Raw genomic sequence first — 288,358 nt, 5'->3', positions numbered from 1 at the left:
CTTTATTACAATGTAATAATACATTGTGTTATTATAACTTTATTACAATGTAATAATAAATGTGTAATTATACCTTTATTACAGTGTAATAAAACATTGTTATTATACCTTTATTACAATGTAATAATAAATGTGTAATTATACCTTTATTACAGTATAATAATACATTGTCTTATTATACCTTTATTACAGTGTAATAATACATTGTGTTATACCTTTTATTACAGTGTAATAATACATGGCACCAGCAGGGATCCTGGCATCAGCCAAGGATTGGAAACTATCTGTGGATTTGGAGAAGCAGCTGAAATTTCCCCAGCACATTGTCAGCACAACTATGAGGCCAGACATCATTCTAGTCTCAGAGAGCACCAAGAATATAATCATCATGGAGCTGACCGTGCCATGGGAGGACCGCTTGGGAGAAGCCCACGAAAGAAAGATGACCAAATATGAACAGTTGGTCACAGACTGCCGAGCACAGGGCTGGAAGGCGAGATGCATGCCTATCGAGGTTGGCTGCAGAGGATTTGTGGGGCGCTCCCTCCACAAAGCCTTTACTGCGCTGGGCATTGCAGGAACAACAAGGAGCAGGGCCATCAAGAACACCACCGATGCAGCCGAGAAAGCCTCGAGATGGCTCTGGATCTGTAGAGGAGCACCATGGGGGCAAGCGAGTGCTACCTGAACACAAGTCGCGGTCTGATCAGCCGTGGCTGGGTCGCCTGGGCGAGGGTGTCTGATGTTGAAAGACCCGAAACACCCGAGGACCCCAGGTTACATCACTGATGATGTGTTCAGGTGCATCTGAAGATGTGTTTCAAGAACTGTGTTATTATACCTTTATTACAATGTAATAATACATTGTGAAATTATAACTTTATTACAATGTAATAGTAAATGTGTATTTATACCTTAATTACAGTGTAATAATACATTGTGAAATTATACCTTTATTAAAATATAATAATACATTGTGAAATTATACCTTTATTACAATGTAATAATAAATGTGTCATTATACCTTTATTACAGTATAATAATACATTGTGTTATTATACCTTTATTACAGTGTAATAATACATTGTGAAATTATAACTTTATTACAATGTAATAATAAATGTGTAATTCTACCTTTATTACAGTATAATAATACATTGTGTTATTATACCTTTATTACAGTATAATAATACATTGTGTTATTTTACCTTTATTAAAATATAATAATATATTGTGAAATTATACCTTTATTACAATGTAATAATAAATGTGTCATTATACCTTTATTACAGTATAATAATACATTGTGTTATTATACCTTTATTACAGTATAATAATACATTGTGTTATTTTACCTTTATTACAGTGTAATAATACATTGTGAAATTATAACTTTATTACAATGTAATAATAAATGTGTAATTCTACCTTTATTACAGTGTAATAATACATTGTGTTATTATACCTTTATTACAATGTAATAATACATGTGTAATTATACCTTTATTACAGTATAATAATACATTGTGTTATTATACATTTATTACATTGTAATAATACATTGTGTTATTATACCTTTATTACAATGTAATAATACATTGTGAAATTGTAACTATTACAATGTAATAATAAATGTGTAATTATACCTTTATTACAGTATAATAATACATTGTGTTATTATACCTTTATTACAATGTAATAATACATTGTGAAATTATAACTTTATTACAATGTAATAATACATTGTGTTATTATACCTTTATTACAGTGTAATAATACATTGTGTTATTATACCTTTATTACAGTATAATAATACATTGTGTTATTATACCTTTATTACAGTGTAATAATACATTGTGTTTTTATAACTTTATTACAATGTAATAATAAATGTGTAATTATACCTTTATTACAGTGTAATAATACATTGTGTAATTATACCTTTATTACAGTGTAATAATACATTATGTTATTATACCTTTATTACAATGTAATAATATATTGTGTTATTATACCTTTATTACAGTATAATAATACATTGTGTTATTATACCTTTATTACAGTGTAATAATACATTGTGTTATTATACATTTATTACAGTGTAATAATACATTGTGTTATTATACCTTTATTACAATTTAATAATACATTGTGAAATTGTAACTTTATTACAATGTAATAATAAATGTGTAATTATACCTTTATTACAGTATAATAATACATTGTGAAATTATAACTTTATTACAATGTAATAGTAAATGTGTCATTATACCTTTATTACAGTGTAATAATACATTGTGAAATTATACCTTTATTAAAATATAATAATACATTGTGAAATTATACCTTTATTACAATGTAATAATAAATGTGTCATTATACCTTTATTACAGTGTAATAATACATTGTGTTATTATACCTTTATTACAGTGTAATAATACATTATGTTATTATACCTTTATTACAATGTAATAATACATTGTGTTATTATACCTTTATTACAGTATAATAATACATTGTGTTTTTATAACTTTATTACAATGTAATAATAAATGTGTATTTATACCTTTATTAAAGTATAATAATACATTGTGTTATTATACATTTATTACAATGTAATAATACATTGTGTAATTCTACATTACAGTGTAATAATACATTGTGAAATTCTACCTTTATTACAATGTAATAATACATTGTGTTATTATACCTTTATTACAATGTAATAATAAATGTGTATTTATACCTTTATTACAGTATAATAATACATTGTGTTTTTATAACTTTATTACACTGTAATAATAAATGTGTAATTATACCTTTATTACAGTATAATAATATTGTGTTATTATACATTTATTACAGTGTAATAATACATTGTGTAATTCTACATTACAGTGTAATAATACATTGTGAAATTCTACCTTTATTACAATGTAATAATACATTGTGTTATTATACCTTTATTACAATGTAATAATAAATGTGTATTTATACCTTTATTAAAGTATAATAATACATTGTGTTATTATACATTTATTACAATGTAATAATACATTGTGTTATTATACCTTTATTACAATGTAATAATAAATTTGTAATTATACCTTTATTACAGTGTAATAATACATTGTGTTATTATTCCTTTATTACAGTGTAATAATACATTGTGTTATTATACTTTTATTACAATGTAATAATACATTCTGTTATTATACATTAGTGTAATAATACATTGTGTTATTATACCTTTATTACAATTTAATAATACATTGTGAAATTGTAACTTTATTACAATGTAATAATAAATATGTAATTATACCTTTATTACAGTATAATAATACATTGTGTTATTATACCTTTATTACAGTGTAATAATACATTGTGTTATTATACCTTTATTACAATGTAATAATACATTGCGAAATTGTAACTTTATTACAATGTAATAATAAATGTGTCATTATACCTTTATTACAGTGTAATAATACATTGTGAAATTATACCTTTATTAAAATATAATACATTGTGAAATTATACCTTTATTACAATGTAATAATAAATGTGTCATTATACCTTCATTACAGTATAATAATACATTGTGTTATTATACCTTTATTACAGTGTAATAATACATTGTGTTTTTATAACTTTATTACACTGTAATAATAAATGTGTAATTATACCTTTATTACAGTATAATAATACATTGTGTTATTATACATTTATTACAGTGTAATAATACATTGTGTTATTATACCTTTATTACAGTGTAATAATACATTGTGTTATTATACCTTTATTACAATGTAATAATACATTGTGAAATTATAACTTTATTACAATGTAATAATAAATGTGTAATTCTACATTACAGTGTAATAATACATTGTGAAATTCTACCTTTATTACAATGTAATAATACATTGTGTTATTATACCTTTTTACAATGTAATAATACATTGTGTAATTATACCTTTATTACAGTGTAATAATACATTGTGAAATTATACCTTTATTAAAATATAATAATACATTGTGAAATTATACCTTTATTACAATGTAATAATAAATGTGTCATTATACCTTTATTACAGTATAATAATACATTGTGTTATTATACATTTATTACAGTGTAATAATACATTATGTTATTATACCTTTATTACAATGTAATAATACATTGTGTTATTATACCTTTTTACAATGTAATAGTACATTGTGTAATTATACCTTTATTACAGTGTAATAATACATTGTGAAATTATACCTTTATTAAAATATAATAATACATTGTGAAATTATACCTTTATTACAATGTAATAATAAATGTGTCATTATACCTTTATTACAGTATAATAATACATTGTGTTATTATACATTTATTACAGTGAAATAATACATTATGTTATTATACCTTTATTATAATGTAATAATACATTGTGTTATTATACCTTTTTACAATGTAATAATACATTGTGTAATTATACCTTTATTACAGTGTAATAATACATTGTGAAATTATACCTTTATTAAAATATAATAATACATTGTGAAATTATACCTTTATTACAATGTAATAATAAATGTGTCATTATACCTTTATTACAGTATAATAATACATTGTGTTATTATACATTTATTACAGTGTAATAATACATTATGTTATTATACCTTTATTACAATGTAATAATACATTGTGTTATTATACCTTTATTACAGTATAATAATACATTGTGTTATTATACCTTTATTACAGTGTAATAATACATTGTGTTTTTATAACTTTATTACAATGTAATAATAAATGTGTAATTATACCTTTATTACAGTATAATAATACATTGTGTTATTATACATTTATTACAGTGTAATAATACATTGTGTTATTATACCTTTATTACAGTGTAATAATACATTGTGTTATTATTAGGGCTGTCAGTTAAACGCGTTATTAACGGCGTTAACGCAAACCCATTTTAACGGCGTCAATTTTTTTATCGCGCGATTAACGCCTAGCAAACTTTGTAGTTTTTTTTTTTTTTTTTTTTTGACATGCTTTTGCAACAACTAGTAACGTTAGTACAACACCACCGGATCTAGCTAGACCGGAAACAAAACAACAGGCACGCCGCACACACTTGTTTGGGCTTGCGAGCCGGCCAAAGAGTGGACGAGAAGCCGCGTCTATGGACAACTTGTATCGCACATCGGACGCGTACTTTCTCAGTTTATGGCCAGCAATAAAAGGTGTGTGTACACTCATAGAGAATAATGTGTTCGAATTTTAAATACGAGGCGCTGCGCTTCGCTTCTCGTCCAGTGTGCGACCCCCTTTAACATTATGTTTTGAGTGGATGAATGATGAGCGCGAGACGCCGAAATGGATGCCAATAAGATTCTGAATGGAAAGTTTAATTTTAAAAAAGTGGCCAAAATGTTTCAGTTGACAAGACCAAAGTGATCTGTGTGTTTTGTCATTGTGAACTGAGCTATCATTGCAGCACGTCCAGTCTGAAATGGCCTAACGTTACTACTTGATGGCCAAGCACACTGATTCGCTGATGCGAATTCTCCACCCCCTCGTCAATATTAGGACCTCGTCAGTATTTCTTTCACCCTTTTATTTATGGACAGTGTTACACTGTGTGAGAGATTATTTGCTCCAAGTGAGAATGTTAGTGTGAAATTGAACACTACAGTATGCCAATGTTGATTTCAAAAAGAAACATTTGCTCAAAGCAAGCCGATCCACTTTTCCATGTTGATAAGAGCATTAAAATGAGAAAAAATAATGGGACAAAAAGAAATCAAGAGACATTTAGAATAGATAAAAATGTGCGATTAATTGCGATTAATCGCGAGTTAACTATGACATTAATGCGATTAATCGCGATTAAATATTTTAATCGTTTGACAGCACTAGTTATTATACCTTTATTACAATTTAATAATACATTGTGAAATTATAACTTTATTACAATGTAATAATAAATGTGTAATTATACCTTTATTACAGTGTAATAATACATTGTGTTATTATACCTTTATTACAGTGTAATAATACATTTTGAAATTATAACTTTATTACAATGTAATAATAAATGTGTAATTCTACCTTTATTACAGTATAATAATACATTGTGAAATTCTACCTTTATTACAATGTAATAATAAATGTGTATGTATACATTTATTGCAGTATAATAATACATTGTGTTATTATAAATTTATTACAATGTAATAATACATTGTGTTATTATACCTTTATTACAATGTAATAATAAATGTGTATGTATACATTTATTGCAGTATAATAATACATTGTGTTATTATAAATTTATTACAATGTAATAATACATTGTGTTATTATACATTTATTACAATGTAATAATAAATTGTTATTATACCTTTTTACAATGTAATAATACATTGTGTTATTATACCTTTTATGACAATGTAATACATTGTGACATTATACCTTTATTACAGTGTAATAATACATTTTGAAATTATAACTTTATTACAATGTAATAATAAATGTGTAATTCTACCTTTATTACAGTGTAATAATACATTGTGAAATTATATCTTTATTACAATGTAATAATAAATGTGTATGTATACATTTATTGCAGTATAATAATACATTGTGTTATTATAAATTTATTACAATGTAATAATACATTGTGTTATTATACCTTTTTACAATGTAATAATACATTGTGCTATAATACCTTTTATGACAATGTAATACATTGTGACATTATACCTTTATTACAGTGTAATAATACATTGTGAAATTATATCTTTATTACAATGTTATAATAAATTATAATATTAACTGCTAGAGCGCTGATTTATCCAGTAATGAAACAAGTAAAGTCTTTATGAATCAATGATTCAAAACGATTTTAAAAATAATCTGTTATACACACATCTTACATGGGTGTTCAAGCATATTCTACCCTTTCTGAGAGGGTATTCTCCACTGCTGGAGATTATACAATAAGCTATAGGAGAGGTCCCAAATTATTCTAGAGAATGCAGAAATTTTTATTTTCCTTCAGAAAAACTAATATTTTTTTGCAAAAATTGCTTAACAATGTTGAATTTGTTGACATTACCAGTCTGTTAAACTCATTTGACAAGTATAAGAAATAAACACAAAAAGGATTGTGGATTTTTCCCTTACTACTATTTTTTTTATTTTTTTTTATTATTTTTTATTGAATGGGAACCGGAACTGGAACCGGAATCGTTTGGCGGAACCGGAATCGGAAAATTTCTTACGATTCCCAACCCTACTCATACCTCCCCCGAAATTAACTCTGTACTTCATCTATCCTACATTTAACCCTCTGGGGACTAAGCCCTTTTTGGTCCGTTTTCTCTATTTTTACATTTGGGCTTATAAACCATATGTAATGGAGATGGAACACCATGTGTTTGGTATCTATGGATTCAGAAGACCCTAAGCTAACATAAGAATGCATGTAATGTGTTTATAAAGGAAGTATGAGTAAAAAATGTACAATAAACTAGAGAATTTCAAAAACGAAAATTTTATTTTAGTCATTTATTACTGAAAATCACACCTCACACAACAATAGTGAACAGTTTTTGTATAAAAAATATATTTTTCAAACCCTTTGCTAGACAGATATTTGTAATTGTTCAATCAAAAGTGTAAAGAACAATGAAATAATGAACTTTATATACAGCGTTTTTTCAAGCTGTTTTTTTTCAAGCTGTCAGCTTCGAATTTCTCCTCGTCACTTTCCAGTAATTGTTCCAGAGCTTGTTCTGAGGTAAATCTTTTACTGCTTGTCATCATACAAGTGCTAACAATAAAACAATAAAATAATAATGTTATAATTGCTAATATGCTATAAATATTAAATATTGCTAATATATATAAATATTATAATTGTTCTGTCTCTCTCATATAAATCTCTGTGTGTAATACGCTGCTCCGTTCGCTCTCTGTCTCCTTCTCCACTCGACGCGGCTGTTTGCATCATATCACTTACTATAGTACCACCCTTTGCAAGGCTACAGAGTCCTCTGATTAGCTAGAATAAGTCATGGTAAACTTCTGATTGGGTAAGAAAAATATTCCTCCCAGCGGCAATTTTTCCATTGGTCTTTGCGTGTGGAATATTCCTAACAACATCGATTTCATTGGCCTTATACTCAGTGGTATTACGCAACAAGGAAGTGTGTATACCATATACCATTGTTTTCAGCGGAATCTGAGGAAGACGGCAAAAAAGACCGCATCTCTCTATCATTAATAGTTTTTAAGATAATTACACATTTGTAAAAGGATGCCATTTTGGGCGGTACCGCCCAATCCGTCCCGAGAGGGTTAAAGAAGAAATTATGATTGGCAGTGAAAATTGAGGTATGAACCTCCGCTCTGGAACTCTCAGGAACCTGATGATCAGGTCGTGCTTTCCAGAGACTTACCTTCAACTGCATCGTGATGTGCGGCAACAGCGGCAACATACACTTTCAGGGTGGAGGGAGACAGTCTTTGCTCCAACCCTTCTTGCAGTGATCTGATCGGGCATTTCGTGGGTTCTTCACGTCGGGAAGAACACCAGTTGACGAAGAGGTTCCACTTCAACGCATAGGCATGTCTCGTGGACGATGCTCTAGTGGAAGTGATGGTAGCCACCACCGCTGGTGGTAGGGTACTCAAACCTGCCTCGTCCCATCCAGGAGCCACTCGGGGAGGTCCCAAAGATCAGGACGAGGGTGCCATAGGGTGCCCCGTCCTTGAGAAAGGAGGTCCTTCTTCAGAGGGATTGGCCAGGGAGGTGCTGTCGCGAGGAGTACTAGTTCTGGGAACCAGGTCCAGTTGTGCAAATACAGGGCAACCAAAATCCCTGATCTTGTGCAAGAAGGCTCACTGGGGGAAACGCATACCTGCGGAGGCCCCGCGGCCAGTTGTGCGCCAGTGCATCTGTGCTGAGCGTGCCCTCGGTCAGGGAATAAAACAGGTCGCAATGGGACGAGTCGTGGGAAAAAACAGGTCTACCTGTGCGTCCCCGAACTGATCCCAAATCAGCTGAACCGTCTGGGGATGGAGTCTCCATTCTCCAGGGAAAGGCTGAACCCGTGAGAGCTCGTCGGTTGCACAGTTCAGGTCTCCTGGAATGTAAATGGCTTGAAGCGACCTCAGATGCTTTTGACTCCATATTAGGAGGTGGTGGGCGAGTTGCGACATACGGCAGGAGTATTGTACTGTCGCAGTATTGTCTGATTGGACTAGTACGTGCTGGTTCTTGAGCAACGCACGGAAGCGGTGCAGAGCCAGACATACTGCCAGCAACTCAAGGCAATTGACATGCCAAAGGCGCTGGGGTCCTGTCCGGGAGCCCGCAGCAGCATGTCCATTGCACATGGCGCCCCAGCCCGTGGTGGAGGCATCTGTTGAGACAACAACATGCCTGGAAACTCGTTCTAAGGACACTCAAGCACGTAAAAAACTGAGGTTCGACCACAGGGGTGAAGGTCTGGCGGCAGGCTGGAGCCACTGGGACTTGGAGCGTACCGTTTTGCCATGCCCACCTCGAGACTCGATCGCGAAGCCAGTGCTGAAGCGGTCTCATATGAAGCAATCCGAGCAGCGTTGCTGCGGCTGCGGATGCCATATGCCCCAGGAGCCTCTGAAATAGTTTCAGTGGAACCGTACTCTTGGCCTCGTTAATTGACGGAGGCAAGTCATCAGTGACTGCGCGCTCGCTTGTAAGCTGCGCGCACATGGCGACTGAGTCGATTTTTATACCGAGAAAAGAGATCCTCTGCACGGGGCAAAGTTTGCTCTTCTTCCAGTTGACCCGAAGGCCCAGACGAGCTAGGTGCCGGAGCACTAGATCCCTGTGTTCGCAAACCTGGTCTCGAGAGTGAGCTAGGATCAGCCAGTCGTCGAGATAGTTCAGGATGCGAACCCCGTGTTCCCGTAGAGGAACAAGGGCTGCCTCGATGACCTTCGTGAAGACGCAAGGAGACAGGGCGTTTGGCCGTGGCATCCTGAACGGCAGTCTGTGAAGGGAGTGGTTCAGGACGCGGAGGTCCAGGATTGGCCATAACCCACCGAATTTCTTGGGGACAATGAAGTAGGGGCTGTAAAGCCCGGACCTCATTTCGGCTGGAGGGACAGTCTCGATCGCACCCTTCGCCAGTAGGGTGACAACCTCCGCTCTCATGATAGGGGCATTGCCACCGACCATAGTGAAGTGGGGAGGAGTCCGTGCGAACTGAATCGCATAGCCAAACCTGATGGTTGGGCGACCCAGCGGAACAGGTTGGGAGCTCTAGTGCTGAAGTGCTGAAAGACGACTTTAATAACAGTACCTGTGTGGTAAAACACATAAACAAACAGGCACTGATATCAGCAACCATTTTTGCTCTTTCGCCTCTCATCTCTAGTGACAATGCAGGAAAGAGCGAGTGCACACACACATACATTACAACACACATACATTCGATGCAATAATAGTAGGGCTGTAGTACTCGAGTCCGGTCTTGGACTCGAGTCCGGACTCGAGACCGCTTTTCTATTGTCTCGGACTTGTCTCGGACTCGCTGGTATTCGGACTCGGACTTGTCTCGGTCTCGGCCACTGGTCTTGCCAAATATGGCTTTTGGTCTCGACCGAGTCCAGGTGTCTTTCTTTATTATGTTCCCAGTAATCACACATACGTCGCCGCGATATTAAAACAAAATATTATTGGAGGGAAAGTGAAACACTGGCCACCTAATAACTATGGGCATTTCGGCTCTTTTTCGTGAGCCTGCTCGTTTCACTCAGCTCACTGAAAAGAGCCGGCTCTTTTGACTCACAAACGGCTCTTTAAAAAATTAATGTTTAAATAAACTCGCTGAAAGTCCACCACTAGTGCAACGTGAATATTTACATTTTTAATTGTCCATAACACCCCGAAAACTAGCCTGCTTGCCTTGCACATCTAATTAATGGGCAAAGTTTTCCGACTTTTTTTCTTACCTTTCTTTCTTTGCCTATTCCACGAGTGGTAGGCTCCAATGATTGGCTGTTTTAAAATATAGCTAATATCGAAACAAAATAACCCAGCTCATAACTTGCAGGTTTGCTTAGTGGCAAACTTTTTCATTTGATTGCTTCAGCCGCCACCCGAATTTAATTAAAATATTATTTTTCGTCACGTCATCCGCCCGATCCGCGGTTTATCCGCATCTCTTGTGTGTGTGTGTGTGAGTTGGCTCGGCCCTCCCTCATGCAGCTTAATTGGTTGACATCGCGTGTATGATTGACAGGAACAGAATGTAAGGCTGATCAGACAGTCGAAACGAATGTGTGTGCTCCTTTAGGCCTATATAATTATTGTTATTTTTTTGTTGTTGTTCTTTGAATTAGTCAATTATTTTAGATACAATTAAAATTATTCATTATTTCATTATTACATAATGATTTAATTGCTATAGGCTAGCCTATATTTTTTTAGCAGACTTTTTTTTTTTTCCTGTCCTGGACTCGGTCTTGACTCGGACTCGAACCTTTTTGGACTCGGTCTTGACTCGGACTCGAACCTCTTTGGACTCGGTCTTGACTTGGACTCGACTAGTCCTGGTCTTGGACTTGTCTTGGACTCGACAAAGGTGGTCTTGACTACAGCCCTAAATAATAGTAATAGTATAACTAATAATATTAGTAATAACAACAATAATAATAATCATCATCATTATTATTATTATAATTAATTCACCAACATGTCCTTCTTATATAAAAATAATTCAAAACAGTATTACAGTGTTTCTTAGATACCAATTAACATACCTGTGTGGTAAAACACATAAACAAACAGGCACTGATATCAGCAACTCTTTTTGCTCTTTTGCCTGTTAACCACAAAATACATGTTGTTAAATACACCAGGTAGTCAACCACAGAACACACGATACACTGTACATTATATTGGATATATATAGCAAGTGTACCCATAAAACATACATTATATATACACACACACATTCACATACCCATCTATTTATTATCTATCAATTTACTTTTATCTATATATATATGAAGAGTTCAGATGCAAAAGCCTCTAAGTGCCATCTGAAATTTTCTTCTAGAATGATCATTATCAAGCTTGTATATTTAAGTTCAGTAATTTCACTGGCGATGAAAATAACCTATTAATTGTCATTTAAGTCACGTCATATTTCTGTGATGCAAAGCATATATATATATCCAGATTTTATATCCAGATGTAAATATATATATATATGTATATATATGTGTGTGTGTGTGTGTGTGTGTGTATTTACATTTGAGCCCCTGCCCCTGCGGAACTCTATGCACGTCCCTGCTGCTGACCGACAGAAACGTGTGCTCCACTTTTCTCATGTTGGACACACTCATTTTTTTCAGCACTGACGCTACTCCCTCTGGCAGCCGCAGCTCACCGCGGGACATTGGTGCTCACCGTGGGACACGCTGCTCCGGTTCACACAGGTGCTATCCGGCGAAGCACAAGTTGTGGGAGACGAGCAGGAGTAGCAGGGTGTCGTAACGGAGCTCAAGCTGTCACTCGGGGGTTGTGCATCTTAAAAGCAGCAGGACCGGCCAGTGGAGGCAAAGTCAGGACTGGAGATTTGTTCATTTCCCAGTGTGGCCTTTCAGTTGTAGTTAAAATTCTCGCCTGCGGTGTCTGGTTAGGTCGGGTCAGACCATTTTTATTCCCTTTTCCAGTCACCATGAGCGTGGGTGTCTGGCCAGTGGGCTTCACAAACTCTCGGTGGATAGACGGCAGGTGCACACGGTGATGCTGTCTGATGGTCATTTGGTTAGGTGTAGTCAGATCATCTTTATGCCCGTTTCCAATCGCCAAGAGTGTTGTGTGCGTGGGTGTCTGGCCAGTGAACTCCACAGACTCTCGTCGAGTTGACGGTATCTCATTCTGCACACAGTGGTACTGACTGATGGTTGATGATGCCGGTAACGGGCGAACGATACGGGATGACCTTAAATAAGGTAGAAACATTTTCAAGACAAAATTTGCTGTTCTCTGTGAAATCCTTCTTTATAGCAGTCAATGTTCTCTCTCATGAGCTAGTAATGAGCACAGTAATATTCACTGGAATAGATAGTCAAGCACATTGTGACGTCATAGCATACGTTGCTCTTTGGTATTTGGGTTTAAAAAATGCTAATCCATAAACAAGTAGCCTAACATTTCTTGTATATAAATGGGTGTATATAAATCATCTTTATTTATCTAATTCACTAAAGTAATATTTTTAGTCATTATTTTTTAAGTTTGATTTATGTGTTAATCTAACTAATTATAGAAAAATACCCATTTTGGACATAACTTTTATTACTTATTTTTAAATAAATGTGTTTAATAAATTTTTATTTTTTTAAACTATAACTGTTTATATGCCCCATTTTGAAAATGGGGTTGCAAAAACGGCAAACCTCTTATAAGTGGTGGATTTACTTCCTTCTTAACTTATTGAGGAGTTGATTAAATTTGCTAACATTTGCTATTATTGTGTAATCAATAATAAATATAGCTGCGAGCAGCGATTGCGGGCCCAAGCCGGTGGCACCGCCACCCTGGTGCCTTTAGTTACACTAAAGCCACCGGGGTGGCGGTATCACCGGCTTGGGCCCTCCATCGCTGCTCGCAGCTATATTTATATAAATATATATATATATATATATGTATATATGTATATATGCCAGTTGGTGGCGCTATAACTTTGACTCCCAATAGTTACATCCATCTGATCGGCCTCTTACCACGAACACACTGCTGAAGTTTCATCAAGATCAGTTAACGTATGCAGAAGTTATATTACTTCGTGTTTCTCTTTTCTCGCCATTGTTTCCTCGCCACGGCCAAACCGTTCGAGATATCAAAAATCCGTCCGGAATTTATCATCCTCAATGTCTTGACTTCATGCTGACCGAGTTTGGAGGCGATTGGATGAATTCTCTAGGATGAGTACATCAAATTCCACAGCATGCGTTTTTCAAACAACCCATAATAGCCGACTTCCTGTTGGGCGGAGCTAATAACTTAGAGTGCGGAAGTTGTTCGGCCCGATGAGATCTATATGTGTACCGAGTTTCATATTAATTCATGCAAGCGTGTTTGATATATGGACCAAGTTTTTAGACCGTGTCCAAGGGGGCGCTGTTGAGCCCCCCTGCCACGCCCGGGTACCAGCTTCAGCCCGGCCCTGATGACCGTGGGTTCTGACCTGTGTGGAAAGTTTCAAGAGTTTTTGAGCACGTTAAGGGCCCCAAAAGCCCCTGAAACCTTGAAGAACAAAGATTAAATGGAATAGACAAATCCATCCAAAAAGTGACACACTTCCTGTTGCCAGTTGGTGGCGCTATAACTTTGACTCACAAAGGTCACATCCATGTGATCGGCCTCTTACAACGAACACACTGCTGAAGTTTCATCAAGATCAGTTAATGTATGCAGAAGCTATAACACACTTCCTGTGTCCCATTATTCGCCATAAATTCGTTTCCTCGCCACGGCCAAACCGTTCGAGATATCAAAAATCTGTTTGCAAGAATTCATCCTCAATGTCTTGACTTCATTCACACCGAGTTTGGCGGCGATCGGATGAATTCCCTAGGAGGAGTATTTCACATTCCATTGTATGCGTTTTCCAAACAACGTATAATAACCGACTTCCTGTTGGGCTTTTGTAAAACTTAGAGCACGAAAGTTGTGCGGCCCGATGAGATCTATATGTTTACTGAGTTTCATATTATTACATGCAAGCGTGTTTGATATATGGACCAAGATTTCGGACCCCATTCCAGGGGGCGCTGTCGAGCCCCCCTGCCACGCCCGGGTACCAGCTTCAGTCCGGCCCTGATGGCCGCGGGTTCTGACCTGTGTGCAAAGTTTCAAGAGTTTTTGAATTCATTTGTCATTAATCGAGAGTTACAATCAAGAAGCTGTAGAAAGTTATTTTTTAATCTTATGCCGTTGACCTTATGAAAGTCACTAACATGCATTCATTAATACAATCTGAGCATTTCTGGATTTTCCACTTGCAAGCTTGTATGTTTGTTCTCAACATACATTCCAGGAATTGTTTTAGACTATACCAGTAACATTAACAGTTAATCCACATTATCCTTGAACATTCCTCAAAGTAATTACAAACTAAAGAGACCATATCAATAACAGTAACACGCAACAATGTAAAATAAGGAAATCAAGAACACTTCTGACAGCCAACGTTCTTCTCTTCAGATCTCTTCAGGTTTGACCTCAGGCAAAATAGTGAGAGGGAAATGGCCCTCTGTAGAAGAATGGAAAGACCATCTCAGTGAAATTGTGTGTGATAGACAGTCTCACAGAGGCGATCTGAGAATGACAGATGTCCTGCACTCATGTACAGTTTCACCCTCACTATCGCAGGTTTCTCAAATCCAAGTAGTGGGACGTGCGACTCCAGAGGATCTGTGACACTAAGATTTTCCCCTTCGTGTCCGATACACCAGACTCCATTGGGCAAGCTGTTGGTTCCTTTTCTTTGAACAGACTCTGTGGCGACACCTACCATCCAGGATGTTGTCCTCCACGTCAACGTCCCATGTGTGTGTCCCTGTGGAAGAGCCCACAGAGCCCAGCACACAGGGACAATGATCAAATCTCTCCAGGTTATTGGGAATCTCCTCATAATTTATCTCGCATTGATGCCACACACTCATCAGATCAGCAGATACTATGAGGTCAAAGTTGGCTGTGTTAGGGTCCAGAACCACAGGACCTATCGACAGAGAGAGAGAGAGAAAGAAACAGAAATTACATGGATTGAAATGAAAGGTTGTATTTTGTGCATTAACTAGTGTTTGAATTGTTACATGGATTGACTCACTGTATCTGATAGATCATCTGACTTCCCTCCAAACATTGAGATTAAAGTTGCCTAGATCGTCTGACTTCCCTCCAAACATTGAGATTAAAGTTGCCTAGATTGTCTGACTTCCCTCCAAACATTGAGATTAAAGTTGCCTACATACTTGGCACAGTCAATAAGGTCTCCTGGAGTCATCTCTGGATCCTGGAATTCGCACTGGAGACTAAACATTCAGCGGCGCCGGCGAGCACTGATTCGATCGATTTGAAATTTTCATCGTATCCTTGTTTTCTTAACAAGGGAGTTTTCGGGTTTCTGACTTGAACAATGTATTATTTTTTTCAGATAAATGTTTTTGTAAAAAAAAAGTCACAGGAAGTGGAATTAAAATTTGCCTTGATAAACTAGTTTGTTTGCAACCTGAGATTCTGGGGCTGTTTTTTTTTTGTTTTGTGGCACAAAATAGACTTGTGTATTTGAACTTGCACATTTTGTACAACAACAATGATGGTTAAACTGTTGTAAGGATGTTGTATAATGTATGGGTGCTTGGCCTATGCTACATACCTTCACTAATATCTGAATACTGCACTCAAAGTAAAATAAATAATGTGGTGTCAAAAAAAGCCTTGCTGAATCAATTCATAATGAGATTGTCGATAGTTCATATTCCAGGTAATTAGAAATTAGAAATATTATTCTTTATGTGCTCGACACTGCTGCCCAGTGGAAGTACTAGGAACTGTTACAGTCTTCAAACAAACTAACTGGAAAAAAATATTCAATTTACTTTATTGTTCAAGATTTACACAAGATGACAGAACCGAGAACATCAAACATCCCAATTTAGTCCATAAGTAAAATAAATCTCCTTCAAAACAACACTAGGAAGCAGCTAATAATGTTATTTTCTCTGATAAAACTATTAACATTCAGTCCAATCTCTATAAATCTGTGAGAATATTGCAGAAGTTAACATTTTTAAAGCTAGATTAGTAGATCTTGATAAACTGGATTAAATCATCATAAACTGCCACACAAATGTATATGTATATACTGTAAATAGATGTAGAAAGTTTGAACTATACATTATCATATCTTATATAATACAAGTGACTTCCCTAAGCCCACAAATTCACAGTCTCTCTCATACACCCAAAAGTGCAAGATGAAAAGTCTAGGATTTCAAACTGAAAAATTAAATGAAATTAAAAGGTAACCAACCTCCACTGAAAGTGTCATTGATGCCCTATAAAATAAAGGTTTCATTTGCAACCTATTAAGCTTCAGAAGAAAACAAGCAAATTAGTTCATTCTCAAATGTTAATCCATTTGAACGATCCAATTATTTTTCATGATGAATGTAATATAACAGAGTCATGCCCAATAATTAACATTTGGTCCAACTTACACAGATAAAGAGTTCATGTCAAATGGATCACTCTAATTATCGTTAAACCTTAGATTATAAATGCACATCAACATTACTAAATCATGTTTGACTGAATTATAGTGTCAACAATACTATTAAACTGTTGAACATGCTGATTCTGTGATGTTTTTTCAGGTATTACAAGGCCTTTACGGAACAAACGTGATTAAGTGCAATTACTTCACAAACAAGATAAAACGGCAAGTGCAACGAGGGAATTATGTTTTACAGCTACATGTTGTCTAGAATTTACCAACATGCATCCACAGTCTGTCAATTGACTAGGTGTAAAAATATGACCAAAAGTCAAATAATCAGCAATTATTGCCTCCAGTGAATGACACTATATAGTGCAACAAATACCCAGTCACCCTATAAAATAAGTATTTAAAGAAGGTCATCTGTTATGGGGAGACAGTGAGTTTGACGGTGGCACAGTGCTTCATTTTAAGGTCTGTGTGGGTGCCCAGCTTCATCTGCAAGATTGAGAATGTACCCAGCTATATCTTCCTCCGTGGGAGCATCTGACATGACCCATGATTCATTAGCGGCAGTCACCTGAATCCGGCAGACGGGGCAGTTTCGGCTCTGACCGCTCCTATATTGAGGCATAGACACACAAAAGTCATGGCTGATTAAAATGAGTTGTGAATTCTGTCATTATTTATTGTCATAATGTTGTTCCAAACCAGTTTGTCTTTTTTCCCCTCCTTTTTCTGAAAATCCCCCATATAATAATAATAAAATGAATGAGGACTGAAGCTCTCAAACTTTATAAAAAAATAAAATAAAAAAAATTATAATATATATATATATATATATATATATATATATATATAAAAAATTGATTATTTTTGTAGTATATAGTCATCGATGAACTGGGCTGTTAAAAAGTCTTAAATTCAGTTTCATCAAATTTAAGGTTGTTAAAAGTCAAAACAGTAATCACAATAAAAAACAATTAACATGAAAATGGGAAAAACTAGATTTACGATGATAACTTAGGAAACACAGTTCGTGAAAATGGTCCATTCCTGATTTCATGACTTTAATGTGATGATAAACTTCAAAAAGTGGGGTCAAACCGTGGCACTGTTACTCGCTCTGGTGCTGTTTTAAAGCAGTTTGCAAACAATAAAAACCGCACATTTATGCCAGGTGATACTGTTGATGATTTATGATGCATTATAGTTGTGAGAGTGCATATTTTATCTGCCTCATCTTCTTAGTAAGCAGCTGGAAGTAGTAAAGCAAAGACATTTCAAAATTAGAGTCCAAATTTCAGGATTGTTTTTAATTAAAAGTCCCATATTATGCATAAAATCTTTTTCTCTGGTAATTATTGGCATTTTGGTTAAATAATAAACTGTATCTGTCATTTAATTCAAAATTTTTAGCTTCTCTCTAGGCTGCTCTGTCACAGGAAGGAAAGACTAAGAACAGTATTTGAAGTCACCATGAAAAAAAAAAGACAACTTTTTTTTTAATGGAATATTGCAGTATCTATTATAAATTATATATCCGTGCTCCAATATCAATTGACCTCTAATTCGTATGGATTGATATATTAGTATTACATGAACCAATATGTACATAAAGCAATATCAGGCATGTGATCGATCACCCCCCTACCCCCACCCCCAACCATTTTCAATACATATGTACAGTATACATTGAATAAAACATGTATTTTACACATGTTTTGCTGATCAGCAGTATTACTTCCTCATCGAATGTTCACCCCAGCCTGTTTAATTAAGTTTTGATTACTAAAACTTTCCTGATACCCAGGATCCAATTCACAAAGGCGGTCTAAATTATTCATTTGGAGCTTGAAAGCCCCAATCCCTGACCAGAATTCAGAATCAGATTTTTTCCTTTTTTGTTCCACGGACATAAAGGTTTGGAACAATATGAGGGTAAGTAATTCCTTATTTTGGTGAACTAATCGATTAATCAGTCACGATAATGAATCACAAATGATTCTTACCACTTGTCAATACACTTCTGACAGAAGCTATGTGCGCAGGGCAGAATAAGGTCTGCTTTCCCATCCATACAGATACAGCATTCTTCCTCATCAGTCAACTGTTTAACCCTGTTACAGAGCACAAATAGCATATTTTGTTGGGTGAGACAATGAGTCATCCACTATACATAATTACATCAGGTGCATGTTTGGCAAACAGTACCTGCCCATCCACATGCTGGCCTGGCAGGTGTCTTCTGATGACAGCGGTCCTGAGGATCCTTCTGCTGCCACCTCTAAACTCCAGACTTCAGCTGCTTGACTGGTGATGTCTTTGTAGAGCTGGATAAACTGGTACAGGTTCATAATACGGGAGGCCTCCACCATTCCATTCTCCTTGTTAATCTACAGGGACACAGAGAGAACAGCAACAATTGCCATCCCACCCAAGATAAACATCAACCACACAGAGCAAATGACTAATGTCTATAGCTTGACTTCATTGTAATCATATTAATACATTCCACTGATAAATGTATGGGTCTGTACATTGATCTCACTTTGGTGCACACTATTCTCACGGCAACCTTCCATAAAGCAGTTGAATCAGATCCAGGCTGCACTTCAAACAAAAGGTGTTTCTTTTGGCCAGAGGCTAGTTTAGCAGTTCTGTGGAAGAAAATTAAGTCATCTGTCAAACAGGATAATGTGTATATTTTCAAAATAAGTTTTAAAGTTATAATTAAGAACATTCTTACATCACTATATGCAAATTCAAAAAATAGAACTAGATTATATATTTTTTGTTATTTTTATCCGTTATTTTTCTTTAAAATAAACAAATAATAATTATTATTTAAATTATTTGTTTAACATAATTTGTATTGTTTTATATATTATTTAATATTATAATAATATTATGTTTTTTATGGGACGCCACATTCTTATCAAACTCCAGCAGATTATTGTGTCACTATAATAAAAAAATGTGCCTATTATTATTATAATATTAATATAATTTAGTTTTACATACTTTTAATAACACTTTCAATAGTATAACAATATTATGGCCACATTCTAATGCCACTATAATTAAAAAATATTTATTATCATTATAATATTATTATTATCATTATTTAAATTTATTATAATCTTTTTTGGTTTCCATATTATTTTCCATATTATAATAATATTATGTTTTTTATGGGATGCCATATTCTTATCAAACTGATTTATCCTAAAAGCCTCACTTACACATCATTGAGCTCCGCCACACGACCCAAGAACTCGTCATAGTTGAGGTAGCCACTGTCACGCACTAGCCCCACATGTTTGATCAGTTTCTCAGGCAGTCTGGTCATTGCCTGGCCAGAAAGATGCTGGCCCATCCTGGCTCCAGATGGAGGTCTGCTCTGTAACAACTCTAGACCTCATTCACTGCTGGTGTGGCCCTAGACAAGAGAGGATGCTGACATGACATGTTGCCCTGTAGTATGACATGCTGTACTTTAAACAATATTTTCTTACACATGCAATTTTATTACCTCATTTAAATTCACAGAAAACACTAAAATATCTGAACTTTTAAAAATTTATTTATTTTGTCACACCGAATAGATATTTAGGTGTAGTGAAACTTCACTAAAATGTGATTAAATTTGTTAAAAGAACTGGTGGCCAGTCATAGCATCTAAAATATAGACATTCCTTTATTCATGCACTGTGGAGTCCTGAAGTCTGAGACAACACTGAAAACTTGTTCAAACCTTTAAATAACATTTGAGGATTTGGGGGAAATAAATGTGTGATGATGTAGATATTTAATGTAATGTAGAAGAGAAAAAGGAAGCATTTTCATTAGTGCTCACAGGCATTTGGATCCCACCCACTAAATAGTTAAACCTAAAATATTTATGAAAATTAAGTTTATGCTTATTAGGCAGCGACTCATGAAGCAATATTAAAAGCATACGGCCAAAGAATTGTCACAAGTTGTTAATTGGGATCAGCGGTACATTTAGCAGACTTTGAAATAATCCCTGAAACATTCATTCATAACAAATGTGCAACAATGCTTTCGAATTTTCTTATCTGCCCAATTTTATGTAACGTTACCAAAAAACAAAACAAAACAAAACAAAACAAAAACGAAACAAAAACGAACTCTCTTTTAAAATAACTAAGTAGACGAGTGAACAATATAGGTTTATTTCGGAATGTGAAAAAGGCGGCTTAAATACCGAGGATGTTTGTATATCGAATATTACTACAAAAACAATCATCTGGCTAACTTACTAGTGTTAGCTTGCCTAGCCAAAACAATAACGTTGCATAAATCTATTAAAGCAAATACACCAAAAGTTAGTATTAGCTACAAATATACAAGAACTCATCGAGATGCAAATAAATGTGTACAAACCTGTTGACATTTGTTTTATCCAAGCAAATATTCGAGATATGACAAGCTGGATGATAGCAAGAAAACCTTTGACGCGGATTGATGACGTAACGACCAGACTCGATCGTAAAAAAACAAAAACATCGAACCTTGAAGCAGATAAACTAGCAAGTACAACTAAGGAATTTAAAGAGTAGGCTACACATTATTCTCATTTAGCCTATTAAGTTAATTAATGGTCAAATGTGATTAAAAAAAAATCAAGAACAAACTAGTAGGCTACATCAGTTCTTAATATTTGATTATATTTAAACAAAACGAAAAAAAAAACCCAAAACATTGTTTTTTCACCCCAAAAATGAAAATGCTGTTTCAAACCTTTCTTCTGTGGAACACGAGTAGAGAAAAATCAGAATAATGTGCAGGTTTTACATGCAGTGACAGTACTTTTTCTTTTTTTTTAAAAAACATGGGAATTTAAATTATCTAAAGAAGAAAATGAAATGTTTTGTGTTTTACCATGGAGCAATAAAAATAAAAATGAAATGAAATGAATACAAAGTACAGTGTTTTCTTAGGGAGAGTTTGGGTCTTGTTCCATTTGAAGGATGATGTTGTTAAATTTCCTATTGTTGTTGGTCTGTTCTGGCATCCAATGCCTGTCACTTATTCGTTTCCACATCTCTGTTTCAATAATCTGTTCTGGCCTCATTCTGATCCAAGATGGAATCCGTTGCCTTCTTTTGCTGAAAAAAGTATGGAGAATAGACCAGTAAGTATGCATAGCCTATGCATGTCTCTCTCATAATAGTAATTAAAAGTAAAAACGTACATTTTGATGTACCAAGCTGCACCTGCCGCTACCAACAAGAGCAGTAGCACAAGAGAAATTATGACAATTGTTTTGGGAGTTGCTAAAATATAAAAACGACAAAAGAGTGTGATCAAATGAATGTGTAAAGTGATTAAAAAGTTGTATAACTTTTAAAACCCAACCTCTGGATGCTCCGTGTGGTGTGGTGGTCTGGGACAGTGCAGGCTGACCTGTGGAAGTTAAAGTATGCTGAAAAAGAAAATGACTGGATGAATAAGAGGAAGTCGAGGGAGATGAAGTTGAGAACTTGGGTGAGGTTCTGGAAGATTCTGGAAGTTCTGAAAGAGACAGAGGGCTTGTTGATGCCTGGGAACTGTCACTGATGTCAGAAAGACTAAGTGTTATAAATGTTGTGGAGGAAGTGTTGAAAGCAAAGGAAATGGATGGGGTGGATGTGTAGGCAGGAGAAGAGGTTGACTTAATGGATGATGGATGGGTTGTTTCAGTGGAATAATGCTTGTTTGATGGTGTTCTTCCTCCTGTTGTAGGTTGAGGCCTGCTTGATGTTGTTTCAAATGATCCATCATGACCTGAGGTGCATTGAGAGAGACTTATTCTGATTATGTTGCACATTTGGGACCCTGGATCACAAAACTAGTCACAAGTAGCATGGGTATATTTGTGCCAATAGCCAAAAATACATTGTATGTGTCAAAATGATCGATTTTTCTTTTATGCCAAAAATCATTAGGATAGCCTATTAAGTAAAGAAAATGTTCCATGAAGATATTTTGTAAATTTATTATTTATATTTTTATATTTTTGTGAGTGAATGCAGCACAATCGCGAACATAAATGGACAACGTGAACATAAATGGATAACTTTAAAGGCGATTTTCTCAATGTTTTGATTTTTTTGCACCCTCAGATTCCAGATTTTCAATAGTTGTATCTCGGCCAAACATTGTCCTATTCTAACAAACCATACATCAATGGAAAGCTTATTTATTCAGCTTTCGGGTGATGTATACATCTCAATTTCAAAAAATGTACCCATGTGACTGGTTTTGTGGTCCAGGGTAACATTTTACTGACAAACTATGTTAGCAGATTTATTTACTGATTTTATTATCATTATATGTTTTTAACAAAATCCAAAGTCCAGACATATTATATAATTTTCTTTCAAATCACATTAAACATCATTGTTCCCTATTTCAAGACACTGATTATTATGATGAAAGCATTTTCAAAAACATATTACACATATAATTACCCGCTGGTTTAAAACAATAAACATCAAACTTTTTGCTGATGTCAGTTCTCCAAATAGAAACGCCTGAACTGTTTCGACCACATTTTTCATTTCTCTCAATTCGAGGAATAACTGCAATTCGCTCTTCAATCCAACCATACCTGTGTGAAAGAATGATATTGCATGCAATGATAAACATAAACTATAGAGTTCAAAAATGACTTCTAGTACTGGCAAAATACTACAAAATATGAGGACTTCAGATACTTTAGTTGTACTTTTTATTTTACTTGTAAATATTTTAAATATAAGAGAAGGAAAAAAAACATTAAACTTGGTTAAGGTTAAGATATTTATCTGACAAAATAATTTGGCAAAACAAGGCAATCTACAGCTACAGGTTTTGTTTTATTAGACAAAAAGAAAAAAATGAATAGAATATAAATGCATAGAAAACAAACAGCTCTCAGAAAAAAAGCATATACTGAACATAATCAGTTATTACTCTTTTTTTTCTCTCTTGTTTTTGCAAATGTTTATAATTTATTTGTATGACAGCCTGGCCAAAAATTATGTCTGCACAATATGTTGCATGTTTTTTTTTGTTATTTTTTTTGTTATCTCAAATAAAATAATTGACAACATGCAATATTGATGAAATATATATTTCACAAACTTTTGAATAAAGGGTGAAGGTGTAAATTTTCCTAGTCCGGGCATCACTTTTGGCCACTACTGTATAATTAATTAGACAGCATGTGACAACATACATAGTGATAAAGCAGGCTCATATTTTATTTCAATGAATATTATCTGGTATTGTACTTTAAAATATATAAAGCATCCATTTTTAAAATGTTATTTAGAAATAGGAATCATATTTCCTAAAAAACTCAATATCATATATCTACAGTAATATTTTAATTAACTATTAAATTACTATTTAAGTCCCACATTAAATAGTGCTTTACCTGCATGTCTGTAAGCCATTTCGGTTAGCTGTCTCCACTTCAGCTAGTTTTGCAATTCTCATTTTAATAGCCTCACATGCCTCACTGGCTGTGGTGGCATTAAAACTGTACGTGTTGGTCTTGCTTTGGACTAACAACACTCCAGAAATTCCATCATTTGTAGGAACTAAAAAAGAACCAACATTAAAATGCAAAAGTACAAATTCACAAACAATCAAAAGCAAAGCAGTGCATTTAAATCAACAGAAAAAGAAAGAGAGAAACTTACCAAGGATTTGACTCGCGTCTAGACAGGCTGTGCTTGTAAATAAGAAAAACAGTAGACAAAATGCTAACCAGACTCTTGCCATGACTGCAGAACATGCCACCAAAACTGCCCAAAAGCTTGAACACACTCAGTCTGTTGATGGTGCAGAAAGGGACCCATAAAAATAGAAAACAGGAGGTTGAGGATGATCTGTAAGATGACCTTCCCAAAGAGGGCATTTAAAGCTGGGTCAGAGGACAACTGAAAAACTTTTGCTTCCTGTGGTTGTGCACCAGTTATGTTAAATATCCTTAAACACATTCAATACATCATGCACATATAGACATTCTGAACAAGTTGGAAAAATATCCAACTTCCAAGCAGCACTTATAGAAAGTCTACTCTCAGGCACCTATAGGCATACCTTTATAAAAGTACTAAGCAACTAACTAACTACCTAAATGACATATTTATTTTATGTTTTTAAAGCTTTATTATAAATATTATATTGACATATTTTTTATAAAAAAAAAAAAAATCTGTTTAAATTCATTGTTGATGTCCTTGATGTTTTTTTATCCAAGTGAAAAATGTAGAAGCCTAATGTGTAGCATGAGTGACAGCCGAGGCAGGCCTGCTTCCTTCTTCAGAGCATCCTATCCAGTGTTGTCTGTGATTTTGAAGGCTAAATAAACAGAAAGGATCATTACCAAGTCACTTTCAAAGCAACCAGCCAAGTGCTATTGCAAGAAGCTGGGACTGAGAATCACAGGCTATGTTAGTCTATAGCGAAGACCTATCAGACAAAAATCTTCTCCTCCTATGAACCCACAGGAGAGATGTACAAAATGACAGGAAGTTATTCAAAGCATCCTGCCATTTTGCTGATTCACATCATTTATTATCTCATCTCTAAATTCCTGACTTAGAACATAAAAACATATTTCCCTGACTGTGCAGAGAGCACAGGAAATAAACCATGACAAAAGGTTTTGACTGGGACTTTCAATATTCTTCTTCTGACATTTGAAGAGGTTTGTGTTCTCTGCTCCTTTTATATCACTAGTTTGTAGTCACAAACAATCAGTTTTTGTTCAAATGGCAGAATCAAATTAAATTGTTGTTAGGCATTTAATGTTTATAGCAAAATCACAAACAAAGCTAACTAGGCCAGTGGAACTTGTCCTATTTGTGCTGCTTCACTCTGCTTGAATAATAGAGGGGGTTGAGTTTCCATGCCTAGTCTGTAAAGTAAAGGGAATCAATACTTGTAAACAGTGTTGGGAGTAACAAATTCCAAGTAACGTGGGTCACGTAATCAGATTACTTTTTCAAGCAACAAAGTAACGCATACTTTTCAACTTACAAGTAAATATCTGAGTTAATTTTTCAAATAAGTAACGCAAGTTACTTTTGTCCCCCATTAATTGACTGACACCTCTCCTGTCCCCATGTTCAGAGAAATCGGGAGTAAATGCTGAGGCGTTGTGTAAACATGATGGTTATTAGTTCTACACTATTGCGAGCATGCATTTACCCATCTCACTTGCACAAAAACAGATTAAGTATCCTCAAAATGAATAAAAACAGTGAAATGCAAAACCCTGCAATAATTAAATGATAAATAACACTATATTTCACTGTATAAATGTATTTAATCTCACTTTATTAACTAATGTCTTTGCTGCTGACCTCAGATGATCAGGTAAAGCGCCCTCTACTGTACAGGTGATTTTGCATTTCGTTCAGTCTGGGGCTTATTCATTCAACTTTTGATGTGAAAGGCCCTTTACATGTGCCAAAAATAGAACTTTCTTCTTATTAAAAAACAAAGAAGCAAGCCCAGCTTAGGTGAGAAAAAGTAACACAAAAGTACAGTAATACTACTTTCCATTAAAAGTAACAGAATTATTACTTTTTTAGGGAGTAATGAAATATAACGCATTACTTTTAAAAGTAACTTTCCCCAACACTCCTTGTAAAGGATCTGGTGTTATTGAGGTAGACTATTATAGTAGGGCCATAATGCAGAACCATTCTGAATAACAATTAGTTAAAGGTAGGGTATGGGATTTGCAAAACGGCCAGCAGATTTTGAAAATACACAACTCAAATGGTCCTACCTTCTTTCCTCCAACGCTGGCCCTGACTCCACCCATTCGAAGAACATGGACATGATGGGGGGAGGGGGGCATGGTACGACCGTTTGATTGACAAACTTACTGTCCAATGATTCTAGGTGGTCTTGAAAATGATTGGCTGGAGTTTTTCCAGTCCTGCCCGTTCTACAGATGATTAAATTGCTTAATTTTCATTTCAGTGCTTCTAACTCAGTGGCTGTAAGTGGGTTAGGAATAGGATTTCAAGTGATTTTGAAAAAATGGACAAAAAAGAGAATCACATACCCCACCTTTAATTCAGTCATTTGTATGCTATATATCCATTTTAGCATGCTAATCACTTTTAGAGAGTTGCTTGTAATTTAACAATGATCACCCTGAAGGTGTGATAATGAGCCTAATCGCAAAATAAATAAAAACATGGACATAAAATATTGATTTGATTTTATACTTTAATTTTTTTTATTTTTTTTATGAATCTAACTAAAAATAATCTAATTTTAAAAACAATATTAGATATATGCGATTGACCAATCAGAATCAAGTATTTCAGAAACCAGTGTAATAATGCAGTCTATTAAATAGTGGTGCTTGTAAATAACCTTGAACTTTGGCAAGCAATGTGTCCAGCACTGATTGTAGTTCAAACAAGAATGATAACTCAAATTGTGTGGTTTATTTTATGGAGTGCTATTATTTTTCCAAGTGACCACCAGGCTCAAGATTTTTGCTTTGGTGGACAATAAAATGGGAAATTGCCAAGAGACTTATGTAGGGTGAGCCATTTGTAATGATCAACACTTTTGAGGAACCACCCAGACACCATAGCATCTTGGTAGCGAAATTTGTCTGCTAAACACCATTCACATTTGCATCAGAAAATTAAAAAAAAAATCTAGTCAGTCTTCAGTCCTGGCATCATTACCAATATGCTGTGAACCCTAACCAGCTTATTTCAGGATGTTGAGAGGCACTATGGTGCAATTAGTCAAGGAAGAGGAGAGCTGTGTTACAATCCTTGTGGTAGCATAGAGTTTCTGCTCCCTCTGTGGTGGTATAACATTTCCTTATAAATAATTGAACTAGGCTGCATGTTGGTGAGTCTCCTTAGTTCCCGCTGCATGCACTTCTACAGGTACTCTGGGTCGACAAGAGCAAAACAAACCAAAAAAACAACAACACTGCTTTTTTTATTTTATTAAAAACTGCTAAAAAGTTGAAGTTTGAAACTGGTTTCAGCGTCCAGTCAGAACGATGACCCTAAGGGCCACCTCTCATGGACAGCTCCAGAATCTGACTTCAATGAAGACCTATGCTTCAGACAGCGGGATTTTTAAGTCCCTTTCTCACAGCAGCAACAACATGGGGGGACGATTCGAAAGCATTGAGGAGATTAAAGGAGTTTCAAAACCCACACACCCTCCTCGAAGACCTGTACGCGCAGTCCGACCCGTCAGTGCTCTGAGCGCCAGCGGATCCTTCCTGCAGATCAACCACCTGCAGGGAGAACTAGTGAGGAAGAGGAAGGTAAGTGCTGACATGATGGAGCAACATCCAGAGGGCACATTCTGAACATTAGGGTGTATTTATACTGAATCAATAGAATTCTGTATTTGAGGATTGACTTTTTCACTTATTCTGCCTCATGTTTCAGAACATTGTGAATGACGTACATGTGAAAATTAGCTTGTAATTAAGTCATCTTCAATGCCAGTAAAATGTACTTGTATTATATTATTGTATTATGTATTATATACACATATAATTACAATGACTTAATTATATATATATATATATATACACACACACACACATTTTCCTTTAATACAGAGTAAACAACATAAAATTCACTTAAAAAAGTAAAGACGTGTGCATGTATATATATATATATACATATATGTATATATATATATATATATATATATATATATATATATATGTGTGTGTGTGTGTTTTTGTGTCTATGTTGTTTGTATGTAGTGTCCACAGACATTTTAAGCAGCAAAAGCTGTTAAATTAGTTATAATAAGAGTTAAAAAGATACAAAGTATTTGAAACATTCTCCATCAATACTTTGTGTCTTGGATGCCGTGACCCTCATTGTCACTTTATCTGTGTTCAGGAATGTGAGGACCTGAAAAAGGAGAACAAGTATCTGTCTAACGAAATTCACATGGAAAGGATCATGATGAGAACTGAGAGTGAGCTCACCATGAGAAACCTGCGGAATCTCAACCAGGAACTCCAGGCCCAAGTTAAAGAGGTGTGCACATTAAACATCTTGAAATATAGAAGAACAAGTAATAACCTTGTAACAAAAATAATAATAAAAGTTTTATTTCCTTTGTTATAATTAGCTGAAACAGAAGCTCTATCTCAGCCAGCAGAGGGCGACACTGTTGTCCAGGGCAGCTGAGGATGCTGATAGAGCTCGAGCAGAGGCGGACAAGGGCAGGGCACTGGCAGAGACCCGAGCACTAGAGAGCAGGCAAGAAAAAGATCTTACACTAGCTGACAAAACTCGGCTGGGCGAAGAACTACAGCTGCTGAAGAAAGAGGTACACATGCAATATCATGAAAATATACACAGGATGCAAAATAACTCTACTGAAATTAAACTAATTTGCATACTGTCATCCATAGCACAAAGATGTCCAGCTACTTTTAGCACAGGCTGAAAAGAATTACTTTGAGACCAAGCTTAAACTAGACAGGGCGTCAGGAGAAAATCAGACTTTCCTGGAGGAGAACAGAATACTGGAAGATGAGAGGAACACTTTACGACACAAACTGAAAGAACTGACTGAGGAGAATGTGAAGATAAGGGAAAAGTAAGCTCAAGAGCATTCAGCAGTGCCATTTATCTTTTTGTAATTTAAGCAAAAGATCCTGGCTGGCATGCCAGAATTCAGGCCATTATAATGCAATAAAAGCTAAATAGGAATGGCTCATGATGCTGTCCGTCTCCTCTGTAGGGAGGTGAACTCCAGACGCAGAGCTCTGGTTGCTGAAGAGCAGAGTGAGAGGGCCAATAAAGCCCTGCAGGAAGCGGAGCAGGAAAGACATTTAGTTGAGCAGGAGAGGCAGGATCGCACCAGGGAGTGTCTCAGCTGGAGAGAGAAACACCAGGCCCTGGCAGAAGTCATCAGAGCCCAGGAAGAGCTGAAGTCCCTGAGGCAGACCAAAGCCGTAAGTCCTCCTGATTGTAGGGTCAATCCAGTTCCTTTCGTGTTTATCATTATATACAAGTAAACAGAATTTTACTTACATCTTATTTTATATATTTTTTTACTTGTCTTACTCATCAAATTACTCTTTAGAATGTTCTTTGACGGCACTAATAACACATTCACGTCTCACTTCAGTGTCAAGCTAATATTAAGAGCTACTTCCTGTGTATGACTGAAAGCGACCAGAGGGTTAAGATCCTAAAAAATCAAGACGGCACACCAAGGAACTTCACGGTAGTTTTTCTTTTCAGCACATTATTAATAAAATAATAATAAACATTTGTGTTTTTTTTTATTTTATTAAATGACAGCATTCACCAATATGCCCCCAACAGGAAGGAGACCCTGTGTATATCTCCACACCTGACCTCAACAGTGAGGATTCAGAGAGGAGGTCAGGGAGGTAGGTCTTTTTTTAATTTTATTTTTACCATTGCTAAAGACAAAAAAAAAAAAAAAAGTCTTGACTTAATTTGTCTTATCCCTTCAGCAGAACAATGTACAGGGTGGCAGCACCTCGAGTTGGAAGAGACACTGGCCCATCACACTTCAGTGAGCTGTCACCAATGGCAGACTCCCACGATTCTGGATTTTCGAGGAGAAACAGGAAAGTGGAATATTTCTGGATCCCCACTGATGAGGAATAATTGCACTTAAAACACTTGAGCTGATCAAGTTTTTCCTTTATTGTAAATTCAGCAATAGTGGTGAATCCAGCACTAAACAGCCTTATAATGACATGATCATAAGCCATTTCACTTGACAATTGGATCAGTTAACATGCTGGCAAATGTAAGTACAACAAGATTAACTGTCAAATACAATTAAACACCTGTCAATAAAAGGTTGTTTGAGAACCCCTTATTGACAAGGGCAAAAGCCTTTCCCCTTTAATGGGCATTAAGGGTTTTCATTTACGTTTAATGATCAATTAAAAGGCAGGTTAAAATAATCCACCAGTTTGAGGGTTACGATTGGAATAATTTGCAGCAGATCATTTGGACCTGAAGGGCAACATTACTACAGCCTTCAGACAGAGAACACATCTCGGTTACCTTGTCAGACCACACTGCAGACAACATTAAGTAAGGCTGGGGCAGCAGAGGCATTAAGTTGACACTAGTAGCTTGATATCGGAATCTTCAATGAAAAATACTTAAACTACTGCAAGCTGAAATATTAGGTAGTGTGTTGTGCAAAACTGAATGACTATGCAGTTGTTCTGGATCTTAATTCAAGACTAAAACTTTAGACATATCAGAAGCCTGTACTAAATAACGCTTATTCAGGAGGTAGAAGTGGAAACTGCTAACAAGTTACAGTGATTACAGTTTTAGATGTTTAAATCATGCAAGAGGGTTGAAGGATATTGCAACCGACCCAGAATAACACCAAAAGTGTCTACAGCGTAACCTATGAAGGCCTTTCAACTAGCATCTCATGATTAATGTTAACCAATCCCCCAGACAGACTGCAAACAAATCATTGGTTCTATATAGTGACTGCTTAACTTTCGCAGAGACATCGAAAGGTTTTCTGTCCTTTGTCTTGTGAAACAAAAACAGATTAAACCAGGAAAATTTGACTAACATTTTTTCCACTGAAAAAGCATAGTGGTTGATCTATCATCTAAAAAAACCCACAACAAGCCAGACATTGGTTAGGATACAAGCAAACCAAGACATTATGATATTGGTATTACTATGCCTTTCGTTTAATTCATGAGCCTAGCAGCAGTGTAATAAAGCTGTCTGAGTGTGAGCTACTGCAAAGAGTGTGGGAACCAAAGAGAAGACAGCAAGTCATGTAGCAGGAAATTAATGTACTATGAGAATTAGTCCCTCCTCAGTCGGCTTCCTCCTCTGACTCCTCTTCCTCAGCCGTCTCAAGCCAAGTCAGCCACTGGTTCACCTGAAAAGAAAAAGATTTGTAAATGTACATGCTTGTACGAGAGCGAGAGAGAGAGAGAGATTTGTGTTTGCAGTAGTTAAATAAACACCTGGAATAAGGCTTTTCCTTTTCCAGGAAATTCTTGGGAAACATCTTCTTTCCATGCAATGAAAGCTTCCTCCTCAATGATCTCCAGGTCATAAAAGTGGACAAAGTAGCGAAGCAACATACCTAAATTGCAATAAAAAAAAGATAAAATAAGAGCCTCATTCCTCAAATAAGAAAGTCATGTTTTATTGATCTCAACAGGGACAGAATCTTACAAATCGCAGTAGTTTTGGTACCTTTTGGGAAAGCGTTGGAATTGCAGTGCACCTGCAGGGCGTACAGGGCACTGACCTGCAGGTCAGTGTGATCGTGGAGGAACTTCTGCATGACTGGCTTGAAGGCGAGTAATAGTTGCTTCTCCTGGTCCAGCTGCTCTTTAGTAGGTGAGGAAAGTTGCTCGTCACCTTCGGTCACACCAAGCTCAGCAAAGAAGTACTGCAGGAAGCTGTTAAATGGAAAAACAGCAAGGCTTGTAAACTACAACATTAATAAAATCTGAGTTGCATATATCTGCATTTGTAGATGTGAAGATAAAGTGGGCTGTACCTGGTCATAAGTATGTTGACGAAGCCCTTGTCTGTGTGGAGTTTGAGAGAAATATTGTCTTTGATCCACTTGTAGATGGTCTGAGGGGAGGGGTCTGCCTTGATTTGTTTCAGCAGTTCCTTCTCCAGTTTTAGCAAGGGGAAGAGGAAACTCAGACCTTTGCCCTCAAGAACCTCCAGCATACGGTCCTTATTCTGGTCGATTTCTGAGAAACAAAAATCCACTAAATCAATCCTATTTAATATCAAAATATCTAACAAATAATAATAAAAAAAAAATCTTTTAGAGAGGACTTGATATAGCAAAAAACAATTTTCACTGCTTTAAAATTTGTAAAAATCAAATCAAATGCAGTGACTGACCAATCAAAGTCAAGTATTTCAGAGTTGTATAATAAAAACCTATAAGTGTAGGAGGAGACTTACCAGGAAGCATCTTCTGCATGTTGACCTTGCTCTGCTGAAAGAGATCTGTGAGCCACTCGCGGTCCTTGAGCTTGGAAGCTTGCTGCAGGCAGAGCAGGAAAAGAGGAAAGTGGTTGCCATTCTCCAGTGGATGAGCCAGTTCTGCCACACTGACCAGCTCAGCGATGACAGCTCGGGCTGCAAACTGGGCTAGGTATGACTTTACCAGAGGAATGTCCACCTCAATCTTAGGGCACTGATCCAAGACATTCAGCAGAGCCTGATGATAAAGTACAATTATTGTAATTAGCAGTGAAATGCTAAATGCAAACCTAAGAAAAGAAAAGAAAAAAAAGCAAGATAACTTACACACATGAAGTTTTCCCCAGTGATGAAGCCCTCAGTACGCAGTGTATTGATAAGAGTGCTAGCTTGTTCTCGGTCTTCATCAGTTCTCTCCAGAGAACAGAGGATGATCTTACTCAACATCTCTGGCAGAAAATGTTTGGGAGCTTTCATCTCTCTCACACCAATGACAGCATCCTCCATGTTCTTGCTGTTCAGATACTCCGTAACAATGTTCTCCTGTTGTAAACAAAATCAGTGAACCATTAGAAAATCTCCAACAATTGGTGATAAATGCTTTGAACATAATAGTACAACAAACAAAGATACCCACAGTCATTTTCAGCAGTTCTTCCTTAGTAGGTGCTGGTTTCTTAGTAGTCTTCTGAGGTTTCTCCTGGATCAGAGGCGGGTTGGATTTCAGACCAAGTTGAGGAGGCTAAAAAGAACACATGAAAGATGAGCAACACACTGGCAAGATAAGATTAAAACCCATAAATGGCAATGAATTGCTCCCATATGTAATTAGTTGTAAAAAAAGAGAGTTCAGCAAAGCTTAGAGAGATTTATACCTGTCCAAGTGGTGGAGTCTGTGTCCGTGGAGGCTGAGCACTGGGAGGAATCATGGTGGGAATCTGGGGCTGCAGTTTTGGCACTTGGTTTTTATTCAAAAGGAAGGACTGAGCAGGTCTAAGGCTGATCTGTAAGAATGGATCACGGAAAAACAAACATTGTTAGGTTAATTACAAAGATTAAAATGTTTAAGGCTATTGTACCAATTCACACCCTCATATCTCATAATCGCAGTCAGTGGACTGGGTAGGAGTTCAAGAATGAGGGATAGGAGAGAAGCAAAAGGAGGAGATAAAGAAAAGGAAGAAACAGAATAGACAAAGAAAGAAAGAAAGAAAACTGCCATCCAGTTGAGTCCCTCAGAATAACGCGTCTTTTTATAATCACAGGGTGCAAGAAGTTTGGTTTTACTCAGTATTTAGTGTCTCTGGTTTACCTCATCTGCATTGAGCTGCCCCTTCTTGAAGCGTGGAGGCATGTCTTTAGATTGAGCTTGCTGCTGGTTCGAATGGTTCTGGTTTTGATTGTGAAAATGTTGATTCTGTCCCTAAGGATATACAGTTCTCATAAACAATCTCATAAACTGCTTTGAAAAAGGCAAATTATTGCTGAAAAAATGTTTATGCTTACCTGGTTAGACTTGATGAAAGGCTTCATACCCAAGTCAAACTGTGACTGTGGTTGGGAGGTCATATGTCCACCGTGGCCATTGAAAAGAGGATTTGTACGATGACGTCCTAGGGTGGGGGAAAATCTGTCCTGGATCACACCTGGACCAGTTCCTATGCCAATACCTGCACATATAAATGCAGTTAATATGAAGACATGGCACATTTATCAAGAGACAGTTGATCAATACAATTCACAGGTTCTTAACTCACCTGGAATCTGACCAAACATATCAGCCAATCCCCCGAGAGTTTCTCTATCCAGTTTCATCCTGTTCGGCATGAAGGGGCCTTCTAGGAAGAAGTCCATTCTCATTCCCTGGTTCATGGGTGGAATAAAAACACCCAAATCCTTCACAAAAGGAAAGATAAAAACTTCTAATAACCAACACTATATAAACTTCAGAATATATAATATATAAAAACATCAGTTTATAATAGCAGTCAATGACTCCTTAGCCTAAAAATAATATTTGACAGTATTTTGTAAAATATGAAAGAAAAACCACCACTGACTCACCTTCACTGCATCTTGACGAATCTGGTTAATCGTCTTTGGTCCGTTGTCGATGAAAGCTTTGCGAGGAACCCAATTGTTCTCTCTCAGCTCTACAGTGTCCTGCAGTAGGAAACGAATCCTTGCAGGCAAATCCTTGTTGTTCATTAAGGATAGCATACGGCCAAAGTACTGATCCATTAAAGACTGTGGGAAAGGCAACAATAAATGGAGTAATCCCACAAATTACAATCTTGCTACTCAATGTCTGTGTCATCCTCTTAAAACTGCTTTAGGAAAAAATAAAATCTCAGTCCAAGTCTAAAAAGTCACAATGCCAGTATTCCAATCAGTCATGGTTTGGATCTTTCAAATATAAGGCCAATTTCAAGAAAACAGACCAATTTTAGGAACAAGGTGAAATTAATCAGTCCATTTTAGAAAGAACAGGAGCCTGTGACAATTGTTTTATGGTTGAAACTAGGGATGGGCCATATGGCAAAAATATCATATCACGATTTTTTTTCAGGAAAATCACGATTCACGATTTTATCACAATTCTTTTTCATGTTGGTTTTACTATTTTGCAAGTGACTGAGCATTACAGCTAAACTAATGTCCCTATTTTGTAAACAAACAGTTGATGTACCCCAGTGACTTCCATAGTATATTTTCTTCCTGCTATGGAAGTCAATGGGGACAAGCAACTTTTTGGTTAGTGCCTTTCTTCAAAATATCTTCTTGTGTTCAGTATACGTACAGTATAACATAGTATAATATACGTTGTGTTGTACAGTATGTTGAGACGGAGGCGCCAGAACTGCAACTGATAGAATGCACGATACTTCTTCAAAAGCAAATTGTGAAGACATTTTAATCATCCATGATCAAAAATCATGATATCGCACACCCCTAGTTGAAACTCATCCCTTACAATCACAAACATATTTCTTCAATACATTTAACTGATATAATTGTGTATTTTAAACTTGCACTTCTACTTGTCTTTCAAGTTTTTACTATTTTTAATGATCTTGTTACATGACATTGGTGTTTCCATTCATCAGTCAATCCTTTTCCAATGGTGAATAAGAATAGTGACCCTTAAATGTTCTTGGGCCAGATGGTACCTTGGCTTTTTCATGGTCGAGTCTGGGCCCCACAGTCCTCATTATCTGACAGAGACACTCCAGATCCTCTCCCATGTCCTTGAGCTGGACCCTCTTCTTTTTCTCCAAAAGCTACAGAAAGTGTAGATAATGACTCATCAAAATCACTGACTCACCATTAACCAAAGAACAAAATGGAGTGGAACTAAATGATGAGTGGGATATGTTGAGCAAAATTGAGTAGGATACATACTGTTTTGATGCACTTATGAAGGATAGATTCATGGATGAGGTCAAGTTTTCCGAGTTCTCCGATGAATTTGATATTGCCAAGCATCTTGATCTTGGCAATGGCACGCTGCTCCTCCTCCTCAGAGGTGAGAGGGTTGTCTTGTTTGTCATAGACTTAATGCAGAGACATTTAAATATTAGAAACCTGCCACAGAGCATAATGCCTTGCAATAAAACAAAACAAAACAAAAAGTGTGTGGGGGGGAGGGATGGGTTTGGCAGGGGAGAAGTGACTCACTGTCAACATTTTTGGCGCGGTTCTCAAATTCATCTTGAAGTTTGGAAATTAGAAGTCTTCTGAAAGTCTGCAGGGAAATACAGTTATGAAAATGAGTATGGTGCACAATGAGAAAATAAAACTAAAGGGGCAATTAGCTTGGTAACCAATCATTTGTTTGGAAATTAACAGCTCTTTCAGATTCAACAAACCCTTAAGAAACAGATATGGCATTCAATTTATAAATGGCATTTAGGAACTCACTGTGCTCTGCTTTTGCGATGACTGGATTTCAGGTGTTGGGCCATCAAAGTTTGGTGCATCCTCTGCCAAACGCAGACATAGCTGAGCATAGAGTGAGCTGTATTTGGGCTCTTCTAGGGCTTTGTCTACGATCTACAGGAAACAACATAATTAATATGTAGCCACCACAGGTATTTCAGTATTGTATGGTATGTTTAACTATATTTATATTTTATATTATATTTATATATATTATTTATATATTTATAGTTTTATTTCATTGTGTATAATCACTTAGTCAAGATGGTTTTTGAGTTTCAAACGCATAAGAAGCTCTGTTGCTCTTTAAAAGGTAAGATTCAGTATTAAAACATTCCTGAGAACTGTTTTTTTTTTTTTTTTTTTGAGTGGCAAAGTAATCAGGCTTAGAACTAATATCCAAGCAGGGTTGTATGATAGTCGAAATTTGTATTATAATAACTAACACCACAATGAATCAATCGATTACATGAGCAAAACCCATAACCAACACTACCATTAAAAAGTTTGAGGTCAGTAGGATTTTTTTGTGTGAAAGAAATTAAACTTTATTCTGCTGTTGTTTTGAACTTTAAGGAATCCTTAAGTCATGTTTCCACAAAGATATTAAGAAACATATCGGTTTACATTTATAAAAAAAAAAAAAAAAAAAAAAAAAGCATTGTATTTATAAAGAATCATTTGGCACTGAAGACTAGAGTAATGATGCTAAAAATTCAGCTTTGCTATCAAGAATAATTACCATCAGTTCAAATATATTAAAATAGAAAAGAGCCATTTTAAATTATAATACCAGCTTACCAGCAAGATGATTCCTTTGAGGACAAGTTTAGAGTCTACACCCACATTGAGAAGCTCAAGGCATAGCTTGTCAAACTTTTCAGGGGTCAGCTTATTAAGTATGCTAAAAAGAGAAAAGCAACAGCAAAGAATAAACATCTTGTACCAGTTAAAACAAAGATCACAGTTTACCACATGTAAAGATTCGTGCTCATCTGAGCTTGAGAGCATCAGCTGACACAACCACAAAAACATGCTCAAAAGGCCAAGAGCACAACGAACAAAAGATCTCAAAAACAGAGGCTTCTTTAAGCTCATCACTGCTGAATTGAATATTCTGAATCAACATGCACTGATGCTACATTTTCTATATACACTTATCATTTGTTAACATGTATTCATTGCTTCAATTAGCTATTTTTTTCTGCCTTAAATGAATACATTATTAGCTAACTGCACAATTTGTATAAGTACATTTCTGAAATGCATAACTTGGACACAGTCACCTCTAATAACAGATCATTGATCAACCATGCATTTTCTGTAAAGCTGCTTTGAAAACGATGAGTATTGTGAAAAGCGCTATACAAATAAATGTGAACTAAATTTAATTTAATATTCACACTCCTTAAGGACACTTACCCTCTCACTTTCCTAAATATTCCATCGTGATGTTCTTTTTCATTGGAGGAGTTGACATTGGAGGAGTTGACATCTCGTCTAGTGCTTCGTGAAGGAACCCATCTCTGAACGCTAAGCCCTGGGGTTTTCCCCAGGTACTCGCTGAAGACAAACAAAGCAATTAGAGTCTCTAAAGCATGTTACAAAGCTGGAATGTTCTTGACTTTAGCACGGCATACCTGTTGCCGACAGTCTTGGGATAGTGCTGAGGTGCACCCCTACCTCCTCCTCCGCCCGAAGAAGCACTAGAACAAAAGCAATATTAGATTAAACGACTTAAAAATGCTTTTCACACAACAACCACCACAAACCAATACTTAACTGGCTTACAGTTATCCAATTTGTTGTGGTGTGGAAACCATTTTAAATAGCAAAGCAGAAGACAAAGGAACTAGTGGACCAGTTAATACACCTTATGACTTTTTATCTTTAACGTGGTAAGAACCCCAATATCTGAGTGACTCTCCCATCTTGATCAATTATTTCAATCTTCAATTCAAACATCCTTTTAAAAATTCAGGCAAATGCTTTACCCCTCTGTCATGAGTTAAGTTAAATCGACTGAACTGTCCACTTGCTCAAGGCGATTGGTGCGGCGTCAATGCAGATGCTCGGGTCTAAAACGCAACTGAACCAGTGTGCGATAGAGAGAAATGCCAGTCATTAAACAATGTTCATGGGTGTTTAATCTGAGAGTAGACCTATACATATCATTTTGACCTGAAAAGCTTCAACATTGGGAAATCCCATTTAAATAGGGTGCTTCAAAATGAAGCATTTTGCTGAACAAAAAAATATTTAAACATATTTTTAGGCAATAGCTAAGCTATGTTTCTTCTATAGATGTTAAGAAAGACTGGTAGCCAAATCCTGGCCAGTGCTTGATGTTTGTTCTCACCTGAAACGAGAAGCACCCCCTTCTGCAATCACACTCTCCACTTTGGCGGCTTGACAACGAAGAATCTTCAAAAAAATTATAATCAAAGGGCGGGGTGGGGAAATCCGAACTGTATGAGAGAGAAAGAAAGTCAAGGAAACATGAGAAAACACAACTAACAGGTTAAGGAATTATTGCGTATTACAAACACATTTTGTAACATCACAAACATTTACTGGTTTCCTCTTCCTTAAAACGAAAAGGCCTAACTTACATCAGAAATTGAGGTTTGTTAGAAAACATTTTATAGTAACGTTACGAATATTTGGTTGGAAACAAAATGGTTTTCCACCTTTCATAGCAAAATAGGCGAGACACTTTGCTTGATAACACAGTAACAAATGCAACAAAGAAAAAACAGAAAACATGAAAAGAACGCCTTTTAGTTTTCATTATTTTTAAAGCATGAAATATGACCGAATCACTTACGTTAACAACAAAACGTAAACATATATATCAACATTTATTTGGCGTAATGGCTAGCTTGCATGCTATCTTTGGTCACGTGGCATTTTCAAGATTCAGGACACGGAGAGAAGCCAAAATGAGACATATATATTAATATGTCTAACGACTGACACGTATTTTAATATTTTATATGAACAGTAATACATACAGAAACGCTCTCAGGTGTTTGTTCTATAACGACGCCATTTTCTGCGTTCACGCTCTCACACGAGCAGCCATTTTATCTTACGTTTTATACAAAAGAACCTACCTTTACTAAGGCAACCTCAGTTTGGATTTTGGTTTCGTTCTTCTAAAAGAGAGAAAAAAGATGAAAATAAAAACAGATGTGTTGGAAGTATTCGGACGGTAACCGGTCAGGCACGATTGCAGCTCACTGTGGGTTAGAAATGCTATGCGTGAGCCTCCTCCTGACTGACTGCTTGACGTCACACAGGAACTTGATTTGTATTCGTCAGGACTTCGTTGTCAGTATTTTTCCGTTATTAACCACATAGGCTACAGATAGACTATTATAGAATGGTCTCCTAAATATTCAGTTAAATTGTAATTCATTTTCGAATGTTTGATTTGATTATAAACAAAACGATTGGTCTTGGCCATAAAACTATTTTTTGGTTATTGGTTTAGTCCTGGGGCCAGTTGCATAGCCATTATGTTAAGACTGTGTCTTAAGAACTAGTACGAACAACTAGCAGTTAGTTAGGGGTAATCAGTCTTACTTTTAGGTATCAAATTAGACCAATCTACATTTTTTTTATGTAACTGACTTAAAAAAGTTTGATGACAAAAAAACGGATGACTAACTTGTAAGACTAGTCTAGCAATGCAGTCGGCCCCAGGGGCCGGTTTCACAAAGCTATTTTAGACCGGTCTATAGTGTTAGACAAGTCTAAAATTTGCTCATAGACTAGTCTAATGCAAGTTAGACTGTTTCACAAAAATAAAGACTGACTTAATTTAGACCAAAAAAATTAGACACCTTTCCCCCAGGCTAACTTAGACTCTGTTACCTTGGCAGCCAGCAGTAACAATCAGTTACAAACTGCCAAAAGAAAAGGGAAAATGGCTCATAATTTAAACATTTCTTCCAGTTATTACATTCCGTTACATAGTCAACGCGAGCAACGATCGACGCGCTCCCTTTCATAGTCTGAGCAGTGGACGCAAGCGTCACGGGCGATGCGTGAAATGCAATACACCGCTCACGCAACTGGGGGTAGTAGAGTCATAGCTCTGAACGCCCGTCTATTTCGCTTCAAACGCTCGCTTTATACGCGCGTCCTATTCGCCTTGGACGCGCGAATGGATTCAAAATGTTCAAGCGTCGAACTAGACGCGAATTTGACGCTCTATTCGCGTTTGGTGTGAATGCTGCATAATAACAGGCTGCGATGTCAAGATTGCAATGCTGAAGTGTGTGTGTGTGTGTGTGTGTGTGTGTGTCAGAGAGAGAGAGGCACGGGCGCGATCGAACAATGGAAACATAAAAACATACGCCGTCATTTATACTCCTCCAACCAACACATATTTTCCGCTGGGGTAAACAGCACTGAGCGGTTGAATGCGCTTACTCGATCCGCCATGTTTTTTTGTTTTGAAAAGTGTCTTATTTTACCCAGAATGCATTGCAGTGTAGTCCTACTTAAGATAGTCAGAGTCTTAAGTGCTTTGTGCAACGGTCTGATTTAGATGTCTATCTGAAGTCTGACTATCTACTATATCTAAGCCATAGTCAAAGTCTATCTTTGTGAAACCGGCCCCAGGGAGTGGACATTAACATTGCATCCCATGATTGTCACATTTTGCCACATCTGGTTTAATTGGCATGTGTCAGTGGATAGTAGAATGTGTCACTTAAAACAAGTGACATGTGCTAGTGGATATAGTGGCATGTAGCAGGCCTACACTGACACGATCGCTGTGTCCCAATTCAGAGGCTGCATCCTTCGAAGGACTCGGACTTCAGAGGCTGAATCCCGAAGGCCGCGAAGGTCGGACCGAGCATTGGTCTAGCCTACCTAGCTGCCGTTGATGAGTGGCAGTAACGTTTGTAGGCTACTAGACTTTTTGAAAGTTATATTCAACTGTCTGAAAACAAAACAGGGTTCACAAACTGTCTAAATACGTTCACCACGGTCAATTTACTGTATATAATAAAGGGTATAAACTTAGTAAGATAAGTCAATGTTTGAATAACTTTAAAGGTTTCTTTTTCTTAATTTTTTACATTTGTATCATTGGATAATTGATTAAGCTGAAACCCAATAATTACGTTTAAAGTGCAATTCCTTAATTTCTCTCAAAAAAGTCCTGTCGTCACTGGCACGCATTGAATTCTGGGGTAGGCAAGGCCGCGAAGGATCCATCTGTTGTATCCTTCATTTTACGTGAAATGGAGGCCGCATTTGAAGGAGCCTTCGAATTGGGACAGCCTTCGTCACGCAGCGGTGACACAATCAACCTTCGAAGGATGCAGCCTTTGAATTGGGACTTCCGCTTCAGTGTCGCGGAACATGTTGCCGTATGTTGTAACACCTCTAGTAAGCCCCTTTCACACAGCGCTTTGAACCCAGGAAATTGCCGGCAAATTGCCAGAGCGCCTTCTGTGTGAACGCAAACACGACCCGGGATTGATGCCGGGATCGATGCCGGGTTGGGGACCTAGTAACATTGCCGTGTTCAGTCCCGGAACGCGCGCTGTGTGAACAAAAGCCATAATAATGCCGTGTCGTAATAATGACGCTGAAGCCGGGATCGTTCGCCAGCTGTGAAACGGTGCGTAGTGCGCAAGTTTATGATCGAATCAGAGAAAAAATGCACAAGCGTGGTTTTTCGAGAGAGAAATCGCAGCTCATAAGCAAACTTAAGACACTGCTGAGACATTAAAGTCACATCGATGTCACGTGTCTTTACAGGATTTTTACGGGTTGTGTGTGAACGCACTCTGTGATTCCGGAAAATCACTGGCAGTGTGAATGAACCAAAATCAAACGAACCCGGGTCAAAACCCGTGTGACTTTATCTGTGTATTTTCCGGAATCTCTGTGTGAAAGGGGCTGTAGTGACTGACAGGTGAGCTTAGCAGCTGTACTGATGTAATTGTGACACAAAATAAATTATATAATAAATAAACTAAATAAATAGCCTATTTTAGTAAATTACACAATTAAATTTATGTTAACTTAAACATATATTTTTTAAGTACAATCAACTTGGCTGTTTACGTAATTTCAACTTAGATTAGGCTACATTAAACTGACTTTAAAAAATGATCTGATATAGGCCTATAAAAAGCTGCTCACTCAGCTTATTTTAATGAGTTAAAGTAATGTAAAAATATGTGGTCATAACTTATTGATCATATCATTTTTTACAGTCGGTCATTTTTTTAAAACATGTCAGTTTGTGGCACATCAGTAGCCTATCTGAGTGGCATGTGCCACTGAATATTATAATGCCAATGTTGTTGATCACGCAAACTGCCCATTCTAGGAAACACAAGGAATAAATCTATCATAAGTCACTACGAATACCACATTAACAGTCTCATCCATACTGTAAACCTTTATTTTTGCATGATGCTGCATGCAGTATAAGTAAGTGCGGTGGATAAAGATAAACCAAAACTTAAGACAGCTGAGGAACATCTACAGATGGTGTATTTGTCATTTGTTTGTGAGTTAGAAAAACAGTGTTGGATATTGATATAAATAGTTAGTCCATCATTTACAAAAAGTAACAAGTAACAAAAAGTTTTTTTTTTTGGATGGTTTAGTTCCATAGGCTAGAAGAACATATTTTAACCCACATGATGACAACTTTCCTCAATTCCTTTACAATGAAGATTCAAGTGCTCTCCATGTTGAACTACTAAACAAATCTCTGCACATTTAATATCTTTAAAGCTTTTTATTTTCAACATTATGAATTTTAAAAGGTAATAGCAAGTATGTAATATAATAGATACAAGATTGTAGTTATTTATTTGGATGTATTTAGTAATACAATTTATAAATGACACAACTATGATTTATGTTTTTTCTGTCAGAAAAAAAAATCCATCTTCTATGCAACAGGCAAGAAGGAGGGTGCATGAATTTACTCCTCCAATGATAAAAGTGAGAACGAATTTGACATTAACAAGCATGAGAATGCCATGGATTTGAGTTTCTTTTGACTGCAGATAAGAGGAAAAAATGGATATCGGAAAACTAAGGCTTGAGCAGGTGAGTGTTTAGTGGATTCAAGACAGAAATTGCCCCTCTAAAGAGAACAAGGCCAGCAGTGTCAATCAAAAGGGAAAGCTTATATCACAAAGTGTGACTGAAACCCAGGAAGGGAAGATAAGAAACAGGTGCACTTGGACAGAAATGCCCACAGGCTTGAAATGGACAACATGAGGTGCTGTGATGGAATAGCTGGATCAAGAGCAACAGTTACGTCTTTGCATCACATTAAACATGGAGTTTTGTAAGATGCCATGGGTGGGAATAATAACTTGGTCCCTTGCTTATTGAATGGTTTGCAACATACACATATCATTTCTGTAAGAAATATGTGATAATTATTATTATTTTTTTTTAAATTAATTTTATTCACTTTAAATATAAGACAATTAGTACTTTAAGTACTTTTAAGAACCGTATTATAAATAGTCAAATATAAATTATTTTGATTCTCTCAATTTTAGTGTCTCGGAGTTTAAAGAATGTAATGTAAATATACCAATTAAAAAAGAGAAAAGAACATTTAGAAGTGTAGAAGGGAAATTTATTTATTTTTTCTTTTGTAGTCCAAAGCTTTTTTGGCAAAAATCAAACGAACATTATTCCAATTTCACACTTGTTTAAACTGCATTTCCGACTTTAGCCACTAAATGGCAGTAGAAACTTAAATATCTTTTCAAAAAAGAAAAAGCCCAAACGTGTAATACAGTGGCCCCCATAACAGATAAATCATTTGCACATAGCTTTAATAATTAAACTGTGTTGGCTATATACATCTACACTGAATTAATACTTTGCACTCTTTTTTTGCAAGTTTTTTTTTTTTTTTTTCATATTTTTTCTGTGTATACCACTAGTTTACATTGATAGTAGCCTATTTTATTTTTTTAATCCCCAGGAGTTTAATGTTCAATAATTGCAGAAAGTGTCAAACATTTGTTTTGGTATAATGGGATGTCATAATTGTAGGCATCCATGCAGTGCTGGGCATAATTACATGTAATTTGGATAGCCTAATCAGATTCCAAAAAAATAAGGACTTGTAATTAGATTATATTACATTTTAAAATATCTACTCTTTATCAGACTTCATTACTTTTTTTATTGATTACATATTATTCTCACAATGGCAGTAAATTATTCATAATTCATTGATTCTCCCCATACTCATTAAAAAAAAAAAATACAAATCTTTGAATTTTTTCTTTCTAAAAAAAAACTACTGCCTATATATGTTCAGAAGGTGGAATTGCACACACAGAGCAACCACTACATGTGACTATTGCTGGAAATTGAGACCCACAGTATTTGATCACTGGATTTAAATCATTTCACTTTTAAGAATTGTTTTCAAACACATTAATGTTTATTTGAATTATCAGTCATCTAACCATGTATTATCTTTGGAAGGTTTTTGTCTTTCAAACACAGTACAAATTCACATAATTTCATATTTACTTGGAATGGAGGGTTTCCCCAAATTTTTTATCAGCTGAACCTTTTTGACCTAATATATTTACTTGAAGTAGCCCCTGAGATTTAAGTTAATAAGTTAGGTCAATAATAATAATAATAATAAATAATAAAATTAAGTTCACGGTTCTCTGATGTCGGTTAATGGTTGCATGGCATGCAGGTAAACAAATAATATATATTTGAATCTTTTTAGAAAGTGATGAATGATTCATTTTAATTAAAAAACATTATGATTTAATTACTTAATAGCTTTTCATTAAACTCACAAAGTCCTGCAGTTCCATCACGAACCATCTGGGAGACCCTGACATAATGTAATATTTAATGCACTTCATGTTGTAACAAACAATGGCATATATTTTCTTTCTCTTTGTATTTTTACAAGATTGTCCTATTCAAATCAATGCGATAAACGAGTTAGGTCAAAAGTAGTCAGATTATATTACCTTAAATGTGTAATGTAATGGATTATTATTAATTTGGAATCAGTAAGGACTACAATTTGTAAGTAATCTACCCAGCACTGCATGCATGACACACAACACAACCACAAACCACTGAGCATGAAAGTTTACTCTTGTTAATTAAAGACCTTCAAGACCGAATTGTAGACCTACATAAACATAATCTTCTTAGTTTTTACATTGAGATTATTTGACCTTATTCTCCCCCCAAAGATAGATATATAAAAGCCATCAAAATAGTTGCATCAAATCCATTATATTCACAAGTTATATTATATTTGAATTAATCCAATTCAAAGGCTTGTATAGCATATCAGCTTAGATGATTTCAGTTACTGAAATCCTGGATACTTACAATGTCTCTATTGTAGCCACAATGCAAGTGTGAACTTATTCAGTGTGAAAATGTTAAGCTGCCCTGTACAGTACAGTCAACTCTCACGGTGCACTGCATTCCCTTGTTCCTTTATAATTTGCCCTGTTCTCTTTCCTGAGAATGCAAATTCTTTAATCAGTATTTCAAAGGCCTATAAGCCAGCAAGTAAACCACAAACACGTTTCTGAAATTGGGAATCGGCTTTCTCTGCAGAGAGCATTTCCACACAATCAAAGAACATGCCTTCATCATGGGAACACATCACATTACCTCTAAAACAAAAACAATATGTTCATAAGGTCCCCGATGTAATAATGTTCAAAGTCAAATCTAGTCTCTCGGGTGTCCCTCACAGTATGACTTTACATTGTGTTTGTACTGCAGGCCCATTGAACTACGAAGGATATACACACAGTGACAAAAATAAATTTGCTTTGGTAACAGCCACTTGATTTCTTGTTTACGTCCCACTGATGTTTTGTCCTTCAACTGCGACATGATTTAAAAGTAATGATGTAAACTAAAGACACCTTATTTGTTTTCAGATGTGCTAACTCAAGCACTTGAAAAAAAAAATCGGTTCAGTGCAATATAAATGGTCCCTGCAGCAGCCCCCCCCCCCCCTTTTTTTTTTTACCTAGGGAGAAATTAATTTGTTGAGCAAAGCAAAACAACAATAAGGATTTTTTTTTTTTTATGATTACAGAGTAGTGTGTTTTTTATGGACACAATAGTACACACACACATACACACACACACACACACACACACACACACACACACACACACACACACACACACACACACACACTTTTTCATGTTTTGTGGGGAAATCCCATACATATAATGATTTGTATACAGTACAAACAAGTTTTTTTTTACTGTTGTGTCTTGTTGAGATATGAAAATTTCATAAGGATTAAGGAAGTGAACTTTTGCAGTCAGTTTGCATGTGTGAGAGAGCATGTTTTTATGAAAGAACAAAAGTGTGTGAACCCTGAAGACGAAAGTTAGCCAGACCACGACAGCAGCAAAAAAGATCCATTGCACACGTTTTCTCATTCAAATATTCAAGGATGGCCTTGTTGAGAACTGATCTTTGCAGATAATGTTTTCCTTGGGTTATTTCCAGTATTTGAGAAAACTTCTCTTCTACAGTCATAAAGATTAAATAAATTAAACATTAGTTACTGGGGACCCTCATTTTTACCAATATCTGACTTGCGATATCACAGTCATGAGGTTGACTGAAAGGCTAAACCTCTGTGTATTTCTCCAGGTCCTGCCATAATAGTGCCAAAAAGCTCACCAAGATTTGATGCATCCAATCATTTCATTTCCCATCCTGAAGACGAGCGAAGTGGTCCTTGTGATAATTAAAAAGCCATCGCTAACAACAGGAATCTTCTGCCTCATTAAAACCCTTCAAGCTCATAGATTTTATCTGCTGTAGGGAATGCACACCAGATAGGGTGGCAGCCAGAGGGCCATGTTTCAGATGATAGCATCACCATTAGGAGAGGGATTGTGGCTTTAAGGTTTCCTAAAGGTTGAATTTTGGCCTGATTTAACATGATCACACTAGCAATGTAAAGGATGAATAGTAGGTGATTTAGAGCTGTAAAAATGGACAAAGAACAAGAAAGGATAAGGGCTACTGTAACAGTGGAAGTGAGAAACACAAAGAAAGTTGAGACAATGTGTCAGTCTTAAACAGCTTTCCTTTGTCACATGGTTTTGGTTTAGTATTTGATTGTTAAGAATTTGAGTTTTGAAATGTGATATTCACAATCGGCCACGATTCTTGTATTTTGTGAGCAGACATAATGAGTAGAATATGTGATTTTAATTTTTTTTCAAAAGTACTTTTCTTTATTGAGGGGTAATTTTTTTTTAGTAAAAGTTGCTGTTCATAACCAATTTTACTTAAACAGATTATTCAACTTGAAATAATTAGGGCAGAAATCGACTGGATCGTGAATATTTACATACCAGAATGAAGCCACACTTAAGTTTCTCTCTTTAAACATTTGTCTATTAGCTAATGTCACCCATATAGGGACATTAGCGGAAAGTTTAAAATTACTGCTAAAGAAGTACACATTTTATATATTAATAGTAATTTTTAAAGTTTACAAACGCAAACAACATCTGATAAATTGCTTAGCGTGACCATGCGGAACACGCAATAGAGAAAGCAAACAGGTCAAATTTTGATTTCATGTTGACCCTAAATTAGTCATTTATAGAAAAAAACTTTGCTCAGATTAGTGAAATAATATCTTAAAACAAATATTTTGAGAGTACATTAATAAAATGAGAAATTCATCATAATATCAACTGATTTGTATTCAAATATGGACAGACAAAATGGAATTTTCTTTCATCTGCCCTCAGCATTATTATACAATTGGCATACATTTATTGGTACATATATTCATGTCTGAGGTTCAAGGGAGAATATTTATTTTACGGTGCAGACACATCACATTGTACATGAAAGACTGGGAAGAAACACAAAATCGTTTTTATTTGTGGAAAGTATACACTTTTTCTGGGAGTTTCTGCATTAGCATGATGACCCCAGGGCCTTTTATTTCATGTATTGGAAATATCATCCTTTTAGATTTGCACATGAAAGGCCAGCTCTCTCTCCTCAACAAAAAAGGGAAATTTTTTTTAACTTCAAAAGAATTAAAATGATGAACAGAACTTTTGATAGGCTTTGTGATAACACATGAAAAACACTGTTCAGACACTCTGATTCAAACACTGAGTAATTTCTTTAAGATAATGGCCTCATTGATTTCCTCAGATGTTAACGGTTTTCACAAAGTTGAATGATTGCCATACACAAGGTTTGCTTTTGATACTGCATTCAAAATTACATGTATACACAAATATGAATATCTTTTACAGCACCCCTTAATCTTTACAATTAACCAACGCAACAACATAAAACACTAATGCATGATTTATTAATGAATTGATCAAATTCACCTGTGTAATCATACCATAGTTTTCAACACTATCATGCATTGCAATAAAAATTTCTGAGGTTCCCATGAGGTATAATTTTAATCAATAAAATTGATGATATGCAGTTTAGGGTCATTCTGTTCTGAGCTTCATTTTTGGAAGAAATGCTTTATTGGATGTAACTTCAATTGACACATGTCACACCATCCTTAAGAGACATTTCCTTAATTTACATTTCTATAAGGATTCAATCAAGAGCTCATTTTCCATAAAGCCATCATTTTTCCAGTTATGATGAATAAAAGTCAATCTGCCACTGGTCTTGATCTATAAGTGTTGATGTATTGCCAGTGGGGATTATTTTTTCACAATGTTCTGTCACAGTAAAACTCAATTTGGAGAAAAAAGGTGGAAAATAGAATAAAACGTATGCCAGGTCTATCTTCTTTTCTGCCAACTTCCTTTTTGTTGTTTATGGCTCAGGTGCACAAACTCAACAGAAAGTGAAATACAAACAGTTGCTAAATTTAACTATAAGCTTGGGTTGAAAAGTTGTTTTAACTCGACACCCACAACCTTGACAGAAGAAAGGAGGCAGAAATAATGGATTCCAGGGGGAAATGATTGGAGGTTGTCCTATAAATCTGCAGCAAGAGAGTCATTGAGGGATAGCCATGCTGTGCACCAGTTCATTCGGATATTTCACGTCTTGAGCATTTCTTATTACTGCCATGTTTGTGGGTACAATGGTGTTAATTTTGGTTCATGTGGATGATTTGACTACTTTCCTTGCAATTGCAATCACCTGGACTTTACCAACTAATGAGGTGATACTTTCCCTCTAAAAGATGTTTGTAAACAGCTTCATTTTAGCAAATCACATAATCCATTACATCCAGGCAATCAAATAAAACCTTACACCAAAAAAGGGACTAAGCAGTTCGTTTTCCATTCCTCTTTCCTAAAGCTATATACATGTGTTTTGCTTTGTGAGGTCAGCCACTTCTGCAAATTGTTGTAAGAGCTGGAGGAGCATGCCTCAAGGACAATGTGAATGATCCAAACCATAAGAGTTATTAGTTAAACGTTCCTGCTGTTCCAAGCTCACATCAGCTATGCATTCAACTTCCGATGATTAAGACGTGAAGATCAACAAAACACTCCAAGTTAATGCATTTATGTACTTCTTAGAATGATAAATATTTATCTTCTTTGCAGAAAATAGAATGGTAGTACTAGTTCTCTAAGGAATACCTGCTCCTCTCAGTTTTGTCTTTTCATTATTCAACAGAATGCAGAATTCATTCCACTGAGATCTAGTAAATAAATGTTTTCAATAAATAAAGGCATTGCCTTATATTTTCTTTTACTGTCTATATGCCTGCTGGGAACCCAGTGTGTTTTGTACTGTTATTGCTATGTTATATACTGTACTCTAACTTAGAAATTAACCTATTGGCAAAATATACAGTAGGCTATATTAAAGTCAGCATGAAATCAAAATTTACAGTATTTACTAGTTCCTATTGTACACTTTAAGTAATGTTAAAAGGGAAAAAACTCCTTAATCACTATTTATGCTCGTATTACCCTTAAGTTCTGAAAAGATTTGTGTAGATCTATCTGTTTATTGCTTGTGTGTCTCGCAGGATCAGGGACAGACAGGAAATAGCCCTTTTAACGGCACAGTATGTAAGTTTCGCCACTAGAGGTCGCTTCTTCAAATCAATAACAAAGGCGTAGCTTGATGACACCCTGAATGAGCGTGGAATCATGGGAGTTGTCGTCTTCCTCCACAGCCGATGGAAAGCAATCCGACGGGACTCGTGTTCATGGATGAGCAAATGTATTTGTAACGGTCACCAGCTGGAGTGCCCTTGAGAGCCACTAGAGGGCACTCCACATCAGACTATTGTCATTCCCTCACAAACTACATCTCCTATAATTCTCTGCCTGGACTCATCAGCACTCATCTCACACTATAAAAGCCTAGTTCATTCAGTTAGTCTCGGCAAAGCCTTGTATGTGTCTCACGGCATTTCTGAGCGTGATTGTATCCTGTTTCTCCCGTCTCCTGGTTTTCTTGATTCTCGGATTTCTCTCTTTGCCTCAGCCCTTATCTGTTATTGTTTGGATTGTTTGTTTAGTGTTTCTACTGCAATTCCGAGCATTCTCTCTGTTCCCGTGTTCTTGGTTTTTGCCTGTTCCTTGGATTCCCATTTTTGCCCGTGTCCCCTGTTTGTTTGGACTGCCTGCCTGTGTTTGACCTTGCCTGTACTTTGGATTACGATTCTGGATTATTCAAAATAAACTGCATTTTGATCCTCAACCTTCGTGTCTCAGAGCAGTATGTGACAGTATTTAAGTTTTATTAACATTACTGTGGTATGAAGCAGGGTGAGGCTGAGAGCCTGGGTCTATGTGGGTTTGCTTTGGTTTCCCCACAATCAAAAAACATGCAGTATAGGTGAATTGTCTGTAGAATGCGTGAAGGTGTGAAGACCTGGCGACCTACCCTAGAAAAATCATTGCCAAAAAAAATCATGGACAGTCTCTTGTGTACAGTATATGGCAAGAGATTGCCCATAGAATCACCGAGATTTGGAAACAATTGAAATGGTTAATAAATTATGATTATGTTATGTTAGCCACTTGACAAAATAGTGTTGTCTGATCTACTTTTACTGATCTACTTTTTTACAAACATGTTACTTGCGGTATCAAGAAAACAAGAGATTCATACAACAGGACTAACAGTGTAGAGTTACATAACAATGATTAGTTTCTGTCGATTAAGGTTTCCAAACAGTCGCTCACCAGTCTAATAAAACACATAATACTAATAATATATATATTAAAGCATATTTGGTGTTTCCATGGTTTCTACAGAAGTAAAACCAGAAATCGAGGGTAAGGTAATGTGGATATGACGTCATTGACAAAGATGCAATGACATGGGAATTCACACTGGTTAAAATTGCTGATCGCTCTGGATTAAAACATTTGGGATAATGTAAGTACACAAGTCAACAAAATATATAGCATTGCTTTAGTGGTTTTTGGATGTTTTAATCCAAAAATCTTACATGTTGTGCTTTTAAATTATGTAGGCTATGTATACAAAATGCCAGGGATTTATGGTTTTGTTGTTGCTATTGATTCTTTCAATATTGAGTTGATTTATATATGTTATATTTTGAACATTCCCCTCAAGCATTTTATGGGCAAGTTAATGCTATTCCATAAAACAAGTTTTTTTCTAAAGACTGATCAACAAGCTGAACATCATGTCACACTTTTCCATTGTTCTGTCTGATGTTGCATTTCCAATTCTAAGCAGCCCTCCGGCAATCTAATTATATTAGAGCATAGAGAATATATCATATCATCTTATCTTTGTGATGACCCTGACTGACAATCACTCTTAAAAACTCATAAAAACCTGTGACTTTTGAGTTTTAATATTTACACACTACTGTTTGCCATTATTTCCAATAGTGAAAACTGAAACAGGCAAATTGCATAATCTCATATTCTGATCAATCATCCTCAGCGACATCTCAATCATTACAGGGTTATTCTCTGAAGATTGTGCATTATTATTCATTGATCCTGTTGTATTTAAAATAAAGTCATCTGCTTGATAGAGCTCGGAGGGCATTATCAAAAGGAATGATGGGTTTGTAAATGAGTATGTATGTATGCGAAGAGAGAGCCCTGAGGGAACCCGCAAAAGCCTCCAGCTCTTCTCTCTGTATAGAGGAGAGACATTTATAGGCAATATCCAGATGTGCTGCAAAGATATATCCCTTTGTCATTACAGAAAACTTCAGTGTATTGGGCAATATTCCAAACACACCCTTGACATTTCATATCTACAGCGAGGATCTCAGAACAGACGTATGCGGGAGGAAATATCATGACATCGTACTCTGCCATATTATCCACCATGCATGGTTGATCCATGTTAACCGCAGACAATTGGGCTGATATAAAATATGCATGTGGGAAAAGGTCAGAGGCTTGATAGTAAGATATTTGCTTCAAGGGTCACTTCCGCAAAGTTCTCTCTGTGATTGGCTCCATCCCACACACTCGGTATCCGAATCAATAAGGACAGTTACAACTGATAAAGGAGCTTGACACACTCAGAGGCCATATCACATGACCCCAATCAATAGTCTGGAATGCGTAATTCACCACTGAACCACCCACCATGTTTTTCAGTGATGTGAGAGATACTAGAGACTGAGATGTATTGTATTTAACCAAGTGGAAACAGAGGAAAGGAGAGAATGAATCATGTTAATAATTAACAATTAGTAAACGGTACAAATTACTGCAATTAGTGGAAAATGAATGCACAAGACAAACAAGCTCATCAGCAGGAGCCCCAGTTTTACAGAGGTACACACTGAATCACAGAGCCCTATGAATTCAGGCTAAAATTTGCATTTCAACAAAGCCCTCGATAAACCAGAAGAATAAAACTGATTTATTTATTTGATGATTTTTCAGATTGTATTCATAAACGGTTTGTTCACAGCATAGTGAAAACACTTTTGGTATTATGCATTATGCATGTATACATTCTTACTGGCAAGTTTGTTTGTAGGCTTTCATTGACAGTGAACAATAAATAAAAAAATATTTTCATTACTACATTCTTCTCTAAACTCCTTTGTAATATGTATAATGTTCTTTTTTTCTCTTATTAAAATACATGAAGTACCTTAGTTCATGTTCATTAGTTAGTGCGTTCAAAGGCCATTTATAAAGCAAAAACTATTTCCATTGTATTGTGTCTTGATTCCCCTTTGTTGTGGCTTGAATCCTTCTAAAAAAAGTAAGGGCAAGAACTAATACAAAAAAAAGTTGTATATCTGTTAAAGGGGTAAACCTATGGATTAATTGTCATAAGGAATTAAAATTGTGTAATCTGTAAATTCAAGAAAATGTTTAAAAACAAGGTGATAAATATTTATATAACTCAATATGAATAATTTGTGTATAGTCATATGTAAACGATTGTAATAATATGATATGTGTACCTTTGTAATCATGTATGTACATTTTGGAAATTTTGTTTGCTGTTTAAATTTACTAGAGTTGTGCACTACTCGGCCACCAGCAAGGAAGTGTCCAATCAATTGTGCGTCTGCTATCTTTGCTTATACTGGTAATAACAGCCACTGATATTACATTCTTTACAAATAATTAGAAGTTAATCCGAATAAAACAGCAGTGCGACCACAAAAATATGCATATGGATTTAATCGTCACACTACTTTTTCCATCTGTCATCTTTTAAATGTTGTGTGTCCATTCACACAACACGTTCTTGCACGTCAAATAATGTCAATTTTTTCAGAATGTTGGGAAGTTCTTTATCTTCCATCATAAGTGCCTTACTACCCTGATTTTTGCTGTGGGAAGTCTATTATTTTTTTTCATTGTGTAATAAACATGCAACATGCTGTCTATGATCTTATACTGAACCAGCAGGAGCAGTCACATGTATATAGTGATATGTGTTCATGGATTACATGGTAATTTTACAGTGACTTCAAAGTTTAGTCCAATCAAAGTTGATGGTCAGAAATAGCAATTAAAATTAGGTTTTAGTTTGGATAATGCTATCTATTAACAAGTTCTCACTTAAACATGCATGCAAAAATAAAACCTGAATCATTTAATAAGCATTTCACACATGCTCATTAATTCTGCTTTAGTGTAAGTAAAAAGCTTTTACCCTAAGGGTGTTAAACAACCCATCAAAAAAAAATGTTATGAATTATAGATAAGTGTCAAGAAGTGTACTTACCCCTAAAGTCTGGAAAAGAAGCAACAGACTTGAGTACATGTCATTGAGTCTAACATCTGGAATGAAAGTAGTGATGGCCTCACCCTAGGAAAAAAAAAAAAGAAAAAAAAAATTCTGTGGTGTTTTTGTTGCTTTGAATTATTTATGAGTTTTATGGCAATCTTGTCTTTTGAACATAATCAAAGCAGGGTGTAATTATCTCCTGGAGAGGACCTTTCAACATAGATTCAGGGCTCTTACTGGGAATTTGCATTTATAATACTTTCCCCCATGCTTTAGTTGTCTTGAAGAGTAGTGAGGTCTTACCTGCCAGATATCCTGGAGTGCAAAGATACAGAAAAATCCAATCAACTCATCAACAAATCATCTAGCCAATGTCTTTACTGGATGTCTGCTGTGAACAACTTAACAGTGAGCAAAAATCAGATATTGTGCTGAAACTTTCACTCAGAAAATGATTTATATTGCTCTCTCAATTGTTTTTAGAACTTTATGTATAGGACAATAGGGATATGCCGGAAAATGTGGGATAGAGAGGGGAATGGAATCAGGACATGACCCAGGCCAGACTTGGTACCAGTGAGTCTTATTTGTCACTAAAAAGTGAACTACTTTCGGTTGAAACTTTTGTTTTATGCAGTGCATTTAGATTCGTTATATGAAGATTCAATGTGTACGAATAATTTTCATCTGTGTTAATGCATTGTTGAAACCAGGAAGGTAATTTCCACTTCCCAGCATGATTTAGATGTGTAAATATTGAAAATAAGTGCTGTTTTTGATTAAGATAAGAAAAGGATCTAAGAGTGTCTGTTATGTTGGAGGTTTTGGATTTACCCTTGTGGTGAAGAGTGGAGCTTGCTGTGCTTAGATATTCTCAAAAAGCAATTACTTTTGTCATTGACACCAACAATTGTCATTGTGGCCAGTCTCTTCATCCTTGTGCTTCCTGTTAATGCTACACATTGCATTTGTTAAAATAGTTTCAGAATAATATGTGCATTATTGCTTGCTAGTAGTGAACTGCAAGAGATTAATTTGGGTTAGATTGACGTGTCTAGAGTAGACTTTACATGCAATTTAATTTCCGGCATTTCAACGTTTGGAAATGCTGTCCATATCTGAATTAGGTTTTAAGTTTATTAAATGCACTTTAATATGCAGGCAAGTATATTAAAATAGCATATGTGAGTACTTGTTTAAGCTGTGCTGAGCATTAGGAAAAAGAAAACAGAAACATTGTACTGTATAAAAAGGAATTGTCACACTTGACAGTACTTTTCTGGAATATGAAACTTTGTTGTGCTTGGGGAGTAATTCAGAAACTTCTCAGACAGATAAATATTTTTCATAAGCTGCGGAGTCATTTCTAATGCCTTTTTCTCCCCATGAGGGCAGTCAGTGTGTCTAAGAGTGTTAAACAAGGTTTGCACCTCGCTGGTGCTAAACAACGAAACATAATGGGAAATCACACTGTCTCTCAGAGATTTCTCAAGCCTCCTCCATAACAACAAATGCCGTCCAATTGTCCTTAAGTTATTACATAGAGCCTTGGAGCTCATCATTAAAACAACAAATTGTCTGTGCCAAATGTCATTATGTAGGGCATTTGAAATAGACAATTCTCGCTTGTTTTCAGTCAAGCTCTTGTGAGTAGTGAAATCATGACTTCTGAAATCTGTCAAAATATCACGCAAAAAATTCTCTTGGTATGTCAACATCAGCAGCTTGTGTTGCAATTTAGACTGTATTTGAATTAGTTCCAGTAGATAAAAACATCTAATTGGATTATCATTACCTAAACTTCTCACTTTAACAAGGTTATCCATCAAATGCGGTTTAATTACCTCAAATGCAAACACTAAGAGGGCTGACTTGCAGCAACGTGATCAGAATGGTTTGGCTGGCTAGCCGGTGTGTAACAGCGGAGAGACGTGAACGACACAACTGACTTCAATGTTTTATGGATGAGTTCCTCGGGGCTCCTAGGGAATATCTGTCTAAGCACAGCTCCTCAAGGATTGAATTAGTCTTTTGATCTACTAATTGATTTGGAAAGCTAAGAAAAAGAAACACTGGAGTTTTCAACTAGCAAGCATGTGAGAAATAAATCACTTGTGGCTGCTGGCCGTAAGAAGCTGTGGGGAAAATGTGATTCTTTTCACCTGTTTTTCAAACTGGTGTACGGATACTTCACAGCCTTATTCATTATGATGAATATTCAGAGTTTGTCATTATGATGTATGAATGTAATTTCCAGTGTTGTATATTTCCAATGTTGTATATTTGATTTATGTACTGTTCGATTACGTTTGGAATAACAAAACCCAATCTGACCTTACTCTTAAGATACTGCTATCTCCAAATGTATTTACTCTCAATGTGCACAGGTTCGTATTATTATATTATATAAGTAATATTAATCTTTTTACAGGGCAGACTTTAGAAACATGCATGCAAGTGAAGGCATATTGAAATGTGGATGGATGGAGAAGGTGAGTGTGTGATGATGACACAAAGCCCTAAGAGAACCAGAAGTGATTAATGAGGACTGAACGCAACTCACACCAACCTTACACACCACACAGGTCTGCAAACTGGGTCAGAATCAAATGTTCATATAATACTGGATTGGAACAGACGGTGAGTAAAGAGACATTTCACCCAAAAATGATAATTATGTCATCATTTACTCACCCATGTCATTCAAACCTATTAGGCGTTCATTCTTAGCTTAGCATGCCTGTAAGTTGTGTATAGTTTTGTTCCTTTGCTCCATTTATGCTTTTTCTCTATAAAGCTGCTTTGGTTTTCTCTGTAAAGCTGCTTTGGTTTCTTAGTAAAGCTGCTTTGGAATATGTATTGTGAAAAGCACTACAAAAATGAACTAAAATGAATATGTCACCTTATCTTTTTTGAAGAATTTATATATTGAGCGAAAGACGCTTGTATCTAAAATCATTTGAACTCCCCTTCTTCGAAGGATATCCTGGTAGGAAACATGCAGAGCTAGAAGCAGAATGACCTGGTCAACGCAAAGCTGCACCACGCACTGCATATTTCATGCGTTAAGCACAAATTGCTAATTTTGGATGTCTCAGCTCAGTGAGTTCATGGTTTTGAAACTGTATTTAAATTCTGATCACATCAGGGATGCAATTAATCATTGCATGGTTTTAGGGTCAAACTGATGAATATTTAGTTATCTATATAAAATTGCCTTGACCTCTCTTGCCATAACTTTCATTTAATTATTCTAACCTGAGCAAAGGCTTACCTGATATCCCAGGCCGCCACCGAAAGAGGCATCTGCCTCTCCGCTGATTCATAAATTAGATTCATTGCGCATAAAACTTTATCAGAGTTCTGCCAAATTGCTTGAATTCATCTTAATCTTATTTGTAGTTAAAAGGGTTTTATTCTTCTCCTAGTCTAAACATTTAAAAGGATGATCTTTCTATTTTTGGGCCCCCATTGAATGGAAATTGATTTTGTTGTAATTTGAGCCTACTTCCAAGATTGTGTTAATATAGAGTGAAAAAAAATTCTTTGCCTGGACAAAATCACTGCTTTACCCAAGAGACAGTGTTGTAGTGCTGCCGCTATTTTACAAGTCTCAGTGTCACTTGTCTACACAACAATCTCCTTGCAAGTATGCTAATAATCTACATTACGTTGTGTTTAGAACTCTGCAATGGCAACCTGTGTGTTTATACCCCCCCCCCCCCCACACACACACACACACAGTGTTTTTCTAACTTATCTATGGAGTTTCTCAATGACTTAGGTCCATGATAAGGCCAGAGACATACTACAGTGGAAATTAATAGTTAAAATGATAATTAATATGGCTTATTTTGAAAAGAAACTAAGATACAAAATATGTGTCTATAAAATATACAACAGCAATGTATAATTGATGAACCAGGTCTAAAGGCCTGTTCACACCAAGAACAGTAGCTATAAAAATAACTATAACGATAACTATATTAGCGTCCACAGCAATGGACGATAAATTTTGGTTTATTATGAGTGTGTGCTGCCATTATGCTGGCTGTATGCTCGAGCTCTTTAAAGCCGAGTGGATTCTGATTGGCTCTCTTTTTTTTTTATCGTTCATCAGCTGGGAAAAAGTAGTTCTGAAAGTGATTCCAATGACATAGTTCCTCTGTCGTTACTGTTATAGAATAGATTGATTATTAAAACGTTATAGTTATCGTCCTTGGTGTGAACGGGCCTTATGGCAGCTTTGAATGAACATTTGATGTTTCATCATTTTTTGATATATAGCCTGACATTTTCTGTTTTGAAATTGAGTTTTCTTTTCTTTCACTTTCTCATTGCTGAAGTTGATCTTTTCCCTAGGCACTTTGATACACCCTTTTTTGCTGCAGCTTCATTGTTCTAAAATTATGCATTTTTAAAGAGACTTTAAAAAGTTTTTGAATAATAGTAAACCACATGATGGCCCCGACATAGTGTCACCCTTTAAAAAAAAAAAAAAAAAATGCATAGTAAGAGATTAAGCTCATATATGTTAGATGGTTATTGATCGAAGATTGGCAATATAAAGCAATTACTCACCACTGGACAAGCTGAAGCTTGATCTATAGCTCTGGTTTAACTGTGCCCGATCAATGCCTGTGCACAGCAGACACATGCATCATAATATTCTGACATTCAAAAGTCACAGGGCAAGAATGGAGTGCCAGTCTCAGAGACTGATGATAAAGCAAATATTCACCAGAAAATATGTTGTGACAGCAATTTGACAAACACTTTTCAAAAAATGATCCTGCATGTCTGCCTATTTCTCCAGGGTATATATATGCAGAGGAGGCAAAACAGGAGACCTGGGAATATCATATTTATTCAGTCGCAATGTGGTTTAATAGAGGATGAATATATAAGCATGCTGCTACTGAATGTATGACTATACATTTCTTATATTTTCTTAAATATGTTCTGCTCAAGGATGTGAATTCCCAGTAATGATACGTTCTCTGTGACAGAGAATATATAGAATATGTGGTGCAAAATGTCAAGTCATCTAAATGTCTTCCACTGCATGAAGTTTTCCAATTGACTACGTTTGTGACCATGATTAGATGGTCCTAAAAAGCCCCAAAAGCTTTGTATTTAGATGCTCAAACGCTGACAAACCAATGATATGGAACAGGCATCTCAGTAAGACATTGATCACAAGCAACAGCTATCAGAAGCATCCTGTGTTCGCTCCCCCTCTATTCTTCTTATCTTCTCTTAATTGCCAACCGTCTTCCCAAATCATTATTCAGTCCAAAGAGAACAGAGCAGACATGGAACGGATATGGTATCCTACGCACTCTGTCAGCCGCCATTCTATGTCATCACTTCCTGTGTACGCCCTGCTCTCATTAGAGCTCAGTCCTGCCATTGTCTTCTGCTGTTGATCCACCACTTGCCCATCAGCTGCACACAGCAAAATCAATACCCTTCCTGGAAAAGCTTGAAGGGTCCATTCTATATCTAACCCTTATTAGTGCAGCTACTGCCCATGACATTTACCATATAAGACCTGTGTCCATTTCAACGACCCTCAACCTTGTCAAAACCCCCTGAAAACAACCCACTTCTCACAGTATCGCTCCAAAACTATCACTGTTGCTATGGCAATGCCTGTTTCAAGATAATTGTTGTGTTGTGGAAACCAAAAGCACCCAAATAGTCTACATGGGAAAAGATACAAGCACCTTTTGCAGCAGTAAATTATTGTGGGGGGGGATTCAGGGGCTTTAGGCAAGGCAAGGCAAGGCAAGGATCTAACAAATGTTATAGTTTGAACAAGCTATTGGCTTGAAAAAAAAAAAAAAAACGTAATTACTAAAATAAATAAATAATTCAAATAATAAAAAAGAAAGAATTACTGTATTTGATGACCTTCCCATGAGTAGTTTGAACCTCAGTTGGCATTGTAGAGAGCTATAAAGTAATTGAAAGATTGCTCTTTTGAAGACCGTTTTTGTTTTTTTGTCTTGCATCTTCCAATTTCCAATGCAATACTTTTACATTATTAAATTCAAATAAAAATATCTCAAAACAGAGATCAGCCCAAATGTAGACAGATGTGAAAAGAAAAATCGATCAAGAAAGCACAAAAAAGAAAAGAAAATACAAACAAGAGAGATGTGCCTTAGTTGCTCAGCTTAGTCAAATGGAGTTCTTATATGATGTATAGTCACAATCACACTGTAGTTCCATACATTGAAAACAAAATCTTATTCTTAGAGCCCTGGCTGGTGTCTGATTATCTGAAAGGTATAGAATATAGCACCCTTGTGGTTTTGACCTTTCCAGCCTTTGATTGCTGTGATTCCTTTGACTTTGAGTCTTTATATTCTGATAGCATAGTCATATAGTGGTCATGAATTCTGCACATTGTCACTGTTCACTTCTGAGCTCTGTGAGTAGATACTAATGATTTACATCAACCAGAGTGGCAAGAGCATTGATATTTTTATACTTTATTCTTGAATTAGGAGCTGACCTGTTTGGATGTCTGAGATTCTGCCTGCATGCTTTGTCTGATAGGGATCTTAAAAGGGCAAAACACTGCTGATTGGATCACCAGTCCCTATGGTGAGTTTTAATAGATGTTCTGCTATTTTTTTAAACTCATTTTCAAACCTAATGGTGAGCTATTTGGCTGGCCAAATCCCTTTTTTAACTTGAGGGATTTCCTGCAACCAGGCATTGGTTTTCATTATAGGTTTGTTTTAAATAGGTTTGTCCCTTAATGATGTCTTTAAACATTTGTCAGAAAGCTGGAAGCAGTTTCAGATGATGTTTCAGTTAAAGAATTTCTGCAGCCATAGGTGGACATTTTCTAACACTCAGGGCAAGGAGGATTGCAGTCATATTGGATTGAATACTGTCTCAACATAATGTTGACTAAATTGGACATATAGTCTGCAGTTTTAGAAATTTGTGGTTTCTGGGTTACGTGCTATCCAGTCACACAGAAATGCATGTACAAATCCATTTCTATTAGACATTGTTAAACAATAATTAGCATGTTTTATCATGTTTCATTAATCATAATTGTACCATCAACAATTAAATGTTATGATTTGCATGAGTGATGTATTAAGCCATTTTGTGTAGTGTGTCTGCAAAAAAAGAAACTTTGTATTGCCTTGGATAATGTGTTGATGAAGACTAAATCAGTTTCATTGTGTGACAACACATGCTGGCACATTTTCCCCATGAGATTCATAATCTCACTGTGTGCTCTCTCTGGACAGAGTTATTTTGTGCTCTGTGAAAGTGAAAACTGAAGTGGTAAAGAGAGATGTAAACGGCTAGTTGTTCACTGCTGTCAGTTTCGTGGCGTTCTCATCTTGTGCACTGTTTGTGAGTAATTCCCATTGAGCAGAATTCATAAAACAACAGTTTTATGTTGACTGTTTTTTCAAGGTTCCCCTGTAGTTGATCGATCTGTTCAAGCACATTGCAGTTATTATGGCAAAATTGCATTTTATTTGAGTCGGCTCTGAACAAGTCCCCTGTTGGTAAACAAATAGTGGCTTTTCTTAAAAAAAAATATATATATTTTTTTTAGCTTAACAGGTATGGATGTAGAGATTTCTGTGGCTCAGTGAATTTACATCAAACCATATTTAAGCAACATAAAAGGCCTTTGTTCAATAAATGCAGACAGTTTTAAGATAAGCCCTTATGAGACATCTTTTCTGAACCTAAATAAATAATAGTGTAGTAGTGCACAGAAGCTATTAGAGTGAATTTAAAAATAATAACAAAATGCATTTTTTTAAGCCCACAGTCAGACCAATGGACAGTTTTGTTTGTAACCTCTGTCCTATTTGCCCTTCTTTGAAAACTTTAAAGTGTCCCTCAGAAAGCTCTCCTTTGAAGGCTGTTTAGAGGAAGAACATTGATTGACTGGGAGCTTTCAGAGTCTGTGAAGTAGAGCATGCAATGAGGCCTCAGATAATGTTTAGTTCATATTTTAAAGGCAGTTTTGCAATCTTCGGACAGCTCTTGTTGAGTGGCTATCAGCTCACTGCAGGCGGATGGATGCAAGCATTCTCACATAATATATCGAAATCAATCAGTGCAAACATAGATAGGACTATAAATGTTCCAAACAACTGGGTAACCATTATAAAAAGATAAATGTAATGTTGCACACAATTTTAGCTTTTTTTATTTTATTTGTGTCTTTCTGTATGAATGTTCGGATATTGCATCGCAGCACTTCTGTCTCAATTAGGATTAGTGTTGTAGCTTTCCTTATTTGTCGGTCTTAATAAAAGCATCTGTTAAGTTATTAAATGTAAATGTTCTGCTACTTTTTATAGCACTTCTTACATGTTATACTTCTTCTTTTTCCAAGAATCTGTGTTATTATAATTTTGAATCTTTGATTCAAGTGTTGGTATTTCAGTATGTTCCCTCAGCATAATTGCTCAATTTTCTCTATTGATCATTCCTAGATTAAGTGCTCTGTGAAGCCTGTTGCAAGAAAGAGACTGAAACTTTTTTTCTTAGAACAAGGGATTTGTTCTTCGTTTGTAATTTTACTTAATATTATAGACATTTACATTTACATCAAATTAAATATTATAAAAATGTATAAATATGTAATTTGTATGTCATATAAAGTTAAATAAAAAAATAAAACAAATATTACTATTATTATTATACAAATATTTTTAATGTGATATATGACATTTAATTATCACATTATTAACAAAGCTTTTGATCTCTTGAGCTGACTGGCTAATTCAGATCAGCTGTTTTCCTGCACGACCAATTAGCTTGTTTTGTATTTCTCAGGTGCAGTTCCAGCTCTAAAGAGCTGCACTTCAAAATGAGCATAAACAAGACTATAATTTAATACAGAGCTTTAATATCAGCCAGTTGTATGGATCCATTATCATGTGTCCTTATCATAAATTAAATGCAAACAGTGTAGTAAAGGCTATGTAGAGCGCTTTGGTGGCCATAGGTCTGTGAAAGCGCTATATAAATGCAGTCCATTTACCATTTTAGTACTTGATGGGCACCACATCACTTGTCATTCTAACCGGACAATATGTTTTTCTGTGCTCCTCTGTGACCTTTTCTGTTCCCATGATACCCATGTTCACAAGAAACCTAGCATATGCCAATCTACTTCTGTAGGCATGCCAGAAACGCTAATCGATTCTAACTTACACTAGAGATAGACATTCTATCTGAAATTGAAAATGTATAAGAGGTTCGAAAAGAGGACTAGACACACCTCTGATGTTAAGAGATGCATTTACTTAGAAGAGATCTCAAAGGGCCTAAAATATTAATATCAGTAACTATACAAAATATCCTGTAGACAATTTTCATCTGCTTTAAAGAGGCATCTGATGTAATCAGTCATATAGGAATCTTCAGTCACGTAGGGCTCTTTTTTCTGTACAATATGTCAGATGTGTGACAGGGAACCTTGGAACAAGGAATTAGACAACTATTAAAAATGCACTCAGTATTTTTTATTTTTTTACCTGCCTACAAAGTCTGCATTAGCACTATTATTTTCATTATAATTATTACAATACTGTATTATTATTATTATTATTATTCTTTTTCAGGACTTGTAATGGTAACACTTAATACAAATACAAATAATAATTTGTATTATGTTATTGTTATTATTATTTAATTATTGTTGATATTTTACATATAATTGTTTCCTTTCGGTTTTGGAGAGTGCCTTTAATATTATTTGTACGATTTTTTTAAGAAAACGCACATTATGCTGTTCATTACAAATATCTACTTATTTTCAAATAGCTGCAATTTATAAGCTGAATTGTGAAGAAAGCTGTAAACACACATGCACCCTCAAGCCTGTTTGCTTGGGAAAAATGAAATATGAGGGACCTGTGTGAGTCATGGTAGTTTGAAGCTGTGAGGTATTTACAGGGGGGTCCACTGCAGTGATACAGAAAGCTATGACCTTTCCTTTTAAGAACAACCACTAAATCATTGTCTCTGTTGCAGAGTTTCTTAGCTGGCTAAGACAGAGTGGATGGCTATATCAAGGGATCTGCCTCAGTGCCTTTTGAAATGTTTTCGATTAATTGCAGGGGTGGTGGATGAAAGGCCAGTCACCTCTGTCTAAATAATCCTGGATAATGAAAATTCCCTGACAAAAGCTGTAGCAAGGGATGATGATCCAGTGACCTATCGAGTCCAGGTAAAAATACATTCAAAGCACATGTAATTTTTTCTCACCCAATGTTAAAATTATTTCTTCTATCTCTGTTGTGACATTAACTCAAGGAATGACATGCATTTGAGCTAGGACTCTTGGTTTACCCAAATAGTGTAAGAGGTAAAGTGCTTGAGAAACCCATTTGGAAAACATTATTTTTGTGATTTTCAGTTGATGATGCTAATGCTAAATTTACAAGCCTTTAAAAGAATGGCAACAGATGAACTGACAGCTTCAGTGTACAACTATAAAAACAACAACAAAAAACCATGTTCAATTTACTGTAAAAAATTGCCCCTGTGGTTGAAAAAATATATATGGTGACCATGTTTCAGGTATTGTGGATGATATATTGGTCCTACATATTGTACAATTTATTTCCTCATATTTCATTAAATTATATAATGTTACCAAAATCAGATTTTTACCTTAAAATGTACTTAACTACCCTAATAATAGAGGTGGTACAATATAAAGCCACATGATAAATCAGAGTTTATTATAAGTTAATCATCGTAAGCGGCCTGTCAATAAAATATGGCCAATGCTTATATATGCTGCACAGGATTCAAAGACAAAACACCATCAGGGTAACACACGAAGCTAAAGTAATCCAATAAACATTAACTAAATAACATAAAATGTAACACAAAAAACCTAATGACAAATAACCCAAATAACAAAAATGAGAGTAAACGAAATTATTTCAATAAAATATAATCATATGCGATGCGTCATGCAGGGACTTCTGGGAATTTTTTTTTACTGTTTTTACTATTTTTACTTATTTCACTGTAAATTTTATGTTAATTAATAATTTTTATTTCCAAAAACATGTTTGACAGAATCTTACAGGAAAATTACATAGAATTCATATGGTATTTTATGTGAATCAATAAACAGGTATTAACCGTAGTGTTCTTCTGTAAAAATGACAAACACGTTTTACAGTGTGGGGAGATAACATGTCAATAATTTTCCTGTAAATCATTTCAAAGGCCCGTGCGCACCAATAACAATAACTATACCAGTAACTACATTAGTGTCCACACCAACACACGATAATGTTCAATTTCCTCCTTAATAACAAACTAAGAAAATGCAGTAGCATTAATTCAAGTATGACACTCTGCTTTAAGGCCTCTTCACACCAAGGACGATAACTGTAACGATAACGACAAAGAGTCCACACCACAACTGTAACGATAATGGCAGAAAGAAACAATATAGTTGGAATCACTTTCATAGTGATTTTTTTCTAACTGATAAACGGAAACAGAATCCATCCTGCTAAGCTCGAGCATTTAAAGCGGCAGGTGGTAAAACTGCAGCATGCGCTTATAATAAAATGAAATTTTCTCTGTAATCAGTGACCCTTAATAAATACATGCTGCTTTATCATTAGCTGCATTTGTTTGAAAGCAGGTGAAGTCAACTGGCGAGCACTTCTCCTCGTCTCACAGCGCTATGGGGAGGTCTCTGACACACACCTGCCCCAGTCATGCCCTGTTAGTTCTGCCGTGAGGCAAAATAGAGGGAGACACATTGCATCGTCCAGGGACCCCATATCCTCTCTGGCAGCAACTTTTTTTTTTTCTTTTTTTTTTTTGGAACTGTCAGGTCGGTTGATCTGGGCAGCAGCAGTACCTGTCTCCCCCCTCAGTTTCGTGCCTCTCCGCCCTCATTGAGAATTCTGGTGCTCACCTGACAGGGCCTCAGCAGGGGCCTCCTGCCATCTGGCCTCATCTGCATGCTGGTGCACAGACAGCCAATGAGACTCCCTGGAAGAGCTGGGCTTTAATGTTGGTGTCTCCAGCGACTGACTCCAGTTATATCTCAGACAGCGGGGCTATAAGAGCTAAAGCGCTAAATTGCTGTCTGGAGATGCTCGACAGTTTTAAAAGGGAAAACCACTAAGAAGCTCTGCAGAGACCTGCCATCTTGGTAAAAATTAATTCCTGTCTAATCAAGCCAGCCAATAAAGCATATAAGCAGCTTAGCCAAGCCCTTTTAATTTTTAGCTCTTACTGTAGCGTATAGATATTATGTAAATAAATATTTCTAGTTTTTGTTCAGGGAACGGGGCAAGTATGTCACTGCGTTGTTCTTTTCAGCTGTTTCAAAAAGTTTCCAGAAGTTTGAAAAGTGCAAGATCTGTATATGCAGCAAGTTGTGCTTTTATCTATGCTGTATTTTTAAAACATTTAGATGTTTTGTCAGAGTGTCCCGACAGCCGTCACCGTTTGGCAGAGACCCTAGTAATGAGTTGGTGTTGTAAATGAATCCGGATACAAAATCCCATGACTTCTCTTAAAAGAAAAAAGATAAGTGTGTTTTTTTTTCTTTTTTGAGTGAAGTTTAAGTAGGCAAAGATTTCAGTTTAGAAAGTTACAGTAAGTTTTCGTAATACAATGACCTCTTTTGTCTCAAAAGATCAGAGAATTTTTATTCATCAATGCTATTTAATGCAATTTAATGAAATCTTCTGAAATCTGTTTTATTTTGTAAGATAATTCCACATAATGAAATTAAGCAGTGTCTCTTGACAATGGAAACAACATTGGAAACAACACAGCTCTTTTTTTTTTTTAGCAAGGCTGCATTAAAGTAACTGTAAAGAATTTACATTTAGAATGTTACAAAAGTTTTCTAATTTTCTGTTCTTTCAAACTTTCTATTCATCAAAGACTCCTGAAAAAATATTTCTCGGTTTCCACAAAGATATTAAGCAGCACAACTGTTTTCAACATTGATAATAATAAGAAATGTTTATTGAGCACCAAATTAGCATATTAGAATAAACTTAGAAGACGGGCAGAGGATCTCTTTTCTCGGTATGGAGTTGGACTCGATCAACATGACAGCGCCTCACTGAGGCCCATGTCCAGTCAGTGTTGAACTGCATGAGCTCGCTCAGACACAGGACAGCAGCACCACTGAAATTGTTTTAGAGGCTCCTGGGGCATATGGCATCTGCAGCTGTGGTAACGCTCCTCGGATTGCTTCATATGAGGCCACTCTAACACTGGCTCCATGATCGAGTCCCGAGATGGGCGTGGCAGAGCGGCTTGTGCTGGGTCCAAGTGACCCCGCACTGTTCCTGCGAGCAGGTGTTCCCCTAGAACAAGTGTCCAGGCATTCTGTGGTCTCCACGGATGCCTCTGCCACCGGCTGGGGGGCCACGTACAACAGGCATGCAGCTTTAGGTCTGTAGACGGGGCCTCAACTGGATTGGCACATCAACTGCCTTGAGTTGTTAGCAGTACATATTGCGCTGAGCCGCTTCAAAACGCCGCTACTAGGCAAGCATGTACTGGTCCGTACGGACAGCACTGCGACCGTTGGGTACATCAACCGCCAAGGTGGTCTACGCTCCCGCCGCATGTCACAACTCGCCCGCCATCTCCTCCTCTGGAGTCAGAAGCATCTGAGGTCGCTTCGTGCCGTTTTCATTCAGGGAGCGGCCAAGTTATCCAAGAGTTCACTGTCCGGTGTTGCCTCCCCCTTCTCAGGCTGGAGCCACCCCAGTGACATTACATATGTTGCACTGCCCCTAACTAGCCAGTCCATATGTGTATTCTCCACATGGTACCTTCCTTCGGGCAGGATGTGGCTTCCGCAGCGTCCCTCTCCCATGGAAAGGCACGCTTTCCCACTGTTATCCAAGAGTTCCACTGTGTGGGGTAAAACAGAACAGTCTACTCCCTCTACACAGGCCTTCCGCCCCAGCCAGTTCGGGGTCTGAGAGTCTTGCGTAGGGCGCTGGATGTGGCAGCAACCGTGGCGTTTCCAAGGGATCCCAATTACGTCGAACGTGAACGACTGAAAGGGAACGTCTCGGTTACTAATGTAACCCTCGTTCCCTGAAGGAGGGAATGGGAGACGTAACGTCCCGTTGCCACTGTTGCTGACCATCGCTGTATGGCCGTCACTATCTCGGCTCCTCAGCGACAAACGATATGTGCGTGCACCCGCTTCCTGTTTATACCCGCGCTGAGGGGCGGGGCGCGTGGCGCGATTCACGCACGCCAACGTTCATTGGCTCGTTCTGTAGACACTCGAAGTTGATAGGGCTCCCTGAAGTGATCCCAATTACGTTGTCACGTCGACGTTACGTCTCCCGTTCCCTCCTTCAGGGAACGAGGGTTACATTAGTAACCGAGACGTTTTCAGTGTTGTTTAAAAAAAAAAAGTTTTCTCCATCTTCCATTTTTCCTCTCTGTTTTTTTCTTCTTCTTTTATGCCCCCAGTAGACATTGATTGATGCCATTATCGTCGCTCACTTGTGGAACGTGAAGACCGCAGAAGTCTCCGCTCCGCTGCTTGACTGAGTGTTAACCTGTGAGTTTGACCCAGTTTTCTGGCCTGTGCGCGTAAGGTTGGTGTGAGTTGCGTTCAGTCCTCATTAATCACTTCTGTTTCTCGCAGGGCTTTGTGTCATCATTACATACTCACCTGCTCCATCTACGAGTGCTCTGGCACATTTGAATATTCCATTACCTATATGCAAATGCTCTGACTCTGCCCTAGGTTATGATTTATATGGGCTTGCAACAGACCTTCATACACATATTTCTACTTGTGAACAAATCCTCCAGGCTGAGCGAGATCACCTGCCACATTAAGGTCTCCTGAAGTTATAGATTATTCATCTTACAGCTTGTGTTATGAGCATATTGTGTGGCAGCGCAGATCAAAAGCATGGATGTACTATAAGTGTGCACCTGATAAGCGCAGAAACAAATTAATGTTCTCACTGACACCCAATTGCCCACAACCAACCTGACTGATTTTCTTTGAGTATGATAGTAAAATACTGTTACTTATTCTTCACTTTCAAAATTGATTAAGAGATCAAAAAGACTTATTCAATCTTCAAGGAGCATTTTTTTCCACATAAGACTGGAGGAGCATACAGCTCACAAGTCTGTTGTTGAATTTACGACCTATTATACAATGGTGATGCTGACTGTTCAAATCATTTTGTAAACCTTAGTGGCCAGATTAGACCTTTAGAAAATTTTACATGCCCCTATTATGCTATTTTAAAGGCCCCCAATATTGTTTTTGAGGTCTCCTACAAAAGGTTTACATGCATCCAAGGTCAAAAACATACATTGCAGCATCACCTCTTTTTTCACAGTGTCTGAAACGGTTCGATGAAGGATTCGGTCTCTCTAAAACCCCCGCTTCCAAGAGTCTACTCTGCTCTGATTGGTCAGATGGCTCAGTTTGTTGTGAGTGGTCTAGCGCTTACAGTGCATGTTGGAAACAAAATGCTATTACCATATCAGAATTTCAGGCTTCCTCAGTACTTTTATACATAGTGATACGAACAGTAATGAGAGCGACGGTTTTACCATATCAATTCAAGTCCTAATCCTTTGTAAGTGCAGGCAAAGTGGATTTGCTTTCACAGCTCAGAAAACAGCGTCTTCTCAACATGTCAACAACACGAATCAAACTCTTCCAGGCCTCAGCTACTAATGTTTGAGAGCGGGTCATGTAGATGTTGTTCCTGGGCAATCAATGAGACCATAGGCTGGCATTATGTAAATTTGTTACAAACCTGTGTAGGTTTGTGCAGACAGAAAGGGGCTATTTACACAACACTGTTTTCAACTAAAATAGAAAACGTTTTATGCGTTTTGGCCGTTCATTTACACGACAAAAGCGTTTTGGGGACCTCAAAATACAAACTTTGAAAACGAGTTTCAGCGAGTGAGCATTATTGTCTCTGTGTAAATTATAAAAGAATGCAAATTTTTGAAAACTGTGATGCCATGCGCATGCGTATAACGTGTTTATAGGCACGTAGTGTTTCATTACAAAGTGACATCAGCAACTACTGGCATTACATGCATAATACAGCGTTTTCAATCGTTCCCATGGATTCGTATGAACAGGGATCGTTTTTACAACATTGTCGTCTGTACGCAAAAAATCCGTTTGCAAAAGATCCGTTTGCTCTCTGGATCAGCTCTCTGCTCTCAGCACAACATTCGGTCTTTCCACTATCAAATTCCGTCATGTAAATAGCGAATCCGCCATGGCACGAGCGCAACTGGCATTTAAAGGGAATAGGAGATGAGACTCTGATTGCTTTATTGCAAGTAAAGCCCAAAACACACCCATTACTCATTACAGGGACAACCCTTTTCGAACATGTGCCTGGCACGCTGACCATTTTTCCCGTCGTTAAACTAGCAAAAGTGGATTCGGACACGCCCTAACTGCATTTGCACTGTGCACTTTAGACCATGCGCTTAGATCGTTAAAATAGGGCCCAATAACTCTTTAAAATCTTTGAAATTTAATGGGGGCACTTTAAATTGTGCATAACTTGGTTGGGATGACACATTTGGTATATGACACCATTTAGGCCACAGTGTTTAATCCAATTAAGCGATTTGAAGTAAAGGAAGTTACTGAGAGCCGAACAGAACTCGCTTTTGAACACAGTGAAACACTGCTCTCATTATGTATTCTGGCCTTTTATCTCTTTAGCAGAGAAAGCGGAGAAATCAATATGGAATTAGAAGAGAGCAGAGTCCTGAATTATTGAGGATTTTAAGCTCTGGATGCTTTGAATAATATTGTTAATTATTTGCAAATTAACAGTCACTTGTCTCTTCCTTTCATTCATGTTTTGCAGCCTTTTAATCATTTTATTAACAATTTCTCATAGAATTTCTCAAAAAATGATATTTTTACAGAGGTACACAGGGGACAACAAAGCTTTACATGCCCCCCTTACATGCACCCACATAAAGATACTCTCAGACATGACCTTGCTTGCAATGTTTATTTGAAACATTGTAATTAATACAGTACTGCCAACTTCAACAGGTTTCTCTCTGTGTTCATGATGTGAAGTCATTAATTGGCATCTTAACTTGTTCTGCTTCACACTATCAGAAGCTAATATTTTGAGGCACACAACACACTGTGGTCTCTCTTCTTTACTTATCATTGTACTGAGGAATCTGTGGGCGAGATACTGTATGCCTCGAGTCGTCATATTTTCTTGTCTTATTACCGTGTCTATACTGGACCACAATAGCTTGGCTGTCGACTGGACGCGACAAAATGAATGTTGCAAATCCATTAGTCCTTTGTGTCAAAAGTTGTGTGAACACACCAACGGGGCATCAGTCTTCTGTCAGGGATTTGTTGTGCCGTGCCGCATCCAGTGTAGACAGCACCATTGATTTTATAAAGGGTTGTGTTTGCTTTTGTCATGTTGCTCGCATCTGGTGTAGACACATTGTTTGTTATGACATTTGAAGTATTCGTTGCCTGCTTTACGTTTACTTGAAGATCTTCATTAGCTTGTTCTGGTGTGCTGGATTAGGGTTGGAGCTCAACTCTGCAAGACAGTGACCCTCCAGGACCAATGTTGCCCATCCCTGCTGTACACTATCTCTTAGCCTTGCAGCACCCCCCTTTTTATAACTTCGGGCCTCCCAGTTTGGCAACCACTGAATGTAGGAATCAATGCTTCTACAACATGATTCATAGTACAGTAAATGCCTAATGTGAGAAATTAGACAGTGAGAGGTAGACAGAAGCCCATGTGTTATTTCAAGGTCCATATGCTGTAATGGTTAAATGGTTTTTACCATGCATTTACCGTGCAGGTGATGCCCTTTGTCTTGTCATTGTAAACTGAAAACAGATCCTGCAAAGTGAAGGATCCAAATTTAAGAATATGTTTAAGATCTGCTGATCTTACTTCCTTACATAACATCACATGAAAAACTAAGGTGAATTACACTGTATTGGGCATTCAAGGTGAACATGATGGCATCAATTTACTGATCAGAAGTCAGCTTTAAGTCAGCTGTCTAAACATTGTAATAGTCAGGGGTTTTGTTAGTCTTTGATCTTCCAACTAAGTGTTGAACTGTGTGTGTGAAGGTTACATAGTCTTAGCTCTCGTGACCATTTGTTTTTATACCATTTGGGGAGCTCAGTTGGGGGTAATTGCCTCTATTGTCTTTAGCAGTAGTCATCCCTAAAGGCTGTGTATAAGTTCAGCACCTTTAGGGACAGCCCACTAAAATGCCTATAAAGAAACCATGTAAAGTTACGTTAGTCAGACTGATTTGGGAAGAACTGCAGCCGCGTCAACGCGAAGTCCTCAATAAAGAATAACTTTGTTTGAACGTGATCCCCAACGTCTCCTGGTCTCTTGCTTCGACGAAGAAAAAGTTTTCAACAATTTGGTGCCGTGACCCGGATAGAGTTCCAGCTCCTTCACCTGAATCCAGATTGAAACAGCAAGCTCAACAAAAGATCTGCTTTCCAGACTGCATCTTTTGGAATGCAGAGCGAAACTTCCAGCTGAACAAAGATTTCCAGCCTCAATCTTCTTTTACAACCAAGGGTTGGTGAGTGCTACTCTATTCAAAAGAACCTTTAAAGACCAGTACAAGTTTGAAATCCTCTGCGCCGTTCAGAGAAGTAGTTAACAGACAGCTGCAGGGTTTTGTTAACTAAGTTTATCCTCTAAAAAGTTTTTTTTTGAGATGAAATTGCATTATCCTCTACATTGCTAGAGAGGGTTTATCCTCTGTAAAGTTAGTGAAGATTTATCCTCTGCTTTATCAGGGACGTTTAGCATTAGTGCTAATATTTTGGTTTATCCTTTGCTTCAGGCAGAGAAGAATTAGCTTTATGTGCTAGTTATTTCTGTTGATCCTCTGTTCTTGTAGGCAGGGAAGATTTTAGCGTAAAGTGCTAGTAATTTGTGTTATCCTTTGCTCTGGGCAAGGAAGGTTAACAATAGCTGATGTGTTAACAAGTGTACCCTCTGTGTAGACACTAGAGAGAAGTTTTAGTGTTTTTGATTGTGTGGTAACAAAGAAAACTCACAAAAATGTTTAGGAAAAATCCCAGACTGATCCCCACTACTGAAAAAGGTGGCCGTGCAGCTCCATTGTGGTCAGAAAGCGAATTTAAAACATTGTTGGGAGAACACATGGACTCAATCGTGACTGAGAAAGTCAGATTGAATTTAACAAAGAAATTTAGCATTGATCCAGGCAGAGTTTGGTCAATCGAAGATTGTAAGAAGGTACTAGGAGAAAGTATTCGCAAGAACAGTGTCAAAGGCATTATCTTCTGTCACAGAGAATTCGGTTTAACCCTAGCTACAGAACAGTCTAAGCGCAACTCTGAGCTAGAGAAACAGATCAAAGAGCTCCGTGCTAGAATATCTTCGTTGACTAAGAAAGTAAACCGCAACAAAGATGCAGAAAAAACTGATGTGGAAGAAGTTAGTCAGCCTGATAACAATTATCCTGACTTAAAAGCTTTCGTTGAAACAAATGTAGCCATCCAATCAGCAACTGATCAGCCTGTAGATTCAGTGCAGGTTTGTGGGGCTAGGAGAAGATCTCAGGGAACTGAAAGTGTTACTCCGAACTCTTCTGTTGTCCAAATACAAACGGTTGCCAAAACATCTTTAGGTCCTAAGGATATAGATAGACTCTCCCAGAGTTTACCCTCAGCACATACAAATTTTTCTGAATTTAGAAGAGCATTGTTCAGCAAAATGCATCTTTACGACATGTCGTTGCCGGAAGTCACACAGCTGATGTCACAAATTCTAACTGAATCTGAATTCAACAATTTTGAGTCTGCTGTTACTTCCGAACTGCAACATGTCAGTAAAGGCGATTTGAGAGAAGGTGTTTTGAAAATCCTAAAGAATATCTTAGGACCCAAAATCGATTGGTCGAGAGTTACTAGCTGTGTACAAGAGAAAGAAGAGACTGTGAGTGAATATACTGAGAGGTTCTGTCAGGTAGCGGTAACGTACAGTGGAATAGTGGATGATTCCGAAAGTGTGTTAGCTGACAAAGGAGCTCTAATCCGAATTTGGGCAGATGGTCTTGTAGCTGAGTACAGAACAGCCTTGCCATTCCTAGATATTACGTGGGCTAAAAGAACTCTCAGAAGTAACCTAGAAAGTTTGGCGATTTGGGAAAGAGATTCTGATGTCAAAGAGAGAGTAAGAATTGCAGCAGCATCCATTAAGGTCAACTCAGAGAAGCCAAAGAAACGCAAAAGTCCTAGAGAAGCCAGTTGTTCTTACTGTGGCAAGCACGGACATTTTGGAAAAGAATGTAGAAAAAACAAAAATAACTTAAGACAAGTTAACAATGTTATGCAGCTCTTACTACATTTGTTTGCTACTTTAAAGCAGCCTCTCCCCTCCTCATTAAACTCGTGGGGCAACTTGATAAGATGTTAACCATTTAGGCTGTGATTGCTTAATTTCCCCAGTAACTCACAACAAAGATGAAAGACTTATTTTTGTTTAATAGAACAAAAGGAAAGTGACTGTCACAGCCTTTGTTTGGGGGACATTCAGAAAACTCACAGCCTTAAATGTTATGCCATAGAATATTACAATCAGACCTCCATGCTCTATATGATGTCTATTAAGACTGATGTTTCACTGGAGAATGAAAATGTGCCAATTTTCTCACACACTGTACAGTGTGTACACAACACAGGGACAGAATAGGACACGGTTCAGTGAGGGCCCTGGAAAGAACTGACGCAACAGGCGTTCGGGGGCCAATCCAGGGTGAAGACAACCTCATAGGCCTTTCCCCATTTAGTCCATCCTTACCTCACTGGTCCATAGGTGTCAAATCAATTAAGAAATAGGGAAAGAATGAAACAACCGCAGCAGACGCTACAACCCTAGTGTTTAAACAAATACTGCTACAACCCTAGTGTTTGGACAAATACTGCTCTGTCGTCTTTTGTTTTCTTTCTTCCTCTGTGCAGATAAACACTTGATGGCTGTTCCAAAAATCCATATGCAACGACGTCTCACCTGCATATGAAGCCACAACCTCAAGAAGACAACTACACCCACTGCTGAACGAGCCAATCACAAAAGAAAAAGAAGAAAAAAAAAAATACACAACGCAGAAATACAAAACCTTCAGTCATCCATCGATATGATCAAGACTACAAGCCTGCACCATTATCTGAGTGCTGCACCTGGTTAATATGACTGAAGATAACTTTTCATGGTTCGGAAACCTGTTAGTATCAAGTGTGTCAACCAGCAAATGACTCACGTCCAGCACACCCGTAAGATTTCACGGACCCTAAGTGCATGTTTGTTTCTGTGTCAACATGCAATTACAGATGAACAACACAGAGCAAGTTATATGTGCCTGTAACTTACACAAGTTACAAGAATGAACATATGCGATGTGCCTGTAACTTACACCAGTTACAAGAATTAACTTTATGTGTTTAAATTTGTATTTTGTGAGAGTTTTTAAGAACTCTCACTCGGGGGACTGAAGGATCCAAATTTAAGAATATGTTTAAGATCTGCTGATCTTACTTCCTTACATAACATCACATGAAAAACTAAGGTGAATTACACTGTATTGGGCATTCAAGGTGAACATGATGGCATCAATTTACTGATCAGAAGTCAGCTTTAAGTCAGCTGTCTAAACATTGTAATAGTCAGGGGTTTTGTTAGTCTTTGATCTTCCAACTAAGTGTTGAACTGTGTGTGTGAAGGTTACATAGTCTTAGCTCTCGTGACCATTGTTTTTTATACCATTTGGGGAGCTCAGTTGGGGGTAATTGCCTCTATTGTCTTTAGCAGTAGTCATCCCTAAAGGCTGTGTATAAGTTCAGCACCTTTAGGGACAGCCCACTAAAATGCCTATAAAGAAACCATGTAAAGTTACGTTAGTCAGACTGATTTGGGAAGAACTGCAGCCGCGTCAACGCGAAGTCCTCAATAAAGAATAACTTTGTTTGAACGTGATCCCCAACGTCTCCTGGTCTCTTGCTTCGACGAAGAAAAAGTTTTCAACAAAAGGAAATCAGAACAATTAGAACAATAATATTTTCTTTTGAGAATAAACAGCTACTAAAAATGTAAATAGAAAGATACTAACAATGACAAATGCAAACTACTGGCCTAATATATCTGATTACTAGCCTACATCAAGATGTTAGGTCTGGCAACTCACCATAGACGCGGCTCAATCCGAGGGGTGGGATAAAAGGCTGTCTTTCAAATTCCCTCTGCACGCAATAGGACAGCGCTTCAACCAACCAGAGCGTTTTCCCAACAGCGGAGCTAACATTAGTTGATAGATTCAACTTTTGAATCTGGCCGGCAAAACTACGAACACATCTTCCTTTTTTAAGAATGACTTAAGTGCCGTTCTTTGCTCTTTTCTCAAAGAAAAACTAAACTCCAAGTCCTCCAGAGTCACGGCCAAAGCCGATTCGAAAGACTGTTCGCGAGCAGCAGCCGCCATTCTTTGTTTTCAAGTAGCAGGGAACCGTCCGTCACAACTCTGTCGTCATTATGTTAAGCCCGCCCCGCCTACTCTATACACGATGTGATTGGCCTGACCCAATTTAGGTTTTTACAGCTCCGAAAGTCAACAGAGAGTTGCTAGACTACCCTGGCTGCAAAATAAATTTTGGTGCCGCTAGGGTGCGTCTAGATTTCTAGGCTATCTGATTACAATTTTGCATACTGTTCTCTTAGAGATAATGACAGGCCATTAAATTGAGAGTTATAAAAATATCTAAATAATTAATGTAAACAAAAGCGGCAAACTGTGGTAGAGAGATCTTGCCTGCAGTTGATGTTTTAGCTTAGAAATAAATTGTACAAAAAAAAAAAAGAAGCTTTCAGTTAATCTGCAGTTTTTATTTGACCCCTTTGACTGTTAATTAGGTTTAATCTAATGCATACATATCTGCAATTTTAAAACAGATTTCTGTTAACATCTGATTCGAAGGTTACAGACAAACAGGGCCTTAATCATGAAACTTTTTTTCTGTGTAAATCATTGATAAATCCATTCATAAATAAACTGCATTAAATTTAATGGGACACAAACCATTTACAGAAAATCACTGTGCTTGTGTTTGGTGAATAACACCCTTTGACTTTGATATTTGCAATGCGACTGAATTCATCATTGACTTTTTCAAACGAAGATCTGTTTTCTGTTTGCTCAGACTGAACCAACAATTATGATGCCATTTTTTCCCTCAATGTTTTGTGTTTTTCAGATGTGATGTTCTTTAGTCCTTACAATTTATGCCTTCAGTTGGCTGTTTATGCTTTCATACTGAGTTTTCAGCAACACAAAAGGGCAAGAAACCAAGCATCAATTTCTGAGACGTCAGGCTAACCTCCCAGATAGTAAAAGACTTTTGAAGAGAACACAATGTATGGTATTAAGTGTAGCATTTGATTTGTTTTGAGTCATCGCTTTTGGCAGTAAAAGTGCTTTAGAATGCACAGCTCAAAAGGCAAAATTTCCATTGCTAAAGTAAAGGTAGCAATTTGGATGAGAAAAGTTATATTTTGTTTCATGTATTACATGAGATGTTGTTGTCTTTTTTTGTCCATAATCATTTATATTTACATTAGTTCCAACTAAACACAGATAATTCAATATGCAGGTAATGGTTAACAGTTTTTGTTTATATTTTGGCCAAGATTTTAATGACGAATAATACCATTTTGGTGTGAAAATGTTAAAGGAACACGTAGACTTTTTGGGACTTTAGCTAATTCACCGTATCCCCCATTAGATAAGTCCATACATACTCTTTTCATCTCCGTGCGTGCCGTAATCTAACTCTGGGGGATACAGTGAATACGCTAAAGTCCCAAAAAGTCGGCGTGTTCCTTTAATGGCCGAAATTTCAGTGCATTCCTTGTTACCTCATATGCTTATGGTTATTGCACTCTCTGCTACTGTTGATAATATAAAATAGTGAATTTCTTTTTTTCCCTCAAGGGAATCCATTACGGCTGCAAATAAAGAGATGCTTTCAGCTATCAGTAAGGCATATAGTCTCAAAGAGACAGAAAGAGAGAGATGCTTTTAATGCATTCACTTTTACAGGCGAGTACAAAAGAAGCTTCAATGGTTGACAACAAAGTAGAGAGATTAATGTCGACGATTTAGTGACCCACCAGAGCGGTGTGTCAGTCTGGTGGAATCCATCTGACCTTTTGCATTACCATGGGGATTCAGATAATGATTCTCAGCGGGGAGTCTGAAGTGTGCATTATGTGCGCCTCTCACTTTGTTAAAGAATATAATCAGTCCTTAGCACTAGGACACAAGATGAAAAACAGATGGATGAGGGAGCGAACTGTGAAGGGCAGAGGTAAATGTCTTTGACACACATTAACTGACAGAAGGTGCTCTCATCCATGCACTCAGACATAACCGCACGCTAGGGCTGGCCAGCGTGACCGTATATGCGGTTAACGTGTCAAGAAAAGATTCTCTGCTGTATATGGCTTCAAAAGCAGCTCATCTAATCATATTTATAATATGTTAGTGACTGTTTTAAGGCTTGTTTTTAGCCTTCACAGTCACATAATGTCAAGTAATTTTTGTAGTTTTGCTTGACTTATTCATTTGTTTTCATTTTGGGGTTGAACTTCTTGCAAAAACAGTAATATTATGAAAATCAAGCGTAGCGTCAGTTCTGGCAGGTCACTCTCAGCTGACCCACGTCTACCTATAGGAATATGACGCCTATCACAGCATCCATATATAAGCTCCTTCAGTATTATCAACAGCTATCGCGTTTTTCAAGAGCTAATAACCCCCCTCTCATCAGTCAGGATTTGGCATTCCAATTCCCCTCTGAATCAGACTAAATTCTCGAATGATGTTGTACATTAAAATATTGAATTAATGATATCTGCAATACATTCATGTTGGTTCTGTTTACCCTTAGGGGGGTTATTGCTGCTCTCCCTGCTCTTATCTATGCTAGGCTGCATGGATGCGCAGGGAGTTTTTGCCCTGAAGAGAACCATACCGCCAATCCAAACTGTATGCTAATTGTCAATTGTATTTGACTATAGCGGTCCTGACAGAATAATAATAATAAAAAAATTCTGTTCTAATATATTTAAAAATTTAATTTATTCCTATAATGGGAAGGCTTTTGAGTGTCACATGATCCTTCAGAAATCATTTGAATATGCTAATTTGGGGCTAAATTATCAATTATTATTGGTGCTGAATTATTAGGAATGGTGAGCATAATAGACGCAAAATCATTAAAAAAACATCTATTTTTCCAAACTTTTGACTGCTGGTGTATGAGATTTTAGTCATACAGCCCACCCTAACCACACATCAACTGCATCATGATATGCAGTTAAAAGTCTCTTACTGCTGTTTTAGCAAGGGGTACTCCCACTAATTGTGAAGTATTAGTTTCATGGCTGGGTGCCTGTGCCCCTTGGTGAGGCTGATCACACCCACTCATAATGATGAGATGTTGAACACCCAGCAGTTGACCTGGAGCAATGCGTAATCTGGCGTGCTGTTGTTGTTCTCTTTGCTCTGAGCTTGAGGCAGTGGCACTGTGTCAGAAAACCAGCTTTCTCAGAATTTCAACACATCAACTTTCGTTGACATTGCTTTTGGCTGCATAAAACACCCAGAACAAAAGCAATTTTTCCATTTGCTACCTTGCCATTCTTATTAGAATCTAATTTGCATTTTTCTTTTCTTTTTTGTGGAGTTGCACACATGCACTTTACTCAGTCACTTCTGAAGTAGGCTATGCATGAGTGTAACATTCTGTAACAGATTATTTTGATGGACAAGTCCCAGTTTCCACAGTTCAGTTAGAAATGTCCACACCATCCATTCAAAAGTATCAATGACTCTGATCTGTTCATTTAGCAGTAATTTCTAGAGCTAATGGTCTTAGACTATAGAACTTTATTTACACCTTTGGATTTTCAAAACTTTTTCAAATAAACTTCTATTTGTCTGTTATTAAAAGACAAAACAATGTTGTGCTTCATCTAATTAAGTGATAAAAAGCAGTTGCAAAGGTTTTACAAAATACACAAATTCATCTCTGCACAAATAAAATGAGCAACACTTTATGTTTTATATGCAATTTATCATTAATTTACTTAGTGTAATGTTTTTCTCAATCTCGCGATTTTGGGGCATGTGAGTTAATGAACATAATGTATGATGGGATACACATCCTCAAATATGCTCAGATGTGGTATTAGATAGTGTGAAAAATTTAATTTCATCTAGTGAGTTGAACTTGAGAACAAGAACAGTCTGATTCATGAATGAATCATTAGAGCTGGTTTTGTGAACTAAATCAACAGATTCATTGAAAAGATAAAGCTAAAAAATTGGAGTCAGATGAATCAGACATTACATGAACGCACCAAGGAGAGCTAGTGTGGTTTTCAAATAAAAACATCTTAAATTTCATTGTGTTTCTCACTCATCTATCATATGGCTTCAGAACATATTGCACAAGAGCTGTATGGACCACTTTGATGGTACTTTCATGGTGCTTTTATGTCCTCTTACAAGCCTGAAAGCTTCAGGCCCTGTTCATTGTGATTGTAAAACAAAGTCTTTTTACAGTCAATGTGTTTTCTTTTGCATTCTGTAGTGGAAAGAAAGACATACAGGTTTAGAAGTGCTACACACTTGAATCTTGAAAAATGTGATTCATAACATCAAAAATATCTGACTCTATTCAAGTTAGTTAGATATTATTAAATATGATCGAATCAACCTAACTTCATTAGATGGCACCAACAAAAGTCATTTGTATGTGCCACATCACGTGGAAAGAGCCCTCTGGGTAACAACAGCATGTTTTCACTTCATACAGAGCATGAAAATGGTTTGGTATTAATAGATGCCTTATACTTTGATCACATTTTTAGATATATTAAAAAAAAACTTGTTTTGAATTAAGTCATGACTGGTAAGGTAAGTACATTATCAAGTACGGTTTTATCATTTAACTACAGCCGCAATACAAGTTCTGGCTGACTTTACTTTGTGTAGCTAATGTTAGCTCATTTACCCCTATTAAAGACACCAACAGGCATAAACTGGTAATGCAGGTTGCATTAGTAGCTACCCTTTGCCTGCAAATAATATTTTATTGAGACATGTCAAATTACATTTGCTCTAATTACAGTAACTGTTCATTAATATGTGCAGGGAAACAGAAAGGCTACAACCTGACAGACTGCCAAGGTTTCTTTTAGCGAATGTTCATCTGATCTATCTATCATCTCATAATGTAATGCCAGCCAATAGTGCACCGTATTGAGTAGAGAATCATGTAGTGATTTGCATTCAACCATTTAACTACACACCAACATTCATCCTCCTTTAAATTGCTTTTCCTCATTATCACAGGAAGGAGAGAGATAATGTAAACACCTTGGCTCCTTTAATTAAATGCCAGTTTAATTAAGATGCTGATTCGCAGATAATACTTTTTGAGTCCAAATCAGAGTACAGGGCAAAGCAAATGAACCATCAGGAGGTCTAGACCTCGACACACTTCAAGTTAGGAAACATGGGCAGCATAACAATGATGAAACCTGTTCATTCTTATGTTTAACATGACTAAAAGTAAGAATGCTTAGCTGTGGTATATAATTATACAAAAAGTCTAATAGAGAACCATCACCTGTACAAATTTTTATTATAGGGCTCTCTGAAATACTTTATTCTGATATTTTTGTATAAGTAATGGATAAATTGTTTATTTAACCACTGTCCTCGGCAACCAATCTCTTTGTGTCTAATTTTGTGTTTGTGTGTGTATTTGATCAAAAAATACAATTGATGTAACCGTTTTCTATTTTAATATATTTTATGTAATGTAATTTATTCCTGAATTTTCAGCAACCATTACTCCAGTCCTCAGTGTCACATTACAATCCCTCTTTTTGTATTAGGTCTATAATGAATTGGAAATCATGTTCTGTTCCAGTGAAGTCCTGACAAAAAATTGCCTGTTTTATCTAATTGTGCTTGCATGGGTTGTTTATTATTTTTAAAGGCATGTGACCATGCCAAAGCAATAGTCTCCAGAAGAATTAAACAGTAGCCCAGATGATAAGAGGCCTTCTGGAAGTTATAACTCACCTGTGAGCCTTACCAAAGTTGATTTCGTATAGGACATAAAATGTCAAAGATAATGTCTTGGTTTAACCTCATTCCCCTATGCATGATCCTTCATAAATCATTCTAATATGCTGATTTGGTGCAAGAAACATTTCTTATTATCATAGTTGGAAATGGTTGTGCTGCTTCACATTTTTATGGAAACCTTGACACAATGTCTTTTTTCAGGATTCTTTTTTTTAAAGATTTATTTTTGGTGATATTTGACTTTTTATTGTAATAGGACAGTATAGAGTGGACAGGATGCAAGGGGGACGGGATCAGGAAAGGTCCACGAGCCGGGATTCGAGCTAATCACTGGTGTTTATAAAGCTGTTAGCAAGTTTCATTGCCTCTTTATGCGATATATAGGGCCTTGGGTACAACACTTTTTGCACAGTAGTTAAACAAAGAACATTTTCCCTCTTTCTACAATGATTGCTGGTAATCGTAGTAATTGTAACTTCAATATGGAGTCAGATTATTAGTTAAAAATTAGCGAATTGCTTTTCATTCTTAAGTAATAGTTTGAAAGTGCAAGAAGTCATTAAAAGCCTGCCATTACAATTAGACAAGGTATGGTCTGATGTTGGCGCGCTGCCCACGAGGCTATCGGCGCTGACATTTTTCAGGATTCTTTGAGGAACAAAAAGTACATTTATTTGAAACAGAATTCATTTGTAAAGTATGTCTTTAAAGGGTTAGTCATCATTTATTCACCCTCCTGGCATTCCATACCCGTAATACTTTCGTTCATCTTTGAAACACAAATGAAGATATTTTAAATTAAATCTGGGAGATTTCTGTCCCTCCATTGACAGTCCATGCAACTACCGCTGTCGCTTTAAAAACTTTTTTTATGGTCATGTTTAGGTATAAGTTTATTGCTTTATGCTCATCTTCTCATGCTATACTACTTCAACCACTTAGTATAAGTTTATCTTATTTATTTATCTTACTCTTTTTGCACTGCACGGTGTCACTAATCACTGGTGTTTATAAAGCTGTTAGCAAGAGTTTCATTGCCTCTTTATGCGATATGTAGGGCCTTGGGTACAACACTTTTTGCACAGTAGTTAAACAAAGAACATTTCCCTCTCTCTACAATGATTGCTGGTAATCGTAGTAATTGTAACTTCAGTATGGAGTCAGATTATTAGTTAAAAATTAGTGAACTGCTTTTCATTCTTAAGTAATAGTTTGAAAGTGCAAGAAGTCATTAAAAGCCTGCCATTACAATTAGACAAGGTATGGTCTGATTCAAGAGAGCCATTACATTACTGGGCTTCCATGGCAACTTATCTCCTTTTCTCTATTATTGGCACACATATGGCTTCCACCTTCTTTGATTAGGCCTGGTGGTAGGGCGCAGTGCTGCTGATTCAGAGAAAAATCCACTAAATGATAGATGATGGGTGCAATGGTGCCAGTGCCGGAAGTCAGCACGTACAGAGACATGATTGGCCATGTCAGGGTTGGAACAGCTCCCTGCTGAGAGACGTGTTAACTGATGTGTCAGGTATTTGCGTCCTGTCTACGAGCTCACATTAGTTCAGCCCCGTCACCCCCAAGAGCCATCCTAAGTCCAAAAAGACAACCCCCTCTGCAGTGCTTTTATGACATTAGCGATTGTGCCAGCATGCTGTTGGGTCTTTGTGGGCTGCTGCTAGCATTTTGTGAGGAGACAGAATGCCGCCAGGAGCAAACAAATAATGAGAGATTTTTTCTTTTCTTTTTCTGAAGTGTATGTTTACTGGAAGATTAGACTGTCCGCTGTGATCTTGCATATCTCCGTATCTCGCATCAGTGCTGGAATGCACTCTGAATTCAAGCAGTTGTAGCATGCTAAAAAACACTGAGCTTTAAATACTATTATTATTCCCAGAACTTCTCTTTATGAACATTTTGAACTGTCAGAGTTTGGGGTGAATAGACTTTCAATGGAGGGACAGAAATCTTTCAGATTTCATTAAAAATATCTTCATTTGAGTTCTAAAGACGAACGAAAGTCTTATAGGTTTGGAACGACATGAGGGCGAGTAATTGATGACACAATTACATTTTTTTTTGGGAACCAGCCCTTTAAATTTTGCATAAAATTTTATTGAGAAAATATGTTAAGACGTTTCTGGGTATTGCCCATTGAATTTATAGGAAATGCCTTTGTTCTTTCAGTCAATTTACTTCTCAAGTGCAGTTTTCCATTGATGGAGACATACTGTTAAATGAATCTGGAGGAAATTGCCCTAAACCTTATCGCAATGAGGAGAGAGAAGTAATTACTGAGTGAAGCCAGAATAAAATTGCTATCTTACACCAAGCACTACCACAAACTCACATTCTTATTCACAAACAGACACAGTTTCTTGTCAATGTTCGTACTGCAGCTGCTGTGAAAGACTCACTTCCTGTGATTTCATGAAGACAACACTAAATGCTGCCATATGAGCAATTCTGCAGCTCTAGACTCCCACTGGCTGGAATGTTCAGATTTGAGTAGGTCTGAGTATTAATATTCATTTTTCATTTAATTGCTATCTTCATTTTATCGATCCCCATAACGTTTCATAAAGTACAAGGCTGATCTTTTACTCTATGCTTTTTTTAGTGGCTTCGTGAAAACATCTGTACAGCGATTTACTGCACTGCATATGTCACTGCGTTCTGTTGAATTAACTTAAGCAAGTGCATAGTTTAGGTACATTTTTTTTCATAATGTACCATGTTGAAAGGTTCCCTATATTCCCTGACATAATTCAGAGCCATGATGAAAGAATACATATTTGTGAACGCAAGTTTGCAGTTTGCATTGAGTGTGATGTAATAAAACCCCCTCAAAACTATTTTACACCAAAAGCCAATAAACATGGCACTGAAAGTCAGCTTAAAACTTCAATTCAAAAGGTCACAGGGTTTGATTAAACACTCCACATCTATGTTTGTTGACATTTAGGCAAGCCTCCTTAAAGGAAAAGCCTATGAGCTGATGTGAGTTGATGCACTATGGTGACTGAAGATCTAACTAATTCATGCATTGCTTTTAGAAAGTTTTGTGAGGGTTTGAAGTTGAGCTGAAAACAGATATCTGCCTATAAAAGCCTATAATCTGATGTGAGTTGATGCACTATGGTGACTGAAGATCTAACTAATTCATGCATTGCTTTTTTCTGTTACCACCACATTATGACCACACTGTTCAGTAGCAAATAAGTGTTTTTTTGTTGTTGTTTATGGTGTTTTTTTCATCACATCACACAAGGTCAGTTGATATGAGAGACTTGAACAGCAATGGCATTAAAATTAACTCCAATAGCAAAGTAATATGCAAATCAGGCCTCAAAGATCAGAGGAAATTACAGTAGCCAATGACACAAATAGAGCAGAAGCATACCAATGCCATTGTTTTGAACTGCAATCTATGCAAGTAGTGAACTAAGTAAAAAAGAAAAGAATGTTTTATTCTTCAGGCAAAACCCCATGGCAAGAATTATTTAAAGCAGAGCTCATTAGAAAGCCAGCAAAGACGACAAGACAGCTGCAAGGACATCTACTAACACTGAATTTTACTAACACTATTGCTGCTAACGCAGATTTTTCAACTACAGATGTCTTTTTTCCTCTCAGACAAACTCGAATCTGTTCACAGCACCTCCCTGTTCAGCAAATGTGTCTGCAGCAAACAAGCTAACTTGAGGTTTGAAGAAGATAAGTCTACCACCCTCAAGTAAAAGGGCTCCCTTTACTTTGTAACCTCATCACAGCAGCGACAGAAAAAATTGCACACTGGGTGGGTAAGTGATCATCATGATTGCTCCTATAGAGTGTTTCACATTGCTGCCTACCATAGCTAATGCTTACTTGACCACCACAGGCGTAGCACAGTGCAATACCGCATTCATCATGTTGACATTTCATGCCAAGTTATGATATAAAATGCTAGACATACTTAACCGCCATTGTTAAATTAAACAAATGGATTAATGTTGGAGCAGTGGTAAATTGTGTAGTGCATGTTCTCATGGGAACGCAGGTTTGAATCTGGACTGAATCAGGTCCTGATCTCTCCTTATGAAGGTAAAAATTCAGTGAATTAAACTGGATTGATTGCATATTTGGTAAGATGGTTGCGCACATTAATTTTTACATCTGAACATTAACTTGTTAACATTTGTAAGATTTATTCCATCTGAATATTTTTTTGAGGTTAAAAAATTTACTTTTGTTATTGTATAGTAGTGATCTGTGAATTTTCTTGTTGGATATTAGTTTTATGTCTATTTGTTAATTTGTAGACTCCGTAATTCATTGAGATTTGTACAGGGTTATTTATTTGTTTGTTAGTTTGCTTATTTATTATGATGTTGCTGGTGTTTTTATTATTTAATTGAATAATATTATAATTCGTGGAGTTATTATTTAAAGGTGCTGTATGTAATTTTTTCCACTGTACTAAAGCATTCTAATACTATAATAAGTTTGCATACTCGTTTCTCTGAAAAAACAATGCTACAGTCAGTTATTCTACTCTGAAATCTGCATTCCGTGTCGGAATGTGTGTTTGTGTCTGGTCTGTGCGATATCCACGTTGCCAATTTACCCAATTTCAACACCCCAGGTTGCCAGTTGGCGGAAAACACAACTTATTACAGCCATGGAATCGAGCAAACAAACTGGGTTAGAGATCGCAGATTCTACACGACCTAAAAAGCCTCGGCATCCATCTAAAAATCTCTATGAACGGGAACATATTAAAACGCAATAAATAAACTCATAACCATTGTGCAACTCTCCTCGCCTTCAATTGTCAATTGCGCTCGATCCTGTTTGCGCGTCCTCAACCTGGCAACCCGCGTGAGCGTTGAGTCTGAGGAGGAGGGGGCGGGGAACAAGTCTCTCCAATATTTCGAATTTGGACTGCAGTACCTATTTCAACCACTAGCTATAAATATTAAATACTGCACCTTTAATATTTCTGTGATCTTAAAGTACATTTTAAACATTTATTTATCATTACCTATGAGCCAACTGAGTTAAATCTGAATTGCTATTATGTCAATGAATTTCATGAAAAATATATGCTTATATGCATTTCACAGAGTAGTGTAATTCATATGTGTTTCTTTGACTTGGATTCTGTCATTGGAATCAAATTAATTCAAACTAAATACTATATATTCTGTAAAGATGATATAACAGTTGGGAGAATGGAGATACATTTTCCTTATTTATTTTTATTAACTTTTAAATAATATGTTGGATAGCCCTAAATTATTTTTAAATATGCAGTTTAGCAGTAAATGCGCACTCGAGGGGGGCACTTTCATGCTACACTATGTAATGGGACCAATTTTATAGTCAATTGCAGTAATAATGTCAAATTATACCCCCTAATTTCTGTGAAAGAGAGAATATTATGTCAGTTTTCATGAAAAATAAAAACATTTGACACAAATATTCAATCAAGTTTTGAACATTATACACAGTCTTTGTGTGTGTCATGTCTCACAAAGCTCTTAAAGCTGTTCATAGCTGATAGAGGGATTTTAATTGCTTTCCGTGTGTTTAATTAGGTCTGTTTGTTTGGATTCAGCTTTGAGAAGACGAAACAAAAGATAGTGCTGGAATTCAGCAAAGAAATGCCATTTTCTCATGTTTGGGGGGGGTAGTGGATTTGGAATAACATGAGGGAAATTTCTATTAGACTTTCTGTCTATCGCTATCAACCTTTCAAGGGCAAAACTCCCATCGTCAGAGAGCATGGGGGCCGCCAGAGCTGCTGTGTTGTCTTGCTTCCTAACTCTGCATGGAAGAAAACAATAGAGTTCAAAGTCAGCTATCATCCTGGGTGAGTCCCATCCATCATGCAAGAGCACACGTGACGTTCACTTTTCTCCATTTCCTCTTGACTGAGCCCTGTCTGTCTACTGTTTATATTAGATCAAGATCATGCTGAAGATGTAGTTCTCAACTGGTTTTGCTTTAGGTCCTAGATTTTACATCAAGTGGCGATCCAGCATAGTACCAACATTTATTTCGCATACAAAAGAACACAAAGTCTTATTTAAATCAAACACTGAATTTTATTTCCATGAACACATAGGCCCAATAATATGCTAAATTACTACCGTTTTGGCTATTATTAATGCATAAACAACAGCAGTAGTGTGATTTTTATCAGCCTAGCACATAGAACAAACTCTGTATTAGCCATATTACCAAGTGACAAAATTAATTTGACGTCAACAGTAAAATATCTAGTTGATAAGCCTATAAATTTTGATATTTTCACTATGGACATTTATATGGTTACTTGCATTTTATTGTTTGCATTTAGCATTGTTTACCCAACCACTAGCAGTTGAGAATCACAGTGCTATATGGCAGTCCAACACCTACACAGGATGTATTTCCATTTAATGTCAGATTAAATACCCCCCCCCCCTATAACAAAGCACAAAATAATCTTGAAAGAGACCTGAAAAATCAGCTTAATAATTTCCCATTCTGTTGGATATGACAGAAGGACATAAATGTGAATAACAGGAAAATCTACACAGTTTCCCATGTCTGTGTGTCTCCTCACTCTCCCTTTAGCAGGCCACATACACAGCAGGCAGAGGCAACACTGTCTCTTCTTTTTAACTTCAAAACACCTTACTTCAAAAAGAGAAAGCGAGAAAAAAAAGAAGGCATTTCAGGTTATTTCTTTAAAGATGCTGATACGCATCTCTTTTCTGAGTCTCAGTGAGTCTGTCATGTGAAAAATAGAGAGAAGCAGGGGAAGTTTTGCTTTGATATCTGTAATATTCTTTGAAATTTGAGGAAGATAGCAAAAGAGCTTGAGATGGTGCATATTGTTATGTAAATAATGGCCAATCCTCAGAACAACCACATTGTTGTTGTGTACATTTAACTTCACCACAATTGGAAAAAAAAGAATGTGCTAAATATTATTATATCAAAACAGCATGATTGTATGACATGGCTTATAGAAGACATTAATGCTGATTATAAATTTTTGATACAATTGCAGTCTGTTTTTGCTTCACCAAAGCAAAAAGTTCTCAACAAAAAAGCAGCAGATCCTTCATGCTTCACTGAGCAACACAGCATATACTGTTTCATTCCTGACAGAATCAGTGTTTCTGATTCAATTATTCACACACTTGATTCATTCGTGTTTTTAAATGAATCAGTTGAATGAGTGAGGCAATGACTCATTCATTCATTTTGTGCTGTTTTTGACTGAAACAGTTGAATAACTCATTCAATCACTCGTTTTGTTCCAGAATTAAGGAATCAGTGTTTTAGGATGAATCGGTTCTTTTTAAATGAATCTGCCAAACAAATTACTCCCTCATAAAGTCATTTATGTAACTTGCAGAAAGAGTAAAAATGTAACTGTAAAACTGTAGAAGTTCTCACCAAACACTGAATTATATAATATATATTATATAGTATACTGACATCAATTTAGAATGAGAAAAAATGAACTATAAAAAATAGTACGTGTGAGGAAAATTCAGCTGAATTCAGCACACCAATCAATTAAGCAGATAAAATTGCAAAGGGTTTATCCAAGAGAGTAGAAACTTAATGACAACAGAGATTTCTGGCAATTAAGACAATTAGTTCATTTGATTTACATTACTGCAGAGTGTGGATTACTGCAGAGCACAGATGGGCATGCTGAATTGGCTTGGGCAACATGGAGTTGAGTCAAGGAACTTTGACAAACAAATATCTGGCATGAAATCGTCCCTGTTGGCGGGAGAGATAAAGTGAGACAAAATAATTTTGATAGTTAGCTTGTTGTTCTAAGTGAGAATGTTATGTGAGTTCACTTCAAAATGAAAAAAAGCAGCAGTCTATCCCATTAGAGACAAATGTGCAAGCAGCAAGATAAGCGTTTGGCTTATTTGTTAGGCACTGTTGTCATTAAACCCTATTTACAGATGTTTCACCTTCATCGTTCTCACTATATATAATCTCCTAAAGCCTGAACTTCTCATTGCATACATATCTGCAGATTTCCCCATATTGCATCCCTGTTTAATTAATGCTATAGAGAATAAAACTCTAAGCACGCATACTTGGCACTTAGCACGCGTTTGAACTCGGGGTTGGGACTGATCTATATAATGACAAGTAAATGATGGTTCCAGGTCTCTCCACCACGATTCAATGCAAATGCATTCAGAGAGCATATCAACCTCAAAGGACAAGCGTAAACACTTTAAGAGCGTATCGATCTCCCTGTATCACTGGATTTAATAGGCTTTGTGTTTCTGAGCAAATCCTGAAAATTTCTACCTTCATCTTCAAGCCCGTCGAGAACAGGGTTAGATAAACCCGAATCGATGTGACCTAGTACACTCAGATTTTTTTTTAGACCTATATAAGGATGATGATTCTACAGAGTCTGTGGTGTGCTACAGCAGAAGTGATCAGCAGTAAAAACTATAACCTCTTTAAAGCAGTTAAGTGCCTATAAATGTACTGCGGTTGTTCACAAGCTAAAACATCCAATAATGTTGTGTTACAACTCCCCCCAATAAAATCCAGATCTGTGACATTTTTAGAGAACACACACTGACAGACAATAACATCAGTGAGGTGTCTTGATTGCTGTATAACTGTGATTAGAAAACAAGATTTTCCTTGTAAAGTTAGTGAAAACACTATGTCTCACTCCCTAAAAAATGTTTTTCACTGCATGACTAATTTAAAGCCTCACAGCTCCCCTTGACTGGGTGAAAATGAAGATCTGCATCACTTATAATAAACAACCCCACTTGTCAGAAAATTATGTGTAATTTCGCTTGTCTGTGTGTCACAGTTTTCATGTTTTTAAAGTAATTATAGTGTACATTGTAACATGATACTTCCTCTATCCAGCTGTACCTCTGTGCAAAGTGATGGCTGTGAAGAATCAATACGAGCTGCATATCTCAAATAAAATTGCCCTCTAGTGGGATACGCTCACCACTGTAGGTTTTACGTTCTTAGAGATTTATAATGTATTCATTAGCTTTCTAAATATGCTGGGAAATCCTGCCCAGACAGGCGTATATACAAACACATACCCTTGGGAACATGAGCTCATTGGGTTTGTTGTCATGGAATGTTGTGGACTACAGAGCATCAATGACAATCTCCAAGATGAACTACATAGAGTGCTAAAACCTCTTGGATTTTACTATTATAGCACATATTCACACTTCTTTCAATGGTTTTCCTCTGGGATCAATTCTTTCTGGTTCCTTTACTCTGTCAAGGTTGTGGGTGATGTTTTGAAAGAGCTTTTCAACCTCTGCGTCTTGTTAATTTTAGTAACAGTTGTTATTTTCCTTTTGAGCTGCAGACATATCTGTACCTGAACTTTATAGCTGCACTGTCTCATAGAACATTCTAGAGTATAAACTGAATCTTGTTCCATTTAACAACACATAAACTGTTAGCTGATCACAAATTAAAGTAGTGTCATCTTCAGAGGGTGTACATGTTTTTAAGCTGTATTAGAGGACAAAGGGACTAAACTGAATTAATTTCACAATGACATTGTACTAGAGTGATTTGCCATAGAGAGATGCGCTTTTGAAGCCACGCATTATGTTAGACAGATAATGTAAACATTTAACATGTTAACATGAGTTGTCATAATTATGATGTACATTTATGAATTATGAAGTTTTAGTTAATCTGTGACCAAGTGAACAATTAGGAGACACAAACACACTTATGTATGTATTCATGTATATATATATATATATAAATTATTGAAACTTAAAAAAAAAAAGAAGATATTAATCTATTAAATTGATCAAAGGTGACAGTCAGGACTGTTGTTTTGTACATTGTTTTAAAAAAAAATGGCCAGTTTCCACAATAATATTAATCAGTACAACAGTGTCTTGAGCATGGATCATGTGACACTGAAGATGACTACTGAAAATTCAGCTTTGCCATTTTAAAATATATTTAAATATTAAAGTTATTTTAAATTGTAATGACATTTCACAATATTAGTATTTTTTACTGTATTTTTGATCAAATAAATGCAGCCTTGATGAAACAGACTTACCAACCCCAACCGCTTGAATGGTAGTTTTCAATAGTTCCAGTCTTCAGTGTTTCTGTCGGTATACGTGTATTTCAATCCAAAACTGAGATGTGTGATGCAGAATGAACGTTAGATACTCAAGTAACATTGATGACACTGAACCATGAACAGAAAGAAGTGAGGGCTTAAATATACAGACGGAATGATCAACAGAACAAAAAACAGGAGCGTACCTCAATTAGAAACCATGGTAAGCAACTAATTATGAACAAGAACTGGGAAAATGATTCAAACTAAACTAAACTGAACATGACAATGAAACTATTAACAAAACAAGATATGAATGACAGTTACACACACTATATAGCATATAAACAACGCTCATTATAGTATAAATTTCTCTGTTTTCTGTATAGCAAGTTGGTCTTAAGGAACATTTCTAAAGTAGTTTTGCACGAGTCTGGTTGTTTGTTTTGACAGCAGCATGGTTATCAAAAGCCAAAGGGTTTGTCCTTTGCCTTCCCTTCTCTCTGTAATTTGTAGGCATTGCACAAATAGGCCAATTATCTTCATACCCATGATTTCAGCACAACCTTTGACCCCAACCTTCCCAACACCCATTCCCCGCTGTGGGTGACACGCACAAGGGTACGAGGTGACAAGGGAGCAGTTCGACCTGCTAGCACTGCGGTTACAGTCATTAAAAATGTTGTCTTCATCAACATAGACTCATTTGGAGTGCATGGGGTTATTGAAGGATACGAAATGCACAAGCAGATGATGGATGTGCTTTTCCAAATTAAACTTCAGACTTGCAAAAGTTTGAGTCCTTGGTTTACATAATTGGAAAGCAAATGGCAAATTCAGTAGAAAGGCAATGGAAAAGACAATATCCTGACAATGGTTACAGATCATTAAATACTTTGATTAAAATCGCAAAACTGAACAAAACACACCTGTGTAAAAAAAAAAAAAAGGCTGTGATCAAAACATCCCTATAATAATAGCACATTGTTCTCAAGTAGATGAAGAAATTCCAAAAATAAAACATGCAACAAACTTCTTTTCTTTTTAAAACCCCATTGGGATTAAAATGAATTGGGTTTAAATACTCATGGGACAAAGATACTTTGAACATGGTCTCGTGGGAGAATACATGCCATTTTTACTTCCCTGATTGTTCGTAAGATAGTAGAGGTTCAAACATATTCTTTCCATAGCTTTCTGGGCGAATATAAACCAAATCAAGACAACATCAAATAAACAAACAGCAAAGTTTTGCTGAAAAACTTGTGGAAAGGGAACGGGGTATTGGAAAGTGGCTTTGAAGCTGATAAAAGATTGTCATATAAAGAATGTTTATTTTTATCAACTGATAATTTGTTGACTCAGATTATTTCCAGCAAAGCATACTTGCATTCTTAAAATTACCAAAGTTGCCCTACGTTCAGATTATGTGCTTGAATTTGAACTTTCACTGTTATAGTACATTCTTTAGGTGTATTTCCTCTGGTGTTGTTAAATAAGCAACAATTTAGCAACAAGGTACAACTTGAATGTTACCTAAAGTGCTTAGACTTTTTTTTTTTAATCTGACAGCTTCTCTACACCTGTGGCCTTATGGGGGAATGGGGTCAGGGTGGTGGTGGTGGTGGGGGGGAGGTACATCAAACCTCAACATATGCAAACAATTTTGAGTTTTTAGTCTCTTCATATTATGTCTATGATTTCAGAGCATGACGATGTTTATTATCCAGAAGATTATCAATCACTGAGAACGTACTATAATACATTATCACAATGAGGTCATTATGCAAATACATTGTCAATGTACTGCAATATTTTAAAATGAGCTATCAGTTGACAAAACCCCAATTTGAAGCTTATTCTTGCCAAAAATTGCACACTTTGACAGGGAACGCATATATGTTAGCCTACTATCATCTAAAAACAGCAAGAATTAGGTGCTTTGCATTTAAACAAGACAAAAGAAAAATTCATGCAATCATAACCAGACTACTGCAACGGACTCCTTAGCAGGGCTGGACTGGGACAAAAAATCGGCCCGGGCATTTTGGCCCAGACCGGCCCACTATGATCATAAACCCCACCCATCTTTGCACGCCCTTAATTATATGCATACCAACTCCTATTCATTAAAACCACTAATGCCATGTAATGAGTGAGTATAGGAACGAGTGAGAGTTAACAGATGAAATAAGTAAAAATTTGTATAGTTTAAAAATAATAATAGTTATAATATTAATCCAATGACAGTAATTGCCATATTTTGTAAAACAAATGCACTAAAAAATAAAGGACACTTTCATAATTAGTTTTGTACCAATTTCTATACTTGAAAGAGATAAGCACATGATCTTTTATTTTGACGCAAACTGCATCAAGTTTTTATTTTGGCGGAAAACATGGTTTACAAACGCCTCTCATTAGATTTCTAGTGAATTGCGGTTATCGTCAACTATGCAGATGTGGAAATAATCTGTAACTGGGTTATGGGTTCTTACACTCATGACATGGCCTAACGTTAAGTGTTTTGAAAGTAGTTCTGCTTACCGCGGACTCTACACTTTCTCATCTCTCTCCTGATCCTCCTCACTATCATCATCTGCCACTGGAGCTGATGAAGGTCAGAAAACATATATTTTGACACATTTTACAGCGTCTGCTTTAAGGGCCTGGTTCTATTTTTTCACGCTATTTCTCTGCACATTCCTTGCGTTTCTTCTCCATCTTGCTGACTATTTTGACAGATACACACTGACACTGCTGCACGCTCGCTCACTCGTTTAAAGTTGTGATTGGGCCAGCCCAGTGTCAATCAAGAAAAGAACCAAAAAAAAACCTAACACTGACTTTTTTGGACCAATGCATTACACCGGCACAAACTCAGCGCCGCCAATTAAGCAAAACAAAACCAAACGAATGGGCCGCCGATGTACAAATTTTATGGGCCGTTAAAAAAAATAAAAATAATTATGTATATGAGTATGAGATGTATTGGCCCGAAAAGCACGTCGGCCCACCGGGAAAATGCCCGGTATGCCCAATGGCCAGTCCAGCCATGCTCCTTAGCGGCTTTCCCAAAAAGACAATTAGACATCTGCAGTTCACAACATGCTCTGGTGACATTTTGCTCTGATCTCTGAAATCAACCACAAGTAGTACAGTTCATCACTTAAACAGACATGTGACTGAGGACATTCATGTTCCATACAGGGCACACAAAATCCAAACCTTCAAAAAAAATGTTTTCAGACAAACATTTCAACACTTTCCAAAACATTCATCCGTTTTGGTTGCGCACTTGAAAATACTGCTTCGTTTTACTATAATTAATAATAAAGGTCTACATTTTTACTATAAAATATTAAATTATTATGATACTAATTTGTTATGGTAATTCATAAATGTTTGTCAGGAAATTTTGTGCATTCACTGAGAGAAAAACACTTTCTGTACTTCTCTACACTGGAGAAAAACTTGTGGATTTGCATATGTTTACTTAAAATGTCTTTAGAGAGAAGTATTATTTTTCTTATTTTTACCCCAAATAGAGTGTTGTTAGCATTATTGTATACACACGTAGTATAATGTCTGTTTCATTTATAGGCTACTCGTAGCCAGAGGGCGCCCTCGCGCAGAAAGTCCACAAGTGAGATGCAAAGAATTCATAAAACTTATGACGTTTCAGGAAATCCATAACATTATAAGAATAAAGTATATTGAATGCAATGCTAACATAGCCTTTATCACTGTATAGAATACTATAAAAATACAATTTATACCTTATTCTGTGAAATAAAGCCACGTCACAAAATGAAGTTATTATTTTAAACACTCGACTGACGTTGGAGTGAAAACGTCATTAAATGTTCTCTTTTGTTTCTCATGTAAGTTTGGAAAGATGTTGCGTGTTACTTTTTCAAATGCACCACGATCTAAGAGACTCAAAATCAGTGCTTGTAGAGATGAAGCAGCATTTATTGCGAACTGATCTTATGATCACAGTTCTGCGCTTCACCATGAATCACCCAGCCAGGAGCCAACGCATTTCTTACTTATTTCATTAATACGTTGGAATTCCGCCATTTCTGTTAATCGTGCAGCCCTAGATTAACCTCACACGCTAATGTAGGCTAAATGTAGGCTCATCGCACAGACCAATTTTTTTCGTACCAGCGAAATTGCCTATGTGTCGCACAATACCTGCACACACACACACACACACACACACACACACACACACACACACACACACACACATATATATATATATATATATATATATATATATACACTGTTTGAAGAGTTCAGATGCAAAAGCCTCTAAAGTGCCATCTGAAATTTTCTTCTAGAATGATCATTTTTATCAAGCTTGTATATTTAAGTTCAGTAATTTCACTTAAATGGCAATGCAACTTACCTATTAATTGTCATTTAAGTGAAATTACTTATTTATTTAAATTCTACTCCTTATGTGTAGCCTAAATCACTTTGAATTAACGCTGTAAATGTGCTAGCCTTTGCCTCACCTTCGAGTATGTAAGTATGCTGTCATGTCACTGGGTGAAACGACCTAACAGCCTGTTGTTTTCAGTATTTCGCTCACTTTATAGTAGGCTCATCACATTGAGTGACTGCTCTAGGCTGCCTCGGGTCGCACCACGATCGAGCATCTCGGCGGCTGGGCTCACATCCTCAGTCGGCATGAGAGGAAGGACACGGCGGCTGCGGAGAACCGACTGCGCCGCGACAATTACAATTCGCACCAGATATCTACCGACGTAGTCAACAGCACCGGGTTTTTTTTTGACGTCAGACTATCTAGTGAGCTGCCTACCTAGACAGATTTTTTTTGGGCATCATACCGCTTTCGTGCGCGCTCCGGGCAGCATTCATTCACAGTCGCTGTCCACACACACATGTACAGTAGGCTATGTGTGAACGTGCCGAGAAGTTGAAGATGCCACTCTGAATCATTTGTGCTCTTGGATCGACGGTAAGAACACGTATTTATTATGGGGGAATTCAAATAATGTTACCAACTTGATTTTGTTAAGGATAATATAAGGACTCGCACCTATGTAACCTATTCCTATCAATACAATTTACCACATTCTCCGTCGTTTTCACGAGTCTATTGTTGTGTTTCATGCCCAAAGCCTCAAAGTTGTCAGACGTCTTTTCCTCAGCACGCTGTTGACTTCTGGGATATTTTAAGAGAAATAAAAGGTGACTCAACTGGCATAAAGTAAGGACAGATATAACCTGTGTCATATTGCCCCTAAGGCATTGGAAGATTGGTATGGCTAATATGTGAGATTTATTTAGAGAATGGGAACTTAATGGAACGTCGTGGCTCTGTATACCGTTTATTTGTATCTAATTGCACGTTTTACATGCTTGAAAGTGTATTTTCTCTTTGTGGAAACTGAAGGTAGTGTCAGAGAAGTGTTTGCTTCAGTAATGGATGTTTTAGAAGATTTCAGACAAACATCTGGCTGGGAATGATGTGAATGTGGTTTAACAGGGGCTTAACTTCCATGTGGTTTAAGATTTTACTGAATAGATCAGAAGTTGTCACACTGCAGGACCATTTAAAATAAACTATAGTGAAAGCAAAATATTGATGTTGAATTAAAAATAAATTCATGGAGATGTTTTACGTGAACTAGCTAGGCTACCCAATTACAGTCTTAAACTTATAATAAACCCGGCTTTCACGGTAGCCTATCTGTAGGTAATGCCCTAACCCTCAGATCAGTGTCTGTAATACTTTGAGCCTTTTGGACCAGTAGTTCCTCCCCTAGTGGGGTAAATCATTCATTGCAACAGATACAATCATACTGTGAAGGCTTACTATATTTGAGCAAATTCAAGAGATCTCATGTGTCAGGTATTCTTTTTTAAAAGTACAGTCAATGCTTTCAAATTCAGTTATGCTACAAGATGTAAGGTACGCATTTTGACCTTTATATCTTATCATAAAAGCTGAAATGATTATTAAGATATTATGATTTGTCAGTAAACATCAGCACTGTGATAAATGATATCATTAAAGGAAAGGATGGGATTCGCAAGGCTTCTGCAGACTCTCTATTCTGTCCTCAGTACTTTTGACCTGTGGGCAGTATTACCAATTCAGACATAAAGAAGCACTCCGTGCACTTTAGATTGGGAACCAGTGCCCATGTTTAATGCATATCTACCCTAGACTGTTGAATGTGGAGAAGTGGCTCAGAGAGAACATTTCTAATGAGAATAGTAGATGCAGTAAAGCCCTTTTGTGAGAGGAAAAGTCTCAGAGAGACTGAGATTAAATAAAAGAAGGGTTTATATAGGGAGTAAATCCCTCCCTGTATTTTATTTTAGACAGACATATAGCTCACTTTTGTCAAAAAGGTCTATCAAAGTTTCAAAGCCTTTATTAATAGTATACAGTGATGTTGTGTACCAAATTTTATCTTTGTTTTATTTATTTTTTTAGATGATTTTGGATGTGTAACTATAAGTTTTAATGTTCAATATGTGGCATGGAAGTGTGTGGATGGAACTTGTAGGTTATTAATGCCACTGTTACATCCAAAGCCTTTTGAGAAAAAATACTCCATGTATATTTTAGATGCACTTCTGTGTTAAACTCGGGGCCTGTGCTGTACTTTTTGGATTTAAACCTTTAATCATAGCGAATCAGCACATTGAGCTACACAACGATGCTCTCGCTCTTATATATGATTTTCTAAGAGGAAAAGTTGTTTTCAGGAAAGTCTAAAAAACATACGTATATGATTACCTTATAGCAAAGTTCAACGTTAATTGTACCGGTGGGACTCCTGAGGGAGTTTAATAAACTGCTTTTCACACAGTAAGTGGGACCCGCACCAGCACTTGGCATTAGTGTTTCTCGAAAGGCTTAAGCTGCAGCATCCCGCTTATCAACTCATGAGTGTCTTTTCATGAGTGAGTGAGCCAAGTCAGATATAAGGAGCGTGGGTCGGCATTATTCAACAGACAATTACACGCATTAAGAAAGCTAGAATCCCAACATCCAGCCATGATCCTGCTGAGGTAAATGGTAATTAGCTGTCCTATTTTAATCCACTATAGATGTGCTCTGACATGAGGATGCCAGGCTTTGACTGTGGCAGAGGATTAAGGTGCCCGTGAATAAGTAGCAGGTGGAAAAGGTGTGTCAACGTTATCTCACCCTGCTCTCGCGAGTATCCACATTTTTCATCGCTGTTCTAGCACTGACCTCTGATTGGCCACTTCAGTGTTAAGAACGCTCACCTGGAGCAGCTGTTGTCCTGCGACTAAAGGTGCGGTCACACTGGGCTTCGAGCATGCAAATTTGGACATGAATATCGCCAACATGAGATGATGTCACACTATAGGGCTTCTGTTTGAAATAAAAAATATATCACAAATAATTATATAATTATTAATGCTACTACTACTAATTATTATTCATAATTTGAATGAATTATAATTATCAGCAACAGACTATTATGTCATGCTCTAGGGCTTCTGTTTTAAATAAATAATAAATCAAATACTACTACTACTAATAATAATTATTATTATTGTTCTAATATTATTATCCATTTATGACTACCACTGCTAACAATAATTCATATTATAAATTAATGGTAATTAAAAATGGAAAAATATAGCATCTGCTCCACTTTCCTGCAATAATTATCAGCAGGATATGAGGTCATGCTGTAGGACTTCTGTTTTAAATAAATAATAAATCACAAAATATTATATAACTATCTCTCATAATTGCTATTATTATTATTATTAATTCTATAATATTTGAGATTAATAATAAATAAATAATAATAGTAATAAAAATAAAAATATTATTATTTATATGACTACTACTACTCCTACTACTAACAGTAATTCATTATTAACAATGGGAAAATACTGAATCTGCTCTACTTTGTCGCAACATTGCATTTTTTTTAAAGTTATTTTTAGCCTTTTATTTCTTTATTAGATAGTATAGTGTATATGAGACAGGAAGCAATAGGGAGGAGAGAAAGGAGAACACGACAGGCAAAGGAACTCAAGCCGGGACTCAAACTCGGGTCAGCGCTGCCCACAAGGCTATTGCTCATCAAGTTATGAAGAAAATATATAAACAAAAACCTTTGCATTGAGCCAGGAGGTCAGCTTGCGATGTTTGCATCCTGTCATGTTAAAATCTTTTTTTTTTTCTATAAAAATTAACATATCAGAATTCACCAAACACAGACGAGACTTCCTCGCATGAGCTTTCGATTCCGTTCTCCAGCATATGTGTGTAAATGAAAGTGAATGGAGCACAAAGTCCAGTTTGACCGCAACTTTACTTTTACAGATCACAAATGCTGGTTATTACTCAACAAGGCCTTAATTAAACCTTGAACTGTTTTTTCTGTTTAAGAGTGTGATTTAACAAGGTTAAGGTGTTGCTTGGGTGCAACATGTTCAGTTGAACTGAAAGACTACTGATGTGATGCATGTGCAGGCGCTAATTGTGTCTGTCTTCCACTCTGTGAAAGGTGAAATTACTCTCAGGACAGGTGAATTTAATTTTCCTCGCATGGGGAGGACGAAGCAGGGTTTCGGCTCGGTGGTTTTGATGAATGCAGGCTGAGAGAGGGTGAGGAAGAGGCAGAGTCACTGTAGTCATAAGAGGAGGAAAGTGGGAGGAATCTGGGCCATCTGTTAGACTTAGCAAGTGATATTTTGTGGGCAACGATGACGTCGTTGAACCACACAAACAGGCTTTGTTGTGAAACTTGAAGCCAAAGCCTGATTTGTTAGTCACAGAGGTGCTTTGGCTTCACAATCTGTCTCTGCTTTTTAAGACAAAGTCAGATTTAATCCAAGTAACCTGCTTTCTCTGTTTGATTTGCAAGCATAGTGATGATATTGAAATTCTGGCTAATAAGATTAATTATTTTAATGTTTTAGCAGCTGATAACTGGCAGTTACAGCTTAGCCTTGTTGTGGTTGCACCATTAAACTTAGTTGAATTCCAATTGGTGATTAATCGTATTTGATCGTATTATTCTGTCTAATCACAATTATTTGAGATAATCCCAATTTAAAATTTAAGTTCTTAAAGAAATGGTACCAATTAGTGAGAAAATCATAATCGGCCAGGGAGTAAAGAATAAAGAATATTAAAAAAAACACTGTTATAAACTACAAAAATAGTCATAGGTCTTTCTTCATAAGAAATTAAGAATGATGTGTTTAGTCAGACTGTGTTATATATTATATTATATTATATTATATTATATTATATTATATTATATTATATTATATTATATTATATTATATTATAAATGTTATTAATTTTCACAGCATTGAAGTTTATCATATGGGCCTATTTTATTATTATTATATATATTATAGGCCTATATAATTCCAAGTAAAAAAAATGATGTATTACACTATAAGTGACATGAACAAAACAGAATTAAACCATGAATCACAATTATTTGTATGACAATTAATCGTTAGCACAAAATTCATGATCATGACAGATACAGTATTTTATAATGTTAACATTTACACATGGTTAACATTTAATGAGATTAAACTATGAATGAAGAACTGACTTCTGTGATGATGATACCAATCTAAACACTAAACCTTTTTCATCTAAATTAAAAATGAAAAATATGTCTGTTTTTCCAGTTTGTTTAATATTTATTTATTGCCCCTGATTAATTTTAGATACAGCTCCTGAATATTTATTATTTACATATTTAACTGCATCAATATTTAAACAGACTTTGCAACAGTATTTTTGTTTGCGGATTTGAAGGCTGCTTATTGGATAACTAAATGTAAACATCATCTGTGACTATGTGACTATTCTTAGAGCTTATGACCTACAAACTAGGTCTTGCTGTAGGAACAAATGTTGCTGGCAAATTAAGTATAAGGTTAACTGCAAATTAGCTAGCAGCTACTGAGCCACTAATGTGAACTTTGTCGCAATTTAAGCAAGACTTTGAATAGCTGGTTCAACTCTTCCCTGGTTAGTTATATGCTGTCCTTGAAAACAGGTAACTCTGGTTAGAGAGTTAACACCAATGGATTTGAATGATAAGTTGGGTATTATACAAAATAACATTTGTACTGTTGAGATAAGCACATGTTAGCTGAAAGGCAACAGAGAGGATAGGTTAAATCATCCACAAATATCTGATTTCAGGCGATGAATTATGCAGTACTGTAGTTATGTTGTCTTAACCAGTGCAGTTCTTGAATTGGTTTGGTATAGCCTGAAAAAAAGCTGTGCTTTGTGATGTTTTATAATGTTATTGTTTCTTGAGCATGGGTAATAATTAAGACCTTGATTATTTTGTTAATCATGATTATCTTGTTTTCAGAGTTGAATGCCAACACGAGGGGCAATTATTAAGTGATGATAATGTTTATTTTATTAGTGTAAGGGAATTAATCGTTTTGCACATTAAGGGATCTTGATTAGATAAAATTAGATCTGAGTTAGATTAGAAGTCAGATACTATTGGCTGTCCTAAAGTTAGACAATGGAGAATTGAGGTGGGTGGTAGAATTTTAACCTGGTTTCACTGACACAAATATTTTATGGAAGGCTCAGTGCTACAGAAATATGTTTTATTAAAAGTACACTATGTGACTTTTGCAGCTAATACCTGTAAATAAAACTGCATGCGTCTTGCAAAAGAACACTGTAGCCGGAGCTACTTCTCTCTGTTTTATTTTATTATGTTATTATATTATGTACGAGTCATGCAGGTACATGGGCTACTCCGCCCCGGTCTAAAATAGTCTGAATATAAACACTTATTATAGGCGTACCGTAGTGATTGAGGATAAGACAAAAACACTGTTTGGATGTACTCGCTAATTTGATCAATTTTGAGCAAAAAGTCACATGGAACCAGTTTATTTTAGCACTTTATTTTACAGTCCTGTTCCCCATATACTTAACTGTGTAATAACTAGGTACTAACTCTGAACCGACCCCTAAACCTAACCTTACCCTTGTAGTTACCTTATACCCAGTACTTTAAGTACACTTTAAGTACACATACGTAAAATAATGTAAAATAAAGGGCAACTGAGTTTATTTTTCAGTGGCTCTTTCATATGTGGTTTATAGTAAGTGCTGCGGAAGGAAAAAGACAGCCAGATGTTTTGGTCAAACGCTGTAGTGTCCTGCTTTAGGTGACTCATTGCATCTGACTCATCATGACTTATTTTCTGCTGCTCATGTGAGTGACAAGACATGACGTCCCTCTGTTATTGGCTCGTTCGCTATAAGCATTATATCAAATCAACAATCACTGGTTGGCTGGGTTTATACCTATGTATGCAACTATTTGGTGGCATGGATATACTGTTGACAATTTTTTTATTTATAGCAGGGGATAAATAAGCAATTTTGGCAACACTTTACAATATGGTTACATTTGTTAACATTAGTTAAATTGATTAACTAACAATGAGCAATGCATCTACAGCATTTATTATTCTTAGCTAATATTCATTTCTTGATTTACCAATACATTTTTAAAATCAAAAGTTGTATTTGGCATTAGTTAATGCACTGTGTGAACTAACATGAACAAACAATAAACCATCGTTACATTACTAACATTAACTCAATTGTTTAATGACAAAAGCATTGTTTATATGGTCACATAATATGGCACAAAAGTGCCAATGAACTTGTAACTCTTAAAAATGTAAGTCTTAAAAATTTCATAGGTATTATAGACCTCTTGTTTTCATCTCAAACATGTACAAAACTTACAATAATCCTCTCATTTTGTGTTACTCATTTACACTGCACGCTAATGTACAGTATGTTTATGTAGTTCCAGTTTCTAAACGATTTTGCTTTCATTACTGCCTGCATCATGTGAAAATCTTTTTATTTGAATGATCAGGAAAAATGTATTCTGACTACAAAAGGTAGCCCATTACAGAGCACATTAATTCCATGCATTACTCTCTCCAGCCTTCAGGGGTTTTGGGTATTGGCACTTGCATGAAAGGAAAAGGTGAGCATGCCCAGAGAGCTCTCTCATTTCCAACCCTCCTGCATCCCAGCATGTGTGCCTGTAGGTAACAGTCAGCAGAAGAGACAAAACATATCCCCAAGATGTGCTTGCTTTTTCACTAAAAACTCCTCATCTTGTCAGTACTAAATCAGTAGCCAAATTATTTAAGCTAATGTAATGAAAAACGCTAGTATATCATTTGTCGCACAGAGACATTTCATTACTATTTTATTGCTACTTCATTACCTTCACAAAAACAAGTTAATGCATGTGAATCTGGAGCAGAGAGATGGGGACAGTGGAGATTGTAATGTCTGGTAATAGGCAGCCTGTCAGCTTGGAGCCGTCTTCTCAAATCAAAGGAAGCACGCGAAAGTTCTCCATGAAATATGCATCAATCGAAGTGAAAGAAAGAACAAGGGCAAAACTGTGTGTTTGTTGTGGGGGGTGGGATATTGGAAACGGTTATTTAATGAAGAGCCAACTCTCTTGCAACAGCTGCTTAGATTCCAGAACCGTAGACAAGGCTTCGGAAATAAACGCATCATCATGGACAGATGAGAGGCAGGATATAAGTTACCTGAAATGGCGGAGATCCATGTGTCTCCTTCGAGACAGATTTTTTGTTTTTTTTGTTTTTTGTTCTAAAAGAATTTACATTTACAGAAAATAGAGCGTATACACACTACCATTCAAAAGTATGGGGGTCAGTAAGATTTTTTTTTTAAAGATATTAATATACTTTTATTCAGGAGTGATGCAGTCAATTGAAATGTTACAAAAGATTTCAGTTTCAAGTAAATGCAGTTCTTTTGAACTACCTTTTGTCACGATCCACACAAGAACAGAAGAGAGGTAGATCCAATTTGCAGTATGTGGTTTTTAATGTAGGGTAATCCAATCTCATAACAGTCCAGGCAGGGGTCAAAACCAAGGTAGCAATCCAACAAACACAAGAACAAACAAACAGGTCTAACGACAGTACTCAGAAGTGGTGTGAAATACAAGGACTCCGTGACACATACTAAAACAGACAGGGTTATATACACAGGGAAATGACAATGCTAATGGGGAACAGGCTGAGTGCAATGATCAGTGATAAGGGACAGCTGAGTGCAATGAAAAGACAAGGATCATGGGGGATGTAGTTCAAGAGTGTGATGGACACTGTGGGGAAGGAGGACATCTAGTGGTGACCCAAGGAACATAAACCAGACACTGTGACATAACCCCCCCTCTACGGAGCGGCTACCAGACGCTCCAAGACGTGACAGACAAACAAGAGTCCAGGCGGGAGGTGGACTGGTGGAGGATCAGGGGGAGGGATGGGGGGCCAGGTCCATGGAGGGAAACGGGGACAGGGAGTGACAGTTCATCTGGCGGCCAGGGCGGAGACGACAGTCCATCGGGCGGCCAGGGCAGAGCAGACAGTCCCTCGGGCGGCCAGGGCAGAGCAGACAGTCCCTCGGGCGGCCAGGGCAGAGACTTTCCCTCGGGCGGCCAGGGCGGAGACCTTCCCTCGGGCGGCCAGGGCGGAGACCTTCCCTCGGGCGGCCAAGGCACAGGAACAGGCACCACAGACTCAGGAACAGACACCACCACCGGCTCAGGAACTGGAACAGACACCACCGGCTCAGGAACAGACACCACCGGCTCAGGAACAGACACCACCGGCTCAGGAGCAGACATCACCGGCTCAGGAGCAGACACCACCGGCTCAGGAACAGATACGGACACCTGTTCAGGAACAGAAACAAACACCGGCTTCAGCACAGTGTCCGGGGTTCCAACCGGACTGGAGGCTGCCATCTTGGTAGTGTGTGCAGCCCAGGCACGCCAGACAGCAACCAAATAAAAAGTGAAGACAGCCCTCTGGGCCGTGGCAGGGCTGACGGGTACAGCCTCCGGCACAGGAACAGTCTCTGCGTCGACAGATGTGACGTGAACAGTCTCTGAATCGGCAGACGTGACGTGAACAGTCTCTGGATCAGCAGACGTGACGTGAACAGTCTCTGGATCGGCAGACGTGACTTGAACAGTCTCTGGATCAGCAGACTTGCTGTGTCTCTTCCACGCATGCAATACCGCCACTGCGTAAAAGAGAAAGACAGCCCTCCTGGCCGTGGCAGGACTGATGGTGGGCAGCTCCGAGACAATCTTCTTGTCCGAAGACACAGGCTCGGCGGCGGCCATCTTGTCCGAAGACACAGGCTCGGCAGACGTGACGTGAACAGGCTCGGCGGCAACCATCTTGTCCGCAGACACTGGATCCGGCTCGGCAGCGGCCATCTTGTCCGAAGACACAGGCTCAACGGCGGCCATCCTGTCCGAAGACACAGGCTCGGCAGACGTGCGTCTCTTACCCCCTCTCCGTCTGCGACGGTGAGACGGTGGCTCCAATTCGTCCCTCACCATCCCAGAGTCAAAGGGGGGCCATGGTGGAGAGTGGTGTTGGACTCCCTCTCGACTACTCACTCCTCTGCGACCTCCCCGGGTCCCACAAAAAATGACTAGGCGGGTTCCCTCAAAACCCTCTCTCCTCTCCCGCTCGATGGCTGGGGAAAAGACATTAAAAAACATACCGCTGGATCCTTGTTGACGGAGTCCTTCTGTCACGATCCACACAAGAACAGAAGAGAGGTAGATCCAATTTGCAGTATGTGGTTTTTAATGTAGGGTAATCCAATCTCATAACAGTCCAGGCAGGGGTCAAAACCAAGGTAGCAATCCAACAAACACAAGAACAAACAAACAGGTCTAACGACAGTACTCAGAAGTGGTGTGAAATACAAGGACTCCGTGACACATACTAAAACAGACAGGGTTATATACACAGGGAAATGACAATGCTAATGGGGAACAGGCTGAGTGCAATGATCAGTGATAAGGGACAGCTGAGTGCAATGAAAAGACAAGGATCATGGGGGGTGTAGTTCAAGAGTGTGATGGACACCGTGGGGAAGGAGGACATCTAGTGGTGACCCAAGGAACATAAACCAGACACTGTGACACCTTTACATAAAAAAATCCTGAAAAAAATTATCAAAAATATTAAGCAGTACAACATTGATACACAGAAGACTGCAGTAATATTGGATCTCTCTTTTTACTGATTATTTTCACTTTATTTTAGCATTTTATTTTACAGTCCAGTTCCCCATGTACTTATTATAGTAATTGCAATAACTATGTAATAACTAGTTACTAACCGTAACCCATGTAGTTACCTTATATTTTAGTTTATACTGTTACTATTTGAACCATTTCTTTTGGATTTAGGACAGTGACAATATGAAAAGACTGTTCTTTAATTTTGGAAAAAACATGTTTTTTTTTCATCACTTAATATGTTTCTCACTCAGTATTAATGGCTCTTTTATACATTGAATTATGAAGCTGCCTTCTTAAAATCAACCGCAAAGCAACTTTTTCAGTATGTGTTCTACCAAAAGATATTTATTGATTAATTGATTGATTGTAGTTTGCATGCCTAACTATCAGTCTTCCTCTTCTTTTTATTTAGTTAGATTTGCATGGATACAAAACATTCAGTGGATAAGTTAACTTTGCACAAGTAAACCGGCTATCTACTTGATGTAGTTTAATGGTTCAAAGCGGTAATATTTCTTGTTCAAATTGGCCCTTCATCTCAAAAAGATTGCTGACCCCTATTCTAGACACTCATTTGTCAGTGCTTAAATTAATCCTGTGAATTATTGATACCAATTAGGCACATAGTGTTCAGAGTCTCATCGGGGTTAATTCTAAAATCCGTAGGGGCCAGATGAGCACTGTTTCTTTAAGACCACATGAAGTGCTATAGGAGGAAAGCCAATGAAGAGCAGGGCTTACACACATGTCAGAGAGACAGAAAGAGTGCATATTAGAGAGAAAGACGGGGGAGAGAGACCGAGAGAAGAGTGTCTACTCGCTTCAGCAGGCCATTGCCATTATGATGAATGTTTGCTGCACATTTTTGTGAGCCAATTATCTGCTCCTGTGTGAGTCATGGAGATCATTTAGGCAGGTGGGGAGCTCCACACACACACACACACACACACACACACACACACACACACACACACACACACACACACGCACACGTACACGCACACTCACTCATACAGGAGAGAATATAGATTATAAGCATTCATGTTCCTGTATTCTGACCATTTCATATATTACCCCCACTCGTTTACTCCATCACTCTGTTTGATACACAAACCACAGTTCTTGGAAACACTTCTCTCTCTCTTGTTCTCTGTGATGGAATAAATGTTATGGGTTTCCTGTGTGTTCACAGTTCAGGCTGTGATGCTGTTAAGCTCTGAATGGGAAATCTTCCCCTCTCACTTTCACCCTTTTCACAGCCTCTCTTCTGGGTTCTTTTTCTGTACTATTTTGCTTAAAGGAACAGTTCAACCAAAAATGTTTCAATTGTTATAAAATTGTTTAAATTTACTCTCCCTGATGTCATTTCAGATATTTCCCCCCCTGTTGGACACAAAAGGAGAAATTTGAAGAATCAACATGTAGTTGTTTTCCATATTACAACATTGTGACCATGACTGTCAAGCTCCAATAAAGGTACCACAAAAGTAGTCTATATGATTTTTGCACTATATTCTGAATCTTTAGAAGATTTCATGTACATTTTAACTATACATTTAGATATGCGGTGTAACAGCCAGTTGTTGCAAAGTGTGAGCTTTACTCACTGTTAGGTAGCCTACTCTTTAGCTTTAGGTTAGCTGTTTTTAGGCGTGTGGTGGTCCGATGGCTGTTATCGGAAATCTGGAGAGATTGATGACACCCGGGGCAAAGCGCTGTCTGCGGGGCAGGCCACCACCATAAATCAGTGAGAAGTGGGTTACGCCAGGTCAGCTTTTCTCCACCTGCCACAATTTTCCACACATCTCTATTTTACACATAATCCGTGAACATACTGTATGCAGTGAACGCTTAAGAGTGGGGCTGTGCGATAAAACTAAAACACACTCTCAGAAAAGAAAAGGTACAAAGCTAAAAGTTACTAATATGTGCGCTTAAGGTACATTATGTACTTTTACAGTACTAATATGTAACTTTAAGGTACTATTATGTACCATTTATGGGTAAATATTAAGGTACAAAGATACCTTTTTGCTTTTGTACCTACAGTATATGTGTATTTTATTTCAGTCTTTTGATAATTGTCAGTATACAGTATATGTCATTATTTGTATATTTCCTCTGAGGTGGCATAGAAATATGATCCCTCCCTTAACATAATTTCAACCTATATGATTTAAAATGTTTATTTCAATATGTAAAATTCTTCTAAAATAAACGGCTTTAAAAAATAACAAAGGCATGTTTTCCTATTAAGACTATTTTTCACTAAATGAACACAAAGAAGAATATTTACATAACAGTAAAGCAATTTATTTTTCTAAAATAGAATTAAAGCATTGCTTTTTCATGTATTAAACTATTCATTGAATATGCCATTTGAACTAATTCATGAAAATATATTTGGTTTAAGCCAAACCAAAAATACAATAAAATGATCTCAATATTAGAAATGTTTAATATCACTTGTAAAACTATTGTGAGTATTTAAAATATTGCCACCCTTACTTATAATTTTTTGAATTTTCACTTTTGAAATGGGTTTTATACTTCATTCTTTTGGCCATAGGTATTTAAGACTGAAATATTCTTGAACATCTCTATACATTAACTATAAGTTGCCGTTTTTCCACGTACAAAGACATACATTTTGCAGAAGGGAGTGCAAGGGAGTCTTGTTTTCTCTTAATTGGACAGCTGGCAGAATGTCTTTGTCTATGTGAGGAATAGTGTTGATCCCTGGGGTTTGTGAGGTCTAGTGCAGCCTATAGTTTGCTTTCTCTAGTGCTGCTAGTTAAGCAATACTGGACTTCACTATATATTAAGGCACAGGAAGCCTCTTTTGGTCTGTTTTGCTGACATGTTCTTAAGTAGTTGTCCTTATGGTTGTCCTGGGAATCTTAAATTTGTTACAAAATCTCATCTCTTAAAATATGCAGTAGGCCACAATGTTCTGTGCTAATGTGGATTATAATTACAGTAACTTATTTGTTATTGAACTTTATAGATTCTTTGTTCTAACTGTATCGTCAGCTTTCAGGGAAATGACAACTATAATTTCATGCACCATTGACCATCCATCACGCCTTTCTATACGCTCCTGTGCAAATGGCTTTTCTGAGTTGAGTGCTAACTAATGTGTATTTTTCAGGCTGTAGCCTATACATCTGATGTTAAATGCAGCTGTTGTGTGGGTGGGTGCGGGGTATAGAGGTCTAAGACATCTCATAGACAGGTTGATATTTGTCTTTCTGTATAACGGAAAACAGCACAGTGAGTGAAAAGAGCAATGACCTTTCAGAGTGAAATGCTAATTTATCTGCAGTATAAAAAGCTTGTACGGTTGCTGAATGCTGAACATGTAAATGTTAGTGGTTCCCACTGACTGGGGCTGTTTACATGTGGATTAGGTACAGTTCAGTGGCCACTAAGCGCATATTTGCTTCAGCCTCTGGTGTTATTTTTCATTTATTGGTGGGTACAGAATATAAATTACACATAAACTCCTTGGGTGAGGATATATACTTTCTGGAAATCGTTTTATCCACCAATTTTCCATATAACCTTTATAGGCACTTTCTATGGTGGTCTGTTTTTGCTTGCATCTTGCTTTATATCCGTTTCACGCTGTAATTCACTGTGATCCATCCATCCGTCTGTCTGTAATGACAAATGTTGCTTTTCTAGATATAAGATAGTTATACATTAATATTATAATAGTTATTAAAATTCATAGAATTTTAATTCTACTTCCTCACATTCAAATTTGAATTGCGAGTCTGTGTCATGTTTGTTACCTTAATTAAAATTTAGGAATTGAACTGAAATTTAAAAGGCTTTCACAACCCTGGAGGTTGAGTAGATGATGACAGTATTTTCATTTTTGTGAACTGTATCTTTGCAACCATATTTTGGCTTCTATTTACTTTAATGAAACAATGTGCGATAATAATTTATATTTGCTGCATGAATAAATTCTAGATCGGCATGGTGCGCTGATTAAAATCAAAACGGAACATTAATATATTGAAACTCATCATTGCATGAATTTAATCATTGTATCGTCAGCCATTCTACAGCTTTATTTTAATGCATGAATAATGCTCAGTTTCTCTGAAACTTGTATTTGTCAGGTGATTATTTTGTGATTATTTCAGTGTAACTCCCTGCTGGATAACCTCAGTGAATTGGTTCACCCTGACACAGGTTATCACAGTGGTATTGTATGTGTATGCGTGTGTAAATGCTTTGTAAGTGTATATTGAATTGCACTTGTGAGTGAAAAGTGGTAGGAAATGAAAAATGGTGTGTTTTAAGCTTTTACATTCACATAACTTGCAGATCAATAGACCTGGATTTTTTTATCAGGTTGTACAATGCATTTGCTGATGTGTAATATATCAGCTGAAACAACCAGCCAATTTCATTCTCAGCAAACACAGTCTTTATGAGAGGAATGTTACACCGGTGAGATATTGATCCCTCTTTCTTAGCCATTTGCAAAAACTTTTTATCTATAGATCTGTTTGGTGGCTGGTAAAAGTTCAAGATTCGCACCTAGTGTCCACTCTGGGAATCTAATGTTTTGAAAAATCTTTGCTTAAAAGACATGATTTTTTCCTTCAGATATTTTTATTGTGTATTCTTAAAGGGATAGTCCACCCATATTATTTACTCACCCTCATTGCGTTCCAAACCTGTATGAATTTTTTTTCCGTGGAAAACATAAGCAGATATTTTTAAGAATGTTGGGAATCAAAGAGTTTCAGTTCCCATTGACTTCCATTATATGGACAAAAAATACAATGAAAGTCGATGGTAACCGAAACGTATTCGGTTACCAATATTTTTCAAAATATCTGCTTTTGTGTTGTAAAAGTGATAACAGTTTTGGAACAACATGAGGGTGAGGAAATGATGACAGAATTTTAATTTTAGGGTGGACTATGCCTTTAATTTGTCCTTTTGGGGTGTTTTTGTGAGGCTGAAGTGTCACAAACCACACAATTCCACTAAACTTTGGCTACAAACTTATCTAGAGAAAGTGTAGCAGTTTCTCTAGCTCTGTTCCATCTACTTTCGGGTGTACAAGGCTACAGAATTAATGGGCGGGGAATGGGAGGGCCTAGGTGGACCAGAGAGATTAGCTGTAAAATTGACACTGACAAATCTCATACATTATAGCTTCATGGGAGGCAGCCATCGCCACAGGAAGTGTTGGAGGAATAGAGGAAAAAAGCGAATCACAATATAAAAGGCCTAAAGTGTCCCATCCAGTTTTGTGGTGGAATTTACCGAGCCTCACCACTCCAAATATAATGTACCACAATCTCATAAGGTCACTTTTTCTCTTTACTTTCAACTCACTTTCAACTTACTGATTCACATTCTTGCCATGTAATGTTACAGGTAACATGCATACACATATTCATGTAAACAAGGCAGAATAATTCATACGAGTCATGGCTGCTTAATAAAATGGGCAGAAGTGTTTTGTTTCTCCATGAATTTGGCTTCTGTTTTCCCCCTGTTTGTGCTTATTATTTTAAACCAGCCTGTTAGGGATTTCAAATCTTCTTATTGCGTTCTCTAAATTGGTCTTTGGTGTTTGATGTTTACAGAGGGTGATTTAAAACCCAAATTAATTAATTATTGAAATTAATGGAGAAAATAGGGTAGATTACTAAACTGCAAAGCAATAGCCTTATGTGATTGCACTCATTTCAGCATTCAGGATTTTGTTTAAACTTGATTGCTTTCAAGCCCATGAAATTTGGGATTAGTGATATTGCTAAGAAAATACATTTAAATATTTTTAGTGATATTCAGTATACAATACAATAAATGTAATATATATATATATATATATATATATATATGCACAAACTTTAATCTTAATGGTTAAAAGCTCTTTTTTCCCCCCGGTCATACCCAGATGTAATGATATTTTTAATGTACATGTACCAATATAGCTTCTTATACAGTTTGTTTAATTATATATGATTTAAATAATTTCATTTCACAGACAATTTGAAATGATTCACAAAAATGTATCACTTTTTTTTTTGCTACTGAAGTTTAGACGAGAGACCTTATAAAACACTTTCACACTTGTGATGCAAAGAAGGGTCATGAAACCTTGTCTTCTGACATGCTCTTTAGAATACTGGTTGAGGTAAACAAGGTATTGACCATGTTTTTTTTATCGCAAGAAAATCATTGCGAATATATCATGAATATTCAATATATCACCCAGCCTAGTAGTCAGCCCTATATTGACCTGCATAGTATTTTGCTGCCTTATGTTGTGTTCTAGTTAGAATCTTTCCGTAATGAATGGAGATATATTGCATTTCTTTCATTTCTGAAGTCCTAGCTACAGAGTATTACCTCGCAGGCTTAAAAAAAATGCCTATAATCATCCGCTTATTGATCCGAACCCTGTTGCTGAAGCTTTGATAGATACAGCACATAGACTATATGAAACTTAATTGATGCGGCACATAATTATTGCCATTTCATAAGCAGGATTAGATATAGAAGGATCTTGAATTTACCCAATGAAATAAACTCGGTTAATGGTTGCTGCTCTCATCTCCGTGTGTGTTTTTCATGCCTAGGGCTCCTTATGCTCAGCTGATGAGAAAAAGATGTATGATTGTCCCATCTGATGAGAATTTTACATAATTGCAGTTCAAATGTGTTCCTGCCCAGCCCCCCATATTCATCTACATTGCTAATTTGATTGAAAGCTTGTGTTTTCATGATGCACCCAATTACGGAGTGTGGGTTCACCATTACTCGTGTGCTTGTGTATCTTCCTGTTTTGTGTGCTCTAGTAAATGATGGTACATTCCTGTTCTGAAGTCTTTGTGAAAATGATCGATAATACTCTTTTCCATGGACCATTAATAGGATAAAGCTCTTGATGGTTCATCAACAACATGTGCTGTTGAATATTCTTGACAAATGTAATGCTCTTAAAATATAACTCATTATCACTCTTGGCATCTCCAGAGTTTCTCAGCGCCATTTCACACCCTTCAGAGGTTCGTGAAGTAAGATCTTTGCCATGTTAACTATTTAGTGTCACATTGCACTTTGGTAGAGATGGGAATTTATTCAGAAGTACATTTAGGAATTTATGCTGTTTTTGGTATACTGTAGATTTCTTCGAATAATTGTAAGTTCTTTAATATGTCAAATGTAAAATTAACATGGTTTATATTTTCTCAAAAAGAAAAACATCACTGCCACAAATTTCTTCAGAGTGGTTGCCAGTACTGTGCAGTTCCCTATAGGGAGTTGTTTACTGGCCCAAATCCAAATATCATATCTTATGTAAGAATGTTTTTCCATTTTTGTGTTCTGTATTTATGTCCGTAGAGTTATACACCTAAGCTCCACTATAATTCATATCTTCATTTTACCCTCACATCAGATTCAACTACATCTACAGGTATTATATTTCTGTGTATGACATCTGAAATACACTACTGTTCATAAGTTTGATGTCAGTAAGATAAAAAAAACAACAACACTTTTATTCAGCAAACATGCATTAAATTAATCAAGAGTGACAGTAAAGGCATTTATAATGTTACTAAAAATTTCTATTTCAAATAAATTGTGTTATTTTAAACTTTTTATTCATCAATAAATCCTGAAAAAAATGCAGCACAGCTGGTTTCACCAAATCTGCATTTTATTTATTAATAATTTTCTAATAAATGCAGTCTTTGCAAGCATAAGATATATTTTTTTTTTACAGTACAAAATCTTACCGATCTTAAACTTTTGAACGGTTTTAGAGATAAGATTTTAGGCATGACGTTCTACAAGACAATGACTTTCTTTATTTCGAACCTATTCATACTTTGCAGTCACGTGTCTACCATGGATACCTGGCGGGCAACAAACGGGTATTTTCAACGTAGAGTCCTGTAGTTCCAGGTCTTTCTAGTAGCTATCAAGTCTGTTAGCGAGCTAGCTGCATAACTATGGACTAGGATTAACTCCAAGGTAGCTAAATTGTGTAAAGCAGACACGTTTTTTTTTAGATAATCGAGCAGTAATAATTCCTCCGTAAATAATCTAGCTCTACTGTTGGGTCATCTCTGGTTCTCACTGAAAACCATAGATATCACACAAACCTCAAAACAACCTATCACACACTTTTGTTGTTGTTAGCAAAAGACGACAGCTGTTACTGTGCGTTCACACCGCCACCGGCGAGAGCGTCAAAGTGCCCGGAAGTCATTCATTTTCAATGAATTTTGCCGCTCTCGCCGGCGGCGGTGTGAATGTACAGTTAGCCTAACTTAGCTTAGACTCATAACACAAACAGCTTACTCGCCGAAACAGCTGGTAGTGTTGATTGACGAAACTACAGGGTAACTTAAAGACACGATTAATTACATGATCATACACCCATTGTATTCAAACAAATGTTGAAATTACCTTTGATGGAGTGATGGAATGATCACTGCACAGACGTGTATACTGTGAAGGTTGCTTATCTCATCTGCGGTTAGTGCATCCAATCGCACAACAACTATCTGGCATGTCGTTTACACCTCAAAACACCAACTTTTGTATAGTAAAACTGGCGACGTCCTGGCAAGATCCTTGATTAGTTTACTGGGTTTCGTTGGTGGAGAACGACGTTCTTGCCCGCCAGCCAGTACTTGTGACGTCACGTGCAAAGTATGAATACGCTTAAAATGTCATGGTTGGTTGCAGCAGAATCAAGGTGCAGCGGTCTTTATTCAGAATCAAGCTCAAATACAAAAAAAAACCAGGAACAACCAACTAAACACAACGTAGAACTCACAACTGAAAAACACAGATCTTAAATAGACAGAGAACTGAGGAGCTAATTAACAAGACACACCTGAACAGAACTAACAATCAATTAGAAACCACTCTAAAAAATACTGGGTTGTTTCAACCCAAATTTTGGTCAAATATAGACAAACCCAGCTGTTGGGTTAAATTTTTAAATTAAAATTTTAACCCAACAGTTGGGTTTGTACATATTTGACCCAAATTTGGGTTAAAATAATCCTGCATTTTTTTAGAGTGTAGTGACAAACAGTGAGAGAACGGAGCAGAACTGAACCAATTAACAGACTGACAAGACACTAGAACAGAAATGCAAACATGAATCAAACACTGAACACGTGACAAACAGGCTCAAATGGTGACATAAACAATGAATGACTGCAAATGCTGTAAGTATTTCCTATAAAACTGAAGAAGCGGACAGAGTGAAGCTGTCATTAAGTATTGATGACACAGATGATGTAAAATGAAAGATATATTGAAGTAATTGTTAATGGGATTAGGGTCAACAAATCACTGGAATTCCAACATGCTTTTGGCACTGCAATATCCCCACAAAGATAGTAATACCAGTCATTTTTGACATTGTGGGGACATTGTTTTGGTCCCCATGAGGAAAACAGTTTATAAATCATACAGAATGATGCTTTTTGAAAATCTAAAAATGCAGAAACCCTGTTTGATGGGTAGGTTAAAGGGTACGGTTAAGGTTACGGCATAGGTATATACACCTTAGTTTAAAAAATGAACTATTTATGGAAAGTCCCCATAAAACATGAAAAACCAATGTGTGTGTGTGTGTGTGTGTGTGTGTTGTGTGTGTGTGAGAGAGAGAGAGAGAGAGATAGAGAGAGGCAGTGGCAGTGGCTCTGTGAGAGGCCGGTGTGAATGTGAAGCCTGTCTGTATGAGGCTGACTGAGTTCTGATATGAGGAGACCGCAGCCTGGAATCTTGCTAATAGTCTGGCACTGGATGAAATAACCACTGAGAGAGCGAGTTAATTTGGAAGTTTCCTTTGCTGTAACATCAAATGTAAAAACTATACTGTTTATTACTTCCTCTTTTACAGTAAAAGTCCAGAAATCTGTGGCCATAAGTGAAATGGTTAAATTGATCAGTTTTCTAATTCAATACGATTTTTAATAATATGATAAGCATAGTAATTTGAGTGAACAGTTGAGCTGAAAATGTCATGGATTTCAGAATGACAGGAGCACTTAAGCTGAGCTCAAGTTAAACCTAATGATCCATGTTATCCATCATTATTTGAGAATGTTACAAAGAGCATCTTTTGCCTCAGTGCAATGAGGAAATTGCATTCGCTCTCCTTTTGTATATGGTCAATGTGACAAATTTACCCATTTGATTAGTTTATTTTTTTTACATTCCTTTTAAACTTTCAGCTTTTACAGGTTTGAATAGGATTTTAATCCCAGCATTTCAATATAGTCTCCACTGCATATGTGTGTGTAGGCCTAGAAGTTTTTTTTTTTTGTTTTTTTGAAAGAGAGCTATTCATACTTTTATTCAGCAAGGGCACATTAAATAGTTCAAAAGTGACATTAAAGACAGGAGAATTTCAGCTTTGTCATAACAGGAATAAATTACATTTAAAAAATATTAAAATAGACAGTTATTTTAATTTGCACAAATATTACACATTTATTGTATTTATTGTTTTTAATGTACTAGTGCAAAATGCCCGTGCAAAATAAGTTTTTAAGTGTGTTTTTAGTAATTGTTGGTTTGGTGTGTTTGAGTGCACATTGTTACAATGTAATACAATGCATGGTAGAAAGCACACAATGAACTCTGAGAAAACGCTATGCTTGAGCAAACAGCTTGTGCATAGGCAACTACAAATGATGCCTATCAATAGTGAAAGAGACTGTGAACGCATTGAAAAGGGTATGTTTAGTTGGTGAATAGCATTTACACAGTAGCGATAACGTTAAGCGCACCAGAATGAAATATAATATTCATAAGTAAACAGCATAGCTGACTTACAGATTCAGTTAACATCCACAAATGAATAAGCGTGTCGATTCAGGAAGCAGTGCAAAGTGCCCGTGCAAAATCAGTTTTTGTGAGCTGATCGCCGTCAAAAAAGTTCAGGAGATATTTCTTAGCAATGGCTGATTACAACAGTTTCAATATGATAGCATTTTGAAAAAAAAGTGTCATGAATTTATTGCATTTTTGGGGAAAAATAATCAGTTTTTATAATAGATCTTTGAAAATCCAAATCTGGATTTGAATTTTTTGTGATATTATAACCTAAAGATGCTATGTCAAAGTTTGAAACAGAAAATAGTGGTTTTCATCTTGCCACTTTCTTGGTAAAGAAAACACATTTTTACTCAAATTAATCAAAATGGATTTATCACGTTCTGGAACCAAACTATAATATTCAGAAGTAAACAGTGTAGCTGACTGAGTGTTTATGTCAGAATGTTTATTTTTAAACCACAACCTTTTAAAAATTATATATTTAACAATATCTTTAGCATTTCTCATCCAAACAACGTCAAACTTGGCAATGCACTTACTCGTGCCCGTGGCAAGACACTTGTCAAATTTGAAATCCATCGGACTAACGGTTCGAGAGATATGTGGTTAACAGACACACACACAGACACACACACAGACAGACATACAGACAGACAGACGCTTCTGTAATTTATAGATAGATTTGCGATCAAGTAAATGCAGCCTTGGTGCGCACAAGAAAAATCAGTTTGTGGTCAAAAGATTCTAAAATGTTTTTGGTGTACTGTATTTTTAAATCGATTGTGCTTTTAATCATTACAAGAACGTCCTCTACATGCCTGTCTGTTTGTCTCCAGCCTGTTATAATTTGCACTTCTCAGATTGACATACAGAGTATTAGGAGCTTTTAAATAAATGACTTTTGGAGAAAAATTAGGTGGGATTAATGTAGGGAAAAGTAGCGAGTCCCTAGAGGAATGGCTGTTAAATGATGGGCTCTTTTTAGACAAACGGCTGCTCAGTCATCCAGGACAGTGGGCCCTCAGGGGAATAAAGAAATGTGATGCATATTATAGTCGCATGGGAATGCAGCGTCCACACTGGCGCTGCCTGGTTTAACACTTCGCCCAGCACTAGAGACCTCTGCTGATGGATATACCCTCAGCCCGGAGAATACGCACACGCTCTGAAGCACCAGGAGGGCTTCCATGGCTCTCGGTCTCTGCGTGCACGAGACAGTCTGCTCAATCGCAGTGACACCAGCAGTTCCTGGCTGGTGACATGAAAACATTGTCCCCAGGCAATGCCTGAGACAGAATACATTAACAAGGTCTGTTATTTCCACGGTAATATGGCAGATATCACAAACCTTCTGTAGCTTCCGCTGCATAAATTATTGTCGCGATACTTTGTGTTGTCAGTCAGTTTTCTTGACACAACAACCTCTTTTTCTTTTGTCTTCCTGACAGTGTGGCGCTTCTCTGTGCAGTTGGTATAATTTATCAACCCGCCAGGGCTTCCTGTAAATCATTTTTGGTTTTTATCAGCTTATTATTTTAATCAGGCTTATTGCGTACTGAACTCAACAGTGTGATTGTTAATTAGACACAGGGGTGCGTTCAAATTCACAAGAAGGTCAGGAATTGTTGGGCAATGTAAATTCTTTCTTAACATCAATTCATTGGTATTGTTTTTTTTTTGTTATTTATTTTAATATTAAAATATTTCATTTACTTTCTTCCTTTGCACATTAAATCAGTGGTGTGATGGGAAGCTTTTTTTTGTGCTGGAAAATCTTTTTCACAAATCATTACTATTACAGTACTAAATAGGTTGTGCACTATTACCTTTTAAATGCCAATTCTATACCTTAAAGGTACAAAATTAACAAAAGGTAATTTTATTTTTGCTCAAAATTTAAATATTGGGTCTCTTGTCTTCACTAAGCATGCGTATGCACGAATTTGTGTGTGAAAGTTCACGAACAAATCATGATTCATCAATAACTTTTGCTCAAATTTATTCTAAATTTACGAAAAATTGTAGGAACAACTGAAACCACTTTTGGTGGCCTTATAAATGTTAAGATGAAATTTTAAACGGATATAGATCTTAAATATATTTCATCACACACACACACACACACATATATAGAAATACTATCAGTAAAAGAGTAAGAAAATATGCAGTTATAGCTCAAGCTGCTAGGTAGCTCTGCTTAAAGACGCAAATACACTTATGTACGGCTGTATTATCTGTATTAAAGGTGTTTATTGCATTTGAACTTGTTTTGAGGATGGCACTCTTCACTTCGCTCAAGGATATTGCTACGAGTGCTCTCAGGCGAGAACGCATCTTTAGAGAGCGTCATGTTTGCTGACAGTACGAAAGAAAAGGTTTGCAAAATGCCCTTATATGGACATGGTTTGGGTGTGTTTTATGAACATTACTTACCTTGGGCACGCGGTCGCTGATTTAGAATACGCTGAATTCATCAACATTAGAACGAGGTTAAGAGCAAATTTATGCGTGTGCGTACAGTACGTGTTGTGAATTAGGCGGAAAGTTTTCGTTTAAATGTGCGTATAAATATGAATAGTGTACGCAGTTATTAAGCCCCGTTCACACCGCCAGCGACAAAGCGTCACGATCCCATTCATTTCAATGGAGCACTGGCGACTTCCGGCGACACGAGCGACAGTGACCGTTGGCGACAGAATGTGGGCGTGTCAAGCGACGCGAGACACGCAACAAAAGTTCAGAAATTTCAACTTTATGCAAATGAGAAGCGATTTGCACGAGCGACAACCAATAGGAAAGAAGACTTTCAGTGGAGCTCAGCTCACGTCACCGTCTCGAGTGCAGGCAAGACAGAAGAGTTCGAGGGCGATTTCACTGTTTTATATGATTTTACTGTAACCACATACATAGATATAATACAAGATATAATAAAATTATGCATGGAAAAGAAACTGTCGACAGTCTCAATGAGTTTAATTCATACATTTATAGTTCGAGTGTAATTTTATGATGCAAGTTTAGCACTGCTGCAGTTCATTTTACAGTTTCCCCTGCATTATGTTGACTATTAGGGACAAGAAAATTGATTATTTGTCAAATTCGAATGACGTTTAGGTCATTTATTGACAATATGAGTGAGTTTAATTTGTTGATTGATCGATCGTTAATCTAGTAAATTATTTAATCCACTGAACACTGCTGTGGTAATATAAAAACACTCTCCCAACAGCATACTGTTTATTTTGAGCCTAATTCCTAGTCAAATTAAAATTATATAGTTGTATATATATCACTTGTGATGGTATTTTGTAAAGATATGGCCAGACGTGCAGTCTACCAATAACATTAGAGCGACAGCACTATGAACGCCCACAAGCGACTTCACAGTAGACTAGCGACATACAGTGACAAAGTCGCTGGCGGTGTGAACGAGGCTTTAGTGAATGAGACCCAATGAGTCAATACATCATCACTCCATCTAAAACGTATTTTTGTCTTACACTGATTTACTATGGTAAGCCTATTATAAGTGTTTATATTTTAGACCTAGTGGGATGGTTTTTGCAGGAAATTGCATACTGTACGTCACTCAACTTGAGATCCTTTCCATCTAAACTTAAGCCATTTCTCTTAAGCCTAGTGAATGTTTTATGAGCAGTAGGATAACCATATTTATCAATACAGCCACACAGAGCCAAAGCACAACCAAAACAATGTTCTTCCGCAAAATGCATGCAGTTTTGTTTATTAACCACTAGAGGGCCAACAGTTACATAAGTCATAGTGCACTTTAAATTGAATTAAATTTGAATTGAAGTAGCAAACTGGATGCATAATTGCAATTTGAACTGAAACTTAAGGAAGTATTAAAATTTAAATAATTGCAATTCCAAATAATTATTTCAACTGTAATTATTTTTAACTAAAAGAAAAGTTTGTTCAGAAAAAAGAATGTTGACTCGACAAAGTCTTGAAAGTTTTGAGAAGTTTAAAGTCTTGAAGTTTGAAAATTTTAAGGCCTTATTGACAGAGGAAAATGATAAATGACCCCTTGGTTTTTCATTTCACATGCAAAGTGGGTGTTTACACTGAAAACTTAAAGGCTCAATAGGAAAAAAAAAAAAAGTCAGAGAGGGGGTGGATTTTAATCATATAAAACTTATAATAAATTATTAAATTATGATTGTTGATGTTTTTGGCACAGAATTACTTTTCTGACATTATAAATGGTCCTCAGCTGGAAAAGTTAAATAACAAACAAAAAGGATGATAATTGTATCCTTCTGTCTCACCTCCCCCTCCACCCCCTAGAAACCAGCGGTATCCAAACAGTGGGCAGTCAGTCAATCAGTGCTGTATAACCTCATCCACAAACTGTTATTGGCACATAACTGAGTTTCCATACAGCTCTCCCACACAAAACCCGAGTCATTTTTCAGTTTAGTCATCGCATTGCTCTCTCTCAGCACTTCACACATAAGTTATTTAAGATGTTTATGTGTATATTAACACTCTATGATGTACTTTAGAAATTTCTCATTTTAAATTGCGTGCTTGCTTTTCTATCAGCCAGTTACTGTTATGGTAATGTCATTTTTCTGCGGAGTCAGGGATTACATGGCATTTGTGGCTCAGGTTAGGACTGGGCGATAAATGATATCAAATCGAAATCATGATAAAATTGGCATCGACTACGTTGATAAGCTCTGGACATTTTTAAACGATATGGATTAATCACACAGCAGAAATAAACGTGACACCAGCCAGTCAGTGCATGTTGCTGTTGTGCAGCATCCTATCTGACAAAAAAATGCAATGTTTTGTTGTAAATTATTTGTTATATTTTCACTTAATTACGTTTTAAAAGCTTGATTAAATTGTTAAAGTTTATATAAATTTGTATTAAATAATAAAACACATAATTAAAATGAAAAACAGAATTTTGGATAAAATTAAATGGATTTCATGGTGCCCTAAATTAAAAGGTAGCTACTCTGTGGAGTTTAATTGTGAACAAATAAGTTAACATGTTTACATTCATTCATTCATTCTCAAGGTCAAAAAAAAATTGGAAATGAATATCGTGATAAATATAGATATCGTGTGATATAGACAAAAATATTGTGATAACTTTTTTGGCCATATCGCCCAGCACTCAGGTGATTTATTTGTTTATTTAGTTGTTTGTTTACATTTTATTGTAAATATGATTATTCAGTCATCCATTCAATTATTTATTTTTAACAATAATGGTTATTTTAATTTATACATAATATATATATATAGGCTATATTTGTCTTAGTCATTTGTTTGCTTACATTTAATCTTTTCTATTGTAAATAATAATGATTATTCATTTTTTGTCATTCATTTAATTATTTATTATTATTAATAATATTTGTTCATGTTTTATTTATTTGTATTTGAAAATATATATCAATCAAAATATAAATAATTTGAAAATATAAATCAATACATTTGTATTTATTTAAATTGTTATTTTATTGTAAATAATAAAAATGATTAATCAATAAATCATTTATTGTAATAATAATAATAATACAAATGTAAATGATTTATTTATTTATTTTTATTTATTTGGTAAGTAAAAATATGTATTTGTTTGTTTGTTTCTAGCCTATATTAATGTAAACCATTTTGGAGCCAGTTTTATCCCACTTTTGTCTCCCAAGTTCTCATACAAAGCATCAGGGATCAGTATCTCTCCGTCCCGGTCCCAGTGGGCCTGTTGGTGTCACTGCATGGCTCATTGGCCACTCCATGCACAGACGCACACGTAACACAGCCTCCCCTGCACCTTCTTATATCTGACTGTGGTGTGATTGAAACAGAAGCGGGCCCGTGTCAAGGCCCCAGTCACCATGTAATTGAATTCTTCCATGTGTCTGGGAGCTGACCAAAGTGGTAGAAAGAAGGTAAATAGACAAAGCTTTGGTCTTCCGTACACACAACAAATCGAGACTAGCAGCTGTTTGCGGAAAGCTAAGCTAATCTTTTTGCAAAGATTTGTGGGAAAGCACTTGTCTGGACATAAATTTTTTGTCGGTGCAGGTTGTGGAGATTACAGCATTTTGTTTTTCCCTTTTCAACATGTGTGCGTGTGTGTACACAAATGTGATTCCAAACTAAAAGGTTTGCAATCACATAAGGAGAAGCGCAGGCAAACAGAAGTCAGGGCTCCCGTTGAGCAGAACTCTGACTGTCTGCTTGCATTCCGACTTCCTCCCACCCACCACGTCTCTACATGTTCAATTTGGCGACCGTTGCTTAGTGACAGTGTGCCGCTGGCCCCCTGCTATGTGGTTTTTGTGTCTTCACCGAAGTGAGTCTATAGATCTCCAGACTCAAGATAGGGTGCTGAAAAAAATAGCGTCTGTAATTTATCTAAGGTTATTTTGTGATTCAGATATACTGCTCTGGAAGCAGTCGAGCGTTAAATTGCTTTCCTCAGGGAGCAGGTCGCATTGAGGGGTCGACAAAGCAGAGAGATTTCTCTCTCTATCACTTATCTATTGCCCTTTCTCTAGTCCTCTTCCTCTTTGTCTCTCTGTCTTTCTGTCTCGCGCTCTCCTGCCATGTTTTGGAGTGAGAGAACATTTCTTTGAGAACTCATCGCAATGGCAGATATGCTGTAATTAGGAAAGATAATTGCAGGTGCAGTACAGCGGGTCGCAGGGGACACAGTGAGCTCTCAAAGGTCACAATAAGGGGGTGGGGGTGGGGGTCATTACGGGCCGGGGAGATGAGAACCACTCTCGCTTCACAAAATGAGACTCGTGGAGGAGTAATGGTGTGTGAGCCCAATGAGGGAAAATGACATGAATATAGCTATGTACAGTACATTCAAAAAACACGCTCACACGCTGCCTATCTAGTAAGAGGTAATAGGAATGTAAACGGGAAAGAGAAGAAGCTAGAGTGAATAAGTGAGAGAATTTCCACTACCTGCATGATCAGAGAACAGCCCGTCAGTAAAATATATAGTGTCCGTGCTAATTTGGTGGTATGAGCTCTGAATGAATCAAGAAAACGAACCTTTCGTTTCAGAACAGTTACTTTGAAATTGCTTGTCAAAGTATTAAAGCTTTAAATAATAATGGAATGTGACTGTCAAGCAACATTAGTAACCTACAAGCTAAAAACAAAGTTACGATTACAATCCAATTAATGTAGTCTATATATTGTATAATTCAATCTACCTTATTTTTATGGATTGTTTTTGATTGAAAGATGTATGAATTTTTGTATAAAAATCAAATATATACACTACCGTTCAAATGTTTGGGGTCAGTAAGATGTTTTAATGTTTTATACTCACTATTTGAACAAAAATACAGTAAAAATAGTAATTTGTGAAATATTATTACAATTTAAAATAACAATTTTCTATTTTAATATATTTGAAAATGCTGAATATTCAGCATCATTACTACAGTCTTCAGTGTCACATGATCCTTCAGAAATCATTCTAATATGCTGACGTGCTGCTCAAGAAACATTTGTTATTATTATCAATGTATGATGATAATTTTGTGGAAATCATGTTTTTTTGGAAACTGTAACAACTGATAATGTAATGTTAATGTATTTTCTCCTCTAAACTGCTTTAAAAAGGCCCAATACACATGTATCAGGTTAATTGAATAGGATAATCGAATACAAGATTAGAGAATACACTGATATTACAGCAATGAACGACAACAGAAATGTCTCTGCATCAAATTCAAATCTCATTGTTAAGTCTTAAACATTCAACATTTGTGCAGAGACTATTGAAACCACCAGCACTGACAAGGGAGAGGAAGGAGAGAAAAGAAAGGGCTAGAGAAGACGAAATAGTTGGCTATATCTTAGGCATGTAGTAGGCCGACTGTAGTTGATTCCTCTGGGATTTTTAGGCTAAGCTGCTCCCCCTTTCCTCTACATAGCCTGTAGTGTTTTCATAGTGCTGCAGTGTAGCATGTGTTCTTCCCCTAAGAGCTCTCGAAACTCTCCAAGAAAAACAGAGCTGAGTGCGAAGAACTGTAAATATCAAGCTTACTAGGGCGATCCTACTGATTCCCCATCAGAATCCGTGCGGCTGGAATAACAGTAAAATAGTGTCAGAAAAGAAAACGAGGTCTCTGGCGGTGCGCTGCTGTGCTCAAGCTAGGTATCTGAAAAATCATCCAGTGATATGAAAGGCAATAGAAAAAAGACTTGCTTCGTGTAATTTAAGACGTAAATTAGACTGTGAGGGTGATTGACTATATTTTCAGGCTGTGAGTGTAATGGAAAGTTTAATTGTCTTGGCATTAGGGTTAAAGCCAAGCCATTAGAGTGTATCATATGTCTCGTAAAGGAGCCAGTATTCATTCTGGAGTGACCTTCAGCTGGGCCGAACGATGGCAGGCAGATAAAAGATTGATTTACACTAGTGATGGGAACAACATCACGTATCTGTGTAAACACCAATTCAGTTCTACGACAGCGCAAAATGTGGTTAAACAGCAAATTCATCCAGGACTGAAGTGGTTAGGAGGATGAGATGCATTAGAAAGTATAGGAAAAATGCTTTTAAATACATTTTTTCGTTTAGAACTATAGAAGTGAATCAATACATGAGACAAACCACACGGCTTAATCTTTATTTCCCAGTGGGAATGTTTGTTATATCCAGAACATTTATTTTTGTATTGGGTAACATTAGGGCTAAAGGTGAAATGTCCATGTATTGAATTTGTCGTAAATTAAGATGAATCCATAAGAGAGAAAGTACATTTTCTCTGGGTAAGAGAAACATTGCATTTCTTAATGGTTTCCAAACAATATGTTTTTTTCAACTGCCCTGGCGAATAGTGAGAATTTTTCTTCTCCAAGGCTCAAATACCTAACCGTACGTATCCATTAGTACAGAGATGAGCAGGCTTTTTCTATTCATTCAGTTTATAAAGAGAGCTAAGCGGCAGAGGATTGTGGGAGTAAAGCAGACAATGAAAGCGTCAAAAAGTGCACAAAAAACTTTGTTTCAAAATTTGCCATTAGTGATTTTGTGATTTACACTCTTTTAACAGTGATGGATGAAATATATTTACTACATACTATACTTTAAAGGCTGGGTTGACAAGATTTTTTAAATGCTCACCAAGGCCACATCTATCAAAGATATTTCTTTTGTGCTTTTTATTGGGTAGCCGTAATGACACTACATTCTATTTTGCCCTCTGCTCATCACAATAGATCAGGTTTTCACGCTGTGAATGGACACCTAATGGATCGTTGACTGGAATAAAGCCAGTCTCGGATCCCTGGGCTTTTCCCTTTCCCAGCATGGCCAGTCTGAAGCTGGTTCATTTGAGAAAACACAAGACATTTTTATGTATCTCCATTTTAATGAGGAGTCCCTTAAGAAACAGATGGTGCATTAGTTGAGACAAACTCTCGCTGACATTGGTGGAATTCGAACAAACAATACAACACGGCTGGAACAGTGCAGGGTTCTCTCTGCAGATTATATATAGTCCACATTGTTTCATGAGCAACACTGGAATTTCCCCCTTTTTTATTAAATGGACACAGCGTTTTGTTGCCCCCAAGGAGGAGTGGAATATGAATCCAAAGAAGAGAATTTACAGCTGGCTCTGACTGGTTGGTTTGTTGTGCCAGCAGTAAAGATGCTGACTTGTTTGCTTTGAGCCCCACTTTACGTAAACTCTCAAAGGTGAATCCAAAATGTGCACATGCATGGTTTCTTTCACACAAACTTTCTGCATTTGCAAAAGTGCACATTTTTATGTCAACAATATTTATATGCCTACTCACCATTTTGACATTATCAGAATTAGAGGAGTCTTATACGTTTTGTTTGAACTAGTGACTTGTAATTCATAATTAAGTCATAAGCAGTTTTTTTCATGAAAATATTCACTGACCCTTAGAATTCAACATGCCATTTTTTGCTTCTGTGCCTTTAAGACTTCAGTGTAAACACACTCATTACAGGTAAAATAACTTTTTTTTTGCTGCTCAGGCTGACTACAGTTTTGTTGTTGAGTCCACCACCCAACCCAAAATGCCCTACAAATCTGTAACATATACCTGAAATGATAAGGGACCTTGTTTAAAACAAAAAGCTGCTCGTTTCTAATGTTGGGATCCTTCAGGATGACATGCAGAGCCGCTACGCACACACATCTAGGAAGGAACAGCGCTAGGTTAGTTTGGGAATAATTATATTTTTGATGTTTAGGAATAATACCTTCTATTACTTCAATGTGACTGGGTGGACCAATTTTGTAAGCACCTCACAGACATTGCCGACATGTAGTACAAGTTGCGAAAGTTTGTAATGATCCAGTTTCACAGCTTAGTTTCTAAGATCTAAAAGAGACTATATTTATATATTTTTTCATGTTATGACCCTTTAAAGTTCAATTTCTTACTGTAGTATGATATTTAAAATGTTAAAGCATCTTTTGTTATACAATGCATAATACTATTTCAGCTTAAACCTGCATTGTTTCCTTCCCTTCGCACCTGAATGGAGGTTGACAGCTGTGTGCCTTTAGTCAGGCAAGAGCGCAGCCCGAGTTGGTGCTTAATGACAGTAATTAGCAAGATGAGCAGTGACATGTTTAGCGGATGCTCTGCGGTAGGTGTGCGAACACTTGAATGTGAAGTACAGTGAGCTGCCCCCAACTGCAGCCGGAGAGCTCAATCAGCGAAATCGCTCTTGGCCCTATTGTACTATTTCATCCATTTCCAATGAGTCAGCCACAATTACTAATGCCATCCTACAGTATATATAAATCCCCCACCTGCTTGCACAATGTACCCCGATTATGACCTCATGATGTTAATCTAACCCCTTCAAGAGGACGTTTCCCACAAGACATTGAATTAGTATTTATGTTTTTAAAAGCTACTAACTGTCACGATGGTGTAGCCGTTAAGGACGAGGATCGGAAATATTGATGTAGCTGAGTCTGGTTGTACATATGTGCTCACTTGATAAATGGGTCAAAAGAATTGTGCTGAACTGTGACAAACTGAACCGTAATTGTTATTCCGCACAGCATCTGTTATGCGCTCTGCTGATCGTAGCAATATGTGATGGAGTAACTGGACGCTTTGGTCGTAAAGCACCCCTCACAGGTGCACGTCCCGCATCAGGAGCCATGTGAAATAGATCAACCGCAGACCAACACAGCTGCAGCAACCTCTAGTTTCCTTAAAGCATCCACAGCTGGTTTAGTCAAGAACAACTTTCTCTGAGCAGCGTGAGTGAAAACTTGTTCTGAAGAGCATGGATCTGAATGTTTTATAGGAAGAGATGCTTGGGGCCTGAATACAAAGTTTAAGTGCATTAGGTCACTGGAATAGCCACATAAAACAATGAACAAATAAATTTAAGGTTATGATGATGCTGCTTTTTCATGCTCGGCTGAGACCCTATTGATTTTCAAAGGGATTTTTTATGGGTCTCCAGCAGTCTTGCAGACTGAATGTTGGTCATTTTAAATGTAGCACTTCTCAACTGCTTTGTTCCGATAAGGTTGCAAATGTTAGGTAAATAAACAATGCTAAATGCTAATTATAACATGCATGGTTGCGAAGCATGGACAGGAGTGCTGAAGAGAAACAACTATTGTATTTGAGATGGCAGCACTTAGAAAACTACTTGGCGTCCGTCTCATAGACAAGATGAGAAACGATGACATCAGAAAGGCCCTCAATCAGATTGAAACCATCATGCAAAAAGTACATGAAAGACAACACCAGTGGCTTGGCCATGTACTTCGTATGGATAAAAACAGGATTGCCAACATCGCATTGGACGGAAGAGTAGAAGATATCACAAAAAGAGGATGTCCAAGAACAACGTGGATGTCATCAGTGCTGGCGAGATACGGCGTTGGACAACAAGCTCTAATGAGAATGGCACAAGATAGAGACAGATGGCCTTTAGCGTCGACTCATGTGAGAGCCTACGTTGAAGTTTAATAAACTGCATGGAGATATGGTGAAGAAGAAGATGCAGCTAGCCATAAAATCTTGCATTGTTTAAATAGCAAAATACAGATATTTATGAAATTATTTAGCTTTCATGGGTAGTGTTTTGATGTGATCAAGATGCTCGATTGTGCTTTAGGTTTCATAAAATTATACCCCGTTCCATATTTTTCACACTAAATCACCAGCCCGACTCTAAAAAGTCTAAAGAAAATGGTCGCTAGAAGATTGTTATTGTCACAGGTGGCTGCTAACAGGAAGTGCACGACAAGGGAGAGTTCAGGAATAAATCCACTTTTTATAAATCCACACAGGAGAAACGTAGGAACAGACAAAAAGCATCCACGTAAAAATGACGACACCTGACAAAGAACACAGGAAACACTGGGTTTAAATAACAAGGAGAACTAATAAGATAATTAACTAAACAGGTGAGCATAATCAATAATATGACACACTGGAAACTGGGTCACATGAAAAAACAAAACAATAAAACATAGGAACTCTGACAGTATGCCCCCCTCTGGAAAGGCGCGTCCTCGCGCCGGACAAGGTCCAACTGAGGAGGTAGGGCGGGGGCTCTAGAGGGGGACGAGGAACAAAAGAAAAAGAAGAACCGTCCAGGGCAAGCAATTCAAACCATGGGGGAGTGGAGGGTGGGATGAGCCAGTGGAAGTCAGGAGCAGGGGGAGCCGGAAGGAGGTCCAGAGGCCAGCCATGACGAGGCCCCGGGGTGGAGTCGAAGGCGGAAGGAACCATGGTGGTGACTTGAGAGGTGCCACCCTGGGGACCGCCAAAGGAGATGCCACCGGAGATGGAGACCCAAGTGGAGCTGACACACCAAAAGCCCACACCACACTGCTGGCACTGGAGACCAAGATGGAGCTGCAGCGACAGGCATCCTAGGTGGAACACGTGGACCTGAAGACTGCGGCGGAGCCGATGGGACTGAGGACGAAGGCAAAGCCAGCGGGAAGGCGGAGCCAGATGGAACCGAAGGTGCAGACAGGACGACACCCAACAAAGGCGGAGCCTGTGGGACGAGGTAGCCCGGTGGAGTTGTAAGGATAATGGCTTCCGGTGGAGCTGAGGGAGGGAGGAGCCAAGGCAGAGACGATGCGTCAATAGGCCTCGGTGGAGTGTTGGGTTCAGAGGCTGGAAGCGGAGCCAGGGAATAAGCCAGGAATAAATATACTTTAATAAATCCACACAGGAGAAACGTAGGAAAAAGCATCCACATAAAAATGACGAAACCATACAAAAAAACAAAAAAACAAAACAGGAAACACTGGGTTTAAATAACAAGGAGAACTAATGAGATAATTAACTGAACAGGTGAATGTAATCAATAATCAGACACACTGGGAAACTGGGTCACAAGGAAACAACACAATGAAACATAGGAACTCTGACAGTTATCACCTTATCTGTCCTTGTGTATGCTGACCTGGAAATGCTCCACTCTCTCAAACTTCATATGCCTTCCAGAGGGTAGAGAGACAACTGCCCCATCACCAGCCATGTGGTCCAGAAACTATACAAACTGCAATACTCATAGAAAAAGACATTGGCTCCATTTTACCCACAATCAAACTGCCCCAACTGTATATAGTTTTTTTCCTGTGTTGTATGCACATCCCTATATGTAGTAGTAACTTAGTGTCACTCTGTAAGTCAGGTTAATGAATGTTCAAATGCTGATATCCAGGTTTAAGAATGCATCACTTCTTTAATGTTTTCAGATCCCATCTGTTTGATATTGAAATAATCCACTTCTTGTGTCTTATTTTATGGTGTATATAGTATGTTACTATAAAATGCATCATATTATTTTTACCATACTTTGGTGTAAAACTGCATAAATTCTCCAGACCACCATAAACATGCAAATAAGGTGTGAAGGGAGAACAAAGAAACGTTTCTCCCACTCAAAACTCGCACCTGTGAGTGGCCACTTCACCAAAAATGGGTGTGACTGATAAAGCCTTAAGAGTTCCCTACTGAGAAACATCTTTGCTCATTACATTGTGAGATGAACACTTGCTGACTTTCTGGCAATTTTTTTCAAGTTAACTTCATTCAAATTTCCCACGGACCGAACAGATCTCCCGAATAATTCAATGAAGCTTTCGCCTTCAGCTTTCAGCACTTGGTTATAACCAGTTATAATTTATATATATATATATATATATATAATTCCCTTTTGAGCTAATTTGCTACACATCCAAAGGTCCTTTCCAATACTCAAGGACCCATTGGCATGAAGTTGCTAAATTTTAATCATGTCTATTCCTATCTGTATACACAGCCACACACTTTGTCTTTCAGATCAAGGTAAAGTTCCGTTCTGATATGAGAGGGACTCCGACGCTGGATGATTATTAAGGTACAGAGATAGGCTCATTCGGACTCTGCCTGAGTGCATGAGGGATGTGAGGACGAGTTGGCTAGTACTGGATTAAAGATCGTATCGCCATCAGAGGCAAAGCATAAGAAATGATTGGCCAGATAGCCATTGAAGCCTTTCCCGCCATAGATAGGGAGTCTGCGACAATTTATAATAGAGTACAGGAACATGTGTGAGCACAGGATCAAGGTTGATAACTGATATGTCCCTGCAATCAGAAACGTCATTCGTGCCCCCACAGATTTTTGAGTCAAATAGATTTTCAGAGCGCTACTAGTGTGATATTTTTTCAAAGCATGTCAGTTAGATTGATTGATTGATTGATTGATTGCTTGATTGATTGACTGACAGACAGGACTGTTGCTGGTACCTGGTATAAAAAAAACATGACACCCGTGGCTGCAGTTTCTTGTTTTTAATGTGTTTTCAGAGGGAGGTTTTTTCTTTAATGGTAATCTTAATCTTTGAAAATATTTTAACCTTAAATTATTCACGGTAATTCAAATGAGGCAGTTTATCACCATTTTACAGCCTTTGGAAAGTACTAATTGATTGTGCCTTTCAATGTTTGACACAGTGAGATGTCAAGGACTGGACATTATCATATGCACTCACTCTTAGAAAGATGAGATGTGAGAGGGAAATAAGGGTTTAAACGGCATGTCTTCACGGAGAAGGCCTGCCAGAATCTTTTAGCCTGGCACTCGTCCCTCTCACACTACGCTAATATAGTTGTCGCCGGAGGTTGTTAGTTGATGCGTGTGTGTGTGTGTATTCTCTCAAAGCAGTTTTGAGCGAGTGGCTGTACAAGTTGATCGGCTTCATTGAAGTGCTGTTCACAGTAGTTCCCATGCTGATCCACTGTTGTTGTCAATTAGGCATTGATCTGTCTTTTCACTCCTCAAAAATCAAAGCCATTTCAGGAAGAGGCTCATCTGCTCTAATAGTAAGCTTTATGATTAGCAATTTTATCACCCAGCAATTTTCTGTCTTGTTCTATGTGCTTGCCGAGTGGAAACTGGCCATTAAATAGAGCCCCAGTCAGGGTGGCTTAGATATATTAAGAATAACAGTGCAAATTAATCCACAAGTCATTGCAGTCATATAATCCACCCACTATGTTAATTACTTGCTGTTTTCAATGGAAAGGGGGTTTATGGGAAGGGTCATTAAATGGCTCAGAGCGACTGACCAGTTTTAGGTTGGTGTGTTTGTGGGCCTCAACTCAGTTCATACCGTTCAAAGCAATCTTAATAGATATATGTAAGTGTTTGTGTACCCATTTGATTTTCTTATTATGCGTAGTAGTTGTAGCACACAAGTGTTTAACCTTTTGATTCTTGTTCTGAACCTCAATAAATTTGTTTAGATTTAGGCTTAAGAAAAGAAAAATAAACAACAAAGATGTTTATTAGTGCATTTCTGATTTCTATTTTTCAAATTTTAGCACTGTTAGTGATAAAGTGTAAAATCCAAGATGACTGCCGTATGGGAGAGTGCAAAATAATCAAAGAATTACAGATATCAACTTAATTTTTTTTATTATTTTTGTTATTTATATCATCGCAAAATGTAAACCATATTATCACACAGCTCTATGTAAAAAATGTGGATACATATCAAGCATAGCGTTAGTTCTGGCAGGTCACGTCAGTCAAGCTCGCATTAGCTGACTCTCAGCTGATCCACGTCTACTCATAGGAATACGACGCTTATCACAGCATCCATATAAAAGGTCAATCTGTATTATCAGCAGCTTATCACGTTGCTCAGGATATAATCACCCTCCTCCATCCCTAGCTCCTCCTCTCGTCCGGTCAGGATTTGGCCTTCTGATTACCCTTCGAATCAGACAAATTTCTCGAATTATATTGTATTGTACATTAATTATTGAACATTAATGATATCGCTCCCTGCTCTTATCCATACTAGGCTGCATGGATGGGCTGGGAGTTCTTGCTCAGAACAGAACCAATCCCCGAATCCAAACTGTATGCTAATTGTCAATCATCTTTGATGATAGTGGTCCTGACAGAAATTCAGCTTTACATACAATATACTCACATGAAGCGAAATATACTATATGGTACAGTAACTATATCATCACCCAGGTCTAATCTGCTAAATGCAACTATAAGGCATGAAGATATTAAAGAGGCCATATGACCTTTTACAAAATTTCGATTTTGTTTTTGGGGTTTACTAGAATAAGGCTTTCATGTTTGAATGTTCAAAAAACATAATTGTTCACATATTTTACATTGTTGCAGCACCTATTTTTCCAGTCTGTCAGTATGCTATGTGTGTTGCAACAATGCATCTCACTGATTAACTACCACAGTATGATGCATTGTCGGAGAAACTAACCTAACTAACCATCACTGTTTTCTCGAAACCATAGTAACATGGTCGCACCTCTGTTGTTTGAACCACATTGATTCAACTATATATGATCTATTAAAGTCCACATGTTATTATAACAAGAATGACTCTTTTGCACCCCTGTTTAATTCCAGTCTCTATGAAGCCCCTCCTTATGAAAAGTGCTCTGATTAGTCAGCTGGACTTTGTGTGTGTGTGTGTGTGTGTGTGTGTGTGTGTGTGTGTGTGTGTGTGTGTGTGTGTGTGCGCCTTGGGTATTGTGACGTGTATTCCTGGAAGAAAACTCAAGACTACAATACAAAATTTTACTCTATTTTTGATTAAATAAATAAATGCAGCCTTGGTTAGCATAAGATTCAGTTTCTTTCAAAAACCTTAAAACATCTTTAATTATTCCAAACTTTTGACCGGTAGTGTGTAGTTTTATAGCAAGCAATATAAAATTATCATTTTGTAAACTTCTCAGAGAGCCTTTCTCTCCAAATATGTCTATATGTGCTGCTATTGTATTTCGAGGCCAAGCGCTGTGTAATATTACAGTCTGAGGTGGCTCCTTACTTTATAGTAACAGTTACAGTGGATTCTCTGAGCTTTCCTGGGGAGCAAAGACGTGATAGATGTGAATACCTCTGTCTGTTCTCTACACTAAAAACAAGTAGTTGGGCTACAGATACACACTCACAACACAGGCACTTAAACAGCAAGCAGCAAGTCTCTCACAATTGGGGCATTTCATACCTGTAATAGATGTTTGCTACACACAGAGGGAATCGAGAAGGCAGACGAGTCACATTTGTACATGCAGGCATGAGGCCCGGCAGTAAATGGAGCTCATAATGGCCAGAACATGTTTGGAAGGGCATCTAATGAGAAAGCCCATTAGGTATTAATAGTATTTTAAAGGCCCGGGGAGAGGGATCAGGAGGGATAGGAAAGCTTTGCCTATTGGATACCAGACAGAAACTGAGGCACATTTTTGGGGTTTATTTAAAATTATGAAATGGTATGAAGTGTAATTACAGTAAAAGTAAATATTAGATGTAGCTTTTGTCCATTCCGGATTAAATGTTTTTTGATTTGACCAGATTTATCTTAATACCACAAAAAAACACTAAATGAAATTGCTCCTCCATAATCATTCTGAGATAAAACACCTTTTAAAGTTGATTCATCTAAATCCAGATTAATCAGACAGCAGAAGCTGTGTTTCTCTCAGATAGTCTTTACCGCCAGTGGTCTTCTTTAGTCTTCCATACTGCCTACATCCTTTGAAGCTGCATTAGCTTTCACCCAAGATACTGAAGGTTTTTTTAGCAGCTGGAACGGTTGGTCGAGGTCATAGGTTCGGCTCTTTCTTTCTCTGTAGAAGTGGAAAGAGAGGTTTCTGGATACATCCCCCTCTTTTACTTCCCACCAGACTCAAAGGATGCTGGGAAATGATTAAAGACGAGATTCAGATGAAAGTGATCACTGAAGGTAATAGACTGTAAACTCTCTGCACCATGGGATGTCCTTTAGAACCATTTTTTGGTTTTGCTTGCTTTTAATGGAATGTATTAAGGTTGAATGTATAGCAGGGTTGTAGCAAACAGGATGCAGAAATGCAATTTGAATTTGAATGCAAGGAAGTAAAATGAATTGAAATCCAAAGAAAACAGTTTTTTTTATATATAAAAGCAAAGTTTTTCTAGACAAACTTTAATGCTGGCTTGATAAAGTTTGTAGGTAAAGTCCTTGTTTGAAAGTGCACAAGAAACATTTACTATTGCTATCGATTTTAAAAACAGTGTTGCTGCTTAATTTTTTTGTGTGTAAAAAAATGTCAGGATTCTTTGATGAATAGAAAGTTCAAAAGAACAGCATTAATTTGAAATACAAATCTTTCGTAACATTATGTATTTACTGTCACTTTCGACCAGTTGCATCATTGGTGAATAAAAGTGTTAATTTCTTTAAAAAAAACAAAAAAAAAAACAATCTTACTGATCCCAAACTGAGCCTATACATATGGTAGTCCCTTATTTGTCCATTTGCATACAAACATGATCCTGGATTCAGGTTTTCAGACCTGATGTAATTTATTTAAAATTTAATTTTCAAACCCTCAGTTGCTTTCATAACCCAATCACAATTAAATATTTCTTTCACATTTACATTCTCTTGTGCCCCTTTCTCTTAATCTGGGCATTCCTCATTTTTCAGATGTGTGGCAAGGGTCTGAATTTATCATGGCGACCAGCTTTGAAACTAACAAAATCACAAACAAATGAAAGGAGGGATCGATCGCAAATGTCTCCCAGAATGATGAACTGGCACTTCTGTGAAAAATCAATGGCCTCTCTCTCCACAAGTCTGACGTTGTGCCTGTGACTGAGTGCAAGCTCTTGTTGGCCTTAATTCTCCCACCATCTTTTCTCAAATTATGAATTTTAACCATAATGGGTTTTTTTTGTCTTTTTTATTCAATTTCTCTTTCAGTCTTACATGCATGCCAATTTGATTTGTGCAGAAAGCCCCCAACACTGATAGCACATAGGATAAGCCATATAAGTGAGTGCAGCTGGATGTATTTACAGTCGTATTGACTTTCGCCTGCCTTTATCTGTCTTGCTTTGTGTGGCACTTGCTCATTGGCTGCATGTCTTAGAACTCTATTGATCTGCTATATTCGTTGCATCTCTGTGGGCAAGCCTTTATTAACAGAATCCATAAAACAGACACATGGCATTCCCACAGTGTGCTCAGATCTCCAGAATCTTTTTTCATATCATTCATAATTCATGTGTAACCCTTTAACCTCAACCTCAGCGTAACATGAATACATTATTGACTTTGCTTCTTCATCATACTGTAGATTAACATGTTTGCTACTTCTGGGTACAAATATAATTGCACATGAAATGAAAGACATGTTATGTTATGTTTTTTTTTATTTTTAGCTTGTCTGGTAAACCATCTTGATAGTTAAAACATCTTGAAAGCATGTGCATTGAGTTTATCGGTGGAATATTTTTGTGAGACACAAAAGAAAGGGTCAGTGTGGGTTGAAGCTGACAAATAAATGGTTCTGAGAAGATAACATTATGCACCTTTTTCTTTTGTATGGCACTTTAGTAAAGTTCAGTGTTCAGTAATAGCATTTTTCTAAAGGAAATCAGCCTATAGTCCCAATTTGACAGCAGTCCTATCTCTGATTTTTGTATTTGTGTGTGCGCACACACGAGAGAATTGAAAGAGAGAGAGAGTGAGAGTCTGTAATGACGGTTAGCCTGTCAGTTATGTGAGATAGAGGGAAATCTTTGACAGCTTGAGAAAGTTCCTTCAGTTTCATCAGTGGTGGGAAAGCATGCTGTCACAGGGAAATCTACAGGCTGAAACAGGTATCCATCACAGAGAGAAAATGCTGAGCGACACATGTGAAAATGCTATTTCCATCTAAAACAATAGCAGAGGACACCAGAAAGGATTCTCTATTCATCTGTAATATTCCATCTTCCAAACATAATTCATGATGTTAGAGTTTGTAAAAAAGGAAACAAATATAATTATACCTAATACCTGGCTTAGTCTGAAGCAGTATTGAGGAGTACCAACGCATTAGCGCTACTAGCTTAACTACATTTTTCAGTAGGGTGACAGCATCTCAGTTATTTTCTAAAAAGCTTTTCTAGTAACAAGCTACCTTATACATTAAGTAGCAGTGAAGAGCAACCAAATGCTAAATTGTTATTTTTCTTGTTTTGTTTTTGTTTTTACTCTGACTTACTGTCACATTGTACAGTTAACTATATAGCTGTTCAGTGTGTAGACCTGAAACACAGAAGGGAATTTGGTAAGACTTTATAATACGTATACAGTAATAAAGTACTTACAAGTCATTAACAAACTATTAGTTTATAGTTTATTCATTGTTTATATATTGTAGTTTCTACATTATTAATATATTAAAAGGTTATATATAATAGTGAGTTCTTCATTCATTGTCACTGTTATTAACACAATTATTATTAATTAGCTCGTAGTTAAGGAACTGTTAATTGGTTATTAGGAGTAAATAATTCTCGTTCTAGATTAGGTCACGGAAAATGGGAAAATGTAATTAATTAGGTGTTTTAAACCAACCTTTATTGGACATTAACTGCATTCATATTCATTGTTAAATAAAATGTTTACAAATATATTAAACACACACACACACACACACACACGTAGTTTAAGGGAACTCCATAGTCATAACTCACTATTTGTATTTAGCCTATTAATATAATAACGATGTAGATACTATATAACTTATAATAGATTTTAAGTACTTAATTACTGTATACTGTTTATCTCTGGTAACATTTACAAATGATATTGCTCCATTAAAGGGATAGTTCATCTAAAATTAAAAATCAATTTATTCACCCTCATCTCGTTCCAAACCTGTATGACATTCATTCTTATGTGGAACACAAAAGAAGACATTTGGAAGACGTTTTTTTTGTTTTTATTATTTCTGTCCACCCAATGAATCACCCCATTGACTTTCATTTTATGGGGAAAAAAAACAAAACAAATGAAACAACAAAAACAAAACATATTTTCTTTTATATTCCGCAGAGGAAATAAAGTCTTGTGAGGGTGAGTACTGTATAAGATGACCGGATTTCATTTTTGGTTGACCTGTTCCTTTAGACAGCTTAAAGGGTTAGTTCACCCAAAAATGAAAATTCTGTCAGTAATTACTCACCCTCATGTTGTTCCAACCGCGTAAGACCTTCGTTCATCTTCGGAACACAAATGAAGATATTTTTGATGAAATCTGAGTGCTGGATCACTCCTCCATAGGCTGCTAGGTGGCCGAAACTTGCTGGCCCAGAAAAGTTATTAAAGAGATCGTTAATATAGTCCAAGTGACTACAGTGGTTCAATCTTAAGTATATCAAGTGACGAGAATACTTTTTGTGCGCAAAAACAAACAAAAATAACGACTTTATTCCACTATTCATTTCCTTCTCTCTGGGCCTCTAGCTGGTTCACGTAGTGTTTTTGCGCTGCGCGTCTGTGTTACACGTCACCACGCATCACACACATGACCAGCGTCGGCCAATAGTGAGCCTACGTGGTGACGTGTAACACAGACGCGCAGCGCAAAAACACTACGTGAGCCAACTAGAGGTCCAGAGAGAAGGAAATGAATAGTGGAATAAAGTCGTTATTTTTGTTTGTTTTTGCGCACAAAAAGTATTCTCGTCGCTTGATATACTTAAGATTGAACCACTGTAGTCACTTGGACTATATTAACGATCTCTTTAATAACTTTTCTGGGCCAGCAAGTTTCGGCCACCTAGCAGCCTATGGAGAAGTGATCCAGCACTCAGATTTCATCAAAAATATCTTAATTTGTGTTCCGAAGATGAACGAAGGTCTTATGCGGATGGAACAACATGAGGGTGAGTAATTACTGACAGAATTTTCATTTTTGGGTGAACTAACCCTTTAATGTTGGTTGCTACTTTTGTTAGTTGCTTGTTGTGTTGCCAACTACATTTTAGAGTAGTTGACTGTTGTTACACTTTTAGCTTGGTTGTTGTTTGCCACTGGTCTGTAGATGCAGACATTTCTCACATTGAAATACACTGGGCAAAATATCCACATGGATTTAAAAATTCCCTGAAGCAAGGTCCAAAGCTAATTAAAGTCATGCAGTGTGAAAACAAATCAGGGGAAGATGGGTGTGTAAACAGAGGTCAGTGCTTCTTTATCTAACAAAGGCAGTTAATTGGGTCAGAACTGTTCTGCTAACAAGTCACAAAAGTTTTTTCTCATCTTGAACTCAGTGTGAGACTATACAGTGTAAGGAGAAGCATTTATTTTATTACTGCAGAATGATCCAAAAATAGACTACACTGTACTTGAACCTGCTGTGGAAATATCCTGAAGCCAGTGACTATCAAGAACACCTTCTCTTTTTAGGCATTTTAAGGCATCATGCAGTAGGTGGAACATTGACTGTTCCAAAAAGTAAGCAACTTTATGTTACTTCCTAAGGAATATTGTTGTAGCCAATTTTATAACAACCATCCTTCATGGAGAAGATAATCAGAATGCATTATAACATGTTCAGAGGAACAAATAATCTCAGAAAGAGTTAACAGAAAGGACATTACAAAAACATGCACTGCCGTTCAAAGGTTTGGGTACGGTAAGATATTTTAATGTTTTTCTCTTAAGTCTCTTAAGCGTATAGGCTGCATTTATTTATTTAACTATATACTAAAAAATAAAAATATTATTTATTATTATTATTACAATTAAATAATAATGTTTCTATTTTATTATATTCTAAAATGTAATTTATTCCTGTGATGGCAAAGCTGAATTTTCAGCATCATTACTCCAGTCTTCAGTGTCACATGATCCTTTATAAATTATTCTAATATGCTGATTTGATCCTCAAGAAACATTTCTTATTATTATCAATGTTAAAAACTGCATAATATTTTTGTGGAAACCATTATGATTCTTCGATGAATAAAAGTTTAAAAGAACAGCATTTATTTGAAATAATATTTACAGAAGAGGATTAGGGCCAAGCAATAATAAAAAAATAAAACCATCTCGAGATTAAAGTCATTATAATGCGAGATTAAACTCGTTAAATTTCGAGAAAAAAAAGTCGAAATACAATCTTGAGAATAAACTAAAAAATAAATAAATTAATATGCCAGAGTGCATTTGGGCCAGCGCAAGTGTACTGGCGTCTTCTCAAGCGTCTCCTTGAGAAATTCCACACCTTGAGGATCAACAAGTTTAATAATGCGTCTTACGGTATCCTGGGAAACCACGAAACCTCGATGAATCGCGCGTAGGGGAAGCCAGCGATAACCTTGCATTTGTCCACTGGTTGTCATTTCATGTTGGACAAAAAAGCGAGTACATTGCACAAATTGGACTGATTTTATCTTCTGAAAAGACCTAGCTGCTTGCAAATTCTCTTTAAAGTTCGTATGCTAATTATTATTCTGTCATAATTAGCTAAAGTTGATAGTATTTCTTTGTTACTGAAAGAAAGTCTAAAATATAGCTTGACTAAGTGATCCAACTCTGCCATGTCCTCTATCAGTTGGCCTAGGCTATGCAATGAACACTGATCGAATGCGTTATTCTCTACATTTCATTTCGACTTTTTTTCTCGAAACACAACGACTTTATTCTCGAAATGTAATGAGTTTATTCTCAAGATTGTATTTCGACTTTTTTCTCGAAATATAACAATTTTTTTCTCGAAACACAACGACTTTATTCTCAATATTTAATGAGTTTATTCTCAAGATTGTATTTCAACTTTTTTTCTCGAAATTTAACAAGTTTAATTTCGCATTATAATGACTTTAATCTCGAGATGGTTTTATTTTTTTATTATTGCTTGGCCCTAATCCTCTTCCGTAAATATTCTTTTACAATATTAAAAATGTCTTATTTTAAATGCATCCTTGCTGAATAAAAGTATTAATTTCTTTAAAGAATAATAAATAAAATAAAAAACTCTTTACTGGCTATTGAATGTAGTGTATTTCATTCTGAAAAGTTTCAATAAAACATAGTTCAGTGCATTTTAAAATGGATTATTCCACGCAATATTTGTGTGTGCTCTATTTTCAAGTTGCTTAGAGTATTACACCATTAATGTAGCAACATGCTAACATCAAACATTATTAAAATCTCAAAGTTGAGTCTTCTGTGCAGAACCATTCCCAATTGCTCTGTTATGAGGTCTCATGATGGTTGTGTGATTAGACAGCTGCTCACTGTTTTGAAACAGAGCTCTTGTCTTCAAATCACAATATTCATTTCAGTGGTTAAAATGAATGGCACTTATATCCACTAGCATTCAAATCAGATCATATTTCATTCATTTCTATAGTATTTCTGTGTCTTTTAATAATCGCTTAAAAAGCAATAGACTGTTTCAGAACATAGTAAATGAGACATAAATTGTAGCTTACTAATCAGCACCATGGACAGCTCCCGTCATCCTCACAGACTCTCTTATATTTATTGTCTTACATTATAGGTTTTACTTATATAATAAATACTTACATAAGCTCACACACAATATTAAAAGTGCATTTAAATATAAACCTCCATAGAATCCACCAATTCTCTTATGAAAAAACATCTCAACATCTCTCTTTACATCATTACCACATTCTCAAGTTAAGCTATTTATCCTAGCTAGTGGGAGGTTGCTGTAAGTTTACCTGAGCTCTCATTGTTTAAAATCACCACTCACTCCTCGCGCTCTTATTCACAGTTCGGCTCGTCTGCAGAGCCAACAGTAGCACTTAAACGAGGAACTCTGACCGTGCAGCTCAGGGTTATCTGTGCCTTTCAGCAATCAGCTCCGCGACCTTATTTCCCAGTGCTGGCACACATTTACTCTCGCCGTCACTATTATATAGGCTTCCTCAATCTCTAGTATAGGCTGACATATGATGTTATTCTGCTAACATGTACGCATATTCCTTTTTCAGATCAAACCCTGTTGTGTTAGGAATGTTTCTGTTCTGATTGGCATGGAGGAATACGGGGTTTGATGTTTATATACTTCATATAGAAATCTGTTTTATAGAAATGCATATAGACATCAAAAGGCCATGAATGGATTGTTTTTCCCCCACAAAAACATGAGCTCAAGGAAAACATGACACTTGTGGTGGATTTTAATAGATAAGATAAACCTTACTTTCCCTTTTAGGTCTAACACAATGTACTAAGACGTTCTGTTCTTTGGCTACATGTATGTTTCCCTTTTGGCGAAAACTCTTGACTTTACTTTGCAAAAATAACAAATATGGGAAATAAAACTAGACAGATGTCTAAACTTGAAACCTTGTGATTATGAAGTAATCAAGAAAACAGAGTTTGTTTCTACCTAGTAACAAGAGGGTTTGCTTATGAAGAACCAATCAAATTGTGGGGAAATTATGTAATGTTTCATGTCATTTTTGGCATACCCCTTTTCTATAAAAACTGCTGTATTCGTGTTCGCTGGTGGGATTCTCTCTGAAATTTGTCTGAGATCCTCCGGCCGTGATTAATTCTTCTTCTGGGGAGAGATTCTCTGAGAACTGCTCGGGAAGATCTCCCGGCCGTGATTAAAGCATTTAGAGGACATTTGCTGCAGTCTGTCTGTGTATTATTGCTGCGCAGCAAGTTAGTTATGGGAACAAGTTAGAGTATAGGATTAACACCTAGCCGACGTCGATGTGTAGATGTGCTAGGGCAGGGTTCCTCAAACTCGGTCCTGGAGGGCCGCTGTCCTGCAGAGTTTAGCTCCAACACTGATCAAACACACCTGAGCAAGCTAATCAATGTCTTCAGGATCACTAGAAACTCACAGCTAGGTGTGTTTGATCAGGGTTGGAGCTAAACTGTGCAGGACAGTGGCCCTCCAGGACCGAGTTTGAGGAACCCTGTGCTAGGGTATAGGGTTAGACTCGGCCGACGTCGACTGTAGACACGCTAGAGTGTAAATATTATAGGAAACTAACGTCGACTGTAGACGTTCGGGGACGTCGATTGTAGACGAGACCCAGGTACATAGTTAGGTTTAGGGAAAAATCTACCACACACTGAACCTCATAAGTGACTGATTAGGGACTGCATTAATAGAATTTCTCATGAGAGACTTGACTAGTAGTTCATTTCATTGGAGTTTGACCATATATTTATTAGCAACATATGTGTTGTTAAAAAAAATGTCTGAGTGACACAGCTTCTCGAACAAGAAAAAAAACTTGAATTAGCTCCATAGGCAGCTCACCAGTTCTGCGTCTGGTATTTTTTGTATTCATTTGATGCACTGCCTTTTGCATAATATATAATAGTTTAGTACTAAGTATATTCAGATGAAATAGTAGGTTCTAAAACACAGCACTCGTCAAAAACTTAATTCAGGATTTAAAGAATGTCAGATAACAGATGCTCTGAGAATGCCTAACAAATAACTACTAATAAGTGGCTATAACACTGGACTCTGTCATGGATGTCCTGACTTGATCCATGACTGTCATCCTGATTACTGTGATTGTGTAACCTCATATATTTTCCCTATGAGACAGTGTTTTTCTATCTCTCCATATGATCCATAATCCATTATAAATCCATAATCCATTATAAAAATGTAATCCAACAATGTATTTGTCAATATAGATGCATAATCCACTGGAATCTTTGCATCACATTCCCGTCACTAGTGTAGTAATAAATGTGCATAATGATGGCCGGTCCACTTTCATCTTAGCACACAAAGCCCAACAGTGAAGTCACAGCTGCTCAGCTTATTAGCTCATTGAATTAGACCAATCATGAGCCAAATGGAGGAAAGACCGGACAACCATGCAACACTTATAAATCAGTCTTACACTCTAATGGAACACTGATGTTTCAGCTCTTATATGCAGCTGATCTAGCCACAGCAAAAGGTTTTCACAGAAATTTTGGCTACAACGGAAGGAAACTGGAGATGGCCTGGAGAAGGCAGGAAGCGCATTTAGTTCCAATTGAGGAATGCAGTCCCTACAAAAAGGGGCCAGCTTTCTTTAAGGTGTTTTATCAGAAACGCCAGCTTTCCTTCCGGGGCGGTCGATGACCAACAGAGCAAGCGGTCATCGGAAAGGGTCGTAGTGTTTATCCTGACTCGCTACATTCCTGGTGCTGGCTAAAGCCCCCCCCCCCCCCCCCCCTTTGTCTCACCACTGACTGAGAACACACCATTAACAGAGCCACAGCTTGACAAGAAAAATGAAGAGAGCTATTTTCTGTGGCCTCGAGTGCCAGGCTGAATAATGAGCAGACATTCTTTCTCTCTTCCCCCTCCATGGATTCACTCCTCCTTGTGAAGACCCAGTCAGAGAAGAGTGTTTCTGTCTCTTCCCTTTCCCCCCCCCCGTCTCGCTCTCTCTTCCTGTGCCCTCCCTGATCTGTGGCTTCTTTTCCTTGGAAACCAGGGCAGGAACAGACTGTGTGCGCACATTCAAGATCTCTTAGTGGTGAATGAGATAAATGTCTCGTGTTGTCTGGTTTATGGATTTGAAGATCAGATATTTTGCATCCAGAATGGTACAAACATTCATAATGAAATCAAAGTAGGTGTCTTACGAAATAAGAATCTTGTTTAGTGCGTTTTGATCAGGTTAGGGATGTGTGGGCCTGCCCATAGGAAAGAAACATCACAAATGGGATATTTTAAATATCTATGTAATTATTTCTCATAGACAGCAATGACATTAAATTTAGAACAGCTGGAATTTAAAGTCAGGTTCAGAGTAATCCTACTCTACAAATTAATCTCAAATTGTGCTCAAATTAGCCATTACACTGAATCAAATTATTCCAAAACTAAATTACCATCACGGGTAGTTTTGGTTTTGTGTCATGCTCATGTTTCATGTCCTGTAAGTCATGTGATCCTGTCATGTGCTCCCCTCATTATGTGTTCTACTGTGTTGTTATGTTCTCATTGGGTTATTGTCTTGATTGTGCACAGGTGTCCCTTGTCTTGTCATTAGTAGTCTGTGTATTTAAGCCCTCATGTTTGCCATGTGTCTTTGTCAAGTATTGTTACCTGTAACCACTGTTTGGTGAGTTTTCTGCTTATGTTGAAGTCTAGAGTGCCATGCCATAGGATTATTTGAATAAACTGTATTTGGGTTCTCCAAGCTTGCCTTCAGTGGACCTTTCATTACAATTATGTGCGCTATGCATGTTTTATAATTATAATTACAATTTAGAATTCTATATTAAGGATGCACAATATTGGATATTGACTAATTTTATTTTTTTACAATTCTCGTATTTGTCATGACAACTCTCTGAGTGTTTGGCATAGTAATGGATATGGACATAGTAATAATGTTGATATGATTAGTCTTGGTGCAATAGATCTGCTATGCTGCTGCTGTTATTTCTGCTGCTGTTGGTTATTGCTGCTGCTGCAGAGCAAGTACGGGACTAGCTACTGCCAATACACACACGACACGCTGCTGTGAGCAAATAAGACATGCTGCTGTGTACAATATAGTGTACAGTACATGAATTACTGAAGCAGATCTATACGGGTGGAGCAGGAGGAGGAAGGTTTCTAAAAGTGCGCTGCTAACTGTTAGCAAATGCTGACCAAGTATTTGAAGGTTGAGCAGCGAGCTCATTGGCTACTGATACAGCAGGAACCAATCAGCTGTGCCCTATAGAACAATGTGATTGCAAGCGCATTGAGGTAAGGGCCTATCAGAATATCTGAATATCTTTTTCATACTGTACCTTATATAATTTTGTAATCTCTAAATTAACTTTTAAAATGATTGATTGATTTTACATTTATTTTTTAGTATTTTATTTTCATTGATTTTTAAATAGTACAATTTTACCATCAGCCATTTCAGTTATTAGCCATAACATGAAAATATTTTGACTTTTTAGATCAGAATTTTCATATCAGTGAATCCTTATTCTGTGTCCGTAATACATGTCAACAATTGAATCATTCTCCTAAGGAATATGAGGAGAAACATCTGAGACAAAGTTGATCTTTTAAATTAAATGAAAGATTTTCTTCAAGTGAATGAGCAATATTTTTTCCTTCCGGTTGTATTGATGGAGTCTAGTGAGTATATAAGCACCACAAAGGTTACAACACACAAGTTCCCGCATACAAACACGAAGAAGAGGGCATTAGTCAGATCCTATATTCTCGAAGTGGCTGTGTTCTCTTCAGACACCTTCCCCAACCCTTGAGTGCTAATAAAATGACGAGAGGACCCGTCTGCTGTGCAGGCAGCGTGAATTCACAGCCAGAGAGCAACCGATGAATCGCCATGGGTGTTTTTTTCTTCACTGTGTTCATATTAGATCGCATGTACAGATGTCTGAGTGTGTTCAAATGTGAATTTGCTTTAGCGTCTGTGAATCGTGAATGCAGCTGTTCATCTCTTTCTCCTGTGTAAACATGTTGTTTGTGTTAATATTTGTCTCCGAATGAGTTGGGATACGAGCGTGCTCGCATGAGGAAAAGGCAACTGCAGCAGTAATAGTTCAGCTGACTGTTAGCTTGGGCATTGGGTTTGTGATATATGGTTATGGCCATTCATTGAGAGCCAATTAGACCTCTTCTGTTTGTGAGAACTATGGAATCCCATAATGCACTACTCTCCAGAGCACCCACGGCGGCTGCCTCCTCCAAAGAAAAAAATAACAGGAAATAGAATTCGCAAGCAGAAGATTCATGTTTACTCACTCATCACACTCACACAAGCTGCAGAAAATGAGCAATGTTCTTCTCTTCTGTCTGTTTCACATAGATAACAAGCCATTTTCTATGGATCCATTGATCGTCGTCTTCTCAAACCACACAGCTCGTTCCTACAAGCACATCTGAGTCCTGCAAGCAGGTAACATGTTTCATTTTTATTTTAGTTTTCATTCTTTTGGAGTCCAAAACTTGTTGAAACCACTTTTAGTTGCACCACAACCTTCCTGCTTTAATCTGCCATTGTGATTTACAAAAGCAGGGGTGAGAAGAGACCAGAGGATCTGCTGTAATGCAAAACCAAGCACAGGCTTTTATCCTTTCAAATGCAGGCAATAATTGTAATACCGTCTGACCTATTTTCTAATGCTGATTAGTGTGGTATTTGAGCTGACATTAAACATGGTGCTGTAATTATGCTAAAAGGTAACAGAGAGGTAAATGCAGGGAAAAGGGTCTCTTTGTTCTGATAGACTTTATAAACTCTACCTTTGGGTTATAGCTTTCCTGTAGCTCAAACAGTAGAGCGTTGGCGCTAGCAATGCCAAGGTCATGGGTTCGATTCAGAGGGAAAGCAAGAACTGATAAGAATGTAAATGTGTACCTTGAAATGCAATGTAAGTTGCTTTGGATAAAAGCGTTTGCCAAATGCATAAATGTAAATGTAAGTGGTGGACTCTACAGATAAGATTTGAGGTAAAGTGAGAGCTCTATCTATAGAAGCCATTAACTTTTCCATAAAAGCAGTTTTGTAAGATCTTGTCTAACAGCATTATTACAAAACTTTGCACCAAGTTCAACAGTGCAGCAAATACCTGAAGCAATTCATTAGCAGTAAATGTGCAGTTATAGCCTGCGTTTTTAAAAGAAGTTGCTGAAATAATCTTGTGTAATCTATGCACCCAAATAAGAAATATTAAGTTTATATTACAATTATATATTTAAAAATATTACATAATTCCACTGTACTTTTAGTGAACAAATGCAGATTTCAAAACATTAATTTATGCATAAAGAAGGCTGCAGATGAGAGAATGCTGTGGTGGGCTAATGAATGATCGGCAGTTGAAACTGTGAAGAACGATGGTACAGATGTACAGCTGGCAGAGGCAAACACCGATGTGAGTGAACATTAAAGATTCATTCAAACAGCTGTTCCTTATCCAGGACAGCACGATCCACTACCATGTGCTCTGATTCTGAAGCTGAAGAGTATGTGAAGCAAGGGTGAAATTTTTTTACTAAAGCTCAGGGTATTACACAAGCAGCGGATCTGTCTGTGCACTGTCTCCAGTGATTGAAGGGTTTACCTCATACTGAAAACATAAAATCCATGGACTAAAAGTTGAAAACTATGACAGCAGCATTTCGAGATTTTGTGCTTGAATTCGACACACAGAAAAAGTTCAGGCTCAAAAAATAAAGTTGGAGTGTACTGAGAATGAGCAGACAGGCCATATTAATATCTTTTTGTATCTCTACAGTTTTTTTTACTCTCTCCACTTTAGAGTTTGATTATTTAGCCAGATATCTGCTGTGAAGTTCAATAAAACACAGCTCCTTAATTATCATTTTGTAATGCTGACAACTTCAAAATGACTCTTATGACTAACACTCTGATGTCTCTTGTTGTAAATGCTCAAGTTTTTCAAAAGGTGCTGTTTTTCAGTCATTTAACTGAACAGTATCACTTGCTTTTGGTAAGTGGTCTTGGCCTTATTTAGGTGAGTAAAGGACGTTTGGTCCCACTTGATATTAGGTGGATTTAAAATCAATCATTTTAAACAAAGCACTTATGTACATTTTTTTTACATTGTACATATATTATTATAATTACCTGCATGTAATTACATTTGTAATTAATTTCTGTAATTACATCTATAATTACACTGTGCCTTCCCTTATCTTTTTACTCAAACTTGAACCTAACTGTACCACTAAACCTGTCCCTAACCTTTCCCGTATCCCAACTCAATAGCACCATAAGTGTTTTGCAAAACAACATAAACACAATAAGTACATTGTACTTATTTTTTGATGTAAGTACATAAAGACATCTAATGTACATTTTACTTGCTTGTAACCACAAGTTCATTGTCAGTGGGAGAAAGGCAGCAGAACAGAGGCGGCACTGAAAGCTTGCCAAACTAGCAAGCATAGAGATAGAAAGATAGAAAAATTATATTCAGATGTGATTTTATTCATAACAAATAAAACACATTTTAGCTTTTATGCGGTCAAAGAAGATATTTTGAAAAATTTCTCAGTCATTCAGTGTTGTTTTGAACCACTTAAATGGACAAAAACAGTTCCTCAGAATATTTTCTTTTGTGTTCCACTGAAGAAAGAAAGTCATACAGGTTTGTAATGACATGAAGGTGAGTAAATTATGACAGAATTTCCCTTTAATAGCATGAATGGAAATATGTAATCTGTTGTGAAAACAAATTTTTGACGTAAAACATTCTAGCTGGAAATGTTCACAAAAATATTGACAGAAATGCTTCTATATGAGCTTTTATCAACCATGTATTATCAGCTATACTATTTTCATTTTCTTTAAAGTGGTGAAAATACAAACTAACTTTAAAGCATTAGTTAACAGTCAACAGTGAAGTTTGCTCTTCTCTGTGATTTTATTCATAAAAAAATCAAATAGGATTTAGCTGTTATGTGGTTACTTCCTTTCAGTGTAGTCTGTCGCTCTCTATTCCCTTTATAGTTCAAGGCATTGCTATGATGAACTAATGAGTAATTTCAGACAAATGTATTAATTTGGTTAGTTTAATTAGCTATCACTCACATCCAACACAGAACAAATTATTTACAGTAATAGTCTCATTCAGATCAGCATGTTTTCACTTGTTAGCAGTGAGCAAAATCAATTAGTATAAGGAAAATGCTTGCACACAAGAGCGGTGAAAAGATTGCTAGCAGAGATTGCCATGTCATGAATTGTGTATCTTCTCAGAATCATGTCATTTGAAACGTGTTTTTTCTTTACACTTAGCACAGTGGACTGGTTTGAATAGAATGGAAGTTCCAAATTCTCAGACTAAATGTTATTCATAGAGTGTTGTTATTCACAGAAAATGCCCTTGACAACATGAGGGTGAGTAAATGATGACATTTACATTTTTTGGGTGATCTATTCCTTTAATGGGCTTGCAGAATTCACCCTCACAAAATTACAAAATGACAAATTGAGCATCATCTAAAAAATATGCCCCTTTTTGCCGACATAAAACTCACTGATGGCTTTTCTCAGACTTTACCGGATATAATAATTTCCGGGATGAAATATTTTGTCCTTTGTCCCTAGACCTTGGTGAAAGGAAAAGGCTGTTATCTGTCAGCAACACAAAACACGTACCTCCCTTGCAGAATCTCAGCCACGCAAAATAATCAGCCAAACAGGAGAGCTACTCCCGCTGGAAATCACGGTAATAAGCCCACCATCCCCTTTCGAAATAACAGCTGGTTATGTTTTTCTAATGGAGAAGCACCATCACAAGCCGTCGCTTCTCGTTCATCAGCAGCTGTTAGCTGTGACTGGAGGTGCGAAGAGAAATCGGCATAATAATATTTGTGTGCTGTGTGCAGAACCAGATCTTCCAGTGATGAGAGCTGTTTAGAGTTAAGGCCATGACCCTGCAGAAATGGTGCTCCTGTCTCGTCACCCTCACACCTGGATTTCGAGACGGGGGCAAGGGGTCCAGGTCGGCTTAATAGTGACAACTCTCACGCTGATGATTCTGGGGTGATACATGTGATACGCACCATCTGCCGAGGGGTCAGTCTGCCCTGACAGGGCCTGTTTGAAACATGAACGTGTGTCTGCATGTGTCAGACCGAGCTCTTGCATCCCTCAAGCTAATTTGGAAATGATGGAAGAGAATCAGACATATTTTCTTCTGCCATTTCTGCTCTATGCAGCTCGGGCAATAAAATATGTTGTTGTTTTTGCCTTCAGGAAAGACAATTTTCCTACAGTATATGAAAGAATTTTCATTTTTGTGTAAAATATCTACATTTCCCTCATGTAGTACCAAACATGTATGAGTTTCTCTCTTCTGTGGATCACAAAAGATGATATTTTGAAGAATGTCTTTGTTTTTGTCCTTTCAGTGTTTTGGACCCCATTGACTTTCATTGTATTGACAAAAACATTCTTCAAAATATCTTCTTTTGTGTTCCTCAGAAGAAAGAAAGTCATAGAGGTTTGGAATGAATAAATTTTCCTTTTAAATCATGAATGGCAGTATTTAATGCTACTTTTTGTTCTCAAAATTATTGACAGAATTGCTTCTTTACGAGCTTTTCGTACATTATAGCAGCTACATACCAATCTCATATTCTTCAGTGTTTGAAAGAATAATCCAACTTGAAAGTAGCGAACAGTCGACAATGAAGTTTGCTTTCCTCTTTGGGTAATTTGGTAAGCTGCAGGGTGTCTGTCTTCACAATTAAAACTTGGACAAAAGTTAAATAGCAGATTTGTTTTATTGTTTAATCGATGAGGTGTTCATGCTGAAGTCAAGCCTGAGCATCTCCACTCTCATAAATTATTAAATTGTTTAGCACTTCGCAAGGTTCAATGGATTGAAACACGAGGATCCAAACGATGATCTTTCAGCTCGCATGCAACCGCGCAGGTCAGCGCTAAAACAACCTCCATCCCACTATAGGCCAGTTTTAGAGCAAACACTCTACATTTTAACAAGAGCTTTGTCTGACCTCGGCCCCCCGTTGTTTTGCAGCGAGTTTGACTCAGCTCTGCTGATGTCATGGAGTTTTCCTCTAACAAACGAGGCACGGAGAAGACAGGAGGAGACAGCGGAGAAAATAAGAAACAAAGAAATCCCACGTGGCATCATTTCACTTTTCAAACCAATGAGCCTTGCTCGCTGCCCTCTGCTTGGAAAGAGTCACAGAAAGAGCAAGATTAATGCAGATCATGTGTCATCACCTGGCAGCTGATCAAAAGATCTCATTGGCAGACAGCATTCGAAAATCCACTGGAGCTTCTTTTTTCTCACTTGGAGCTGTAGAGGCAGTTTCTCAGACACTCGTGCTCTGGGTATTGGCTTTAGGCATGTAGGGAGAAAGGCGTGAAATGGCACTAGCATTCCTTGGAAAATTAAAAGCAAAAAGAGAGTGATGTTGAGACACACTTGTGTTTTGAGACATCAGGGAATACGGTTTGTGGCATGTCGGATGTAGATCCCAGAGCAGGGGATTTGGGCAGAATGTGAGTGGGGTACAAGGGGAGAAGAAGGGGATTCTTTTGAAATTGTATTCTTCAGAAGAGCGAGATAGACTCTTGTTCTTTGTTGCGAGAGTTGTACCCCAAGGCTTTTTGGTGTGCTGATGGGGAGGGAGCAGGTCCCTGTGTTGTTGTTGTGCTGCTGTGCTTTCACTCCTTTTTTTGTCTTGTTATGCATTTATTTTCAATTTTCTTCTCTTTTTCTTCACCTTGTGATAAATTTCCTAAGCATTTTCCAGGTTACAATTAAAAGTGCATTTCACAGTTCAGTGAATCTTTTCAAAGCCAGGTATTTAACATAATTGCCAATTCAGAGATCAGCGCTAGCATTCATCAATGTTTGATTTTAAGAATTAATGCTATGGCACATTCTCAAATATACTAGCATTATGTGTACAATTGTTACAGTAAACTGTTTCTGTTTGCATAAGGCAAGAAATTTGCAGTGCACGTGAATATTTTTGAATAGAATATGAGATGAAATCCTATAGGAATAGTTCCCCCAGAAATAATAATTCTGTCATCATGTTATTCCAAACCAGAATGGAACACAAAAAAAAAGAGGGAAAAAAAGAGAGAAATTAATAAAAACACCTCAAAAGTGGTCCATACAGCTCTATGACAGTTTTTTGTGAGGAAATGTGAAATTTAAGTAATTTTTCACTGAAAATCACCTTTGCTGTGATTCAGAATTCAAATTTGGCACAGGTTTCAAAAAAGTGACATTTACTAATGAAAACCCCCAAAATTGAATTGACGTCCAACCTGCTCCACAGGCAACATATTTGATTTGAGACTTTTGGTTTGAGGTGATTTTACTAGTGACTAATGACTTAAATTTTAGTTTGTTCCTCACAAAACTATCAAAACTGACTTTTTTTTTGTATTCTACATAAAGAAACAATGGCAAAAAGAAATATTTTATGTATAAATAAGGAAATAAAGAGTTGTTTTAAATGGCATGAGGGTCAGTAAATAATGACAGAATTCATGGCATTTTTTGGGTGAACTGTTTCTTTATCTCATTTTCCATTTTGTTTCTTTTGCGCATATTTGCCTAATGCGTTTCTTTCTCAAATCGAGCCATCTCAGAGGAAACACTGTTTGAAGTCATTTGGCCTAACCTTACACTGACATTCAAATCTGTATGCTGGAAAATGCAGACACCTGACCATTGAGAGTGCCTCGTAAGATGCGACTGCTGCACCCTGTCTCACCTCTATCTGCAAAAGTAATTATGGCAAACCACTGAGTGACTGCACACTGGATTGGATTGAAGGCAGCCAATAAAGGTCATGAAAATAAACAAATCTCTCTTGCAATGGAGGAGAGGGTACAGTTTCCAGTGGAGTGCTGATGCTCAAGGCCAGGTATTCTCTTTTACCTTGCCGGTCCTCCAGCAGATGCTGTTCCTCTGCGCAAAACCCTAAAATTCCCCTGAGATGAGACATGACACAAAGAGAGAGACCGAGCTTCAGCGAGGATCACGGGGTGAGGGGAAGGTTGCTGAGACACTGGGGAAAGAGCATGGAAGCAAGTGGGAGGTGAGAAAGGGAGAGGGTGAAAGTGTGAGAGAGACTCTGTGTATTTTTGTGTGTGTTAGAGCTGAGAAAAGCGACTAACTGTCAGGTTTGGTGGAAGAAAAGCTGAATGGGTATGTGCAGCGATGACAGGAGAAGCCCTGAAAATTCTAATAATGATTGTTTATTCAGAATAGTGATTTAATTTAGATGAGCTATTTTGGAGATTCCTACATTCATTGTATTACCTGATTAAAATACTGTTTCTTAACTGTCGAGGATCCATGGACACCTAGTGTGGCGTAATTGCAAGGGATCTGTAGATATATTTTTTTATATGTAAAAAATCTGATACCATAAATTCCATGAAAATATTAGGACAGTGGTTCTCAACCTGGGCCCTCAGCAAACACCCAAAGGAACCAAAAGATGACTTAAAATTATTTTAAAATAAATGATTGTAAATATTAACTTTAAATAATTTTAAAAAGTTCTACACCATTAAATTTTACCTCATATGTGACCCTGGATCACAAAACCAGTCACATGTCGCACTGGTATATTTGTGGCAATAGCAACAATACATTGTATGGGTCAAAATTATCGATTTTTCTTTTATGCCAAAAATCATGAGGATATTAAGTAAAGATCATGTTCCATTAAAGGGACTGTGTGTAGCTTTTTAGGTATTTTATTATCTAAAATCAATATTTTTATTAATAAATATGCCCTCAATGATGTACAAATACCTATGCCAATGATCAGACTAATCCTCGTAAACGAAGAATTTATTATCTTTATATACATGGGACGGGTAGGTCCACGGAGGCTTCCATGTAGTTCCGCCATCTTGAAAAACTATAATAGCAGAGAGGGACAAAAAGTGCTAGACCAACGCGTTTCCACAACGCGTTTTCGTTCAGAACCAGCGTCACGTGACTGAAGCCAGCAGAAGCGGAGGAGCAGAGCAGAGAGAGACGCTTGTCACTGCCCAGCAAGTTTAAAAGGCTGCACTGTACGGTTATTTATACACCGTTCATTCATACATATGCTGAGTTACATGATAAGGAGTCCTCGTCGTCGAAAAAGTCCAAAATAGACCGTAAAAGGAAACGTGACCGTAGATTACAAAAACAAGGGTTAATGTCTGGATAGCTAATGCAGGAGAAAGCTTTCAAAAGAGACCCTGAAGTTGCCTGCTTTCTTCTCGACAGGTAAGTCAATGTTACGGTCTTAATTACAAGCTTTTTTTTCATTGCTTGGTTGTGTACTTTATTATATAGACAGAAGAACATTTATAGTAAAAGTTAAACAGGCTCTTTGATGAATAGCAGCTATTGAGTAAAGTAACGTTAGAGAATGCGCTGATGATGATATCTAACAATGCACGTACTTCAAAAAATATAACGAGTAAAGAAGGCATTATTACTACTAATTACCATAGTTAATGTTTTTCACAGTCAGTAATTCATACTGTAACATTCTTTTTTTCGTTGTTTCAAGTTTCAGTTTGTTTTAAATAACAAACCTGTTCACCCGAAGAAAAACTCGAAGTGCTATTATAAGACATCCTGTCATAGCTTTTTGGTACATAACGGCTACCGTAGATGCAACGCGCATTTGAAAAAGTGAGGCGCTGGAGAGCATTATTCGTTTGAATGCAAAATACAATTTCACCACTAGATGGGAGAAATTCCTACACACAGTCCCTTTAAGATAATTTGTAAATTTCCTACCGTAAATATATAAAACATTTATTTTTGTGAGTGAATGCAGCACAATCGCCAACATAAATGCACAACTTTAAAGGAGATTTTCTCAATGTTTCGATTTTTTTGCACCCTCAGATTCCAGATTTTCAAATTGTTGTATCTCGGCCAAATATTTTCATATACTAATAAACCATACATCAATGGAAAGCTTATTTATTCAGCTTTCAGATGATGTATACATCTCAATTTCAAAAACTTGACCCATGTGACTGGTTTTGTGGTCCAGGGTCACATATTTGTTATTTTAATTTGTCCCCTCAATTACTGTTTTTTTAAATTGAAGAACAGTTTTTTCAGTTTTTGAAACTGCCGTGGTCTGTGGTGTAATTGCAAGGGGTCATTTTATTTTATTTTATAAAATAATAGATAAAATACATGTGGCCAAATGTGTTGAGCAATTAATGGGATGTTTAACACAGGTTGCATGTTTTCTTGTATAACTGGATTTGATTTGTTTCAAATTGGTTTAATGACATCAATACGCATATTCTTTTTTGCAGTGGCTTGATGATGGTTTGACATGATGGGAGTACTTAAAAAAAAAAAAAGATAGAGATTCATGATTAAAGAACTCTTATATAACCTGAATAAATTTGTCTGTAGAATGAAAGGGCACAAATGGCTTTGAATAATAATGAAGATGGTACAATTATTTATTAGGCTGTCAAAAACTTTTCTTCATTGTGTTGATAATTTTAGAAGCAGATTCTGGTCTTGCTAGGCACATAGTCACAGCGAGTCTGTCTCTACTCTGACCTCTGGAATCTACTTGATGTTGACCTCCAGAGTGTGGGGATTGACCGGGCGGGCTGCCCAAAACCATCCGGCTGCTGGCTGGCCCTTACCCAAGGAGTCTCGATCCAACGGATTATCCACCCAAGCTCCAGCGCCGGCCAGCCCTTCAGATGCACTGACAGGGAAAAAAAAGAGCCGTTTCTTGCTTGTGGACCAGTCTTAGGGGATTGATTGTTTAAATGAAGTGCTCCCGAGGGTGAGCCTTTTAAAAGTAGGGCTCATGGACTGATGGAAGACACAAATTTAGCCAGCTGCTTAAGAACGGTTATTAACAACTGATGGTTCTGGAATACGTCAATCAAACTAAGTTTTACACCCACTAATAGAGGGTGTGCATACACACGCCGGAACACACACCCCTCAGCCAGACTGAGTGGCAAAAGAGCCTGCTGCGTGACTGGATTTAATAGGGGAAACTGCGAAAACACGAGTAAAACAACCAATTATCAGTTTAAACTAAAGGTTGGACTTGATATAAGTGTTCTTTACAACTTACCAATGATCCAATGATCCATGGATATTGACATGCAGCCATGAATCGTGTTTCCTGACATTTAAATGTGCCTGATTTCTAAGTTGGGAAATATAAAGCAAATTTGCCTGTGAACGTTGTATATAAATACAATATAGGTCTAAAACCGGGTGATCACTTATTATTTTATATATATATATATATATATATATATATATATATATATATATATATTATATATTAGTCATATTGTCCAGCCCTAAAACTTGTATAGTTTGTGTCAGTGTTCATTTAAAAACAGAGCAGAATATAAGATGGTAAATATTTAATTGATGAATTGTCAATACAATATATAACAATACAATATAGAGGGCATGATTTTACCCCCAAATTCAACATATTGACACAAAATGATAACTGCAAATCCACCTTTCACTGCCTGGAGTCCAGTTGTTTCTGTGAATTGCAGCGATCCTTTTGCTTCTTTTTTTCTGTAACTTTGGCAGTCTGTAATAATATACCTCAGATTTTTTGTCAAATCTATTTGTACTGTCAATCTCATAGCTCTTTCCCATTTTAGATGTGTTTTTCGTTGCATTCACTCTGAACCAATGCAGCCACCCAGTCTTTTTGCCACTCAGTGGGCGTAACCGCAGTCACTCCGGCTGACGGTGACGTCATACCCTCTATAAAGGCATAGTTCACCCAAAAATGGAAATTCTGTCATAGTTTACTCGCCTTCATGTTGTTTCAAACCTGTATGACTTTATACTGTGGAACACAAAAGAAGATAGTTTTATATGTCAGTGTTGTTTTAAACCCCTAAAGTTTAAATATCTATCAAAATATGTTTTTTATGTCCCCCAGAAGACATAAAATCAAACAGGTTTGGAACAACATGAGGCTGAGTAAATGATGACAAAATATTAATTTTTAAATAAACTATCTCTTTAAAGATACTCTCAATATTTTGGGGGGAATAAATAAATCCCAGTTCTAGATAGGTTTGCTGGTCAAGATGACTTTATTCAGATGTAAAAATGTGTAAATGGATTTTAATGGATTTTGAACAAAATATTAATATTTAATTTAGATTAAATGTACTTAGGTTTGCAGTCAGGTAAAAAGGGGCCCTCCAGAAAGTATTAGCTTGAGACTCATTAGGGATTATTAATGAGCTACCAAGAACACACTAAAACACTAAAGCCTATCAATCTATAAATTATATCAATTAAAGCCTCAAAATTTGCATTTCAATATCTGTTTTCAATAGCACATTTAGAAACTTCCTTAGATGTGCAAAGCAGCTGATGCTAATAGATTCTGAAGTATATCTAATTAAGATAATGAGAGCTTTGATGTCTCATGTCAGAAAGTACAACTCCGCAGCTGAGCAACTATGCATAAAAAAATTGGACGATCCATTTCCCCATGAAAACAAGTCCTTGTGCAGCTCTTACCCCCTACCTTCAAGTGAGTTTCTTCAGGGAGAAGGAGAAAGGTTTGTTTCAGAGAAAGAGGTCATGACTACAGCTCCTCTCCATATTCATTTGACCTCTCTTTCATTATAGCCGACTGGGAGAGCCCTGTTACTGTACAATGAATATGCAACAGCCCTCTCTCACATTCAGCACTGTCCTTCATGGATGATAAACAGACTGCAGAAATTCATTTACATTTGTATTGACAAGAGATTTCTCCAATTTAATCACCTTATTTTCTCATTTGTAGCTTTCCTCAAAGTCAGCCTTCTCTCCACTGTTTTTTCTTTTTCCAGGCTGCCCCATTTCCATTTAAATTGAGTAGGACACACGTCTTGATGTAGCAGATTTTTTTTTTTAAATGGCCGTGATGGCTTGAACAAATCTCAGCATCATTGGGAGCTCAGAGGAAATGCTTGCGCCACACTTTATCTATATTTGCTTTGTAATCCGGGTGGGTTAATGTGTTTTCAATGAGCTGAATTGGAATTTCCTGTCAATGGAATGACATATTTTCCTGAAAGTGTCTAGCACTCAAGTGTGGCTGTTTTGACTGTCATGTGCATCATTACCTTTAAAGCTGAAGTTTGTAATTTCTGCATCACTAGCAGTGCCAAGTGATTGTTTTCAAACAGGTTTTCCCTGAACTTATCCCGATTACCATTGGTCACGCCAAACAGATAGCCCCGCCCCAAACTCACTGCATTGGTTGAGCCACTGGCTGCATCCGAAAGCTGAAAAATGCTGCCTTTGGAGGATGGCACAAGGCAAGGCACCCAAATCCAATGTTAGCTTTTCTTCCTGTCTCCTGAGATGGCAGCATAGATGTATCCTTCTCTGCCATTGATATCTCACAACCCTGTGGGTTCCATTCCGTGAATTTGAGCTAAGAAATAAATATGGCATCTGAAAGTTGCGGTTGGTGGTCAGACCTACTTTTTCAGACCCACGTTATTTCTGTATTGTAGTAATTAAATATTTGTGTAGTTTTCACCAAAGCTCTCTCTATTTGTAGATCATTAAACCGCGACACTGCCTCAGAAGCCTGTCTGAAATCAGTTTTGTGAGGTACCTTCATGCGCAAACATTGCCTGCGAAGTCATTGCATGATTGGGCAGCAAGGCAACAATACACACTTTAGCTTTAACTTTGTGAAATTACAGTATTTATAAACCATTTAGACAATTTCTGCAAAATTGCATACAAGTGTTTTTCACAGTACTCACAGTAGAAAACCTGAAATGCCTTAGACACCTTGATGTTTAATGTAACTTTCATGTTTGGTCATTAATATTTGAATACATAGGCTGACATACAGTATGCATGTTAGTTTCATGTGCCATGCCATTAGTCACATAACTCATTTATTTACAATTCAAATGTCTGGGGTGTCTAAGATTTTTTTTTTAAAGAAGTCTCTTATTACAATATAACTTTTTTCTATTTTTATATATTTAAAATGTTATTTATTACTGTGATGGCAAAGCTGAAACAAAGTATTTACTTTTGATCAAAATGTGTTCTTGCCCAAACTTTTGAACAGTATACTGTACCATTCAAAAGTTTGGGCAAGGACACATTTTGATCAAAAGTGTATATATATTTCATGACAACTCTCGGAGTGGATACATTTCAACAAGCACTTATTGGCATGGGGCAAGGAATATACATTGATTTTGGTATCTGCTGCACTGCTGCTGCTGCTGCTGAGCAAATACAAGTATTTGTTCAGCTTAGTCAAAAATAACAAACAATGGAAAGGCTGCTACAAGAAATGGTAGGACCCCCGTACAGATCTCTACAGGTGGCACTGGGGAGGAGGAGGGATAACAGAAGCTTTCACATCGCGCAGTGTGCCAATGGTTATGGTGCTTATGTGGATTTGGAGTTTCATGTCTGAACTTGTGTGTGTGTGTGTGTGTGTGTGTGTGTGTGTGTGTGTGTGTGTGTGTGTGTGTGTGTGTGTGTGTATGTATGTGTGTATGTATATACACACACACACACACACACACACACACACACACATACACATACACATACACACATACATACATACATACATACATACATACATATACATATACACACATACATACATACATACATACATATACATACTGTACACACACACATACATACATGTACATACTGTACACACACACACACATACATACATACATACATACATGCATATATATACACACAGTAGTCATAGTATATATACATATACTGTACATATATATATATATATATATATATATATATATATATATAAAAATACACACACACACACAGTAGTCAATATTTGAAGTGGATCAAAACCTTTCATCAAAGTTATACATGTTTGAACAATACCCGTTCTTGACAAATTTGATGAACTTTTTTGATCCACTTCAAATGTTGACTACTATATATATATATATATATATATATATATATATATATATACAGTCAAACCAAAATTTATTCAGACACCTTCAACATTTCTCACATTATCACAGTTTATTCGCTAGAAATAATGAAAATGGTAATAAAATATGACAGAAACTCAGAGTTGGCCATCCTTCTGTTTGACTGTCTCACAAATGAATTATGTTGAATAGCTGTCAGCTGTCAGCTGTTAAATTTAAGTACACAATTAGATAATACCAATTTAGGTCAACCAATTACCAAGCAATGCTTAATTTTGTTGAGTATGTGGTGTAAAAAAGTCGCATTAGCAATTAAAGAAAAAAAACTGAAGAAAAACATGGTCAGGTCAAAGTGTCTGAATAATTTTTGGTCCCAAATATTTATACATTTTACTGGTAGCACTGTGTTAAGAATTTTTGGGTATAATATGTCACAGTTTACTTTATTTTGCTATCCTCACTTACATAAGTGGACTATAGTGTCCTGCAACCTCTAGTAAAAAAAAAAAATCTGAATAATTGTTGGTTTGACTGTATATATATATATAGACAGACAGACACTCTGTTTTAGATGTTCCAGTTGTAGATACGCAAATAGACAGCATTCACTAGAGTGGACCTCCAAGAACCACATGTGTTTTTGAGGGTGACAGAGCTTTTTATCGTTCCTAAATGTGCCAAAATTAGTCGGAGGGGGAAAAAGGAAGCTGCCTAGCTTTTGAAGAATTAATAAGGCTGTCTCATTTAAATGTGCACAGCGTCTGAGACAGCCTCTGAAAGTCCCAGTTTTACATTTTCTTGACAGTGTCTTTGATGAGCGCTGATAACGTATAGCAGCTCCCAGGGAGCCCACATCTTATAATAAAGAGTGTGGCGGCAGAGACGAACTCCACTGATCCAAGCTATGCATTATTATGTGTCTTCCTAGCAGAAAAGCAGCTCCCATTTATGCCTCCCACTATTTTTACATTGTTATTATGGCTTAACACTATCCGATTGTTCATATGCCAGCCTATACGCACATACTGCTTTTGTTCTGCTGGAATGGTTTATGTGAGCGATAGTATTTAATGCCTGTTTGGTATCTGGCTTATTATACGTTTAAGATTCACCATATTAGCACCATCTCCTGTGCAAGATTTTAGAGAAACATCATCTTTGCCTTAATGTGAGTGTTTTTTTAACATGAAAAATTGCCTCTTTTTAAGAGCAGCAGGTCAATAAAGATGGAATTTTCTGCCTTTTGTGACGCGCTTATCCTGCATTCTCTCCACTCAAACTGCAAACCAGCTCATGTATCAGATGGCTGCACACGGACTAGATAGGCAGAGATACCCTGTGACCCATTTTTAAAACACAGCCTTAGGCTACCCTATGTATAGATAACATGTATGTTCTCAGGTTACTACAAGCTTGACTGTGAGGAGAGAGTGTGAAAAAGGAGTACAATCCCAAAGGCTGGTCAGTCACAACCTGGGGTCAGGAATTGTTTTGTTAGCGCCTCTGCTGGTAGATGTCATAACTACACCATAATGACTTGCCAATTGAAGGCCGTTCAAAAGTAAGCATGTATTTTGAACAGTTTTTCATGTATTTCATTGTATTGTTGTAGATGTTTTACCTGTGACTGATTGTTTTAAGGGCTCTCAAAGAAATAGTTCAACCAAGGCAAATAGGTGACCAGTCAAATAAATGTTTTTTGTTGTTGTTGGTGTTTCTACAGACTGATGTAAAAGGTGCATTTCTGTGACATACTGGAATGTGAAGCAGTGGGCTCTCTGGGCTGCCACAATTTTAGTGCAAAAATTGCTTATTTAATTTTTTTTGCCTGAACTGCATGTACTTTTTTTGCTGATACACTTGGGTGCTTTATTAACCCTCTAGTATTCCTCACTTAGGGGTCACATTTGTGATCCTTGGCGGCCCAAAAGGACCAAAAAGATTTTCTTCTTTAATGAAATGAATGTATTATATTTTTGTTTCAATATTTATTCTTTTATAGAGCTGTGTATTCCCTAGTTGATTATAAGAGTCTTTTCAGACATAATTACTTGTGTTTATTAGGTTTTGTATATGGATATATATTTAGACATTATCAAAGACTAATTCATTGTGGCTGATTTGTCGATTGTACCCCAGAATTGCTGTGTATTTTCGTATTTTTTTCGTATATATCGTATTTTCATTTTCTGTGGCAGTCATTAATCAACTCAAATATCACAAGTGGAAAAAATGTTGAGACCATGTAGCCTTTTTTAATCATGTTCACATTTTGTGTGTGTGTGTGCTCATTTACAGTAGCAAGGTGCCACAAACGTCACCAAGTTTCTGCACATATTTTTGACCTCCTTGGTCACAGCGTCTTTTAAGGAGGCTGCAGTGGAAGCAAAAGGGCAAGAAACCACCCATTGCTCAGTCAGCAGAACGCAATCAAGTGTATAACAGCAAGCACCACGTTAAATGTAAGAGCTGCCCATAGTGATCTATGTTAAATTACCCTGGACATAAAGAAAAGCCTCTCTTTTTACAGAACCTCAACTATCATGCTGAATTATTAGGCTGTTTGGGTTACTGGGATGGGATATTTGTCCTCAACACTGGCTGGGGTAAGTGGAGCTAAATGATAAACGTAACGAAACCAGTGTTATACAGGGATAAACATATTCAGAGGAATACGTTTTACCACTATTGGGGGTTGAAATGAATTTTCTTTCAATGTTCTTCTTATGCTTCCCAGGCAAAGAGCTAAAAATAAATGTGAGACTTTGTGGAGAGGGGGAGTTGGAAATTAATTTTTTCAAATTCAGCAGTAGTGGGAAAGACTGTGTGTGTGTGTGTGCGTGTGCGTGTGTGTACATTTCTCTTTCAGACTGTGCTCCATCCTTTGGATCCAGTGTTCTGCTACAGACAGCTAGCTAGCATTTCATAGAGTCTGCAGTTTCTGTCTTGCTAAGGTTGTGTCTTTTATTTTGCAACCCCTCCATTTTTTATTATCTACAGCATTCTGAATTTATTTTTTTTCCGCTTGGTGTCGAGTTATATTACACTGATGTTGTTTTCCTGAAGTCCTTGACAAACATTGGTTTATTTCCCAACAGATGCTGTAGTTCATACCCCTTCCTCTTGCCAAAGTATCATCTTTGCTTCTACCCTCTCTCCCAGGGCTTTTGAATGATAATAATTGGCATTTAAAGCAAACAATTTCTTGGACTGCAGATATTGTAACGTACAGATGGCCATTACTCCAATTAGCATTCTAAATGTTTGCGTGAACAGACAACTTCTCTCCACACTTAGAGTGCCCAGTGTGGCATTTAATCTCCCCATGCAATCATCACAACTGCTCTTTGATGTAGCTGAAGGGATCAACAGTGTGACGCAAGGCTTCTTTTTGAACCAGCACTTCCCTGGAGTGCTAATGAAACAGCAGGTCTGCTCCACCCCGCCGAACCCTCCGTGGGAGCTCTTTTTGTTCGGTTCTAGGGCTGTGGTAGAATCTAAACTGAAGTGACACTTATAGGCACGGCCAAATGGAGAGATGGAAGAACTGGCTCTCACAGGGAGAGGTAAACCTTTGAATAGGTAGATTGACAGGTAGTGAGCTCTGCAGAAATGGAAAGCGTGTGTACTTCTTTTGTGGCACCGAGGGTCAGGAGTAGATCGTTGCAGCGTCGGCAGAATGGCCGTGGTTAGATGTGACACACTGTCAAGCGTTTCGTTGCACCCAAAGACAGCAAACACAGCTGGCACCTCGCTCAGGATGCTAATTCCTGGAAGCGCGGGGCCTTTGTTCCCAATGTTTGTTTTTATTTGGATGGCATGTTTGACTTAAACAGTAAATGGCAGGGTGGAATTGCTACCACGTTTGTTACTGCATTAACAAGCAGACATTGTAGAAAACACATTCTACATTCATTTCATACAGTGGATCATTCCTGTTATACAGTACCTTTTGAGCTCTGAAACTCCACGACTTCACACTTGCAAATAATCAGATAGAGTATGCGTGTTTGGCCTGCTGTCCGAGGGGAGGGCTCCGAGCCTGGAATTTGGCCCGAACCCAGAGGCCTGGGATAGGAACCAGCTGAGAGTGAAGAGTTGTTGTGGCGGAGGGATGCAGAAAAACTGTCGAGGAACATAGGTGAGTCGGCTATTTATAACATCATAAGATGAAAATGTTTGTGTTGCTAAAGGACATTTTAATGTAAAAAAGTATATCAGACTTTTTCTGGTAAAGTTTGGGCACTATTTATAACTTGATTTTTACATTAGATAGAAAATGAACAAGATGAGTAACAGGATAGAACCTAATGGGATGAGCTAAATTTAGCCTCCATGAAGATATCAGCTGGAAGATCATATTTTACCATCTTATACGTAGGCTATATATATATATTTAGCTGTATCTGGAAAGGGAAGGACCATATATCTGTACCATATCGGTTATGGTTATTGGTTATTTAATTGTCCATTATCATTTCCCCCCCTTAATTTTCACCTCACTCCCTCAGGTAATACAAGTTACAAGTAATACAAGTAACAATTAATTAATTAATAATTAATTAAATGCAATTTTAACAAATATCAAAATTAATATAATTGTTACATAATGTGCATTATAATGTGCAGTATGAAATTTAATATATGTATGTAATAAATTCAGTTGTTTTTTTGCATTTCAGTGATTTCGCTTTTTTACTTTAATTTATTCTGACGAAACAGTATAACATTTTTTATCTGCCATTTATCGCTTTTTGGCCATAAAACAAAAATAGTCTTCAGCTTATCAGTATGGAATAAGAGAAAACTAATATGATTTTCATCTTTAAGAATTGTGTATATTAATATACTGTATATATCAAGAGATATATGCTATATGATGAGGACATAAAAAAAAAACTAAAAAAAAACTTAATATTAGGAATCCAGTTTTTGCCTGAAGGAATTTTTAACTTGCATGTAATAAACACATCATGCAGTTATTCATTTATCTAGAAAGCTTTATTTGTCCGGGACCCCAGCCAAAGCCATTAGGAATCATGAAAGCGTTTTTTTTTTGTTTTTTTTTGCATTTCCACTCATTTAACATTTGGTTATTGATGCCCACAGAGCGGTGTAATACAAACCCATCGCTTTATGCCACGTAATCAGTTCTCCTCTGAGATTAATTACTGTGGATGTCCTGATTAATTAAGCATGGAAGAGAAGAATGGTTGTTTGGAAGCAACAATTCAAGGTCAATTATTTGAAATAATTGTGCTGAGGATGACCCAGTGATCGTTAAAGAAGATGCTGGTAATAAAAAAGGAGCGAGATATTGTTGGCACAACAATGCTTTTTGCAGGTTTGTGTTCCTGTAGCTCAATGGGGTAAAGCATGGTGGTGGCAACGGCCCAGTCACAGGTTCGGTTGAGTTCCCAGCAATGTGCACACTGAAATAGGTTTGGAAATTGTAAGGCCAAACGCACAAAAATGCACATATGTTGCAAAGGACAAGTGAAAGGATAATACTTCTGAATAGTAAAGCTCTTTTTTTTTTTTTTTTTTCATCAGTCACTTTTTTTCATGCCAGAATTGTGCAACGCCTTTAAAACATTTTTTTCAATTCCTGATTTTGAACTGAGGGAGTAAATAGGATTCAGAATTGCAAATCAGATTCAAATGTAAGGATGAAGGTTAAAATTCTAATTCATTTAAATTCAAATATATTAATTTAATTTTTTTTTTAAATATATTTATGCCGAGACACAGTTTCAATGTTGACGAAGTTAACTTTTGTGGACCAGGGTGGAGAAACACTTAGTTTCCCCAAATTCCTTATGTTGAATTTCTTTAAATTGCAATTCAGTAAATTCCTCTTCCTCTTCCTGTTCCAATTCAACTTGCCGTCAAGCATGGCCACTTTAATTCAAATTCACACTCATGAACTGAAAGGGAGCCAGTTCAATTCTGAATTTTGCCCAACCGTGGCTCATGCAATTTCCTCATCCTATTTTGATGTGTTACACCCTAATGGCAGACGCAGATGCATTCATAAAACCCGCCACAAGAAGACAATTCTGCCACAGTGAAGAATGAGTAATTTATATTTACAAAGCATAGCTAAATACCATCTCTGTTTGCAGCGAGCATGTGTACTCATGCGCTTCTGTGTGTTTTCGAGAGGGCATGGACCTGTCAATGCTCAACACCGTTATCAGTCCAGCTGCCACCAAATAATATTTTCATTCAAATGACAAAATCCATTACCCGAACCTGGGGCTCTAGCGAGTGCATTTAATGGCACAATTAAACTCCAACAGCCTAGTATCTGTTGAGCAATTAACCTTTGATAAACCAATTAATGTCTAGCATTTGATGACAGAAGTTGGGCCTGGAGGAGTCATATTTGAGTTTAATGGAATGACTCCCAGTCCTAGATTAGCTTAGCGCAGCTATAAAATTGACAGAATTCCTTGTTTTCTGCCGTATTGATTCTTTTGTGCTGAGCCATCGCTCACTTTTGCAGATGAGAAAATAGAAATTACCGAAAAGCATGCGGGAGAACAGAGGAGCTGTCAGTTATTATAAAGCCAAGTTCGAAGAATTATTGATAGCAGTGTGAACATGTCTCCAGACACTGCTTGATTATTTCCTACATGATGTGCAAATGCTAGTTTCCTTTGATGTGTGATGCTTCATTGTCTCTGGCAACTTCCTCTAAAAGATGCTGCCTCTCAGGTCACTATGGAGACCGTCATCACACAGATATAGGCAGGCTTGCTGAAATACTGGCTCTCCAGCTGCCATCCTTTAATGTGGTTGTTGTGGCTATAAAATAAGTATAAACACGTCAAGAGGATTTACCACCTGTCTGGAGGGCTGGTTAATGTGTGTTTCCTGAGATCCCAGGGGATCTCGAAAGAGGAAACGGTTTGATATCTGTTCTTGCTATCATGCTACCATTGAATGTTGTCACGTTGTCAACAGAGGCGCACCGCGGGTCATCGTCGGCCTGTCATTCATCATCAGTAACGTGACTCAGACAAACCGGACAGTGCCTGATCCCATTCGCCATTAGCAAAAGCTCCACTCGTGAATTTATCTTCTCTTAGTCTCCAACAATATCATTTTCCCCAGCTTGACAGCCCTCAAGCCTCCCGAATGCAATAATAAAGAATTGATTATATTCTTTATGGAGCGCAGAGGGCCCAAATGTGTTTTGTGTTCCTTCTCCTATCAGCTGTAATGAAAAAGGGGAAAAAAGGACGGATGTGAGTTGATGAATGTGTGGAAGTGATTGCGAATAGTTTGCGAAAGGTTTACATTACCACCGAATACCATCAGTCTTCTTGCTGAAATATCCTCACTGACACACACCAAAGCACTAGGTGGATTTTGTCACTCGTTCATCGATAAAAACGGAATAGAAAAACATTCGGCCGTACATGTTTTGCACTGTGGCATATAATGAATTGAAAGTCTGGCTGAAAATGTGTTATTGTGGAAGGCCTCTCACGTATTGATGTAGGTTTTAATTTCCTGCTCTCCCCACGTTTGCCATTAGCATCTGATACAAGCGTTTAATGAAAAACACCCCCCTCCCTCCTCCAGACTAAACTGTCACGGCGAAATAATGAAGCACACAAAGCACCAGGAAACTAATAAACCTCATATTTCTTTTGACATCAACATGAAATCATATGAAAATAATACTTGCGAGAACAGACTCTCGCCGTAATGCCTCCTCCGTATTGTATTTCTGAGCGAGATGGCGAAAAAGGATGGTGAGACAGTAAAGGACCTGTATTATCCTTGAAATGAGCTTAATTTTACCTGAGTGTGGGACATTTTATCAGACCTAATGAACAATAGCTGTCATGTGTGTCAGCTACCTCAGTGGTTTAAGATGACATATCATCACTTATATCATTAGGGATGAGATTTGAGGAGGTGGTGTGAATTATGATATTTTGTCAGTTCGTCATAATCATCACACGCTAGAACATTTGTCATCAAAACCCATCCCATGAAAATCCATGAACCATTTTTATAATTTATGCCAGCTCATTTTTAATAATCCGTCAGTCCTTGAGAACAAATTGAGAAACCTGATTTGGATTTAGTGAGGTGCGATAAATTCAAACGGACTGGAGTGTGATATATGCTCTGAGATCTTGTTAATTTGACGGTAGTCCTTCATGCAGCGCAGACGTTGTGCAGAATCAATAATCGGTGTATGTCAAGTTGTTGAGTGATGTGCATTTGAAGTGAATTCGATTATGGAATGATTTCAGAGAGACAACAATAAAAGAGTTGTAGGTTGTCTTAGCAACTAAAATTAACGAGCATTCAATGGGCGTCATCACGATCATGTTCTGTCAAATGATTACCTCACATTTACGTACAGTAATACCACTTACAGTGCCAAATGCAAATTCAGTGTGAGAAAGCTGTATAAAAACATGAGGGGAAATTAAATCAATGAAATTAAAAAAACAACATAAGTATAAGATGGATGCTGCTGTCGGCGGTATCTGATATTTACACAATTAGATCATGTTTTTGTGGCAAAATTTTGTGGCAAATTCCTGGTGTGCCAACATGCAATGGCTAAAAGCTCCCACTCAACATCTTTGCAATCTGGCAGGCTGTCCTGCTTAGGGAACGCTTTTCTGAGCTGTTTAAATCTACCATGTCCTGTTTGGCCAGAAACTCATTATGGGCCACCATCTGCAAGTGATAAACAAAATCCAGATTCTCATCTCCTGGCACCTTCCATTGGTCCTCTGGGACAGGGAAAGAGTTTAGGCAGACGAAGCTGTGTCTTTTCAATGTGGATTCAGATCTTTTTTTTACCAAAGATATGGCATGTTTGCATTATGCATTCTGAAATTGGTAGCGGCACACCATAATTTACAAATTCTTCTCATGTATGGTTGTTTAAGGAGCTCTCGTGGAACAAGCTGGAAGTCGACACTTAGCTGGGCCTGTAATGCATGCATCATCATCTATTTCATACAGTAACATACAGAAGAGTCAAATCCGAAGATAATTTCCCAAACATGTATTTTCATTGGTTGCTTTTAGCAACTGTGTGATATAATTCTCTGCTTTTTTTGTCCCCTTGGTTGGTTGCGCTTAGCTGGTGGAACTCGTGGGATTGGACCGTAGAGAGGGACTGGAGGGGAGGACACCCCTCAGCAGATAAGCAGGATTTGTGTCTGGGAAACTGGAGATTGCGGGCCTGTCTCTCTGAGAATTACAACAGCCACTCAATGCAGACCTTACTCAAACCTTTGTACGGATCTGAGGGACTTGAGGCAGTGACGCATTCCAGTGCTGTTATCAAAGACATTGGCTTGGGTCAACCACGCTTTTCATGTTATTGCTTTTCTTCTAGAAAGGACACAAGAATCTGAATGAGAAATTCAGAACATAAAATATTTATGAACAGGAACAAACTAGAAAGTGTAAATACGGTTCTTGTTGTGGAAAGTTAAGCTACTGAACTGAATCTGACGGTACTGATGCATTGGCTACTTACAGTGAAGACTTCATGCTTTGAAGACTGTTAATATTTTGACATATTTTAGGCTGACATGTTATTTGTTTTCTGTGTTAGCATCATTGCTAACTTTTAATATTCAGTAATTGCATCGAATTCGGTCATAATTTATTCATCATCATGTTGTTCCAAACCTGTATGAATTTATTTCTTCTGCTGAAAAACAAAAGAAGATATTTTGAAGAATATGGGTAACCAAGCATTTGATGGGCCCCATTGATTTCCATGGGAAAACAATACTATGGAAGTCAATGGAGCCCATCAACTGTTTTGGTTACAGACATTATGACAGAATTTTTATTTTTGGGTGAACTATCCCTTTAAGCTCATATATGTATTGTTAATGTTTTCATTGTTTTAATTTGTCCATCAGCATGGAATATGGATATATATATACACATTTCACGCTGATGGAAAATTACTATGTATATATATTCATTTCTATCAGCATCAGTTTAACTATCATTATCATCTTTTTTTGCATGTTGCCCTTGTTGTTGATGAAAAAAGCAAACCAAACAAAAAATAACCTTTGCTATCAAACATTTTCATGATTTTAGTAAAGATGAGATTGCAACTGTTTGGAAGCACATGAACTGGCCACTGAGCAATAGAGGGCCAGCAGTCTCTTGATATAATATAACCAGCAGAATGGAGTTTGCTGAGGGCCTTTTTTGCATTGAGCAGGGTTGTCTTGAGGCAGAGAGGATGTGACAGGGTGCATTAACTTGATCTGTCTCTGTTCTGAAGGATTAAATGGCTATCCTTATACATTAGCCTTGAGCTAAATGGCCATCAACCCGCTCACATATTGTTCAGTCCTCACTGTCAGTGTTACACACGCACATGGACTCCACGCCCGGTAACCGTTCATGGTTTGTTTCTCGACGAATTAAAAAAGAAACAGCTTTCCACACTGTAAATCGATCGTGCCGTGCGGCGGCAAGACCCTCTCAGATGCTAAGGGGGGCGACCGGATCGATCCCTCTCCCTCCGCTCAGCGAAAACAGGGAGACACAAATCTAAATCGAAGTCCAGGGTGATTTACAAAAGGGGAAAAGAAAATGAATCACTGCAGATGTCAGGGCGAACACAGAGATATAATTAAATTACCTAAGTGTGGAATGACATTTGATTTAATCTGAACTATTAATGCCAGTGAGGTCAAGCCAAAAGAAAGGGCACTTGTCTAGTTAGTCGCAATTAGAGTGTAAATCTCAAATGTCTGTAAGGCGGGGGAAAATGTCATTTGCCGAATAACTGGCTAATAACGTGGTTCCCCTCACCTTTGAGTAACCAGGCGGCGCGGAGTGAATCTAAATCATGCAAGACTAACAGTAGAGTCATTCGAGAAATTTGTTCGCCTTTTGTCATGGTTGGATAAGAATTAGTGGGAGCACCCGTTGAGTCGGTACAGAGCGCCGAGCACCCACTAATCCTTGTGAACAAACACTGGGAATTAGGAATCTTGGCAAGGGCTTAGGGAGATGCTATATGCACATTGTCATGTTGTTCCCTTTTCGCCTAATCATCCGTGTCACTTCAGGCGTCTTAAAGTGGCAGATCGCTTATAACATCTCAGGTTATATTAAGATTTTGTTGTGGATGATGCGCTGCAGCTAAGTTATATCACCATATCAACCTATAATTCCCAGAGGATGTTTGGATAAGTATGCATTATATATGCAGTTCGATTGGTAATTGATTTTGCAGCCGTTTGCTCCGCAAAACAAAACACGCATTAGACGGCTTTTATCTGCATGCATCAGACTCCCATCAGGCACGCTTGTACTGCCACCTCAAACGGGCCCCATGCATGTTATTGTCTTCTATTTTAAGTGACTGCCCACTGGGTGGTGCAGAGAATGAAATGAGGAGAAGTTTGAAGTCGTCGGTCTCCTACAGCGCTGACAGTGCGGGTGTGACTGATATTGTGAATTTAGTTGTCTCTCCAGAAAAAAACTCTTCTCTCCCTGCACACACAGCATACCCCCAAATGTCAGATCTGTCACATGTTATGGCAGTTCTCTCCACCAGGGTGAAATACCCTGCAAATTGTGACAGCTTCTTTCACATTAGTTGGTTATAATTGGCTGTAAACTAACAGATCTGGACTGTGTTTGCTTTTTTTAGGGTTTTTTTTTTTTTTTGCGTTTATTCATCTCATAAATTATGCATGATTAGATTCATGGCATCCCGAGTTAGTCGTCTTGTCTTGTTATTGCCATCTTCTCTACTGGTTGGTGTTGTAAATGACTTCAAGTAGTCAGAAATTGGAATTCACTTCAGCCAGTGATGAGTCTTTGTCATCATGGACATATGGACATTTTTGGTCCCCATGAGGAAAACAGCTTATAAATCATACTAAGTGATGTTTTTTGAAAATGTAAAAATGCAGATCGTTTTCTGTGATGGGTAGGTTTAGCGGTAGGGGTAGTATAAAAATCATTGTCTATGTAAAGTCACCATAAAATATCTACACACAACAAGTGTCCCGTTTACACATCAACTTACAGTAGCGTCTCGAATACTGTCTGTATGAACGTGCCACAAGAGTCAAGCCTGGATTCTCAACACAGTAACCATAGTGACAGTGACCAAAGTAATACCAAAGATGGCGACGTCCATAAAACTAAAGTCTTATCACATTTGACAGGACAAGAGTCCAATTAAGCCCAGAGTTCCTCTGTTAAGACAGAAGTTTCAATGTAACAAGTTCTAGCCGGACACCTTTAACCGCTGCATTCGTGTCTCACGTCCTGTGTAGCATCTTGATCATGACACGACATTAGAGTCGCGCCAGTCTTTGGTCGCGCTTAAAACAAAAAACTGACGGGAGCCACTCCGGTGGAAAACAGTAAGTGGATCTAGAACCTTCAAATCATATCTCCGTCGCTGTGAGTTACTGGAAGCAAAACCACACTCAAAACCCATTAGCATAGCGGCTCTCTCACACTGTCTGACATGACAGTTGTCCAACTAGTTGTCCACTGCGGTTCCGATCACACAGCGCAGGTTTTTCGGTTGTGAGTTCTGAAAATTTAGGGGTCGGTTATAGAATGCGGTTGTCACTCCTGTAAATAACCATACTGTGTGTGAACATAACCGTATTAAAGGTTTAGTTCACCCAAAAAAATATTTCTGTCATTAATTACTCACCCTCATGCCATTCAAAACCTGTAAGACCTTCGTTCATCTTCGGAACACAAATTAAGATATTTCTGATGAAATCCGAGAGCTGTCTGACCTCCCTATAGACAGCAACACCATTACCACTTTCAATGCACAGAAAGGTAGTAGACATAGTCCATGTGACTAGAGTGGTTCAACCTTAATGTTATGAGGCGACGAGAATACTTTTTGTGCGCAAAAAACAAACAAAAATAACGACTTTATTCAACAATTTCAACATTGTAAACAGAGTGCAGCGCTTCCAGGTTCTATGCCAGAACGCCGGCTCATTGTTGGCTCACTCCACGGTCAGCAGCACACACATGCATCGTGGTGCTCACGTTAACAGCGTCAGCCAATAATGAGCCGGCGTTCTGTAGAACCCAGAAGCGCTGCCCTGTGTTTACTACTAACTAACCCTTTAAGGACTCAAATACAGGACTGACAACTGTATTCTGCTGCTTTGTGAATGTGGCCTACCTGTGGTTCATTCCTTTTTTAATCGAATATTGAAGTTTCGGTGTGAAATGTAATATCACTACTCTTTTATTGTATGTAATTTTCTTTGTAACGTATTTGAGACGGTTTTATTTTTCATATCTCCTCAGCCTGATATCATACTTGGATATTACTTCAAAGAAGACATGAGCACAATCCCTAATATATAGAAGATATAAATTCTCTCAAAAATGGTAGATTCCCTCAACGTGAATAACAATGGTTCCACTGCACTGCAAATCTCTAGTATCTTTTCTTTGATGTTCCCATCATTAGGCATTGATTCATGCCATGAATCATAGTGACAATACGCAGCCACATCCACCCTCTCTTAAGACTGGGAGGCGTTTTGACAGTGCATACAAAGGGAGAGATGGAGGTCATTCTCACTCATCCTGAACACAGCACAATACTCGCTGATGCGTTCACAATCTATTCCAGAAATAAAGCAACAAGACAAACTGAAAGCCACTGTTATGTGCCCCCTGTGAGGGCAAGTAGCAAAGCTGTCAGTCAGTGAGGCGGTTAGAGATTCAGCCTTATGGTTTTCACAGGGCTGAAAGGGGGCTTTATAGACAACACTGGGCAAGAAGAGCACCAGGAATTTGCTCTGTGAAAAGCGATAGTACAATGACGCCTGGCACTTATGAAATCAATGCACATGCAGTACACAATTTATGTAAATATGATTTAAATCAGTAGCACAGTCCCCATAGCTTTCACACATACTGATTTACCCATGGGCTTGCATAGTTATTTAATTGTTGCTGTTTAATGACAAAAGATATATTCAGACTCATAATTCAAAGGTACAGATAGTGTACATGGAATGTTTCACAACACATCTATGAGCTCTTTAATCGTAAACATGAATAAACATGATCTTCTTTGCGTTAATGAAGTGTGAAGCATGAGTGTACTAATGATTTGAAAAAATAAATACAACACATTGTTTAAAATGACAATTCAAGTAGTCATTTAGCTGAATACAGTAGGAGATAATAGATTACAATCCTTCACTGGATTATTAATGCCATTTTATTTTTTATTCACCATCAATTAGTTATGCAGAAACAGATGGGACTTGTTTAAAATGTTAAATTAAAGAAATAGTTTATCCTAAAATGATTATAAATAAATCATTATTTACCCTCAGAAGCAATCACATTTGATAAGATGCAATGAAAAGTGTCAAAGTTGATTTAAAAGCTAGAGAGGAGAGCAGTGAATAATGACTTAAACTTGATTAGATTTGACCACTATTTGCATTTCATGGAAAAAAAGCTGTGAAGGTTCCACATAAAAATAACTGCAAATAGGTTTTGAAATGACATGATGTTTAAAAAAAGTAATGCCGACATTTTCTTTTTTCTTGGGTGAACTATCCCTTTAACAGCACCAATCATAAGTCAATGCCTGCTATCAAAATCATTTTCATCTGTATAAATGGAGGTTAAAGACTTCACTATCAATGCATTCATATTCATCAGTTTAAGTACTAGTGTTAAGCACTACATTGCATGGGTCATAAAGGAAATGGGCAGGACTGGGCTTCAGTAATCATTGGAGTTGTTTAGTCCATCTGTTCTGAATTCCTCAGGGTGGCTGTTGATTGTAGGGTGAACAAGAGTACTGAAGAAAATGTGATAAAATAAGGCCATGAGTGACGGCTTGATTGACTATAATCAGTCCCAGGTTGAGCCTTCCACCTCCTGTTGTCTTCGCCTCATGATCTCCTGTAGCTCTGTATCCCCACGACCCCTCTGAGAGAAAGAAAGGCTTTCAAGCTCCATTTTGCACTGCATTTGAACGTTTAATCTGCACAAATTCAGATTAACATAAGTGATATTGCTCTGTGACAGACCTCTAATTGAGCTTTCTGCACACTGAGCTGACTGAAGACACGGGAACCCTCGTCCCCGCACACGGCTTTCAGCTCATCCTTACTGAGAGAAAATAGTTGAGCCCCGTTCAGAATACCCAGACATTCCACCACCCTGGAATGCGGAGAGAAGATTACATCATATTCATCATGTTTTTAAAGGAGTCATATCACAAGGAATCCAATTTTATCTGATCTTTTGAGATAAATTGCTACATATACTATGAAAATATGGGGCAAATTACTAAACAGTTGCACAACCTATTTGTTACTGTTTCCAGGCACTAAGTGAGCTGAAATAGTGGCTTGAATATTGAAATTAAGTCACTGTGTTTCTTATCAGCACAAACACGCCTCCTTCTGTAAATTAGGCTCATTTAAGACTGCACTTTATTCAAAGAACTATTTGCCAAATAACTATTTGTCATAGTTTACGTTAACACCGTGGTAGAAGTATGTTTTTATTTCAAATAGATGCTTGCCAGATTTTAGTATGACCCACCTATAACATTCTCAATACGGTTTACATATTATTATGTGTATTTACAGTATATCTTTATCATAGTCCCCATGGAGCAACCTGAGGGCAAGTACCTTGCTCAAGGTTACATGGTTCATCACTTGCAGGGTTTGAACTTGCAACCTCAGTTAACAGCCCATTATGTTTAACCACTAGGTTACAAAACCAATAAATCATCTGAAGTGTCACATGTCGCAGATCACGTGTCACTCACGGTCTGGAGAATCCCTTTGCGTTGAGCCAAGCATTGACCTCAAAGGGCTGGGATTCATACATGATGGGCACGGATGAACTTGAGCGCTCCACCCGAAAGTTTCGAGCTGGTTGCTGGGCCTTGTTGTCAGTTATCCTCTTCAGCAGTTCATCATTTACCTCCTTCTGTTGGTTGCGGTCTAGAGAGATAGGCAGAAGAAGCGAGAGATAGAGAAACAAGCACTGGGACAGAGACACAGTGAATAAGATTGCCCAAGACAGGAGCAATGAGCTCTGGTGGGAATCTGCAATCTATGTACATAAGAGCACTCTCACACCAAATTCATTTCCCACTTCTCTGCATTTGCTTTTTTTGGCAGACTCTCCCCACTCTCCATCTCACAGCAAATACAGCAAGCAGATAAGAGGTACGTACTATCTTTATCCCGGGAGGATTTATTCATCTCCAAAACCTCTGCGTGATTTACAGGGCCAGCAGAGGTACCTTTGTAAGGATTCACAGGCTGTAGATGGGGAAAACAGAGGGGCAGAAAAAGAAAGAGTCAATGCCTGCCATGTAAAGTAGGAGAATATATGTGTGCACTTTCCACGTATAAGTGAAGTATTTTTCTATTTTTCCACAAGTGATCGGTAAAAGGAAGTGCTTAACCTTCAGGAAATGGTCTGAAATATTATATTAGCCTATTTCTATTTATTTTCTATGACGTGTGCAATTTTTTCAACCCTGTTAACACATTTTATGACTTGTCTAAATACAGTTTAAAGCTTCAATGTAAAATTCTCACAGTAAACATACAGAAATGTAATAAATTTGTTATGCAATAGAGAAAAAAAAAATGGGGCAAGCCAAAATCACCTGACGTAAGTTCATCTAATTTATCTAATAGTTTTCACAGTAACACTTTACAATACAGTTTCTTTTGTTAGCATTAGTTAACTACATTAGTTAACATGAACTTTTAATCAAAATATCTGTTTAACATTAATGCACTATGAATTTGACAATGCAACATGAACAAACAATGAACAATAGTATTTTTATTAAATAACATTAAATTAAAAAATGTTGTAAAACACATATTGCTCACTGATAGTTCATGTTAGCTAATGTATTAACTAACGTTAACGAATGAGACCTTATTGTAAAGCGTGACCGTTTTCACTACAAAAAACATGGCATATGGGACTCTAATGCTTAAACAAAAAGTAATAAGACACTAAAGAATATGTAACATATTCATGAAATGTGCCTTGCAGAATTCAAATTATGAACCAGAATGGTGGGTGAACATTTTAACAGTGAAGTAGCTTAGGCTGCAAGCTAACCTGGCTGTTGAAGAGAGCAGCACGGTTGTACTGTGGCTCTCCTGGTTTGACCTCTTCTAGCACATTACACGGCACGTAGCCTGACTGACCGCTGCGGTTCCTCAGCAGCCACCACTGTTTATTGTTTTCCAAGGCCTAGAAGAACATGAGAGTCTAGTATTATTAATTGCATGACTGTGCATGGATCAATATTTTTTTCTGTGACAAATCTATTTTTGAGTCTGTTCCTCGTTCATTCAACATGTTGTCTAATTTTAGCTACAAGGTTTTGGTGAAACGGCTGTGTCATACTGTGTCCCATTGATGTATCCTACCATTGGGATCCTAGAATTAAATCCCAGTGATACCAGGCTCAGGTCGGGCATGTCTAGAAACACGATTATCCGTGTTTCCAGATGGATTAGCCAATCGGGGGTAATCCCTCTTGATCACTTCAGTAGTTCTCATGTAAATAGAGTTCCTCAGGGTTGGAGGCTGTTCTGAGGGAAACTGCAGACATCTGAAAGTGACAGGTTGAAAGGACGCCTTCCTACATGCTGGATTGTTGTGGGTATTGTGCATTTGCAAGGGTTTACTTGTGTTGCAGTAATGTGCAGTTGCATAAGATCTAATTTTATGCATTATAAAGTAGGCAAAACTAGATTCATGTGTCTTTGGGCCCTATCATACACCTGGCGCAATGCAATTGTTTTTCACTAGTTTCAGCCTGACGCAGTTATCATTTTCACGTCCTGCGCCAAGTTGTTTAAATAGCAAATGCAAATGCTGGTCTGAAAACGAGCTGTGTTCAGGCGCATTGTTGGCGTGTTGCTATTTTGAGGCAACTGAAATAGACTGCACCATTGACAGTATTTTTTTTTTTTGTTACTTAAAGAGCGCGTTAGTAATGTGCGCCTATAGGCGGGTGCACAATGCGAGTGCACTCTGCTTATTACACACAGAGGGATGCGCAGCAGCACACAAACATGTCAAATATTAAAATTAAAAGGATTACAATGTAAAATATTAATATTGTGTACATAAAGGGATGGTGGAATCCGGCTTGTCCCGTAGATGGTCTGCTTGCAACGCTTTAACCTAGTGCACGAGCAGATCCATTAGCTCTCTAGAGACGAGTTCAGTCTTTCCGCTTGCAAATTCTGCCATGTAAATAGCAAATCTGCCATGGTGCTAGCTCAACTGGAATAGGAAATTACACTCTGATTGTTTTTTTGCACGTTACGCCCAAAACAACCCTTTAGACCATGCACTGGGTGCGCTGACCATTTTTCCTGTCGTTTAACTAACAAAAGTGGATTCGGACACGCCCTAACTGCACTTGTGCCGTGCGCTTTAGACCATGTGCTTAGATCGTTAAAATAGGGCCTTATATGTTATAGGTATGTTATGTTCAATCTAGTTTTCCTCAGGTTTCCCACAAACTTTTTATGTTTTTTTTTTTTTTATCATTTATGTTCAAACATCGGCCTACATAGTCTTCTAGACGTTGATCTCTGCATGAGCTGTAGTCGTGTTTTCTCTCCTTCTATCCTCCCACACGCTGTACCTCAGACCTATTCTGCCCTGTTCCCCATATCCTCCTCCACCTCCTCACAGAGGGTCATCCGTACCTCCAGCACCTCGCCCTGCTGCACGGAGAGCTCGTTGGCATTGCGCGCCACGAAGTGATAACGGATCCTGACATGTTGGAGATCGCTGTTAGACCTGTGCGGTAGAAATAGCAACACAGCACAATACTTGGAAGTTCATTCATAGGTGAGGCTACAGTTGACTGCAGTTACGTAGTTAACACTTGACAGTATTTTTAGAAGTTAGATTTGGTGTTTTTAGCCTTAGATTTGTTAATGTAGTCTCTGCACCTCCTCATTTTGCTTTTGTAGTTAAGATACTTAAAAGTCAATATGAAGACCTGTTTTTAACCCATTCTACTTCTGTAATATAGAGTGTTAAAAGTGAAACTGGGTATTTAATGTGAAAAAAAAATATGAATTTTATCCATCTGCAATTGATTGGATAAAATGTAGGTATTTTACACCAGAATGTAGCCAGGGTTGTGCTAGTTTGATAAAGCATAGCTGTTTGGCTGTTGATTAATATTATTGGTTACACTTTAATTTGATGGTCCTTTTTTTCTATTGAGTATAAGTAATGTTGTACCTACAGTCAGGGCCGTCGCTAGTGGGGTGAAAGGTGGTGACAATTATAGGGGCCCCCACTGCCCAGGGGGCCCCACAAAATCCAGCAGTTATACTATATAGGCCCCTGTTGTATGAAAAATTCTAATATTTATATTAGTTGTATGCCTGAGATTTAAATGAAAACCACAAAAACATGCAATTTGGTTAAATATTTTTTCCAAATATCTCTTACCTCCCTATAAATGGTTTAGTCCGATCTAAAGTATTTATTAATTATTCAGTCAGTGACAAACATCAGATGGACCCAATAAAATAGTAAGTCCCACCCCAGCTCGTGAACAGAACCAATCAGAGTTGAGGCGGCAGGTCCTGAAGTTAACGATGAACTTGGTGGAAGAGCAGGAGATTGACTGACAAAATGTCGGGGAAAAGAAAACATAAATCAGGGTACCAGAAACTCTATGAAAAGAAGGAGAGGGAGGCCAGGAGAGTTGTTGTATCACAGTCGATCAAGACGTTCTTAAAGACAGGTTGTATTGTTATTTCGCTGGGAATAAGAAAACTACCGTCTACAGCCTGCCGGTACTGTCACTCTCCATTAGCCTATCGGTGCGCACCACAATCGACCGAATGATTACGTGGTCAAAATTCCTATCTTTTTACACTATTGTAAATAGTTACATTGCATTATGCACCTGACCTGCCGGCTGATGATGTATTTATTAAATCAAGAAAACACGAATACAACACACTGCACTTGAATGAATAAATTTTAGCTTTATTTAATAATATTATCTTATAAATGACTTAATTTAACAATAAATGACTTTATTTTTTAAATTTGACTGCATTCTTGTCAATTTATAAATGTTTACTTTTTGATTTATGAAGTATAACAGACTGATGGGGGAAAAAACATTATTTTGCTGCTACTTTTTAAAAATTGGTTTTATTATTATTTAACAATTTATTTTTATTAGTTGTAATTTTTATATACATTTAACTTTTAAAATAAAGGTTTTACAACAACATCACCATCACCAACATCTGTTATATGTGGGCCTCCATACTCATCTATTTACAGTATATGTTATCGGTGGAGGGTGGAGGGGGCCCACATCAATATTTTTTCAGGGGGCCCCGAATCCTCTAGCTACGGCCCTGCCTACAGTACATGTCAACTAACTCTCAATATTGGAGTATTGGTGGTAGGATTAGGGTTAGTAGAACAAATTGGCATGTACTTGCAAAGTTACTTGTAGTCAGTAGAATGTCTAAAGGGGACCATCACAATAAAGTCTTAGCAGATATTAAGCGGACGGCATACTAATACTCTTACTCTAATGAGAGTAAGTTAGCATGTAGGTGTAATGTTACTTATAGTCAACCTAATGTCTAAAGCAGACCATCAAAATAAAGTGTTACTACATTATCTAATTGCCCGCACAACCTGTCAGTGATAACGTAGTAGTTTAAAGGTAAGAGTTATTTTCTTATTTGGAAAACCTTGCAGCAATGAATTGTTCAATATAAGACAATGCAAAAAGAAAGCAAGTAAACAGGGTCGATTTGGGTTTCATGTTGACTTTCAAGGAAATCCAGCAGACCAAACAACTTTGTCTAGAGGCCAGTCCATGAACAAACAACTCATTATAACTAACAAGCCAGCATAACAAGCTACTTTGAAAATCCTTGTTTTTTCCCCCTTTAAATCTGTTAGAAATAAAGCAAACTTTTTTGTTTTAATGATATGTTGACAAATTCTGCCACTTTTATTAAAGTAGCAAAATCTTCACAAAGCATATATATGGATAGAACATACAGTATATTATCTCAACAAGGTGCATTTTACTATTAAAAGTATTGTTTCTTACCTTATAAATCTATTTTATGTCAAAAACAAGCTATAAAACACTCAAGAACTCTACACGATGAACACATACATGCAGAAACCGGACTATTATAATGGACAACTTACGACTCAAGCATCCTTTTTCAGAAGAGCCTGCGGTTGCTTTGCTGCAAGCGTGCCGTGAGCCGCTGCAACCTCCGTCAAGGTGGAAAGTAACTTGACGTGCTGCAGCCTGCACATGTGGTGTAGCTCATGCATATTTCAGTGGGCCTGCACAGAGCATGGAGAACTTTAAACTGAACGTACTGGTCCCCATGCATCATTAATGTGCTGGCCTACCTCTCTCCTCATCGTACAGTGATAGAGCGTTGAGGACAACCGCAGTGGCCCAGTGTCCGGCCTGTGCCAAGACCTTCTTTCTTGAAGCCCATAAATAAATAAACATGCTGAACGCTGGAAACTGGCACTCCACTACACAACAGGCAGATTTGTTTTCGCCTGCAATCGCAATTTGTTTTACACGCTCCAGATAACTGACCATATATTTTAACTGTCTCATAATTGTAGCCATTCAGCATGTCACTCTTAATAAATTGCCTCAGTAAAAGTGTAATTATCAACTTAATTATATATTTATATACTTCTAAAACAACAGTATAATAAATTATCTTTATACAAATTATTAAAAGTTGAAAACCATAATCCATGGCAGTTTAGATGCATACTTTACAGCCTGCATACTTAAAATTGGCATTTAAAGTTCTGTCCATTCTAGTGAACACCATCAGAAGGTAAATATGGCAAAGAAATATGTTAACCCTCATACTGTTTTTCCATAATAAGTGCCTTACTGTTTCACAGATTTTTGCTTATTTTTTTTAAAGAAAAGGTTGAAAATAATTTTTGCTGCAAGGCACGTTTATATAGCACATTTCATACATTATAGTAATTCAAAGTGCTTTACACAGAAATTAATTAAAATAATCACAAAATAAAAGTAAGGAAAATTAAAACAGTTATAATGTTATAAGATGATACAGTTATAAAAGGAATTAAAAGAGTAAAAAGATGATACATGGATAAACTTTCATCTGGCAAAACACCGGTGTATCATATTTTTCACAGCTGCTTGTTTTACTGTGAGATTTTCCCATGTTGATTGTACTGTGTCTGTGGTGTTTTTCTGTAATCAATTATCTGTAATCAACATTATGCCACCAATGCTGTTAATTGGGCTTAATTTGTACTGAATCTGTAATATTCCTTTACATTCTACTACCTACAGTACCTTTTGAGAAGGCATGTTGATTGACAGTCTACCAGAAAGGCACTATCAGTACATCAAGCATTTTCTGTAGCACAGAACAGTACACATCTTAGCCTGAAGAATCAGTAACCTTTTCTGAAATCCTTGGTTGTCGACCCAGTCTGTGACCTGTAATAGTATAATAACGTTGGAAGATGTTATCAGCCCAGAGCCGGTCGTGGGAGGACCCTGTTTTCACCTACAATTGGATATCACAAACATGATGACACCATGCTTCTACAATATGGACTGGTGTTTCAATGGGTGATGTGTTTGGTTAATTCTGCAGGCTCAGTGTAATCCTTTGCCAAAAGCGTCTACTCCCACAAATCCATGTTCATCTTGCTGTACAGCATAGCCTGAAAGCCAAACATGTGAATCCATTTTCTCGTTTGAAATGCATTTATATCTTTATTTACATTTGGGTTTTTTTCTGAATGCATATGTCATCTGTTTGATAGTGTTAGTCAAGTATTGTTGCTAGCAATGTGTCTCATTTTGTGTAGATTTTAGCATGTGCAGTACTTTTCTAGAGGGTTTATTTCAGACAAAGTGATTGGTTATATTCCAGTAAACAACATTCTATTTACTTTTGCTTTTATGTCATCAAACAAATGAACAATGGTGTTTACCACCTTTGCTAAACTGTCTTTCTTGTACAACATACGCAGTTATTAAAATGGCATCTAATTAGAGGCATTGAGCAGGCGTTTTACATAAGATTAATTGCATTTTTGAGAGCACTTTTTCTTCATTATTATTCTGCCGTGCAAATGGATTCACTGCAACTGTAATGCATATTCATTTTCAGGAAGCTTGGAAATTGTGGGAAATTAGCCAACGGTGGATCTGGGCTGCTGTGAGGGTACAAGCAGAATGTGTAATACAGGAGCTCTGCTTCTGCTCCCTGAAGTCTGGGCCTCCTTAACTTCCATCCTGAACTATGGTGGGCTTTGCCTCAAGACAGAGCCAGTGCAGGTTGTTATTCTGGGATATTTAAAGGGGACATATCTTGAAAAAGAATATTTCCTTGCTCTTATGAAGAGTTACGACCTATAATAGCATGCGTTCACGGGTTTTCTCTTTTTTCATCAAGTGAACAACCTTCCAACATTTCAAGACTCTTTAAGCATATTTAATATAATATTTAAAAAATATTCTGAAGCACAGTATAAAAAACTTTTGAAAAAGAACAATTAAAATTGGATACCCCTGCTGAACAATAGAGCATAAACCAGCATGAATTCCGTTAAATATTGTAGTCAATAGTGATAGCATGCACTTTTTTCAACAATTGCTGAAAGAGAATTAATTCAACCACATTCGAGAGCCAATTGCCTAACTAAAAGTTACATAATAAAACATTAAGTCACCATTATGGATGGAGACTGGAAGGAGAGTGGACCAAGATCACAACAGAGAAATGTGAGAATCATCTAGATTACGTATGTAACCCCGGTTCCCTTACGAGGGAACTCCACGCTGCGTTGAATGATGCTATGGGGACACGTCCCGCAGTACCCGGTGTTATATTCACCACCTCCAGTGGAGGGGCGCCTAATACTGTCCAGTTAGCAACCAACCGCAGCTCTTTTGGGCTTTATTTTCTGCGAATGCCGAAAAGTCCAGAGGGCGAGACAGGGGCATCGAGGATGGTCTTGTCACACTCTTAGACGACAAATTAAGCAGGCTGCCTGCTTGGTGGCACGGAGGGCTAGATCTGTGGCCATACGCAGCTCTGCCACCGCTCAAAAGGATAATCCCTTGCCCTGATCCAGGTCTTTCAATAAGTCTGCTGGTAGACTTGCAATACAGCCATAATATGTAAAGTACCACCAGCCTGTCCTGCCGCTGCATATGCTCTGCCAACCAGCGTTGATGTCGTTTGACATGGCTTCAATAGAATAACGGCAGCCTTTAATGATGAGGATATCCCTGAGGAGAGATAGGTCGCTGAGATCCCTTCAGCCCAAGGTATCTTCCCATTTGTTACGTCCCTCGTTAATTAGATGTTATTTGTCTAGGAATATTATTAGACGTAACAAAAGTTCCCTTTCAAGGGAACTTGCGTTGCGTCGAGATTTGACGCTATGGGAACGCTTTGCGTGATGATGTCTTGAAGCACATGTAAAATCAGTCCAATGGCGTGGCGGAACGTCAGAGGCGGGTGACGTCACGTACCAGGAAACTATAAAGCCTGCCTGAAAACAGAAAGCGAAAGCTTCTGTGTCTTCAGTAGCACTCTTTGTGAATTTGTCAGTCTTATTTGGTGTTGTCTGTCTTTATAAAGTACACAAGCACTATGGCGAGCAAGCAGCAATTTAAACAGTGTGTCCATCCCTGCCCGCGTTATTTAACGGGAGGTGATACTCACGTTTTATGTGTTGCTTGTTTGGGTAAGGGGCATGCCCAGTCAGCACTCGAGGGTGCTGGCTGCGAGCATTGTGATGCGCTGCCTTTGCGTACGCTCCGATCCCGCCTGGCGTTCTTCAGCGAGGACGCTCAGGCTCGCGTTCCCCAGGGCTCTGGTCCCGCCGCTGCCGAGGCACGGCGCCGATCACAGACCTGGGGTTCGCAAATGGATGTATCAGCGGGGTTTGAGACGGGCTCAGCCTTATCTCAGCCTTCACCTGATAGATCCAGTGCCTCTTCTCGGGGTTCGAAAGCACGCGTTGCGGTTCCTTCCGCCCCGATTGAGGCACCAACGCTGCAACTATCCAGTTCTGAGGAACTGGATGTTGTTAGTGTTGATGCTGAGTCTGAGGATTCGCCACCTCATTCTCATGCGTTTGAGGAGTTATTAGAGGTTGTGACCAGAGCAGTCGAAAGACTTAATATTGAGTGGCCATCAGATAAGCAGGACGTTCGTTCGAAAAGCAAGCTTGACGAACGTTTTCTGCCATCCAGGTCACAGCCTCAACGTCAGAGCCTTCCGTTTTTCCCCGATCTCCACACCGAGGTGTCGAGATCGTGGGATAAACCAGTCTCATATAGAGTTTACACCACGCAAACTTCCAACTATTCCTCTATATATAAAAATAAAGAGCATGGTTATGGGGAAATGCCGAAGGTGGAGGAGACGCTCGCGAGCTATCTTTCTCCAGCAACGGCATCTTCCCTAAAGGCTCCGATGTTGCCTACTAAGCCCGTCAGAGTTACGTCTTCTCTGGTGGGCAAAGCATACTCCGCTGCTGGTCAAGCTGCAGCGTGTCTACATACTATGTCCCTGCTGCAGGCTTACCAAGCCGAATTATTGAGTGATTTGGGTGAGGGCGGGGGTATTGGTCCTGAGGTTGTGTGTGAGTTACGTAGAGCCACAGATTTGTCTCTCAGGGCCACCAAGGAGACGGCTAAATCCATCGGCCGCTCTATGGCAGCCCTGGTGGCCACTGAGAGGCATCTGTGGCTCAACCTCAGTAATATTAAGGAGAAGGAGAATAATTTTCTTTTGGATGCGCCCATTTCTACTTCGGGTCTGTTTGGCAATGCCGTTAACACTGCTGTAGAAAAGTTTCAGGAAGCTTCTAAACAGGCAGCTGCCCTTCAAAAACTCCTCCCCCGCCGCTCTTATCACGAGGCTGCTGAGCGGGAGCAGCCTCACACATCCAAAATGAGCTCACATGCATCACACCGTGCCACTCAGAAACAGAGCGTTTCCTCCCGTGCTCCCCCACAAAAATCACGGGGACACGGAGGGCGCTCTCAAACCCAGCAGCCTTCGAGGGGTAGAACGGATCTGCGGACCGTTATTATTGCCAAGAAGGCTGCGGGGAAGAAACCCTGACGCTCAAGGGCTCAGGAAAATGAGGGTAGTTCCCCCCGAAGTAGAGCGGTCAACACCTCTTTTTACGGTGCCCGTCTCTCTTCGGTGCCCTCAGGGGACCGTTCTGCCAACCCTGCCACCTCCGGTGCTTCAGGGCGCAGCGGTCTCCGGCGAGCACATATCTCAAGGACCACCCGAAAACGTAGTGGCCTCGGGATGCCCGCCCCCTCTGAGGAGGGTGTTAGAGCAGTCAGTTCAGTCGTTCCCTGCCGGTGCGCCGTTACAGGGCGACGAACTGATTACTCAACAACAACAAAATCCAGAAGTCAGTCTCGAGAGACTGGTACCTCTAGTAGAATCTTTGACAGCGTGGAAGCTACTGCCAAATGTTTCTCGATGGGTCCTGCAGATCGTAGAAAAAGGGTATCAAATACAGTTCAAGAAACGCCCACCTCGGTTTATGGGGGTCCTACCCACAGTGGTGGACTCCGAGCAGGTTCTGGTCATGGAACAAGAAGTGAACACTCTGTTAGAGAAAGGGGCCATAGAATATGTACCTCCCTCCAACAGGGAAACCGGGTTTTACAGCCGGTATTTCATAGTTCCAAAGAAGGACGGGGGATTGCGTCTCATTTTAGATCTTCGAGTTCTGAACGAGTCAGTCATGCAGCTCAAGTTCAAAATGTTAACATTGAGACAAATCGTGCCACAAATCAGGTCCGAGGACTGGCTTGTCACGATAGATCTCAAGGACGCATATTTCCATATTTCCATCCGTCCGTGTCATTGGAAGTTCCTGAGGTTTGCTTTCGGGGGCAAAGCACACCAATATCGAGTTCTTCCATTCGGTCTAGCTTTATCACCCCGCACTTTCACCAAATGCGTGGATGCAGCTCTGGCGCCCTTGCGCCTTCAGGATATTCGCATAATGAACTACATCGACGATTGGTTGATTTTAGCTCATTCGCATCAGATGGCGATTCGGCATCGAGATGTCGTCCTCGCCCATATGAAAGAGCTGGGGTTACGGCTGAACGCCAAGAAGAGTGTGCTTTCTCCACTTCAGAGGACCACTTTTTTAGGCGTGGTTTGGGATTCAGTGTCGATGCAGGCGCGCCTGTCACCGCCACGTATAGAGTCCATCCTTGCAGCTGTGAAAAGTGTAAAGCTAGGCCAGCTACTCACTGTCAAACAGTTCCAGAGACTGTTGGGTCTCATGGCAGCAGCTTCCAACGTGATACCTTTTGGACTGCTGCACATGAGGCCCCTGCAGTGGTGGCTCAGGACCAGGGGGTTTTCCCCGAGGGGCAACCCATTTCGCACAATCAAGGTCACGCGGCGATGCCTACGTGCCTTGGTTATGTGGAAGAAACCTTGGTTCCTGTCCCAAGGCCCAGTGTTGGGAGCTCCTTGTCGTCGCAAACTGCTAACGACGGATGCTTCCCTCACAGGTTGGGGAGCGATTCTAGAGGGTCGCTCATCTCAAGGTCTGTGGGAAGACCATCATCGTTCATGGCATATCAATCGCCTAGAGATGTTAGCTGTTTTCCGGCCTCTGAGGAGCTTTATCACAGATCTCAGGGGACACCATGTGCTAGTACATACGGACAACACGTCGGTAGTCGCCTATATAAATCACCAAGGGGGTTTGCGCTCACGCCCATTATGCAATCTGGCACGCCATATCCTCCTGTGGTCCCAGGGGAAGCTGGTATCACTCAGGGCAGCTTACATTCCTGGGGTCCAGAATATAGGAGCAGACACTCTGTCGAGACAGGGGCTGAGGCCCGGGGAATGGAGGCTCCACCCCGAGGTGGTGGAGCTGATATGGAGGGAGTTTGGCCAAGCACAAGTGGATCTGTTTGCGTCTCGAGAGACGTCTCACTGTCCACTTTGGTTCTCCGTCACGCATCCAGCTCCTCTGGGACTGGATGCTTTGGTACAGACGTGGCCGAGGCTACGTCTGTACGCTTTTCCCCCAGTTGCTCTGCTCCCGGGAGTTCTGGAGAGAGTTCGCAGGGACCGGATTCACCTAATTCTTGTAGCCCCGCGCTGGCTGGGCAGAGTTTGGTTTCCCGATCTCGTGTCTCTCCTCGACGGGCCTCCTCTGGAGCTACCCGTCAGGAGGGACCTTCTGTCCCAAGCGGAGGGCTCGATATTACACCCCCGACCAGAACTGTGGAACCTGTGGGCTTGGCCTCTGAGGGGGCCCAGCTCATAGAGTCAGGTCTCTCAACTGAGGTTGTTGAAACCATTCTACAGTCCAGAGCTCCCTCCACGAGGAAACTTTATGCCCTGAAGTGGAGAGTATTCACTTCTTGGTGTAGTGACCGTCGGTTGGACCCAGTTAACTGCCCAGTTGGTACAGTGCTGGAGTTCCTGCAGGACCGGTTCACTGCAGGTCTGACCCCGTCCACTTTAAAGGTTTATGTGGCGGCCATAGGTGCTTACCACATTCCTTTGGGTGGAATGTCTGTGGGGAAAGACCCCTTGGTATCTCGTTTCCTTTGCGCTGCAAGGCCTTTCCCTGGCCCCCTTTGAGCCTATTGAGGAGGTTCCTGAGAAGTTCTTGACATTGAAAGCTCTGTTCCTTCTAGCTATTTCTTCTCTCAAGAGAATAGGGGATCTTCAAGCATTGTCGGTTGCTCCGTCATGCTTAGAGTTTGCACCGGGTATGGTTAAAGCTTTTCTGCATCCGAGACCGGGTTATATCCCCAAGGTCCCCACTAATGTGGCTAGACCTATTGTTCTGCAGGCCTTCTGTCCTCCTCCCTTTCAGAATGCGGACCAGGAGACGAATAATTTGCTTTGCCCAGTTCGGGCGTTAGACGCTTATGTCCACAGAGCTGCCCTGTGGCGTAAAAGTGATCAGCTGTTTGTATGCTTTGGGTCTCCTAACAAGGGATCTCCAGTGTCTAAGCAAAGAATGAGCAAGTGGGTGGTTGAGGCTATTTCGCTTGCTTATGAAGCGGCCGGGCAGCCTTCTCCTATGGCTGTCCGGTCGCACTCTACAAGGAGTATGGCGGCCTCCAAGGCCCTTATTTCAGGAGTTTCTCTCCAGGACGTGTGTGATGCGGCAGGCTGGTCCTCACCGCACACCTTTGTCAGGTTTTACTCCTTGGACCTGGGCTCTACACCAGGGTCTCAGGTCCTGTCATCCTAGTGCTGCTTTTATGATTTCACACAGGACAGACACTTGTAGCTATGGTGGCGTTGGTATAGACGTTCCCATAGCGTCAAATCTCGACGCAACGCGAGTTCCCTTGAAAGGGAACGCCTCGGTTACGACTGTAACCTCGGTTCCCTGAAGAGGGAACGAGCGTTGCGTCACCTTGCCATATCTCCTTCGTGCCTGTCAGCGACTACTTCAGACTTTACGAAGCTTTCGCTTTCTGTTTTCAGGCAGGCTTTATAGTTTCCTGGTACGTGACGTCACCCGCCTCTGACGTTCCGCCACGCCATTGGACTGATTTTACATGTGCTTCAAGACATCGTCACGCAAAGCGTTCCCATAGCGTCAAATCTCGACGCAACGCTCGTTCCCTCTTCAGGGAACCGAGGTTACAGTCGTAACCGAGGCGTTTTGCATGTGTGTGTCAATATAGTAACGGGAATTGCAATTGAAAAGGAACAGACAACCATCCATAGCTGAGTTGAAAGATTTTAATTCTTCAACTGCAATAAAGTGAAGTAGTAACAAAGGAAAAATATAATGAAAGTAATGAATATTTACAATTAGTACAACGTAACAAGAATATTCAGATCAACAGACAATCTGGGGAAGAGGAAGGAGCAAGAGAGTGGTGCTTAAATCAAAAACTGAATATAACAAAAGCCGGTAACACTTTAGAATACTGTTCCTTCATTAATGAATAACTACACAGGAACAAATGAGTAATGCATTAGTAACACTCTAGTAACTACTATTAACTAACAAGAAACTCTGATTAATGAATTAGTAAGTAATCGCGCTCAGATGAATGTAGTAGTTCATTATTAGCTAATCAATAACTACTATTTTTTTCATACCTCCCAGAGAACTACTATCTACAGGTTCATAATTAACATGAATAATGCATAATTTATAATAAAAGGTAATGGTAACCCACTAGTAATGACTCAAGTATTACTACATCATTTTAAAGGAACTACTAATTATTTGGATCAGTATCTAAAGTGAAAAGCATGATAACAACCTAATATTGACTGAAGTCATTGTACGCTTTTGAGATTTTTGTAAGATTTTGAATATCAATTCCTTCCAATGGATTTGGTAACACTTTAGTCATTACTAGTGTGTTCCCATGATCTTCACTTTAGAATACTGATCCAAATAATTAGTAGTTCCTTTAGAAAGATGTAGTAACACTTGATTCATTACTATCCAAAACCTTACAAAAGCCTTACAAAAGTGGTAGTTCACTATTAGCTAATCAATAACTACTATTTTTCATACCTCACTGAAGACTATAAGAACTACTATATACAGGTTAATAAATATTTATAATGCACAATGTTTAATATAAGGTAATGGTAGCCCATTAGTAATGAATCAAGTATTACTACATCATTCTAAAGGAACTACTAATTATTTGGATCAGTATTCTAAAGTGAAGATCATGGGAACACACTAGTAGTGACTAAAGTGTTACCAAATCCATTGGAAGGAATTGATATTCAAAATCTTACAAAAATCTCAAAAGCGTACAATGACTTCAGTCAATATTAGGTTGTTATCATGTTTTTCACTTTAGATACTGATCCAAATAATTAGTAGTTCCTTTAAAATGATGTAGTAATACTTGAGTCATTACTAGTGGGTTACCATAAATTATGCATTATTCATGTTAATTATGAACCTGTAGATAGTAGTTCTCTGGGAGGTATGAAAAAATAGTAGTTATTGATTAGCTAATAATGAACTACTACATTCATCTGAGCGCTATTACTTACTAATTTGTTAATCAGAGTTTCTTGCTAGTTAATAGTAGTTACTAGAATGTTAATAATACGTTACTCGTTTGTTCCTGTGTAATTATTCATTAATGAAGCAACAGTATTCTAAAGTGTTACCCAAAAGCCCCTTTAACTAAAGTTAAAGAACTAAACTAACTATCAACAAAAAAAAAAGGTAGAAAGAAACATCTTCAGCGTACAAGACGCTATAACTAAACTATACTAACTAAAACAAAAACATACATAATTAGCACCACTCCTAACACTAGTGCGTCTAATACATCTCAGTAAACTACGTGTGCAAATGTAGGTCGCGACCTGCTTACCTGACTCACAACCTCTCCCGTCAGTCTACACAATGTTGAACGATGAACTGAGATGAAGATTTCATGACAGCAACAAACATTTAGCAGGCACTGCAAGCACGTAAGTTACCAAGGGCAACACAAAACATATTCGCGCAAGTTACCAAGGGCAACACAAAACATATTCGCGTAAGTTACCAAGGGCAACACAAAACACATTCAAGCGCAAACAAAGAGATCTAAAACTGCAAGATCACAAAAGCAGCGAGCCCCAAACAATGATCAGTCTCTCAGACTGGTCTCTCGAACAAGAGAACCGTCTTCACAGAGTGTGCAAACTCTTTCCCAACCCAGAGTCTCGACTGCCGCCATTGAAGTTAGAGCCATTCATAAACTACCCGTCGACAGGCGATTGGTGGCGCGATCCCAGACGTCAGCATCCTACGTCAGCTGATTGACAGGTGGACTCTCCAATCGAGCTTCACACCTGAAACAAATAGAGTACACAGACATACACGACACGCATATGCAGCAACATACGCACAAACAAAAATTACGTAGCACGGCGTACGTAACACCATTCCCCTGCTCGCAGGGCCCTCTACGTTTGAATAACTCGAGGCTGCATTCGTCACCCAAGCAGAATATAGGTGTCTTCAAGAGCCTGCCACCTTAGTGTGCATATCCAAGAGAAAAGGAAGGCTCACTGGATCTGGACACTTGTGACCTCATAGGTATCGCTCATCCAAACGGCCACTTGCGATCTCGTGGTTCCGGTTGCGCAAGTCATAAGGTCCAAAAGCTCATCATACGCAGAGCTTTGCTGTGTGGAGCATTTTTGAAACATCTGTCTCAACTGACTCCACATCTAGTTCATCTGAACTGGTGGTGAGCAGCATGTCCTCGTCCATATTGGGAGAACCCGCTGGGCGGGCTCCCGAATCAGACACTAGAACCACAGAGCCAGAAGGAGAAGCAAGGTAGTCACCCTCAAAACCCATCGAACCCATGAGAACCCCAGGATCTTAGCCTGCGCACTGCCTTGGCAGACATGGAGCCAGAGCCGCAGGGTTCAGATGCTTGGCTCCCTTCACTCGTGAAGAGAGCCAGTCGGGAGCTTCTTCAATGAGAATTTATCACAGTGCGCACATCCAACTCCCTCGAGGGCTGAACGTGGGTGCTCCGCTCCTAGGCAAATCAAACAGAGCGTGTGTCCGTCATTCGGGACAGTCCCGAAATCTAAGCTGTTGTCCCGATTCCCGAATCCGGCCCTAATTGTCCCGAAAATTATACTAAAGCAAAATCTTGAGTAGTTATTGTCTGATAAAACATTAAAAACTGTCTGTGGAGGTTGAGTCGTCCTGCAGCCAGCCCCCGCCGGCTGCTCATTTGCTGCAGCATCTTTTTTTTTTTTTTTGAAGTTCTACAAAGATTCCATAGGCGCGAATTTATATGCATTGATAAGCGAGCGCAAGTTACAGCAGCCGCGAGGACAGTGAATGTGCAGGCAGCCAGTCGTAAAGGAGTGATTGATTGGTGCAAAAAAATACTTTGGCCTAATGGCTGATGTCGGGTTACACAAAGCAAATCATCTACACAATTATTTAGTTTTCTTATTTAATGACCGACAATTTAGTTGTAATAATAATTTTGGCATAAGGCTTATTAGCGCTTATTAGCGAAAGGTCTGATTTACGCACTGTTACAACAGTCATTGTTTTTTTGGGTTTTTTTCACAATGACATTTGAGTTCATGATTTTAATGTTGTTGTTTTTGTGGCAGACTAAAGACTAATGACAGACTGTTGATCTTTGAATAAAAATATGTTTGGTTCAGCTTTGAAGTTCATTATATTTTATTATAGGCTATGTAGTCTAATATCATAGTAGCCTACCCCTAAAATAAAAATGCTACAAGAGTCAAGACAATGGCAGCTTGAAGGATATGAACATGTACAATATAAAAGAACAGTGAAATGAGAGCTAGAGAGGAAGAATCATAAAGAAAGGAGTGAATGTGTATTGTGTGCATGAGAGTGTCTAAATACAACAAGCGGTTATCTCCTCCTTCCAATTCTTTTCTGTTATCATCAATAATGAAAGAACCTTTGCTTTTACAGCTATCTGATTCAATATTCTGTTGTGCTCACAATAGAACGGGCCATTGTTCTTCTATTCCACCATGTGGAAGAGCAGTTCTGAAAGGCTGGAAGACTATGCACCAAATTGATTCTTAGAGCAACCGGGGAACATGTGCTGCGTGTGCTAAACATCAGAAAGATGCCAAGTGTGAGCTCTTCCTCTGGTTTGAAACTGCTGAAAGTTTACCTTTGTTAAGTAAGAAAAAAAGTTTGCTGTTTTATTTTACCTCAGGCTTGCTGGGAAACTTCAAAGCCGACAGAGAGACTGCAAGCCAAAAGAAGAGGCAGCAGCAGGTTTATTCTGAAATGTTTGTTTATTCTTTTCTCTCTTTTTTTCAAGAAACTTGCAGTGTTACAATTCACCACAGTGTCGTTGACAACACATCCATTTCAACCTCTCTGCAATATATGCATATCAAACATTGATTGATTGTTTTTAATCATTATATGAGCAAATTTAAAGGCAACGCTTCCAAAATATAAGTTGTTTTACTTACCTTTCTGGTTAGATTAGTTCACTGCAAATGCACAAACTATCCTGGAGTTTTGTTATATTTATTTTAGCCTTCCCCTGCAGAAATAAGTAAAAAATGAGCTGCTGCATTGTTTTGGACCATTTATACTGGAGTCGAAAAGTTGTCTTAAGACCAGACTAGCGATTAATGATGGTCTTGCCTTGTAATGACCATGACTTTTTGTGTAAGGTTGTGATGTGACTGTTCATTTTAAAAGTGTGATTGGGGAATTTAACTGTAAATGGCTGAACTATTGTGTGGAGGTCAGGAAAGTTATTCCGCACAGCTACAAGCATAAATGTCAGTGAACAGAGTTGTGCTTGTTAATTAAGGACTGATTGCGTTACAAATGGCTTAGAGCCTCATTTGACTCCATATGAACATCTCCCTATGCTGAAGGAGATCAAATTTATATTTCTATAGGAGTGGAAAATTGTATGTTGCAGTAATATAACCCTATATCCTAATTAGAATCCTATATTCTAATTTCCTTTTATTTCCATCACTCACACAATTAAAATTAAATTAAATGAAAACCATCAACATTCTTTTAAATAAGTTATTGAGAAAAATGTTATGTAAATAATGAAAAGTAATGGATTAGTATGAATAATTATGTTGCATAAAGCTAGGTCATAATTCAGGTACAGTATGTGGAAAATGTATACTTAATGAATTCCCACTGTGATGTGAAGATGTTTTTCTTACCAGTTCATTTGGTTCAGCAGCTGAAAAAGCTTCCTGAGCTAATAAGAACTTTACCTATTCATTTGTGTCCAGATTTATGCTAATTTCAATTTAATTAGTCACTTTATGCTAATGACTTCAGCCATCATAGATTTTACCTGCAAGCAACATAACACATAATTGTAAAACACAGCTCTTTTATACAGTTGAACTATCGAGCGTTCACACAGCAGCAGAATGTGATTGTGTGTCCTTTATTGATTTATGCTTAGTCACTCGCAGTTCGATTATTCATGAGAGTTCTGCATTCTAAAACTCTTGCGATTCTGATTGGTCAAATGCAGGACCCAGCAGTCTGATATTTCCAAATACTCACCGTTGAATCAAACTGAAAGCACTTTCGTATTTCTGGTAGCATACATATGCAAATAACTGCATCTCAGTCATTGATTATATTGAAGTCCCCTCAGAGAACTTAAACGTACAGTATGGAATTTTTTCTCCACTAGGGGTCGCTAACCTATTTACAATAACAAAGGCGTAGTTTGATGACGCAACATTTGCTAAGAATTATGGATCTTGTCGTCAACATCAAGCCGACCGATCTAATAATGTTTATGGATGACTGAATACATTGATGTTTTTATCATGACTGTGATATGAAGCAGTTCGGGATTGCTAAGAGACAGCTATCAGCTCCACACGCGATGCGAGTCCCGCGGATATAAAAGGAATAGCAGTTATGGACATTTCATTCTACCGAACTACACGCGAGTGCAGAATTACTACTCACAGGTCAGTTTATTAGACAAATTAAACTTGTGAGGTAACGCAGCGCTGTTTCACTTGGTCTAACATTACACTAGCACACTAAACTGCATTTGAATGTGTTGAAATGTATGTGTTAGTTTGTCTGTATGAGACTAGCAGTAAGCTAGATCAACATTAGAATAACATACAGATCATATTCTGACATTTTATCATTGTTGAACTATAAAACATTGATTAGTTTTATGTAAATGTGCTCACCTGTTTAATAAAGTACATGTAGAAGCGGTCGAAGTCTCGGACGTGGAGCTTTCGTTTATATACTGTCTATGGGAGCTCTAGGCATCTCGAAAACACCGCGCTGATATTGATTCTCGTTTTAGTTCTCCTTTTTTATCCAAAGTTTGCTTGCCATGGTCCATAATGTTTGAACGAAACAACAACAGCGTGCAAATAGACATTGCGACCTACAGTGGTCCACGTCTGTCGTCTTGGTTACTATCAGGCGGCTCTGGTTCATAGCTCTGGTTACCATGGCAGCACGAGCGGAAACCAGGGACAACGCGGATATGACGCCACTGACTGCGACAAAACGGAAATAAAGAAACGTGCCGTGTCTTCGAATTAAATTAAAATTTCTGGTTTGAAAGTTGTTGTAAACAGTCGGGATAATGTAAGTACACAACTAAAAACAAGTAATAAAAACTCGGTGAGTGTTTTAGCGCAATTTTCTCACCTCATGGGATCACAACACTAAGAGATAGTAAATCTTTTCCTGGATTTTTTTTGTGCGTTCCCGAGATTAGACCTTCCTTAACATAATGCCGAAAACCCGAAGTCTCTAGGTGGTCTGGTTGAGGAGTAGATAGAAGTGCAAGATTGGTGCGCACAGACGCACAGAACAGAAATCATGAGTTAACCAGCGCAATATAGATATAGTGATTTTTGCTATTTTTAAAGCAAAAAAGTTACATATTGTGCCTTTCAATATTGATATTACTGTAATATTTACGTATTTATCTTTTGCTAGGCTGATTGTTTTGTACGTTGTATTGGACTATTTTTTTACTGGAAGATTTTTTTCACATACAGGTACTGCAGCCATTGATCCAAAAATGAAATCAATATTTTTCTTGTTCACATATATATTTATATAGTAACCCCGCTCTGTGTCTGGGGTCAATACTCACCTGCTTGTGTTTATCCTGTTGTAAACTTACCATTGTAACAGTACCCCTGTTCCTCTCGTTTCTGTGTCTGTGCTATTTCCTGACAGGGTCAGGGTTTATTTTACAATAACTGTATATTAACTGTACATCATTCATGTTACAGTTCCATTTAATGTTTACACATTTTCCAGGTTAATGGTCATATTTTTTATTCTGATGTGTATTACATCTATAAATGTCATGAGAATGTTGGCTGCTTACACATGGCACATCATTATTTGCTTTTGACTTTTTTTTTAAGCTTGTAAATTAAAATTTTCAAGAGGGTCTACTTAGACCTTCCTTTTTGCAAATGAATCGTGCCAAAGAGGAAACAGCATTGTTGAGCCCCTTTAGAGCATTTCTTTTGATTTTGATGCACAGTATCTATTGTAATAAATAAACAATGAACTGTCCATCATTTCAGAGAGAGAGACAGAGAGCAAGAAACAGTTTTGGTTTCGAATGCATTGGATTTTCTTCTTCACAAAAAATGTGCTGAGAGGAGATAGTGCTTTCTCATGTTATCTGCTACTGGACGCACACCCCACAGCCATTTTCCCATTTCTCACTTGTGACCCAGCGGTCACCTTGGCTCTTTACAGAGCTTTTAGGAAAGAGTGCTGTCCCACCATTCCTCTCTCATAAATGGAGAGGGAGGGGAGTTTTGCACAATGGTTTGGCTTTCACAGTCATTCTCCCCTTGGAGCCAACGGATCAAGCACCTTGTGATGTCAAGATGTAGCCTATCTGCCTGGAGAAAGAAAACATGAAATCCCCTTAGGTTTGAATGATAATTTACGTTAGTTTTTATTTTCATTGGTGTGCTAAAGTGTGGCATGTAATATGGGTACATTCATGTGAGAAATCAGCCGGAATGGATGAAAAAATTAGAAATGGATAAATGTCACCACTTTTGTTCATATATAGTTCCGTAACTCAGTCTGCTTGCAATCACATCATTCTCTATAGGGCACAGCTGATTGGTTCCTGCTATATCAGTAGCCAATGAGCTCGCTGCTCAACCTTGAAATACTTGGTCAGGATTTGCTGTAGCAGTTGCAGTGTGCTTTCATAAACCCTCCACCTTCCCCAGCTCCACCTGTATAGATCTGCTACTGGTAATTCATGTATACTATTGTATAGCAGCAGCAGCATAGCTGCTCACAGAAGCGCTGTGTGTGTATTGGCAGTAGCAAGTCCCGCACTTGCTCTGCAGCAGCAACGGCAGCGTGGCAGATCTATTTTGCCAAGACCAAACATATCAACATTGTCATATCCATTACCATGCCAAACACTTAGAGAGTTGGTATGACAGAACTATAATTGAGCTGGCCTTTTCCGAGCAGTCAGCAAAATGAAAGGTTCATCTTCATATCTGCAGCCTTCATGACACCTGTGGTGTTTACTGTGGATTTGTTGTCTAATGGTCCAAAAAGAAGGTGAGCTTTAATAAAAATAGCCATGCAAACATACACTGGAATTGGAACATGAATTTATGCTGGACTAAAAACTCCAATTCTCATTTCAGAGGTCCACATGGCACTAACCACACACATACTGTTTTTAGTGGCCAGGATCTTTTATGTTTAAGGGAAAGGAGAAACTGTACAGTTTTGTTTGAGTGTGCTTGAGGAAAATGGAAGCAAAGCGAGGAAGACAAGGAAGAAAGTGGAAGCGGGTAAAAGTAAATGATAATATTGAACAAAAGAATAAGAAAGATTGTACTGTGTATTTGTGCGTATTATACTGGTCACAGGAAAGTTATATCGCTGAGGTCCATCTCCAGAGCTCCCCTTTGAGGTTTGGGTTGGTGCTATAATCTGGGTCAAAGTGCTAACTGCTAAGAGGCACCTGTGAGAGGCTCGCTCGCACATGAATCATTTCTCATGCCTCTCTTCCTCATTACACTCTCTGCTGATAGAATTTCAAAGGCCTCTGTGTCTTCGACTGACCTTAAAGGTAAAATTCTGCCTTACGGCAATGACAGAGCCTTGTTCAACAGGCTAACCTTGTAAGATGCACCACATAACTAAAGGCACAGAGAGCTAGAGATTCGAGTAAGCATTAGTCACTCGTATTAAGCAAGAAGCCATACTGTGATTTTAAAAACGTGTGAATGTCAGACAACGCAGACCAGAATAGTTTGCACATATTGCGAGGTCAGTGGCTTAGTTCCAAAATTTACATTAAAAGGCATCACTGATATGCTAACAACGCAAAAGCTGCTCCACAATCATAATTACGCTGCCTCTTTAACCTTGTTGTTCAACACGGATGTAAGTTGTTTCCTGTGAATGTGGGAGACTTCTGATTCATTAGCCACCCATAGGTAAATGTGTTTATGATTATGAAAGTACAATAAATGTATCTTCCGCAGATAAGACAATCCCAGAATGCATTGTGCCGAGCTAAAATCCATTCAAGATGATGGACAAGATTAGAGAAATGTGCCCAATTATTATTTTTTTATATCATACTTTTTTACTGACACTAAGTATTAAGTACATTTATTATAAATACATTTACATATATATTCAATACTAAAAGTATCAGTTAAAACGTTTGAAATATGAATAAAAAATTATGCACAATAATATAATCGTATTTGCGCTTGATTAATTTTTATACTTGAATTGTTTTGGAGTCATTAAAGGAATAGTTCACTTAAAAATGAAAATTCTGTCATCATTTACAAACCTGTATGAATTTCTTTCTGCTGCTGAACACAGAAGTAGTCCCCATTGACTTCCATAGTAGGAAAAAAAAAATACTATGGAAGTCTACGGGGACCATCAACTGTTTGGGGACCGACATTCTTCAAAATATCTTCTTTTGTGTTCATCAGAAGAAAGAAATTCATACAGGTTTGAAACAACTTGAGGGTGAGTAAATGATGACAGAATTTAAATTTTTAAGTGAACTATTCCTTTAAAAGAACTTTAACGTGAACTAGAAAGTGATTGATTTATGGATTGATTGATTTACATTTACATACATTTACATAACATTTATTTCTTGAAGAATCTGTTTCTATTCTTTCAGAAGCAAAAAGCTTGTAATGCAACGGAAAGGGAATAAGGAATCATGCAATCTCTCCCTTTTGCTCAGTAATGCAATTCTATTCTGTTCTAGCATATTTGGCTCTCTTATTGTTACAATCACGGAAACTGGCATGTGTAAGCCATTATAGAATATGCTTTGTATTCAGCATCAATCCAGCTCTTCACACAGCTTCCAACTTGAAGCTAAGCCACCTGTACAGCTGGTGCCTGCTGCAGCCTGATGGAATGCACCCAAATCCAAGCGGGGTGCTGGATTTATTCATACATCAAAACAGAAAGACATTCGGCAGATCCTCACAGTAAAGCACCACCATGGCTTCTGTGCCGGAGAGTCGCTAAAAATAAGCTGCCACCAAGACTTGGGACAAGGATATAAACAAATATCATTTTTTATCTCACAGGAATTTGATAAAATGAAACTTCATGCAAAACTGAAAAATGTCACGTACTTTAGATGAAGGTTTGAGGCCCAGATGTGGGGAGAGAGATCCTTCTTTGTGTTGTCATCAGGTTTTAGACAAGTGTCCGCACTGTTTACCAATTGTCACTTGCACATTGTTCTAGCAGAAACAGATATCCCACCTCAGCTTTCCCAGCCTTCTGTGAAGGAACAAAAGAATTATTTTAACTAAGCAGGGTTTAGTGACTTGATACTTCTTGTCTACTAGATAGAAAAGGGGGAATTGTGCATGTGTGTGGCTCTCTGAGTTTGTTTTCTGTCTGAAAGTGTCAGCAGTTGAACAATGTTTTTCATGTGTTTTAGTGAAGATTCTGCAGTTACAAGCTTGCAATCCGTCCAGTGAACTATCTTATTATGCCTTAAAAATGTGTTGAGCTAAAACCGATGTCAGGAGTTGCCATTTCAGCAGCATGTACAAACACTGGGATACGCACAGGCACAACCCTAAGAGATTTACCAGCAGTCAGACTACTGAGATACAAAGATGCGCTATGTTAGACAGTGCTATAATAGAAGAATGCTGACATACTGCTAAAGATGTGGATTTCTTTTGTATTTCAGCAATTTTTGTTTAGTTAATTAACAGAAATTTATTTTTTAACAAATTAGTTTTTATTTAACAGATGTTTAACCGAACTCTGAATATCTTTTTCTTTCTTTTTTTTTTTTTTTTTTTACAAAGTAAATTGATTTGGCCAAAGTTCACTACATTAGTGGATATTCAGATATTCAGACTTTGTAGAAAGTAGTTAGCTTGTATAACTGGCTTGATATTAATTAGTCAAAATCAAACTCTGAATATAAGCTAGTGAACATTGGTAAAATAAATTTGCTTTGTAATGAAAAAAAAAATCAGATATTAATTGTTTGGCGTTGGTTTAATCTAGTAGCAAATATAATCAGGACAGAGCAGAACTGTACAATTAAGTACTTTTGTTTTCTTTTTTTACAGTTTTTTTTTTTTCTATAAAACTGTTGGCATTATTAAACTTTTTTTTGATCATTGTGGTAATATGTTTATGAACAATATATTTATACAAAATAAATTTTAGATAAACCTGTTCTAAACAGAACAGTAGAAGAAGACAAGCTATCACTGGTCACTTTATGTTGGTCAGATGGTCTGAATACACAATTCATATATAAACTTTATTAAGCAATCTTTGCCTTTTTACTTTGATTAACCATATGTGAGATTAATCTGACCTGCAACTTTTAAGATAGCATTTGAGATTTTTAACCATTAGCCTGGTAATTTACCATGTTGTGAACGTGTATGTCGTGAATAGCCAGTCAATAAAATATAATTTATTCAGTTCTTCTAACATCTTGACACTGTAATAATTTACAGAATAAATTTAGATCAGTTTGCACATTTTAATTTTCATTATCAAAATAGAATTTTGGGCTTGTACTACTATATGCTCTGGATTCATTTGTATTTTTAGTTATCATTATTTTAATTTGGTAATTTGTGCTCATAAGGGGTTAACAGTGAACTGAAGAGAATCATAATTATAGCTTTAATTGCACTTCCATTTGTTTATTTAGAACTAATAAAATGATTAATAAGTGATTTCATATAAGCAGTCAAATACATTAGTCATAAATCATAACCTTTTATTTTCTACCAGCACAAACATGATGAACCAGGCATAATTTGTTTTGTGGATTGCACATTTTTTCAGAGATCTATTATCCTTTACATAATTGTTTTTATGTATATATTTATATTTTTTTATTGTATTTTTTTTATTGTATTTTATGCCTTAATGGCAAATTTCAATAAACGACTGCAGTGCACAAATTGATTAACACAAAGAAATTAATTTAATTAACAAAAGTTCATTCACAGAGCTGAGGCTTCATCTATAGGCAGTGTTTCTTATCGTCTTCAGCCGGTACTCTTTTTCTGCTTTTCAGCCCTTTTGTTGAGGAGAAAAATCTATTTAAGTGGCTGAAGCTCTGACACAAAGCAAGAGCAGAAAGCTGTACAATCTGCTGGCTTAATTGATTATTTGCGCAGAGCTGTATATCAGCGAGGTGCAGCATACCCTTGGGAAATAATGTAAAACAGATAACAAGATCAAATGTGGAAGAATTGCTTTCTACTGCCAGCTTTATTAATCTGTTTCTCTCTTAGTCAAAATGGCTTTTTTTCCTCTCCTTAATGCAGGTTTTCACATTAAGGCAAGGTACGCCTCTGCGTCCCAAGTAGCATATAAAAGCTACAACTGACGGAGGGTTTTGATTTCAAAGAATATGGGCGGCTCACGATTTCAACATTAGCTTAGCATTCGAGTTTCAAGCGTCTGTGTGGCAGGGAAATTGAAAGGGTTTAGCTTCGTTTTGGCTTGCTTTTTAAGAATTAGAATTGGAATTATTCAGCGACAAGATGCTTTAGAGACTTAATTTACTTTAAAACGGAGCTGTAAGGAAATTTGCTGACTTACACATGTTTGTATTTTGGCCTTAAAGAATCGGGCTTTTTAGAAGATACAGAAGACATGCTTGCTTGCTTGCTTCAGTAAATCTTTGATTGCAGATTTACACCAATGAAACACAATATGAATGGCCTTGTAGATTCACTCTTTAGTCGAATTGCTGTTGAATGCTGGGAGTGTTTGTATAAAATCCAAATCAAACCAAGAGTTCTCTAATTCCACATTCTCTCATAGTGCATTTACATAATAAAAATTGCATAGCAGTCTCCCAATCTACTAGACATCCTTCCTCAAACATCTCTCTAAGCCATTTCCAACTCTGTAAACTGATTTGTTTTTCTTATTCATGGGGTCTTGCGGCACATCAGACATGACTGTAATTGCCTTCTTCTCACCAGGGAGCTTCTTGTTTCTCATTCTGAAGTTTATTCTCTATTTCATGTCACTAAGGCAGAGAGAGAGATGGCACCCTGGGAGAAATGACACTCTCTCCGTCACCAAGAGGAGAGTGAAAAGATAAGAACGTTAGATAAATATCTGCAAATGCGCAGCTCAAAATGATGCTAGCACAATGTCCTCGTTTTGAAATGAATGGGTGTTTATAAGTATACTTCCTATGAGTGTGGCAGTCTGCATTAATATACGCAAAGTAATGCACAAACAAGCTGATGTTAGACAGAGGGACCATCTGGATTTTCTGTGTTTTTATGAAATCAACTCTTTGGATTACTTCTCTCGTTCTCTAATTGAGCAGTTTCGTTTAGCACGGCAGTAACGCTCTAAATGCCCAGTTTATATTGACTGCTAAAAAGGCTGCTCTCCCCGGGAGGTGATGATCTACAGAGCGACAGGAAGTGGGAATGAACCTCAGGTTATTTACGTCAGCACTCCCTCAAATGAGACCTCTGCAAAAGCGCAATCCCTGGCAGCTGTACGGCAGCTGAAGCTCTGCCGTCTTCCTGTAATTTCAGCTCTTCCAGAATCAGACCCTGTCAGGTGTAATTACGTAACATATGAAGGTACCAGGCTGGTGGTTTTCCATTTTTACAAACTAAATCTGCAGCTTTAGTCTGGGAAGAAATGCAGTCATTATTAAATCTTTGTTTTTCAACCATTTTTGAGGAGTTTTGGGTTTCAAAGCTCAGAATTGATTTTGTGTGTATGTCAACAAGCGCCGCTCTCTGAATTCATGAAAGGAGGAGGGATAATGTCAGCTCAGCTTAATACATTTTCTAATGGATGTTTTATTTTCAGCCTGAGGGTGCGTCTGAAGTGTTTGGACACTTGGAGATTTAAGGGGGTGGAAGAATACCTGGCAAATGTAGGCAGTTTGCTGCAAACATTTATAATGCTATTTTAACTTTCTCTCTGCTTCATTCTTTCTTTTTATATGAGCTCATAAATGGTACTTGTAAGGTATGCTACTGAAAATCAAAGGAAAAAATTCACCTAAAAATTCAACGATTCTGTTGTCATTTACTCTCGTCATTGCAAAATCTGCATGACTTTCTTTGTTATGTGGAACACAAAAGAACATGTTTTAAAAAATGTCTCTGTTTTTTGTCCGTACAATGAAAGTCTATGGGGTCTACAGTTGTTTAGTCCCCTACATTCTTCAAAATATCTTCATTTGTGTTCTATAGAAGAAAGAAAGTCATAAGGATGACAGTTTTCATTTTTTGGTCAACAACCCTTTTAATTCATCTTTAAGAGGGCATTACAGTATTGTCTCAGCCTCACTGTGTTTCAGAATTGTCATTCATAACATTTTTATTTTAAGCCTTTTAGTAGCTAAATTCAGATGTGATCACATCCAGTCAGTTTGCAAGTTTTAGAATTAGGTACCGTGTGATGTAAACCAAAACCATCAGTGGTCTCCTCACTTCACTGCCAGTGAAGGATGAAGCAGGTTTTGTAGGCTGAATCAATCCAGCATTGCTGTTATCCTGCATTAACATTACATGAGTCCACCTGCATGTATCAAAATGCAAAATGGTTTGAACTAGAAAATGTAAAAGCCAGCCACTTGTGTAATTAAATGCCCAAGAAAATTGAATGTGCAGTATGGATATCGGTTTGGCAATATGATTTTTCTGCTGTCTACATTCTGTTGTCTTATGATAGTTTAAAAAAGGTTGAAGTTGTTTCTGAATGATAAGTACATATTATATATGTAGGAACTGACATTTTCTGCAATCGATGGTACTGTAGTTGCGGTATTTGTACAAGGACCAAGAATTCAATGTGTCATTGTGAATGTAAGACACTATCCAATGAAATATATTGAAGTGTGTATTAAAAAAGTACCTCTGATGTACAATGCCATTAAAACTTTGGGGTCTGTAAAAAAAACTGATTAATGTTTTTGAAAGAAGTATCTTATGCTCACCAAGGTCTCACTGTTTCCACTACTTTTTAAGTACAAGCAAGACCTCATAGAATATCGACCTGACAATCCCCATTTGAAACAGGTTGGCAGTGGGCAGAATCGATACACATCTGGTCAAGGGATCCTCTGTAAAGGTATTTTGTATTCCATTAGTGGTCTAAGGTGCTTACAAGGAGCCATCAAAAAGGCTGTTACACGTAAGCTTTCCAAAACACTTGCGTCCTTCGTTATATTCTTAGATGACTGTGTAATTTGAGGTAAAAAATAAAAGAACGCCTGGGGCCTATTTCATGCACATAGCTGAACTCTTTTTTTTTTTTTCTATTTCAAAGACAGTCACTCCAGCATCATCAGATGAAGATAGCTGAAATTGAAATGCCCTTTTGCAGTATAGCTTTTAAAAACCATACTTTGTACTTGACGCATAGACCTAAAAATGGGCAAAACAAAAGGACTTAAAGGCACAGAGTTCTGTACGTACTTTGCTAATGCCTGGTCGGGATATTAACCTCACAGCGTGTTCTTCAGCTGAAGTCTGCATTATACCTACATCGTTGTCGAGTTAATTACTGGGCTTAGAAGCACACAAAGCTTCCACTTCTTTTAAGTGTGACCTTAGAAGTGAATGTCCTGTCTTTTACACAAAAAGAAGTGCTTCTCTGATGGCTGCACAGCAAGAAATTGGTGGCAGCTTCTCCTGAATAATAAAGACATCATAATTTTGTGAGCTCTTTCTGTGCAATTTCTGTGAATTTCTGTGCACTCTTAAATGTTCTTGGGGTCTATCCATCTATCTTTCTATCATCTAAACTTCAAGGCTTTTCAAAACTTTCACAATTGATCAAGCCAACACTTGGATTTTGCTGCTGACTTGCTTTTTTAGTTAAAAATTAGTTATGTGAATTTCAGTTCATTTTAAATCTACAAAATCCTCCTTGCATTGCAATTATGCATCCTCAATTAAATTCAAATTCAGGAGTTTAAATTCCCCCGAAGTCAATCATTTTATCCCTTAAAACTCATCTTTGATCACCAAAATGACATAAATGTTTTTTTCTTAAAAAAAAATTCTTCATGCCTTAAAATAGCTTGAATGTAACTCTACACCCTTGCCTCATTTGCATTGAATATGCAAATTAGCCCCGCCTCCACTCATTCACACCAGCTAAGAGATCCACTCGTTGACAATCACACGTTGACTTGATTGGTTACAAGGTATTTTGTGACGCCAGAAACACCAGCGATTTCAAACCGCGTTTTTGAGACTGTCTTTGGTTCACTGCAGTTTTAAAGAGAAAATACTTAACAATGGTGATGACTTATGAATTTGCACATGGTTTGTCTTAAAGCATATTGAAAACACCACATAGACATATAAGCAACATTAAAAGCTTGATTTTCACCACGTGGGGACTTTTCGATTCAGTTTTGAATGGTGCAACCCTGACTTCACTGCTTTTAACCCAGTGGTTTTATTTTTTGGTACATGTTTTATTTAGGCTTTTTATAAGACGATTGTGACTATTAAGCTCCAAAAAGCGCAATAAATTAACAATACGTATTCCATGCTCCACCTCTTGCCCTTTATCTATGAAATTTAGTGTATCAATGATACATCCTGATGCAGTATTTTCTCTTTGTTTTCTATCAGATCACACCAGTAGTATTTCCATCATGAGACTGGTGTTGAAGTACCTGGACAAGATGAGGTGTTTCCGGAAACGTTCCACCATTCCTTTTCTGGTGGCTCTCATTACTTTCCTGCTCTTCATAAACCTCTACATGGAGGATGGCTACGTGCTGGTGAGTTTGTTTACCTGTTGAAATCCAGCAGGTAAATTACAGAGGTCAATTTATGTACAACATCAGTGGAGCAGATAACAAGACAATAGTGGGCTTCACAACAACTTGACTACTGTTGTTGCATGTGATTTAGCATTAATTATCTCCTTGCTGAAAAGTTATTTTGTTTATATGCTTTAATTACCAAATGTTGCGTGTAAGGCTGCCGGTGCTGTGTTATGCATGTATAATTATCAGGGCTCACGATGCAGCCTATTTAAAGTTTCATGATGTAGAGGCAGTCCAAATGCAAGAGACACATTTATTATTCATGAGGCCAACTTCATGATCAAAACTTTGTGATCATAACATGTCGTGTGTGTTTGTCTGTTGAATTATTCAAAAGTTGTACCCATTTTGAATAAGTGACTTTTCTAAATAACCCCCATTTAATTGAAAAACAAACACCATCATGGGCAGCAAAGATTTAGTAAAGTGTGAACAATGCATGTGTGGTAAAAAAGACATTGAAGCATAGCAACAATGCTATAATTTAAATACTAGATTATATAAATTTGAGCGAGTAAAATTGTGTGTGCAATTAATTTTTCAAAGGCCTTCATTTACAATTTAATTAAATTATACAAGAGTGTGCAAGCATATTACCAAATCAAAAAATAATTACCTGCAGCGCAAACATTTGGTGCACAATGGTGCGTTCAAGTCCTCCTGGGAAGTTGTGTTTACAGGGTCAGGTGGATTCAAGTCCAGTTTATGAAGCCACTGTAAACTTTTTCGTATAGTGTTGTATTACAATGCTATTATATTTTGTGCAGGGAATTAGCTTATTTTGTTGTAATTAAAAAAACTGACAATTACTTGCCTTAAAGGCGCATAGCGAATGCTGTGGCAAACTTGGACTTATAGACTTGGCTGTCTTGGATGTTATGTGTTTCAGGAGGAAGACAAACGTCAGTTGCGAGAAACCTCAATGCATCCGCTGAACTCGGAGCGATATGTTCATACCTTTAAAGATATCACCAATTTTTCTGGAACAATCAATGTGACTTATCGGTACCTTGCTGGAACACCTTTACCTCGAAAGAGTAAGACTGCTTTCCTTTGTACACTTAGTATCAGCAGTATACACCGGTGTAAAAGATTTCTAAACAAATAAGTAAATAATGTAACTGCACAACTATATCTCAAACTCTATTGAAGTTGTGCATTCAATATACATTGTTTATGGATTTATGGATATCATTTCACATATTTTAATAGAATATAAGTTAGTATTCACATTATAAACAATGCAGTTCAAATCAGACATTTTGATTCACTTCATGATTTTCCATGTTATTTTGTAGAGTATCTCACTATTGGATTGTCATCTGTGAAAAGAAAACGAGGAAACTACCTGTTGGAGACCATCAAGTCCATTTTTGACCAATCAAGCTACGAGGAGCTCAAGGAGATTGTTGTGGTTGTCCACCTGGCAGACTTCGACCTGGCATGGTGCGAGAGCCTAGTTCAGGAAATCTCAAGGAAATTCGGCCACCATATCATTGCAGGACGGCTGCTAGTTATCCATGCACCTGAGGAGTACTACCCGTCCCTGGATGGGTTGAAGAGAAATTACAATGATCCAGAGGATAGAGTACGCTTCCGCTCCAAACAGAATGTAGATTATGCGTTTCTGCTCAACTTCTGCACCAACCTGTCAGACTTCTACATGATGTTGGAGGATGATGTGCGCTGCTCCCGAAATTTCCTCACTGCTTTGAAGAAAGTAGTGTCATCTAGGGAGGGATCATATTGGGTGATGCTGGAATTCTCCAAACTGGGATACATAGGGAAGCTGTACCACTCACGAGACCTTCCCAGACTTGCACATTTCCTGCTCATGTTCTATCAGGAGATGCCTTGTGATTGGCTTCTTATCCATTTCCGAGGCCTACTGGCACAGAAGGATGCGATTCGCTTCAAGCCATCCCTTTTCCAACACATGGGCTACTATTCCTCTTATAAGGGTGCAGAAAACAAACTTAAGGATGATGACTTTGAGGAAGACTCCCTTGATATCCCAGACAATCCACCTGCCAGTTTGTACACAAACATAAATGTGTTTGAGAGCTATGATGCTGCCAAAGCTTACAGTAGCGTGGACGAGTACTTTTGGGGCAAAGCCCCGTCCACTGGGGACTTTTATGTTATAGTGTTCAACAAAGCAACAAAAATCAGCAAAATCAAGATCATCACAGGAACAGATGATCGCCAGAATGACATTTTGCATCATGGAGCTCTGGAAGTGGGAGAGAAATTAATAGGAACCAAAAAAGGAAGGCAGTGCTCCTCCTATATAACTTTAGGGGAGTTTAAAAATGGAAACATTGAGGTTTATGATGTGGACCACAAGATAGCATTTGATATTGAGTGTGTTCGCATTGTGGTGACGGCAAGTCAGAAAGAATGGCTTATCATTAGAAGCATAAGCCTCTGGACTACACAAGCTGCCAGTCAATGAGAACTTTTTTGAACCATAGCTTAAGGCACAAGTATCTGTTTATTTATCTATTTATTTATTTATTTATTTATGCAATTATTTATTCACTCTCACATGATAAATCTTTATTTATTCATAAAGGAACATTTAAAGGCAGTATAAGATTTCACACATCAGAGTTGAGGTGTAGGCTACTACCTTTTACCATTATTACTCCGAAATGTGTGCTCCTCATCAAAAAGCTTTGTCTCAGTTGTTTTTGCCTTATTTTCCAGTGAAGATTCCTAGACATCTTTAAAATCAGACAAAATTAATATATTTTTTAATTAAAACTTTTTCTTACTTGAATCATAAATCTATTAAGGTGTGGTGGGTTTATACTTAAAATAAGAAAAAAAATAAATTGCCAGTGCAAGAAAATAAACTTATTTGAGATGTTCTTTAAAAACAACTCTTAGTACCTTGCATCAATGTTTCTTTACTAAATGTGTCATGTTTTTAAGAATGTTTATATATTTTAACTGGAAAACAAGACAAATACAGTTTAAGTAAGTGATTTTTTTGCAGCATAGCTATTTCCCAATTTTTTTCAGACACATTAGTGTAGTCGTTTAAAAAGTTGGTTGAAGCTGAATTGTAAGCATTTCATTTCGGTAAAGTTTTTTATTTTTAACTCTTTTCTTTGATATATCTAAAAAATTGCTTACCCTTCTCTCCTTTCCGCCAACACAGGGTCAATATTGCCTTGAATATACAATGTATTGTGGCATGAATCTACTCAGCAACATTTTATACGTTTCCCCGCTGAATGATAACAGAAATGTTATTCAATCAACCTTGGGACAAAAAGATGGTGTAGTATTGGTTTGTTTGTGCATTTCTTCAAAGGCATGAACTGGAACAGTGTGGGTATTCGCCCATCTTCTGAAGTGTTGTGATTGGACAGTATAGTGAAAAATGAGGTAAACCTCCTTCCCCTTTTCAGTATTTTTCTCCTATCTTTTGCTCAGCGCAATTTTACCAGGGTAAATTGGATTTTGTTTGGCTCATTCCCCCATAAAATTACACCAGCAACAACCACCCTAGTGAAGACCGTTCTCATAGCAAACCCCTGGCTGGAATTGTTAGACGCTCCATCTAAATGAAGTTTAATGTCATTGTGTAGGTTTACGCACAATAGACTATATCTGTCTGTATGAGAATTTGTTTACTCTTTGTTTTGAGAGACGTTAAAACGTTTCACAACCATCTAATTACGCCGCTACACTGAACATGTCACATAAACAATGCAATAATAAGACAACTGTTTACATGACTCTGTAATGTTGTAGAATGTGTTCATCTCCTGTTTTTATTTATTCATTTTAAGACATACCATCTCTTTCACATTATTATCATAATGCAGTTCATGTGTAGTAGTTCATACAAACGTAAAATCATAAAAATACTCTGTACTTTGCATGATTTTTGCAGTCGTCTTTGCCAACACCCTAGATACAAAATTGACGTTAATTAAGAAGTGCTTTGCACCAACATATTATGTCAAAATTTGAATTTGCCATGATTATCAAGAAGCCATTAGCACTATTTCTCAGGCTAGAAATGTGTTAAATTGCTGTATACATTTATTTTTATCCCAGGTCAGAACTGCATTGTTTCCTTGTCAGTTTTTTATTTAGTTTATTAGAAGTGAATACCTCTTGCCCAATTGTATTTGTGAATGGTCTTTTGGATGCATTTCTGACTTCTATGGCTATTTAATGTCACAGTATGTTTTCAATAGTTTTGTAATGCTTTCTTGTGAGCAAAGCACAGGTCCTTTTTTTAAACAGCCAGCTACATTTTAGGGCTGGCTGTGTAATAAAATGTTACAAACGAAAATATTGGAAGGTTTTGTCTTCCTAATAAAACAATTAAATACATAATTGTTCATGCATGAGCTAAGAAAGAATGCCGTCGTGTTAGTACGCCTGTCGGTTTTAGGCTTTGACTTGTTTCCAAATGTCTACTCTGAACTTGACTGGCATTGTACTGTACTTGATTTGTAATTTAACTGTACTAATACTACATTGCAACAATGGACATCTCACATATTGTGCTGCATAGGTGAAGAGAATGTGTTATGATGTAGAGTTATGTTGTATTTCTCCCACACTGTTTGTCACATGGTACTGTATCTATATTGTAAAATGACATATATTTTTTTACATTTATCATTAGAACTGTTTGCCTTGTATATTGTACCTAAATATACTTTGACTCAAGTGCTGAGTTGATAAAAATGAATGCCATTTCATCATTGGAAATCCAGAGATTGTAAAGTAAAACACATTTGGGGAAAACAAATCTTTATATAGGCCTACTTTTTTAAATATTATTCTAAAAACACAAATACACACACTGGCTGGACACACATTAGCCAGCATGGATCCACCTGAATATTCTCTGCCTTATATGTTCATAGGCCTGCATTTGTATATAGTACAGGTTCAAACAATCCACACTAGATATTCTTCACTGGTTTGGAAGTAAACATTAGCTTGTGTGCTAAAGCAGTTTTGAAATGATCACATGTCACTGGATTCTATATAACCATGGCCCAAAGCAGTGGCTGCTTCATGCAGTATTTGTTTATTCATACGTTTTGTGTCATGTTAATACATTCATAATGAATTTACAGTGTAGGCTATTTGTGTAGGTTTTCCATTTCTAGCTTACTATATTTTGTGGGGAAAAAACACAGTATATTATTTTCTCTTGAAATGATTCTGGTTGTTGCACAAGTTAAAAAAGAATGGCAAAAATAATCAAATATATAAATTATACACACATTGAAACAAATATTTCCCTGAGGCTGTGCAATTGCTGTTTTCCCTCCGAGTAAGTCTTGGAGTGATGCTATAAGGATGCACTGATGATGAGTGCCAAGGATTATTCAACAAAATTGCTGATACATTTTAGATTTTTGATGGCTGTGATTGTGCAGTTCTTAGGTTGCAGAAATTGGGTTGCTGGTCTGTTTGAAGGTCAGTGAAAAAAACTACAATAAATTTAAATAATATAATGCAACTAACCGTATAATTCTGCACAGGAAACTTAGGATAACAAAATAAATGGCACATAATTTAAAAAGGAGAAATGTTTTTGATATCAAAGGTTGATGTATAAGTTGCATGATATTTTCGAAAACCATGAAAAAAAACTCGTCGATGGAGTCACAACCTTCATAAAAATTTATACTTCATTCTTGTATTTAAAAAATGTTAGCCTCAATTCCTGTCTCCTGAGATACCTTCATCTGATCGATTTTTAAAGCCAGCATAGATGTATACAGTATATATATATAAATATGGCTTGATAAAATATATATCAGTGTATGTCTCCTAGTTGCCTCCTGTTCAGCCTTTATTGTTACATCTGTCCAGTTCAGTGGTAATACAGCTCAATTTTTATTTTTATGTGTTATAAAATTATTGATTGTATGACAGACCATTTTGTGAAATCTGGGTCTTGATACAAAACCAGTTAAGATTTATTTTGTGCACTTCAGAGATAATGGTGGAATATTCTGCAGTAATTCTTCCCCTTCTTTTTCATTCCCCCATTCCCAAAATATTTTTGAGTATCTCTGAAAAAGCATAAGCTTGGTAAAATACCAGTCGGTCTAATAAACGCTACTCTGAATCACCCCACCAGCGAAGCAGGCTTTCAATAAGTAATGCACATTTTATAGAGATTTCACCAACGTTATTACTTTTTACTACCTCATTTTGATCAAGGGCTACAATACAGACATTGGTTTTTGAAAGACAAAGGAAAGAAAGGAAGCTAAACTGAAAACAGTTTTGACAGCTCTTACCAAATTCTTTCTTGTATAATAAAATTAATTTTACCATGATAAATGTTGGATACAGTAGGATAGACTGCAGGCACTTGTAATACACTTAACTTCTTCAATCAAGAAAAAAACAGAGTGATGAAACATTCAGCACATAATCTGTAAAATTCTCTTTCTCAAAAACTTTCAAATGTGTTTTGTTAATATTTTTTTTCAGTGTCCAATAATTTTGGATGCTGTTGAATTTACTCTTATTTATTGTATTACATTACATTATGATCAAATAATTCCCTTTTTATGGCTTGTGGGCATGTTGTTTTTTATTATTATTATTATTATTTTTATTTTTTTTTACTGTTAAAATTACCTTTGGAACATATAAATGTTTCTTATAGCAAAATATGACAGGTCAATTTGCAATAATCTGTGCTTTATGAAGGACCGCACTACAGTTATCTTTCTTTATAATTCATCTTTCCATACAGCAGAGCAAAGGTCATGCTAAACGTTGCCATATTTCATATACTTGCATCGTCATTACAGTTAACACATACTCAGGTTATTATCATTAACTGAAATGACAGATCATTACATTCATTAGATAAACACACATATACAGAGACAGGACATTTTAATTGCAGACCCAGCGATTTCCACATTTTCAGTGCAGGTATAGAGAAAAGCTGAGGCCACAGCAGCACTGCCCTTCAAAGTGGAGTGGAACTAATGCTGAGGTGAGTCCATATGGCAGGCGAGATATGTGGGAAAGCGTAGCTAATGTGCATTTTAAAAGGTGTCAGAATGGTCCAGAAAAACCAATATACCGTAATAACTCCTGGCCCCGCACGGAGCATCACCCAATCGATTTGAGTTTCCATGGCAGCCAGCCTGCGTAAATAAGGGAGCAAACCATACAATCAGATGATGTGAATCTGAGGCTGAGAGGCTTCTCTTATCCTATTCCCAAATGATCCGCCGCGCTCAGGATATCTCGCACCATCTGATTCCCAAGAAAAATCATTATGGATGTTAATACCTTCAGAGAGGCAGGCAGAAGATAATAGGCAGGGAGTGGGAACCAATCGATTGTTTTTTACTCAAAAAGTTCTCCCAAGTTTCATATGAAAGTAATTCCGCTTCGATCTGTCTCAAACTGCAAACTGATTAAGCCTGAGAGCAATACAGTGAAACTATAGATGTATCTGTACCTCAATATTACACCGTTAATGTGACAGCATGGGGTTGAAAGCAACAGAACTTTAGCCTGAAATATAAATATGTCACTTAGATAGAAATAAGACTGCATTTGCCTCAGGAACATCACAGTAGAGGAGCTAATAAAAGCTTTAAATAGTTGACCCCTTTAGGGATTATAAAAGCATGTAAGTCAAAGCACCTAAACATTTGTGATTGAGCTATAAGGAGGACAGTAACTCTGCAAGGTTGATGGAAATTGATAACCAAACATTCCTGTAAAATGAATGCATGGAATCATTAAACACATTCTTAGTGTGTTACTGCAATTGCCTTAATGCACATTTTAGATGGATTTTATGTAATATGCTGCAATATAAAACTGTGAATGACAACAAAAAGAGTATTAAACAGTTTGACTGCTTTAATAGCATTTCCAAGTAAAACACCTGCAGTGTCTGAGGTTTACTATTGCTTGCCAGCCAGTAATTTTCTCAAATACTGTGGTGGAAAAAAATAGATTGAAACGTGTGAATTGCGTGTTTCTATTGAATTTTTTGAACCCTACACCTCGCATCGCTCAAGTGGCTTGAATTACCACCAATCTGTGAATATTTTCAGTTATTTATTACAATGGCAGCCGCAGTAAATCAGAGTTTATATATTATCAAATGAAGTATAACACTTACTATATCCTTGAAAAAAAAAAAAAAAAAATATATATATATATATATATATATATATATATATATATATATATATATATATATATATATATATATATATATATATATATATATATATATATATATATGAAATCTGGTGGCCCTTAACTTTAATATAGCAAGTTTAATATTTTACAGTCCTGACTTTGAAGTCCAAAAAAAATGCATCTATCCATCATAAAAGTAATCCATACGGCTCCAGGGGGTTAATAAAGGTTTTCTGAAGCAAATCGATGGGTTTTTGTTATAAGGAAAATATATTTATTTGAAATCGGGTGGCCCCGAAATTAACATAGCAAGTCTGTAAAATATAATCTCTGCTTAATAGCTGTCCTGCCTCTAGAAGAGCAATCAAGGCATGATTGTACTTGTATTTGATCCATTTTGTGGTGCAACATCCAAAACCAACAAAGGAACTTACTGGCATGTATATGGGTTTTTGAATGGTTTAAGGGCCTAGTGATATGGATGTCAGGGAAAGGCGTGATGAAGAGGATGGAAAAGAAAAGCATGAACAGATTGATGGGTAAACAAAGGGCCGTAAAAAGCTGTTCCCCAAGGAGCAGAGGAGCTCAAAACAGAGATGTGGGTGATGAATGGCTTGTAATAAGCCAGCGACTGTCTGACGGCCACTGATCTAAGGTCCCTTTGCGATTAGACGCTCTCACGCTCACGGGGAGGCTGCGATGACAAGGATGTGATCTGTGTGTTGATGTGTTTGTGGGCGGGTGTGTCAATGTGAAATAAACAGTCACTGAGACAGAAGGGCCACGTTTCGTCAAACCACCTCTGCAAACTGTTTTTAAGAACAAACATGTGCTACATAAACTTGATGGAACGATAAAGACATCTGGGTCTTTCAGAAACATGTTGATGTCGGCATGAAATGAAAATTCACCCCATCTATTTTCTAAAAGCATGTTATGGAACTTGTCTGTGTCGGTGAAAATGACTTTTCTCTGGTGATGTACGTATGCAGGGTACCTGTAATCATTTAATCCGCTTAAACTTTATCACCACATCTCAAAATTCAATCAACAACTTATGCATTGAACCAAGTCCAAGAATACATTTTCTCTTTTTCAATAAGCCATTACACTTGGATAAACGTCACAATATGGAAGAAAAGATCTGTCGCTATTTCAGTTACTTTAAGTCATGGTGTAGGAACACCAAGTCAGTGCTTTGTGTTAAAATACTGTTAAAAGGTTAAATCAAAATTGACCATTCTTGATTTTTTTTCTATGGAATATTGCAGTATTTATTATAAATTATTTATCTGTGCGCATAATGTTTTTACAAATTCATGTGCCCTCTTTAGTCAAAATAACTTCCCCTCCCTCTTGCTACAACATCTCTGATGATTTTTATTCGCGTATGGGCGGGACAACCTGTCACTCAAATGAGATCATAGCAATAGCAAACCACAACAAACCCACGATGCATTCAATTCCTGATTGACAAAATCAAGCCCCGCCTTACATTTTTTCTCATTTGAGAAGCTGTTATACTCACATGTCACAATTGGGAAGAAAAGACTATCGCAACTTCCGTTTCATGCTGACTTTTTATTAATTTTTTGATGGCCAATGCTAATAGGGAGCAAGGTGAGAGAGCTTAGTTTGATATCAAGGATTTAAAATTTGTCGAAATTAAAATGTTTATTAGATATTTAAAGACATATAATCATATTTAAATCATATAATTGCATATTTGCTGAATGCTGACGGTAGATGAGAAAGTATTAGGTAGCATTTGGCTTTCTATTGGCCTATTAATAATAGAAAAGCAAATGCTATAATACCTTTTTATACTGTTTATTTTCTTTGTTTAACAGTAATAATTTATTAGACAGAACTGTTAAACAGCTAATAAGGATAGAGAATGGGAGCTCAGATGCTGGTGTTCTTAACGCTGTCAAAATAAAAGCCCCATGCACTGTCAGAACACAAACCCCCTGTTTCATAGACAAGGCTTAAAGGGATAGTTCACCCAAAAATTACTCCATGATTTACTCACCCTCAAGCCATCTTAGGTTTATATGACAGACGAACACAGACGAACACAGTCGGAGTTATATTAAAAAATGTCATTGCTCTTCCAAGCTTTATAATGGTAGTGAATGATTTTGAAGCCCCAAAAAATGCATCCATCCATCATAAAAGTAATCCATTCGACTCCAGGGGGTTAATAAAGGTCTTCTGAAGTAAAGCGATGGATTTTTGTAAGAAAATATCCATATTTCAAACTTTATAAACTAAAATAACTAGCTTCCCACAGGCGGCCATAAGCACTGATTTACGCGAAAGATTAAAGGCTGATTTATACTTCTGCGTTGGACATACGCCGCTGTAAGCTACTTCTGCATCGTTGTCCGCGTTGACGTGCAATTACACATGCAGAGGGAGCATGTGAAACCCGAGGGAGGGGTTCTAGCAGACTAATCACAACACTTGTGGTTCGCATAGAATTGACGTGTTGTAACATTTTTGGAGAAGTGCACGTCAGGGTATGCCAGCTACCCTACGACGTAGCTACGGCGTGAGTTCGACGCATAAGTATAAATTGGGTTTAACCCCTTACCTGACGAATGACGTATTGACGAACGCGGAAGCACAGAGGATAGAGCAAAACAAAACACCAGTCACAAATTTGAAGTCTAAAACGATAATTTTTAAAGAGAAATGTCATATGATTTCGATTTAAAAGAAGAGGAGCTTGAGTTTGTTGCCCAGCCCTATTTGTTTGAACCGAGATGTCAAAGCTTACGCTTCTCCTACATCCATCATACATTGTGTCAGTCATATACACCTAGGATGTCTTGAGGGTAACTAAATCATGGGATAATTTACATTTTTGGGTAAACTAACCCTTTATGGCGAGCAGGACGAGGCCGAGACCCGTGAGAGAACGACGCAAGGCCAGTGGCGTGATTAATGATGAGTGACACCTACGCGACGCACCGGTCTCATATCTCTCTCACTGAGGAGCGGAGCAATAAAAGGAGGAGCGACAACAGTGAAGGACGAGAGAGGCCAGGCCTGGATTTATGTTGTGTTTTGTTTATGTTTTATTATGTCTTTACTTTCGTTTCGTATTTGTTTGTTTATGTGTTTATTTATTTATGGATTAAAGTTGCTGAATGTTCGCCAGTTCCTGCCTACTTCTTCCCATAACATCTAACTTCATTACACCCTTTAAACCTAGTCCTCCTAGGCTAAAATGCATGTTTGAGCTGTTTTAACAGAAAACAACTTGCACGGACATATCTTAAAATATGTCAGTGCCATTGTTTTGTCTCAAGATGCACACCTGTAATGTTTTTTTCTAAGGCACATTTATAAAAGCTTCCTTACTGTAAATGCCCTAATTGAACTAAGGCCTAATCCTGGTTTAGTGTAAGCCCTGTTTGTGAAGCCCATAATGTATCAGGCCGATGCCAATAATTAAAAATATATTGGTCTACCACTATATTTTACCCAGCTTAATGTCATTCTAAACCTGTACTTATTTTCTACTGAGAAACATAGATATTCTGAAGAACTTTTTTAAACCTTCTTTTGTGTTCCACAAACAAGTTCGGAGTGACATGAGGGTGAGTAAATGATGACATGATGTTCATTTTTTTAGTGTACTATCCCTTTAAAATGTACCTGCAGAATTACATATTCCTGTTTCACTGACAAAGCACTGCAACAGAGCTGTGCCATTTTTTTTACTAAGACAGTCCTGAGTCAATTACAGCATGGATGCAAGTGGTTTAAATGAATCCAGAGGGGAGGAGGACAAACCTGGAATAAAATAAGACCTGTAGTCCCTGTCCGATAAGAACATAAGCAGGTGTTTATCTGTGGACCCAGAGACACAATGCCACAGGTGTTGGAATGGACCATTTCTGGCTATGCTTACTGTCCCCTGGGCCACCGTGGTTTAATATCCCATCACTGCAATGCACCAAGGTGGAGACACACATCTAGCTTTTCTCAGCTGCTGTCACATATCATGCTAGGGGCGCTGGAACCGGATCTACCCTCATACAATAATTAGTCTCATTTATCCTGCTGTTCCCCTCGGAGTGTTGCTCTGGGCTCCTGCCTGCTCCTCTACGCAGATTTCATCAGTAAACCATTAAAGTTTCATAAGTATTAACTACTGTCTGATGACACTCTCCCTCATTGGACCAGCTTTATGAAACTGATGGTGCCCATCACTCTGCAGCAGTTGATAGATCCTTCTCCTGCCAGTGCCAGAGAGAGACACTTTGACACAAGAAAGAGTGGGAAGATATGTGATAGTTGAAATTGCATATGGACACTTCAAAATTAAGGTTTTGTTGTTTGATGTGTTAGGAGAAACTTAATTCCCCCCAAAAAACATATATATATACATAATAAAGAAACATACATACAAAAAAAAAATAACATTATATATATCTGTTTTGAAAGTTAATTGAACTGTAGCCATGTCACGCATGCTCAGCAGTTTCATCAATGATGTTCAGAACTGTGGATGCCATTTGAGGTGTTGCTATATTGACCTTATTTATTATAATGTATTTTTTGTACAAAGACCTAGGCTGTCCTTTTTTTAGATTTTGTGAGGAAACTTCTTTGTGAACGTCTATGAAGTGAAAACTTTTGCTGCATCCGGTACTGAGCAAGTCCATTGGAGGAGCATTGTGGCTGGTGTCCGTGCCGGTGTATCCATGTCCGTGCAGGTGTGTGTTTGTTCATGTCCATGCCGGTGTCCGTGTCTGTGTGTCTGTGCCAGTGTACGTGTCAGTGTGTCCGTGCCAGTGTCCGTGTCGGTGTTTGTGTCCGTGCCGGTGTGTCCGTGTCGGTGTGTCCGTGTAGGTGTGTCCGTGTAGGTGTGTTCGTGCCGGTGCTGGTGTCTGTGCCGATGTCCGTGTCTGTGTGTCAGTGTCGGCATGACGGCGTGTCCGTGTCAGTGTCCGTGCCCATACTGGTGCCCGTGTTGGTGTGTCGATGTCGGTGCGTCCGCTGGGTGTGTCCATGCCAGTGTCTGTGCCCGTACTGGTGCCCGTGTCCGCTGGGTGTGTCCATGCCGGTGTCCGTACTGGTGCCCGTGTCCGCTGGGTGTGTCCGTGCCGGTGTCCGTACTGGTGCCCGTTTCCGCTGGGTGTGTCCATGCCGGTGTCCGTACTGGTGCCCGTGTCCGCTGGGTGTGTCCGTGCCGGTGTCCGTACTGGTGCCCGTGTCCGCTGGGTGTGTCTGTGCCGGTGTCCGTACTGGTGCCCGTGTCCGCTGGGTGTGTCCGTGCCGCTGGGTGTGTCCGTGCCGGTGTTTGTGCTGGTGTGTTCGTGTCCATGCCGGTGTTCGTGCCGGTGCTTCTGTGCCGGTGTCCGTGCCGGTGTCCGTGTTTGTGTGTCGGCGTATCCGTGTCAGTGTCCGTGCCCATACTGGTGCCCGTGTTGGTGTATCCATGTCGGTGTGTCCGCTGTGTGTGTCCGTGCCGGTGTCCGTGCCGGTGTCCATGCCTGTACTGGTGCCCGTGTCCGCTGGGTGTGTCCATGCCGGTGTCCGTGCTGGTGTGTTCGTGTCTGTGTCCGTGTCCGTGCCGGTGTGTCCCTGTCTGTGTCCGTGCTGGTGTGTCCGTGTCCGTGCTGGTGTGTCTGTGTCCGTGCTGGTGTGTCTGTGTCCGTGCTGGTGTGTCCATGTCTGTGTCCGTGCCGTTGTGTCCGTTTGTCTGTGTAAGTGCCAGTGTGTCCGTGTCAGCGTGTCCGTGCCGGTGTCCGCGCCGGTGTGCCCTTGCCGGTGTGCGTGCGCTTTTCCATCACATAAATAAATTACATTTTTACATTATATAAATATATATTAAAATAGAAAACAGTTATTTTAATTTGTAATAATATTGTCACATTTAGTTTTGGGTTTTGTTTCATGTTCATGATTCATGTCTATTATTTTGAAATTCTCATAGTCATGTTTCCTGCTTGTCATGTATTTGTGTCCGTGTTGGTGTCGGTGTCGGTCAGTGACGGACATGTTGCCGGTGCCGGTTACCGTGCTGGTGCCGGTGTGTCGGTGCCGGTGTCCGTGTTCTGGCGCCTCCGTCCCAACTTACTGTACAATGCGACATACATTCACATCACATGTTAACGCAGAGGTCGAGCTACACTCACGGGATACTGCAATTTACAAAAGTTCATTATTTGCATGTGCTTTAAAGCCTTACCGGTTAAACATATGTCCATGTCCGTTTCTGTGCCGCTGTCCGTGCCGCTGTGCCATCACAGTAATAAATACTTTTTTTACATTATATAAATATATTAAAATAGAAAACAGTTATTTTAATTTGTAATAATATTGTCACATTGTATTGTATGAGTCTCATGTAACCAAGTAAAATTCACGTTTTTTGTCGTGTCGTGTGTCCGTGTCGTTGTCTGTGTTGGTGTATGTAAATGATGACAATTTAAATTTTTGGGGGGACTATCCCTAATGTTAATAAAACAACAAAAAACAAAGAGAAAATCACTCACTGCTCTGAGAACTTTAATAGTAGCTTTAATAAGTATCAGTGTATAATATATACAGTGAAGTCTATGTAGTGTTTTATTTGTATATTTGTTAATTTAATTTCTTTCTTGAATGCTTCTGTTAAATACACCTACTGTAGCTGAAAAAATAAATTATTTCATTTGTATATTATGTTGTATACATAATGTGTACACCCCTACATTATAGGAATACACAGTATCTATGGTAACTAATTTTTTCTTTTTCTTAAATTGATCATTTGTTGTTGTTGTTATTATAATGGAGTTCACTGTATTCTGTTCATTAAAAGACCAACTTTAAGTTGATGTAACTAATATGCCCTTAGTTTAGTAAACTCTGTGCCTTATCATTTTAATACCATTTCTTTTTTTTCTTTACAGTTATGATGTTAATCTGTTCTTTTACATGCAACTTTAAGGCAGAATAAAGAGTGTTAAGGATCAATTTGCAAGCATTGGGCCATTAGGCAAGATATAATCCATGTTCTCCTGTGAGGGTGTGATCAATACACCAAACACATGGAAATATTACACATCCATTACAGATGTAACCCCGTAATACATCAATATTTGGGAAAGTTCAATATGCTGTATAACAATAGTAAAATGATCTCTCTTGCTGAAGAGACATTGGTCCTCTTCAAAGTCTGTTAGATGATGAGAGGACGTGTTTTTGATGATGGTTGAATGAGCTGATACTAATGTACTCATACGCTGTCTGTCTCCTGTTGTTATAGCAGCAGACCTCTTTGCTCTCTCTCTCCTATTACTGCAGTGTCCCTCTCTATTGTAACAGCCTTAATTAAAGATTAATGGGAGGGTTTTCCCTGCGTGTAGAGTGGAGATAGCTCATTTCCCAAGGCTCTTCTTTAAAAGCACTGCACTGTTGGGAGAGCTAAAAACGGGAGAGACTGCGGTGTTGCGGAGAACAAAGGCACTCTGGCCTATCCCCTCTCCCTCTTTCCCATTGCAGGCCATGTAATAACCGAGCGAGGCTAGGAAAATAGAGGTGCGACGTTGCGGGTAGTCATTTCAATTTTGGCAACCAAAGAGATGCAATCAGCTCATTTAAAAGCCTGCGTAGTGGCTACCTTTCTTTCCTCCCGTGTGACAATTACTGCCGCCGTCTCCATCAGGCTCTTTAATGGCTCTGCTTGGAGCCTGTCGAAGACCATCAGGCTCTAGTGGGAACTTTAAAAAGAGCCAGCAGAGGAGAAGAATAAATTGGATAAGGTTGCTTTTTTGTTTCTTTGCTTTTAGGGTAATGTCGAAGGGATGGTTTTAATATTTCTTTGTAGAATATGTCACTACTTTAAAGTATATTTATGTGAAAGTTCTAGCTATCCAACACATAATCCAGACTTTTGACAAGACCTTTTCTTATTTTGGCCAAGAACTGCCTACTTAGTTTAAAGAGACTGTCTGACCTAAGAAAAAAGTTTAAATGTGTTGACTTTTTAATCAGAATTGATTTACAATCAAAAGTAATAGATGCATATTATTTCATTATTTCAGATTGTGCAATTTTATTTGCTACTGTACGCTCTTAAAAATACAGTTCTTCATTGTGATGTGGTTCCATGAAGAACCTTTAACCAGAGGTGGACAGTAACAAAGTACATTTACTTGAGTACTTTAAGGAACACTTTTTGAGTATCTGTACTTTACTTGAGTATTATTTTTTCTGGAAACTTTTTACTCCAACTTCACTACATTTGAAAGTCAAATATCATACTTTTTACACCACTACAATTCTGTCAAGGTCCTTGAGTAGAAAGAGGTAACCTCAGTCAGGAGATGATTTTGGTTGCAGGGGTTGCATTTTGGTTGGAAAATAAAGTCGGTTTGACGTCAGAACCCGACGTCAGATTAACGTCACCATCCACCGTTGGACAGACGTTGGATTTTGGTTGGAAATGAAAGTCGGTTTCACTGATGTTGGTTTCTGACGTCAACCTGATTTTTATTTTCAACCACAATACAACGTCTGTCCAACGTTGGAGATTAATGTCAATCTGGCGTTGGATTCTGACATCAACCTGATTTTCATTTTCAACGTTGGGTTTGGTCTTCTAAATGCGAATTTTGTCATTGTTTTGGAGCACACTAGCTTATAGATAACAGTAAGGCTAACATATTCATACTAAAAGCCAAAAAACTTTGTGTGAACACACCAATACAAAACTCTGATTATATTTTAAATGTTTGAAAACTGTGTCCTGTGGTTTGTTAGGCCACCAGGCCATTCATTTTGAAGTAATAAGTGTAGCTTGTTTTCTTGAGAACTCTTGATGAGGACCTGTTTTTGCTTTGGAGGAGGTCATTTCAATTTGGTTCATTTCAAGAAGACAGTAAGTTCGATTAGTTCAGTCTCTCCTGTTAGAGGCTGTCACTTCTGAGCTGGGTAATACTGCCCATATGCAGGCCCTAATTATTTACTCTGCAGGCAGAGAACAAGGTCATGCTTGTTATACCATCATCCAATTCACACAATCAGATTCAATCCACACAATCAGAGATCTCACAAAGAACTAATCTCGTTCTTTCACAAGCAATTATCTTGATGTAACCTGGTAGGAGATGCTCCGCCAAGCCCAGATGAAGGCAATGACTTTCATTTTGCATCAGGCCCAGGATGCAGCAGAGATCCGTGGCTAAGTTAAACTGTCAATCTGTGCTTCTATTGGAAAATTTGAGCTAAATTAAAGAGAGCTCCAGTACTGGATTGTGGCCAAAACAATTAAGGAGCACTAGCATGGACACAACAGATGATGCAGGAGGACTGCATTTCCCCAGTGTCCATTCACAATCCATTGACCTTTTTCAAAGAATTGTGAAATTTTTTTGCATGAGTAAAGACAGACTGTTTACTGAAACGGACAGCAACAGAATTCACTGCGTGACATATTTAAAATAATATGTAATATATTTTACATAATACATTATATACTAAATGTTATAGTATATTTATATAGTAATGACAGTTGCCGCTTTGGTCAGATATCAAACACATTGCAGCATACGAGCAACCATCAAATAATCAGTGTTCTGTAAATACAGAGATATGTGGCTGTCTTCCTGTCTGTATGTGTGGGACCTTGTCGAAGGACACGGCTGTTTTTCCCTAGACTTCAGCAGCAGGCAATAAAGTGAGTGACAAACAAGACAAGCAGCCATATGCGATCAATGCCTGCAGAAATGGTAAAAAAAAAAGAAAAAGAGAGAGACAGAGAAAAGCACTCTCTAAACAGGATTGCACACATGTGCATCAATAAAAACATTCCAATTCCTACATACACAGTGATACATAAGATGTCCACTATCCGAAAACATCATATGTCTTATTGATGAAAAAAAAAAAAACTTTTCCCTTTATCACATTTAGATTATTTGGGTTGAAAGAGCCAATTTTATTTACTTTCTACAGAATGACAAATTATTATTCCTCTCTATATAAATGGCATATTCCTCTGAGTGCTTTAATGCTTATAAGATTAACATAACCGAAAGATTTATTTTGGCACTGAATCATAGAATTTATAGTAATGATTCTTAGTCTCTTCATCTTTATTTGACATGTTTCTTGTATATAATTTCCTAATGAACTACACAATTGCACTGCTATATAAAATAAAAAACGGCATCTATATGTTGTTTGATATTTGAAATGAAAAATAATCTTGATCACTTGTAAGGTATCTTAAAGGGATAGTTCACCCAAAAATGAAAATGCTGTCATCATTTACTCTTCCTCAAGTTGTTCCAAACCTGTATGACTTTCTTTCTTTTGCTGAACACAAAAGAAGATATTTTAAAGAAGGTTGGTAATTAAACAGTTGCTGGTCCCCATTGACTTCCATAGTATTTTTTTTTCCTACTATGGAAGTCAATGGGGTCCATCAGTCGTTTGGTTACCGACTTTCTTCAAAATATCTTCTTTTGTGTTCAGCAGAAGAAAGAAAGTCATACAGGTTTGGAACAACTTGAGGAAGAGTAAATGATGACAGCATTTTCATTTTTTGGGTGAACTATCCCTTTAACTTGCTGCCTTTTCAGGGTCTGAATTGCATTAGACTGTACTGCCATCTACTGGTGAACAGTCTCTGATTATTTACTGGATTATCTGTAAAATACAAACACCTTGTACACAACCATTTTTGCTTTTGTTTATATTTGTCATTTTTGTTGATATATATATACATCCACTATACATCTACCGTGAATTTGGAGTTCGAATCATTAATTGTATCAGGATCATTACCACTGCAGCCTACTGTGTCAAAAGGCCACAGAGAAATATATTTGAGTTGTTCAGCACATTTTGAAGCCAATTACTTAGCTGCGTTAGTATTTTTAATTAGCACTGGCCAATTAGAGAAATGAAAACCAACAAGCTCTCTCTTTTCCATTTCATTAATGAAAGTGATGTGCGTATAGCTCTGGGTTTGACAAATCATTGAGCATTCATCAGAGATACTGTTTTGTTACTCATGAAATAAGTCAAATGTCCTTAATGGAGTTTAATGGAATATATTTCCAGTTATTTTCTTAATTGCTTTGGCATGTCAGCTAGAGTCCAGAAAAGTATTTTATATGCCATTTACAGACCACATTTTAAACAGATTATGTATTCTTTGAAGGGCAGACTAATCAAAACGTAGCTATTGTCTTAAGGATGTTGCACTAGTAGGGAATTGCAAATGATGTTTTATTGGTCAGCTAATCATCATATCAATCAATCTCAATACACATGTAGATGCCATTTCCTTAAACTGAAAGTCCAAGCACAATTAATAGCATAATTTTGTTCTCTGCTTGTTAGTTTTGAAAATCCAACGTGATCCATTTTTTTTTATTCCTCTTCTTCTTCTATCATGTGATTGGTTCAAATCTCTTTATGTAGTAATTATTTGTTATGTGACAAGAATTTGAAGTTACCAAATCTGGAATAATACGTTTCAGCTTTAAATTATATTTACTGTATACACTAAGAGAAGTTACACATTTTAGTATTTCAGTCACTCAAAATCCTTCATAAATGTTCTTTATATCATGTTTATCTGAAGAATACTTTCTTCTGTGAAATAATAATAGATGTATCATAAATAGTTTTAATAAGTATGATTTAATTATACTGGAAGAAAAATACATTAAATAAATAAATATAATAAACTCTTGAATAGACTGCTGTTTTATTTACATCGTCCGTCCCATAATGAAGAAGAAGGGATTGACTTCTGAATCACATAAATAAATAAAGGTTTAGCTAAAACAGAACATACAATTACTATATAGAATTACTATGACAGTGAAAACAGACACATATTCACAAAATGTAAAAATGTCTTTCCGTCTGTGGGTCTTGAGCATCAGTAATACACACTTCTCTTCAGAATGTACGGCCGTCTTGATTTATTGGTGCGCAGTTGCCTTTTTAGTATATAAGGAGATTTCCTCTTCAGTGGACTGTCGCTGTTTTTGTCCAGCTCCAGATATTCTTGGTCATCTTGAAGCTGAAATGAAAGACAGCGGCCCTCAGATTATTACAGGACTGAAAATCACAGCAATTGGGTGGACAATGCTGTCAATCAACTGCCAGGTCATGACTGATGCTCAGTTTGTCGCCTGGATAATCATTTCTCCTCAGAGCTCCACTGAAGTGTGCTTGAATAAGATGTATATCTGATGGAGTCTCAGAAGTGCACTGACCTCGAGCCAAACAGGTCATCAGCTAATGACAGGAATTGTTTATAAACCATTTAGCCCCTTTATGTGTTGTAATAATAAGCTATTTCGAAAACGCTTTACAATAAGGTTTCATTTGTTAACATTAGTGAACTATATTAGTTAACATGAACTAAGATTTTTTGTATTAGTTTAACATCTACTAATACAGTTTTAAAATCTAAAGTTGTTTGTTAACATTTGTGCACTGTGAACATGAACAAATAATGATTCGATTTTTACTAATGTTAACAAAGACTAATAAATACTTTAATTATATATATTTCTCATGTTAGTTCATGTTAGCTAATGCATTAACAAGTGAAATCTTATTGTAAAGTGATTGAAATATTTATTCTTTTCATGCTGCTTTTTTACGTAAATCTTATTCCTTGTTATGAATTGTTAAGTGGCTTAAGAAGAAATCTGCATTTACAAGAGAGCATGATCAAAGTCGACTGTTTTTTAGAGCATGTCAATTGGTAATTGTCTCAATGCCTATGTGTCGATTCTCACCTCTCTAGGCTGCAGGACCCTGCAGAGGTTCTGAAGGTCATGCATTTCCTCAAGCATTTGTGCGAGGGTACCCGAGACCCTCTGTTCATAGTCAGCCTGAAACTCGGTGTCCTCCTGCTCCTCCTCGCTGCCCCAGGACTCGAGCCTCGACTCCCCGAGACTGTTCATCAACCTGCACACATCCTGGAGCGGCAGCTGCCACAAGGGGGCGATGTGCTTGCCGTGCTTTACCTGCACACACCGCGACAGAGCAAAAATGTTTACAATAACTCAATCTCAGTCTCAGCTATAATTCACCTTATATAAAAGTCATGCTGTCTTCAACCATTGCTATTTTCTCAGTCCACTTACAGGGTGCCAATAATGGATAAGCACATTTTGAGTTTTCTCTAGCCACTTTATTGGGCTTCACAGGATGAATCTAACTTGATCAAGGCCTGCCGGGCTATCTGGAAATCTCTTTTCAGCCTGTTGGCTGTAAGTTTGGGTAAGTCTTATATTACACTGTTCTTAAATAACACAATCCCCTTCCAGTTCATGGATCTGATATTAAAAACAAGAGTTAATATTCTCAGTAATTGAAACATATCAAACTGAAAGATTTTTCCTTTTTAAAATAACAGAAGAAAATGGCACCTGTATAAGACCTGCAGGCCGTCGATCTGCCATTAAAGTAACTCTATTTCACTACAATTAATTAGACTTGGCCAGCTGACATTTTAAAAGTATTAGCCTTAAAGACATAATATTTAATGTCCATATTTAAAGTCATAATTAACTCTGCAGAAGAGAACATTTCTATACGGATAGTTAGAAAAGCTGTCTTGCCAGAAATTGTGGTCAGAGTTAAAAAGAAAATCTGTAGAAAATTACAAACACCATGATGGTATGATATTCTCTACTGATAATTGATAATAGTCAGATGTGCTGATGATAGATAATGGATGTTGATGCATTGCAGAATATTGCTCGATGAATGAAGGCAGCTGAGCATTATTTTGGGCAATGGCACATCATTTGGTCCACCAATAGAGCGTAAAAGCTTCATCCATTTTGCTTTTTGAGTACACTGCTCCTGATTTGCTGCCTGAATCAATATTATTTTTAAATGTGTCATTTCGCGTTACATTTAACATCACTTAGCATCTACATTTATGGACCGCTGTACAGCATGGCATTCATCAAGACAATAACCTTTTTATAAATCATCAAGTGACAGGAGCACAAACATAAATGTAGGCTACTATAAATCCCACATCCATGTGCTATTCTCTGAAAGGGCTTCTCCAGATGCCTTTGTAAAAAGATTTAGCTGGTAAAGAATATTCTTTATGTTTAATATAATCTGCTGTAATTTCTTCTGAGTTGTTTAAACTTTGGGGGAAAAAATGCATAAATATATATTTATCTCACAATCTTAGTTTTTTTCTGTTTTTCTGTACTGGTATCATGCTGTTTTCACAAAACCAGAAACCATGAAATAACCATGACTTTCATTTAAAATTCAGCTACCCATACAGTCAAAGGGCATATCTATATTAAGGCCCCATTTAAGGCCAGTATTGCCTCTGTTGGCTCAGGCTCAACAGGTGTTTTAAAAGCAATACTGTACCTTTGAAGTGAGGAGACTTCTCAATACCTCTTCCTCTATTGCCCTTTTTCCCTGGTCTATATCTGAAGAGGGAGAAAACACACAACGTTGACATGTTTTAAACGTAGCACTGAGAATATACACATCAAAGTACAAATAAATTCTGCAGTAGTGAGTGTGTTTTAAATTCGGTTAGATCTAAAGAAAAAGTCAAATGGGTTTTTGAGATGGGTAGAACCTTAAGATACAACACTTGCCCTGCAACATGTTTTAAATCTTTAAGGTTTTAACATTAATGTCTGTAATACTTTTCGAGTTTTAAGTAAGTGACTTATTTATTTCAAAGGGAAATTGTGATTATCCCATATATAAAAGTCGTTTTATCTTTATTCAAAGTTTTATCTTTATTCACTTTCTAATAGTTATCCAAACATGATCAAATCTAATGATGCATACTATTGATGAAAATGCTGATAATTCTTGATATCAATAAGATAAAGATATAACAGATAGTTACTGTATACTAAAACTAAGACCATAAAAGACATCTTTTTTTTATGTGAATGTTAGCTATCAAAGATCATCATCTATCTTGCAATGTATTGGTCATTTTGAATGGTAATTAAATTTAGCTAAATAAGCAGAAGTAAAATCAGTCTGTAAAGTGATAAAAGTGCACCTACCTGAACATAGCCCATTACACAATAAAAAAAGGAGCATAACGGAGGTCAGCTGCATCTGCATGTTGTTGGTAGTCCCACAGTTTCTGTACATTCAAGCTGGGCCCAAGTCCATAAGGTTAAAGGTCATAAAATGGTATGAAAACGGATGGAAGAATAAGAGAGATAAGTTGTAAGAGAGTTACAGAGACAGACAGAGACTATCACAGCGCGTCCTGCAGAAGTCACGATGCTCTCTTCTTGGTTTCCTATCCAACCTGTTTGCTGTGTCTTCTCTTGGCTTTCTCAGAAGTGAAGTGAGGAATGGCGGGCTCCATTCCACCCGGTATATAAGAGCCTCAATGATGTCAGAGGAGCCGCACTATCGTTCCTACCCCTCCCATATCCATCTCCATATCTCTCTCTCTCTCTCCATCCCTCCCTTCATGCCCCCTTGTCCTGTGTCATGATGACATCAGCAAACACCTCAGAAACCACTTTGATTGTTGACGTCAAAACTTCCATAAATGCTAATTTGATGTTCCTCTCTTCATTCTAAAGGAGGAAAGGGGAATGATGAATTTATGATTTGTTCTTAGAAGCAAGGTGATGAAAGATAAGAGAGGATGCCAGATGCCTTCATCTGAACTCATTGATATTGAAAAGTCCTCAAGAATTACCAATCTTCCAAATCATATTATCCATTGTTATATGTCGCTCATACTGTGCTGAGATTAAAATGTAAACTGTTTTGAGAGTCTAAAGTGTAATGTTCAACCTTGAAAGATTATCTCCTTACATTCTGTAATGAAAGTCTTTACTTTTGATTGCTCCCAAAAACAAATATTCCATACAGATAGGCTACATAATAGGCAATGACAAGGTTGGATTATTATTTATATTATGATGCATTATTATTCATCAATATAGTAGAGACCAGGGAGTGTTGTAACACTGTTTGAGAACATCATTTAAAGCAGTCGTGGAGAAGGTTGTAACATCAACACTCTTTTGTAATTAATTTTAACTTCTGTAATTCATTTAAACAAATTTGAGCTAAGATGCCTGACTAATTCAACTTGTTGCAGATACATATGATATCAGTTTGAAAGATACAGTGCACTCGTTAAAAAAAAAAGGTTTCAAAATGGGGTTTTAAAATTAATTAAGATGTAAAATATCTGTGTTCGCTAAACCATTCCAGTAGTGGGGTAGTTTGTAACATGAACACTCTTTTGTATTTGAGTGTAATTCATTGAAACATATTTGAGCTTAGTGTATATGTCTGAATAATTCAAATTGTAGCAGATGTGAATAATATATTAGTTTGAGGCACATATTCTTTAAAAAAATAAAGGTTCCAAAAGGTTTGCAGTGATCCTGTTGAAGAACCATTTTGTCAAAAACCCTTTCAGTGAACAATGCTGCTTAAAAGAAACATGTTATTTTGGTGTAAAGAACATTTTAATAGTCTAAAGAGCCTTTTTCCACTATAAAGAACCTTGGAAATGTTCCATGGATGTTAAAGGTTCTTCTTGGCACCATCGATTCTAATAAAAAAAAAACTTAATTTTTAAGAGTGTAGCTAGAAATACAGACATTGAAACAAAATAACACTACAAGTTCACCAATCTAGTGGCACAGGACAGAGATGCTATATCACCATCATCAGCTCCACACAGTTCTCCTAAAGGCGAGTTTTGTCGCCTCCCTCCGTGTGAAGTGGGACGGCCCTGTTTGAAACTCCTCTTACTTTGAAGCTCGCAAGTTGTTCTGTTGAACTTTTTCCACGACCAGCACTTCAGTGGTACTTTCTTGATTAGGTTTATGCGCTCCGTTCTGTTGCGCGATGCCTTGGATCTGACCTGTGGTCACATTGACGCACGATGGCTCCTTTTGGAAAAAACTTTCTGAAGGCGCGTTTGAAGAACAGGTATGATTCAAACCATCCATTTCATTTGAGATTGCACCACAGACATTTTAATAGAACGTTTAAATATATTTATTAAGTCGAAACAACGTAAAAGGTAGAAAGCTTGAGAAGCAATTAAATATTTGTCTTTTTTCTCTCACAACCGTTCGCAAAGAAGCGCGTACCTATTATAGTAGATTAGTTTTTATGGACTGTAAACTCTTCGTCACTGTAACAACACTTGCTCTGACTCAAGTGTTTCGCCGCATGGTTGCAGAGAGTCGAGTTACACTAATGCTGTTGTTTTGCTGGCTCTGGTGCCTCTCTAGGATGCAGGTAGCTGGCGTTAAGAAACGCCAAATGTGTCATTTTTTTTTCTCAATATTAAATCCTGCATGACGACGGATGTACGTATTAGCGCGTGAGTGTTTGATTAAATGAACTGGAAAGGCTTGATATTGTAATGTTGAGTATTGCTGCAAGTATGTTTAACTTAATTATTTTGTTGTGTCTATAATTAGTCTATGTAATTATGACAAATTATGTCAACAAAATCTTTTTTGTTTTAACTTGCTTGTTTAGAGAAAAGCTTGTAATTTTGGTGCGATTGTTTGAACAAGTGAAGGATTCTGGGTGTAAAAAATAAAAGGAGTTTGACACAAAAATGAACCCCCCTAAGAGGTCAAAGAAAGGGGATGGGAAGTATATGTTCTTTTTAATTACAAGTATATAAGCATTTAAACAATATTTCAATAAACAAAAGTTAGAAGAGTGTGCTAAATGTGTACACTCACGAACAAGCAGGTAACCATAGCAGCCAAAATTACACAATTGCTGTCTGTATCGATCGGTAGGCTACAGGATGACAAAATTTAATGATATTGTCATTATTTATAATGTAATAAGAGACATACGAATCATAAATATTATGACGAAAATCATTAGTTTTTGCATAAAGGGATAGTTCACCCAAAAAATGAAAATGTTCTCATCATTTATTCACCCTCAAGTTGTTTCAAACCTGTATGAGTTTCTTTCTTCTGTTGAACACAAAAGACGACATTATGAAGAATGCTGTTAACCAGACAGTTGATTATGTTACATAGTATATATATTTTTTTTTTTCTATTCTGGAAGTAAATGGGTCCCGTCAACTGTCTGGTTAGCAACATTCTTTAAAATATCTTCTTTTGTGTTCAACAGAAAGGAATTCATACAGGTTTTAAACAACTTGAGGGTGAGTAAATGATGCAATTTTTGTGTGAACTTTCCCTTTAAAAGATCTTCAGTAGCTTATAGTTGAAGGGGTAGCTAGACTCTAGTGGCGTCAAAAGACGTGTGAAATGAACTTCAATTGAGCCCATAAATTACTGACAGAAATTATTTTATAAATGTTTGTACACTTTAAAGTTTCTGTCATTGACACCATTTTACAGTTAATTTTAAGTGCCCTAATTTACTTTTGACGTCTCAGTGTTTCCATATAGTCTAAATAGTTAATTATTCAATAGTTTGTTGTAGTGCTGATTAAAGAGGACTCTAGTTCAGAGGGAAATCTAATCAAAGGAAATCTAACACTGTGTCTGCTTTATTTAATGTGGTCCATACAGAATGACATTCGAACAGTTGATTTATACATGGTTTATAATAGACATGCTTTGTTTTGTGAAGGTATGCTCTCACAGCGACAGTTTAAAACTGGAGGTGGTTATTACACTTTACTAAATTACCTCAGCTGCCATAATTGTGTGGTTATTTTAGTACATAATGTCACTAGTTAATACCTAAATAAGAACCTTCTAGAGCAGCATTGCGCTTTTTAACCTGTACTTTGCTTTACTAGAGCTATTGAGACAAACTGCTCTACCTGAAATACAAAGAATATGTTCTGTCATCTCAATTATGGTAAAAGAGATCTTTCTAAAAAGTTATTTTTTTTTATTATTATAAAAATCTCATGCTTTTAAGACAGGGCTCGGAGGTAAAAGTGAATTTTCGTGGTATAATGTTAAGGAAACATGCTAGCACAGTGAAATAGAGGCAAGGATACATTCTAATTTATCCTTGCCTCTATTTTACTGTGCTAGATAGCATGTTTCCTTAACATTATACCATGAAAATTCACTTTTACCTCTCTCCAGTTCACATGCCCACAAGCCACTCTCTGCCTTCTCAGAGAACTGTTAATGAATCATTTGACACAGACAGTACCCATTTAATATGATCTCACAGCTGCTCTTAACTTACATGGTCATAAATGTTACAACTGCTGCATAGGGATTTATTATTTTATCAATATCTACAACTTTGACTAAATGTATTAATATAAAGATAATGAATTTTGTTAATGAGATATATCATTGAATGACCCACACATCTTTATTAAATTGATGTTTAATTTCCCAAGCATAATTTTGTACAGCCTAATAAACCTTGATAGACTGACTGTCAAGGAGATTATGTTCCTTGTCCAGACACTGTGTTGAGTCAGTAGAAAGATACAGCATGTTCTCTGTAGTCCAGTGCTCCTGTCTTGTGGCAACACGTGTTTTTTTCTTCTTCTATGAGTTGAGAAGCAGAGTGTTCTGTTCTTTTCACCTTCAGTGGTTCTGACAATGTTTCTGGTGTTGTGATTATTAGGGTTCAAAAGATACATCAAATCTACATTTCAAAACTCTTGTATTTTATGCATTGTGATTGTGGACTGACTTAACCTGATGTTCACTGATCCATAGTTATGTTTCTGTAAACACAACAGACAGTTTGTAAGTTTGTTGTACTGCTTCTTTGCAATATCCATGAAATGGACATTCATAATTTTCCATTATCTCACGATACTTGAACTTGTTGGCAGGATGTATGTTACAGGATACTGCTGGTCACCATTGATTTTCCCACAAGACAAACACAGGTGCTTCCATTCCCCTTCATTTGTTTCCTGTCCTCATGACAATTTTGGAAAAGACTAAATAAAGTAGACCATTTCATGAAAACAATATTGAATTCCCAGTGTAGACTATTCTGACATTTCTTTTTGTTCAGATTCATTTAACAAGCTCTTTAAATAGATCAAAATTCTATAGCAAGCCAAGAAACATTGTTAACCAGCTGAGTGTAAATGCTTGTATTGTATTGTAGCATATTGTCTATTTCAGTGTAATGTTTCTGACATGTGTGAACAAGCCACTGTATACTTTTACTTGCTTGTTATGTAAATGCTAGCGTTGCACACTTCTATTATGATGTAATGGTGATGATGTCATATGGAATTACCAGCACAGGTGCGAATGTGTAATTCACTTTTAGAATAGCATTGTATACAGTAAGTTCAAATTAATGTCATACAACATACAATCTTGCATTAGTTTTGTATACTTTTTCTGTCTAAGATAAATACCTTTAATCCAATACAATACACAATATATTTCAGCATTGCATCAATTTGTCTCGCTGTATAAAAGCAGTGTATTAGGTGGTCTGCTATGTAAATAGCTCAATTATTTACTTTTTGTGTGGAGTAGCAGCAGAGTTTTCTAAATATTAACTAACCACCTGCATTCTTGCATAAATGTTGCATTCTTCTGAGGTATTTCATTAAGAAAAAATCTATCTATCTATCTATCTATCTATCTATCTATCTATCTATCTATCTATCTATCTATCTATCTATCTATCTATCTATCTATCTATCTATCTATCTATCTGTCTGTCTGTCTGTCTGTCTGTCTGTCTGTCATTTATTTAGATAATAAATAAACAGTACCTCTGTATGTAAAATTTGCTTTTAATAGCGTTTAATTAGCCTCTACAATATTCTGATCTAAGAGAGATAATTAGTCGTACCTGATGTTATGACCTGAAACGAATGAAAAATTATGAAACAACCATTTCAGATAATTGAGGGTAAGATACATTTGTCATGAAGCCTTTTGCTCATCTTAATAATGTCAGACATTTAGTGTTTAATTAACATCTGAGTTATGGATGTGAATCTGTGTCAAATACAGTTATGACTCTTGAAACATAGATATATGTGAGCTTTATGTATTTCACCCCATTTGAGTGTAATAATGAAACAAGCCACTCAAGTCTGTCCATGTGATTTACCACGGGTGTTTTTAGGCATGAATGTCTAAAATCACATTTAACTGTGATGGAATCAGCATAACGCACAATTTAACTCACTAATGCTAAATTATAGTATTGCTTTTATGTTTATGCTTTTATGTTTATGTTAGACAGAGGTAGACTGTTCCAGAGCTTAGGGTCGACTACAAAGAAATACTAGTGTTCAGTAAATTCATTATTATTATTATTATTATTATTAAATATAATAATAATAACAATAATGTATAATTTGTCCATCTAGTTCATATAGTTACTAACTGTTATCCATTTCATAATATTAAATTATTTGTCTTTCTTATATAAAATGACCATGGTAGCCATAAAGGATTTTAACACTTGCGATTGTGGGTTTTTTATAATACACACTTGTTAAATCTCTTTACCAGGTCTAAGGTTGTAGAGGAGACACCAGGGAAGGAAATCCAGGTGCTTGTGTGTCACGAAGAAAAAGTAGTCTGTGGTGTGACCAAGCACACAACCTGTGCAGATGTAGTTAAGGCTTTATTGGAGGACCACAAGGCTATACCAGAGAGTAAGAGGCTCTTAGATGGGGAACCTAAAGACTTCTGCATCCTCGAACAGTGGAAGGGTTTTGAGAGAGCACTGCCACCTCTTACTCGGATCCTTCGGTTATGGAATGCTTGGGGCGATGAGAGACCTTTCATACAGTTTGTCCTCATGAAGACCAGTGACTTTGTGCCATCATCCAAAGGAGCCAAGAGGGCCTTGAAGTCTCGGGGAGCGAGGTCCAAGAGATGGGACCAAGGACCTGCACAGTATGCCAAGACGGTGTCTACGGAGAAGCAGAAGCGCATGGTGAAGAAGGCCTTCCGTAAATTAGAGAAGATCCAGAAAGGAGAGACATCCGAGGGCTCAGAGGAGATCAGTAAGCTTGTATTGTTGATCATCTCCCAGGATCAGACCATCCGGCAGCAGATTCAGCAGATGCGTGAGCTAGACTTGGAGATTGAACATGCAGAGGAACAACAGAGTAACAGCCCCACGCCTCGCTCCAGCATCACCGAGAGTGATGGCGGCCAATCGCTGTCCATGTCAAAATTTGACAACCAGATTCAGGAGTACCTGTACACCAGTGATGGAATCGAGCAACTAGAACTACATGTTTGCAGGCACCAAGAACTCATTGACCAGCTCTCTCAAGATATTGACTTAGAGCTGAGGAACTGGACTTCAGATTTGGAGGATTTAAAAGGAGCAGCAGCTGCTTGTCCAGAACTAGAGCCGGAACCCAACCTCTCATTGTCCTCCTCAGATCTCATAGAGCTGGAAAGCTTACGCAAAGAACTAGAGGCAAGCATGAGAGCTGGGCTTTCCCTCCATGTCCAAATGCAGGATATCGAGAAGGAACTGCAGCGGAACAAAACAGACCTGCAGTCCCAGAACCAGGAATACCAGCATTTAGTTGCCCAACTCAGTGTGCTTGAGCTGGGGGCCTGTCTGGACCAGCCTAGCCCTGTATCTCTGAAGAGCCAGATCAGGGCCACTGTCTCTCAGCAGACAGTAGGCAAGGTAAGACAGACATGCTCCCCTACAGATGCAACAGACACAGACTCCGACACTGGAATAAGCTCTACTCACAGTCAGGACTCACTGTCGCCCTGTGTGGACAGGTCGCCGCCTCTGGACACTGATGTTTGAAGCTGAGGATTAATTGTGTTTTTAATACATACATGTGCTTAATGACTCCAACAACGAAACACACAGCTTAAAAGAATATTTCACCCAAAAATGACAATTCTGTCATCATCAAAAAAGATATTTTGAAAAATGCTGGTAACCAAACAGTTTTAGTTACCATTGACTTAAACTATAAGTACAAAAAACACTGAGACATTTCTCAAAATATCTTCTTTTGTGTTCCACAGTAGTAAGAATATCATATAATTTTGGAAAAATATGAGTAAATCATGACAGAGATGATGACAGAAGAACGGTGATGTGCGATCCCTTAAACATTTGCTGTGCTGTTACAGTTATACTATTTAGATATAGATGTGAATACATTTTTAGTCATCTCTTGTTTTTTTTCTCGCTATTAGAATTCATATGCACTTAAAGCCCGCATTAGAAATATAGAAGAACTTTCTCAATAAGCTGAAAAAAAGTAAATTTTAAATCCTGCTGATATTTATTTACCCTATATTTTCCACAATTTGAAATATTCATTTATATATATATATATATATATATATATATATATACCATTTTTGAAGAATGCATGCATTCAAATATTTTTATGTAAATAGCAATGGCAATATAAATGAAGTGTTTATAGCTAAATGAAAAAGATACTCTGATGAAAGAACATACTCTTGTTTTATATTAAAACAAGCTTTTATATAGACTTTGTAGATAAGCTTTACTTTTTAACCTGTTTCTTTTTAAAATGTACTGTATAAACAGGTGACTGCACAGATTGCAAAATAGAGATAAGTTATCACATATGCATAATTTATTTGTTTTTCTCTTTCAAACTAAATCGATCAATATTCAAATTCATTTGAAACGTTGAGTCTTTTAAGCATAGCTAAAATGATGTGATGACATTTCCTTCAGTGCTTTTGCAATGTAAAATGTGTTATCAACTATAGTCACAATACACTGTGACTCGTGTTCCCTTCACAGCTAAAGTGGGTTGAAACAGCATTCATAGAAAGAATCCATTCTGACACTAATACAAACACAAGGAATATTTTGAATTCTAATGGGAAAACCGATCTACATTTTTTCAGTCAGTGCCAGTAAAAAGACATTTGAGCTCTTTTGCTTCAAGTAATTGCCTCATTCTTTCTTTAAAACCCGCAAACAGCAGAGACTTAGCAGTACTGTTAGACTGCGGTCTCATTGAATTAATGCAGGCTCTTTAATGCCAAGTTCCTGAAGGGTAACAACGTGTTACGCTGCTGTCATTCAGCGTGACTCATAACAAATGGGATTTTAAAGAAGGCTCCATTTTGTAATGCAAAACAAATGGGTTTTAAACAGTTGCATTATGCAGCAGGCCTTGGTATTCAGGGGGTGTTAATGAAGACTTGCTTCATTGGATCCTTCTGAGTGCCGGCTTCGCACTGAGATAATAACCAAATTCCCCCTCATTGGCTCTGATCCCACACAGCCCCCTATGTAGGGTGTTGCCAATACAAAGTCCGATGGCACTTTAATGTCTTCACTGCCAGTGTCGTGACTTGTTTACCTCCATTGTCAGTTCAGGAGGAACCAGAGAGCTGCCAGGACTTTGTCGCGGCCGTAATTTCCTGTGCGAAAATGGCAATTACTGACTTTTATCTCTCGCTACTGCTGTGGTAGTTCCAGCACTAATAATTATACCAGCCAATTCTTGAAAACAGTCCTTTTAGATTGTGTCAGGGCATCTTCCCCTTGTTGAACCTTTAATTATGAGGACTGTGGCATCCTCACAGGCTTTTTGGCTGAAAATGCAAACCATGCAAGTGGCATAAGAGAAGAAGGGTGGACCAGGCCATCATGTAACAAGACATGTATTTTCTTTCACTAGATCAAGGAACCTACTCAACTTCATAAACACACAATGTGGTTTCTGATTCAACAAGTGATTGGATCATCTTAAGACAAAATAGTCCTGCCGCCTGCATGCTGCAATCTTCAAAAACAACACTCGCATTATCTTGTCAGTTTGCCTTGACATTTCCTGAATGGTTGGGGTTTTTTTCCACTTAAGTCAGTGATTTGTATGTTAATGTTTCTCTTATACAAAACCATTGAGTTTTGAACTTGTACCAAAGAACAAATAAACTAATTTTAGGATCTCTTTTAGACTGAGTCACTGTATTTTTTTTGTTTTGTTTTTTGGCCATTGTTCAGAAAAAACTGTGGGTGTTGGTGTATGTTAACAGGATTATGGAAACCACAGAATTGCCTTCTTGACAGCAAAACGCCGTTCTTTTATTTTTAATCTCATAATGACATGTTGAAAGCTGTAATATCTTGTATTAAAGGGTACCATTTTAAGTGCATAAGAGTGTGTTCTACACAAGCCTGTCCTTATGTGAATGACTAGCAAATTTGAGTTCTTATCTCAGTTAAAACAACTGAAATGCTTAAAATGTCAAATAGAAACAAGCACTGGTCTTTTATTTGGCATGTTGAAGTTTACTTCGCAATTTTAACTTTATGCAAACATGTTTTATGGAGTTTTTCAGCCTTGTGGCAAGAACGCTGTATGTTCAAAGCATTCAGGCGAAACTGTGTGCACTTGCTGAATCGTGTCAGGGAACAGGTTCATCTTTTTTTAAATCTCATAAAAATAACTGCAACTGAAAAGAGCTTGCTGTTTCTTTACCTCACATAGACTCGGCATGTCTGAACCTCTCCCACAGTCAAAGGTAATGAGTGGATAAAAACAGTTCAAAAGGGTGATGCCATCTGACCAAACAATTTGAATGAAAAAATGTTTTGTTAAATTATCACCCAAGGCAATAATTAACGAGAAAAATTGTGCGGTCTTGCTTCAGTTTTGTTTGGTATATAATAAAGAGTAGTGAAGTTTAGCATCAACTCTCAATATTTTAGTTTTTAATTTAAAAGACACTCTGAAATCACTTAACGAGTGCATTTTTCTTTCATGTGTTGATGTATTTAGTATTAAAACTGCATTGTGGTGGGTTATATCTGTAAATGCTCATAATTTTTTATAGTTAATTCATGAGTTCATATCCTAAAACTGTAATTAGGGGTTCAAGCACGTAGTGCTGAAACCCAACTGTTATTGTAACTTTTTTTATTATTATTATTCTGCCGTAAAACGCATTGTAGAGCCCAAACCGTAAAGGCTGGAGACTTGAAACTTGGCCAGATGGTAGTACAAAAATCGAGGAGAGGTTGAGAGTGTATGACCCAGATTGGCCAATAGGTGGCGCTACAGCAAGCAAAAGTAGATTTGTCGTAGTGTCAAGTGTCTTATATCACTGTAATTCTTGGCTCAAGACGGACAAAACGTATATATCCGATTTCATTTCCGGTATCGAATTTTTCCGCCATTTTGAATTTTGTCAAAACCCTGGAGTCTGAATATCAATAATTATCGGAAAAAAAGTTGAAATTTCGATTCACGGTCGCTAAGGGGCGTCAAAACGTACGCCTATTTTACTACAATGGCTATAACTTGAGAAGGAAATGAGATATTTTCACCAAAATTTGTACACGTGTAAGATTTCAATCTGAGGTCACAGTAAAAAATCTCATAAAAAGGGCTATGACTACCTGAACGTTAGTCCGATTGACTTGAAAATTGGTATGCAGTGTCTTGGTCCAAGGTGCCATGTACGTCTATGAGGACATTGACGTATCTTGAAAAACATGTCCGCCATCGGCCAATGAAATTTGAGCACCTATTAGACAAGGTTAACGGAGGCTGATCAGAACGACACTCGATGGGCATGTTCGGCTCATGGCCCTAGAGGTCTGTAAGAATTTGGAAAAAAATCGGCCACTAGTTGACGCTAACAAGTTTTACGGCTCTGTAATCATGTGGTGTAGCACACATCCATACAATATGCATATCATTTGATAGATCTCCTCATACTGAACAATTTTGCCTCAAGAACCACTGCTGTCAATCAAACCGTTCACTAAATATTCGCGAATATGTTAAAAACCTACTTTTGCGAGCTAGTCCTAGGTTTTTCGCCCGATCGGAACCAAACCAGTGCAGTACAATTCTCTGGACTCTCTAGATCAATAATTATCAAAAAAAAATTAACTTTTGCATTTGGTTGGCTATAACAGGGTCATTTAGAAAATGAGCTTGGCAAAATACACTCAAAAGCCTATAAATCCTAAACAAAAACTCAAAACTTCACGAAAAATGGTGAGCATATGTGCCATAACATTCTTAGCAAGCATGCACAATATTATGGAGATCGGACCATAGGTGGTGCTATAACTTTTAAAATGCTTTGAAAACCATATCTTTCGGTAAATTGCCTGAATTGGCTGTAAATGGTCTTTTCCATCTATGATGTCAGTGGTTAAATGCTTTCTAAATAAAACTTAATGTCTTTTGATGCTTTTGTGCTTAAAGGCCTTAAAGGCCTTAAATGCTTGAACCCCGCTCAAATGCTGCTCGCAGCTTTAATATTAAAAATGTTTTTTTCCTACAAGATAGTCATTGTTTTCAAGTGGTATTGAGGGAGGGATGTTCTTATTCTAGACAGAGTAGCTGTTTGGCTGTTTGTAAGTGCCTTTTTTGTCCATGTTCCCAGAAGTGAAAGTCTGAAACTTTTAAGTTTATTTTATCAAATTTTCAACACAGTCTCATGGGAATTTGTAACGTTTTGGGAAATCGGTATGATCATATGATTTGATTACGCCCCAGTGGCGGTTAAGTTTAGGGGTGGGGTTAGGAGTGGACATTCTTGTTTTCTAAAAAAATTTACATTTTCATACGATTAATATCTTATGAATTCATATAATATCACATAAAATAGTTATGTTTTCCTGTGTGATTGGATTGGACTTTCAGGAGCATATTGATGGCTTCAGACCAAATAGACATGGACTGAAAGCCACAAAACTCCAATTCAAGCTGTTGAAAGGCGAGAAGATGAATGTATAAAGTGCAGTGATTTTACTTGAACACAAAGCCAAGCCTTCAGGGTTGTCATACATTGGCAATCAATCTTGCTTCCCCTAAACATAGAGGCACAGCAATATTTTTATTGCAGTGCTGTATATTAAATTGTATGAAGGCTCTGAAAACGCCCGCTGAAGGCTCTGGTTTGAAACAATTGGCAAACACACACACACACACACACATGTATATACCTCTCTTGGGTGGTCTTTTGTCTCCAGAAATCATTCCCAGAAGGTGATGGTGGGTCTGAAACACCTTTACTGTGCGTCTATATTTTTCTCTGTCTTGCCAGGTTCAGACGTTAATGTAGTCTTATTACGGCTGTTGTTTCTCAGAGCATTTGCTTTGCCACAGGTGTTCGCTAAGACTCATCAGCAAACCTCTTATTATACAGAGAGAGAGAGAGAGAGAGAGAGAGAGAGGCCAAAGGGGTTGCATGTCGAGATACAAAAGAGGAAGGAAATAGATTAGGACATTTACTAGATAGAAACAAGTGCCTCTGAGAGAACTTAACTTGACAGGCAGCTATCTTGGCGGAACAAGCGTTCAGACGTAACTATTCAAAAATGCTGGTTAACCGGAAGAATTAATGCAGTTTTTGGATTGTTGCCATGAGTTTTTCTAATGCCAATCTGGCAAGAAAGACACATGTTGGTTTTTAAGAAGGATTTGATGTTTTTACATGGGTTTGCATGAAGCCGAGACGTTTTCCTGTCCCTTCTCCTCTCCACCGGCCCTCATAACCCTGGTGTGTCTCACTGATTAGCTGCTTATAAACATTGCTTTTGCCACCTCACCCTCTGTGCTTGAGTCTTCCTCAAAGCCTGGTCCTCGTCTTCCAATCTCTTCCTCCGAGACCCTCTCTGCGCGCATACACTCTGATTGCCTACAGCACAGAGAGTTTATCCATTACAGCTAATCAGCTTAAAGCCATGACCCCATCTTGTTTCTGCTGATTTGTATGGGCAGAGACGACATTGGTGGTGCTCATCTACAATTGAAAATTATAATGAACTGATTTTAAAATAAAATAAAATCAACGCTTCTTATGAATATTATTTGTGTGAGTGAATAAATTAACTTTACTTCAGATTCCAGTTATATTAAAAGCTAAATATTATCATATTGGCTTGTTTTTAAGTCCCATTGGAATCAAGGCAGGTTATTCCACCTCAATAGCAAATTTCATATTATCCTCATTGATGAATGCATCTTCAAGATGAGCATTTCTTCATTTGCTTTTAATCTTTTGATTCACCCGAGATCAAAACACGAGGGGCTACGCTGCTGAGTGAACGCACAAACACAGATGCTGCAGGTATATTCAGAAGTGTCTGTGATGAAGACTTTGAACTGAGATGTTCACTCTCAGCACTTGTAGGGTTTGAAGTACCAATTACGGAGAACCCATCCTGGCCTGGTTGAGATCTTGCACGACATGCCTTTGATCACATGGATGCCCCGTCTCGCTTTTTCTTGCTCTTCCTGGCTTTCTCTAGAATGTGCCGGGCATAACACTAGTCTTGATGAACTTCATCCTCAGTCCTCTTCTCCCCAGGTTGTTGTATATATGATATAGAGAAGTTGATGTTCATTTCCTAAAAGCATGTCAAGCTCTCATCCTACAAACCTAAACCCACACTTTAAAAATCACTATGGCAACTAAGTGTTTTGTCTTGATAGTATACTACGGTATACACAGTGCAAATGTACTTTGCAGGCTTAGTGGTTTCATGGACAGAATACTAAAACTAGCCTTCAACTAACATTAACCCTATGATATATGGTGTCCACTACAATGAACAGATATTTTAAAGCCATTTCTAACCATTCATGGGGCCGGTTGCACCAGCTATAAGTGTAAATTACAACTTAGCCTAGTTTCAACTAGTAAATGGGCACTAAGTTACAACTTTCTACTAAATATTTTTTATATATATAAAATTATTTTTATATATATAAATATTTTTTATGTTTGCACCATTAAACTTAGTTGAAACGTAACTGTATAAATTAAATATTTACGGAAACCTCCAGTCAGGAGTAACGGTTGGAATAAAACAGCATCTGACTGCAATGCATCAATAAGCTTGATGCATTACTTTACAAGAAGCTTACGAGCAACTAGCTACATTCTGCCTTAAGAACAAATGCAACCGAATAATGTACAGAGTTAGTTACAAACTAGCTGGTAGTAACTAAGCCTCTACTATGGACTTTACATTCCATTTTAAGTAAAAACTTCTGAATGGCTGGGTCTACCCTACCCATGGTGATCAGGACCTTTGACCTCATGCGTAGTTCTAAATAACTGTCCTATGTATGTCATTATGTTTTTTTTTATTGATGACAACATACATTTTTGAACCTATTTTAAGAATGCAAGAATGCTGAAACATATTTTCAGCATAATTACTCCAGTCTTCAGCGTCATATGATCCTTCAGAAATCATTCTTCAGAAATCATGTTGAAAACGACTGTAAAACCCAAGTTAAGGTAACTCACACCATTTGAGGAAACTGATTGCCAACATTTTAAGAACATTAAACCCCCAACAGATCACCCCCAATATTAATATTGATCGAAAACATGAAATAACACTCATTTTAACTCCTTTAACAGTTGGAAGCAAAGCATGCTGGGAACTAGAAACCTGCTGTAACTCATTCCGTTTGAGTTCTGCTTAATATACTTAGTTATTGAATTCACTAACTGTTTTAAGGAACAATGAACCTTAAGTAATATTTGAGCAAAAAAACAAGTAAATGTTTGTCTGTTTTTTTTTTTTTTACAAAAAGTAAATTGATATTATAGTATTATAGTACTATGATAGTATTGTGCCGCTTAATAATTTTGTGGAAGCTGTGATAGCGTTTTTTTGTTTGTTTTGTTTTTTCAGGATTCTTTAAATAAAAGTATTAATTTTTTTCCTCAAAAAAACATATTGACCTCAAAGAAGAGTTTGCACTGGGTTAAACAAAATCAGTGACAGTGGGCAACAAATCAATGTCCCACCAGGTCTGTAAAGCCCTTCATATCTCTGAGATACACTGATAATAGACTGACGTTTGTGGGTCTCTTTCCTCTTGCTTTTGTATACTGTATGGGAGTGGTTTCCTCTGGAGTTCAATGGTCAACATTTCCTGTTGAAGTCCAGAGTGAGGGCTTAGAGAAACATTTCACAGTTCAACCAAACTGGCTATCTCCAACAACAAAACTGCAGTTAAAAGTAAAATAACTCAAGGTTTTATTAAAATTTCTTGCAGGTGTAAAATAGAAATCTATAAGCATGTGTCTATAAGTGCTCTGACTATAGTGCTCATGTGTCTCAAGTGCTCATGTGTCTATAAGTGCTCTCCTCGGACAGCACGCCAAATATGCATATTTTATATCTGATTATGCAAGTGTGAACTCGTGAATACAGACCAAATAAGAGACACCGTGAGAGTTCTTGAGGTGTAATGCAGTACTTTAGGTTGTTTGCAGCACATGAGTCTCTTTATCTCAACAGACAGCTTCACAGAAATGAATCATGTAGCCTAGTTTTGAAGAGGGACTATATTAAAGCGTGACATTTTGATTAGCTCTAAAGCTTCAATATATATAGCAAATAAATTCTTAGTCAAATCCAATTTTAGCAAGACTGCTCTAGATGTGTTTTTGTCATGTTAGCCTGAAAGCAATCTAATGGTGTTAATTTGTATTGTTCTTTTAAATACAGTGCACACTTTTCTGCTTTCTTTTATAAACACTGCATGGCCAAAACTATGTGCACCCCAACACCTCACTCATAGGATTCCAGGCCAACAGAAAAAATATTGCTTTTATTCAACAGTTTAGTAAACATCAAGTTAATATTGAATTACTTTTTCCAACGAAGACAGTTCCAAATGAAGTTGAATCAGGCTACACATCTCTGAGCAACACAGGAATTCATTCCTGAATAAACAGCGTTTTTTAACAAATCGATTTGGTAGAGTGATTCAATAATTCATTCAAAAAGATAGTCAATTGTCACCACCTACAGGCGCAGCTGTGTAACCTGAAGAGAGAGCTACTAGATACTGTATCACTACTCTAAAATTACATTGTACAGTAGGCTATGTAATCACAGGGAATGTGTAATGAAATTGGTGTCCTAGTAGTGAATGGCTGCTATGATTCTATTGCACTCAATATAAGGCCAGACATTAAGGGCAGAATGTCTCCCTGTGATTTTATCTTCGGATATTACATTCATTTTCACTTTTTACAAAGCACCAAAGTAGATAAGTGGTAAATGCCCTTAAGACACTACATTTTAAAAATTAAAATGTCATAACCATAGATTAATTTAATATACGCGCCCCTAACTGGCACAGTATAGAAATGTTCCTGGAGGCGACTGGATCATAATTCCCTTTAATCAATTGGACCACTATCAGGGAAATGAAACAAAGTCTAATGACAATGTTCATGGACCATTTCCTTGGTTATTGTGAGCAGGACACAGGAGTTAGACTGTCTCCAGAGAGAAGACAAGGCAGGCTCTGGAGCGCTGGCCCAGATTCCCCCTGTAAAAAAGTGAATTGATGTAACCCTGAGGGACTGTAAAGATAGGATATCACTGGGAATGGAATGTGTATTGTAAGCACACTTGCCGAAGTGAAACACAACAAACTTGTAGACGTTATGTTGCATCATGTTGAGTTTAACTGACCACTTGAAGTGTGGTGAAGTGCTGTATCATTTTGTAAAACTAAACTCAAATCCTTTTCCATTAACTCTACTTAAGTTTGTGCAAATATAAATATAATTAAAAATGAATGTAATATGAACAAAAATAATTAATTACATTTATAAACCTAATACTATAATACTATACCTAATACTATATACTTATATATTTTTAAGTACATAAATATAATTAAATATAAACTAAAAACAAACCTAATTCCATTTAATTCTATTTAAAACTAACCTAATTATGCATTAGTACATGCATAATATTCCCTTAATTTTTACGATATTGTTCGTCTAGTAAAATTGGTTGCCCAAGGAGGACTGTGGTAGGTGAAGTATGTCCTGTTAAAAGTATTTTTGTATTCTGACCTCTGTATTCTTCACTTTGCTGTGATGCCTCTAGTTTTGCTTTCTTTGGCAGACTATACGCTTGATGTGCCTTTGTGTTGGAGGATGATGTCAGCCGGGTTATTGGGAACACCTGCTGAATTACGCACAATGCTGCCACAAGAGGGGAAAAAGGTTGAGACCTATCCCTTCTGTGAGTGCATCCAAGTACCATCGTGTGTGTTCATGCACACGTGTGCAACCCTGGAAACAGACACCCGGCATGGGTTCCAGCTGTCAAAGCGGCAGTGTGCTTCCTCTGCTTTCTGAACCATCCTTGTACCTCATTTCTCTTCCATCGCCTTTAATGCCTCTAATCAGAGGGTTTGAACTAGAGAGTGAAAGCCTTCATTTTATGAGGACAACACCCTCCATTGTGCCCTTTATGGCCTGGCATTTTTATTAAACCAAATAGCCTACTCGCATGGCGATCCGTCTTTGACTTAAAATGAATGGTTCAGCCAAAAAATTGTTCCTTCATGACTTTCTTTCTTGGAACACAAAAGGATAAATGTTGATAAATGCACTGGCTACTCATTTCAAATGAAAGTAAATAGGGACCTAGGCTGAATAATAAGAATAAAAAAGTAGCCATACAAACTTTTCTTATATATTCCATTTCTTCTGAAGTCATAGAATATCTTTGAATGTGGAACTTGAAGCCTTTATTTATCAATAATCTTCCCTTCTGTTGCATGTGACAATTGAGGAGGGAGCAGCCCGGATCCCCATTCACTTTCAATAAATGGAAAAAAATTATGAAATGTTTCATGGCCTACTTTTATGAAACTCAAACTGATTTTTGGTCATTTGACAGATTGACAGTCATCATTATTTTCAGGGCGCTTTCACACTAGCACTTTTGGTGTGCACCGGGTTCAAATGACATCAGAGTTTGGTTCGTTTGGATGATGTGAACGCTGTCTTCCGAACTCGGTGCGCACCCGCGAACCGTACTCGAGTCTGCTTAAAAAGGGTGGTCTGGGGTACGGTTCATGTGAACTCAAGTACGGTTCGCTGCTATAAAAGCAATCGTACCAAATCGCGGAAGTGAACCGCTATTGATGACGTATAATGTGGTCGACAGGACAGTCGTCAGTCACATATGCGTCACTAGTTTCAAGATGAGCGGAAAGGGTTTACTTTGGTCATCAGTAGAAATTGAAACCTTGTTAGATGCATGGGCTGACGAAAACATAAAAACGCAACTGGAAAACACACATAAAAATGCCGACATTTTCAAAATTTTGCAGCAGACAGATGTGTGTTTCTGTATCTTTTCTTTGAAAACAAAACCAAAGGTTAAAAAAAAGAAGAACAAATGTGAAGCGAGCAATTCTATCCATTTTGACGCCTTTTCGTTCATCGCGGTTACCAAGCAACACGATTACGCGCCAGCTGCAGCCTGATGACGCAAACGTATCGCGGTTCGGATACAAATAATATAATGTGAACACAGTCCATCGGAGGCAGGGGGAGGGGGGAGCAATCAAACTCGGATTTGGAACAGGCAATCGAGCCAAGTGTGAAAGCGCACTCAGTATATTTAGTCCTAATGGTTTGAAAACAAAAAAATATAAAAAACAATCAAAATGCCTTGAAAACAAACACGCTTTCTTATACTGTCTGGCAATATTTTAAGGTTTTACCCATAGACTGAATATACTACCTTTAATGATTTCCTCTCATGCTTGCTTATTTATTTACTTATTTATTAATGAAGCAGTAATTGTTTTTACAAGCACGGCATGGCAATTTTGTTAATTGAATAAAAGTGTAAATACTTTATATTGATGTTTGCTTAGGTTTTCAAGAGTAATTTACTGCCTGAATTTATCCTTCACAAGCACTTCCATCCCCATCACCCTGCCCAAGCTGATCCAAAACGTGTTTGGTGCAAAAAAAAAGAAGAAAAAAACACAATCCAACGAATAGTTATGTCTAGAGTGTGTTCTAATTCCTCAGCCTCCTTCAGACTGTATAGTCTCCCTTGTAGCGTTCAATGCGGCCGAGCCTGAGGGTGAAGTGGGAAGACTTTGTTTTGACACTGTGGAAAAGCAAGCTTTGTTCTTCCTTATCTTATTCCTCAGGGTTCCACTGTGCTCTCTCTCGCCACCCTGAGCGCAAAGCTGTAGACATGCACTCAGAAGTGGAAGCTTTCATGTGGCTGAATCGGCACACATGCACAGACCCCCCATCTCCAGCGAAGACTTGTAGCAATGGAGGCTTTTTCAAAATATTGTCTGGCTTTTGTTTTAGTATACGTTAGGAAAGTGTTGGATAATGGGTCTTTTCATGAGGTATATGTTAAGACTGGCCCACATACTATATGTTATAAAAATACCTGTGAGAATGTTTAATGATAAACTCCAAGAAGAATAGAGAACCCTTTTCATTCTAAAGCTAGTCGTCACATTTTACTCCAGTGAATTTTTCTCAAAGTAAGTTTGTTATTTAGGCTACTAGAAAAATAAGTTTCATTAAACACAAATTTACCTTTTTGTGCTATTTTGAGGAATCTTGCCACAAACCTGACAATAAAACAGCCTTTTATAAGGCTTTTCAGAGTTTGATATCAAAATGTTGTTTTGACCAAGAAATATTGTAATTGATAAATTCTATAAATATATCATAAAATTGTGTTATTAACACGAAAAAAAAAATATATCACAGTTTTTAATAATTTCTTCAATGTTGTAATTTGCATAGACACATATTGTGCTGTCCTGAGGCAAAATATACAGTCACATGTCCATAGCAGGAGAGAAATAACTCCACAGGGAACCAGACCGGTTTTCATCTAATCCTATCAGATTTCTGAGAGAGGTGTGAAACATGAAGGGAGGGTAAAAAGAGGTCAGTATAAGCCCACGGCTATACAGAGAAGGGGTTAAAAACTGCCGGTCATATCCATTTTAGGTCAATGAGTTTTGCAAACCTCATGGATTTGGTACATAAATGAACTACCCAATTCATTTTTTCTCTCCACCCTATAACATCAGTGATAAATAGCACAAATTCACACCCAAGCTTCCACTGACATTTTTCCTAAACATTTACAATGTGCACCAATGTCTCTTCACATTAAAAGGGAAGGTGTGCCACGACATCCCTTGGGGTGCATTTCCTAATTACCTTTGCTCCCCAAGATCATTTGTCAACAAATATAACATGCCAGACTGTAAAGTGCAAAAAAAAAACCCTGAAACGAAATTGTTTAAATGCTTGACTGGAGTACTGAAATGGTTCCAGGGGCTTATTACTTACACCTTATTAGGAAAAAAAGCATTGAAGTTTTCAATGGGTAAAGTGATCTTGAGCGGAAAGATCAAGCCTGCATTACAAGCAGCCAACAAACTGTTTTCTCTGTCTTTAAGTAAAAAAACAAAAAAAACAAAAAAACATACATGATGATGTTCTTAAGCTGCAGATTTCATCCACCCAAAAAGAGATTAGGGATCCTTTGATGGATTACATAAACAGAACATTTATGAGAAATATGTCTGTCTGTCTGTATTGCTGCGATGAATCATACCACAGGATGACTATGACCAATTGTTGAATATTAGGCATGTGCTTGAATTACAATCTTTTGTATAGTCTTTTTGTATAACCTTTGTTCTTTTATTTATTTATTTTTGTTTGGGAATGAAATGTTGGTTGAAAAGTCTGTGACAGCGTCACTGTGTCTGTCTGATTCCAGAGGATAGACATAATACTAAATGTGTGCAGTTTACCAGTCGATCTTGTCTATTTATAATTTCCCATTTCTCTTATTTTGTTTCCGTAGCTGTGCTTTATATTATATACAGTATATATACAGTAGCAATGGTAGGTTTTGTGGATTTCTTTTTCCTGCTGGTTCCAGTATGGAGCAATATGGAAAGACTGACCTGTCATATTTGAAGACAGGCCTGGGTTTTTGTGCCCCAGACATACTAATGATCCAGACAAGAAGAAGAAGTGACATTAGAGAATATTTCCATTAATTACTGTAATGTTGCTCTGTTATTTACAAAGGTCGATGAGCTAAACCAAATGCCTGTTTCTTTAATATAATATAGAGTATGTTTCTTTAAAGGGCACAGACAGTTCAGAAGCATTTATTATAAGCAAACTGCCAAACATTAATCAAATATAAAACCTAAAGGACATCATGCGATTTCTAATCAGCATTTAGTCTAATGGCTTACGCAAACCTCCCTGCAGAAAAGATGAAGGGCGTTTTATTTCTTGGTTTCTTACGAACGAGTAAATAAACATCATCCATTTTTTAAATCGTGGACATCTCTGGACAAGTACAGTATTCAAAGTTCTGGCATATACGCTAATGCTAAAGAGATTTCAACACCTGTTTCTTTCGTCTTTCAGATCCTCCTGTAAGCATTTCCAGCCTGAAACCTGCCAATAAAAACGTTTACTTGCAAGACATTGTCCATTTTAAGCAGAGAGCGGTGTTACGATTTTAATAGCAATTAGTGAGTGTGTGGCTGAGGAAATTATGTTAATTAAACAGCACAGCTGTGCGCTACGAGGGACATTTTAACTAACTAATGCTAATATTGTCAGCACACAAAAGCGTGCGGAGTGAGGCACACAGCATGTTCACTGTAATTTTCTGGTATAGTGAAGAAGAAAATGGTTTTCAATAGCAATTATAAAAAGAGTTTCATATAAACAGCAATTCACAAAAAAGTATTTTTATTGCTAGAGCAAACTAAAGAATGTGCCCACTTATTATTGACATCTGTTGAATTTCCTTTCCAGTAAAGAGTCAGGGAAATCAGTGTATATCTAATGGGGAGAATTGTGTACTGTATTTAGCTAGAAGCAACAATAGTCCCATCCATTGTTCAACATGTAAACATATGTATATTGTGGACTCTTTGTATTGTATGGGCGGTTGGTTTGCATGTGTTTCTTGTAGTTTTTGGATCTTCATACCTTTATTTCTGCAGGTTTTGGAAGGAAACATCAGTGTATGCAAGTGTGTGTTTGTGCGATTTCAAAATGCCATCACAATGCCTCAGTAATGAGGAAGACTAGGAACGGTGCCAACTAACAAAGTTAGCCGGCCTGTTTTATATTTCCCTCCATTATCAGCCTCAATAAGACCTGAGTGATTTCTAACAGGCCAATAAAAAAACACTCTATAAATCTGTCTAACTTTACCTTCAGCCGTTTCCCCGTCAATCCAGGGAGAGCATAAGCAATGCATTTCTCTTTGATGCGCCGATTCAGATCACTCGCATCGGCCTCCGTTTATTACTTGGCATTAAAGCTGTCGCAGGCAGATACGCTCTGTATGAAATAAAGCATTGGTTAAAAAAAAAAAAAAAGTCATTAAAATGTGTCAAAAGAACATGATATTGTGTCACAGTAACTTTCAGTAGGCCTAACCTGGCTGAAGAATACAATGGGGTCCAAAAGTCATAGGCCAGTAGTGAAATTCCATTACAAATTATGCCAGAATAATTCAAGTGAAAACTATGAATTTCATAATATCTTATGATAGTATTCGGAATGTTCCAAAGAGCCTTCCAACACAACAATGGCAACAAGAACATCTGACCTTTTTTACATGAGTTTACATGACCAATGTGACAAATTTACTTATTTGATTAGCAACATAGAAATAGTGCAGAATCTGAAATAGTTCTTCATTGTACATAATAATGTCTCTATTTTTTCTTAATTTCCGGTTAAATAAAATTTTGTCTCAGATTTTATTCAAAATATTTTTTTACATATATAATTTAAATCTAATTATACATGTGTGTGCGTGTGCGCGGAAGTAGACAGAATGAAAAAATAAGAATAGTGCATAAAAGAGCATGAAATTGCACCAGCAACTCAACTCACCAGCCTTGATTCTGCATTCCCTCCCCTCACACCACAAGTGGCTTTTATAACCTTGTCTTCTTCTAATTCAGCTGCCAGTAATTGGTAGCAATAATTACACAGGCACTCTCATTGGTATATGACGCAGGGTGTGCCCAGGGCAACAATAGGATGATCAACTCCTTCATCACCCATGGGAAACACTTACATCTCTCCAGCATAGGAAAGCACGAAAAAAACAAAATAGAAGACATGTAACAGACAGCATATAGAAGCTCCATTTAGGCTGCTTACTCATTTTGGGAACAAGATCCTAACATTCTAAAAACATTCCTTTTAAGTTTTAGTTTTACAACCATAAACTAACATTCCCAGAACGTTCTGGGAACCAAAAATCGTTGGGTGGGTCCTCCCTGCTTCCCTAAAGGTAAATCTTTAAAATGCAGGGAAAATAGAAAGCCTTGCTGAAGTAGCAAAATCTTTAAAGAATGAAAACATTAGTCTGGCTTGCCGCCTTCTATGAGGCTGATGCGGGGGGAAATGATAGTGTCGGAATGCAGTATACAACAGAACGATAGAAAAGCATGCAAGGGTGACTGATGCAGTAGTCAGGAGTCTATTATCAGCTTCGTGGATAAGGTTAATGCTGTGACAGTGAATAGGGGCATGAATCTTCTCAAAAGGTCAATCATATTCAGCATTGCTTTTCATATTTTATTTATATTGCTTACAGTTTGATGGCTGGGTGGTCATGTGGCACTTACTAAATCTTTTACCTTATTTTGTAATGCTATTTAAGCCTATGAGCCAAAGCTGTTAAACTCGATCCAAGGATCAGGAAGACAGAGCTTTGAAATACAGACGGCAGACAATTCAATGACTCAGTGTGCAATACCCATTAAATCAACCAAGCTCAACATATATATCTCTGTGGGGAGATTCATAAGCTATTTCGAGCAGGAGCAATTATGAGAATAGTGTGCACTCTGACTCCCCTGTCTCACTGTTCTTAAATTGATTTGGTTCATTATGGAACCTACGTAAACTTCCAGCATACGTTTAGATGAAACAGCCTGCTGAGTGAGTGTTTAGTTACTCTTGGATTGGCCAATGTTAATTGGTTGTGGGCTGTGGGGGATTTTCTTTCTTCTTTTTTTGGAGGGGGGAATGCTGAGTCATCCACAGGTAAATTGCAGAGGTATTGGTCAATTCAGAGAGTAAAACAAGTCTGTTCTTGTTGATTAAACATTAACAAACATCAGGCAAAAATCACCACCAATACGGTCTTAATGCTCCATTTCTCTTTAAAATGGCACCTAGCACCAATAAATGGTTAATCATTAGTAAAAAGAGCTATCATTTAGGAAGTTGAGTAAATACTATAGGCTTGAAAGGCTTCCTGGAATGTGAGGAATGTTCAAGTTCCTGTACACAAAGAATTAAAATGTTAGCTGGAATTACAGCCTCTGGAGTAGGCTATTATTGCATTGAAGCCAAGCATTATACAAAGTTAAATCCGAGCCTCGATTTTAATTGGCTGAGCAGTGTTCCAAAAGGGTTTTGATTTTCCTGTATCACTCAGTCTGGGTATTTTCAGTAACTCTTTATGAAGGTTACATCATTATGCCAAGTGAATGACACAATCTGTAAATGAGTCATTGAATAGATTCTTTCAACAACCCTGATTCATTCAGGAATAAAACAACTGATCTCATTTGTGAATGAATCATGAACAATGAGTCAGCGTCCAGGATCGAAAGGCATACCTAAAGTGGTTTACAGAACTTGGATGAGACACACCACGTCTTTAAAATTAGAAAACATTATAATGCATTATAATTGTCCCAAATCCTTGTTAATTTATGATTAAGGGATCATCTGGATTTTTTTTTATTTATTTATTTTTTTTTTTTGAGAGAGATCTGTTCTCCCACAATTCTGAAAACAAAACATTATGCCAAAATTTACACTGTAAAGGTGGCACAGAAGGGCTTCTGAAGTGGCAATTAGGTGTCTTTACACAGACTGTTGCTGCTAAGAGGTGTAATAAATGCATTTAAACAGCTATTTTAATAGTATACATTTATATTAGGGACTAAAGGTCAGAGTAGGAATAATTTAGTTTGGCTTTTATGCAGCATTAGGCCTACGTCTTTAAATTTTTGATTATCTCGGCAAAGGAGAAGTGCTCACTAACACAGATTTAGACAGATTTGTGAACAATATTTGAGAGAAATAGGCTTTTTGTGTACTTAGAAAAAGTCTTAGATCTTTGAGTTCAGCTCATGAAAATACAAAAAGTGTCAAAAACAAAAGTGTTGCGTTTATAATTTTGTTCAGTGTATATACTTTTTAACCACAAATGCCCATCTTGTACTATCTCTGAGATGCGCCACGCATTACGTCATCCAGTCACGTTGGAAAGGTCATGCGTGACGTAGTCGGAAGTACCGACCCAGTGTTTACAAGTTTGGAGTAGGAGGACCGTTCAAAGTTATTGTATGTTGAATGACACATATGTATATGTATTTGTGTCAGTTTATTGTTTAAAATGGTTACGTGTGCATATTCTGGATGTTTAACAATGTCACGTGTGACCTTTCAACCTGATGACGTAATGCGTGGAACATCTCAGAGATGGTACAAGACTGGCATTTGTGGTTAAAAAGTATATAATTTTTATTATTATTTATTTTGAAAATGGCCGATCGTTTCGCTAGATAAGACCCTTATTTCTCGACTGGGATCGTGTCGAGCCTTTGAAGCTGCATTGAGACTGACACCTTCAAACCGTTGGTTGCCATTGAAGTCCATTATGGAGAAAAATCCTGGAATGTTTTCCTCAAAAACCTTAATTTCTTTTCGACTGAAGAAAGAAAGATATGGACATCTTGGATGACATGGGGGTGAGTAAATTATCAGGAATTTTCTTTTTTAAGTGAACTAATCCTACCATAAAGTACTACCATAAAGAGATCGTAAAACTAATCCATATGAATTGAGTGGTTTAGTCCAAATTTTCTGAAGAGACACGATTGCATACGCTGAACAGATTTAATTTATGCTTTTATTCACATATAAATATTCATCAACGCACACAGTTATGATAAATGGAAGCTCAATGTTTGCTTGACATGCAAGAACCAAGGAGGTTTGTTCTCGAGCGTCAAGCAGGTTCGATTGAGCCTCTGTTTATGTTTGCTGATCAATGTCTATATGTGAATAAAAGCCTAAATTCAATCTTTTGAATTTAGATTTACAGATCTCTTTATTAACTTTTGTCAAAGTGTGTAGAGTATAGTGTGTAGCGGCCAATGGAGAGAACAGAACTGGCTCAGATTTTATTAAAAATATCCTAATTTGTGTTCCCAAGATGAACGGAAGGCTTACAGGTTTGGAACGGCATGAGGGTGAGTAAATGATGACAGCATTTTCATTTCTGGGTGAACTATCCCTTAGTTAGTTCATCTAAAGTAGCCCTCGGCCTACTTTTGTATGTTACCAGACCTCAAAATTTACCTGTGCCCAGGCCCGGATGGCCCTCCGCTTCTGTCATCCGTGTTTGTAGTATGAATGTAATTATTAATAACACACATATATCTATAATTTTAAAAAAATCATAATAAAATTTAAAAAAAACTTGCAATGTGTAGGCTACAGAAAATGTAATTATAAAGTGTCTAAATAGGTGACAGTGTGTTGATTGAACATAATATAGAGTATAGTGTGCTGTAGAGATGGCCAAATAGCAGCAGCAGGCTTGGGATACTCAATGTCCAAAATGTACATTAATTTAAAGCATGCATCAACAGCTTGTAAAGACGGTCTAGCTTCAGTGCCATTCCTCCCACAATAACGAAGGCTTGATTTTATCCCAAAACTGCAGGACATGAGGGAATTGCTCCTCCCAACTACTGAATGATATTTGTTCCAACCTTTAAACAGAAATTTAAAATGGTAAATATGCACACACACATAGGATCAAAAAATACCCAAAAATGCCCACTTTGTAGAGCAATGAAGGAAGGATAGCTGGCAGGGTTTTAATGCAACATGTCCAAGAGTATCTTAAACAGAAAGAACAATGGATTAATCTCTAAACAAGAATGAAAAAGGGGGCACTTTTTTGTAAGCCATGGTAGCAGTCTTTCATTTGACTTCTTACTGTTGTAATAATGGATTAATGTCTGTAATAAATCAATTTGATTGGCAGTGTTACAAGAGTGGTGTTTGCATCATTACAGACAGGTGTGGGGATTTTTGAACTCGTTCTGCATGTTACATTGTTATGTTAGCGGGTGGTAACTGGAGTGAATCAATGATTCAGTGAATGATGTAGTGAATAAGTTTAATTTGTTGTATAAAAGCAATATCACACTCGTAATTGTGCTGTTAGACTCTATATCAGCAGGCTGTGGTTACTGATATAGAGTTTCATCACAATAGAAACACTGAAAGTGACATTTATGTGTCTTTACAGAGTAATTACAAATGCATACTTAGATTCTGAGGTCAGAGCTAGAATCATTTAGTCTGACTTTTATGCTGCATTGCATTGCAGTTGATACATGCTTTACATTTTGGACACTGAGTATCCCAAGCCTGCTGCTGCTGTTTAGCAGTATCTATCTACAGCACACAATACTCTACAATCTGTTCAATCAACACACTGTGACCTATTTAGACACCTTACAATTACATTGTCTGTACTAGCTTTGTTCTGATTAACTTTATTAACCAATAACTCAATTTTATAGAAGTGTTCGCAACTTTAAATGTAATGGAAATAAATCATTTATATTTCAATCAATATATTTGTAAGTTGTATATTATTGCTATTATTATTATTATTATTATTATATAAATAATACATGTATGAATAATACAAAATTAAATTAATAATAATAACAGAATGATTAAAGAACAAATTAGTTATTTTATAACCCAATTCATTGGGTAAAACTTACTACCCAATACATTGGGTCAAATTAACTTAACGATAGGTCGGTGCTATATCAACCCACCATTGGGTTATATGTTGGGTCATTTTTAACCCAACTGTTTTAAGTGAGTAGGAAGCTAGGGAGTTGATTCAGGCGCACCCAAATCCTCTCACATGGCCTCATGGGATAGTAAAGTGTCCATTGTGTGCACACTTCAGAATTTCGCCGGAAGTAGTAGGTCATCCGGGAACTTTTTGCTTACTCTTTTATCAGTGCTGTGAATTCGGACATACTACTTTTGTCACACACTGTTTTCCGCCTACTATGTTGGGTATGCCATTTTGGATGCAGCCATCGAGTTGTTAAATGTTTTGCTGACAAATCGGTTCAGAAAACATGGAGAACAAGTAAACATTGTTCATTACTACCAACTTTGTAACAACAAACTCTTCTTACTGTATTTTTGATCCAATAAATGCGGCCTTGTAAACTTTTGAACAGTAGTATATATTTCTTCATAATAATAACTAATACATTAAAATTATAAATATTATATTTCAAGACTAAATTAATTTTCAGCATTGAGGCATTGTCAGGGTGAACTAATGAATTAAATTATTATTCACTTATCCACCTTATTCCTGACGAGCTTACCGCGTTTTGAATTATGGGTGGCACTTCCGGTTTGGGGAACTTCCATTCAAAAAGACTGAAACGAATCATTTCAAATCATAAGGTTGCCTTACAAATAAAGCTGATCCGTCAGTTTGACTCAATGAGCTATCAGTTTTCTTTCATGTTTTATTTAAGAATAACATGAGAATAACGTAACACTTGGTATTTTAACGTGACATGTTATATCTATGGCAAGAGCTCTTTTCAGTCACTGCATTCTTTTCCTCATGATAATTTTTTTTTTTCCTTTTGCATTTTGCTGTAATAGTAAGAAAAAGTTCAACATGCACATTTGTGGTCTGTTCTCCAGATTTAATTTACGATATAGCCTATGCCATTAATAATTCATTGGAATGCACGAAGAATCTCTCTTTTTGTTTGGTTTCCTGGTTTATCTGTCAAAATGACTGAAACCACTTTGAAATAGTATCACGCAATGCTGAAGTAAATATTTTTTTTATTATTATTATTAAGGCAACGTATGTTACAGATTACCAGAATGATATTTAACCATCAGATTTTGCTGTGGAAAGATTCACGCTTTTGGGGTTATTCATGGTCTTTTGAAAGTACCTTGTTGATGCTTTTACACTTTTAAATGTCATTTTAATGTTCAATGGTTGAAGGGTGAGTAGAATAATGTCATGTCATTGTACACAGTTTAAAAATATTATTGCGTCCATAGAGCTAGTCTTTCACTGATTGTTTACAGCTTAACGGAAGCTACACCCATAATTTGCGCAAAGCGCCATGGGGCATAGGAATAATGTGGATAGACTAGGCCTATACGTATATACTTTGCGTCAAGAGATAAAGGTCGTCAGTGAAGCCACATACACTGAGTTGTTTGACCAGTATGGCGGACCGGCAGCTGAATACTGATGAACTGATATTTGAAAAACGCAGTTGCCCCTGGGACCCCCCTCTCTACGCAAAGCAGAAGAGGTTGGCAGAGAGTGTGGCCTCTCATTCCCAATCACTAGGGAGGTTTTAATGAGAGACAAACACCAGGCGCTCCCACATGATCATGAGGGATAATTTAATGCTTAGTGATTAGAATGGTAGACAGCACAGGTGCTGAGTATGCTGAATGTCAGGGACAACACAACTTTCTTGTGCTGTGTTGAAGGGTTTCATTGTGAGTTTAGTTTCAGGCTCTTTATGTCTTCAGGCTAAACATGTGTTAGCCTGCCATCTGCTGGTAGGTGCATATCAAAACTGCCACAAATAGTCTATGCAAAAACTCTAGAAATATTCAGGTTTCAGTGTCCAGTGGTAGATATAAAAAACAAGAAATGTCTGCATTTGTTTTTAAACTTATTACAAATTATATAAATTATCTTTTTGTCTGTTTAGTGAACTTTGAAAGTTACAACTGTACTATTTTTTTGCCAGGCGTGAATCAGAGGATTGCTTATTCAGGGAGTACTAACAGAAATGACAAATCACCGCATAAGGCCTGAATGTATGTAACATGAAATTACTCAGACAAACACACACACACACACACACACACACGCCAATGAAATACGTTCACAGATTATGAATATCTTCACAACCATCCAATTTCAATTAGTCTTCAGGCGTAAAAAAAGACTAATGACAGAGAATGTGGTTATTACAGTAATGCTGAAGACAAAGGCTTTGTTCATTATGGCAGAAGAATAGATATTTCAGTCCATTGACTTTCAGAGATCGTCCAAGGATTGTATTCATCTTTCTCACAATGCTGCCTTTACTCTACTTGGGTGGAAAACATTGAAGGAGAAAACCCAGCATGAAACACAGGTATTTTATGTGAAGACAAATCCACCATCATACCAAGCAGATAATACGATATATGTGTGAAACTGCAGCATTGGGTTTTGCCATTCTGCAGATTAGAGCCACACTCACAAAAGCACTTGTGTTTTTTTGTGTGCGTGTTTTACATCCCACTGGTGATTCAATTCTCACACTTTTCTGCTCAGTGAATGAGTCTTTTTCTATTATAGCTACTTATTGGAAGAGGAGTGTTTCTTTTGATTTAGCCTCAGTTGCTAAATCGCTGAATCGTTAAGGGAAATGGTAAAAGTATACTTGAACCTGGTTACCGTACAAGTGGGTGGTATTTCAAAGATTTCAAGTAGCTTTTCTAATATAATTTCACCTTCCTTTCAAAGATGAAATTGTTTTTCATTTACCAGTGCAATTCCCCAACCTCCGAGTGCCACATCTTATCCTCACACTCGAGGCTAGGTTTCTCAAAAGGTTTATTAAAATATATCACAAGATATTTTGCTCAAGAAAGTCGTGACAAGTGAGTTAAAAATATAACTCCTCCCACCCTCCATTCCCCTTCTTTTACAGCTACATATACCCCTATATTTGCTTTTTTTCTTATTCATATACTGTTATTTTTATATTGATCATTATATGCTCATATTAATGCCATGTGTAGAATAATTTTCAAGACTTGTATTGGAATTTCTTTGAACTTTAGCAGTTCTGTAAATTCCTCTTCCTGTCATTCATATTTTAATTCCATTTCAACATCCTGTGTGGTGTGACCAACTGAATTTAGATTCGATTAACCAGTTCTTAAATGCAATTTCAATATCCCGTTTATTCATAACGTAGCCTAAGTTTGTAGGCCAACCCGGAAGTGTAATTATGCTGCGTTGTTGTTATTTCCAAAGTGACAGTGACTACATTCCATTGGTTATTTTCAACTGGAGGTAGGAGAGTTTCGAGTTGTCTGGAACACTATTACTGAAACACTTTGAAATCAGAAGTGGAAAATTTTAATGTGAATATTCTCACCTCACATGCCTTCCGACTTTTTTTTTTTTTTTACCTCAATCCAGCCTCTCTCAGCCTATTGGAAACAGTCTGAGCACTGATGCAGGGATTCTGCATCCTGGTGTAACTTGCCAGTTGTTATTGTCGTCCTGTACGGTAGGCCTACCTGTCCCGCGGGTATGATATTCGGATGTAGGTACAACTTTGCATGTGTTGTCACACCTATTTTTTACAGTCTATGGTTGTCACACGTTGTTAGGCACTGGACGATCAGCTCTCTTTTCTATCTCCCTGTAGCACTGACTTAGGCGTCTTAAAAAATATGTAAATACACATCCTTGTGGCAGCTGTCCTTATTTAGCATCTTGAAGTAATGTTAAACAGATTTTATTTCACTCATAAACCAAAAACCACCATTCTAAAAACCCATAGGAAATTCCAAAAGGGAAGCAAATGTTATACATTACCAAGTCTGCACCAGCAGGTGGCAGGATTCAACACAATTATTTGTAATGGTTTGACCTATTCTGTTCAGAGCAGTCCACCTCACAGAGCAGTTGGCTACTGCTTAATATTTGTTTAAAAGTATCAAATGAGGCTTGTAGATAAAGTGCAACGTGACCTTCAGTTTCCCAGAGAATAATCCCAATAAAAACAGCACTACCTCAAAGGCCATCAGGCTCTTGATTCGGTGCACCCCACGGGGTGAAATCCCAAAGGGACTTCGGTGGGATTGGACTTTAGCTACTTAGCCCATCACCCTGGCCCAATAAAGAGAGCAACAGGGGGGTGTTAAAGCTCTTTCCTCAGACCTGATTAAAATAACTCATTGGTTATCAAAAGAAGCAGAGCTGTGTTTACAGTACAGTGCTATGCCAGGCTCTGTTACATAACCCCCTTCAGAGTAAATCTGTAGGATCAGCAGTGTCACCTGAGAGGGGTCTGGCATGAGGCGAGAACCCACTGTCAGTCAACGGGTGATTATGTTCCTCATTAGGGAACAAGGACAGCAGGGAATCCCTAAACGTCACAAATAAACAAAACGGCATCATTTCCAAAAGCGTCCAAAAGGTTTTCAGATAGCCAAAAGCTAAAAAGAAGTTCCTGACAAAAACAGTCAAATGTATGAGGTAATGATATGGTACAAGTCAAGCCACCTTTATTTATATAGCGCTTAATAATACAGAATGTTTCAAAGCAGCTTTACAGTGAACAGGAAAATAATGATCAATGATGCAAACAGAATTCAATTATTCTGTAAAGCAGCTCTAAGAAGGACAATAGTGTAATTTCTCAGCTGAAAGTATTTCATCCAGCTTCTTCTGCTTGAAGATTGAAATACATTATACTGGCATTTGGTGAATAAGTGCAGAAAAATAAAAAAGATAAACTAATCATTCGGGAACGAAGTGGTGTGACAGGAAATAATTCACTCAATGTTTAAATCATTCAATATTAATACCAATGTTTTAATATTATTAATCTAATAGATCTTTTGAGGAAATGTTTGGGAGAAAATATGTGGTTTACAAAGTCTTTACTGGTTAAAGAAAAGTCCAAGAATAGCTTTGCATGGAGGGCACTATGAAGTCCTATCTTTAATATTCCAGAGTAAATCTTTGAGGTGACTTGGCCCTGCGATTTTTCAGCTAGAGGAGAGAATGAACTTCAAAGCCAGTAGGAGAAGGGAAGAGCCGCGTGGGAGGACTTGGCTTGACTTTGGAGATGTGGCTTCAAATGCCCAAAGGGTCAGCAGATCACATCAATATACATGATAAGAAACCAACATTTCTACCATTAGTTCATGAGATTGTGACATGGTGATACGTCACTGTCCGCAATCCAGAGATTACTTCTGGAGGGGTTTGAGGTCCATGTGTTTTATCATCAAAGGATGACTTACTTTCTCTTTTAAGACACCACCTTTATCTTTAAACTAAAGTCTAACTTAAAGAATAAAACCTTTGATATTCAGCTGCTGCCATTACTTTGAGTGACCATGATGGATCTGGGCTATATTCAAGACATCATTTATTTAATGTAGGTTGCATTTAAACTCCAATATCATGCTAACAGAAGTTAAAAAAAATATTATATAGAGGGATGAATAATGAATTGCATATTTTCACTGTTAGCTTCTTTTGCGGTTCTTCAGATCTGTTGGTTTCTCATAGGATTTAATGAAGTGAGGCTGATGGAATAGTGATTCTCATGATTCAGTGGATGTTTCGGCAGATAGTGTGCCAGTGCAAATGATGGAGATTGAGGGTTTTAGATGGTTCTCTCCTCCTGCTGGGAACTCAGTGAGAGTCCAGTCACTGGAAGAGAGGCCACTTGTTTGTCATTGGATATGAGATTGTGGTTTTAGCATGCTTAAATTGATAGCTTAACATGATAACAGATTTCATTTATTTTCATTTGTGTTTTGAAGTTGAACAAGGACAGAATAAAAAAATTTGGTGAACTATTGTTTTATAGCCCAAAGCAAGAGGCTTAACAACAATCTTTTTCGAGCGATAATGTAATTTTTGAACTAAAAAGTCATTTGGTTCCCACTTATTATTATTTTTTGCTTTGTATTAAGTGTTAAATTAATGTGCTATTTAAAGTTAAGGTTTTATCTAAAATATGATATTTAGCATGCTGGAAGAGCAAAAAAAAAAAAAAAATATAAAAAAAAAAAAATATATATATATATATATATATATAGTCTATTAAATCTGTGTGTGTGTGAAGTTATCATCATGATTCTGAATATGAATGAGTGCTATATTGTTTAATATACTGAAGTAATTTAATGTTGACGTCATTTGGTCCTGTGTTGAGTTTGTTTGTCGCTGAGGGTTAATTGTCCTGTTTATTGCCTCTGTTTGTCTTGGCATCAGTAAACATTGTTATCTCAACGGGGTGCCACCACATCTGACTATTCATGAGCACGTTACACGTCAAGCCTGACACTCTCACGATGACTCACCAGCCACAACAAATTAAGGTAAAGGCTTTCTGCCCACTGATTGAATGGACTACTTTGCTGCGTATTTTTGTGCTCCTTAAAAGACAAAAAGACTCCCATGCTTAATTTCTTAATCATGGGTGAGTTACAAATAAAAGTCAACATTTAAAATAGTTCCAGACAGTTGATAGTTTTATTTGTATTTCTATCTCCTGATCATTCTTTCTGTCCTCTTTGTTTTCGGGTCTCAGGTATAACATTACTATTTGTTAACGTTTACATCCATCTTAGACGTTAACGTTGCGGCTTCTCCTCCTGATCTATAGGACTTAATGTTGCTCTCTGAAACAGCCCAACTCTGTGTGAAAAGGTAATAAAAAAATCACTTCGCACACAATAACTCACAGGGCTTCTTTTGCGCAGGAGACTGGGTTCGGGGAATGCTTTCATTAATCACGAAGCCCCGTACCGACTCTAGCACCGCTGCTCCTGAACATACATAACTGTCCTGGCAGGAAGAGCGATCGCTGGCCCCTCGCTCGGCACAGGGCTAAAAACATCACGACCCGCTGCATGCTGGGAGTTTTTGTGAATGATGGGACCCGGCTGAAATGTCCATCAGAGAGTGTATGTGGCATTTGAACAGAAAGAAAACAAGAAGTGTGACATTCTTAAGCAAAGAGCGGTGTATTCTTGTCTAGCTGGTCTTCAACTCGTAGCACACGGGCCATAAGTGTCCCAGAGGTCCTTAAAGTTGCATTATCCAATATTTCACAACAACCCATGTTGTTAATGATTCATATTAAGTATAAGAACATTCAGTGCCATAAAAAGAATGAGTTTCGCAGTGATCCGAGCTTATTTGCTTTATGAGCTCATTGTTTGTACATAGTTTCTGAGAGTCGATAGAGACAGGTCTTATAATGGTAATATATGTCAAATAATATTATAAGAGATAAGCAGAGAATATGATGACCAGGACACATTATCATCTAACAATACAACAGACAAGTTCTTTTTTAAACTCAAACTAACAAACATAAATTCTGTGTAATTCAGCAGTCTTCAATGTCACATGATCCTACAGAAATCATTCTAATAGGCTGATTTGGTCCTGAAGAAACATTTCTTATTATATTCGATGTTGAAAACAATTGTGTTGCTTAATATTTTTGTGGAAACCGTATTCCAAAAGAACAGCATTTATTTGAAATCGAAATCTTTTGTAATAATATAAATCTCTTTAGTGTCACTTTTGTTCAATTTAATGCATCCCTGCTGGATAAAAGTATTAATTTCATTTTTCAAAAAATCATACTGACCTTAAATTATATCATCATGTTTTTTCTATAGGTGTCGGGTAAACAAGTGAACACAATAAAACTACACTGGCCTACGTTCAAGCAAGAGTCAGCTATATTAGTGAAAGTAGATTTGAAATAAAAGTTTCAGCTGTGTTCTCAGGACCAGGGCAAGATTGTATTAAAGTTTGTTATGCATGTATAGTTTATTAATTATGAGTGAGTGAGTATGTGAGTATGTGAGTAAGTACATGAGCGAGGGAGTACATGAGTGAGTGATTATGTGAGTGAGTATGTGAACGATTGAGTACGTGAGTGAGTGAGCGAGTGAGTGAGTGAGTGAGTGAGTGAGTGAGTGAGTGAGTGAGTGAGTGAGTGAGTGAGTACATGAGCGAGTGAGTACATGAGTACATGAGTGAGTAAGTGAATATGTGAGTGAGTACGCGAGCGAGTGAGTATGTGAGTGAGTGAGCGAGCAAGTACGTGAGTGAGTGAGTGAGTGAGTGTGTGTGTGTGTGTCACTTCTCCAGTTGTTGTATACTGGACTTCATGATTATTCCCTACAATGCCCAGAGTGAAATGTATAATGTGAGTGATTAATTGCACTGGCTTGCACAAAAATGACCATTGGAATATAATTGCCCCTGATACTTTTAAATCAAATATACAAATAAAAAATCGATGTCAAGAATTACAGTTAGAGATTACATCTGACAGTGACACGACATGTCTGACGTGTGCTATTTCCTTTGGTACAGCACCAGTTGGGCCTGTTGGCAGGGACGACTGAATAAACTATCCACAAGGAATACAAATGTGTTTACATGCATACTGTAATTATAAAGACCACATTGTGCTTGATTGCAGAGTTAGGCCAAAAATGTCCATCAAGGATGCAGGGCACGGAAAATCTATGAGTCGTCTAGAGGAGAGCCATTCAAAGTCAAGGCATAAACTGTTGGACAGGAGGCATCACATCACTTTCCACACAAAGTCCTGTGTGCCTTGTTTTTGTTTTTGCCATCGCTCTTGCCAGCATATCTTTGAAATATTTTTCACAAAATTCATGCCTGCTTGTACAAAGCCAGATTGGTTTTATTTATGTGTTCACTGGTTAGTGAATTACAAAGCATCCTTTCAATGATTTCATATTACTAAATTGTGAGCGCAAATGTAAATATGGCCAAATCATTTTTCAATACAATATAATCACAAATGTTTTTATTTGATTTGATTAAAAGGGAAACAATTAATGCACGGTACATTTTTGTAATCCATAGTGGTTTAAAATGGGATTTTTTCCCCCCTCCTGTCTGGGGAGTGTTGGGCAGCAGAGACATCTCTCTTTCGCATGTTTCACTCCCCCAAGCGTGTGAGGGTCTTTATTAATGAGCGTGGCTCACCCCGGAGGGTCAAACCCATTCGGCCTGCTGGTTGAGCTCATCTGCAGCAGACTGAGGATCTTCTGCCTCACATGTGCTACACCATCAGTCTTACAGTGAAGCTGTGGATTCAGAGAAATTATAGACCAGTGACCAAGAGATGGATACAGAAATTACAGTCTAAGGGGCCGTTTACACAATACCGTTTTCAACTAAAAACGGAAAACTATTTATGTGTTTTGGCCTTTCATTTACATTATTATTTTGGGGGCCTGAAAACGGAAACTTTTTAAAGCAAGTTTCAAAGTGCAAGTTTTTGAAAATGATACCGTTATTTTCTCTGTAAACTACGTACAAAAACGTGAATTTGTGAAAGCGGTGACGTCATGTGCATGCGTACTACGTTTAGTCTGTCCACCTTATTTTTCGACTCAGAAGTAAGGTGTTTTCTGTGAATGTGCGAGACTTCCGATTTATTAGCCGTTAGGAAATAACAAGTAGACTATATCAAAGTGCATAAACTGTAAAACCGTTTGCGCTACAAGCTAGCGTGTTTATAATTAAGACATTACATTAAAATCAAATGATAAGAAATACCAGTTTGCAATATCAAGCAGCTTAACGAGCTGTTTTGTACAGCTAAAAAGAACTGGAAGCGAATGACACCAGAAGCCAGACACATTCACATAACGCCCACTCTTACCTGAAAAATAAGGTGGATAGGCGCTCAGTACAAAGTGATATCACCAACTACTGGCCTGGCATGCATAATACAGCATTTTTAGTCATTCACAAACATGAAAATATGCTATAACAAATCAAGATCATTCTTATTATTTGGTTATTTTTATAACAAACATACATTATGCCAAGCTCTAGAAATTGGGAGTCATTGGAGCCTTCAAATATTGTTGTGGACGAACACACAGTAACTGGCCTTGAAGTCAAAAGGGTTTGAGATCCAGTGGTCTAAGTAAATATACAAAATATTAGCAAAGGTTCATTCTACAACAGTCAGTACTAATAGTTTGTATCAAGCAAGTCATAATCATGAGGATTGTTTTTTGTTTTTTTGTTTTTTTTATCTTCTTTTAAACTAATCTTAAATCTCCTTACATAAACACTTACATGTAACACTCAAATTATTAATTTGCTTTTAATTGATTTAAGATACTCTTCCAATTAGTTCATTTTTTTTAACTCTGCATCCCTTTTAACTCGATTTAAACAAAAGTCTAAAATGTCTACAGTCTAAAACACCTCAGTGCTACTTACAAACTTGTGGATAAAAAACATGAGAACAATAATGAAAAAGAAGAGGTTGTTTATTTGGCAAAAGTCACGAACAGTTGAGTAACTTGGTAAAGTTGTGTTAGTCTCAAAAGGAGAAATATGTAACTGTCAACAGAGAAGCTGAAAAAGGATCAGTACTAAACCAGAAAATTATTTAGCACTGCTTATTTTGGCAATTCACTCAGAAACACGAATATAAGATCATAACTGTAATACAGACAATTGCCAAAAACGTAAACAACTGTTAAAAGTTGTTAAAAAAAAAAGAAATTAATACTTTTATTCAGCAAGGGCATTAAATTGATCAAAAGTCACAGTAAAGACTTTTACACTGTTACAAAAAACCCCAAAAAATATATTTCAAATAAATGCTGTTCTTTTGAGCTTTCTGTTCATCAAAGAATCCTGAAAAATCATGGTTTCCACACAAAAAATAAGCAGCACAACCGTTTTCAACATTGATAATAATGAGAAATGTTTCTTGAGCACCAAATCAGCATATTAGAATGATTTCTGAAGGATCATGTGACGCTGAAGTAATGATGCTGAAAATTCAGCTTTGCCATCACAATGAAAAAAAAATATTTTAAATTGAACAGTAGTGTACCTAATTCATAAAACAACAAAAGACTGAACTTTGAAAACAAAAGAGTGTTACAAATTTTTTATCTTTTAAAGGCAGCTAATATGATTCAAAATGACAATCTATTGGTGAATCATGTTCTATCAAAAGAGAGCAGGAGCTAAGAGAGTGAAAAAAAAATGGAAACACATTGCTTATTTGAATGATCTTTTATTTCCATAAAATAATAAAATGTGCTCCTCTGCATGTGGCACTGCAGACTAGCCACAGCTAGAGAGCGTTAATACAGCTTTGCTGCAAAGCACACAGACATAGTGTTAATATGTCAGCCATAACCTCTCTGTTAATGTCATGAGAGTATAATACTGTTGAGTTCTGCGCCCTTCATATTCATGACAACAAGAGATGCTAAAACAAAAGAAGAAAAAACATTTTTAATTAAATTATTTTTTTAAATGTCTATAATCACAGGCTGAAATCTTTGGTGTTCCAATAAAAATATAAAAAGTAATAATATAAACTGGACAGCCACTATTTCATGAAAGTAACTGACTGTAGTATTATTATTATTATTATTATTATTAGGCAAAAACAGTTCCGATCATGACTTTAAGGCTAAGTTCAGAGTTCACATGGCCCAAGTAATGTTGGCTGCATGTTCTTTAGCCTTCATGCGCAGTACAGCAATGCTGGAGGACCGCCGTTCAAACTCGGGTTTGGTCTCAAACGCGGCGTGACTGTTCGGTGAAGGAGCCAGAAGTGAATCGGCGAAGAAGTTATTGAGAGACACGTGATTAACTCCAAACTGATTTTGCTGGTGATTGGGGAAGCCCACGTAACCGTGCTCAGCGGCCCTCGGCGAGTGGGGGTAGGGCGATGTCACGCAGGGAGGGGAACCTCGCGGGATCATGCAGGACGACACTACGGAACTGCCCGGAGCGGGACCCGTCCATAAGTTGTTGGGAATCTGTGTGGTCGGAGAACGTGAGACAAAAAAAACAACAAAAAAAAAAACACTGTTTGGTACATGTGATGAAATGGAGATGGAAAAACAACAACAGGCTTGAATAATAATCAAAATAAAGAAAACCAAATGTTTCATGGCACATCAATATAGATTCCGATTTGGAAAGTTAATTAAATTTTTTAAAACATAAATCAATGCATTTTTGTGTGCCTGCGAAAAGTTTCTGATAAACTGATGACATCATATCAGATACACCCTCAATCTGCATTAAAACACAGTGACGATTATGTCCAAGACTTTAAATGAATCCAGACCAGGCTTTTAAAAACAAACCCTGGAGTCCACAAAAATGCATCTGTGTTCACCACAAAAATCTGAGTGTACACATGTCATGGGCATAAGACAAACACAAGCCCTGCAGTCTGGTTTACAACATGCCTGGTGCAATAAGGACCTGCTGTAATGTCAAATTAAGGCAGAGGCTTTTTTTATACGACTATGGAAAACGCATGAGTAAGGAATATGCTCTCGGACGAAGGAAATTGAGGTCCCGCGGTGCCATGTAAATCTTCCTCTCCTATCCTCCCAACAGGTTTTGTCAGTTACCGTGAGACGGCTCTCTGCAGCCAGACTGACCGCCCACCCTCACCCTCACCCTCACCCTCACCCATCACAACAGATCCAAGCTCTAAAGGCCTCCTGTCAACAATTCATGCTTTGTGTTTGGGTCAGTAAGGACCATATGCTATTTGCTGAAATTACGTCAAATGTTTTGTGACTTTTCAGTCATATTTTGTAATCAGATCAATAAATACTGTCACCTTGAATATTTTTTTATATATAAAAAGATCTACTTATACAATGTATGACAAATATGTGATTACTTCTGAGACGTTGTGCAAAAACACTGGGTTAAAGACATTCAAACAGTGATGAACAACAATGCAGGGTTGCCAATACAGGTTAATATGCTGATGCATATTTAATCATCAGCCGTGCATTAGATGATCTTTATTATTATGATATAAATAAGTAATTCACCTGTGAGTAGCTGTCTGTCCGGGGCAGCATTGATATGTCATAGGTTGCTGCAAAGTGGCTTTTGGCCTGTTGGATCTGTCCATATCTTTCTCTTTTCCTCCACTTGGCTCTTCTGTTCTGGAACCATACCTTGAATAGAAAGAGGAACGTTTAGTTATTTTTCCATTATGTTTAACGATTGAATGAATCTACTGAGTAACAATAATCAACTACATGTACTTACTATAGGATTATGGTTCAAATTAGGGTGTGTTTTAGGGTTAGTTACATGTAATTATGCATCATTTACTGTTATTACTATAGTAATTACATGTAACGTGTGTAACAAGGACACAGTAAAATAAAGTGCTACCATTTATTTTTATTTAAATATTTGTAAATGTGATTAAATGTTAAGTTATAATTTAATTACAGGGCTGTGACATTAAATTCATAAATTGTGACATAAGTTTAGATTGAAAACAAATACAGATCTATAACGGTAATAACGCCATGGTACACAAACACTCTTAAAAATAACAGTTCTTTATTAGTATATATGGTTATTTAAAAAAAATATGTTATCCATGGAACCTTTCCTTTGGACAAAAGGTTTTGTATAGTGCAAAAAGGCTCTTTAGGTTATTAAAATATTCTTTACACAAAGAATACAAAAAATGTTCTTTTAGGAACTGTTCACTGAAAGGTTCTTTGGGGAACCAAAAATAGTTCTAATCTAAAGAACCTTTTGTGCAATGGAAAGATTCCATGGATGTTAAAGGTTCCTCATGGAACCGTCAATGCCAATAAAGAACCTTTATCTGAACCCCCCTTTATTTTGTATATTTCAGTAAATATGTTGTCATCAGGACAGCATCTTTATTTCCATCATTTTATTTGTCTCAATTTCTGTCCTTTCATTTCTTTTTCATGAGTTTTCAAGGGTTAAACTTGATTTTGTTCATCAGTTATTAAATTCAAAATGGTCGAAAAAGCGCAATGAACAAACACATTCTCATCCAACTCGTCACATCGTTCATCGTTCAGATAACATTCCCATACCCAACGCGTCTATAGTTTTCTCATTGAAAGTAATGGATTATCCTGCATGTCGAAAAATGTGACGCAGAGCGCCAAGAGCCGAGCGTAAATGTTGAATGAACAGGTTATTGCACCACTGTCATTTTAACTTCAACATTTCAGGCTGAAATTCATGGTACGTTTTCAATTATAGTTTGTTTTTATTTGTTTACGTTGAGGAATGCATGTAAGTTTGAGCAATCAAATTTGATTTGAATGTTTTATAGTGAGTAAAATGTCCTCAAACATAATGACGTTTTTCTCAGACAAGGCCTAAGTTCTTGAAAAGTTCCTAAAATAATTCAATAAAAAGCGAAAGAGTTTTAGAGAATCCAAATGAAAGTGAGCCATTTACCTGAACTCTTGCCTCCGTGAGCTCGGTTCTCATGGCCAGCTGTTCTCTCACATACACATCTGGGTAATGCGTTTTCTGGAAGACTTTCTCGAGTTCCTCAAGTTGAGCGCTGGTAAAGGTTGTGCGATGGCGTCTCTTCTTGCTGCTCGACACGTTGCTGTCGCATTTTTCGCCGATGTCGTCCAGCTCAGTTTTGTCTGGTCCGGTTGTGGCCGGTGAGACTCTGACACTGCAGCAGTTCTCCAGCGCGTGCAGGCTGCTGTCCTCCGTTTTTGGAGCGCAGTAATTCACGCCTTTGATCGTTAGTAAAATAAAGGTAGTTGACATAAAATTGCAATTTCAGTAGCATCTAAAATTAAATCTAAAACTTTATTTAAAAAATGTTTCAACATAGAGAAACTGCATGGAATAAAGTTGTAGGCTGTAAACTTTTTCCAAATATTTTTTTTACACCGTAGCTATATGATGATCTCAAAGGGTTTATAAAAAATTAACAAACAATAGCCTACCTTATTCATTTCTATATAAATAAAAGTTTATGTTAGTCCTGTCAACTGCCTATGTAGCCTACCTTTATGCGGAAAAAAATGAAAGGCCTGTATTATTGGGCTATTTAGTCCACGTACAATCAGGGAGAAAAAATGACATTTATTTATTTTCATTTTGATCTTTTAATGAAAATAAATCACTTATCTGCAACATTGTTTTCGAATGACTTTTTAATGAAAGTGTTACCAAAATAGCCCATTAACCGATAAGCGGATACATAAAAGAGCAATGCGTTTAATAGAAGAATATAGTTTTAAAGGCCAAAAAAGTTTATTTAGAATTACAAGGAATTAGTCAAGGGACAAGTTTCTTAAAAATATATCTAAAAACAAAAGAAACAACTTTGCAGCTGTTTTTGTTGTTGTTCATCATAACTTAGGCCTAGGCCTATTATTTATTGAATATTAGGCCTACAACTCAACACAATATTCAAACGTTTGAATTGTTGAAAAGTTGTAACCTTTCAAAAAAAATAAATTATAATATTTAAATACTGGTTAAATCTGCAAAGGCTATATGTATTTTTCATTTAATTCTTATCTTTTTTGCTATTTACGTATAGCCATACCAATAAATAAAATAAAACGCAAAACCGGTAATTATCTTCTAATAGGCTATTTTGTTTTACACATAAAAATAAAGGTTATTTCAAAAAGTGATTTTATAGTCTGATGCCACAGGAGGACATTATGACACAACGAACTTTTTCACTTTTCACCACATAAATCAGTGCTTTAAATGAGGCTATCTGAACGCATTGACTTAAAGAAACTTGGTTACTGAACCAAGGTGTTGCAAAAAACCACGGAAGAATCTTTAAATGTTTTACAAAATGTTTTGTTACATTTTAAACTTTCTTGTTTTGCTCAAAGCCAGACTTACTGTTTTGGTTGTCACGCGGAGACGATCTGTCCATCGTGCTGTGTTGCTCATTGCTCTGCATCGAGAAGGCTTGGACGCATTTCGGTGATGTCTTGTTGTAGTACGGCACATTGTCTAAAGTCTCCATGACTTGGTCCATGTAGTAATCGCTGCCTTTAATCGCTTGACTTTTCAAGGAGAACTTGTCGCTCAAGTACTCCATCATGGTCCTCTGGCCTCGTCTCAAGCATGAAGAGCGTCAACGGACACCATAAATGTTTTAGTGATGTCAAAAATGAAGCAATGCAGCCAATTATTTGTACAAGTCGTTAATTTGTCTTGTCTTAAAGAGACCGAGGGCCACTCTTTATACGGCAAAGAGTGGGAGATTCAAGCAACCACCCAACTTCTGAATATGGAGAAGGTGAAACTCCACCCACGCGCACAAGCACTAAATAAGATTTATGAAACTCTCTGATGACCCGAAATGAAACAGTTACACTTGCTTTCGCTTTCAGTGTGTTTGGAAATCTCTAATGATCATTTAACTGATAAATCCGACTGGAGATATAGGCTATTGCGCGATATTTAAAGTGTTAACCCATTTGTAAACAATATTAAGCATTTCACTAATCATATTAAAGTTGGATGAATGCTTAAAGAACACTATAAAGTAAGTTGTCTTTATAAAGCATATAGACGCTTTACACATTTTTTTACGTTATTTAATAAAACGAATAAAGTTATTAATAAATAACATCACGAGGAAAACATCAAAACGTTCTACTTTTGTAGAAAAACTGTATTTCACTGTAAATAGCACACTTCATTTTCTAAATATTTAATTCAGTAAGTGTAAAATGTTCCAGCGCATAATCTAGGCTATTGCCAGAAAAATATAGCCACGCATTATGGCATGTGGGCTAAAAACATTTATTTTACAGTTCTGTAAATGTCATTAAATTATTTATCTTATTTGCTCTATATTATTGTATGAATGATTTTAAGGTGATAATACGTTTTATTTATAAAAACAATCCTAGAAATATTTTTAAATAAAGTATGCATATTGCCTTAATATGCTTAAATATAATGTAAATTTCCAGTGAAATTATAACATAGACCTACTTTTTACTTATTTTAAACGTTTTTACAATCCAGTAAAATGACAGGCTAGCCATATGGTCTTTATTTAAGCCTATTAAAGATTTTTAACGTACAGATACAAGTCTCAGAGAACCAGTAAACAGGTATTTGCTGCAGCACTTTTTTAAAGATAGTTTTTCTTCTTATAACATTATTATTTATATCGGCACGACAAACCAAGTGTTTGCAAGTCTCATGAAACGTCAATCTGAATCTTCCAATCAATAATACGACGAATAATATCACGACGGCACGCAGCGCTTGCTGACCGGTCACACTCATATAACTCAACTGTGAAGAAATGCAGGCTATGTGACCTGAATAAAAAAATAAAAATAATAATAATAATAATCCCTTTTCCCAGACCATTTGAAAAGCTAGGCCTATATCCTCTCAAAGTTCAAGATAACTGACCATAAATATGCTTTAATTGTCACACATGATCAAGCCTGATAAAAGTTATAGTTTGTTTTTTATTTTCAATAAAAGTGTGATATTAAAAACTATCATATTAGAGTAATTTGTTCGGTACTTTTTAGGAGGCACACTAGGCTTTATCTAAAATTCACTGATAACGCAAACAACGAAGAGCTTGACATTCCCGACAGCAACAGAAAGCATTTGCAAGAGTCATTTTTGGATGCGAGATTATAAAGCTCGGCACCAAAATGATTTTGCGACCACCTAAACGTTTGTATCTCAAACAGGAAAGGCGTCATCCGATACCACCCTCACTCCAAAGTGTGTGTAAGAGATCACCGTCTTCTCTCTGCCAGCAAACCTTACCACCTGCCAGGCTAGCCATATCTAAGGGTCACTTACAATGCTTGGGGTTTGATGGTGCCACTCCGAGAAAAAATGAAAATAAATAGGGGTGCTCTTAAGTAGCAGGGGGGTTCTTATTAAGGCTCTGAAATGACCTTCTATTTGGACCTCTTGCTGAGGGGAAAATGTGAGAAATTCTGTGTGGTTTGTTGAAATTTTGTCTGCGCATTAGAAGCAAAGCACATGAAAGCGCAGAAGAAGCTATATTACTTACGATCTAATTTCACTCAATTAAGCGCGTAAATACACGCGATGCTGCAAACTCAACTAAAATAAGTGAACATTAAAGCAATGAGGTATTTAAAACACTTGATCTGTCATTTGATCCTTTCGATACCAAATAAAAAAAACACATTATGCAACATTATGGGAAAAAGTTCTCCAAATTGAGTCTTTATTTTTGTATTTCTGTTGTATGAATTATTAATTCAAACGTGTTAACATAATATATGAAGTCTTAATAACACAATATTCATATGTCACCTACACTGTGAGGATCCTTGCATGTCCTTGATATGATATAATATAATGTAACGTAAAAATAAAATATATAATGACAGCAGTGATATTTTAGTATCATTGATAGCTTTTATTAATATTTTGAATAACATTTTATATTTTTATATACATATTTTTTCCATTTTTCCATTTAATTTAATGTTCAGGTAAACTTTTTGTAATTTTGTTTTGTTAATCAAGTTTTTTTTATATATGTCTAGTTTTTATTCATTTCATTTCATTTTAGTAAATCAAGTTGAACTAAAAATTGAAATGGAAAATGTTTTTTTTTATTTTTTTATGGTTTTAGTTTTAGTTTCAGTATAACCTGGAATAACAGAGGGATCTCCCTAATATGATATCTGTCAAATTGGTACATAGATGATTTTCTCTATTATGAAGGTTCATTCTTACATAATTTTAATGGTTTTGTAAAGGCCACATGAGGCTTTCAGGCCAGTGACATGTTTGCCATTGTTTATTGCCTCTCTCTGTTTCTCTCTCTCTCTTTCTTATGTACTAGACAGAATGAATCTCTGGTGAAAGTCAGAGTTCAGTATGAGAGTGTCAGCTGGGTTTGTGTACATACGCCTTTGCAGTCACTTAAGTAATTAAAATGATAATAAACGTTTTTTGGCCACAGTCACTTCTTCCAGCTGCTGTGATTGAGCTGCCCAGGTCAGGCCAGATGCATTGAGCTTGCAAAGTGAAATTTGGTTTGAAAGGCCTTTTCATTTTAGTGTGAAGGATTATTCAACGAGTACGCTATTTATTTTCCCCATAATGCGTTCCTGGGTAGTTAAATACAACATAGTCTATTAGAAACCCAAACAAACCAATAGGTTTTATATGGCTCTGAAGGGTTTTACTAACCTATGCAGATCTGCTCTTGCTGGCAGTTGAAAAGATTATCTCTCAGGGTTTGCCTATGTTTTCTGTGGGTAACAACTGGCATGAATTACCTGCTGGCATCAGTCTGCAAATTCAGTCTGTTATTCTGAGATTCAGCAAAAGTGGAAACTTGGAAATGTACTCTACTCAATATGGGACGCGTATCCAAACACAGTGCCAAAACTCCCACTAATAAGACACCCCATTCTCAAGATTTAGGCTATTTTATCATTTCTAGGCATAAAAAATGAACCCTAAACTGTTGCCAGAAAGTTAAAATACAGAAAGAAGGATATTATCTGTTATCTTAGATAACTGATTGTTTTGCCATAGATGCATTTTATCAGAGATTTAAAAAAAAAATAGGTGTTTGAGGCAGAGCTGAGTACAAACCAAATACTTTATTGACAGTGATTTTGATTACTTTCATTAAATGTGCATCATTTTATACTGAGCTTTCCTAGTATAAGGAAAGAAAAAAGTAAATTAAATACAGGAACAAGCTGGTTTTTATTGCCTGTCATTGTCTGCATATTAAGCATGTCATTTGTAAATGGTTTCCACCCATTCCATGGCTCGCAGTGCTCATGTTAAATGGAGTGATACTTGAAAGCAATACGTATCCTGTGACCGCCTGCAGATATTTGGGCTATATCTCATCCATTGCTTCTAATTCATTTGTAGAAGAGGAAGCTGGATTTTAGTAAAAACAGCAGCTGCAAGGAATTTCAGCGGAGATCAAATGTGCATTGTAAGTCTTGTTAAGGGCTTACATCAACAAGACATCCATCACACTCGGAATATATACACGGCCGCAAATACGAAGGGTGAAAACAAAAGAACAAACTGAATCAATATTGTCTCAGTGCAACAAACACAAGCTGATGCAGTTATCTTTTTACTTGTTCACTTTGGCCCTCTTCTTTCCTCCACCCCAGCCTCCACTGTGTCGCACTGGGTTGTCCCGGAACGAGATGCGTTCCTTTTGGATCGGAGCTGAATTGACTCTGGTGGGGGATGGCACTTCTGTTTCTGTGAAGACAAAGATCATTTTGTAAAAATACACCCTCAATAATGCTAATCCATTTTCAAATACCTGTTAAGACTTTGACTGACATTTCTGGTGTTTCTAACAAGCACGGTTCTTTCAAACACACAGAACAATGCGAGCTTTTTTCTGCAGCTGATGTGTTCCACGTGTAGAACCCATGGCTGCGCTCAGCAAGAAGTCACACATGGCAGGTAAAACTTCATAGATTCGGGAGGATACCGTGCACCACATCTTACCACACAGAATTCTATTTCATTTCAAAGATCAAATGTAGTCTGAAGTCTGTTCAGTTCCTTGGCTCTTAATAAATTCAATACATTTTATGCAAACACTTGACAGTTTGACATTACTACAGTAATAACAGTAAATTATGCATAATTTCAAGTAACTAACCCTAAACCAAATCCCAACCTTAACCCTATAGTATGTACATGTAGTTAATTAATATTACTCAGTACTTATTTGTCTATTTACACTGTTACGGAGTTACCTTAAAATAAAGTGTAACCCACTTTACAAATGTAGTAATTGTTTAGCTAATTCAAATTTTTGGTTTTACTACATTAGTATTAATTTGTTCCTTGTCTGTGTTGTTTAAAGTGGAAAAACTAGACGTCAGCCCTCGATGGATATTAATTGCACTTCAAACCCTGGAAGTTTATATTCAAAGAGACAAATGTTGTTTCCCGAATTCTGTGGGCTGATATTTAATAAAACGGCCACACACTCACTTAACCGCTGTGACCAAACAAATTGTTTTCAGCCATTTTGCTCCCATTACCTTTGAAAGAGGGCAAAAAATGAGGCACCGGGAGATTTCCTCTACACACATAATGAAAACGTTTATGGCTCCCTAAACTGTTCTTTATGGCTCGGCCCCAGTAAGTAGAGGGTATCTTGTTGCATTAAAGCTAAGTAGTATTTATAGAGTCCTTACTATAATTGAACATGGTACTAAGCATGTCAACTTTGTGCCCATGACCTAATCGCTCACGCTGATCCAATTCAAATCACAAGAGGCCTATGATGGACTGGGAAAATTTGTATTACGTTAGCTGATAAACGGGCTAACACGCGACGGGAATAAAACATTCTCTTTCAGAAAATGAGTACTGATATTTGTGGATTATAGAGAAATAGCTTTAGCATACAAACTGTAAAATTAATCTATAAAGGAATCTTGCATTTCAATTTTCTTTGCTCTGTAGAATTAGTCTTCATACCACTATAAGCTTCTCCAATAATTCACCTATATAAATACCTCTGTGTGAAAGGCTTGATTCAGTCAGTCATTTAGACAGCCAGTCAGTCATTCGGTCGGTCAGGCTGTCAGCATCCTCGTGGATTTCATTTTCAAATCTTCAGCGGAATCTAATTTGGCTTTATTAGGACAGACAGTGAAAAGCCTTCACAGCCCGACATCACTATGTTAAATGCGCTGAGCCCTGCTTGTGTCACTCAGTGGGATCTTTGTCAGGGTGAGTCGTGAGTTGCACAGAGTGTGTGACAGAGCTCGCACTTAATCAGAGAGGTGTCAGGGGTCTCTCACTGACCGTTTCCTGCTGAAAGAGAGATTATTTCCCCCCCGTCCCCTCATCGACCCTGGCATCTGTCTGCTAAGCTGACACACGTGTTCACACACATACACACACATATATATATGTTTAGAATTTCTTAATGTTTTTGGAAAAACTTTCTTATGCTCACCAAGGCTGCATTTATTTGATCAAAAATACTGTAAAACAGTAATATTGTGAAATATTATTACAATTTGAAATTTGTTTTCTATTTTATTATATTTTGAAATGTATTTATTTTCCTGTGATGACAAAGGAGAATTTTCAGCATCATTACTCCAGTCTTCAGTGTCACATGATCCTTCAGAAATCATTCTAATATGCTGATTTGGTGCTAAATAAACATTTCTTATTATTATCAATGTTGCAAACATTTGTGCTGCATGATGTTTTTGTGGAAACTGTCATGCATTTTTTTCAGGATCATTTGATTAATAACAGAAGAACCGTTCACTCAGGTCATTGATCATAAATAAGATCATAAATTTTCACTTTTGATCAATTTAATTCATTCTTGCTGAATAAAAGCTAATTTCTTAGCCACATCAAAGAAAAAACTTAGCGACAACAAACTTTTGAATAGTATATACTATATATATATATATATTATACATAAACATGTTTCTCTAAAAGTTCTCACGCATTCACTTGTCTAAATTTGGTCAGTGGAAAAACATTCCCCAGTGGAAACAATGATCAAACCTGCTTTTTTTCCATATAAAAGGCATGGTGATGTCGAGTGGTTTTCAATTGTGTGAAATAGGATTTGTGTGATGTTGTAATAGGTTATCAAGTGAGCCAGATGATGTGTACATCTATGTCAGTTTCCATCGAGCGATTCATGCCACACCCACTGGACTCTCTGTGCGGTATTTTATTTGGCACCTGACTGACATGATTTAACCTCCCATCATTGTGTGAAGTCCGCAGTGTTTTAAAATCCTTCCTTAATTAATCCCATCCCTTAACATTTCATAAATTATTATACGGCGATGATGTTCTGAGTACAACCTAAACCTGGAGCAGAAAAAGAGATAACAGTAAAATATATATATATATATTATTTAATAGTGTGTTATATGTTATATGGAGTTTCACTGCTTTCCAAAAACGTTCTTTTTTTTTTTGCTTGCGTGATATTATTAACTATGAGGGCACATATGTTTCTAATGTTAATGGGCTTTTACATACTCCATTACCTTTTTTATCAGCAAAAATATATTTAAAAAGCAAATGGTCTGCTTAAGCAATATTTTTACGCAAAACTTAAAGTATAAAAAAAAAATGTTCACTGCATGAATATGCAGTTGGTCTCTCGGTAAATATCAGTATTACCAAATATAAACAGACCTGGCACAAACAGATATAATGTGATTTTTATATTTATTTTATGTTCTTTAATTTATTTTATGTTAATTCACTTAAGTAAAACACTCACTTCTGTTTTCAGCTGAGTATCTCCGAGCTTGCGTATGCTTTTTAAGAGGTGGAGAGACATCAGTGGAGTCAGCCCAAAATTTTTCTCCCGAATCTACACCGTCTCTGTCCCCAGTGGCCTAAGAAAAGAAAAAAACAGGTACATTAAAGTATAGACAACCTCTCACACACTCAAACATTCATAAATTCACTCTCCTTCAAGTAAGTATTTACAGCAGCAATTGTTAGTACGTTTTTTTAATTTGCACGAGTACCACTTTAAATTTAACTTCACAGTTAATTAGCACAGGATTTGTGAAAAAGTGTTCAGATAAATGTTAGTGAACAGTTCAAGTACAGAAAGACAAAAAATGGCTCTTACCACAAGCTGCACTCTCCCACCATTAAGAATATCATGGCCAATATCAGGTAGGAAATGTTCCCTAAAAAAGTAATTGAATAGATTATCTCTAACACCACAGCATATTCACAAAATGTGAGATGGTGTACGTTTACAAGTCACCACTATAACTGATTGTTGTGAACTATTAGTTCAGAGCAGCGTGCCTCACCGTCCCGTGCCTGTAGAGTCCGTGTCGGGTTGGAGCCACTGGTAAGTTTGTTTTTCCTCTGCTTTCGGTGATTTGAAAACTTCATTCGCTGCTTTGTGAGCTGCATTTGACATGAAACAAGAAGAAAAGTACCCAGAAGATGTTTTTCAGACACATCCATTTAAGACAATTCCTGATAAGCGCCAAGTGAATCAAAAAAGAATAGTTTTGGACTGTAGCTAAGAAGCAGAAGAAACAAGTCTGTGAGGCTGGAGAGCACATGAAAATGACTTTGTTTCACCAACTTCTGTGGTGTATATTTAAGTCATCTGAGCAATAAAAAACAAATGAGTATGTAAGAAGTAGGAAAATTTATGAACAGTGTCAATATGCATCACTAAAAAGCCTTAATTCAGAATATACGTGTTCTCGGTGGAGACTAGCTTGAATTGATAACAACTTCTGACGGCCAAGTGCTGGAACTAATGAGCCATTTATTTAAGTCATTTCCATGGTTTTGCCAAAAATAAAGAGCAGACAAGGTTTATGGGTTACAGTTGTCATGGGTTAATTGAAAATCCACTAAAAATGTCAAGTGATTAACTCCTCCCTAAGGGCTGAACAAGAAAACGGGGAAATAGGCAATCCACATTTATTGGTGCTGAAAAGTCTTACGGACAGATTTACTAAACAGGGCAAATTAGTGTGATTTTGCATATGCATTTGCAGGAGTTTCCCTTTCAGACGCAACATTTACCAGAGGAGAGTATTTAAATGAATCATGCAACGCGATTTACTAGTATTTATTTAACGGCCCAAAAAAAGCATGTCTTAAACCTGACGGTAATTTGCGCTGCTCTTTGTAGATTACGTTGGTCGTTATGGAAATGATCCGGCTGCTGCTGTGTTCTTTAATGTGTGCATTGTAAGTAAATCACCCACAGAACTTTCCACTCCCAACGGCTTGGACTCTTGACACTTGAACACAAAATGAATGAATTTCATTGCATTCAATAACAAAATATTTAGCCAAATGGCCTTTGCAAACAAATCATGCTTTTCTCAAAACTAACTTTACTTAGTCATTTTGCAATGACCTTTAACCAATTGGCCCTAAAGTATTTTTTACTTGAAAATGGTGCTTATGTTATTTTTCTTTAAAATAAATGTCCACTGGTTTAATATTGTCTAGTTTATCTAATGCAATGATAATCATACATTTTGTGTCCCTCGAGTGTCCAAATACTTTTGGGGCCACTAAATTTTAAAATAAGTATTAGAATAGAATAGAATAGAATAGAATAGAATAGAATAGAATAGAATAGAATATTTGGTACATAAGTTTATATGATAATTTTACATTATTTATAATATTAATATTTAATTTATAGCATTTAGCTGGTTATAGATTTAATATAATTCTATTTTAACAATGATAAAAATGTTACTTGAGTTCATAAAAATTGATTCATAAAAAGGTGTGCATTAAGACAGGTTCATAATAAGTATTATTGTTTGCTGAAAAGTTACAAAACTACAAGAAAAAAAGGGGTAGAAGTTGCGTGTATCACATCAGTGAACACACAGATTTTAGGGAAGGACCTCCAGAGTTAACCACAGATATTATATGATAGAAACACATGCACATGTAGCATCCAGTAGCTCTCGAACTCGCATCCCCCCATCTATCCCACCCTCAGGACATTAGGAGGCCCAGGAGTCACGGCTGTTAGAAGGGTTCTTAAGTACATTAGGCAGTGTGGTGCTGCTATGGCGGTGGCAGGACTCAGAGAATCAGCTCTTTCATGGAGGGTCAGGATGACAGAACCGAACTGCTGGGGGTGGGTTCAGAGAAGCGGGTCAACATGATTCCCTTAAGGTCACAGCGCAGGTATTTTCAGAAATCCTACTCTTCCTTCATACCAATACTGAGGCAATGACACATGGTTAGCCCTAACCAAACCAGGATAACAACTGAGAGAGCGAGAATAACAAGAGAGCGAGAGAGAAAGTACAAAAACACATTAAGATTATAAATGCATCCTCAGAGGGAACTTTAAAATGAAAAAAAGACACAAAAAAAAACATTTTTACCAAAAAAGTACAATACAAAAAAAGTATTTTATCCACAATAGATCTTTCATGTTTTGATGCTTATATACATTCCATC

The 288,358-nt window shown here is 37.3% G+C and overlaps 10 protein-coding genes across 14 annotated transcripts in view; 3 read left to right on the top strand and 7 right to left on the bottom strand.

Moving 5' to 3' along the window:
- Window positions 1–16,669: 16,669 nt before the first annotated feature.
- rnf141 (ring finger protein 141) lies at window positions 16,670–22,395 on the bottom strand. 2 transcript variants are annotated; one of them, XM_084123581.1, is made up of 6 exons: window positions 22,259–22,395; window positions 20,550–20,746; window positions 19,856–19,964; window positions 19,519–19,700; window positions 19,317–19,424; window positions 16,670–17,924 (listed from the first exon to the last, which is right to left on the bottom strand). In XM_084123581.1, exons 2-6 carry the CDS (start codon window positions 20,681–20,683, stop codon window positions 17,774–17,776), a joined length of 684 nt encoding a protein of 227 aa, XP_083979707.1. In that variant the 5' UTR covers window positions 20,684–20,746; window positions 22,259–22,395; the 3' UTR covers window positions 16,670–17,773. The 2 variants fall into 2 exon arrangements, with proteins under 2 accessions (XP_083979707.1, XP_083979706.1); XM_084123580.1 differs by lacking the exon at window positions 22,259–22,395 and adding an exon at window positions 21,715–21,837.
- lyve1b (lymphatic vessel endothelial hyaluronic receptor 1b) lies at window positions 20,987–25,168 on the bottom strand. 2 transcript variants are annotated; one of them, XM_084123579.1, is made up of 6 exons: window positions 25,002–25,168; window positions 24,734–24,899; window positions 23,784–23,923; window positions 22,690–23,097; window positions 22,526–22,553; window positions 20,987–22,439 (listed from the first exon to the last, which is right to left on the bottom strand). In XM_084123579.1, the coding sequence occupies exons 1-6, from the start codon at window positions 25,081–25,083 to the stop codon at window positions 22,268–22,270; spliced, it is 996 nt and encodes a 331-aa protein (XP_083979705.1). In that variant the 5' UTR covers window positions 25,084–25,168; the 3' UTR covers window positions 20,987–22,267. The 2 variants fall into 2 exon arrangements, with proteins under 2 accessions (XP_083979705.1, XP_083979704.1); XM_084123578.1 differs by having other exon boundaries at window positions 22,526–22,607; window positions 25,002–25,162.
- A 3,186-nt stretch (window positions 25,169–28,354) lies between these two features.
- On the top strand, window positions 28,355–31,104 carry LOC311089525 (uncharacterized protein; the record flags this gene model as incomplete). The annotated part of the gene is made up of 8 exons (XM_084124250.1): window positions 28,355–28,627; window positions 29,223–29,363; window positions 29,458–29,658; window positions 29,744–29,931; window positions 30,076–30,289; window positions 30,466–30,564; window positions 30,666–30,733; window positions 30,821–31,104. The coding sequence occupies 8 exons, from the start codon at window positions 28,355–28,357 to the stop codon at window positions 30,975–30,977; spliced, it is 1,341 nt and encodes a 446-aa protein (XP_083980376.1). The 3' UTR covers window positions 30,978–31,104.
- eif4g2b (eukaryotic translation initiation factor 4, gamma 2b) lies at window positions 30,993–40,560 on the bottom strand. 2 transcript variants are annotated; one of them, XM_084124868.1, is made up of 21 exons: window positions 40,376–40,560; window positions 39,619–39,727; window positions 38,900–38,965; window positions 38,682–38,822; window positions 38,061–38,163; window positions 37,242–37,373; window positions 36,999–37,065; window positions 36,723–36,874; window positions 36,491–36,601; window positions 35,385–35,567; window positions 35,078–35,216; window positions 34,827–34,990; window positions 34,633–34,743; window positions 34,196–34,324; window positions 33,958–34,062; window positions 33,648–33,863; window positions 33,300–33,558; window positions 32,875–33,079; window positions 32,565–32,773; window positions 32,330–32,451; window positions 30,993–32,241 (listed from the first exon to the last, which is right to left on the bottom strand). In XM_084124868.1, the coding sequence occupies exons 8-21, from the start codon at window positions 36,804–36,806 to the stop codon at window positions 32,176–32,178; spliced, it is 2,103 nt and encodes a 700-aa protein (XP_083980994.1). In that variant the 5' UTR covers window positions 36,807–36,874; window positions 36,999–37,065; window positions 37,242–37,373; window positions 38,061–38,163; window positions 38,682–38,822; window positions 38,900–38,965; window positions 39,619–39,727; window positions 40,376–40,560; the 3' UTR covers window positions 30,993–32,175. The 2 variants fall into 2 exon arrangements, with proteins under 2 accessions (XP_083980994.1, XP_083980995.1); XM_084124869.1 differs by having other exon boundaries at window positions 35,078–35,183; window positions 40,376–40,557.
- Window positions 40,561–98,546: 57,986 nt separating this feature from the next.
- mgat4c (mgat4 family member C) lies at window positions 98,547–216,620 on the top strand. 2 transcript variants are annotated; one of them, XM_084125228.1, is made up of 6 exons: window positions 98,547–98,822; window positions 110,368–110,472; window positions 149,998–150,087; window positions 210,468–210,619; window positions 211,557–211,704; window positions 211,966–216,620. In XM_084125228.1, exons 4-6 carry the CDS (start codon window positions 210,491–210,493, stop codon window positions 213,120–213,122), a joined length of 1,434 nt encoding a protein of 477 aa, XP_083981354.1. In that variant the 5' UTR covers window positions 98,547–98,822; window positions 110,368–110,472; window positions 149,998–150,087; window positions 210,468–210,490; the 3' UTR covers window positions 213,123–216,620. The 2 variants fall into 2 exon arrangements, with proteins under 2 accessions (XP_083981354.1, XP_083981355.1); XM_084125229.1 differs by lacking the exons at window positions 98,547–98,822; window positions 110,368–110,472 and adding an exon at window positions 137,866–138,127.
- Window positions 178,431–179,578, bottom strand: eps8b (epidermal growth factor receptor pathway substrate 8b). The gene is made up of 3 exons (XM_084123820.1): window positions 179,495–179,578; window positions 178,743–178,875; window positions 178,431–178,641 (listed from the first exon to the last, which is right to left on the bottom strand). The coding sequence occupies exons 1-3, from the start codon at window positions 179,554–179,556 to the stop codon at window positions 178,564–178,566; spliced, it is 273 nt and encodes a 90-aa protein (XP_083979946.1). The 5' UTR covers window positions 179,557–179,578; the 3' UTR covers window positions 178,431–178,563.
- A 13,449-nt stretch (window positions 216,621–230,069) lies between the features above and the next one.
- nts (neurotensin) lies at window positions 230,070–234,187 on the bottom strand. Its single transcript, XM_084124819.1, has 4 exons — window positions 233,893–234,187; window positions 233,231–233,292; window positions 231,619–231,849; window positions 230,070–230,891 (listed from the first exon to the last, which is right to left on the bottom strand). The coding sequence occupies exons 1-4, from the start codon at window positions 233,981–233,983 to the stop codon at window positions 230,748–230,750; spliced, it is 528 nt and encodes a 175-aa protein (XP_083980945.1). The 5' UTR covers window positions 233,984–234,187; the 3' UTR covers window positions 230,070–230,747.
- Window positions 234,188–235,640: 1,453 nt separating this feature from the next.
- On the top strand, window positions 235,641–242,020 carry rassf9 (Ras association domain family member 9). The gene is made up of 2 exons (XM_084125227.1): window positions 235,641–235,801; window positions 240,295–242,020. The coding sequence occupies exons 1-2, from the start codon at window positions 235,755–235,757 to the stop codon at window positions 241,565–241,567; spliced, it is 1,320 nt and encodes a 439-aa protein (XP_083981353.1). The 5' UTR covers window positions 235,641–235,754; the 3' UTR covers window positions 241,568–242,020.
- Window positions 242,021–272,833: 30,813 nt separating this feature from the next.
- alx1 (ALX homeobox 1) lies at window positions 272,834–278,620 on the bottom strand. The gene is made up of 4 exons (XM_084124965.1): window positions 278,255–278,620; window positions 276,824–277,116; window positions 275,410–275,538; window positions 272,834–274,368 (listed from the first exon to the last, which is right to left on the bottom strand). The coding sequence occupies exons 1-4, from the start codon at window positions 278,457–278,459 to the stop codon at window positions 274,030–274,032; spliced, it is 966 nt and encodes a 321-aa protein (XP_083981091.1). The 5' UTR covers window positions 278,460–278,620; the 3' UTR covers window positions 272,834–274,029.
- Window positions 278,621–281,976: 3,356 nt separating this feature from the next.
- lrriq1 (leucine-rich repeats and IQ motif containing 1) overlaps window positions 281,977–288,358 on the bottom strand; it is a gene marked incomplete at its 5' end in the record, with an annotated part of 34,086 nt that continues 27,704 nt past the window's right edge. Inside the window, 4 exons of the mRNA XM_084124249.1 lie at window positions 281,977–282,625; window positions 285,660–285,777; window positions 286,020–286,080; window positions 286,210–286,309. Coding sequence (XP_083980375.1) covers window positions 282,492–282,625; window positions 285,660–285,777; window positions 286,020–286,080; window positions 286,210–286,309 — 413 coding nt within the window. The 3' untranslated portion in view covers window positions 281,977–282,491. The remainder of the gene's footprint in view (window positions 282,626–285,659; window positions 285,778–286,019; window positions 286,081–286,209; window positions 286,310–288,358) is intronic.

This window comes from Abramis brama, assembly GCF_963993115.1.
Source record: "Abramis brama genome assembly, chromosome: 9".
Classification (NCBI taxonomy): Eukaryota; Metazoa; Chordata; class Actinopteri; order Cypriniformes; family Leuciscidae; genus Abramis; species Abramis brama.
The sequence above is the reverse complement of the archived record's forward strand: the minus strand, read 5'-3'. Positions and strand labels throughout refer to the sequence as shown.

What these genes read in the sequence shown, in the direction of transcription:
- rnf141 (XM_084123581.1), bottom strand. Translation starts at nt 20,683, where the DNA reads ATGGGCCAGCATCTTTCTGGCCAGGCAATGACCAGACTGCCTGAGAAA. An exon ending in GTGGCGGAGCTCAATGATGT is followed by an intron (nt 19,965 to 20,549) that starts GTAAGTGAGGCT and finishes TTTCTTCCACAG; the next exon opens with AACTGCTAAACTAGCCTCTG. An exon ending in TGAGAATAGTGTGCACCAAA is followed by an intron (nt 19,701 to 19,855) that starts GTGAGATCAATG and finishes GTGTCCCTGTAG; the next exon opens with ATTAACAAGGAGAATGGAAT.
- mgat4c (XM_084125228.1), top strand. Translation starts at nt 210,491, where the DNA reads ATGAGACTGGTGTTGAAGTACCTGGACAAGATGAGGTGTTTCCGGAAA. An exon ending in TGGAGGATGGCTACGTGCTG is followed by an intron (nt 210,620 to 211,556) that starts GTGAGTTTGTTT and finishes TATGTGTTTCAG; the next exon opens with GAGGAAGACAAACGTCAGTT. An exon ending in AACACCTTTACCTCGAAAGA is followed by an intron (nt 211,705 to 211,965) that starts GTAAGACTGCTT and finishes GTTATTTTGTAG; the next exon opens with AGTATCTCACTATTGGATTG.
- eif4g2b (XM_084124868.1), bottom strand. Translation starts at nt 36,806, where the DNA reads ATGCTTGGCAATATCAAATTCATCGGAGAACTCGGAAAACTTGACCTC. An exon ending in GGCAGCTCAATGCAGATGAG is followed by an intron (nt 34,325 to 34,632) that starts GTAAACCAGAGA and finishes CCATTCTTACAG; the next exon opens with ATCAGCCTTAGACCTGCTCA. An exon ending in CATGCAGAAGATGCTTCCTG is followed by an intron (nt 33,080 to 33,299) that starts GTAAGTCTCCTC and finishes TTTGTTTCTCAG; the next exon opens with AAATCGACCAGAATAAGGAC.
- alx1 (XM_084124965.1), bottom strand. Translation starts at nt 278,459, where the DNA reads ATGATGGAGTACTTGAGCGACAAGTTCTCCTTGAAAAGTCAAGCGATT. An exon ending in TCCGCGTGACAACCAAAACA is followed by an intron (nt 277,117 to 278,254) that starts GTAAGTCTGGCT and finishes TAACGATCAAAG; the next exon opens with GCGTGAATTACTGCGCTCCA. An exon ending in TCACGGAGGCAAGAGTTCAG is followed by an intron (nt 275,539 to 276,823) that starts GTAAATGGCTCA and finishes TTTCTATTCAAG; the next exon opens with GTATGGTTCCAGAACAGAAG.
- lyve1b (XM_084123578.1), bottom strand. Translation starts at nt 25,083, where the DNA reads ATGGCAAGAGTCTGGTTAGCATTTTGTCTACTGTTTTTCTTATTTACA. An exon ending in ACCACACGGAGCATCCAGAG is followed by an intron (nt 22,608 to 22,689) that starts GTTGGGTTTTAA and finishes TTTATATTTTAG; the next exon opens with CAACTCCCAAAACAATTGTC. An exon ending in GCAGCTTGGTACATCAAAAT is followed by an intron (nt 22,440 to 22,525) that starts GTACGTTTTTAC and finishes TACTTTTTTCAG; the next exon opens with CAAAAGAAGGCAACGGATTC.
- nts (XM_084124819.1), bottom strand. Translation starts at nt 233,983, where the DNA reads ATGTACAGAAACTGTGGGACTACCAACAACATGCAGATGCAGCTGACC. An exon ending in GAAGTCTCCTCACTTCAAAG is followed by an intron (nt 231,850 to 233,230) that starts GTACAGTATTGC and finishes CGGTGTGTGCAG; the next exon opens with GTAAAGCACGGCAAGCACAT. An exon ending in GGGTCCTGCAGCCTAGAGAG is followed by an intron (nt 230,892 to 231,618) that starts GTGAGAATCGAC and finishes CTTTCATTTCAG; the next exon opens with CTTCAAGATGACCAAGAATA.
- rassf9 (XM_084125227.1), top strand. Translation starts at nt 235,755, where the DNA reads ATGGCTCCTTTTGGAAAAAACTTTCTGAAGGCGCGTTTGAAGAACAG. An exon ending in AAGGCGCGTTTGAAGAACAG is followed by an intron (nt 235,802 to 240,294) that starts GTATGATTCAAA and finishes TCTCTTTACCAG; the next exon opens with GTCTAAGGTTGTAGAGGAGA.
- eps8b (XM_084123820.1), bottom strand. Translation starts at nt 179,556, where the DNA reads ATGTATGAATCCCAGCCCTTTGAGGTCAATGCTTGGCTCAACGCAAAG. An exon ending in GCAAAGGGATTCTCCAGACC is followed by an intron (nt 178,876 to 179,494) that starts GTGAGTGACACG and finishes TCCGCATTCCAG; the next exon opens with GGTGGTGGAATGTCTGGGTA. An exon ending in TGCAGAAAGCTCAATTAGAG is followed by an intron (nt 178,642 to 178,742) that starts GTCTGTCACAGA and finishes TCTTTCTCTCAG; the next exon opens with AGGGGTCGTGGGGATACAGA.